We start from the raw sequence: 275,232 nt of genomic DNA, 5'->3' as shown, positions 1-275,232 counted from the left end.
TTGAAGGTTTTAAAATTAATCATGTTAAAAAAATAAGACCGTATATATGTTAATTGTGAAAAGATTAGTCCGTCTGACAACTGAAAACGAAAAAAAAAAACTTACTGAACCTAAATGGTGACGCTGCCGACGAAATTCTAGGGCTATCACTAATGACTATATGTCAACCTTTCTACAAATGTGTCAGGCGCGATAAAAATGCAAACCACGTATCGAATCTCAGCAGAAAATGAATTGCTTGAATCAAAAGGAAAGTAAGTAGAATTCCGACAATGATAGAAAATGAATAAATATATATTAAGACGGTATCATAAGATTGACAAATAAAATGTAGTCGTCACTTTTATTTATAATTGCAAGCTATTGTTGAAATATTTGCAAGGCTGATGTGCTTTTAACCACTTATTTTTAATATATTCCGATAAACATATTTGTTTACCAAATTTCAAGTGTACGCCCGGGCGTTTTGACGTAAACGTAGCTACGCGCCTCGGAACCATCTACCGGCCGTAGATCAGTAAGTTATGATGGCACCGAGACGTGACAATCAACGATAACTTACATGAAAACGACTGATATCCCCGAGTCAGGCCTCAGACAGAGATGCTCAAGAGTATTATGAAGAATCTATGAATCTGAACAATCTACATCTAGAGATTTGTGATCGGCGAAGCTCGGGGTTTTTGCTGCTCTCAAGATTTACATCTCCCAGTCTTACATCCAGGTTCTGTTTTTGTTGCTTATAAAGCTTCTGTTGAAACTCCCGTGTAGAATTTAATCGTAACCAGATTATCGCAGGTAGAATCATTGGGCACATGTTGGGTTAATATTTTTTTAAAGGGCTGGCTGGGATTTAGACTGATTGGCTTTCTCCGCTTTTAAAAAGACTATTTTTTTACCTACAGCAATGACCAAAAAAACATATTTCTATAATATCATACAATAATGCATATTCCAATACTTCTTACATTTTCTAAACCTGATATAAAATAAGGTCCTTCTCTTACTTTGTCCTTTATTTCTTTTAATATTAACGGTCGTATGCATGTATTGCCATACAGACCTTTATTAACTTTTGTACTTAATTCAGGCAACGTCCATTTTACAAAAAACTTCCCGAAGAGCTCATCTTTGCTTAAACTACCATATCTATAAGTTTTAACTCTTTTTTCAAAATTATGGCACCGCAAATCAAATTGCAAACTTTCATTAACGTTTAGGTATGACTTTTTCATAAGCATTATAACTGTTGAAAACAAAAACATATATAAACACATTTTAAAGATTAATTTAAAATATTTACATTATACTATCAATAATAAATGATAAACATTTCAATAATGTGTTAATACTAACTTGAAGCTTTGTACTGAGCCCAAGCAAGTCCAGTAACTTACCAGACTTGAAAGGTTCTTTGCTAATGGATCTCTAGCGTATACATACCCCGCATATCCAATACTCTTATCCTCCGTATGGGTATCTCTGTCGGATGGGATACGTGCAAGAGATCATCTTTGTGATTAGGCCATATGATTAGGGACTTTCCGATTGATTTTCCATCGGAGTTCAGTATTTTTGTGATTTTCCTTTTTTTGTCCAATTCAGCCATTTAGAGTATAGAGCCGCTAAATTACCATTGTTATTTTTCTCACTCGCATGGAGCGTCAAAACATTAAAATTTATAATTTCCTATTGAAACTTCAATGTTAAAGAAACTATATCATATACTAAAGCCTCGGTCACACCTTACCGGATAGCTCGAACGGACGCCTAACGGATAACTTTTTTTCAATCCGTTCATGTCCGTTAGACGTCCGTTCTTATCCGTTAGACGTCCGTCCATATCCGTTGCATGTCCGTTAAGTGTACGTTTTATCCGTTGCATGTCCGTTAAGCGTACGTTTTATCCGTCGACGTCCGTTCTGTCCGGTGGAAAATTTTGAGCATGTTCAAAACTTTGAACGGACGTCCAACGGATAAAATGTCCGTTGAACGTCCGTTAGGCGTCCGTTTTGTACGGTACTCGTCCGTTTCGTTTCCGTTTTGTATCCGTTACGTGTCCGTTATACATCCGTTGGAGGTCTGGAAGATAAATTCACCAACGGTCTTCTACCGGACGTTTAACGGGAAAAACGGATGTTGAACGGATGAGAAACGGACTTCTACCGGACGTATAACGGATAAAACGGATGATGAACGGATCTGAAACGGATAAATGCCAATTGAAAATTTCGCGTCAGAAATGCCAATTATTGGTATGTCAGATTTCTTAAGGTTCATGAATTCTTATTATTCATAATCGATCTTAGAGTATAGGCACGTATTCACAATCAAGCAGTTCTTATTCAGGCCAGACACTGGCCTTTTGGGGGAATTTTAAAGAACAAACCAAAACCATTACACAGAAACATTTTGAATATTTATGCGATTTACATGTGTTATTATTGTCGCCTTTGATTTTTCCATATATCTTTTTATTCGTTTTATCCGGTACGCTTCTGTTAAGCCTCGTTCACACCTTACCGGATAGCACGAACGGACGCCTAACGGATGAAAATAAAAGTTGTCCGTTGACAAAATTGCTATCCGTTGGGAGTCCGTTGATGTACTGACCGAATAAAACGGACGTGTAACGGATGCATAACGGACACACACCGGATATGCAACGTACGAGAAACGGACACGTACCGGACAGAACGGATGTCGAACGTACATCACACGGATGAGTACCGCATAAAACGGACACCTAACGAAAGCGTACCGGATAAAACGGATGAACAAGATATACGGAAAAATCAAAGGCGGCAATGATAATACATGTAAATCGCATATATATTCAAAATGTTTCTGTGTAACTGGTTTTGGTTTATTCTTCAAAATTCCGCCAAAGGGCAGTGTCTGGCCTGAATAAGAACTGCTTGATTGTGAAGACGTGCCTATACTCTAAGATCGATTATGAATAATAAGAATTCATAAACCTTAAGAAATCTGACATACCAATAATTGGCATTTCTGACGCGAAATTTTCAATTTGTATTTATCCGTTTCAGATCCGTTCATCATCCGTTTTATCCGTTATACGTCCGGTAGAAGTCCGTTTCTCATCCGTTCAACATCCGTTTTATCTGTTAAACGTCCGGTAGAAGTCCGTTGGTGAATTTATCTTCCAGACCTCCAACGGATGTATAACGGACACGTAACGGATACAAAACGGAAACGAAACGGAGGAGTAACGTACAAAACGGACGCCTAACGGACGTTCAACGGACATTTTATCCGTTGGACGTCCGTTCAAAGTTTTGAACATGCTCAAAATTTTCCACCGGACAGAACGGACGCCGACGGATAAAACGTACGCTTAACGGACATGCAACGGATATTGACGGACGTCTAACGGATAAGAACGGACGTCTAACGGACATGAACGGATTGAAAAAAAGTTATCCGTTAGGCGTCCATTCGAGCTATCCGTTAAGGTGTGACCGAGGCTTTTTGTGTCCGTTTTATGCGGTACTCGTCCGTTGGATGTACGTTCGACATCCGTTCTGTCCGGTACGTGTCCGTTTCTCGTACGTTGCATATACGGTATGTGTCCGTTTGCATCCGTTACACGTCCGTTTTATTCGGTCAGTACATCAACGGACTCCCAACGGATAACAATTTTGTCAACGGACAACTTTTATTTCCATCCGTTAGGCGTCCGTTCGTGCTATCCGGTAAGGTGTGACCGAGGCTTAAATAACCTTTCAACTATTAACACATTTCCCTTAAAAGAAAATATTATTCACCGCAACAGTAATGCTGGTGCGGACATTTTGATACAAAAACGGTAATTCTACATATTCGAGTAACCAAAACGAATTAGTTTGTCTCCGGAAGACAATATATAGAGCTTACAGTTTTTGTATTTCGCACATAATTATGCTCGTGGTTAAAACTCTGACAGTCCCTTAACATTTTTTGTAGTATTGCTAAAAATTTGCCAAAATCTGTAAAAAAAAATGAGCAAAGTTGCAATTTGAGCTATAATCCATCATCATGCGTTTAATAACTGATTCACGGTTAAAAAATAAGTCAGATTGAACGGTCCCGAAAGAACTCAAATAGAAATAAATATTAATCTATATAAATATTTAAATCGTCTCTGTTGTGGAATATATTCAAAGGTTCCTATTTGAATTGCATACTCCGTGACGTATTGCTGAAATATCATCAAAGTTTATTATGTCCAAAAAGGTGCGCTTTCGTTGGAGGTTACGAAAGGCACAGAACTGAAATATCTGGATATTTTAGTACAACGACCATAAAAAGACTGATGTTTAACTATTATGATGCATATGTTTATATTTTTATCAAGTTTTGTTAAGTATCTTATCGCTTTAGAAATTTATGTAGAAAGAACTTGTGAAAGTTTAATTTCGAGTAAACGAAGGCCGATTTAATACCGAATCCCAAATTAAGTTAAAATCCTGATGAAATATAAACTTTACGTCGAATCTAATTTAAAATAAATAAACGACTCATACATACTTTTTAAAATTACAATGAAAGTACAGATTTGAGTAGAACTTAAAATCCATATTGCAGATTTTTATTAGAAAAAGACATATTAATTAGATTAAATAAATATAATCTATTACTCAAGAGAAAAACTGTTTCTATCACACTTTGCTTTTGTCAACAGAAGTCGATATTGTGTTTAAATGGTTTTACTTTTAACATATGCAAATTGTCAAAGTAAATGAGATTTCAGACTCTATAAATTATATATTATTTTTATTCCTATTTGTTACAATTATTTTGAGGCGTTTTTCGTTTACATAGTGTATCGACCGTGGGTAGCGTCCAACGTAAGGTCATTAATTATTCAGCATTATTACACTGAACCGTTCAACATACGTCGCATGAATTCAATAATTAAGAATTCTGCCAACAGAATAATTTACAAAGGGAAGCCTCGTTGTGTTAATAATTAATAACTTCTAGTTTTACCCAATAAATTGCATTAGGAGCTTATAGCACTAATATTTTATTTCGCATTATTCACTGTAAATTGTTAGTCATTAGCAGATAGGGGTCTGGCGAAGAAGGATTTATTTTATTCAACTTAAAGAACACAGACTTTAAAAGTTTTGGAATATTTTTAGTTTTAGTTTAGACAATTTTAAACTGCATTCCGAAATTAAACTGAAATGAGCAAAGAGATGGTATCTCAATTAGAAGTTTCTGCCATGATCCAGCGTATAAAACAGGAACCGCTGGACGAAGAAACCCTGAACAACAAACAGTGTAACGGCTTATCAAAAGAAACGCCATTGAAACGAAAATCTACGGAAGATATTTCGGCAGCAGGACAAACAGGATTGAAGAAATTTCGCCACCTTTCAGAGAATGGAAAGCCGACTATTCCGTGTTTAATGTGCGATAGGTATTTAGAAAACCAGGATGAACTGATGATACACATGGCTTTAGATCACCAGTGTTCTCAACAAGGTAGTCGTAGACAGGTTGGACGCATTCCCAAACACACGTGTCAGATATGTTTTGCAAAATTTCGTACTTTGCGGGACTTATTTACTCATACTGCTTTTCATGCAAAGCAACTGCAGTTCAATGGAGAATGGGCATCCGAACTAGGGACCAGAATGGAGAAGAACATAATGAAACAAGGAGCTATACGACAGTACTTTTCTAACTTACAAAATAATCTAAATGGAGACGTACAGCATGGAACATTCAAGTGCGACTGTTGCCACAATATATTTATGAATAGAGACACATATGCTATGCATGTGATGATGCGCGTGAAAGATGAAACGTGTAAGTCAGCCGAAATGCATTTGAAAAAATCTAGCGTTAAGGAAAATGACAGTGACTATGGAGAGACGATTGATCTTGTTCCGTCACAAAGTGGTCAGGAGTTTCTTATTGATGTTACATCGTCCGTGAACGAGGATGAATATTTGAAATCAGCACTGTCTGTTGAAGTTAGCAACCAACGAACGGCGAAAGAAGAATCAAAATTTCAACCAATACAGGGAGTAAAGTGCATGTGTTGTGCAGAACATTTCCTTGACCAAGACGCAATGGCCATGCATGTTATGACAGTACATGCAGCAACGAAGAAACAGCAAATGGCGTCACTGAATCATCAAAAGGAATCAGCTACCGGTCAACAAATCCGAAAAGTTAAAAAAAATCAAGATCATAGTAATGATATTACTATCCATGAATTTTTCCGCTGTCAATTTTGTGGTTCAATATTTGAATCTCGTGATGTTTTGTCACTGCATGTACTTACCCAACATGCAAAGGAAAATGGAAATAGTACAAAGAGGTCAAACGAAAAGGATAATAAAGATACAAAAGACGTAATCAAAATGAACAATGATGATGACAAGTCCACTTATATCGTTCAACACGAACCTCTTAATCTTGTATCTGAAAAGAAACCAAAAGAATCACACAATGTCACAGAACATCAGACAGACACAACTATCGATATGAAGGAACCCGTCATATCCTCTCATGTCCTTACACAGTCACAGGCAGATTCAAAAGTAAATTTAACAGTGGTTGACGAAATTCGTCGTGCTAGGAGCGCCAGTTTACCTAATGTTGGAGATTCGGATTTCACTTATATTTCAAGACCAAGACCTGCTTCTACTGGTAATATAGAAAATCGTTCATATTTTGAGAAAGTTAGTGAATTTGACAATAGTGTAGGTTCACCTATTACCTATCGATATGAACAACCAGAACCTTACATCGATGATCGCGAGCACTCTTGTCAGTTCATGGCGTCGCCACAGACTGATCCTCTAGAACTGTTACTACAAAAACGTGAACATGCGCATATGTGTGGCTACTGTGAAATCATTTTTCTGAATAGAACCTTGTATTATTTGCACATGGGGCTCCATAACGTTAACAATCCTTTACAATGCAATATGTGCGGTAAGACATGTGAAAATATACACGACTTTTCTGCTCATGTTATGCACTTATAACATTTCTATGAAATCAATTTTATTTTGCTTTACATATTAATTCTTATTTACATTAAAATGATACAATTATACAGTTATCTTTATTATCGCTTTATGGATTTTGTATCTAGAAAGATTGTTATTGTGAATTACACAATAATCAGGTTAAGTATCTAAGTTTCCAAACATGTAATGGTCAAAAAGTAAAAATAGCTATTTTAGACACTGGTTTCAACAAAAGGGGGCTTTGTTCATTGTTGAAGGCCGTACGGTGACCTATAGTTGTTACTGTCTATGTCATTTTGGTCTCTTGTGGACAGTTGTCTCATTGGCAATCATACCACATCTTCTTTTTTATACATAATGTATAAATATCGTTATTTGTGAGGAAAAAAAAAACGTATTGACCAATAGTCCTATTTTGCCAGTCTGTCGTTTAGTTGTTGTCTCAGCAGTGAGGAATATTCCACATCACCTTGTCTTCATACACATGCAATTGAAGTGTTGATTTTGAGAATTTGAGTTTGGAGAAAGATATTTTATAAGAATAGAAAGTGCATGGCATGCCATCTCAGTAGTCACTGGTGAGAAGACACAGAATGTATAAAGGTCCGAACGTTGGTTATAGAACTTTCATTTTCACATGACATTATTGTACTTAATTTTTGATTCTAATATGACGTTATTCTTTAGTTTTGGGTACAAAGCCATGTTCTAATTCGAATAGAACATGGGCTGCACGTGATTGACGTCACAATTGAAATTGCAACGTCTGATGAATTTTTGAACAACGTCAGAAATCAATATGGACATTTTTGTTGGTGTTGCTCGCTAGGAAATTAAATAAAACATTCAAAAAGTAAGTTTAAATATTTCTGTTCTTTTTTTTATTGATAAACTGTTGATTTTTCTATAACGTTTTTGTTCAAAATCTTTAAATCAAAATGGCGACATTTCGAGCGTCCACTATACTGTCTATAGGTCCGCTTCGAAGAACAAAAGTTCAAAATATTCCTATTAGAATCGAAATAATTCTATCATGCCATGCTCTATGCTCATTTTAACATGGGTAGGCATTATATTTGTAAACATTTAACGCTCGGTATTAAGATATTAACAAATATAATGCCTACCCATGTTAAAATGAGCATATAGCATGGCATGAAAGAATTATTTCTTAATTATATACATTAATGAAGGCAAATTGATTAAAAATGACAGCTGATATATGCAGATGATTAAATATAGATGAGTTTAAATGAAATACGACGAGACATTAATAAAATATGTAAATTCTGTAAAATATTTATAAAATTGGATAAAAACAACATTCACTCTACAGTATTAGTTTTCTCAATTGAAAAGTTAATTTCAAATGCAAATTAATACATATCCATACTTTATAAAAAGAATATGCCATTTTCTAGGAATATGTATTGATAGAGACAGGTACAAACGTAAGCTTAATGCTCTCAACACGCATTTGTACAATGCTTCGTGTTCAGATAAAAAAAGAAAACACTACGAGAAACTTTTAAAGTGGACTAAAACGTGCATGTACACGTAACGTTATGTCTCATTTTACCAATAAAGGTGTTACGGTTAAGGTCAGGGAAATCGACTATTTGAACTTAAAGTCCAAGGTCAGAGGTCAGGATCAGAGTCATTTTGCGTGAAATACTGTCTTGAAATGGTATACTCAAATGTTGGAAGTCAAAATGAAAATGTAGTATGAGTGCCAATCAGACAACTCTCCATCCAAGTCACAATTTGTTAAAGTAAACCATTATAGGTCAAAGTACGGTTTCAACACGAAGCCTTGGCTCACACCGAACAGGAAACTAAAAAGGGCCCAATAAATTACTTGTGTAAAAAACTGGAAAACCAGCGGTTTTATCTATATATAAAAAAAACGACAAAAAAGACACTAACTAACCACACCATTACATTGGACATCAGGTTAACTGATTTAAGACAGGTGTCTACATCAACAGATAAATAAGGTCATTCAGTTGTATGTTACTCTGAGGTAAAAAATCAGGGTCATCTACTTCGGTTAAAGACTATTTTAGTATTTATGTGGTATTATAAGTGTTTTGCACATTGTTGAAGGCCGAATGTGACCTATAGTTAGAACTGAATTAAAATAGAAACGGGGAATATGTCAAAGAGATAACAATTAACCGGACAAAAAGCATAAAACAGACAAAGCACACCAATGGGTCTTCAACGCAGCGAGGTGGGCTTCAGCTGGCTCCGTAATAATACATGTAATGTATATTAGTTATGCAAAATGAACACCGCTTTAAACTACAAAACATACAATTGAAACATTATTAAAACAAGAATGTGTCCAAAGTACACGGATGCCCAACTTGCACTATCCTTTTTCATGTTACATGGACTGTAATAATCTAATTTGGCATTAAAATAAGAAAGATTATACTATAGGGAACATATGTACTAAGTTTCAAGTTGGTACTTCAATTTCATCCCAAACTACCTTGACCAAAAACTTTAACCTGAAACTCCCCCTTTCATTTTCTATGTTTATTGAACCGTGAAATTTGGGTCACAAGGCTTATTTGGCTTTAAAATTAAAAACATCATATCATAAGCAAACAAGTGTACCAAGTTTCAAGTTGATTGGAATTCAGCTTCATCAAAAACTACCTTGACCAAAAACTTTAACCTGAAACTCCCACTTTCATTTTCTATGTTCAGTGGACCGTGAAATTGGGGTCAAAAGTTTAATTTGGCTTTAAAATTACAAAGATCATATCATAAGCAACAAGTGTACTAAGTTTCAAGTTGATTGGAATTCAGCTTCATCAAAAACTACCTTGACCAAAAACTTTAGCCTGAAACTCCCCCTTTCATTTTCTATGTTCAGTGGACCATGAAGTTGGGGTCAAAAGTCTAATTTGGCTTTAAAATTGGAAAGATCATATCATAAACAACAAGTGTACTAAGTTTCAAGTTGATTCGACTTCAGCTTCATCAAAAACTACTTTGACCAAAAACTTTAACCTGAAACTCCCACTTTCATTTTCTATGTTCAGTGGACCGTGAAATTGGGGTCAAAAGTCTAATTTGGCTTCAAATTAGAAAGATCATATCATAAGCAACAAGTGTACTAAGTTTCAAGTTGATTGGATTTCAGCTTCATCAAAAACTACCTTGACCAAAAACTTTAACCTGAACGGACGCACAGACGAACGGACGGACGCACGAACGGAGCCACAGACCAGAAAACATAATGCCCCTCTACTGTCGTAGGTGGGCAATAAAAAAAGAAACCACAAACACAAGACTAACAAGTGTTAGAAGTATGTTCAGCGTGAACTATAGTATTGAGATAGATCTACTGCTTCCATCTGCAAATTATACAAGTGTTGAGGCTACATGTACTTCTCTCTGTAAATAAAACATGTGTGCCTGTATGTAACGGTTGAGATCTGGTATACAGTCATGGGCTTTGCTCATTGTCGAATGCAGAACGATTACCTATAGTTGTTAGTTTCTGTGTCATTTGGTCTCTTGTTGAGAGTTGTCTCATTGGCAATCATACCACATCTTCCTTTTTATATGTTACTTTTTACACACGCATACTTGAACTGATTTGAAGAACAAATACCATGAGGAATAAGAATTATTAAAGGACATTGTTAGGGGATGACAAAAGTCACGTGTTTCAGCCATTAAGCACCATCAAGTAATTCCGTCTCATATTATTGTTGTCATTTTCATTGTTACCCGTTTTGTAAATCTTGTTATCAATAGCTATATTCCATTTTGTGGGTGCTAAGTTGCAAAGATAGGTATAAAAAAAAGAGAACAAAAAATAATCCGAAAATTCAAAACGGAAAGTATTGAACAAATGCTAAAATCAATCTCAAATACATCAAACGAATGGATATCAACTGTCATATTCCTGACTTGGTGCAGACATTTTCGTATGTAGAAAAGGTTATATTGAATCTGGTTTTAATGCTAACTAAACCTTTCGCATGTATGGCAGTCGTATAGGAATTCGATTAGATTGACAACAATATGTGAACAAAACGAACATACATAATATGTATAAATGTTAAACATAGGTGTACATAAAGATAACAGTAGAATATTGCTGTTCAATAGTTATAAATCGATTGAAAGAAAGAAAACAAATCAGGGTTACAAACTTAAACCGAGGACAACACTTCTAGAGGAAAACAACGGAACAACAGAAACACTGAAGTGCAACAAAAACAAACGCCAACATACATAGAAATTGACTATTTGATAGAGTTTATGAAAAAGTGGGTCGATCGGATCACTGAATGGATTTTTTCGCAATATTTGTTCTGTGTATAGAGCAAGTACCAAAGTAGTTCTTTCTAAAACAAATCACTTTAAAGTGTTTATCGTTCCAAAACTGCCTTTCCTCTCTATATATTGAACACATCATAAATGATTTATTTTTAGGACAAAACTTTATAAGCTTGCAGAAGATAATAGATAATATTAGAAACGATACTAATCTTACTGCTCCGGATGCTCATTTCGACTATTCTTCAGTAATACTCGAGGTCAATATGTTTGAGAAACAAACATCCTTTAGTTATGCAAACCGTGAAACGTTGAAGTATAGAGAGATAAGTTTGAGTTATCAGGTGTGTCGTATGTCTTGCCATTTTCTTACTCCTATTGACAAAAGTGTCTAAACAGGCGAAAGGGAAATAACTCTAATCTAATCGTGTGACGAACATTCATTTAATGGAACCGTGCTTGTTTCTACATTTCTTCTTGTCAGTCAAATACAACATGCCAACCTTTACCTTAAAAAAATGTGAAAACTGTATTTTAAACATTTGTTCTTGACAGGTCTCAGTATAAAGAAAAAAGAAATTGTTCTTATCAATTTACAGTGTTTGATTGTGTTACGGAAGCAAAACTGAGATGAAATCACTTACTATCATTATTTAGAAATGTCAAGTAGTTTAAATGACAACGGATTTCTATAATTGTTCACAATAAATCTTTGCACCGGCGAAAAAGTTCTCTCTTAATTCGACATAAGCTAGATGGAAAATGAATGTGGGATGGTCACAAAAGATAAAAACATCCGACAAACATCTATATAAGATTTCGATTTGTCTTCAAACATCTTTAAAGCCTGACAAAGATCAACATTGGCACGATAAAGTAAAGTATGAGAGCTGAAATAAAGTAAAAGTTAGTAGTTTATAGTGCAATTTAGCGATGTGTGTAGTTACATTTAAAGTTTCTTTGATGAAATATTATATCATTTCATTTTAGGGGTTTGACTTCAAAATGTAATGTTCTAAAAATGATATAGAATTTGGTATTATGTAACAAAGCCGAATTCAATCCTAAATTAAATAGGTAATAATATTAACAGTACTAATATTACGGCACTTGATTCTCCTTTCGACAATAACATATCTCTTCGGTGATGATAGAAGTAACTCCAATAAGTTGTTTTTAACAAGTCAAAGAGAAGCAACTCTAATCTAATTGAGTGACCGACATTTATTGAATAGAACCGTCACCACTAGTCAATTATATTAGTTTCTAAAGTTCTTATTGTCGGTGAGATAATATGCTAATCCTTTACCCAAAAAATCGAAACTGCATTTGAATTTCTTTTTGTTGTAAAGAACTGTACTACGGAAGACACTGTGAAATGAAAGCTTGACATTGTGTGACAAAGTCAATCTTTAAGAATTGTTTAAACTTCACAAAATTCCGTACAAACAACGGTACATTGCCGGCTCATCTGCATTTTCGTTAAAAATTGTCAATTGGTTACATATGACGGGTCTCTGTACTTGTATACGTCCAGTCATTGTTTTTGTTCTATGATAATTTCTGTATTCTTGTATTGTGCTTTGTCTGTGTGCCCTGTTTTTGTGTTTCTTTCTAGAATGTGACGTGGTTCTGTACTTACAAATCTCGTCATTTTGTTATTATGTCATAGCAAATATATATCTGTTTGTTTTTACAGTGATTAAGATAATAACACACATTGACTGCTGTACACCTATCTTTGACATGTTTACCTATTATATGTCTGTTTGTTTTCTTCACACATCGTTGTCAATATAATGGAATTGTACAAGACTGTCATACAAGTGAGAGGTTAAGCTAGCCATTCAACCAGGTTTGATATGTAAAAGCTTTTGATTTTGCCATTTGATAAGGGACTTTCCTCTTTGAATTTTCCTCGGAGTTCAGTATTTTTGTGATTTTACTTTTTACCAGTAACCCCTTTAACTCTAAGTTAGGATGACCACTAGAGTAACCCATAAGCTGGTAAATATATAGTACTGAATAATAAATCGAAAACAAACACCTCGATCCTGTATTATTATTATATTTCGATGGCTTGAACAAACTCATCCTTTTGAGTACATAAAGTAAGGTTACATCTTAGACGAGTACGCTGAATTAACTATGTTGTGAAAATTTATAGGATAAAGATGCTGGTAACATCATTTTTTCAACGATTTAGATAATGAAATTTTATTTAACTATTATTTATGGGCTTGAAAGTAAGGTTCTTTTATTTGCATAGTGGCTAAACGGCAATACTTCAAATCCCTAATCAAAGCGGAGGATAGCATGACCTAGATAACACATTGCAAGTTTTAAAAAAGAATGTTGCTTAAAAAGAAAATACAATTCTCAGGTTAATTTTGTACGAAGAATTTTTTCTTCGGAATAGATTTTTTTCTTCGGAATATATATAAAAAAATACAAAAATATGAAGAAAACTTGTAATTTAAGATAATCTAGCATAGCATATTTAGCATCTTGTGAAACACTGGCACTACATATCTAGGCATGCTCCGAAATGTAATCATTCACAAGTATATGAATTCATTTTGTATACTTTTGTAGGAAGGACAACTATTTAAAGTACTCGATGGATTATAAATGCAATATATTCATTGGTTATGTATATAAACTCTGATATAGGGGGAACAGTGAAGAGGTACTGCAGTTAACGTACTTGAACTGTTATGCTTAGATCTTGCAGAGCCGATACCATACAATGTTAGAGCAAACTAATTTGTACGAAAAAAGAAAATCAAAATTCAACGAAAGTTGTGACCAGAGTACTGACTGAATGATTGAAAGATTCATACGTTATTTTTCGTTTTAAACAGCGGATTTTTATACATATATATGTATATACATATATGATTTACTGTAACATTTTTAACATTAGTCTTGACGGATGGTATTTGTACATCGTATGGAAATACTCCTTGGCTCCACCTTCACATCTATTTGTTGGGCATGCGCGGCACATCACGCTGTTCATAGTATCATATCTCCAGGCACGGCACTGAGGGGGTATAAATCTTTCAGCACACTCTGATAAAGGTTGACACATTGGCAACCTCATTTTCTGTTGTCCTCTTCTGCCTCTGCGTCCGCCATTGTTACCTATCATGCCATTCTGCATCATTCCCATTTCAGCCATCTCTGTGTTTATAATAGTTACACCGTTATTTCCATTGTTTCCCATTCTCGCATTCATCAGCATCCGCAAACCACCCGGCATGTCCATCATCGCTTCAACATATTCTGGATTCAAGTGAGCTAGATTCATTTGTCCACCATTTGAATTAATTCCCGCCTGACCATTATTCATGTCGTTGTAATTAGAATTCATTCCCGTCTGACCATTATTCATGTTGTTATAATTAGAATGCATTCCCGACTGACCATTATTCATGTTGTAATTAGAATTCATTCTCGTCTGACCATTATTCGTGTTATAATTGGCTTTCATATTGTTTTGCAACATATTCATTCCACTCTGGCCATTATTCATATTATTATTTTTGTTGTTGTTGTTCCATAAAGCCGTTTGTTTCATGTATTTGATTTTTTGAATTGCAGATAAACGCTGTTCATTACGTTTTGCGTTTTGTGGTGTCCTTGGTATGAATCCAAGTCCATCTGCTCTTCGCGGTTGTCCTGAAATAAAAATGCGAGATGAAATTTAATTTATAAAGTTAACCACAGACAGATGTTAACAGGATAATGAACGTTCAATTCCCAGATTAAAAACTATGAATGCCAACTCGTATAAAACTAGAAAGAAGACAATGAAAATAAACTGCACAAAAAGGGTCAACCCTTTTTTTAGCTAGATAAATGAAAAATCTTGACATATAATTTCATAGTTTCATTTCCTTAATGCACATTGTTCAGAGCTTATGTATAAAACTAAGTAAGTCAATAAGTAAATTTTATTTAGAGTCGGCATACATATACATAATAACAGATAAAACATGAGCTCTGGTGAGCTCTTTAACCGACTATCACATAAAAAAATCATTCAAATACTACCAAATAAAAATGAAAAAAACATGCAGTATAAAGAATATGTCTATTTACTGTAAAATATACCAGTTTCATAATATCTTAAACATGTCAGAAGATTTCAACGAAAGAAAGAAAACATTAACGATCGAATCAATTTGTTTGATTTTTCAAATATCTCAAGTAAAATCACAAAAATTACTGAACTCCGAGGAAAATTCAAAACGGAAAGTCGCTAATCAAATGGCAAAATCAAAATATAAAACACATCAAACGAATGGACAGCTGTCATATTCCTAAATTGGTACAGGCATTTGCAAATGTAGAAAAAGGTGAATTTAACCTGGTTTTATAGCGCTAACATCAAATTCCTTTATATTGACAACGATGCGTGAACACAACTGACATACTAGGTGCAATTACAATTGCCAAAATAGGGGTACAGCAGTCATCACCGTGTAACAATCTCACATTTATTTCTTACTTATTTTTGTGTTTTTTAAGTATGTTAAAATCAACCAATATAGAAATATGTAAGTCCTGTTTTACTGAATGACTAGATTAACTCTGGTGTAGAATCGTGTGTTTGATATCACAATGTATTAAAACGTCACACAGGTAGAGAGATAGTATCAACAATTATAATAGAACAATAACTTAATTCTTAAAATAATACAATACTATATGAAACTGTATCGACTGAGATGTCAAATAGATTAATAACTGTAAGGATCTTCAATGATCGTTAAAAACGTTTTACTGATGAAACAAAATTGAAAATGGCAATTGGGAATGTGTCAAATAGACAACAACCCGACCATAGAGCAGAAAGTAGACAAATGCCACCAATGAGTCTTCAACACAGCCAGAAAATCATTAACGTGGAGGCGGACTTCCGATGACCCCTCAACAAATTTAATGAAAATGGAGGTCACACGAAACTTCATAACATATAAATGAACTAAGATTAAAACAAATATAAGACTAACAAAGCCAAGAGGCTCCTGACCTCTGACAGGCGCATAAATGCGGCGGTTTTTAACATTTTTTTGGGAGATCTCAACCCCCCTTATACCTGTAGCCTTTACTTGTAGAATGAACAAACACACCGCAAAACACAGTTAAAAAGGAGTCCCTGGAATCAGATGTCAGAAAGGGAACAACAGCCGCCCAATTATCAACAAAAGTTTTCAAAATGTCAAATCAAATTGAAAGTTTTTAGCAAGTTGCATTTGTTATTTATTGACTTGCAGTGGCATACGATAAATGGGTTTATAAACTGAGCTAGCGCATCGCCCGTACGAATTCCTTTTTATGTGAACGACATATTCGCGCCTACCTCCTGTACTTATCTACATATATCATTAGTTACACAGTGTGCTAGTGAAGTAATTTAAAAGCATTATACATCGTTTTTTTAATCATGTAAAATTCATAGATAGTTATCTCCATATAAATTATGTTAATCTTTTATAAATAAAATTACCAGTATTTTAAAAAATTAAAGCAAGAAGTGACTCCATGTAATTAACTGCCCTTGGCATATGATATTACAACAACAGATACTAACGAGGTCGCTGACTTACATTTTGAAGTACAAGTACATCAATATGTGGTGAAAGTATATTAGTTATGAGAGTAGTCTCTTTTTAATCTTGACCAGCGAAATGACACAATTTACACGTTTTTTTAAAAGGGAGATTACTACTTCCTTAAATATAGAGCGCGGACTTTCATTGTGTTTTAATTTGCTGGTTTTGATTGAGTTATTTTATAATGTGTTTTTCTATGTTATGTTATACTGTTGTTTCAGAAAATTAAAGGGTGAAGGTTTGGTATACCATTAAAACGTTTTATAATTTGTTATTTGGATGGAGAGTTGTCACATTGGAACTCATCATACCACATCTTTCTATATCCATGTACAAAAAAACTTTAAGGTTTCAATCTTGACCCCTTACTTCGAAGTATGCGAACAGTGCAATTGTCATAAAATTAACTAAGATACATTGTAACAGTGAACTGTTGCATTTGGGAATGAACAAATAATGGAAGATCAAGACATTAAACGCAAACGTGAAAGGTAAATCTACTTTGTTTTCGGTTTAGAAGTTGTGTTTCTAACCTGTAGTATACATGTAGTTATAACTAAAGATTGAAATACAGTACTAACAAAATATTGAGATATTACACAACTATGTATCCTAGTATAATTTATATATATTTAGATGAATTTTGATAATATCTAACTAGTTTGTATAGTATAATAGTTGGCCCTACCACACGATTTGAATTCAAAAGTAACAATGAACGAGACTTGTTTGTCTCTCCAATAAGAAAAAAGGTGTCATTTGCAACCGCAACGTACCACGGGCCGTTAATGTAAAATAGCTGTCCCATATTGAAGCTAAATATTTTTTCTCTTACAATCGCGCGCATTTCCAACATATAAGCAATACAAGATTCAATTCCTACATGAATATTTTTGATATATTTACTAAAAATTTTCTTACGAATAAATCTAACAAAAGCAAGAACTTTATCCCGTATAAACATAACATGCCATATTCGTCTATAATAGTTTGATACATGCATGTACAGAGAGTGTCGACATCCCCATGGTTTAAACAAGTCCAAAACTCAAATCAATATACAGTTGAAGAACATCAGAAACATTAAGGAAGCACTGAACTAATATCTTGTATTTTAAAGGAAACTAGAAAACACCCGCGAAATTGCGGGCATTCAGAGCGTAGATGAAATTATGTAAAGTGTTGTGGCTAGAATTTTTGTAAAAGATTTAATGACTAGAGAATTTCAGGAAAGTTACCAAAAGTCATAGGTACTTATGGACAGGAAAATGCTTTATTTTATCCCTCCTACTTTATTTTCAAAATTCCCAATTTTTTGTTTTCTATTAACACCAATATGAACATACATTTAGTGTACTATGAACATTCAAGTCAGGAACCTATAATTCAGTGGTTGTCGTTTGTTTACGTGTTACATATTTGATTTTCGTTATGTTTTGTACATAAATAAGGCCGTTAGTTTTATTGTTTGAATTGCTTTACACTGTCATGGGGGGGGGGGGGGGGGGCTTTTAAAGCTGACTATGCGGTTTGGGCTGTGCTCATTGGCAATCATAGAACATATTCTTTTTTGTAATCAATGATTTTTTGTAAAAGATTTCATGACTGGAGAATTTCAGAAAAGGTATCAAAAGTCATAGGTACTTTGGGACAGGACAATTGTTTTCTAGCCCGGCTTCTCCTTTTTTTCTCCAAAATTCCTAATTTCTTTTGTATTAATTTTATTACACATGAATATGCGCTTAATTTCTGTATATTATGAACATTCATTACTATAAATAAAGTGTATTTGCTTATTACTATCACTATTGATTATCAGCTTACTAATCGCTCCACGGCGGTCATGTTATATTATACAGACCCTCTTTATTTAATGAACCCTGAGCCCGCCGTGGAAAGTAAACTTGAAAATGATAGCACATAGAAAATATACTTTATTCGTAGTATGCATGTATGAAAAACGCAAACCGGAAGTCCAATTAGACATAAAATTTCGTCCAATGACGGAACAATATCCGGACGCCTTTTTTCTCGTTTTTCTCCCAAAATAACTAAATCTGAAAAATCATATGAATGGATGACAAATGCGACTAATTGCACTGTACATATAGGACACAAAAGCATGATAATTAATTTAATGTGGAAAGAAGAGAAGCGACACACAAAATGAGGTCTTCTCGTTTAATAGTATAGAAGATATACGGCAGAAAATGTATATACATTTAAAACTAGACTCACAAGTTAAATAAAACTGCAGTTTATACTATAACTGTGCATAATCCTTTAATCTAAGATTGAAAGTAATTTTATGTTTGTTTTTGTATATGTAATGGAATATTTCGTGACTATGATTCAAGTTAGAGGTTAAACTAGCTATGAATACATGTGTAATCTACCATTTTTTTACATGAGAAAATGCCTGTACCAAGTGTGGAATATTACAGTTGTTATCCATTCGTTTGATGTGTTTAAGCTTTTGATTTTGCCATTTGATTAAGGACTCTCCTTGTAAATTTTACTCGGACTTCAGTATTTTTTGTGATTTTACTTTTTATTTTAATGAATACATGCCATTGTAAAGTAGGATTTGCACCAATGAGAAAGTAACCCATAACAACAGTTGACAAATAAAGACATTTAGAGGTCAGTCTTCAACAAAAGACATATAGAGGTCAATATACAGTCTTTAACAAAGATGAATAGATATCAACATACAAACGCAAATAACGAGAAGTACGATTCACTATACATCGAGTTCAAAATTATCATGTTTTAATCGTCATTCATCTACGCACGTAGATGAGTAGCTTAACAGAGCCTAAGAAAGATCTGCCCCCAACATAGTTTTTTAACAGGTCAAATTGAAACACATAAAAACAAAATCAAACGAGGCTTGGAACATGTGTGAAACGGTTCCTTTCCTTCTTCCTTCTGTTTTATTTGTTATTTTTTTTCTATTTTATAGATTGTTTTACATGCCAGCCGGAATGAAGATGATTAGTTAAATAGTTATACAAAATAATATAAAAATCCGACATACCTGCCAATTACGTAACTATATTTCGCCTAAATGATATGATTAACGCTTGTTAAAGCAAGTACATGCGTATTGAATGTACTTACATATTGCAAAAAAATTGAATTATTTAAATTTTATATGACCTTTCCTTAAAGATCGGTCCTGCGAATTTAATGCACCAAAGCGCTTTGCAGTGCGATAGTATATAGCCGCTCATTACAAAAATAAGGTATACCATTCATTCATTCATTCATTCATTCATTCATTCATTCATGCATTCATTCAATCATTCATGACTTTATTTGCTCATAATACCTATAATGTGTCAAACAAAATATCAAATGAAATTAAAAAGTATTCAATGTGCTTCTTAATTTTTTCATTAATTGAAAACTTCCTGCACTTTACCAGCAATACTATATCTTGTTTTTGTTTTACGTTACTAATTTGAAAACAAAGTCAATATTTTGACGACATTTGCAGCAGCAGCATGTGCTCGACATTCCCGATTTCCATTCTCAATTTTAATTGCACTGTACATGAAGCATGTTAGTGTTTTACACTTGCATATTTATATTATTCGCACAATTATAATATAATTACACTTTAAACATGTTAAAACTTTTGAGAAATCAACGGCGACAGAGCCTGTATTCTTTCAAGCGCCCTTGACTCTTGTCAAGATATAAATTTCCTAATCTGTTGATTTCATATACATATATCTTCAACTCTAGTTATTTCAAACTCTTGTTTCCAAAATGACGTGTTATCTCCAAGTACAATCTATACTCAATTGACATATGTGCCTTTTAATTACTCCTGACATATCTAAATTTCGGTTATCTATTTGTTGTTATGTCAGATGTTCCAACTTTTATATTAAGAGTCGACCAATCTAAAATCATATATGAATTTTTTTCAAAATTTGTGGAACTTGAAATCTGTGTTGTCGCATTCTCAAAAAAGCAAGGTGCCATGCGACACAAGGTTTCAAAAAAATGTTTTTAAAGTTTTATATAAATATTTTTTTTAGATAAACTTGTTAACTGTATTTTTCATTTTTACTCACCATATATGCATGATATTTGTATCAAAACTAAGATAGATATCCACAATCCAAAAGAATTATTCATATTAATTCATAAATTTAACGTTCAGTCCATTTAAGAAAATTAAAAACGCCTGAATGCGTAGCTGCTTGAAATATCTCCAAAAATTCTAATTTGGATAATAATAATTAATTACCACAAAATATGCAAATTAGGGCAATGTAAATGTGAAATATAAGCTGATAACTTCATCAATTTTAGTTAATAAATAATGAAAACGTATTATGCCAGAAATAGCAAAATTGTTAAATATATTTAAAAACTGATAGTTATGATGTTAGTTGTGAATGTGAACATCAATAATGGGAAAAAAGATTTTTTGAAAATAAGGGTGTTGTTAATACATTTTTTATAATGAGATGCTTAACGTAAAACCGTAAGTATTTTAAAATTCAAAGCATGCAGATTAACCATAAGTTTGCTTTAATTAACTTATTTTTAATAAGTAATCGTGACAGTAAACAAGTGACAAGTTATAACAGTAAATATGTCATAAATGTGCGAGCCTAATGTTGACATTTATAAACACGTCGTTGAAAACAAACATGTAATTATTCCAGATATTTTAAAATGAAAATTTACTTTAATGTTTCTTAAAGTCTTTGTTCTTTTATATTTATATTATACATGTACGTGTTACGTAGATTCGCCATTTATAAGATCAATCCTAATGAGATTAAATTACGTTTGTTTAACTATATTTTAGAATTAAATGTTTTCTGTTATATCTTTTTGAAGTGTAAAAGCCTTGACTGGGTAACATGGAAGCGCGGACACGCTTTTTACTGAACAATTTGTACACAATCAAAGGTAATACCACCCCATAATTAGATTACATGTATGTTTCATTAGAATCTGTAATTTTGATTAGCTGAAAGCAATCACGAGGCACTCACTATGATTGCGCGTGCTATCAATGACAAAAAGAATAATGCATAGAACAAGTAAACAAAAATCTTTATTCAACTCTACAATTGTAGCTTTTGCTTCATACAAAGTGTTATTCGGTCATCGCTTTAACACATAAATAAAATATTCTTAAATGAAGCATTCAGTTCTTAAATAATTCATATGATTTCGTCCTATGCTAGGAGGGATATATATCTATGTTTACGTTTGTTTTCCATTACGTTTCATTATTGTGAAGTTGTCACAGTAAGCACGTGCTGTCTTAGATATTTTTCAGAATGCCTTGCGATGTTGTCTGCCAATTAAGTTACCGGATTCTATTGACACATACATGTAATATTAATGTACGTATATATTATATAACAAACAATGTCAAGGAAAACATGTACAGTGACACCATAAACCACGAAATTCTTTCTTTCATCAAATTACTGGGGGATTATTTTCAGTCTATGGAAAAAAAAGATGTTCAATATACAGTCCTACATTAACATACATTATACACTCTTAGTGTCTCTAGTATTAAGCTGGTTGAATATATACATTTTAAAGTTATTTGTATTTGTCCGTAGTTGCAGTAAATGATTATTAAAGGCTCAGCATTTGGAAGTCCATATTCAAAAGCAAAATTGCAAAGGAGAGAGAAGGTAATTACTATCATTGAGACATTAAAACTCACATGTCAAATGAAAACAGATATACCATGACTATATGAAAATATGACGAAAAGAGCAAACAATGATTCAAAAATAGTTTCAAAGAAATCTAAAAATAGAGCAACATAAAACCCTAGCTACTAAAAAGTAAAATTCCAAAAATACTGAACTCAGGGGGAAATGAAATCGGAAAGTCCGTAATCACATGGCAAAATCAAATGACAAAACACATCAAAAACGAATGGACAACAACTGTCATTCCTGACTTGGTACAGGCATTTCCAAATGTAGAAAATGGTGGATTAGACCTGGTTTTATAGCGCTAAACTTCTCACTTTGTACGACAGTGTAATTAAATTCCGTTATATTTACAATGATGCGTTAGCTAAAATAATAGTAATTTGCAGATGTTCAGTCAAATTTCACTGCGTTAAATTTTGTCAATGTTCACACATATTCACTATGGTAAATTTAGTACTGTGTATGCAATTCCTTTTTAGTCAATTCTTATGTTAATTTTTTCTTTGAAAAGACTGTTCAGTAGTTAACATTGTTATTTACCTATATATATATATATATATGTTATATATATTATTTTAGATTTGTTAAGATGATCATTTTTAAAGTCCGTGTCTGTCGATAAACACATGTACAGTACATGTCTATCTAAGGACCAATCCTTATTGGATTGAATAAGGTGTGATTAAACTTTACTTATGATTTGTTTTTATTCTTCCTTTTGTAATTTCTTTGATGTGGAAGAGTGATGACCCAATCAGATTCCGCATGGAGCAGAGCTCTTCTTACCAAAAATGTGCCTGTACGATTAACACTTTTAAAACCTTTAGAAATTACAAAAGGGTGCAATGCTAGATTTTAATTATATAACCATGAATTCACGTCTCCATATATATATTTTGGGTTGTTTTTCTATGCATTGTTATGACGTTTTCAGAGGAAGCACATGATGCATTTCATTGGAAAATATCTCACTTTTAGTATAGTTTGGATTGAATTTCGATCGTTCTATGCCATTCAAGATTTAAGTATAGTCCTATGCTATATATATGTTTTCGTTTGTTTTCCTTTATGTTGTTTTTACGTTGTCACGTTGTTAGCGACACAAGCCCTTAAGAGCCTCTAGTTAATATTTACCAAAGTCTGTGTCTTTCGATGTACGCATGTACAATACATGGCTTTCTTATGACCAACCCTTCATAAATTAAATAAGGTGTGATTACACTCCTTTTGATAATGTTTATGGTGTGAAATAGCAGTGACCAAATCAGATTCCGTATCCAGCAGAGCTCTTCTTACCAACAAATTAAATGTGCTCACGATCAGCACTTTTACAACCTTTTAAATATTCCAAAAAGATGCATAATTCATCTTATACTACAACCTTGAACTTAAATGGGCATGTTATTTTCGTTTGTTTATCTATGCATTTTTCAGAGGTATTTCTGCAATTTAAGTAAAGTCCTATGCTACGAGAAATTTATATATGTTTGTGTTTGTTTTCTTTTACATTGTTGTGAAGTTGTCATGGGAACAACTTGCTGTTTTAAAATATATTTTCGAATGCCTTGCAATTGTTGTCTGTCAATAAATATAACGGATTTTTGTGACACTTACATGCAATAATACTGTTGAATACATTATATAATTAACAAGGTCAATGAAAACATGTACATTAACACCATAAACCACGAAATTCTACTTTTCATCACATAACTGGCGTATAATTTCAGTCTAAAATGAAGACAATCACTGAAGAACGGTCTTACATTTACACCATGCTGCCATATGCGTTTTGTATTATATTATGTTAGCATGTTCTGTGTTCATTATTTGCTTAACCTTTTCTGTTGAGGAAAATAAATACTTATTTGACTGGAAATTGAAATCATCTTCCACCTCCCATGTAGCAAAATACCAGCATCATCTGCTTTTGGATTTTATATCTCTCAAATCATACGTAACTTACAAGCTTTTTGTCATCGCATAAACTTTTAGAGAGGAACAAACTGCTATCCAAAACTGTTATCCTTTATTAACCTCATTAACGACATTGAAAATCAATCAGTAGCTAGAAAATTTGAAGGAATGAGCCAAATAATTAATATCATTGTTACTGAATGCAGACATAAGTTAAATATAAATTTTGAAAAATAAAGATTTGAGTACATGAATGCATCTGCGGCTATACTAAACGAACATTCTAGAGGCATACGTTACCATTGTGAATACATACGTTAACAAATTTTGGATTAAACGTATTATATCAAGTTCAGGTAAATAGTCATAATCCCAATATCATCAAGGCAGCTTACTTATAAAAGTAAGAGGTATAGCAACGTGAATAGCAGAGTTGATAGGCAACCGCACGGCATTCCACAACAGATCTTGTATAGTCCTATTTAAAAGACATGAATATTTTGACAGAATTCAAACGTGAAAAATAACGGCTTAGTTTATAGAAGTATTATGTACATAAATCAAGTATGACAGACATGAACAAATGACATCGACTGCATTACAGGCTCCTGACTCGGGAAAGGCACGTTAAAAATGTGTTGAGCTTATCTTTCATAAAGATAAAATAAAACTTATTAACCCTAGTCAGGAGTCAGAACATAAGGGCAGGAAATTTACCCTCAACATGTGACATCTATCAGTTACTAATCTTGTAAAGTTCCAGTAAACAGTCACGTCCACGTGTAACAATCCACTATAAGTGGACGGATTTTGGGTAACAATAGGTGGAATATATCCGTGGTCATCAGCATTACAACTTTTCCGTTATAGACATTACAAAAAGATGGCATCAGTAAAACTTTAGAATGGATTACTAGTAATTCAATTTTGATACTAGCCACTTCTGATGCAGTAGCTTCATTGTAAGCAATAACCCTCTATCAACGAATCATCATGATATGAAACACAAGTCTAGAATATTGAAATGTTACTAAATACAAATGGATAGTTAAAGGTGCAATAATTAAATTAGATTTTTTTTGTCTTAAAATGCAATTATCCAAAATGAAGACATAATTCATTTCTTGTCAAACCGGTACTTGGTGGTAGGCAGACGAGGAAGTTGCATGGACGCGGCTGAAAAAAAAAAGAACAAAAGAGGTGTGGGCGAATGGCGGAACTAGACTCCAGTGTTTTCTGATTATGTTCTTAATGCATACGAGGGCCTGTGAGTATTTAACAGCCGGCTCTATACGGTGAAGGTCCTAAGCCACGCTAACTGGATATAGCATAAGTAAATTGGACGTTTTGAATGTAGTTACCTCTTCAGTTATCCAGTTTCCAAAACGATAGAAGCTCTGATGTTAGCGGTCTGTTTTCCTCTGATCATTTTAGACATCTCAAATTTGGGTTTGGACTCATTTTAAATATTATATTTTAATCCCATCCTTCCGCTTAATTGACGGAATTTGTCATAATTGAATAACAAAATCACTGTGCATGAAAAGCATATAAGATATTTTAACAGTACTTTGTAATTTATGTTCTACCTCTCATTAGGATGCACATAATTTCTATGTTATTGAACTTATTTTCAAATGTTGCACCTCACGCCTGCACGAAGTACTTCGTATTTGTCATTGGCGCAATATCCTGGTCCCCAGGGACCTACCCACATAACGCTGGTGTCAAAATCACGCCCGTAGAAACAATATCCCAGATGTGAAGCTCCTTTTGTACAGTAAAGTATTTGTATACTGTTCTCCATTTCTGGATCATTGTAAGAAGACAATTCATATGGCAAGTGTATTGCAGTTCCATTGCTGAAACTAGAAAATGTCATATTTATTTCTTTTAAGATATAGTTGTATAACACTTTATAGAGTTACATGGAAATCTTCCTGATTGATGTGGTGCATTAGTTCGAATCTTGAGTTTCACAGTTGTAAGAAATAAACCCTGCTTTTCATTTTAGTATTTCAAACAACATCCTTTTTTATTTAGGGTTTCTATAAAATATTATGAAAACTTGACGATACATGGTCATTTGAGCTGGTAAACAGGGAAAGGAGGTCAACAATTGATTACGAACTGCAAATGATGCTTATTATGTTATATGCAATGCCCTGTTATGTCAAAATTTGATTATGGTACTAGACAGAATAAACTTACCTAATGCCAGGTATTATTTTTTTTTTTTTTACATGGAACAATAAAAAAATAAATTCTGCACATTTTGTCAACAAAACGCCAATTCAACTTATAGAGATAAAACGATGATGATATTACTCCGACAATTGATCATTACATTTTACGACGTCAGAATGTTTTGATTTATCTAAAATAAGATCAAAGTAAGGCCAATAAATATTGCTATGTTGGCAAAAGAGCAATATTTTGTAAAATGACCAAATAACCTACAGTCTTTATAATGTTTTGATCTAGGATCTGTGCAAAATTATATGCCTCTCAATCATATAATATTCTACAATGTATATGTGATCATACAGATTTAAAATTCGAGAAGCCATTTTTCTGTTTCTTCCTAGTACGATTTCAACTTGCTCTGATTAAATGAATATTGTTTTCTTTGTTGACATATTTGTTTGTTTTATTGTGATTAAGATTTTACACACTGTCGACCGCTGTTCCCCTATTTTTGACATTTTTACCTTTTTTGCCTAGTTTGTTTTGTTCACACATTATCGTCAATATAACGGAATTTTATGCGACTGTCACATACGTAAGAGGTTCAGATAGATATTAAATCATCATTAGAAAATATATGTTTCAAGTCAGGAATATGACATTTGATATCAATTCGATTGCTTTGTTTAAGGTTTTGATTTTGCTATTTGCTTAAGGACTTTCCATTTAGAATGTTTCATAGTATTTTTTTATATCTTACTTTTTGCATAATACATTTGGTGCTATCAAAACGCTTTTCTTGATTTAATTGTACAATGAATGCTAACAACAAAAACTTGTTCTATAATACATGTTGAGCTCAAATGCACATAAAAAGAATGAAAAAAATTCTACTTCAGTCAACTTAGACTGAAGGTTTCAGAACCTTATTTTCTTTACAATTCTAAATTAACCAACAGCACATTAAAGAAAGCACGTCAACAGACAACCAACATGGGTGCCCACCAAGACGTAAATAAAAATACCACTTAAACGAGTCGTGGTTTTCTTCATTGTACAAATTACTCAGAGGAAGATATAAGTGGATGTCCTTTGTTATTTGAACATAAACCATGCCATACTTTACCCTAATAACTCTTTCAAATTTTGGGTTTGAGACCATTGTTACGAATACAATAATGTGTACCTATTACTCATCATACGACAGACAGTGGTAGCGGCTACATCATCCCATACCAAATCGTAGGCGCAGATTTTCCAAGTTTCTCCCTGTCGATGGACAATAACTTTTCCATCACTTTCTAAAGATACCGTCATCTGGAGTTCTACAAATAAGTTGTATTTTAAGAACAATGTTGCATATACAGATCATTTATATCCCTTCTATGTATTGAATATATCTTTGAATTGTTATCCCTCAAGTATTTGTTTATTTTTTCCCCTTTACAAAATTATCAAATAAACAACACAAATGTTGCTACAATTGATCATTGTCGCTAGTGTTTGGGAATACTGTTAAATTGTGTTGCTCTATATTTATATTGTTCATGATATTTCATGCTAATACCGCTTTGCATACGCTATCTGTTCTAATATCAACCCATTTGGTGTGATAATTTGATTGATTGGCAATAATTTTTAAAACGAGGAAACTAACATACCGGGATCGCTGGTTTCATAGAACTTTATGAATACTGCATTATCACTATAATGGTAATCTATGTGTCTCACTGTGTTGCAATGTCCCACATTTTGTTCTTTTCCATTACATTCCAGTATTAGCCACTTTCGTTGACCATTTTCATACACGAATTGCTTAGTGTGCATTTCACCGCCATGTCTGTAATATACATAGTATATATTTAAAATATATTCGATAGAGGCTCACAGAAAAGATAAGAAATAGTACTTAGTAAATGAACAGAAAAAAAGGGTATACTATCAATATGCATATAAAACCATAAGTTTCTTCAAATATAGACAATGTAATTTATCATAGTATCTCCTGTTCTGGCTAAAACTGTGCAACTAACACTATGAAGTTTCGTAAAACAATTATACCCTATAATGGCCAGTTGATATGCACCACTTGTCTTCAAAGTTCAAAACATAGGGCTCTGTTGCAAATTTTCAACATTTATATGCCACGAATGTCTAGCCGTTTAAATGTTTCCTAAAATCATGTTCTACCCTCACTTTTAAAGCTTTCAGTCTTCAATTTGATTTCTATCTATGTGTATTTCTACTGGTACAATTCCCTAGTTGTGATTCTATGAGAAGAAACATAGAAAAATATCTTGTCTATGATGAGTTTATTTAGAACCAGTAGAGAAACAGTTCAAAATATCAAATATCTTCCAAAAGAGGCGCAGTGTAGGGAGCAACTGTTTATCTTTAAAAAGGGGGCGGGGGTAATTGTTTTAATTTTCTTTTCTTGCAAAGCGCTAACAAATTTATTTAGTTTTTCGACACGATCAATTAGATTACTTTTTTTCAAATTTTAAACTATAAGGTATGGGGGGATTTGTATTCAGAATTTTTTTTTTGTCATCTGCTTGACGCAAATATGTTTTTCTTCACCAAATTAGGGATCAGAAATTTTTTTTTTTTGAACTTAACCCCCCCTCTTTTCCCCCTTTTGGAAGTTAAATAGTCGCCCCCGAATGAAACAGTTGTTTTAACAATATGCAACCTGAATGTAAATTCATAATTGATACACAACTCGCTTGTTTGTATACATCACACGTGAGAAAATCATATCAAATACGTAACACATAATATTTCAACCCTACGAAAATATCAATGTTAATCTGATTATAGTAATATTTGAATTATATTCTATCAAAGAGGGGCGAACAAATACCAGAGGGACACTCAGACTCATAGATCGAAAATAAACTGACAACGCCATGGTGTTATCAAACTGTTTTAGGAATTTCAAAGATGGAGATTCTTTGCCAATCACCGTAAAAAAAAAGTCTAATATGTTTTGTATTTCCTGTATGAAAAAATTCACAAATTTGTAAAAATACTAAACAATCATTTCTGTTTATACATCATAAGCAGTGTAACTGAAAAAGTATGTTTTAAGTTCTATTGAATAAAGATATGTTTCTTACTTCTTTTTTTACACCAATATGTACTTTCAACTTTAATTTGTTTGTTTATTTAATACTTTGATTTACACAGAAAAAAACATACCTGTATCCCAATTGCTTGCAGACAACAGCTAATTTTTTTTATTGAAAAACCATGATCGTAGTATACTGGAGACCAACTGTCGTCATATTTTATAAGAAGATGTCCTTCATTTTTTGAATTTCCTCTAAATAACTGTATTTCATAATCTTAAAAACAACAAATAAAAAAGTTTGCAACACAAACAGATGCTCCCCAAATCACACTTTTATTGGGGAATGCAAATATGAGTCCACTGTAAAATATGTCGTGTATTTATAGAGTCAAACACAATATCCATGGAGCAAAAACAATAAATTATTCATTTTATGAGTAATTTTCCAGTTGCAGCAAATGCGTTTTAACAAATAGTGACATACATGAGTTATCACCAGGAAGGTTTTAAACAGGACTCTATATATATGATGGTGTTTCTTCCAATCTTACCAAGGCACTCATGGTAGTGACAGACTTTGCATGGGTTAACAATATTTATTATACTTTATTACCCTGCGTTTTCACGTTAAAATGCTAGATTATGATTAGTTATAATGACGGAGACAAGCTATTATTTCCCATAATATTTTATCACCATTCAAGGAGAAGCTTTCGTTTTGTCATTGTCTGAACGTTCCATGATTAGGAAAACATCTAACATAAATATTAGAATACAAGAATAATTTTATAGAACACAATGTTTTGTTGTTGATTGTATTATATTTTATCAATCTATGCACTCCACCCTATGTAGTTTTTTTTCATAAATATCACTCAGTTATTTAAAATTGTACAGTTTTGACTTTTATTTTGCATCAAAAACTTTTTACCAATGCTTGTGTTTATTTCAAGATTGCTTTGTTTTTTTCCTCCTTGAGTATATGTATTTTAAGTTTTCATATGATAGATTAATGATTACTTTGTAGTTACCTGGGAATGGGTCTGACCTACACTCTAATTCTACAGTATATGCGTGAAGAGAAGAACACATATATCTAAAATCTTTGAAAGCCCACAAACGTTCGGAACACTGGTCCAGGTCTTCTGAATTCCAAGGGCATTCTATACCGCCTAATAATACTGGTCCTAAATCTGACCTTCCATTATTTGTTTTGTTTACCAAAATATGACCACCATAACTAAAAGAATAAAATGAATCAATAGTAAGTATAATTATAAGCAAGAACATTGTAGTTTTGTATAAAAATGTTGAATGGTATAATTAAATTAGAGATTGACTCTTAAGGGCATACAATACAGTTTTGATTCCGTTTTTACAGTTTGATGACAATTTCCGTATTGGCTATTTTTTGCCTGATTAAATCAAATATGTAATAAAAAATATACCTTCATGTGCTACTTTTTGAGTAAAATGAGGTCGAAATTTTGTATATTTTCTCAAAATTCAGATTTGTGGACGTATTTCTTTTTCGAAAGAAAGACATAACTTTTAGGTTTAAAGGATAAACACAAATTGGTTTTTGCTTAATAATCGGTTGTTTCTGTATTTCATAAGTATCCTAAAAAAAATATGCAATTTTTTTTCGGAAGTAACTCATATTTATCAAATGTTCATGAATTGAGAAAAAACGTCATTTTTTGCTTCATGTTTATCAAAATTTAAAAAAAATGCACTATTTACAGTTTCATAAAATTTTGGTCATATAATCTCCTTGCAAAATTAAACAAAATGTCGTTTTAAAAAATAGGGGTCCATGCACTCGCTTTCAAATTAAATCCGTTTGAATGATAAAAACTAGTCCAAAAATGCATCTTTTCCCGGTATGTCACAGTTTGACGTCGCGAAAATAACATTTTACGTTAGCAACATCATTACCTCCCCTGTAACTGTATCGTATGCCCTTAAGATATCAAAATGCAGCCCTGTGATCTCAATGAATATGATTGTTTTAGTGATAAACTAGAATCTACTTACGTAAATCCTAGAATGTGACAAAACAACGATGCCTCAGAGGTTCCCATACGAGAACTACATACAGATCCCCAGTATCCATCTCTAAAGTACTCCAGTCTGCCTTTACCGGTGTCACTTCTAGGTCCTATCAGTCAGAACTTTACATCTGGGACTAAATATTTTACAAAATATTGGTTTGAGGTTATATAGGTCGTTGTAATTCATGTTTTTTTATTACATGCTGTTTATATATAACAATATTACTGTCCCTGAACCAATTACATCAGCATTTAATGCATATTTAATTAGTTAGAAGGTTCCTCTTGATTTGACGGGTCTTTGTCTAACTATTATTCTTTGAAAGTATCCTAAATGACAGGAAAAAACAATTTCCTAAGATGGCCTTTTTTACACCGAATTTGATTCATTTATACCACACGTAAACATATTCTGTGCAGAATATGTAACTGAACATTTCCCCGCAAAAGCATTACAATGTTTAAAAATGGAAGCTTAAACAAAAAGTAAAATAACAAAAATACCGAACCCCAATGAAAATTCAAAACAGGAAGTCTTTTATAAAATGTCAAAATCAAAAGTTCAAACACATCAAACGAATGGAAACATTCCAAGAGGCCATCAAAAACACAAGTTCAATGAAAAACAGACAGCAATATGCCCAACGACGAAAAGAATAGGGTAGTAAACAAAACATTACACAGAAAACTTAACAATGACTCTTAGATTCTAACAACTACATCATTTGGTCTCGGGGGAATAGTTTTTAATTAACAATCATACTACATCTTCTTAATTAATAAAGATTTAGCTACAAATCGACCAAAATTCTTAGTTTTACCGAGGTGCTCTGGAAGGGTCAGCAGATATTGCTTGACTAGCAACTCCCGCCATGTTAACCTTCTTAAATTTTTGAAATGGTGAATTTTTACACCATGATGTAATTCAAAATAAACTTACTTATACCCTATCATTTTGCACATCATATTTGCTCCCGGGTAGCCAAGCCACTGTTTTGTCACAGTTCCCCAAATGTTGTTATGTAAAACTTCGACTCGTCCTTCGTGTTCTATGTTCGATGCTGCTAAACGGACACGTACTCCGGATCCTGAGCTATCTTTCAAAAGGATGAAAATAGAGGTTATTGTGCCACATTTGTGGGGAATTCGATTTTCAGTAAATTTTTGCAAAAAGACTAATACGTTTTATTAAAAATTGTTAACATATTCAAAATGTTTTGATATGATTGAAGAGATATAAGTAATCTGTTAATATATTTACAAGTACTTTAAATCTCTAAAACCCTCACTTTTAGCAAAATTCTTGCTCCATTGTTTATCAATCTTCATCGATAAACTCGAGTGAAACATATCAATTCTGATTACTATATAAATAAATAAATGCAGTGACTATTAAAACATTTGAAATATATTAAAAACTAGAGAGATGATAATTAATAGAAAAACAACATAAATATTTAAGACCAGATCACTAGTAAATTTACTGGAGGTTAGGCTCTTCTTTTAACAGTAGATTTGTATCTGAGTTGACAAATATAGATCATCTATTACTCATAGTATCTGATAAAAAAAAATACAAAATTACGAAACGTTTTCAATGAATCACGAAATTGAAGTCAATGTCAAATGAACCCTGCCAGACAGACAATGTAAAATGAACCCTGCCAGACAGACAATGTTCCATATACTATATATAATTGTCCTATGGCTTTTTATATTTTAGAAAAAAGACCTGACAAAAACTGAAAATTGTCCAATGAACAGTGAAAATGAGAACAAGGCAATATTCAAATTGTTAGACGAACATGTAGACCTGACAATCATTCACGCAAAATATAGTGGTAATATTGCTAACAGCATTTGAAAAAAAAGACCAAACCACAAAACTAAACATAAATATAACTGTTATATATTCATATGGTCTTAGTCTGGGTACTTTACGTAAAACTTTATAACTTTTATCAAACTTTATACAATCATAGATATTCTAGATTTTACATTATTATCAGCTTTGAAATAAACAGACAAAGAAATAAAGGATATTTTCAAAATGTTTAAGAATTAGTGTATGAAATAATTAAGTTTTGATAATATCTTTCTCGCCGATATCATAAATTAATAATCGTTTCCCGAGCGAAGATGTATCCTTACAGAATAATTGTATTCATGTTAGTGAGCAAGTGTTGACATTATCAGAAATTAATAGGATTTTTCCCTAACAGATTTGAAATGTTGATAAAAATTTGTTTATCATTTATAAAGAGGTAAAAATTATAATTTTCACATATAGTAAAAGATAGTTTGATTGTTCATGATTTTCTGTATAATTATTAAGGACTGTTGGAGTATCTTTTGGAATTCATGCATGCTGTTGACACCTAATTCTCTTTTCAGTGGGGTAATACATAAAAATATTGTTTTGAACTTTGTTACGGGAAGACAACATGTTTCAAGTAAACATGCGCTAATATGTGGTCTTCGTAACTAGATGTACACGTAGAACGAGCATTTAAACACCAACTAAAATTATTATTACGTGTTAACTAAACCACAACCGTACTCCATTCGCATATGAGTATTTACATCTTCGTTGGATACATTCTTATTATCAATTAAGTTCCAAGGAAGCGTTCGTTCCTTTCCTGTTTCGTTAAATCATCTGAAAATGAATCACAAATATTTGTTCACACCGCAGTAAAAGAAATTTTACGCATCTAAACCCAAGCGTTTGACAAAGAGCATCTACTTCAAACTGTCCGATTCCTTTATAGCATACAACGCCCCACACACCATTTAAGAAACCTTCAACAACACCTTCTCTTGAATTCTGGACCTCAAAGTCTGGTATTACCAAACGGACAGGAACATCTGGAACTAAAGCAATAAAATCATGAATTTAGCTGTATTTAACATTTTTCACAGAAAAGAAAAATCACTGTTGCCAAAAAAAACTTTTGCTGCTGGCAAATTTGATACAATGATTGCCTTAAGAAGCGTAAAAAACGAAATAGTTAATCCTGTAAGATTAAGAAGATTGGTACCGAAAATGATGAAAGATAGTTTATGGCGAAACAGCCCGTATGAGATAAACTATATGTGAACAAAGATATATGGGATAAAAAAAGATGGAGAATCGTATTAAAATATTTGAACCATAACAGTGAGCTATCAATCACGGGGGGTCTCTTCCTATATAAAGGTATATACATATATGCCGTTGGAATATCACCAAGGATTTTTCTATTACTCTTTGTCTTTGTTAAATTAAAAAGGTTTTAAAATCCAATGTTGAGAATGCTATGAAATATGTGCTTGGGAGTTTTGAAATATATCGCAGGTAGAGTAGTACTAGTTTCTAAAGATTTGTAAGTTTATTTTAAATTTATTTCTTGTTAAAACGATTTTATTTTTAACAGATTAAAGTTTAATTAGTGGTATCTTCTTCGTCTTTATTTATAAGTATCTTATAAGCTGTCTAGAGCTAAAAATATTGGAAGGAGCTTTGATTCACCCGTAGACATATAGTAGAAGCTTTGAGCAACTAAAACAAAATGTAAGAAGTTTTGTGCAACTCGAAAAAAAAGCATGAGTGGTATGGAATTTCTACAACGTCGTCCAGGTCGATCAGCTCAAAAGACATGCATACTACATTTTGTTTTTACCAAGTTCTCAGTTACAAATGTATATAAAATCAAAATCATTTGTAGCGTCACATCGTTAATTAGTCCATTCATCTATTCCAAATATTCAAAAAGAAGAAGGTCATTAATTTATATTATACACATGGAAAAAAGTATTGCAACACCTTGATTTTTTAAAATTTGAAAAATCAGCCTCTTTTTTTGGATGGAATATAATAAAATATTTGTACAATATTATTGAAACATAGTTTATGATAACATTGGCATTGAAACGAACAAAAAATGTTTGAAAAAAAAAATGATTTATATAACCAAAATTTTAATAACAAAATGAAGTGTTTTTTTGTACAAAAAAATGCATTTTACAACTTTTACTGTAGTCGAACCTTACAATGTCAGACATTTCAAAATTAATCTTCAGATGACTGTTCACATCATGGTTGATCGTTATACGCCAAAGAATTAGTACTTTGTGCGCAGCCTCCATTCAAACGGATAACCGCATCTAAACGTCTTCTGATTCCTGCCAAAAATCGACTAATTTGTTGCTAAGGTAGCAGCAACCATTTCTGATGAAGAGCATTGTTTATTTCATGATGTGTTTGAACTGGGGTGTCCTTTCGCGCACTTTCCGCCCAATAGTGTTCCATATATGCTCGATATGGTTCAAATCCGGGCTACGATCCGTCCAAGGAAGTTGAACCGAGTTCCATTGGAACAATGGATCTTCCTCCACGATGCTAATTTTCAACTTTAGCGAGCTCTGCACTACATTGGATAAGGAAAACTGTGTGTCTGTTTGTAAGCAAAGGTATCTGAAATGGTCTTATCGCACGATAACCAGTAGCGATGAGTCGATCACGAACAGTTCTTGTTAAAAAGCTCCTGTATGCCCACCACTCTCTTTTTAGGATTGTATTGTATGCAATGGGTTTCCTTCTGACCAACCTTCATTATGCTTGATTTTCCCTAGCAAATGGTATAGGGGGTCTTCTTTATCTCGGAAGGTCTTGAATATCGTTTAGTGCCTTATTTTTAACTCAAAACGACTTATAGTGGAATGGTGATGACCAACAATACGTGCAGTTGTTAAAGCGACATCCCTGCTTCTCTCATGCTGATAATATGCCATCTTGCTGCAGTTTAGAGTTGTCGAAGACCCATTACAAGTGTCAATCACATAACTTTAAAAACTTGGTTATTTAAAGTGTTGAAAACAATGAGGATGAAAACATCTGTTTTGCTGTTTACGGGTACAGTAGCTGCATGTGCATATAAAAACTTATCGATTCGATATTTATTGATTAAGCTCAGGTGATACTTAAATCATGTTTAAGTTGTTCTATTTTACCAAATTATATCACAAAAAAATAAAAAGTGTTTTTTTTTATTTCAATTTCAATTTGGTGTTGCAATACTTTTTTCAATGTGTATAGATCAAATCACAAATTCTCCAATGAAGGTATGGATTTGATGAAACAATATCACAGATGTCAGGTTCAAAGATTGACATCAGTATAACAATATCACAGATGTCAGGTTCAAAGATAGACATCAGTATATTTTATAAGAAGAACTATACTTTTTGAATTAAGGAGATAGTAACTAATGATGTTCAAATCACGTAAATTGATTGGAATGGGAAAAAATAAAGCTACTTAAGAATAACTGAGGAACTCACATTACGGTCAATACGAGGAAGAGTCTTCTTCTCTGCATGTTTAACCAATATTCGAATTCACTCATTAAAAAAAATCGGGAATAAAATTCTTCAATAATTTGATGGACCAGATGACTATACTTCTTTTTTAAGATCTAAAACAGCAAAAATGCCATATTTTAAACGGTTAATTCCTGTAACAATAAGGGCTATATGGAAAATTACTTATTAATTATTTTACAAATGGTTATTTCTGATGGTGGACTGGCACTTTCAAATACTCAACGGTCTCTCAAATGAACTACATTATTTCTTTTCGATCTTTTAGGAAACCTCATAAAATCTGTTTTGTTATCATGTGCTTTTCGTTTAGGACAAATAGCTATAGTCTAATCAGACAAAGGTACCTGGTTGTGCGCACGTTAAATTGATGCCAAAAGCCACTGTATGTCATGCATATACTCAGTCCGGATATCTTTCTTGACCATGTGCTATTAATTTTTATCTGTCTTTGATTTTACATCCATTTTCACACAGATGTGAATTGTTGGTCTTTGGTTCGTTCTTTTTATGTATATATATAATCCCTTTTGTCCTTTTTATCTATTATTTGTTATTGGTTATCAGGTTGATATTTCAAACCATATATTTGGTTATATGTGTGAATTGTTTTCTGTCTCTTTAAAGAACAACCAACAAGTCCCGTGAAAAATATGTTTGAACAATATTAAATAGAAACAAAATTAAGAAAACAAAGACGAACAAAAGAACAAAAATAAAACCAACAACGATGGATGAAAATAGGGAGAATCGCTATAAAATACCTTCCAAAGGTTGTAATCTGCAAGTGACTCCAACCACAAGGTTAATGTCACATTCATCATTTTTTTTGTTTGTAACACTGGCTGATATCTGTGTCCCTTACCAAACAGCGGATTCCAAATATACACATTCTTTTTTTTATTTCTTTTCTTCCTATAATTTAGATGAAATACACGTCTTTTATCAGATTGAGTGCGTGCTTCCCCTCCATATCTGTGAAAGAAATCACATGTATTCATTTGATTTAACAACAATTGTATCTATATTTTCATATTAGTATTGGGAAACTATCGCAGTTGACTGTAGGTTGAATACGGCTATGATGTTTTGGGCATATTTTCATACAGATTTTAACGTTGTGAACAGCGTATTAGCGCATCCATGGCATTGTATTGTAAAGTTTTTAGCGTTCCTGATGAAGGCCAACCCGGAGAAAATATAAAAAAAGCGCCTTGAACAGGACAATATTATACTATGTTTTATTTGATTGACTACCAATCCTGGTGGAGGGGTATCATAAGCTCAGTAGGTAGTGCATCAGATTATTTATAAACTTATCTAACTCTCCCGTTAATAAATAAAGAAATTATTAAGAAACTGCGGTTCCAACTCTCTTAGGGAAAGATGATTGTAGGTTAATTTATGAAAAATTTCTTTTTGACATACTGCGTTTAACGTTGCAGATCATTTAAACATCCCTGGCCTTCAAACGTTCACATTTGAGTGTTCCTGATGTAGGTAAATCGTGAAAACGTATAGGACGCTTTTTTTTTGAAAAACATAAAAACTATCATGAAGGCTTCCAATGCCAGTTGATAAATCAGCGGCTCTTTCTATTAAGAGTCAAACACATTTCAGTATAACTTACCAGCAATTCTAATCGTAATGTTGTTTTTGTGAAAAGAGTCGTAGAATCGCCAGTTTCTGTCATAATTTTATCTGATCGAAAGCAAAATCTAAATGTATGTTATTATTTAATGTTATCCTGTAAATATACGTTTGTTTTTATCACCTAAACACATAAAGTAGTAATATTATTTGCTGTTGTCGTAAGTTATTTCATGTTTTGTAGACTGTTGTTTCTTTTAGTTGTATTTAATATGCCACGGAGATGTCAGTTTATCTTAGATTTGTTAGGTTAAATGTCATTTTGGTATCTTCCTTTTCTTTTCCCCATGTGATTATTTCTGCACTAAATTATCTAGATTAAATAAGCCTGTTCATTTATGAACAAACCTAACATAATTTTAAAATGTTTAAATAACGTAACTATTGTTATGTCAATTTTAGTTCAAAAGATGCCTTTTTTCATACCCCTCCATTGATGAATGTGTACTAACCTATACTTTGGTCTGAAAAAGTGTTTTATTTATTGTTTGAGACTGGATTTTGAGTTAGCTTTCAAAAACTTCGTGTACTCTAGATCTTTAATTGGTATTTTGAAACTCTTTTGGTTTTATTTATATTGTTTTATTTATAAAACGTCTTTTTGATTTTGATCATCTTGCAAAAGTTATAAAAATATTCAAAGTCAATGAATCATGACTGATCAACATGGCTAAACAATCTTCATGTAAATGAGATGTGTCAATGCTTATACAACTGCATACAAAATACCATCATGACCATTGACTCATCATAAGTTGTTCCAAATCTAAAAACAAACATTAACTAGTAAACTATAGAAAAGTTTCAAAGTCAATAAGAAGGGATGGAGCTATATAATCTCCATCGAAATGATACTTGCATATGCCAATAAATTTGCATACCAAATATCATTGACTTAACATAAGCAGTTCATCTTAAACTGATCCAATCACAAACTAATACATGTAATAGATAAGTTTCAAAGTCAATAGACTGTGTCTAAGGGGTGAGGCCAATTATTCTCCATGGAAATGAGATATACCAATGCTTATACAACTGAATACCAATTAAAATTGGCCTATCAATAATGGTTCCCCTTGAATTGACACATTATCGCTGTCGTAGTTAATACCACTGTCCTGTGGGCAGTCCATACATAAATATAAATACATTAGCACCTGCAATCACTCCAGTTTTTGTTTGGGTTCGTGTTACTTAGTCTTTAGTTTTCTATGTATTGTGTACTATTGTTTGTCTGCATGTCTTTCTTTTTTAGCATCGGCGTTGTCAGTTTATTTCCGACTTCTGATTTGTTTTCACCTGTCCTAAGTCAGGAACCTAATTTTCAGTGGTTGTCGTTTGTTGATGTGGTTCATAAGTGTTTCTTATTTCTTGTTTTGTTTAATAGATTTGACCGCTGGTTTTCCTGTTTGAATGGTTTTACACTAATCATGTTTGGGGCTCTTTATAGCTCGCTCTTCGATGTGAGCCAAGGCTCCGTTTTGTAGGCCGTACTTTGACCTATAATTGTTTACTTTTAATAATGTGACTTGGATGGAGAGTTGTCTCATTGGATCTTCTTACAAATTTTCCTATATCTATTATGAGTTCAAATGTCTCTCTGGTATATTTCGATTCTCTTTTTAAGAGAATAATATACGTACGGATATCTAAGTGAACGACACAAAACTGATGCATCCACGGTAGTGAAGCCATAGCAAGTAAACCGATTCGATTTGTTCCTTTGGAGAATTTCCACTACTCCTTCTCCTACATGTGTATATGATTCTATTCTTGTAGGGTTCAATCCTGGTTCTGAAATTGAATTTATTTTGTATACCCTTCAATCTTCAGCCTGACGTTCATATTATACGGTAACATTCATGTAGTGGGTTTTTATTTAAATCAACTGTTTAAGATCTTTTTGCAATTTAAAAGTGGCACAAAAAAGAATGCAGAAACGACATTATAATGCAAATCAAAAGTTAAAATAAAATCGGAATTTCTATATAATTAACCTGTAAAAGGGTTAGTTTTTTTTCTTTAAGAAACAATTATAAAGACTCGATAACAGTTTTTTAAACACAATTTAATACAAAAGTCATGTTAAATGCTCCGAACGTAATGTATAAGCTATTCTATATTAATCCTGATACCTAAAACAAAAAATAAAACAATAACCATGCATTCTGATTAAAATAAAAACAACAGAACTCACTCCATAAAATACTACAAAGAAATCTAACCAACTAATGCTAAATCCGACTTTATATTACCCATACTCGTCACAAGTGGGGATATACAGTTATCTGATCATCTTCTACTTTTCAATACATTTTTATTCTTCTTCTGTAGACATTAATTTACCGCAAATTTGTTGTGAAGATCCCCAAAAAGAAATGCAAAAAAAAAAACCAGTTCATTTTATAAGTTCTTACAGAGTTAATTAGTAAAGCTAAGACACAACGACTAACAACTGTGTGCAAAAAAACTAAACAGAACTCTGTCAATTGAGCAACCTATGTACCCCGGAACGTAACGCAGTTCCTGCTCAATTAGTTGAAGTTGTGAGTTCATGTACCCCCATGTCCTTATCGGTAATATAATATATCAAATTTAGTAAGACATTTACACAAAAGTGAGAATGGAGAAATTAAATACGACTCATTATAATCTCTCGATTTTATCTTCTGCAAAAGTATAGCTGTACAAAAACTACCCTTTGCCTTTGGTTTAATAGATTCCATGTAAGCAGCAACCCTTTACAACGTGAAAGTCTCATAAGGAACTCAATCGCTCAAATTTTGTATGAGCTTTTTTTATATAGGATGCAAATATAAAAGCTAAAATAATGATATTATATAAAAAAGGGAAAGTGCAAAAATATGAAAACAATTTCAATAATAGGGGTGATACAGTCAATAGTGTGTTATAATCTGAATCACTATTAAACAAACATCTATGTCAAAAAAGAAAAAAGCAAAATGGTACATTTGTATATAAACATTATAAGGACAAGGTACAGAAGCAAACTTATGATATAGTTTAATTCTTAAGCGACTATTACTTCTAATTTTAACGATTAGATCTAAATATGAATCAGACATAGACGTGTGTTTTTATATATAGTCCTTTGTCAATAAGACAAAAAGAGATAGATGCGATTTGCATTTAGACCAAAATCTGAAGTTATCGGTGAAATGGCATCTCTGTACATCGTTTTGGCATATGTTTATCCATTAAAAAACCCTGATCTGTAATTTAAAAGAAATATATACATCGTATATTTACCATGAATTTGAACTTTAAATTGTCTTTCTATGACAGTAGATAGTCTTCTGACACTGCAACTAATAACTCCGGAGTCTGATGCTATTGTATTTTGTATAACCAGTTTACTTATATATCGTGTACCTCTCAATTTCTTTGAGTGGATCAAATATCGTCCATCATCGGTGTCATTTATTTTGATTTTTGCAGATGTTGTATTATCGATTCTCATCCACTGACCGATAGAATAAAGAAAAACACATTAAACATGTTTGATTTTTTTTGGATAATTAAATGATAATTAAGGAATGACTGTAATATGTTTTCTGTCTATGAAGAAATAACATAAAAAATTTGGTGCACACTGAATAACGCGCGTATAGACAGAAAAAATATTACAGTCATTTCTTATCATTTAATTCTAAATTCCATTTTAAACCGTAGAAAACCATGAAAAAACGTTGATGACGTCACGGTCACATGACTAAATTATGTCCATGGGCTCATAACAAAATAACGTCAGCCAATCAGAAGACGCGTTTATACATCCAAAATTAAATTATTAATAGTTATCAAAAGTACCAGGATTATAATTAAGTACGCCAGACGCGCGTTTCGTCTACATAAGACTCATCAGTGACGCTCATATCAAAATAGTTATAAAGCCAAACAATATAAAAGTTGAAGAGCATAGAGGATCCAAAATTCCAAATACGGCTAAGGTAATCTATTCCTTGGACAAGAAAATCCTTAGTTTCTCGAAAAATTAAAACTTTTGTATCAGGAAATTTATAAAAATGATCACATAATTGATATTCATGTCAACACCGAAGTCACTAGACTGGTGTTACCCCCGGGGACGAAACGTCCAACAGCAGTGGCATCATAATGTAATTTGATAGAATGTTTGAAGGTATTGTCCGATAAAAGGGAAGCAAAAAAAACATGCAAATAAACTCATCACAGATTGACATTTTTTATTTGCGCCAAACGCGCGTTTCGTCTACAAAAGACTCATCAGTGACGCTCGAATTAAAAGAGTTAAAAATGCCAAATGAAATACGAAGTTGAAGAGCGCTGAGGACCAAACTTTCCTACAAGTTTTGCAAAATACATCTAAGGTATTCTATTCCTGAGGTAGAACAGCCTTAGTATTTCAAAATTCTAAGTTTTGTAAACAGTTTATTTATAATTATGACCATATCAATGATAATTCATGTCAACACAGAAGTACTGACTACTGGGCTGGTGATAGCCTCGGGGAATAAAAACTCCACCAGCAGAGGTATCGACCCTGTGGTTGTAAATAAACTCATCATAGATAACAGGATTTTTTATTTGCGCTAGACGCGCGTTTCGTCTACAAAAGAACCATCAGTGACTCTCGAATAAAAAAAGGTTTAAAATGCCATATAAAGTACTAATTTAAAGGACATTGAAGATCAACAATTTCTAAAGGTTTTGCCAAATACAGATAAGGTAATATATTCCTGCAACAGTTTCATCTTGCTTTGTAAACATAATCGATGGTTTTTAATTTTAGATTGTAGCTTGTTGACATCAGGATATTGGATACATGTAATTGTTTGGTCTATCTCCTTGTGGAATTATGTGCATGCGTTCTCTTGGTAGTCGTGGCGGTAAATTAAATTGGTAAGTGTAACTTTTTCTCTTGAAGAAACATCCAAATTTTTAATTCATTGCAATTTCAATACTAAATGAAATACTATGTAGGATACAAATTAATTCTAAAATCGATAAGATTTTCGTATATTCAGTAACCAAATCAGTTACTTGAAAAAAAGACTATTGAATCAATTAACAGCAGATTGTATTTTTTCATGGTTTGCTGGCTTTTAGATTTTTTTTTCAGTTATGGGTAGGTAGATAAAGAGGAATCAATGCATCAATTTTGCGTTGTAACATTCTTAAAATACCAAAAGAAAAAGCCAGATATCTAATAAAATTCTCTTGCAGTAATATGTTATTGGTCTAGCTAATTGGTTAGAATTTTAAAATGTGGTGTCACTACGTATTATATTAGATTCAGGAATATCAAAGCCCAACACATGAAAAATACATTGCTCGCTTTATGTTAAAGATCATAATTATGTTGACCATTATAATTTTTTAATCGTGTTTATAAATTGTGGTCTCGACGACTTCAGTTTCTGTTTGTCATTGTCCAATTTCTCAGTGTTAAAGTCGAATGAAGTTCGCATTCATATGAATTAATGCATGTAGTTGATTAAAAAAAGAATAAGATTTAGATCATGTGGGTGAAACAAATACAATTTTCATTTACTTACTTAACATTACTGTGAATGATAGTTGTGAGAGATAGACTCCAGTAATTTCAATGCATACATGTATATAACCTTACCTCGAAATAGGGTTCTTCATAAGCCTTGACTTTACATCTAAGAATTATTTCATCGTTTTCCCCGGTTCCATAATTACTGAAATAAGGTGATATGAACTCTAATCCAGTTACATTTGGGATATCTAAAATGAAAAATTAAATCTTACAAAATATATCATCAATTGCATGTACACTAGAAATTTGCAATCGATTTAATCGTAATTAAATGAAAAATGTACTCTTCAGTTAATATACCAAATTGGTAACACAAATTGTTCACATATATTAACGTTTATTATACACATCAATCTCCATAGAATAAGGTATTTCTTTGTAATCATCGTTTATCAAATTTTAAAAACTATTTTTTTCTGGATTGAAATATATTTGAAATATATGAATAAGCATATTTACGAAAAAACATAATTCATGAGTTTCCCTATTAGATACAAAGGCTCTACTGATAAACATAAAATTATCAAAATTAGTTTTTGTGTACTTCATGATGGATTCCAATTGTGGAGCATAAACTATTTCCCTTCAGCAGCACATGCTTCACTCCCGTTTTCGTAGAGATTCGTGTTGATTTAGGAAAATAACACCTAAGGACGTTCGCTGCTCATCGGATAGCAGTCGGGTAGAATTCGTAAACAGGCCCGATCAAGAATTTGGTTACGTTTGGTCGTGGAATTGGACAATCGGGATCATCGAGTTGATCTGATCGGCAGTGTGAACCTAGCTTAAGACATTGCTAATAACAAGATAGAGGGATACTTTTTTTCATGTCATCAGATGTGAAGAGTCACAGATGAAGCTACTTGCCCATAATAAGCTTAAGAAAAATAACTGTATTTTGTTTTCCGATGAAACAAGATCAGTTGTTGAGAAGTCAGGTATTCCACTTTAGAGGATTTTGTAATATGCCTTATGTAAAAAATTTGTGCAAGAACACTTCCAATTCCATATGGAAGCTGACTTGAGCTTGACACTTAAAAATTGTTGTCTGTTGATCTTTAAAATAATTAAGATATCATTATAAGATAAATTTCTAGAGCATAGAATATAATTAAATAATCATTTTACAGTTATCAGCACTTTGGTGTTGACATGAATATCAAATTGTCATTTTTATAAATTTACTGTTTGCAAAAGTATGAATTATTCGAAATACTACAAATTTTCTTATCCCAGGCATATATCACCTTAGCCGTATTTGGCACATCTTTTTTTTTTAATTCGGGGTCATAAATGCTCCTCAACTTTGTACTTGTTTGGCTTTCTAAGATTTTATTGTTCAAATATTTGTCCTTTTTTGGAACTCGACAGATTTTCTAGCACAAACACATATTTAAACTTATTTTTGTTCTGCATTAACATCAATTTTTGCTCAAAGGACACCAGAAGCACTTGAGTGCACTTCCAAATATTAAAAAGAAGATATGTTATGATTGCCAATGAGACAATTCAAACAAAAGACCAAATAACTCAGAAATTAAGATCTTTTGGTCACCATATGGCCTCCCCCAACAAGCCAAGCTCATACCGCATATTCAGCATGGTAAAGACCACTGATGGTGATTATATAACAAACGAAGAAAAATAAAACTGAGATGCATAGTGCGACAGATAAGGCCATCGTGGGTGTCACCTTTTTACTATTCCTTCCGGAAAAAGAGATTTCAAAGCTAAGCATACGGAGGAAATCTACTTGACTCATTAGAAAGACTTTCTTAGTTGACATCTTTAAGATTTAGAACTCATTATGTATCTGAAAAGTAGAACACGTTGGTAATGATCAACAATCAGTCATCACGCGCTTCACGAATGCGTATGTTCGACTGTTTCATACTCATAAACGACTCATTTCGTGGAAAAACTTGTCCATGTATGCCAGTTGTATTTTAAAGGACAAATGTTTTTCATATTTCATTAATTCTTACTTGAATTATTTATCCCTTTCCCATCCAGTTGATTATTTTTATGTTATCACGCTACGTGTGGTTAGTTTAATCTAAGTTCATTGGTTTAAACTCGATTTTGATGTCAAATTTTCTTGCTCTTCTATGAAATTCCTATTGTGACTTCACAAAAATGCGACCATGATTGATAACGTCACGTAGAAAGAACACAAGTATTTTGCATGTCGTTCGAAAAAATTTAAATTGTTTTGCACATCGTATAAAATCATATAGAGAAACAGGTTTTACCCCAAATCTCGAGCAATACAATATTAATCCACTCTCGACAGTTTCATTTGAAATATATAAAACGCTCGGCGAGCCTCGCTTTTTAAATTTTAAAATTTCAATGTCTCAAGTGGACAAATACCATGATAGGTTTATAGTTTATTTTGATCCCTTCATGTACATTGTAAATTATCCCATATAGAAATAAACCACGATATATTTCACTGAATGACGTATAATAATTAAGTATGTATGTACATATTGTGTATGTCCCTGCCGCTAGTCGAACGAAACAATACGTTTTATTCTTGATTGTCTGTCCGTTCGTCCATCCTATTTTTGTTTCCGCACTTTAACTATTTTTAAATATCTCTCATTAACATTTCATGAACTCATACACAAAGCTTAAAATCAACATTCGTTGACAGAGTTTGAGTTTGGGCAGTGAGTCACTAACCGTTGTAGATTTATACCCCTTTACAACTCTTTACGTTTTTCTCATGCAAATTTTCAAAAAATAATGCACCATGCTGATAACCAAAACTCGCGGACAGAGCTCTAGCGTTATTCCCTTTTTATAACTGTAAAATTTGCATATATTTTACGTAACTTCACTGTAATCCAAGTTTGCACCAAGAAACAAAAGCTCAAATTTGAGCAACAGGTTTTTATAATGTAAATGGGAATATTGCAAAGTTTCTTCGGAGGCATTAGTGTCCTCAGATTTTTCCTACTTCATTTCATCAATTTTCTGTCTTAAAAATCTGCTGTTTAAAAATTTAAATAGAAAATGCGTAAATAATCAAATTCAATCATCTGGCTATCCGGCGGAAGGAAATAAACATACGCAAATATATGTGTTTCATATAAATAAACTCGAGCACAATCGAAAAATGGAAAACATGTTTTAAAACAAAACAGCGTGATGTTTTTATCAATTGTCGCTACTGTTTATTCATTGTCTCTCCTGTTATTCCCAGTACATGGAAATACATGTAGTGGTGATAGTAACTGTGAAGATATCGTCACCATGCCGTTATTAGATGGTCTGAGAGCGACATTAAAGGCGGACTTGGATGTAAAGAATATGAATGACCATCTGAAGACATACATTTCGTTGGAGATTAAGAAAGGTTTTGAAAATGCGATGAACGATGTTATGAATCAAATAGTGAACAAAGGAATTGACGAAATCAATACTACTATTATAGCAGCTATTCAGGAAAATCTGGCAGGTATTTGTTAAGTATTTATCAAATGTAAATATGGACATTTTCACTAACTTCTTTTGGGCATGTATAAATTGTGTGCCCTGAATCAATACACCATTCCATTTCTTTTCTATTGTAGAAAGCGTATTGTGCTTGATGTAAAAAATACTCATAAATTTTCGTCATTCTTTTTATTCTGTGGATAATTTGTATTGTCTTTCTCCTACAATGAAAATTGTAGTGAGTCAAAGACGTCGTTTTTAGTCTCAACACACGCCTCTGTGCTAAAAGTGGTATGATCGCAAATAAGACAACATAACCGAACGGCAAAGCCCATACAGCATAGTCAGCGTAAAATACCTCGAAATCATAGTTTACTTGTTTTGGTCAAATAATTTTCAGACTACAAATTGTTATGTAGTCAAAAGACAACATAATTTGCCCTTTCATCAAAACTATCAGATAACTGTAAATTTTAGTTTATTTTGTGTTTCATCCTGTGATTGTCAGTATGGTAATACTTTATTTGTTTTGTTGTCCCTAGAAACTATGTTTTATTGTTTAAAAACATTTCCACACCATCTTTTGAAAATCCATGTATAATGTAAGCAATCATTGTGCTTGTTATCTCATAATTGCATCTTTAATAGTTTACCATATACTGTATTACTAAAGAATTATTTCAGTATTTTGTGCCAAGAGACAGAAATGAAAATTCTGAAACAAATCGAATATTTGGTGACATATGCAGATTCTTTTCGTCCTTGATTAAACACGTCATAATTCCAAACGTTTTGCAGACAACTACTACAGAGTTGGAAATACTCCTACGGTTTTTTCATTTTAAATTTTATATCAAAATGTCTACACTGTCGGCACAAGCTACGCCTAAAGTGGTCATTTGATTAATATTCCGATAACTCTATTCAAAATTAAATTTAAATATTTCCTTGAGGTTTTACAAACTGACGGTAAGAACATTTTTTCATCTTGATGAGGAAATTAATCTTTTTATCTTCCTCGTTTAAGTTTTAAAATTAAGTTCAGATATATAACACACTACAATTGATAGACTTTACATTAGATATTATCAGATACTGAAATTTAATGTGAATCATTGACAATAAATTAAAAAAAAAAGATTTGAAAAATAAAAAGAAATAGTTGGAAAATAAGTTTGACATCAGCGGCACGCTTCTTTGTTCACACCATAGATACAAATAGCTGAGAAAGCTGGACAGATATCCATATTATTATAAGAGCTGGTGTTTGTTTATTGCGTTTGAATCTCTGTTAAATTTGGACTGAATTCCTTTTATAATTGATAATTCGAAAGAAGTGAGAATTAATTATACAATGTTCTATATTAGGGATAGGTACCACATCAATTTCACAAATGATATAATGGTTGTACAAAGTTTATTTATAAGCACAATATTGGTATGTATGAAAGAACATTTAGCCCAGAGTAAAACTATAGTCAACTTCTGCTTTCAGTTTATACATTTTACATAAACAGAAATTGGTCTAGCATTGTGTGCAACTAAATAAAAACATCCAGGAATAAGATTTAATATACAGTATTTCTGTTTTATTTTGATAGCTGATATAGTAATTGTAATACCAAATGTCACTGGCATATGACACCGCTGTTATTAATAAATTTGATATCAAAATTATTGACCTCGTTAACTTCTTAATTATGTTCTTGTGTGTTAAGATACATATATATTGTTTTGTTGTTATTTCCACTAAATTACGAGTCGTGGAACTCTAAATTTATTTACTTTATGGATTGAAAGTTATTCAATTTTGTTATACAGGGAAAGGCGTAACATATATCCGATGGGGACGTAAAAGCTGTCCTGCAGGTGCTGACATGATTTATACAGGTAAATAGTTAACAGAGAAAAGGGTAGATTAGAAATAAATACAAAGTAAAATCCTAAAAATACTGAACTCCGAGGAAAATTCAAATCGGAAAATCCCCTAATCAAATGGCAAAATCAAAAGCTCAAATACATCAAACGAATGGATAACAACTGTCATATTACTGACATGGTATAGGCATTTTCTAATGTAGAGGTTTACAAGGTATTTAAATTTGATAGACGCTCCATCTAATTCGTTCGATAAGGTCTATACTATTTTTGTGTTCGGTACACTATAGAATATATGTGGTTGATTTCTGGTAATATGCAGTCGTCATGATCGTACAAAAATAAGTCATGGACAATCAATACTTCACAAAAATAAACGATTTCTTAAATGAAAATAGAATTAGTCTTTCATTTTTAAGACATTGTTCTGGCGTTGGATTTTGTTTTTATAATTGACTGGATGCAATTAAACGTTTTTTTTTAATAAAGCTAAACAAGTGTGCACAATGTATATTTTAAGAACATTAAGAACATTGCCAGGTTAGCGGAATAGTATGGGAGTTGGAACGACAAAACCAATCATGTCTCCCTAATTATCGGGACAATAGAAAACACCAATCATATAGCAATAACTAGTTATATAGAGCCTACTGTGAACGTATTTGTATAGTCCTTGGATGGTGCAAACTTCCCACTAACACATACACCATTACACCATTACACCATTCACCATACACCGTTACACAATACACCCTGTGTCATTATACCATACACGTTACACCTTTGCACCTTACACCTTACATATTACACCATGATGGAAAAATGTCAGTATTCACCTCAGAAGCTAACAAAACCTTTAAATAGACTTATTAAGAAGGGATATAGTTACGATACTGTTGTCAGGTCATTAAAGATTGCATATTTTGGCGTTAATATTGATTCACTTATAGGGTCTTTGCATCGGAACTAAACACATTTTTTATTAATAAACCAGTTGTTGGCATGACACGGGTTATGTTCTTCTCATATATGTTATGATGGTATGATACTAAACCCCTCACGGGGAGGATTGTGCCTGATATTCATATGATGAAGACATAATTGTTCAATCAGTTTAATTGAAGTCCGGAGCTGGCATGTCAGTTAACTGCTAGTAGTCTGATGTTATTTATGTATTATTGTCATTTTGTTTATTTTCTTTGGTTACATCTTCTGACATCAGACTCGGACTTCTCTTGAACTGAATTTTAATGTGCGTATTGTTATGCGTTTACTTTTCTCCATTGGCTAGAGGTATAGAGGAAGGGTTGAGATCTCACAAACATGTTTAACCCCGCCGCATTTTTGCGCCTGTCCCAAATCAGGAGCCTCTGGCCTTTGTTAGTCTTGTATTATTTTAACTTTTAGTTTCTTGTGTACAATTTTGAGTTTAGTATGGTGTTCATTATCACTGAACCAGTATATATTTGTTTAGGGGCCAGCTGAAGGACGCCTCCGTGCGAGAATTTCTCGTTGCATTGAAGACCTGTTGGTGACCTTCTGCTGTTGTCTGCTCTATGGTCGGGTTGTTGTCTCTTTGGCACATTCCCCATTTCCATTCTCAATTTTATTTTTATCAATATTATGAAACTTTGTCTACTGCATCGATGAAGCCTATTACAGTTGAAACAAAGGATACACCATATATAGTTATGTATATATATGCCTCATACTTGACATAAATCAAGAATTAGGATTGGTTGGCAAAAAAGAGCTATTGTCCGCATGATTATAGTTTAAAGGTTTGATTGGCTTGCTTGCTTTGTTTATACTAATGTTTCCTCAAGCTTTGTAATTAAGATTGAAATCCACAGTCCATATATATGCAGGGCTTCAGTTTGTATACAGTTAATCAGTTTCAAAGTAAATAGTTTTCCGTAACACTAGTATATATTGATAGAGGATAAATTGAGGAATCAACAAAACAAAAAAAATATGGGGGTCAATGTGCTTGTTTCTTTCTTGCTTTTTCATAGCTTTATCATTGACCAGTTAAACTTCTGAAAAACTATTAACAAATAGATAAGATTTCATAAGACTTTCACAAATGGGTTATTATCATACATGTAAAAGGTTTATAAAAAGAAAAATGGGGGTCCATGGGTATTCAAATGGATAAAACTAGAGGATTTCGAAAATCTGACAAAAATTCCAAAACATGACAAGTAAACATCCTTAACCAACGGATTTACCTTCACCAGGAACGCCCAAAACTTGACATTTGTAAGTAAGGGATGTGTAAATACGTAATAAACTATTGACCAACAGCGGTGACCTACAAAGAATAGTCAAATGCATCTAATGATTACTGTTAAGTCATCTATGATTTGTGTCTGAAGCGCTTATCTTGATGTCCTCCAACAATAACGCTCAAAGCCAAATATGTGGAAGCCAATGGTGTATAAGTACCGAAACAATTGAAGAGCTGTATCATAAACAAGTACATATGTACATGTAAATGATAGTCAAATCTATCTCAGGTCAACTTTACTTTAGGAGTTGAAAAAACAACTTTGTAATAATTTATAAATCCAATGACAATTTAAGAATGTATTCCTATGAATAATGCCAGCACCAAAGTATTGACTATTGGGCTGATGAGATCATCTGAACCTGTAGTTTTACCAGTAGCGGTATTGACCCAGTGCTAAAAAACATGCAAATAACACAACGTAATAAATTTCGTGCGACTGGAGGTCTTTTCTGGATTTACCTTCACCAGGAAGTTTAAAGACAAATATTTGAAAGCTAATGATGTATAAAAACCGTAAAAAATTAAGAGTTATACGACAATTCGGTTTAACGAGAGAAATGATCGTGAAAGAATATCTAACGGCGGTCAAGTATTGAGAGACGATCGTGAAAGTTCTGGTAATGGATCGTGAAAGACATTTAATCGAGAAGACATATAAAAGGTCAATACATATTCTAATTTAATTAATTACACAGACAAATTTACGACAAAATAAAACTGTCTGTCAAAATAGATCAACATTATGATCAGTATGTGAGAATATCCAGTTTAAAAAGTATATAGTTATTACAAAACAACAAAAGGCAGATTGCTTCTCGATATTTCAATGACATAAAAAATGTAAACAAACATGATTTTTTCACAAATTCGACTAGAAAAACTACTTTAATACGAATAAGGGCATTCTATTTGAATTAATCAAATGGTTCTCATAGTTATTTTGTATAAACATAATCTGAAACTTGGTTAATAAAGAACTATTTACACAAAAATTGATTTTTCGGATGTGAAAGATCACGTACCGCATTTCGGAAGATCGTGAAAAGGATCGTGAAAGATCTGATGCTAGGAAGACGTTTAAATTATTCTTCAATTATATCATAATTAATATTTGTTATTGGTATTGAGAAAAGCTATTTAGGTCAACATCCTCAATAGCTTTAAGCTTTTCAAAGTATTAATATTTTCAGAAAATGAAATGTAAAATAGTTGGATGATTGTAGGATAAGGCTTTTTATTGTCATGTGAAGTACTCACTTATCACGAGTTATAGGTGACCACATTTTGTATATTGGATCCTATAAACTACATGTCCGTCAGACAGGATTGACCTGACCCCGAATTTGCCTTATTTCATGGATGAAGATCTATTTTTGTGGTCAAATCCGTATCGCGGATTCGTTAAGCCTAAGAATAACGGTCTGTTGTTATTATTGTGAGGTGTACATTTTGACGTTACGCACGTTATTGCGTCAATACCTTGTAATCAACCAGTTCACACTAATAAATAGTTTTTTTTTTATAAAATCATAACAGTTAGTTATATAAAATTTATATCCATAGACTAGACAGGTAAAAAAAAACTACAAATGGTTTTATCATATTTTACAATAGTTTAAAATAAGGACAACATGTTGACAAAACGTCAAAAATATGCGTGTCAGACGTAACAGACTATAGGTGTCAGACCACCAATTAAAAATCCCTATCTGTTCAACCAAATTTTGCAATTTTCACAGCTTTCTAAATATTTTACCTTAAGTTTAACTGCAAGGAAACCAGGTATATCCTGAATTGTACATGTATCACCTTCCTACATGCCAATTTTCAACCAATGTTTAAAGTCTTGTAACAAATTTCTGATTTTGAAAAGACAGGTACTACCAAAATAACTCCCGGTTTTCTGGAAATCTTAAATTAGTGTACTATGTAGCGCATTAATCCTGAATTTTTAATGCAAACTCATAGACAAGTGAATTTTGGCTCAAAATGGTCTAAATATATTTCCCTTTCACCAAAAGTTTCATTTCTGCAAATTTGTTGGTTAGTTCAAGTAAACAATGACATCAAAAGCACTATTTTGTGTCAAAGTAGGACTACTTTTACGTTCTAAATTGGAGGGAGTAATTGGTGGTCTGACACCTAAAGAGCCAAAAAAGTTGCTCAGAAATCTTTGCTTTGCTTTATTCTTAATCCTTAGTCAATTTGAAGTCAGAAACATCCTATATGAGCATAATGTGACTTATATTACAAATTTCACAGCTAAATTTAAACTGACTGTAATGTATGACTTTGATAGAAAATACTTGAAAATTTCATTTTGGACTACAGGAACATAAACTTTCAATATCAAGATCAGTTTTGTTGATTTTTTTCTTGTTTGTTCTACTTCTTAAAAGACTTTCCACAATTTTTACAATGGGTTAAGTAAAAAATTCAAGGTATTGAAGAGTCAAGGAATATTGACCCCCCTTTTTTACACCTGGTGAAATTAATGGGACTATTAAATGATCAAAAGTGCAGTCATGGTCATTTAACTGTTTTTATTTTCTATCAGTTGATACAACTTAAGACATAAAACTTTCATTTGAGAAAATAAATGGGATTTTTGTGAGTTTTTGCAATGTTTACATCAGGCTATGTTATCTGCCAAATACATGCTATGACGCAATGATATAAGGGATAAAAATCAAATAATTTCATTAAAACCTGATGACAAGAACTTTTTTTAGTGGTAAAATAACCATGTTTTAATGTTAATACCACAGAAACATCTTGCTGTGCATTTATAACAATTTGGGACATTTTTTATGTGAAAGCATATTGTCAGGGTGGGAAAAGCTAAAAATAGCACAAATTCAGGTCTAAGGCTCTAAATTTGCAATATGTGACTTTTTGCCACCAAAAAGATTGAAATGTGACTACTATCACTTCATATGATCAGTTAAGTACAAAAAATCAATTGTTTTCTGAATTTGGGGTTTCACCGCATTTCCCTTAAAGGTGTCAGACCACCAATTAAAAAGCCCTATCTGTTCAACCAAATTTTGCAATTTTCACAGCTTTCTAAATATTTTACCTTAAGTTTAACTTCAAGGAAACCAGGTATATCCTGAATTGTACATGTATCACCTTCCTACATGCCAATTTTCAACCAATGTTTAAAGTCTTGTAACAAATTTCTGATTTTGAAAAGACAGGTACTACCAAAATAACTCCCGGTTTTCTGGAAATCTTAAATTAGTGTACTATGTAGCGCATTAATCCTGAATTTTTAATGCAAACTCATAGACAAGTGAATTTTGGCTCAAAATGGTCTAAATATATTTCCTTTTCACCAAAAGTTTCATTTCTGCAAATTTGTTGGTTAGTTCAAGTAAACAATGACATCAAAAGCACTATTTTGTGTCAAAGTAGGACTACGTTCTAAATTGGAGGGAGTAATTGGTGGTCTGACACCTATACGCATGATAACTTTAGCAGGGGTGTTTGTGTTCTTCAAAACAGTGTTATATCCGCGAAAATTTGAATGAATGATATGCTTTATTATTAAAGTATTACAATATTGCTGTATATGAGTTCCTATAACGACCAATGCTATTTTTTGGCAAAAACAAATAGTGTTCATTATGGTCAGATTTTGGAAAATATTAAGTTATCAAAATTTATAGGTTTTAAAATATAAGATTATATGAAATTTCGTTTGTGTAAATTATGCTCACATAAATACATAGATAGAACATATCAAAATCCAATTTTTGCAGCACTCACACCACATATAAAAATGCAACGGCTTCAAGAAAATGTCTTGCAAGATGTCCAATGTCGGATTTCGCTGCTTTTTACAAATAAACTGTCATTTTCGAAGTTATTTATTGAAAATTTAGATTGGTTGCATGTCAAATAGTGCTTTTTCGTAATTGTACTTTAACTCTACAAAACAGCTAAATACTTTTCGATAATTTGTGTAGTCAAAATGACTTCGTTTTCAAAGAAATGAAATGTCTTGCAAGCTTGTCCACTGGACGATTTTCATACGTTTTCAACGTTGTCGATTCGGGACGCTATTTATGGTGGATCATCTGTATATATTTCCTCAGATAGAATTTTCTTGATAGTCAGTTACTATCAACAAGATCACACAGTATAAAAAAAGCCAATGACTAGGGTTGTTCAGTTTAAAAACAAAAATGTATTACGAGAGGATAAACAATCATCTTTTTCAAATTTTCAAATTTGGGAAACGTTAAAATGATATTTCTTATTTCTCTGCAACAAGATTCATACAAATATAGAACATGAAAGTCAAAATAAAATAGGGCCTTAAGCGTGGTTTTATACCTCTCCATATCATACAAAGCTTTTAAACCTGTGAGATGAATATAATTACCTTTTTTTCTGACAATCGTCTCATCTTAACCTATAATTGTTCCGGTATTAAAGAAAGTAAAGTGAATTTTATAAGCAAGACCCGTTTAACTTGTTATTCACGACAAACTTTTTTTCATTAAAAAAAAATATATATATATCTTCTTCCTTTTCGGATTTAAATGGGGAAACATTGCATTTTATTACGTTTTATGTCAATTGGTCTCTTGTAGAGAGTTGTCTCATTGGTACTCATCATACCGTATATATCTTCTCATTTCATTTATAGACTAATGCATTACCCAAATACGATATATTTTGTTGATTGTTGCTTACGTTACTTTCAGTGGAAAATATTTCATGCATATTCAGTACAACCAAACATTAAGAAGTATCCATATTGATGTACTACAAAACAAATATTGTAAGCGAAATAAACAAAATATCCCCAATAATCATTAATCGCCGTAAAACGTAATAATTTAACGTTACCATTTAGACGCAATATCGTGCGTAACGTCTTTCGACTCCTGCAAGGTTTCAAATAACATCGAACACATTATCATGCATCATTCGGCAATGCTCGTTTTATGTTGTCTAGCCTTTTGGATATATATACCTGTATGCTATAGCGCCATGGTATTTCGTGTATGGTTTACATGTCTGTCTGCATGTTTCATATATGACCATGATGACGTCAATTGTATTTGATATATTATTGAATGATAGTAAGATGTCTATCTCTGGCTGTTGGTCAGGGTTCATATACTATTGACCTTATGTTTCAAATTAATTGGCCAAGCATAACTTTTACATTTATCAGTTTCTAAGGCACTGTAAGGATCGGAACACATTTATTTGGTCTACGTGAAATTTGTAGAGATCTGTATGTCATGGTTCATCTGACCTTGCACTCTTTTTATGAACCATTGACAATCATAATTTAAAAAAAAAAGATGTGGTATGATTGCCAAAGAGACAACTATCCAAAAGAGACCAAAATGACACAGACATTAACAACTATAGGTCACCGTACGGCCTTCAACAATGAGCAAAGCCCATACCGCATAGTCAGCTTAAAAGGCACCGATATGACAATGTAAAACAATTCAAACGAGAAAACTAACGGCCTTATTTGTATAAAAAAATGAACGAAAAACAAATATGTAACACATAAACAAACGACAACCACTGAATTACAGGCTCCTGACTTTGGGCAGGCACATACATAAATAATATGGCGGGGTTAGACATGTTAGCGGGATCCCAACCCTCCCCCTAACCTGCGACAGTGGTATAACAGTACAACATAAGAACGAACTATAAAAAGCAATTGAAAAAGCTTAACTCATCAGATTGAAAAAAATATGTTAAGCACATTCAGCGCATTTGACACTTCTAGTAAAACCCTTGATATTATAGACGTTCCACAAATTAACTATCATAAGTAAAGCAAACGAGACATTACAGCATTTGCGCTCTAGTATTCTATAGTATGTAGTATATAGTTAAATCAATCCACATCTGCGTTGTATAAACAGATCTTAGGAAAGTACTGTTGCACAAAATGTTGGTTCTCGTTCAATCTCAAATTACTCAAGACATGAAAGATGCTGTTTTGCTGTAATTTTTTGTTTGATGGATATCATTCTGGTATAAACGTTGCATATCCATATTATTGGCTAAATAGTGTCGGTCTGCCTGAATTGCACTTGACCGATTCTGAGAGCTGAATCTTTCAAACTTATTAAGAGACGTTTTTAGTTATTGTTTTTTTTTAACTTTCGAGGTATAGTGTTGAATAAAAAAAATAGCTTTAATGTTCATCCTTATCAAAATAGTTACATGCTTCAACCAGTTGTAGGTTTATCAAATGGTAAAAGAAATACTGATTTCTGATTACTAGTAAAACGTCTGGTCACGCATTATCTTTCACGATCAAAATAATGCGTTGCCTGATCTTTCACGATCAAGTTTGATGGATGTTCAACAAATTCAAGGTTTTCATATACAAATTAATGCTTTTAAGAGAAGAACATAACCTTCATTTAACTGTACTATCAGATACACCAAAGATTAAATTTCAAATATATCACAATAAACTGAAATATGACCATTATAGGTACAAAAAAACGTGTTATTTGTAACTGATTTCATAGACATGCATTGCACTTTTTGTGTTTTTTAATAAAGTACTGCATATTTTCTCTATCTTATTTCACAGTTATGTTGAGGAAGTTAAACCATTTTGACAGACATATTTTTTTGATCGGGATTTGTTCCGCGTTTTGAAAATAAAGCGATTTTTTCAAAGATTCTGACCTTGAATTTTCATTAAATGTCTTTCACGATCCGTTACCAGAGCTTTCACGATCGTCTCTCAATACTTGACCGCCGTTAAATATTCTTTCACGACCATTTCTCTCGTTAAATCGAATGACACCCGTGGACAAACAAAGACCAAAAAGAATAGCCAAATCCCTCTAGATTCATCTAAAACTGAGAGAGATGAAACGTTTGTTTCTTTATAATTTATGAATTTATAAACAGACAATATTATAAAATTAAGTTATAAAACATGTCAGTACCAACGTATTGACTACTGAGCTGCTGACACCCACATGATAGCCCACTAGCTGCGATATCGATCCAGTGCAGTAAAAACTGAAAACAACACTATATAAATTTGAGGGTCCGACACGCTTATCTAGACCATCTTTTATAAGGAAGGCTCTAAGCCGAACAAAAGTTTATAAGTAAAGTATAATATACAATCAAGACTGAAATTTATACTCACATAAATAGCCACATAATAAATGGAGAACAATCCAGTCAGCTTTCTAACAGCTTTTTCACTCTCAGCATATATAGTTATGTGACAACTTAAATGTTGCCTCTGCGTAATATAAAAACAAACTTTTTATGACAATTTGATGCACGTTATAAGTGGTTATCATCTCATATTGACATTAAGATTAACAAAATTATAACAGTTATTGTGTAATTTCCATTGTTAATTAAATAATTTTTAATCTTAACATAAATAATTTTCGCACGATCTGGACTTATGCCAACTTAAATTTTAATATGATAATTTCAAATCATGATGAAAATTGTATTTATTTTCGTATTTTACATTTCTGTGAGATAAAAGTATAGCTATACCGAAAATAAGGAGCATTGTCATGGAATAACTTTATCGGTACCTTGTTTCTGCACCAAATGCGGATTTCGACAATCAATGTCTCTTCAGTGATGCTCGATGCCAAAATATTTATAAATACAAAGCTTATAAAAAAGATATAAAGCTATAAATAAAAAAAAGATAACCTTGACCAATTTCAAAAACAATAAGTATCGATAGAATGTAGAACCATGGACCTTTATAACTGTTTAATAAAATGGAGAATGGAAAGGGAGAATGTGTCAAAGACACAACATCCCGACAAAAGAGCAGTACCACAACTTGGACTTTTGTCTCTCAATTTATGCAGTTTTGATACAATAAAACAAAATTGCATGTTTTATACATACTTGCGAGTTTGGAATATAACGCACATGTAAATACCGTACATATTTTGATAATTGAATTGGCATTTGTATTGATGGGACCAGAAACAATTTTGATATGACGTCAAGTCGATATTTTGTTTACAATTTATGATTCGTTTTCTTTTTTGTTAGTGCACTTATGCATCGGGATCTTTCTTACATCTTTTCTATTAGATAGAGGAGACGATATATTACTGATCCCCGTGAACATCTGATGTATTCAGTTTTATCAATGGATAGGCTGCAAGCGGAGTTCGAAGATTATAATGACAATACAGTTTAAAGTCTGGAACATATTTATACTTACAGTGAGTTTCTGGGCGCCTATATACATCATAACCCTCATATTAAGCTATAGTTTGGCGCACAATAAGATTATGATTATCCAATATACCTTGTAACACATCATTACCTCTGGATATATAGTTTATAGTAGTATACAGTTATATATACTCAAATATCACTTCTGTTGATCAAGTTACTGTTTCTAATATTTAAGATTTAGGTACTATTTAATTGATAATTATCTCAAATTGCATTACTTTCACTCACATTTAAAATTATAATTTGTGGTACAAGGCATGATAAAGTCAATAACCCATGATAAGTAAGTGACTAATTCGTCTTAATAACACTTTGTGTGCATTAGTCTCCTTGAATACTTGTACTATTTTAAACTACATGATCATTTTTATTTTTGAAATGACTCTTAACTGGTCATATGTAATGTAATGAGTATCATAGTATTACTTCATTTGTCCTAGACCCGTTCCCTGTCCTGAAGGTTTTGACCGTATGAAACGAGGCTCAGATACCCGTATGTTTCAACGAAAAAAAATACAGAAATGTGTATATATGAAATTAGCCTGGGGTCCTGCCTCACTGATTGCTAAATGCCTCCAGTATGATTGGTTCAGGATGCCAGGCTAATACGAAATAGATGTTCGTGACCTTTTAAAGATTTCATGGACAATAAATTATTTTAACATTTAGCTTTTGGTGCAATGTTCTTTTTATCTTAATGCAGCAACAGTCTACAGACAGTTTACATATATATCATTCATTTAGGTCTGCAATATATACCGGCTCAATATAATAAATTTGAATCACTACTATGATTCAATTACTACTGTTCTCAATTTTGCAGACAATCTTGGTTTCTTTTAGAACAAAGGATAGACCGGTTTATGTCAGTTATATGTTCAGTATAATGGTTTCCTAACATACAGGTTAGCTTTTAAAGGATGTGGTTTTGTATATAATCAACAGGTTTTTTTTATAATATGTTTTTGTGCCTACGGTCTTAATACAGTCTAAAAGCATTACATAAATCATGGATATCCGTGGAAATCTATTAACCGTCTGAACGTAACTTTAATGACAGAACATCCATATTAATAACTTTTACAGGTGTCCTGAACGTTCACGGTGATAACTATAAAATGAATTAAGTGAAAAGGCGTAAACTTTCATATATTTTGTTTACTTGAAAAAATGGAATTGATACTTGTCGAGGAATGTCCTACACTTAGTTACAGTATAAAACAGAGAACACTACATTGTTTTGACACAACACCAATGATGAATCTGATGTAGACGAAGTCCGGCATTCCAAATAATTAGCCTGGTATCTTTAATGACTTTTGTTTAATATGTTCTTTTTTTCAATGCATTCAAATACTCATTTACCAGACTCACTCACTGACCACTAAATCATTTTTTGAACCATGTCGTCGTAAGACTGCATATGTATTATGTTATTTACACGACTCATATATATATAAGTACGTCTGAGTCAGTGACAACTCTACAACAGATTTATCCATCGGATCACCAGCAATGATGGTGATACATGGCTGTGTACAATATGTATATACAACTCGTCTTAAACATCAACCCAACAATGTTAGATCTGTAAATTTGCTTTCGCAAATTTTTTGTTCTTCCCTCGCCGGGATTCGAACCCATGCTACTGAGATATCGTGACACCTAATCGCCTGCACTGTAGCCGTCCCGCTAGACCAGACGACCACCTGGGCTTCACAATAATAAAGCTTTCGGTGGCGGTGTGTTACCTTTCCTCGTCAGTTTTAATCTAGCGGCGTACTACAGTACGTGATATATAAGGCATGGAGATGTTATTGTTACAGATCAGTTTAATTATCTATAGTAAAGGATCCTACAAATTAATGCAAGATACAGTCACAGAAAATAATTATATTAATATGTACGTCTGAGTCAGTGACAACTCTACAACAGATTTATCCATCGGATCACCAGCAATGATGGTGATACATAGCTGTGTACATTATGTATATACACGTCGTCTAAACATCAACCCAACAATGTTAGATCTGTAAATTTGCTTTCGCAAATTTTTTGTTCTTCCCTCGCCGGGATTCGAACCCATGCTACTGAGATATCGTAACACCAAATCGTCTGCACTTTAGCCGTCCTGCTAGACCACACGACCACACGACCACCTGGGCTACACAATAATAAAGATTTTGGTGGCCGTATATATTTTCTGTGACTGTATATTACATTAATTTGTAGGATCCTTTACTATAGATAATTTAGATGATCTGTAACGATAACATCTTCATGCCTTATATATCATGTACTGTAGTACGCCGCTAGATTAAAACTGACGAGGAAAGGTAACACACGGCCAGCGAAAGCTCTATTATTTTAGAGCCCAGGTGGTCGTGTGGTAGCGGGACGGCTGCAGTGCAGGCGATTTGGTGTCACGATATCACAGTAGCATGGGTTCGAATCCCGGCGAGGGAAGAACCAAAAATTTGCGAAAGGAAATTTACAGATCTAACATTGTTGGGTTGATGTTTAGACGAGTTGTATATACATTATGTACACAGCCATGTATCACCATCATTGATGGCGATCCGATGGATACATCTGTTGTAGAGTTGTCACTGACTCAGACGTACTTATAAATATAATTATTTTCTGTGACTGTATATTACATTAATTTGTAGGATCCTTTACTATAGATAATTTAGCTGATCTGTAACAATAACATCTTCATGCCTTATATATCATGTACTGTAGTACGCCGCTAGATTAAAACTGACGAGGAAAGGTAACACACGGCCAGCGAAAGCTCTATTATTGTAGAGCCCAGGTGGTCGTGTGGTCTAGCGGGACGGCTGCAGTGCAGGCGATTTGGTGTCACGATATCACAGTAGCATGGGTTCGAATCCCGGCGAGGGAAGAACCAAACAATTTCGAAAGCAAATTTACAGATCTAACATTGTTGGGTTGATGTTTAGACGAGTTGTATATACATTATGTACACAGCCATGTATCACCATCATTGATGGCGATCCGATGGATACATCTGTTGTAGAGTTGTCACTGACTCAGACGTACTTATATATATATATATATATATATATATATATATATATATATATATACAAGGATATTCATCTTAATTCTCAAAAGAGACATAACGTGAAGGCTACATCATCTACGGATTTTAACATCATACATTAAGTACGTTGTTGTACTTTGTTTATGTCTCAAAATTTTCAAGAATGGAATATTTGATAATAATTCGATACAAGCAGTCATTTGGAAATAATTTTTTAAGGTCAAGAACTTCGCTGATCAATTATTAGAATGCAAGAAAATATTTCATCTAATTTAAGGCTGTATGCGATGCGACTTGGAGGTTGAAAATGCTTTGTTATGTGCTCAACATTTTCATTCATTACAAAATGTCAGAAGAAACATTGAAACTAGAGAAATCAGCAGGTAGACCGATTTCAATGACCAATTCGGTCCACAAAAAAAATCTGTTTTTAAGCATGTAAAGCGATGATTTACTTTCAATCAAACAAAACTAGATAACGTTTGCTCGTGCTTTGTCTATATTTTTTTTAAATTGGGTATATATGATTATCGACTTGGTTCAGAAGTCAGTTCGTTGGTTAATTCGATTGGGTAAAATACTATAATACCCACTAAGCGCTGATACTTTTAAACTTAAAATTCCATGCATTTGTTAGTGTTTCTTGCGAAAATTTTGTAATTCTCTATTATATTTATTTCAATATTTCACAAATTAAAGAGAGTTAACGTTAATTCTACTGCCATTCAGCATCAAAAGCCTTTTAAAGTTGTTGTCTGTATGTGATTTCTGTTTACCTCGGTCTCAATTGTTTTGTTTTAGCTATGTATAGTTAAATGTTTGATTTGTGAAAGCTCATAATCTAAAATCATGTGGTGAGCGATTATGTTAATGTCATAGTTTCATTGCGAATATTTCGGATATTGTATTATGTAGCTAGGTTTTCTCCATATCTTCCTTACTTGTATTTTCATTAGCATCAGTTTGATTTCAAACACTTGAGAAATAAGAAAAGTACACAGCTACTTTTGCATCTGTACTCAAAATATGTAGTACAGTAAATTTACTTTTAATACTTAGTACTATTTCTTTACTGTAAAAGTATTGTAATATTTAGGTATTTGTATTTTACAGTACTTGATTTGTACTAAATATTTTGGTACAGAAATAATACAATATTCCATGTTTGAAAATCATAATTTTAAGAGATTTGAAATAGAAAAACTTTCAAAATACTGAAAATGTAACGGTAGTAACCAAAAATCTGTAGTACCTAAATTTCAAGTACACATTAAGTACTGTAAAATACAGGTACCTAAATATTACAATAATTTTAAAGTAACAAAATAGTACTGAATATTAAACGTAAATTTTCAGTACTACAGTTCTTTAGTACAGAAATAGTACCTACGCAAAAGTAGCTGTATATCAAACTCTAAATTTTAAATTCCAAGATATAAAACAATAGATGTAGATATATCAACTGGCACTAACAACTTGATTAAGTATTTCTATTACCAAGCTTTAATAATGAATGTCTTTAAATACGTATATGATATACGTGTATCCATAAAATAAATGGTAGTATCTCTTCCTCTCATGCGGCATACTGAGTACAAAATGTTAATATTTCGTACATAAGTAAGTATGCATTTGTTTTTCATTCACTTTTTGTTGTCGTGTCAGTTTTTAAGCTAGTGACAATTTTTCAACACGACTATCAGTTGGGAAAGGTTGTGCAGACACCTAACATGGATATATACAATATTCTAGAGCTTATTATCTTCATTCTGGTTTGCTCGGTCGTAAACAAATCGTAATGAAACTTCTTTATAGTCAACGTCAAATTTTAACATTCAATATTTCCTAATTTTTCTATGATTTAACAAAATGTAATTTTCTATTTCTTGTATGATATACAAAAGTTTGAATATCAAATAAAACTTATTGTATAGAGCACAATAACGCCTATTCAAATCAAAATTAAGAAGTTTATTGCCCAATATTTACAATATATCTGGAGCACCCGAGATCACCCCCAGTTTTTGGTGGGGTTCGTGTTGCTTAGTCTTTAGTTTTCTATATTATATTTTTTTGTGTATATTGTCTAACTATTTATCTTTTCCTTTTTAACCATAGCGTTGTCAGATTATTTTCTATATAGGAGTTTGAATGCCCCTCTTGTATCTTTGGCCCTCTTTGACAGAATATTGCAATTAAAAAAAACACACAAAAAATCAAAAAGAACAAAATGTTTCTTAAGAAGCGATATTAGTATGCTCAAACTTAAATAAATTCGTGTTTATGTTAAGACCGTTTTGTTCGTGGTTTTAAAATATATTTATTGCATATTATCATGGAAACTAGCTAAATATCGCCATATCGGGAGATACATTTATAAAAAAAAAAAATCAAACTTGATTCCGAATCCAATATTTGACTGCTTAGTAAAATTGTACAATTATATTTTTTCCATAATAGATACTGTTTCAAAGAATAATTTTTCTTTTATGTGATTATATAACACGTTCGTCGTTTGCACTATCAAGAATGCCATTGTATGTCATAATTAAAGATAGTGTATTTAAAGTTGGTTAAGGAAATATATAAATTCGAGCTAAATACAGTAAATATGTGTTTTCGAAGTCGAAAATATTGCCATTTTAAATTCATGTTGTAATTCCAACATGACACATGTTCCAATACCAGTATAAATACATTAATAGCGTTTAATATTCGAATGAATATTGTTTTCACTATGAGCTTTGAAACTTAAATGTGTATGTAAGGACATTATTAGTTGTAACTGTTGTTTTAATAATTAAAACATTACTGAAAATCATTATTGTGAAACTTTGAATTCTCTCCCTGTTCACATCATAAATCCTCCCCGTTATTTGTTATAACGTTTCGATGTTGTGTTTTGTAGACTGTTGTTTGTATATTCGACTGTTGTATTTCAATTGTGAAAGGTGCAAAAAATTCATCCTAAATTTTACTTAGCAGTAACCCTAACTATGTCATTTATAAATTGTTCCTGTTCAATATTTTAAATTTCAGTCAGTTTATGACAAATGACAATTCCATATTGAGCAAATATCCCCTGGCTCTCTAAATACCTTTGGTGAGAATGTCGCATCTACCATATCATTTAAATGAAAAACAATAGCCAAGAATAAATTCTATTTAACATGCAAAAGAGAAAATTACCCGAACAAAGTAAAGAAAACAGCCGAAGACCATACATTTTTAAGGAACAAAGCAATACCAACTCTTTCAATTTTTCTTTTAGTTTGGAATAGGGAATAGTTGTGTAAAGTGTAGAAAAGTCAAATGTTTGAATACCAATTCATATTTAAATAGTCTTTGATTTTATGTGCTCTTTGGGATTACACGCCACCTCTAGAATAGATAGTTTCAAAATAACTTTGTAGCCCGGATTTGCTTGGTAATAAAATCGATGTTTATTATTTCGAAAGAGCTTTCGTTGAGCATTTGGATATACCATTTTGTGTAAGGACTCTTGTGTAGCTTAGGTATCTAATACAGTGATGGAGGATTTATATCTTCATCTTTGGTTGAAATTCCAAAGGAACATAGAACAGAATCATCATTACCCAGCATTTCCTCTTTAGTAAGTGTAGTGGGGCTGTGTGTTGAGTGTCTAAATGAATTGTCAGTCCCTAATCAAATTGTCAAGCAGTTTATGTAATGTGATTTACACACACAAACTATGTTGATTGTCGCTTTTACCGCGGACAACAACATATTTGTCACGGAGAAAGGACAAGTGATTTCCAATATTTGGGTCTTAAAAGATTGACGTAGAATGGGTATTAATTCTGATTTTATCAACAACATCTCAGCCTTCATCCATTCGGATAGAATATCCACCGCTTGATTCTCGCGTTTAAGCCATTGCCTGGCACAGTCCTCGACTGAATCCATCAGTATTTTGAAGTTTTGGACCTTTTGAAAAACACATTTTGCAGGGAATTATTGAAGTCACCGGTATTAACGTGACCAGTCGAATCATATATAAATGGGGAACTAGCACAGATGCAATTAGGATATTTAGACTTGAAGTCATCAAAAATCATATCCTGCAAAACGTATTGGTGTCAGAGATTATTGGTGCAGAATGGTTGAACTAATTTGTGATGAAGGATCGTGCCCAAGCTAATGGCATCGAGACTTTTGTTGGCAAAGGAAAGTTTAAGAAAGTATCTATTCTCTTCTTCATCTTTTTCCTATGCCAACTAGATTAAAGTCAGTGATTTCAATATCCGAAATGATAGCTGTAAGTTTGTCTTGGTTTGAATGGCGATTTGTAACAGTGCTTTCCAAACATTAATTGAACAGAGAATGGACTTCTAAAATGGACAATGATTAAAGCTTCGTGCTAATGTGATGAATATCTAACAGCTTTTGAATAAATGATAGCAAGTCATTAATAGAGACATCATGGGAAGTTGGAGATGTATAATGATGATGACCATGACTGTGTCTACCACGAGGAGTAGAGTTAAATATATTCATCCTATCACCGAGCTACAGGAAGGACTAGATCATGCATATTTTGTCATTTCTATTTCATTTAATTTGTTATTTTTATAAATGTAGTAGACAGGAAAATGGTATATTGTATGACATTAGTCGTTCCCATAGAATTATTAAGTAGTCTATCTCTACGAAACTTATAAAGCACTTGCCAGGTCAAACGAAAACGAGGAGGAATATTTCCATCTTTTGTAACTTTGTTGAGTATATTTAATTGAGAGGTTTAGCTCTATATAAGACAAAATTCAATCCTCCATTTTCAACACAAAATATACCTGTTCCATGTCAGGAATATGACAGTTGTTTTCAATTCGTTTTATGTGTTGAGCTTTTTATTTTGCCAATTGATTAGCGACTTTCGGTTTTGAATTTTCCTCGAAGATCGTTATTTTTTGTGATTTAACTTTTTCAAACTTTGCGAAAAAAAAACAACATTATATTTATACATATAAACACGCTCAAAACATTACTACGGCATGATTAAAGTCATAATAAACGAGTGACCGGTAAAAAATAATGGTATTCCAATTCTTGAACCAATTTATACAAACATCAAAAACTTAGTCTTCTGTGCCTGATTTTATTATTTTTTTTCGCATAAAATTCGTATAATCGTCAATTTCTTTTTCAATCGGTCAGTGTTGTTGTGAAAATATGACAGCTAATTAAAGTTCGTGTTTATAAGCCAAAGTTTAACGATTGTCACCTGTTTGTCAACAATCAACAAACATGTATATAGAGCACGTGCTTAACATGAACAATCATATAATTGTTTATTTTAAGAAAATCCATTGCGATCACCGGATTGTTACGAGATGATCACACGGAGATCACTTTGCATACGGAAAATATGTCTGGCAATTGCTAAAAGGAAGATATTAAAATAAATTAAACTTCTTCTTAATATGAACAAATTAAAGAATTTTCCTCAGAAAAATGTATATGTCAATAAGTTTTATAAGGAAAACTATCCACTGAGTTATAAAAAAAACAGATACATCATTTTGTTTTTAATTTGAGGTTAGTTATGACTTTAAGGAGAAGGTACAGACATTCACAATGTGACACTTTATTGAATATAGTATTACAATAGATGCCGTATAAGATATGTATCTACTATATAATCCTAGATTTAACAGCGTCTGTTTATCACTTCAAAAAATACTGTTAGCTGTATTCATACATAAATCTAACATTCCAGTCTCTGAAATGAGGAACACATAATATATAGTTTAAAATAAGGGAATACAATAGAACATTTTGTAAGATAAGGAAAGACGTGAGATACTCGAAAAAAATAAGGAAGTGCAGACATAACCATGAAAAGGGTATACAGTAAAAAGGCAATATTTAGATCTCTAGAGGCATATTTTTTTTAGGGGCGGGGGGGGGGGGGGGTATTTTTGCCCCAGTGAAATGTATGAATCAAATTGGTAGCTGGCATAAACAACTTTTGCTGCTCTTCATTATTCCTAATAAAACATAATCCGTATCTTACGAAAAAATATGCAAATGTATATCAGAAAAATATGTGAATGTAGACGTATTTCTTATGTGTAGTAAAATATATGTTTTACGTACGCTTTGTGGAAACAACCGTAAAACGAACGTCGATATGTTTTCTAAGTAATATGTGTTGCTATTTTTTTTCTTATTATTTGGTTGACTGTTTGAATCTTCTCTTTCTAATTGGATGGAAAAAATGCCACATTTATCTTATTGACATTTATTTTACTTTTGCATTAAAATTTGAGCACTTATATGCAGTAATCGAAGTTTTGCGTTAATATTTAAGATGTTCTATGTTTTATATATATTTTTTAGCTTTATGCGTTGTGTTCTACCTTTTAATGCTAGAAAAAGCATAAATTCGTCCATGATACCACTTCCGACGTCTTTCTCAGCAGCTGCAGGTTGATAGTCTGGAATATTGTTGATATGATTGTCTATCTTTGTTCTTTTCCATGGTACTCGACCTGTGAAATATAATAGTAATTTTGAAATTCCAAATCATCAGCCATATCTCATGACTTTGTTATCTACACCTTTGAGATGTTTTAAGATGTAACATAATCCAATCCCCTTGTGTACTGCAGGTCTCTTAAGGGACGATCTTTTTGTCACATAAAAAGTTATTGAACATTGATTCATATTAAGAGCAACATTTTCTTCGTATCATTCATGTAGCAATTTTGAGTACGATGTGAAATCCCAATAATGAGGTAACAGAAAGAGAATTAGCAAACATAGCAAAAAATAATTTGGTTATATACAGTGTACATTATCCTGAAATCCTGCAAACGGTTAATAAATAAGTATTCCACTTTCAGATGTTCCAGAAGAATATGCACAAGGCTCAAACGTATATAATGCCTATTATTAAATAAAATTCGCAAAAGCATTGGTGACACTTAATATATGTATTGATAAAATTATAAGAATGAAAAAAATCAGTCATTAATATAGCATAAGTTATGTTGGTTTTATATTCTGTTTCTTACTACATGTACTTACATTTGTATTTCATATCATGTTCTTACTGATATTTGTTAATATATATTTCATTTGAATGTCCCCCCTCCCCAAGGATGAAGTTTTGTCACCTCTGCTAGCAGATCAAAGTTACTTTGTGAAATAACAAGAATGTGTCCCTAGTACACGGATGCCCATACCATAATTTTCTATGTTCAGTGGACCGTGAAATTGGATAAAAACTCTATTTTGGCATAAAAATTAGAAAGATGATATCATAAGGAACATGTGTACTAAGTTTCAAATTGATTGGACTACAACTTCATCAAAAACTACCTTGATCAAAATCTTTAAGCTGAAGCAGGACAGACCGACGGACGGACAGACGAACGAACAAACAGACAAAAGGACGCACAGACCAGAAAACATAATGCCCATAAATTGGACAAAATAAAATTGCCACGTATTTTTCTAAATATCATACTATACCATATGTATTCAAAAAGCTTGAACTTCCTCTTTTGATCAATCGATGGATGTGACTTTCGTCACCTGAAAAAAATTATCTCCATTAAATAACAATACAAACGTTAGCATTATATGAACGTTTTTTTATGAAGTTTTTTAGTTTTATGTACAAACCATTTTAGATTGTCAAAATCTCTTGTTTAGCCAACAGAAAAATTACAAAAAAGAAAGAAAAAAAAACACTTCTTTAAATTTAGATAAAAGTGTTGGCTCCAAGTAGTATATGTATAAGTAAAACTGACTTCCCGTCCGTCAGTATGATATTGTTCTATTTTATGTCATTATGATATAATTCTATTATTAATTACAAAATACGTTGAACCATAAACGTCAAAATCATTCAATCGCTTAGTACAATTAACTATTTGTGGATTCTTATAAATTCTATATATAACTTTTGGACTATTTTCAATCTCGGTCTATCACTGAAATTTATTCTTACTTACTTTTGATTTTTTAACCCTATATGCTAACACTGCCCATGTAAATTTTAAAATTATTTGTATGTACATTGAACGACAAATCTATGTGACGTATAAATTTTTCTGACGTCAAATACACAAATCAATGAATGTGTTTGAGAAAGATGTTTAATGTTCTGTTAAATTGTTATACGATGATGACTGATGTACCCATATTTTGACTATTTTATTTATTGTGTCTGTTTAGTTAATGCAATGTAAATATAACGGAATTTTATGAGATTTTCATCAAAGTGAGAGGGTTAGCGCTATAAAACCAGGTCTAATCCACCATTTTCTACATTTGAAAATGCCTGTACCAAGTCAGGAATATGACAGTTCTTTCCCATTCGTTTTTGATGCGTTTTATTATTTAATGAATGGCTATTATCTATTTTGAATTTATTGAACCATAAAACTAATTTTTGACTCTTCACATTGAATAATCCGCGAAGCGGATTATGTAAAATGTGAAGAGTCAAACATTAGTTTTATGGTTCAATAAAATCAAAATAAATGATTGCCATTCATTATAAATAAATTTCTATCAAAACTAAGACTCAAAGAACTTTTTATATTATTTATATTTACAATAACAACGTACACACATGTTAGCGTATGAATACACAACGTCAAAGTGGGCGTGTCGCCATCAAAATTGACAACATTGAAAATAAAACTAATAATTTTAACCAATCAGAAGACAGTAAAAACACAAAATTTATTTATTTGAATTTGCCATGTGATTATTTACTTTCCGAATTGATTTTCCTCTAAGTTCAGTATTTTTGTGATTTTACTTTTTTCTTGGCAAACGTTAATGATAGAGCAAACCAATGGTGAAAAAAACTCTAGCGGTCAGCCAGACAAACGATATTAGAGTTGCATTGTCCCAATCGAATCCGCAGACTATCAAATATCTGCAATTAACTCCATATTTCTACAAACATCAAGTATAACTTAAAACACTGACTTAGTTCCTTACTTTGAAGAGACACATGACAAGGTTACAGATTCAAAACTATTTCTTGAACTAACAAGCGTTAATTGATTTATAATTACATCATTATAAACAAACAAGCAAAACAAAATTAACAATAACACATTATTGTTTAGCTGCTTCCATATATGTATTTCGGAAGGATCACACTTATCAATATTATGGGTACAATTACTGATTAAATTTTATCTGTGAAGCTTAAAACAAGTGGTAGGAAAATATATATGTATTCTGATGTTGTACTTGCTCTTTTTACGTTGATTCGTTTTTTCCTTTCTTTTGCTTTCTGACCATCGTTTTTAATTTAAATCTAAAGCTTTTCAAAATCTGATACTTAAAAACCTCTTCCAGAGACTTTTATCAATATATTAGATATGACAGTAGCTGGCTGGTGAAAGGATTTTTCTACGAATTGGAAAACAATTTTTATAAATGTTTATTTTAATAGTATTAGTGATCATGTCATGTTGGTAATTACTGGATTAGGAATGAATTTTCCTAGCTGTGTACCCAATTATATTGTCGTGCATTATATTTGTGGTACCAGGAGTAATCTTCTATTTAATTTGCTTTTTTATTGTAAGCTATTAAAAATCGAGAAATAAATTTGACTGTCTTCTGAAATGGGCATTTTTTATATAAGTTGTATAAAGAATCTATCATTTTATTGTTTGTCACAATTTATGGTAATGAGAGTTGTCATACCATTTATGATTGAAAAAAATATCAAAAAAAAAAAAACAATAAAAAAAATATTATTCAAGGGCATGCAGCAACTGCTCATACTTTGTCAAAGCGTAATCTGGGTCTAAACAGAAAGTTGATGAACCAGGGGTAGGTCAAATAATGTCTCGTCTTTTTCTATAAAAGTTCAGCTGAAGGTGCTATGACCTTGTTGATGAATATTTCTTACGACGTGGACCTGTTGGTGACCTTCTGCTGTTGTCTGTTCTGTGTTCTGTCGGGTTGTTGTTTCTTTGACACATTCCTCATTTCCATTCTCAATTTTATTATATATCCCGTCATTGTGTTATTGGGCCATGATGAATGTGTGTTCATATTTTGTTTGCATTACATTGATTTTGAAAGATAATAACACAATAATGACTGCTGTACCCTATGTTTGACCTTTTCACCTTTTATGTCTGTTTGTGTTGTTCGCAAACCGTTGTCAATACAATATAATTTTATGCGAGTGTCATACATATTGGAAGTTTAGCTATTTATAAAATCCAGCATTTTTTACTAAAGAAAATCCATGTACCAAGTCTGGAATATGACATCTGATGTCCATTCTTTTGAGGTGTTTGGTCTTTTTATTTTGCAATTTGAATAGGAATTTTCCTTTTTGAATTTTCCTCAGATTTTCATATTTTTGTGATTTTACTTTTTTAGAGGGTAACGGTAATATTGACATGAAATACGGAAATGAAGTTTGATTGCCAATGAGCAGTACCCAACAGCTGGAAAGGACTAAAGCAACAATAATTATTCGCCAAACGGCCTTCAACAACAGCCAAAACTCCCTATCGTAAAGAAAGTTCAAAATTACCTTGAGACATGTTTCGGTGTTACACATGTTTTTAGTGAACATCCATCTACCTTACCGCGGACAATGGATTAACATCATAACATATGAACATCAGTTGGGAATATCTGCCTAGTTGACTCATAGTATAGGCAAAAAGCATTAATGAAAAATTACTAACACACCATATTAGTAAAACCAGTACATAATTTCAAAAGTGTTTGCATTGATACAATACATACTTAGTTTTGTTTTATACTATCAAACACTAAATTAATGTTAGTACCGATAATACAATATTATAAATATCACTTACGATATTGAATCTTTTAGGCTACATGTGAAGTAAGAACTGAGCATCGTTATGCATGGCTGCGTTTACCACTAAAGAAATTTGCATTGGTGATAGTATTGGCAGTTGAATTCTTTTTCGTGCATTTGTTGATCATAGAAATAAAATCATCATAGATAGCCGGACTAAAACTTTATATTTACGCCAGCCGCGCGTTTCTTTTACAAAAGACTCATCAGTGACGAAAACATTCTTTCAGACATGTTTAATATTTATTTTTCTTTGATATCAGTTTTATTTCATTGTGTGATGTTAGCTGAGGAGGGACGAAAGAAACCAGAGGGACAGTCAAACTCATAAATCGAGAATAAACTGACAACGTCATGGTTAAAAATGAAAAAGACAAACAGTAAAACAATAGTACACATGACACAACATAGAAAACTAAAGAATAAGCAACACGAACCCCACAAAAAACTAGGGGTGATCTCAGGTGTTTTGGAAGGGTAAGCAGATCCTGCTCCACATGTGACACCCGTCGTGTTGCTCATGTTATATCAAATCCGTTAAATAGCCTAATTCGGTAGGTCATATTCATGAAAGGGAAGGGGGTTGTAGTTACGACGTAAGGAACATATCAGATATCATCTGTGAAATGGTTATTCCATAACGGTCAACCAACTCTTGATGGCGTCCGAAAATTTTACGAAGGGATGATTTCAACCGTTTGGAACTCTTGGTTTAATAGGTTCCTTGCTCAGTAATCCTCTATCAAGAAAATCAAGATAGGAAATATAAGTAGCACGGGAATATCGTATCAATTTGGAAATATATACCCCGTATGCAGGTGCTGCTTGAATGTTGCTACTTAGAAATGGAAAGTTCACAATTGGAAAGCTGACATTATCTTTTTTGTCGTAAAGTTTTGTTTTCAACCGACCCTTATTGTCAATTTCTAGATGTAAGTCCAGTTATGAGGCCGACATATATAATGCTGACATATATATGTATTTCACACAAAGCACTGTTATTTCCCGCATAAGACGAAATGTTCGTATTAAATCAAGTAATCAACAACATGTCGCTTATATTTGAAATTGAAATAATCATCGATAATACTTAAAAGGTTTGAAATTTGATATGAGGCTTCCATCAATAGTACCTTTGAAGCCAAGAATACAATGTGTACTACACTGTACTTACCAATCTTTTCATCTTAATGTATCTTTGCATTCAAAAATGAATATTTAATTGAAATGATGTGAAGAGAACTATAGAATATAAGAAGTGGTAAGAACGTCAATGAGACCACTAGTCATAATTTCCCAGTTCCATTAAATGGAACAGTATAGTTGTAAACATCGAATAAATATATCTTGATCTAACATTAGCTTGTTCATGATGGACAACAATAGGGAAAGAAAACAATAACTTTGTTATAAAAAAGGCAGACAAGATCTTACAGATGTTAAAATATCGACTTCAAACTTTCGTTTGACATAAATACTCTATTAAACAATTAGGGAAACGGGACTTAGTTAAAAGCATTCTATTGTTTCAATGATGGATAATATGATTTGATTTATGTCTTTGTAGTATTCACTAATAGGTGATAATGACCCATTGTATTCTTGTACTTTGCTTGTGAAATAAAGATACCGTTTTCAAACACAAGACAAAGTAAGTAAACCTAAAGACAACTAGAACTGTAACTTAATTTTGATTTACCGTGATAACGATTATATAACAATTTGAAAGCTTTTTTCAACGTTTTTGGCATATCATGTTTGTTTGTTTTTCTCATACATAGTTGTAAATAGAATGAAATTCTCTGCGACTGTCATACAAGTGAGAAGTTTAGCTAGCAATAACACCAGATTTAATCCACCATTTTCTACATAAGGAAATGCTTTTACCATTTAAGGAAACTGACATTTGATTCCCATTCTTTAGATGTGTTTAAGCTCTTGTTTTGTCATTTCTTTTTTTTATTTTTTACTTTTATCAACAGTTTTGGGGTAATTTCCAAACGTCTTCCATTGAATAATGTCAAATTTTATAAAACACAGATTTTCATACGTTTTATAAGACTGTCTGTCTGTCTGTCTGTCTGTCTGTCTGTCTGTCTGTCTGTCTCTCTCGCTCTCGCTATTTTTGTCCCTGAAGCACGTTTTGAAGATACGATGCACTATCTGGTGTTTTCTTACGGTATTCTAAATAACACAGATTGAAATGCCTAGATACAAAGATAAACCAGAAGTCTAATACTTTCGAACAAATTGATAAAAACACTTACCTTGTATTTTATTTGTAGATTTCTGAAAAAATGTAATAAGGGACATTTTATTAACTTTAATAATACATTTTGATTTAAAGATGAACACTTAATGTGACTTTTAACCGGAGACTTTACATAGGTTGTATACATTATTAGCGTTCCAAGTCATGAGTCTGTAGTTCTGTGATTGCGGTTGGTCGCGATATTCAAATGTTGTTTTAAATTTTGTCTTTTCTATGCCTTTATTCTTTACTTTAACGTATGAATTTTACTAATTATTGAATGCCGAACGTTGATGCATTCGTGTGACAGACACACAATTCGTAAGTCTAGTAAACTGGTTTTGTGTAATGTTCTAAATCCATTTTAGTTGTTCATTGTTATTCTGTGGTTGATATGTCGAAATGTACAATTATATTACTTATGTATATATTTCTCTGTCCTAAGCGTTATTGCATTTTTTTTGTTCTGTATTCCGTCATGTAACGGTACATGCATATTAAACATTACCATAAGGCACGGAGGTGTAGTTAGCCACAAAACCCGCTTCAACCCTACATTGATTTTTAAAATGTCATGTACTTAGTCGGAATATGGCAGTTGTTATCTAATGATTGTTTCAATGTATGTAGCATTGTCGGTTTTTTTTTTATTGCACTTGTTCTGTTTTTCTGTTGTTTTCCTCTTAAAGGTGATGGGTTACACTCGGTTTTAGTTTGTGACCCGGATTTGTATTCTCGTTATCGATCTATAACTTTTGAACAGCTGTAAACTACTGTTGCCTTTAGTTATAATTGCTTACGTCTATGTCATTTGATTATGGGTCAATAAAAATCATAAACATGATATGTAATGATAAGGTCAGACGTAGGTGGTGCTTTGGCACTTATATGATTTACAACAAAGCGTGCTTAAATGTTACGTTGATACGTTTAGAAACTATCAAGAAATTTAGGTTCCATCTCCCGTAGACAGAGTTTATCTGAATAAGGTTTGTTTGTTAAAATCTTGAACAAAAAAACGATAATGTCTTGAAAGTTATGTTTTTTTTTATTCTTATATTTTTGTATTCTCTTTTTGAACTTTTATATATACAAATTGTATAAACATTGAAATCTCAATCGTATCGTCAGTTTGTATCCCGGCGTTTATTTCATGCCGTGACGAATTGCACAAGTCTGAAATTAAATGTTAGGTATCTGAGGTATACGAAGAGGTCAATCTGTTGACAGACTACAGTCTAGGAAAGATGTAAATGAGTCAAATCTTTTATTGCCTAGATCTGTCTCAAGCAACATTCATATAAAACACAAAGACAAAACTGCCTGAAAGAATGTTCACAATAACGTATACTGAAAGTAAAATTCCAATCGTATAGTGCAGCAAGAAGCTTGTATACACCAATATGTAAAGTCATGTCTAACCATATAACAAGAATTATTGTTAATATACGTTTTGATTAAATGTAATTAAGTTTCTTATATATTGTACCTTTACGTTTTATAGATACATTTAGCCTGACAAATGGTATAAATGTATCATTAAATAATCATTTAAGGCAGACTTTAAGGATATAAATAGTACTTTTACACAATAATATGAAATGAATAATGACTTAAATGTCATTTCAATGATACTAGCTGATGGCATACAGCAATAGAACCCTGTTATCGTATATGATTATTTTATCAAAGAAAATAATTGAAATCTTTCACAGCAAAGTTGCCTCAAAGAATAATCCTTGGTACCATTGATAACAAAGTGCAATTCATATCGATTCATGATGTTTCTAGTGCATTACTGAGAACAATTGAAAACGTCATACATTTTTGATCTTAAGATATTTATCATAACCGAAAAACCAAATGCAGTAAAAAAAAAGAGGTAGGCAATACTAAAAAAATAAACTCCAAAAGGACTGAATGTAAAATCATTCAAGAAATCAGATATGTTTTTTTTTAAATTTTTTTAACAGCACATTTCAAAATAAAACATCTAAAATGTTCATGTCAATACCGAAGTACCGGCTTCTAGGTGTTGACAGATGTAACAATATTTCATGTAAATCTGCATTTCTCTGTAAATAGTGCAGTTATTTTATCAATTGTATCTCGTAAAGCGAACGTGCTCTGCCTATACGTTACTTATATACATGTATCTGAGTAATCTAAGATTCAATGTCTGGATACTCATGCTCATGGACATTTTACGGTTTTTTGTTTTGGTATTTTTCATAAGCATACATCAAGTGTATCTGGTGGCATACTAAATATCTATTGGAAATTATACCACACTTCCTTTTGTTAAAAGTAATTGTTTGCGTGATACTTGAAATTAAACTAAAAATACTTATCCCGAAGTCCCTTTTCAAGGTTTATATTTGTTTAAAATCAATTGGATTTGCGAAATTATATAAGGGTGTTGATTATCTGTACGAACCGACAGATATACTTTAAGTTCACAAATAATCTGCAAAGTACAAAGGATCTGAATTGTGGTGTCGTAGTATTGTGCCTGCCTCGTATGTGGTTTAAATTTCTAACCTAAAGTCATTAAATATTAAGTATTCTTTGTGAAATCAAAGTCTTTTTTTAAACATTTGCCTTGTAGCTTTATGTTGGATTTTTTTAAAATTTTATTTTAAGTTTTTAGTGCATTGAAATGATACAAAGATCTATTTTTTGTATTTATCAGGATTTTACGCATTTTAAAGAAGTTAATTGCTCGTATCATGCTAGTGGCTTTGAAACAACCAACATTTCGTATAAGTTAAAAGAGTAAGCTCATTGTAACTGTTCAAAACGGAAATTGCCAGTCTTAAAAATGAACACAGGCACCGGTAATTATCGTTTAAGCAAGTAATATCAATGATATCCAAACGAAGGTCATTCCATTAACACGTGTTAGTCACATGGACATTATTATTGTAGTCACACGTTTAAGGACATGACACGAACAGTAACAGCGAAGTGGCTCACCTTTTATATATTAGTGAACCATTGGGATAATTAAAGACAAAAATAGCAATATCTTGTTATTATTCTAAGAAAAATAACTATGTAAAATTTCAAAGTAGATACAAAAAAGAATTGTTTCACTAAATTATGATTCGAGTGGCATTGGTGAGTCTTTTGTGGACAAAACGCTCGTCTGGCGCAAAATCAAAATTTCAATTCTGGTATCTATGATGGGTATATTATTAACGGTATAAAAGAGAAAAGTAGTATTATATTTTTACTTGTATAGTGTTAATCTTTAAATTGATAAGAAATGACAAAAACACTCAAAGGTTTATATAAATTTTCCGAAACGATAATAATCCCGTAATCATTGTATTACCATTTGCTGGTTAATTTTCAGTCTCCAGCGGTACAAACCTAGTGAGTACAGCATCGGTACTGCCATGAATTGAATTAATTAATAATAAGGAGATGCGGTATGATTTGCTCATGAGATAAAACGCCAACGTTTAAATTTTCCTATAACAAACATGTAATGCTTTGCTAATTTTCATGTTGATCAGTTTACGTAACTGGTGGATCACGATGCCATCACGGAACTCAAATGATCTGCTATGATTTGTTTAAAATAAATTAAGAAAATGCACCATATGTTCGAATGAGAAACTTATATGTTTTGTATCTCTTATTGTTAATTCCCTTTACAAACACCAATCCGTTGCTTCATTAAAACAAACTTTGCTCATTTTGGAAGGATAACTCGTACAATTATGCTATAACTTGCAATTCATTTCATATATTTAAAACAATATAAAAAAAAGATGGTATGATTGCCAATGAGACAACTATCCACAAAAGACCAAAATGACACAGACATTAACAACTATAGGTCACCGTACGGCCTTCAACAATGAGCAAAGCCCATACCACATAGTCAGCTATCAAAGGCCCCGATAAGACAATGTAAAACAATTCAAACGAGAAAACTAACGGCCTCATTTATGTAAAAAAATGAACGAAAAACAAACATGTAACACATAAACAAACGATAACCACTGAATTACAGGCTCCTGACTTGGGACAGGCACACACATAAACAATTTGGCGGGGTTAAACATGTTAGCGGGATCTTAACCCTCCCCCTAACCTGGGACAGTGGTATAACAGTACAACATAAGAACGAACTTTGCTTTATTTGGAGAGGCTACTTATAAGATTATGTAAGATAAAAGATTGTGACTGGCAATTCACTTCACATTAATTTAATTCTTTCTTTAATATGCTTTTTTTATTCATCCTGTTTCGTTCATTTTGGTCCCTTTTCATTGTGAAATATTAAACCAGTGATATTTTGCTTTCGTCTGTAACATTAAATCAAGTTCAATGTTTTATAAATATATCAATACAACACGATAGGAACAGTTTGGGAAAGAAGAAACAAAATATATCACATTTTGTGTATACATGACAATTTAATAACATATCAAACTGCTCTTATAAGTCATTACAGAAATGAGCAGATTATACACACCAGTGGTAAATACCATGACTTTAAGTGTTTCATTTTTACATTCATCTCACAGCCAGAAACACTGTTTGACTTATGCTAGTGGTGATAACAGAATAAACATATGACGTTGATAAAACAAAAAGACTATCAGTATGTTGTTTAAAACAAATATTTGCTATTTGAAATAAGATGAGACGAACGGTTTATAAAACGATATAAGGTAAATCATATCTGCCTCAAATTATAAATGTTACAGTTCACAAAGAGTAAATAAAGGCAACTGTAGTATTCCGCTGTTCAAAAGTCATAAATCGATCGAGAGAAAACAATTCCCGGTTACAAACTTAAACAGAGGTAAACACATCAATTATAAGAGGAAAACATCGAAACCACAGAAACACTGAAATGCAACCAAAAAAACGACAATAGAAACACACACAAAAGAACTAGCAGATAGCAACTGCCATTTACCTGACTTGGTATAGGACATTTTAAAAACCAATGGTGTGTTTAATCTGGTTTTGTGGCTAGCCAAACCTAGCGCTTATATGGCGATATTAAATATAACACTAAAACGATAACACTTCATGAGAGGACGACCGTACAAATGAGTGCAACAACATTACATTTGTAATTTTGGTATGTGATGTATGACATTGTTAATAGTAAAGGAATGTTTCTATAATTAACAATTAACAATGCAAATTCGTCTACTACCTCTCCTAATCAACTATAAAATATACCGTAAATTTATATTAGTGTTAACTCACCTGGTTATCTTGTGCTACACAACATATGATCACTACTCCCACTACCATTATATAGGCACTATACATCCTGAGATTCGTGTAGCTGGAATAAAAAGGTGTCTTTTGAATAAATTACATTGACTTCATAATATAATATCATACAAATTAGACTTATAACCGGATGTTACACAAGCAAAAAGATGGATGCACAGCATGTGAAGCAGAATCCGCTTAAACTACTGAAGCACCTAAGATTATCCCAAGTTTCGAATTGGGTTTGTATTAGTCAGTTTTTAGTTTCCTACATGTTTATACGTTGTATTTGTATACTGATGTTTGTCTGCCCTTTCCCTTTTTGTGATTGCGTTTTTGATAGAAACTCTACAATAACATATTAAGGTCTTAAATACATCTCCGCATCTGTTAGATAAGGTTTTAATTCATATGTGGTAACGACATCCTTGACTTCACAATATTCGAGTTATACATAAATTACGTTCATTGCATCTGGTACATGACTTTAACATTTGATCCTGTGACTGTTGATAAAGGCATTGGTTTAATAATAAAAGCTGATGTTTTAGAAACCTTAAAAAAGGGATTTTTTTTTTCAATAAACACACAAACAAAAATTAACATTGACCATAAGCAATGCATGAACAAATTGAACCAGTACATTTATTTGGTGTTAGCGGTATGAACTGTGAATATATTATATCGTTTTAGTCTGTTACTTTGATATAATAATGATACGAAGTACATTACAATTTTGCTCATACAGGTTGGAAAACATCAAAATCGAACAACACAATATAAGTATAAAAAAAAATATGTGGTATGATTGCCAATGAGACAACTATCCACAAGAGACCAAAATGACATGACACAGACATTAACAACTATAGGTCATCGTACGGCCTTTAACAATGAGCAAAGCCAATACCGCATATTCAACTATAAAAGGTCCCAATATGACCATTCGTTTGATGGGTGTAAGCTTTATTTTGCTATATGATAAAGTATTTACGTTTGAAAATTCCTTGGAGTTTAGTTTTTTTGCTATTTAACTTTTTGATAAATAAGTTAAATGAATCAGGACGCATGATTTCTCTTGAACACACTTTTACAATACGATGAAAGCATTGATTGATATTTCACAATTTGCTGCCTGTTTATGTTGCTATCTGTGATCCATCTGTTTCAATTAAAGCTATAATCAACTTAAGTTTGTCAGAAAACGACTGTTTATTTTCAAAAAAAATAAAATGTTTGCCAGCATCCAACAAGTTCCCACGCAATTAATAAAATTTCATGGACATTAATTCAATATGTTCAAACAATTTGAAACAATGAATGCAAATAATTGAATGAATAGTCACTAGAGTACTACATATTTCAAATACATCTATCGTATAATTTAATTGATCTTTTTCCGAAAATATTTATAAATTGAACTGTACATCCTACGAGTTGTCATTTGTATATCCCTTTCATTCTTATTTCATAGACTCAATACTATTGAAACTCCACATACACATCGTCTGGGTTTTCTAATATTAAATTTAGATATAGTGGCTTCTCTTCATCCGAATTACTTAATTTTGCTATATATGCAAGGTGTCGCGTGTCTAGGCTTAGTATTTTTTTCTTAAAGAAAATATAAAAAAAAAATATTCCAAAAGTGAAGTGGTCCTGGGTTTGAAGTGGTCCTTCACTTTTTAATTCAGGTATAAAAGATGCCAATCGAAAGTCGTCTGCTGATTAACAGGAGCTATAGACACATAAAATTCGAAATATATATCTTTAATTTACTCTGAACAGAATTTTGTCACTGTTGATTTTTATTTTTGTTGTGTCAGTATTATATTCATAATTTCCCAACATCGACATCGATTTTTTTGGGAAATGTTAGTAGTTTATGCATTGTGATTTCAATGTGGCATTATAACTCCTCAATACAAAACAGTTGAAAAGCAAGAATTATTTGGTAACAGAATCACCGTTTATCATACGAATGTGTATGCCAAGTCTCATTTTATAATCGAAAATTAAATTTTGATAATGGTACCACTTAAAACTTTGACTTTGTTCGCTTTTGTATTGAGTAAATATCAGTGGTCAACCATTTTGGTTTTCTCCTAGACACAATTATGCCCATTGCATGCTGCTGCACAGGAATTTCAATCAAAACCGTAAATATTTTTTTTTATAATAGAAAACATCTTTAGAAACCTTTACATTTTTGTGCGTTTTTTTTTGGAATAGACGGAAAATAGTAGTTGTACAATAAAACAAAATAAGATACGATACTGGTGTTATGTTCGACTTCCTACCATTACTAGCATTATCTTAATGTTAAACAAACTAAAAGGGGGAAAAGGAGATTTGATAACACAAAACAAACAATGGTAAGGCAGACATCCCTGCTATGTCGTAAAAATGTAAGAAGATCAAGAACCAAATAACATAAAAGTAAACATGTAGTTGGACTATTGATATTTTTCTCATTAATTCTTATGATTAAAAGTAAATTTTCAATCAAGATTACTGTGAATTAAGTTCTTTCTTGGTCTTTTAATATTTTTCTGATTCTAAAACTATATGATAAAAAAAATTATCATGTGTGCCTTTGAAATGCCAATTGGCAATTTTAGTGACAGAATTGTGAGTGGGTGTGTTGAATAATTATAAGTAGTGCCTAATTAATATAAATAGTTAAATCAAATTTCAGTCTAATTAATTTTAAGTAATTCGATATAAAGATGTATGAAGTCCTTATATTTATGTTGTGACAAGTTCCTATCGGCTTCTTTTGACATCATTTTATTTTCAATTGCAGTCAATTCTGGTACACTTTGTAATTGAATTTTATCTTTATAGTTTCTTTTTTCGGAATTTCGTATTTTTATGCAATACTAGTGATGATTAGTATTCTGTTTGAAGTAAAACCTATTAAATGTTCACTCTTTATGAAATACCTATCTGGTGTTTCGTAATGTTTAGAGGTTGGTAACCTTTGTTAAGAAAATATCCTTATATTATTTAAAACGAAACGCGCTAAAATAGTAATCGAGTAATCAATACCTCAATTTGAAGGCAAACGAAAAACAGACAAAAACCAGTCCCCAATACTGGATATTTCTACATCTGTTCGTGGGAAAACCATTGTGTGATTGACCGATGTTCAAATCCCTGCTGTTACAATGTATCAAGGATAATATTTTCGTACGTTCCGTAAAATCTGAGACGTCACTTCAAACACGCTCGAACTGCGAAATGTACACTCATTAAGAAAAAAATTATAGAATATCGCAGTCAGGGAAAGGCTATTAAGAGTATGGATAGGATAGGTTGTCTTCGTTATGCTGTAAAGATTACCATGAAATCTTTTCAACATTAAGATCTGAAATGAAAAGCGGTCCTTATTAATTCATGTTATAGTTAAGGTGACTTTGGAATTTACATCATTTCTAATTTAATACTATTTATTGATGATATATTTTGTTGAAAATGTAATTCAATTTCAATTCATGTTTCGTGCTGAAGTTTACAAATAGCTGCTCAGTTACAAGTCAAATATCCTGGTCAGAAAAGTGAACTAAGGAATTTCCAGTTAATGTTCTGCTCAAAAGCATTCGGAACCCGTTTGTCTTCCCCAGGCATAAACCATAAACGGATTAAAAGTATTTGGTAAAACCCAAATTATACACATGTAATTTTAAATTGTTTTCTATGGAAGCGTTGCAATATTTTTTTCCAGGAGTATATATCCAAAGCGAGAGTTGACACAACATTTTGACACATAGTTTCAATTGACCTTCCATCTGCTTACATAAGAGTGTCAATTTACGTGTCGTTATTAGACGAAAGTATAAACCTGATAACTAAAATGGGTAAATGTAGTCTTCATAGGAATACAAATCACGTGTCGGTATACTTTTTATCAGCAGATAAAAGCATAAATATGACAAATGACAAACAACAAAGGGTTTGATTATTTGTTTTCATAACCAATTAGTAAATACTCATTTATATGCACACAAAACATAACACAAAAAACAATTCTAAATCAGTAATTAGAACCCTATAAAAAGCCGGTGTGATCTCGGGTGCTCTGGACGAGTAAGCAGATCTTGTTCCATTAACCTGATACAACCATTGCGTTGCTCACAAATGAGTTGGAATTTTTAAGTATTCACACCTGATCCAAGCGGCCCTACAGAAGTTAGTAATTGGGCTTTGATTGCTTAACATATTGCTGTTAATGATTTAGAAAGAGGTTTCATGAAGCACTTATACAACTTATGAATTGCTTTGAATGACAGCTATTGTTTTACAAATTTGATTTGTGAATCATCCCTTCTTAAGAACTTGTCTGCTATACATTTACAATACACACATTGATTTGATCTACGATACCATTTCTATGTGCTTGATAGATTGAACACTCCTGTTTCCAACCTTTTAAAGTAAATAAAAAATATACGTGGTGACATTGCACTCTGAAGTAAATACCTTATTTGCAATCAAGGTGTCACGTTATTTTAGAACAATGAATTGTAAAACAATTTTACTAGTTGGGTAAATTGACTTTTAACTAAACATATATGATTTTCATGTGGTATAACTTTATTACGTTGTTTTCATCGCCAATTAAAAAAACAATACTATAAAATAACACACAGCACTAATTACTATGATATGGCTCTCGTGCAATGAAGTTCTTTCCTTTATACTATGCGTGGAAGATAATTATCGTACAATTTTGTTATAACAGTTATCAAAATTTGATTTCACAATCAGATATGTTCAATTAATGTCTAGGTACAAATAAGAGTTGACAAAGAAAATATTAAATGTTCAGAAATGTGACTTTCAAGAATTTATATTTGAATGGAAGTTCGATTGTTTATGGTTTATATATGATGTAAGTTCATAATATTTTGAAGTGTGTGTGTATATGTAGGCATCTACGTATTAGGTAAGATACAAAATGACAAATAATAGGTGCACAATTACATCGTATTCAGGATTATTTCAAATGGTGGTTACCGAAAATTTTACCGACGAAATCAGCAACATGTTTGCCACAATTATATATATAAAAAGAAACATGATACAACAGTTATCAAAGGTACCAGAATTATAATTTAATACGCCAGACGCGAGTTTCGTTTACATAAGACTCCTCAGTGACGCTCAGATTAAAATAGTTATAAAGACAAACAAGTACAAAGTTGAAGAGCATTGATGAATCAAACAAAGTAATGCCAAATACGGCTAAGGTAATATATTCCTGGGATAAGAAAATCCTTAGTTTTGTAAACAGGAAATTTATAAAAATGACCATATAACTGATATTCATGTCAACACCGAAGTGCTAACTACCGGGCTGGTGATACCCTCTGGGACGAAACGCCCACCAACAGTGGCATCGACCCAGCGGTGTAAACAGTTTAATACGCCAGACGCGCGTTTCGTCTACATAAGACTCATCAGTGACGTTCAGATTAAAATAGTTATAAAGCCAAACAAGTACAAAACTCTGCATACAAAACTGAAGTTTGAGCTACACTATAACTTCAACACTCCCACTCAAGCCTTGTCAAAACCCTTTCGGTTCTGTGCCAAGTCTGCCTTCACCATAGAATATTCAAATATAGGAAAACAGGAAACATGATAGTATACCAAGTTGTTTGTTTCAGTATTAGCGTGTCCGTATGAAAATATTAACCAGATTTGGGTTCGCACGTTTTTTTTTAAAAGCTAAGAACTTGAATTTAATAGATCCGATGTAAAAACAAAGGTATACTATTCATTTCTTTATCCATGTTATTAATAGTTTTAACCTTTCACTAACCGACAACCCTTTTGAAGCACAATCAAAAGCTATATCGCCATCTTGTGCAGAACAATGATTTCATTGAAAAGATTAAAAACTATTACGAATAACTTGTATGTATCCTACAGGTAAAATTGATCAAGTTGATCATTGTTGGTGATAGATTGTTTTAGTATATTCTTTTATCATCTCTTTTGGGCGTGCAGGTGGCTCCTTAAGTATTTGTACCTCTTTGTTTCGCTCTGTTTCGTGGTGAGCATCACAGTTTAGTTTAGTTTAAACATATTTATTTATAGTGGATTAGGAAACAAGTTTTTATATTAATCCCTTTCCACTTTGCGGGTGCGAGTGGTGCCTAATAGCGGCATTAGCCTACTCGTTTTCGAAATCTACTAGGGTGTCTTTTACGTGCAAGAAATATGGCTCTCTCTTAACACGGGTCAGCCATTTATCGTCCCCTTCCGACGGACTATCATCGTTTCCTCAAGACCACACTCGCAAATGGTTTCAAGGGATAGCCAAAAATTCATTCCCTGAAGTTTTCATCCCGAAACTAAAATCGAACCAGGAAACTTTGTGTTGGTAGTCCGATGCACTAACCACTACACCACAGCATTACAGTTTGATCCAGTGTTTTTTGACAGTGCTTCCTTTTGGGCTGTTAGCCACCAATGGTATAATTTACATGGTTCAGTTTTTTGGGAAAATTATTTATTAACTTTTGGTTTCGTTTTCAGCGTTCTTAGTAAAGATAGATTCATAACAATGCTTAAGACTCACCAAATCAAAAAAATAATATTTTGGATTTTTTTAACAATTGGTAGATACCGCTGCTGAATTACTGTTAGCTCACAAAGGAAATCGTTTTTTCAATAGCTTAATTGATGGTGATTCGCTCGTAGCTTGAATTTTAGCAAATTGTCTTAAATGTTTCATTAAACGATTAGAAATGGTTGATAAACTAAAATGACCCATTAGGTCATTCATATTGCTGACTGCATAATTTCGCAAGTACTTATAAATTGTCGGCTTATAAACTTTGAACTGGGGGCTCCGTATAAATGTAAATATCCAAAACATAGTCCCTGACCCATCAAATTCATATATAGGGCAACTCGGTTCGAGCGTCACTGATGAGTCTCTTGTAGACGAAACGCGCGTTTGGCGCAAATACAAAATTTCAACCCTGGTTTATTGTTTACATATAAACGACATATGCACATTCTTTATAATGAGCTAAATGTTTAAACTCCATATTATCCTTTACGAATTACAGAAGATATATTGAAGAAATTTGCTTCAGAAAAAAAAAACAAACTATCTATGCTAAAAAAAACGTCACAATCCTTATATAGTTATGATTCTAACCCAGACTTAATATTAAAACTCTGAAAATCATTAACAAAATATAAAGGCTTGACAAAAAAAGAGAAAAATAGAACATTAAAGACTCATCAAAACGAATTTTGGCGCAAGATCTCAGATCTCTGGGATTATAATCAAATCCTGCTCCACAAACTGTGGCACCCGTCAAGTTTCTCAGATATACATACAACCCCTGTGAAAATCTTATATGGTATGTCACCATCGAAAAACAGAGGGTGTGATTGTAGTTACGACAATTTTAATATGCTTCGTCATCCGCGAACGCACAATTGATTCTATATAATAGTTTTAATATTGTTTGTTGAAAAACACGACCTTTGAAAGAAGGTAAACAGGTTGTCGATCAAGAATTCACGCATCTTGATAATATCAGTTTCAGATAATGTTTCGTTTGAATCGGATGGTGTATTATCACATGACACGATTTATTCCTCCCTAAGACAAGATACTTGATGCTACTTTTGTCATTCTTAACGAAACGAAACAGAACTAATTATTATAATGTGTCTACTATTATAAGTTTGAAATGGGAGAAACTTGTATTAAGGTTAGAAAAGTCAAATGTTTTAAAACTATAGCGTGTTGAATGTAACTTGTATCGTATGTACTCTATAAGATCTTCAGAATTATAAAGTATACGCACCTGACCAAAACCACCCATAGCGTAGGTAGTTTCAAAATATCGCTGAGGGCCGGCTTTGATTGCTGATAAAATAGGTGTTATAAATTTAGAAAGGAGTTTCGTGGAGCACTCATACAACTAATAAATTTCTTTGTATGACAGTAATTGTTTTATAAATAATCCCATCTTCAAAACATGCCTTTTATACATTTACAATGAACACATTGATTTCATTTACGAATGATGTCTGAAGATACAATTTATGTGAGCCTTTATCAAAGCTTTTAAAATAACTAATTTGTAGTGAAGAAATAAAAGTGGTGACATTGCTCTCTGACGTAAATTCCTTTTTTTCAATCAAGGTGTCACGTCATTTCTGAACAAAGAATTGTAAAATATGTATAATAGAATAATTTTCATAACAGCGTGGACGAGACCATTTTTTGGCGCGCTGAGGTTATGAATCGACGGGGTCAGATTAGGTGATCGTTCATCTGTAACGCCCACTTGTCAATTTGTACGTGTTATAAACTTCTAAACATTGAGGTCGCCAAAGGTTCTAAACGCCGAAATCAAATAATACGATTAAATAGCAGTGGACTAAACCTTGTGTGTTGTTTTAAATGTTTAAAACTTAAACTGCTTGTTTTTCTTTACCCTTTTTTTCTATATCCCCAATGGAAGGCTTCTGTGTGAGTGTAAAACCACTGTTATCGATAGGCGTTGACAAACAAGTTAAAGGTAACTGATTGAGTATTATTACCAATATACCTGTTGCGGTTTGACCTCGCTGTCACGAAATAATTCTAGTTTGGTAAATTGGATTTTCTTTAAACTTGTATATTTCTACACGTGGTGTAACTTTCTTGCTTTGTTTTCATCGTCAATTAAACAATACTTTGACATAATTTACAGGTCTACTAATCGTAGTATGGCCCTATTGCAATGTCGTTTTTTCTTTTATCATTTGTGTAGGAAAATAATTTCTGATTATGATTGTTACGATTTTAGCCATGGCGTTGTCAGTTTGTTTTAGATTTATGAGTTTGACTGTCCCTTTGGTATCTTTCGTCCCTCTTTTAAACATGTTAAAATTGGACGGAAATATTTCAAAACCTGGAAAATTATCAGTTTATGTCCAATAATATAAATTTTCTAGTTGTACACAAATAAGTATTGACCAAGAAAATGTTACATTTCAGACATGTGACTTTCTAGAATTATATTTGAATGGTTGTCAAATTGTTGATGGTTTACATATGGTTAAAGTTCATATATCTTCGAGTTTGTTTGTATATGGAGGTATATACGTAGTATTGTAGACTCCAAAATTATAAATGACAAATGCATGTGTTAACCAAAATCGGAATTTGTTTATTTTCTTTTCATAGTAGGTCAACGCAAAATATGAGAAATCTTATTGAAAAATTTAGCTGCACAATTACATTGTTTTCGTGTGTATTTCAGTTGGTGGTTAACGAATATTGTACAAACGAAACATACAAAAATGTCGATCCCACTTATATAAAAAAAGATATTAATAATACAAAACACAACATAAAAAAACAAAGGACGGTTAGTCTTCTAGGACAATCTTAGATCAGTAGCATATTTGTTGGTTATTCGCTTCGACCTGATTTTCATCAAACTGTTCTCAATTGTTTCAACAAAAGGTAAGTAATTATTGTTAAATTAATATGACCCCTTTGGTCACTCAACAAAATGACCTCATAGTTTTTCACTTACATTTACATTTACAGTTTTTAATTTTGCTTTGAACATTTCTAATTAAAGGTTACCGAAAACATAGTTCTGGATCCACCAATTTTATATTAAGTGTAATTGTTGATATATAAACGACAGTCTTATAGGTATTCTTTTTGGAAAACTTAGTTTTTGCTCTCAAAATTATCCCATCAACCTCAGTTTGTTAAATTACAGAAGATATATTTCAGAAATGCATTCAAGAAAAAAATCCTATATACGCTCGAAGATCGCAACGTTCTACTAAAGAAATAAGTCTAACCCACATTTACATTTTCGGCTTTTACGTTGGAGGAGATTTCAAAGTCACATCTTTAACAATGCATGAATGACAGATGTTTTGCAATGACCAATTTTGAAAGTAAATGCAAACTGAGTTTCAGAAAATATTAAGTAACTCAGTTTTATGATAAAAGTCTAAACAAGGGATCTGATATCTGGTATTTAAAAAAAATACATATCACAAGCAAAACAACATACAAACATAAACTTAAAAATCAGTGTATTCATCTAAAAAGAATTGTTTTGAAGTAAACTACAAAACTTATTTCTTTGTAATAATTATTAGCTCATAACGCTGAACGTAAGTTTTATGACGTTCAAGCATCTGAAACAATATTACAACATTAGAGATAAAAGATAGCATCATCTTTTAAACCAATTGAAAAAAAATAGCAATGAAATAGTATATTTTTTTTAAACCGAGAAGTCAAAGTTATGAAAGCCTCATTTTAATATTAACATATTTGATATCAAGGGGCTTTCAAAAATGTAGTAAAAAAAAGAAATATTCAGTAGTTAATTAAAATATCAAAAGTATAACTATTCTATAAATTAATTTCAATGTAAATAAATGTATTTATATTTTTTTCATTTATTATTTTATCATAGTAAATATAAGCCTTACCTGTCTACTGTAAAGTATATTCTAGTAGCGATAATGGATTAATGACCATTTATTGTAATGCTGTGTTTGAGGAGAATTCCAATATCTGACTGTCTCTTATAATTCCCCCATTTTCTTTTAATAAATAAACTGTCATTTGCATAAATCCTGACTGAAGGCGTAATGGATGGTACTGGTCTTTTTATTCTTTCCTTTGTAATATCATTGATTGGATTCGATTAAAGATTTGATATCCATAGATTGCTATTCGACATCTATTAACCATAGTACAATACGTCCACAAATGGAATTATCAAGGTTTCACTTTTTTCATTCATTGTTTTCTTTTAAGATAACTAATGCGAAATTTTATAAGACAGGAACTGACTTTATTACAATAACTATTCTAAGAGGATAGTTTCTAAATTTGTATGTGTTTCATCTTTTTTGCTCCTTTTAGCTACTTACTGTAAATTCAATTAGACAATGTATAACAAAGAGCAGAAAATAGTCTTTATCAGCGATCCTGTCATTGTCACTGGTCAATAGAATATTACCACCTTTCAATGTTATTCAATTTAAGTACAAAAGAAAACAATTCTATTTTAACGTCTTTCAAGAATATATGACCAAACTTCACGAATCGTGTTTGCAATAAAAATGAACTATTTCTGAAATTGTTTTACGCAAAAGGGAAAAGTCAGTAGGTACTATATATGATACCAAATTTAGAAAACAGCAAATATGTGTGTAATTGTTTGTGCAAATTCAATTACATTCTATTGAAGGTATCAAATTAAATTGAATGTCAAAGTTTTTGGTATCTTTTGCAAGTGTTAATTGGCCAACAAAATCTATTCTGACTCATTGTGGAGTAACAAACCCAAACAATCGTCGTTTTTAAAGATGAAGGTTAAAAGCATCAGTTTCTTAGTATAATATATGTTGACAATTTATAGCATTTAATGTTTTAACATTAAACCCCAAAACAACTTATCAAAGATATACTTGACTTTTATTCGTTAAGTCTGTCGCGTTTTTTCTTCTAGTGCCGCTCAATTCAAAACTGTTGAAAGGTCAAACCTCATACGAATTAAAATAAAATCTTTCAAAATTCATTTAAAGTCCGTAAAATGCATACAATACAGTTAACCATAAGCTTTTATAACCGACATAAGTTGTAAAAGAGGGACGAAAGATACCAGAGGGAGAGTCAAACTCATAGATAGAAAATAAACTGACAACGCCATGGCTTTATTTTTTAATACTACTTTACCTATTTTGATGTACATTTACATAATATAACCTAACCAAAATATCATTTAAATTTAGCATTTAAATATCCACAAGTCATATCGATAACGTAATATCAGAATCAACAACCCTTGTTTTTCAAACTTCAAGGTTAATATGGAAATGTTTTGTCCTTTTTTTTCGAAATTTGAACAATGCCAAAGTTAAAAAGGCTAGATACTAATTCTTCTACAAAATTGATGAGTGTAGCTTTTTACCGTTAGGTAATTTTGAAAGGCATTCAAAATCTAGTATCTCATTGAAATATCATCAAACTGAGAAGCATCGCAATGTCCATCTGAAATCGTTTTGTGTTTGTTATAACTCAGAAGTCAACCTTTATGTTAAAAGATGCAGACCTCAGATAAAATGTTTTACTATTTTCCTTTACACAATGTTCATTATTCAATAGAGACACCTAATGCTTATATTTAACAGTTTAAATTTTGGTATGATTTAAAAGAATTCATGTAACAACTCAAAGTTACAATTTGCTAAAATTATTGTTAAATCATGCATGATTTAAGACAAAATCGAACACAATATTCTTGCGATTCAAGTACAAATCGATATTACATTAATATTGTTAATTTCTTCTTGCAGTCTTAACCAAACAATCTTATTATACGTTATGGTTTTGCTTATTGTTGAAAGTCGTACAGTGGCCTATAATTGCTTACATCTGCGTCTCAGACTCAGGTGGTTGTGGTCTTATTTCTCTTTGAAAAAGAAAAGCAAAGGCACTCGTGTGTGTTTTTTCTTTAGTTTAAAGCAAATAACTATTTTCAAAAGCTGATCTTGAATTCCCGTGTTTGTGCTAAATATTTTGCAGCTTATATTCTAATGTAATATTAATGTATGGACATTTGTGTCAAACAGTAAAAAGAACTAAAATACCAAACTCCAAGGACAATTAAAAACAGAACATCTCTTAATCAATGGTTAAATAAAAAGTCCATACACTGGTTAAATGACACTAACTAATTACCATCTAAAGCATCTTATCTCAAGTTCAAATATGTCTAATATAGAAAGTTCTTATTTTCTATGTGTGCGCTATTACTTTAAAAGATTTGAATACTGATATTGGCAAGATATTAGGGTTATGCATAATACAAACAATGCGTGTACACGCGTATGTGCAATAATTATTTTCATATTGCACAAATTGAATATTGTTTCGTAAATCTGTTGGAGTATCACATTGCACAAACTAGACACCCTCGATGAGATTAAAAAAAAGACTCATCAGTGACGCTCGAATAAAAATAAAAAAATGATTTTAAAAGGCCAAATAAAGTGTGAAGTAGAAGAGCATTGATGACAAAAATTCCTAACTATTTTGCAAAATACACCTACGGTAATCTGTTCCTGACTGAGGTAGAAATGCCTTAGTATTTCAAACATTCAAAGTTGTGTAAACCAGCAGTTGCATCGACCCACAGGTTGTAAATAAACTCATCATAGATAACAGGATTGAACTTGTATATCTGTGTGAAACATTAAAAAAAATCAACAAAGAACAAAGAATACCAAACGGAAAACCCATTCTAAATATTGTAAGGTTGTTTTTTGTAGGCAACAATGTCGTTGATGTTCCACCAGCATGAGTTACGATTACTTAGTAGGGCTTTCGAAAATTCACGAGGGTGCGAGTGACATTTCCGAATTCCGATATATTATTCTGGCAATGTTTGTTTTATATAAACACGTCAATTTGGAGATATATTTATATATTATCGGTGATCATCTCAACTCCATTGATTTTCTCGCTTAAGCCGGTACGGCGAAGCGAGAAAAGCAATCGGGTTGAGATTACCAATGATAATCTGTTTATCTCTATTTAACCTATGAGGACGATGTCAATTTCATTAGCAACGCCACGTGCGTCCTTAATTTTTAGCGATAGATTTCCATCTCAAATGATAAGAATGATATGGAAAATTATAAAAAAAAAAAGATCAAAGGAAAACTGCACAAAATAGCGATAATGTAAGTTTTTCCCGGTTTTGTGTCGTTTAAAGAGAGGCGAAAGATACCAGAGGGACAGTCAAACTCATTTAAAAGTTCGTGCTATTCCCCCATTTTCTGTTTGTCATCTTCTTTTTATATTTATTTAAAAATCTGACAATCATTAACTAATACAGCCTTGTGTTGTCACATATTCATCATATGACGTTAATAAATAATAAAATTTCATATGGTTATTCACCAAATATACAAAATGTTGAATTTGAATTTTGTCAAATATTACTTTCTTAAAGACGATAACACATTATGTTATGTTTATGTTCGTCGATATCTATAAGCGCTATTATTCATGTCTTTATCAGAATACAGTAAAAGGAATTAACCAAAGACGTGTTATGATTGAAACAACATTTACATTAAAACTAAAAAGCAAAAAATCGAGTAAATCGGACATTTCAACTATTTTAAGACATCGACAAAGACTAGATTTAATTGCAACCATGAAACAACTGAAAAAAAAATCTGATTTTGTCATAGAAAAATATACGCACTTATCGATTCAAATTTTACTTTCACTTCGTCACTTATGTATCAAAATATGTAGTTCGTTCTCGTTCAATTGCTCAACCAATTAACGTATTTGGGAATGTTTGACAGGACAGATATCTCTACGGGCAAGGATGTTGTTTGCAAGTGGCAGTTTATTAAAATCACATATATTGAATCAATAGCTTTACTTTATTCACCTCTCCTGAAACAATACTATACTGTCACTAACCAAATGTGGATTAAAAAACTGTTAAATGCAAACTTTTCAAAAATAATAATAAAGATTTCCCATTGGTACACATTGCGTAAACGTGATAATGAGTTGGATTTCCCTTTGATGTTCGAGTAGTGAATCTGCATAATTATGTTCAAATATAGTTCTGGTATCATTTGTGTGATTTTAATGAAAGTGCATCTTCTTTTGTCGGAATAGCCTGCTACATTTGAGTCTGACCTTTCATCCATTTTATTTATTTGTCTCTGTAATTTGTTTATTTCGAGCACAAATGATGAATTCTATTCAAAAATAATATTTAATTGAGAGATATAATTTTTTTTATCATATACATCTAATAAAAACACGAAGTGAACGTGGACGGGTGCATTCCAGAAATAAGAAAGACCTTCAGTACAGATTCTGAGAGTACTCAGTATAAGTTTAACCCCACTTCATCAGGTGTATGTGTGTGTCTGTAACAAATCAGGGGCCTGCAATTTAGGGGTTTGAATTTTGTTATCCGGAGCATTTTATAGCTGACTATCCGGTTGTTTTTTCTTCGTTGTTGAAGGTCGTACGGTGACCCAACTTATATGTCATTTGGTAGATGTGTGTAAAAAGTAATATGTTCTTGGTAAGTTTGATTAATTCTAAACCGACATTCAATATAGAGTTTGGTAGACATACATTCAAAATAAGTGTAAGGACAAACATTCAAGCTAATAACTGGTAATAGCGCAACGCATATATAGTCTTTAATGAATCATTTCGAGAATGTTGGTAGTAAATAATCATTTCTACTTTTAACGTGATGTGTACGAAAGCGAGATTTTTAAAATTTTAGGAAAGGTTTTTTACATTTTTTTTTTGTAATCCACACTCGATTAATGACAGATTACATAGTGTTATTTATTGTCTTACTTTCCTATAAAAATAAACAAAATACAAGGTCATACAAAAGAATATGTTCGTGTGTCCTAACCCTACCTACCCAGAAAATAGCTGCCTACTCAAAATCTTTTCTTGTCCTGGTGTGATAATAGTTATCAAAGGTACCAGGATGATAAAGTTTTAGATCCGATAAGCATGAAGACTAACAAACATCTGAGACTTCAATTTCTCTTTACCAAATTAAAGAAAGTGCCTACCTAACTACTTTCCTACCTACCTACGGTCTCTACATTTGGGTTGGGTTTGGGCAAACCGAAATATTTTTAAGTGTGGCCTAAGTGTTTCTACCTTTTACATTCATAATTATAAATTAACTGTCAACAGTTAAAACTTAAAATAGAATTTTTTAAATACTACGGCTTTTTCTACCTCAGGAATAGATTACTTTAGCTTTATTTGGAAAAACGTTTAGGAATTTTGGTCCTCAATGCTCTTCACCTTCGTACTTTATTTGGCCCTTTTTACATTTTTTGATTCGAGCGTCACTGATGAGTCGTTTGTAGACGAAACGCGCGTCTGGCGTAAATATAAAATTTCAATCCTGGTATCTATGATGGTGAGTTTATTAACAACAGAACATTTCAACATATGAACGTACACGAAGTATATCATGCATGTTAGATATTCTACAAGTATGTATGTACATTGCTTGTAAAGATATGTGTATGTATGTGGAAAATGATTATTAAGCAAAACCTTTTTAACAGAAAAAATAAGACCACTTTATTTGTCTATTTTGGGATATTTTACATGATTCATCCGAATCATCTTAAAACGATTTTAGTCTGAAATCCAATTCTCCTGACAAAATTAGTGACATCTTATATTTAGTATTGAATTAGAAGTAAAAAGACAAGGCTAAAGGTCTGTTATAATTGAATCAAAGATCATCCCTAGAGTTACAATGTGAGAAAAGTGATTACACATCAAACCACTATAAAACGTATTACTCGTAATAGATATATTAGTTGCTATGGTCCATAGGCTATATTTGTACGTTTTCTATTTCAATATTATAGAACAATTAATTCACGTCTTGACTAATGTATTATTCTTTTTCATTTCTACAAAACGCTACGAATAACGTTAATTCTAATTGTACAGTTTCTGAATATTGACCTGAGTGATACATCCGATTCAAGTCTTTATTTCCTACGGAGAAGTGTTTGCTAATTGCAATACAAGTATTAGATAAAATACAAAGGTAACAAAGAAACAGGCCGGTAACAACCGTTGCCGGATAGTTTTTCTGCACGAGTAGTCAGGTCAAGGTGCGAGGCGATAGCCGAGGACCTTGACCTGACTACAAGTGCAGAAAAACTATTCGGCTGGTTGTTACCGGCCTGTTTCTTTTGTTACTTTTGTTTTTTATCTGACTTGTACGACGTTTCAAGAAAGTAATAATGCATTTTGCAAGATTAAACATTTGAGAAACTTAGATAGCCATAAAGCTACGGAAGCCCTGGAGTGCCACGCAAAAAAATAATTACAACTTGCGCGCACAAGTTAGTAACTCGTGCGCACAAGTTATGTAACTTGTGCGCACAAGATAGTAACTCGTGCGCGCAAGTTATGTAACTTGTGCGCACAAGATAGTAACTCGTGCGCGCAAGTTTGTAGCTTGTGCGCACAAGTTAGTAACTTGTGCGCGCAAGTTGTAATTATTTTTTTTGCGTGGCACTCCAGGGCTTCCGTATTAAGCAGTAAATGTAAGTTATAATATAAACACATTTTTTTTCATTTCCCTTCAACGGCGAGATTTTTTTTTCAAGAAAAAAATCAGAAATCTAACAATTTGATAAAAAAAGAACCATTTCAAGTAAAAGATGAATGTTGTACACATTTAAGACTTTTTAAAATGTTACTTCGTAAAAAAGTGATATATTAATGAAATATTTTAGTGGTACGTAGGATAACGTTTGATTTTTATGGATGAAACGGAAAGCGGGGGAAAGGGGGGGGGGGTATTCATTTTAAAATAAACAGTCTGTGATCTTTCTTTTTGATGAAAAATGCAACATGTGCCATTCCATTCCCCCATCCCCCCTTAAAAAAAAATCGTAAAAATCGCACGTTTAATATTCAGTGGTGTGGGGTCCCGGGGGTTGAACCAACCCTTTTTTGGATGATCAATGCATTTAAATGGGGACATAAAGTTGGACCCCCCCCCCCCCTGTTTTGTCGTGGATTTGGACGATGTAAATGTATCAAAAGAATGAATTTCCTACTTCATCAGTAAATGAAATGTTTATGAAAAAATGGATTTTGTCTTAATATTATATATATTCAGGCATATACTTTAATTTTTTCTTAAATTCATGCTCGTCTCTAGATCTGCAAGTGTTGATCGGGAATAAATACGTGTTACTTTATGATCCAATCGCAGCTTACCGCCCAAAATTGATGACATAAGTTGAATGATATTCTTCTAGATTTGCTGCTTATTTGGACGTGTATTACATGAACACTTTTTGTTTATAGGATCAATCGTGCATTGGTGAGTTGATAGGGATTTTATCTTTTGATAAGGTTTGATTTTTATTTACTTACTTCCTGTCTTATTTTTATTGAAATATACACGTCAGTATCATCATTTCTTTACTTTCAGTAATGTCCAAAATACTATTCAAAACATTTATTGACCGAATATTTTGCTTCATAAAGGGGCGATAAGTTCTTTTTTCAGTATATTAACTATTTACTTTTCAACGCCATCACCCAAATGTTTGTGTTTAAATTAGCACTATTTTCGGTATTCGGAAAATCAGGAATCATGCAAAACATTAATTTTTCATCTGCTTGACCATAATAATTTTTTACTCATAAAATTTGGGATCAAAATATCTTTTTTAGGAGAAAACCATCCCCCCTTTTTGAAGTTAAATGTCTAATCCCTTAGTGTACTGATATGAATAGTATTTTACTGGAAATGTTTTTAATAGATATTTCATTGAACGCCACCTATGTTTTATGTTTGTGGAAAATTTTACATTTCGGTAATGGAGATAATACCGATTCGGTATCTAGGATTTGGATATGATATTGGAGCAAAAGTAGTGAGGTTTTAATTCGGCCGTTTTCTTTGGTTGCTGTCTGCCAATTTTGTTTTCCGTTTTTTTTTTTTTTTTTATTTTAGCATAAATCAGACTGTTGGTTTTACCTTTATTATACCATATGTTTAGTTCTGCTTATTGTTGAAGGTTATGTATACAGTGACATATAGTTGTTTGCATCTTTACATTTGTCTCTGATGGATAGTTGTCACTCATTATCTTATTTTTTACATTCATACACACTCATCATATGTATGAAAAAATAAGGGTTTGCTATATATATAAAGATACATTGTTGGTGTCGCAAAAAGATATACTTCTTTCGGTTAATGGTCTAGTGGCTCTTTTTGGTGATGTCTTTAACAACTGTAAAAACAGTTAACAGAGAAGCACTCTGTAGTGGTGCTGCACGATATTGGTTCATGTAATTTTATCCAGTCTTTTACAGTTTGGAACAAAATGAAAATTGGAAACCGTCTTTGCTGCATCGAATTTGTCTGTATGTTTGTTCGTGGCTAAACCTGGTGTTTGGTTTGCTTTTGATTAGTATGTGGTATGGCAATTTTGTTGTTTGTAATTCTATGGAACATATTTCATCGGCTCTTGAGTCTTCTTTTTTGCTGTGTTGGCCAGTGAAATGTGTTAAGCATGCTTGTTACACTTTTAGTATATTGGTATTTAGAGCATACGTATCCCGCTGCACGTCTTTGGACTTTTTCTATTGCAGTTAATGTTCTTTGTTGTGCAAGGGTCTCAGACAGTTCAGCAGTATTCTAATTTTTGGTCTTAATAAGGGCTTGGTATGCTCGGTCTTTGATGATTACTGAGTTTCATTTTAGATTTCTTCTGATGAATGCAAAGGTCTTTTTTGTTTTTGATGTCATGTTCTGAATGTGTTCTTTTCCATTTTAAATTTTATGATGTAGTGATGCCTAAATATTTTGTATTTTCGACTGACTCGAGAATGATACCGTGCATATTATAATAAAATGGATACTAGTAGGTGTTTTCTTTGTGGTCACTCGAAGTATGTTGCATTTGTCAGGGTGGAACTGCATTAGCCAGTCTTGTTCCCATTTGAATGCCCCTTCTATGTCTTCTTGGAGTTTAAGGCAATCTGATGTTGATTTTATTTGTCGGTAAATGATTTGACTGTGATGAAAATGGTCAGGTAAGTCATTGATGCATATTAAAAGTAGTATTGGAACTAATACAGTGCCCTGAGGAACACCTCAATGTAACTGGTATGTTGTCAGAGGGATGGTTTTCTAGTATGACTGTTTGTGTACGATTTGAAAGGAAAGATTTTGTTGTTCTCATACACAAAAAAAGTTTTTAATTATAAAGTAAACGGTTGTGTGGAACTTTTGCAAAGGCTTTTCCGAAATCCATGTTGATTAGATCGGTTTGTATGTTTTTATCGTTATTCAATGACAGCTGGTGAATGATTGAAAGTATCTGGGATTCGCAAGATCTATTTGCCCTGAAGCCGTGTTGCAAGTCATAAAGTATGTTGTTTGATTCAAGGTGTTTCCTGATGTTGCTTGAAAGTATGTGCTATAATAATTTGCAGGAAATACATGTTAGTGAAATTGGTCTATAGTTACCAGGAAAACAGGTGTAACGTTTGCTTGATTCCAATCATCGGGTACTTTCCTGTTTGTATTGATTTTGTAAAAATTAGAGTGAGTATATGTATGTGCATGTGTTGATGTTTTATTTTAGCACTACTCCAGTTATGTTATCTGGTCCTGTTGCCTATTTAGGATTTATATTTTAAATTAATTTATAAATGCCTTTTTCATCTCTTTCTGTAATTATGTTTTGATTTGTTTTAATTTTTGAAGGTGTTTTCCATCATGTTTTTTTTTTCTTTTTATATAATTTGTTTTTCTTATTTTTCAGTTTTTTTTCGAGTTTGAATCTATTCATGGTAGGTTGGTTTTATTACATATTATTTTAGTTGGTATATGCTTTTGGATACTTTCTGTTGTTTTTGGCATGAAGAAATTCCACATATTGTCTATATCAAGTTCTAATTGGTGTTTTTCCATATGTGTGTATGTTTCTTTCAAATCTTTTTATTTTTTCCCATGCAGTCTGCTTTTTTGTAAATGAAACTTTGTGTGGTGACTGTTTGACTTTCGAGAGGAAAATGTTAATTTCACTAAAAATTATGTCATGGTCTCTTAGTGGTGTTAATGTTTCTACTCTGTTTACTAGGGATGGATTTGATATGCACGTAGATCAAATGTGCGGTCATTTCTTGTTGGTTTGTCAACTACCTGTGTGAGATCGTGATCTTGCAACATGTCTAATAGGTGATGATGAAGAGAAGGATCTGGTCTGCTAGGTATTACTGATGAATTTGGCCAGTCAATATTGTCTGAATTGAAATAGCCACTGAGCATGATCTTTGAAATGTCCGGCAATATATATGTTCCTGGTTCAGTGTATGTTTACTTATTTTTGTTTTATGTGTATTTTTTATATCAATTGACAAATTAGTCATCATAATTATTTCCTTACGTCAAATTGAAGCAACTTTCTTTCCCAAAGCGTTTTTATTTGTGGTTCCGAAAATGATAAGAAAATTCAAATTTCTAGATTTCTAGTCTTTGTGACCTTTACAATTATCAATGAGACTATTTAGAATTTAGTCACATGATTTGTTCATTATCTTTTGCATTTTTGTCGATTATAATTATGTAATCTGTAAACATAGCTTTGTATGCTGAAGGATACATAAAACTGATGAATTGTCCGGTAAAAAAAACGAGCTCGGTTCTGCAGTACTTATTTTCAATACGTTACATAACAAGAGTTACCTCCCGTAGATTTTGTAACTAACTTGAGATTTTTTTTCTACTTTTGATTGTTTTGTAATGGAAAATGATAAATATACGAAGGATGGCGTCGACTTCTAGTATACAGACAGCTTTGAAAACAGTAAATGCAAATATCCAGAATCAAATATCAAAGAAAACAGAGGTAACAAAAAATAAATAAAACTGCGACAAATTCAATGATATGGCATCATACATGTCATATGCAGTTTATTTAATGACACGCAGAATATTGAACTTAACAATATGGAAATAGTGCATGTTTATTAGTAGATCCTGAGTTTCTCATCATTGTGGACATGCTAATAAGATTCTCCTGGTGACAGTAGAATTGGTCTGTATTAAAGAACAGAATACACCTTATCGCTAATACCGGCTGACCCGGCCGCTTGAACTTTTGATGCATGCAACTATCACTTTTCCATTGTGCCATCAGATATTGTGTTTTATGACGTCAAAATTTTACAGGAACCTGTGTGATATCCAGCAAGTGCGGACAAATAGTGATAAGGTGTCTAACAGGTCAAGGTTCTAAGTCAAGGTTCATCATAACAAATGGACAAATATGGTCGTATTTTTCACCTCAAAAAGTACTGTGTACAGACTTACCTGTACTGTTTAGAAAGTTTTAAGGCCTAGCATCCACTAGATATATAAAAGTTAAATGCATTTTGTGCAGAAGGTGTACATGGTGTAAAAACAAACAAACACGAGCATCTCAGATCATCTCAAAGTTGATCCACAACTTAGTTCATTTTCACACCTTATGCATGAATATTTAGAATTGGGGTCTGTTCGCCCACATTCACGTTCGCACCCACTCATGTTCCCTCCCTTTCACTTTAGCACCCTACATGTTCACACCCAAAGTTTGTTTGCACTTTACATGTTCGTGCCCAATTTTGATTGGTTTTGTGTTTGATAATTTTGTAATCAAAGTTTGCAGTTTTGGCAAGTGTATTCTTATAAGTATATTTGTTGTCATTTTCTCAAAATAAAGTGAGACAGCATTTTTTTTTGTTGAATAAAATTCTTAATCATGTTTTGGACATGTTGAATAGTGTATTGTTAAAAAAAAATAATAATCCTTTCTAAATAAAGTAGGATATATCGATTCTGTCAACGTTTTTTGTTGAATAATTCTTAATCAATGTTTTGGTTAGTGTATTGTTAATAGCCTATAACTTTGTTTCATTGACATGTTTCAAAAATAAACAGTGAATTTCTGACTACGTTTTTTCATGTTTTTTGTGTGTTGAAATTTTTTATCATGTTTTGGTTATAATAGTGTAATGCTATATTTTATTGTTTCATTGTTGCAGATCAAAGGGACCAAGCTGTTAAAAACAATTATCTTTTGTGTTTTTTATTTAAAATCTTCAATGTTTTACTCACATGACTCATATCAAGCTAAATACATTTAGTAAAAGCAATTTAAAACAACTATCATGATTTTCCAATTATTCAACTGGAATTTGAATTAAAATTGGGCGCGAACATGTAGAGTGAGAACGGACCTTGGGTGCGAACGTGTAGGGTGCGAAAGTGTATTGGGCGCGAACAGACCTGATACCGGATCTTTTACAATGTTTTATAACCATGATAACTTTTGAGAAATGGTAGTATTTGAATAAATATACTAGCCTTTCTAGACTTCATATTTATTTGGAATAGTTGCCACTGTCATGACAGTTGAATTCAAGTCAAGTTGTTATCTAAGTGGCTTTTAAAGGTCAAATTGTGCAGTAATCATGGTAATAGGGCTATGTCACAGATTTTGGTAAAATTTGCATACTGCTTCTGCCTGTTAGACTATTACCATCATTACTATTGATTACTGAAAATCCTAAAAATCAATACATTTATCTCTTTAATTTTGTTAACTCAAATATTACTGATTAATTCTTTCAAAATAGGTAAACATACATTATGTATAGAAAGCACATCAAACAGCAATTATAGGATAAGGTTCTTAAATTTGTCTTCTTTTAAATCATCAAATCTCCAGTTTCAAAATTATAGATCTATGTGATCATTCTGGTTTTCAAGATGGTGCATAAAACTAAGTTAAATACATACATTGTATCTTGAAATTATGTGTTTTTATGACTTGCAGAAACTTTATACACTTCTTTATCATAAAATAAAAGGATTGTTCTACCAATCTTCTTAAACTTTATACACCGTTGTAATCGTCAACTGCTAACTTTTGACATCTTCACCTGCTAACTTTTGACATGTTATTTGCCTACATATGGCCTAGATGGGCAAATATATGTCAAAACTTAGCAGTTAACGATCATGACGATTACAATGGTGTATTAAGTTTAAGAAGATTGGTAGAACAACCCTTTTATTTTAGAGATACATGTACAGTACACATGCATATACATGTAGACTAGTTCTGTAGTAAATCGAAATTGATAATGATTTACTATTAATGAATTAATTTGAAAAATTATTTGTAAATGAATTGAACCAGTTGACATGGTTGATGAGAATTTTGAAACTATTATATTTAGTATTTTCATGATTTTAGGTATCAATTTTGTTTTACAATTCCTATTTAAGGTATAAAACCACTAATTCATACATGTCAAAGCCCCATTAATTGCTTTCAATGTTAAATTCTGCAATTTTAAGCATTAATGGCTACTTTATCTATAGTTCAAATAAACATGATAAAGTGGCAGTTATTTCATGTCAAAACTGTACCTTATCATGCTCATCCTAACTTGTGCTGAAAAAATCAACCTACCTTTAATTGCATATTAGAGCGTACTGGTCCCCTGAAGTTTGACAGTACAAGTGCAGAAACAAGAACTTGTGATCTGAACAACAGGCTAAACGTTCATTTGATACAAAAACTACCCAAATATATCCGCTATTGACAAAGATACAGCTATGCATAGGAACTATTTTGTTCTGTTTGTCCTTTCCAACGGTCAGGCTTGAATAAGTGGTTCTATACCTTAATGTATCTCCACATATACAATGTATGTAGCTATTTTTCACCACTGCACATGTCCATTATTACATTGTCTCATTCATGTTATTTGTTTAACCAGTGAAAATTATTTTTAAGGGTGCTCAAAATGTGAGACTTGTTGCAGTTACAAAAACCAAACCAGTAGAAGACATTATTACAGCATATGAATGTGGTCAGAGACATTTTGGTGAAAATTATGTATGTATAATATTTAAAAAGTATAAGGTCAACTCATGAAGGTCACAAGTTTGAAATATTATATCTTATCTTATCTTATGGTTTCATTTTAAAATATAGTCAAAATTAAACCATACAAAACCTATTGTCAGTTTCTTACCAAAGTTGATCTTTTTGATAACTTCTGTAGGATTAATGCTAAATATTTGCTAAGGGGTTATTGCAATACTCACCCTGTCACATTATTTGCATTAGTAAAAACCTTGCAATTATTTCTGAATTTACAGAATATAAAACTGCCATATAAGGGAATGATGTCATTATGGAATCCTAAATTACCATTTTCTTAACTACATGTCATGTATGTCATGATGATGTATATATGAACATGATGAAGGTACTTTTATTTGTAGATCATTGAACTTGAAGAAAAAACAAAACACCCAAGAGTAAGTACTTTTATACTACATGTAGTTATTTTTAAATCTAATGATTCTATCTGTTACGGTCTCCAATTCAGTGGGACTTAAATAAGCCTGGATTAAAACAAAATGGAATCACATTATTGTAAAAATAAGGAGATGTGGTATGATTGCAAATAAGACAACTATCCACCAAGGTTCAATTGATGTTAATGTAAGTAATTATTGGCAACCATACAGCCTTCAACAATGAGAAAAACCCATAGTCATCTAAAGAACATGTAGAAGGTTCTGACATGAAAAATATGAAACATTATAATAATAGATAAAACAAATGGATCCATTTATTCTGATTAATTAGCATAAAATCAAGAAATTTTCTCCATACAGCATAAAAATTAATCCTCCTAATAGGCCTATAACTGACAAAGCCATGGCCAAATAAGAATATGACATAAAATACCAACAACTGCATGGAAAACAAAAGAGTGAGTAACACTTAACCCACCAAAAACCAAGGTTGATCTCAGGTGTTCATGAAGGGAGCATAGATCCTGACCCACATGTTACTCATTAAAGTACAAACCAGGTAATAAGTTAAATCTTTTAAGCTTGCAAATTTGACAATCTGCCTATTTATACTATCATATTTGAACCTGACTTGACCTCAAGTGTTTTAGAATGAAATCCTGACTTGAAATTAAGAAGTTTTTCCTACTAATAACTGCACATTTGTTTTTCTTCAGATCCAAGCCATCTGCAGAGAAATTAAATGGCATTTCATTGGGCATGTACAAACCAATAAGGCTAAAAATCTAGCAGGTAAGTTTAATCAAACAATGAAAAATATGGTATATTTATACTGCATGTTGAAGATGTCAGGTTTTTATCTTTAAAGCTGGGAAGTATTATGGTCTCTTCTTTCTTTGTCAACAATTTAGACAGTAACCATGGTAACTCAAAAATGCTTTTCAAAAATTTTCATGAGACTTTTGTGAATTGTTTACATGGTTCATGATGGTTTATATCTATTGAAATAATTATAAGTTCCATTTAAATTTGCATAAAGTTTAGATTTTGCATTTCCAAATTATGGGAATTTATTCACTGAAAATTGTTGATTTTCCGGATTTCTGAATATATATATATATAACTCAAAAAAGCTAGAAGAACTGTTATGAAGCATTGGGCTATTGAAATTTATACGTGAAAAATGGTTGAAACATTTAATTTATGGAAAATGGTCTTGTTAGCATTACAAAAAAAAATGTTTTATTAAGTTATTGCCATTGTACCTTGAATAGATAAAATATGTATGTACAATGCAAGAGACATTGGAACTCTGTTATTTTATATCATTTAATTACATGTATACTAACTAATATCTTTTCTTCATATCTTTTAAAGCCATTCCAAACCTTTATATGTGTGAAACTGTTCACTCTGAGAAGCTAGCAAAGAAGTTAAACAAAGAATTAGAAAAAGCAGGAAAAACAGAAAAGTTAAAAGTACTTGTTCAAGTCAATACGAGTAGAGAAGAAAGTAAGTTTTGTTTAAATGAGGCAACAATATGACTAGGTGATTATACTGTGCACGGACGTCAAAGATTTTTTATGCCCCACCTACAATAGTAGAGGTGCATTATGTTTCCTGGTCTGTGTGTTTGTTTGCCCGTCTGTCCCGCTTCAGGTTTAAGTTTTTGGTCAAGGTAGTTTTTGATGAAGTTGAAGTACAATCAACTTGAAACTCAGTACACATGTTTCCTGTGATATGATCTTTCTAATTTTAATGCTAAAATAGAGTTTTGACCCTAATTGCAAGGTCCACTGAACATAAAAAATTATAGTGCGAGTGGGTCATTCATGTACTGTGGACACGTTCTTGTTCAAATTATTTCTCAATTTAGTTTTCCAAGTTTAGGAGCAGCTTGTCAATGATAATGTATTGTTCTCTTTGATCAGCCAATGATTCAAAAAGATAAACCCATATAGCGTGTACAGTATTGCCAGATCAGGTATTTGTATAGCTTAAAAAGTGTCCTTTTCATATCAGCTTAGGTATAATCCTGCAACTCTTATTTATTCTATATATTGAATGGAAACATATATTTCTGTCACACTTTTTCCAGGAACAACTATACAGAATGACTTTATATGTGGTCAGTAGATTTACAGTGATGAATTGCAAAGTATGAGTACTTTTCAGATTTGTAGTGTTAGAGAGAAACATACTTTCTGTGTTTCAATACTTTAAATTACAAGTAGGGAAGGGTGGGGTATGCTAGACAAATTACAAATACAACAACCAATATGATGTACATGCAATGATCTCAATGGTATTTTTCAGATAAGAATGGTGTATCAACATCAAAGGTTTCTGATCTAGTCAATCTTATCCGTACCAAATGTACTGAGTTAGAGTTCAAAGGATTAATGACCATTGGTTCATTTGACCACAGTTTAGCTGATGGTGTCAACCCAGATTTCGTTGTAAGTTAGTTACTGAACTTTCCTACCTGCAACAATTAAAAAGCGACATATTGGATTGTAAACTTTTTCAAACTCCACATGTTTTAGTATTGTTGTCTCATTGTTCTTAAAACCAGCAATTTTTAATTCTGTAGATCTAATTTGGCATACAACTTTTGCTGCTTAAACCTGTAAAAAGATAACTAAAAATAAAAAATATAATCTTATTTTCTGAAAAAATTGTTGATTTAATTCATACAAAATAGGTGAACTAGACAGGAGAACCTGGGACCTATAACCATACAAAAAAAAATAGACTCTTGTAAAACATAGAGAAATTATAACTAAATTAAGTAATTACTGTTATAGAAAAATCCTAAAATTATTTTTCGTAAATCTAATACCTAATAAATAAATAGGTGTTTGATTTCCCAACATTTGTTAAAAAAATCAGTCTACAGAAGTTGATAATGTATTTGAATTACATTGCATATACATGTACTTACCTCTGCAATATTGCTGATATTTACCTTTTAAAACAATGGCTTGCAATAACACATATTTTATACCTGTTTGCTGTCAGATACGATACAAAAATAAAAGATTTATTCAAATTTGTTATCATGGCTATGATTAAAATTTCAAAATGTAAACTCTAGTTAGGTTTAAATTGAATACATACAAATTGGTGGCCTTCAGCTGTTGCCTGCTCTTTGGTCAGGTTGTTGTCTCTTTGGCACATTCCCCATTTCCAATCTCATTTTAAAGATGTTTAAAGTTCTTGATATATTACTTGGCAAGCAATAAACGGAACCAATGTTTATTTCAGAAATTATTAAAATGTAGAGATGACGTTTGTAGAAGATGTAACCTGAAGGTAGAAGATATAGAACTCAGTATGGGGATGTCACATGACTACGAACATGCTGTAAGTATATATTGGTAGAGGATATAGAACTCAGTATGGGGATGTCACATGACTACGAACATGCTGTAAGTATATATTGGTAGAAGATATAGAACTCAGTATGGGAATGTCGCATGACTACAAACATGCTGTAAGTATTTATTGGTAGAGGATATAGAACTCAGTATGGGGATGTCACATGACTACGAACATGCTGTAAGTATATATTGGTAGAAGATATAGAACTCAGTATGGGGATGTCACATGACTACGAACATGCTGTAAGTATTTATTGGTAGAAGATATAGAACTCAGTATTGGGATGTCACACGACTAATAACATGCTGTAAGTAGATATTGGTAGAAGATATAGAACTCAGTATGGGGATGTCACATGACTATGAACATGCTGTAAGTAGATATTGGTAGAAGATATAGAACTCAGTATGGGGATGTCACATGACTACGAACATGCTGTAAGTATTTATTGGTAGAAGATATAGAACTCAGTATGGGGATGTCACATGACTATGAACATGCTGTAAGTATTTATTGGTAGAAGATATAGAACTCAGTATGGGGATGTCACATGACTACGAACATGCTGTAAGTATATATTGGTAGAAGATATAGAACTCAGTATGGGAATGTCACATGACTATGAACATGCTGTAAGTATATATTGGTAGAAGATATAGAACTCAGTATGGGGATGTCACATGACTAGGAACATGCTGTAAGTATATATTGGTAGAAGATATAGAACTCAGTATGGGGATGTCACATGACTACGAACATGCTGTAAGTATATATTGGTAGAAGATATAGAACTCAGTATGGGGATGTCACATGACTACGAACATGCTGTAAGTATTTATTGGTAGAAGATATAGAACTCAGTATGGGGATGTCACATGACTATGAACATGCTGTAAGTATTTATTGGTAGAAGATATAGAACTCAGTATGGGGATGTCACATGACTACGAACATGCTGTAAGTATATATTGGTAGAAGATATAGAACTCAGTATGAATGTCACATGACTACGAACATGCTGTACATGTAAGTATATATTGGTAGAAGATATAGAACTCAGTATGGGGATGTCACATGACTACGAACATGCTGTAAGTATATATTGGTAGAAAATATAGAACTCAGTATGGGGATGTCACATGACTACGAACATGCTGTAAGTATTTATTGGTAGAAGATATAGAACTCAGTATGGGGATGTCACATGACTATGAACATGCTGTAAGTATTTATTGGTAGAAGATATAGAACTCAGTATGGGGATGTCACATGACTACGAACATGCTGTAAGTATATATTGGTAGAAGATATAGAACTCAGTATGAATGTCACATGACTACGAACATGCTGTACATGTAAGTATATATTGGTAGAAGATATAGAACTCAGTATGGGGATGTCACATGATTAGGAACATGCTGTAAGTATATATTGGTAGAAGATATAGAACTCAGTATGGGGATGTCACATGATTAGGAACATGCTGTAAGTATATATTGGTAGAAGATATAGAACTCAGTATGGGGATGTCACATGACTACGAACATGCTGTAAGTATATATTGGTAGAAGATATAGAGCTCCGTATGGGGATGTCACATGACTACGAACATGCTGTAAGTATTTATTGGTAGAAGATATAGAACTCAGTATGGGGATGTCACATGACTACGAACATGCTGTAAGTATTTATTGGTAGAAGATATAGAGCTCAGTATGGGGATGTCACATGACTACGAACATGCTGTAAGTATTTATTGGTAGAAGATATAGAACTCAGTATGGGGATGTCACATGACTACGAACATGCTGTAAGTATATATTGGTAGAAGATATAGAACTCAGTATGGGGATGTCACATGACTACGAACATGCTGTAAGTATTTATTGGTAGAAGATATAGAACTCAGTATGGGGATGTCACATGACTACGAACATGCTGTAAGTATTTATTGGTAGAGGATATAAAACTCAGTATGGGGATGTCACATGACTACGAACATGCTGTAAGTATTTATTGGTAGAAGATATAGAACTCAGTATGGGGATGTCACATGACTTCGAACATGCTGTAAGTATTTATTGGTAGAGGATATAGAACTCAGTATGGGGATGTCACATGACTACGAACATGCTGTAAGTATTTAGTGGTAGAAGATATAGAACTCAGTATGGGGATGTCAAATGACTACGAACATGCTGTAAGTATTTATTGGTAGAAGATATAGAACTCAGTATGGGGATGTCACATGACTACGAACATGCTGTAAGTATATATTGGTAGAAGATATAGAACTCAGTATGGGAATGTCACATGACTACGAACATGCTGTAAGTATATATTGGTAGAGGATATAGAACTCAGTATGGGGATGTCACATGACTACGAACATGCTGTAAGTATATATTGGTAGAAGATATAGAGCTCAGTATGGGGATGTCACATGACTACGAACATGCTGTAAGTATATATTGGTAGAGGATATAGAACTCAGTATGGGGATGTCACATGACTACGAACATGCTGTAAGTATATATTGGTAGAAGATATAGAGCTCAGTATGGGGATGTCACATAACTACAAACATGCTTAAGTATTTATTGGTAGAGGATATAGAACTCAGTATGGAGATGTCACATGACTACGAACATGCTGTAAGTATTTATTGGTAGAAGATATAGAACTCAGTATGGGGATGTCACATGACTACGAACATGCTGTAAGTATTTAGTGGTAGAAGATATAGAACTCAGTATGGGGATGTCACATGACTATGAACATGCTGTAAGTATTTATTGGTAGAGGATATAGAACTCAGTATGGGGATGTCACATGACTATGAACATGCTGTAAGTATATATTGGTAGAAGATATAGAACTCAGTATGGGGATGTCACATGACTACGAACATGCTGTAAGTATATATTGGTAGAAGATATAGAACTCAGTATGGGGATGTCACATGACTACGAACATGCTGTAAGTATTTATTGGTAGAGGATATAGAGCTCAGTATGGGGATGTCGCATGACTATGAACATGCTGTAAGTATATATTGGTAGAAGATATAGAACTCAGTATGGGAATGTCACATGACTACAAACATGCTGTAAGTATACATTGGTAGAGGATATAGAACTCAGTATGGGGATGTCACATGACTACGAACATGCTGTAAGTATTTATTGGTAGAAGATATAGAGCTCAGTATGGGGATGTCGCATGACTATGAACATGCTGTAAGTATATATTGGTAGAAGATATAGAACTCAGTATGGGGATGTCACATGACTACGAACATGCTGTAAGTATTTATTGGTAGAAGATATAGAACTCAGTATGGGGATGTCACATGACTACGAACATGCTGTAAGTATATATTGGTAGAAGATATAGAACTCAGTATGGGGATGTCACATGACTACAAACATGCTGTAAGTATTTATTGGTAGAGGATATAGAACTCAGTATGGGGATGTCACATGACTACGAACATGCTGTAAGTATTTATTGGTAGAAGATATAGAACTCAGTATGGGATGTCACATGACTACGAACATGCTGTAAGTATATATTGGTAGAAGATATAGAACTCAGTATGGGAATGTCACATGACTACAAACATGCTGTAAGTATACATTGGTAGAGGATATAGAACTCAGTATGGGGATGTCACATGACTACGAACATGCTGTAAGTATTTATTGGTAGAAGATATAGAACTCAGTATGGGGATGTCACATGACTACGAACATGCTGTAAGTATTTATTGGTAGAAGATATAGAACTCAGTATGGGATGTCACATGACTACGAACATGCTGTAAGTATTTATTGGTAGAAGATATAGAACTCAGTATGGGGATGTCACATGACTAATAACATGCTGTAAGTATTTATTGGTAGAGGATATAGAACTCAGTATGGGGATGTCACATGACTACGAACATGCTGTAAGTATATATTTGTAGAAGATATAGAACTCAGTATGGGGATGTCACATGACTACAAACATGCTGTAAGTATATATTGGTAGAAGATATAGAACTCAGTATGGGGATGTCACATGACTACAAACATGCTGTAAGTATTTATTGGTAGAGGATATAGAACTCAGTATGGGGATGTCACATGACTACAAATATGCTGTAAGTATACATTGGTAGAGGATATAGAACTCAGTATGGGGATGTCACATGACTACGAACATGCTGTAAGTATTTATTGGTAGAAGATATAGAACTCAGTATGGGGATGTCACATGACTACGAACATGCTGTAAGTATTTATTGGTAGAAGATATAGAACTCAGTATGGGGATGTCACATGACTACGAACATGCTGTAAGTATATATTTGTAGAAGATATAGAACTCAGTATGGGGATGTCACATGACTACAAACATGCTGTAAGTATTTATTGGTAGAGGATATAGAACTCAGTATGGGGATGTCACATGACTACAAACATGCTGTAAGTATTTATTGGTAGAAGATATAGAACTCAGTATGGGGATGTCACATGACTACAGTATGGGGATGTCGCATGACTACGAACATGCTGTAAGTATATATTGGTAGAAGATATAGAACTCAGTATGGGGATGTCACATGACTATGAACATGCTGTAAGTATATATTGGTATGGGGATGTCGCATGACTACGAACATGCTGTAAGTATATATTGGTAGAAGATATAGAACTCAGTATGGGGATGTCACATGACTATGAACATGCTGTAAGTATATATTGGTAGAAGATATAGAGCTCAGTATGGGGATGTCACATGACTACAAACATGCTTAAGTATTTATTGGTAGAAGATATAGAACTCAGTATGGGGATGTCACATGACTACGAACATGCTGTAAGTATATATTGGTAGAAGATATAGAACTCAGTATGGGAATGTCGCATGACTACAAACATGCTGTAAGTATTTATTGGTAGAGGATATAGAACTCAGTATGGGGATGTCACATGACTACGAACATGCTGTAAGTATATATTGGTAGAAGATATAGAACTCAGTATGGGGATGTCACATGACTACGAACATGCTGTAAGTATTTAGTGGTAGAAGATATAGAACTCAGTATGGGGATGTCACATGACTATGAACATGCTGTAAGTATTTATTGGTAGAAGATATAGAACTCAGTATGGGAATGTCGCATGACTACGAACATGCTGTAAGTATTTATTGGTAGAAGATATAGAACTCAGTATGGGGATGTCACATGACTACGAACATGCTGTAAGTATATATTGTTAGAAGATATAGAACTCAGTATGGGGATGTCACACGACTAGGAACATGCTGTAAGTATATATTGGTAGAAGATATAGAAGTCAGTATGGGAATGTCGCATGACTACGAACATGCTGTAAGTATTTATTGGTAGAAGATATAGAACTCAGTATGGGGATGTCACATGACTACGAACATGCTGTAAGTATTTATTGGTAGAAGATATAGAACTCAGTATGTCGCATGACTACGAACATGCTGTAAGTATTTATTGGTAGAAGATATAGAACTCAGTATGGGGATGTCACATGACTACGAACATGCTGTAAGTATATATTGGTAGAAGATATAGAACTCAGTATGGGGATGTCACATGACTACGAACATGCTGTAAGTATATATTGGTAGAAGATATAGAACTCAGTATGGGGATGTCGCATGACTACGAACATGCTGTAAGTATATATTGGTAGAAGATATAGAACTCAGTATTGGGATGTCGCATGACTATGAACATGCTGTAAGTATTTATTGGTAGAAGATATAGAACTCAGTATGGGGATGTCACATGACTACGAACATGCTGTAAGTATTTATTGGTAGAAGATATAGAACTCAGTATGGGGATGTCGCATGACTACGAACATGCTGTAAGTATATATTGGTAGAAGATATAGAACTCAGTATGGGAATGTCGCATGACTACGAACATGCTGTAAGTATATATTGGTAGAAGATATAGAACTCAGTATGGGAATGTCGCATGACTACGAACATGCTGTAAGTATATATTGGTAGAAGATATAGAACTCAGTATGGGGATGTCACATGACTATGAACATGCTGTAAGTATTTATTGGTAGAAGATATAGAACTCAGTATGGGGATGTCACATGACTACGAACATGCTGTAAGTATTTATTGGTAGAGGATATAGAACTAAGTATGGGGATGTCACATGACTACAAACATGCTGTAAGTATATATTGGTAGAAGATATAGAGCTCAGTATGGGGATGTCACATGACTACGAACATGCTGTAAGTATATATTGGTAGAGGATATAGAGCTCAGTATGGGGATGTCACATGACTACGAACATGCTGTAAGTATATATTGGTAGAAGATATAGAACTCAGTATGGGGATGTCACATGACTACGAACATGCTGTAAGTATATATTGGTAGAAGATATAGAGCTCAGTATGGGGATGTCACATGACTACGAACATGCTGTAAGTATTTATTGGTAGAAGATATAGAACTCAGTATGGGGATGTCACATGACTACGAACATGCTGTAAGTATATATTGGTAGAAGATATAGAACTCAGTATGGGGATGTCACATGACTACAAACATGCTGTAAGTATATATTGGTAGAAGATATAGAACTCAGTATGGGAATGTCACATGACTACGAACATGCTGTAAGTATTTATTGGTAGAGGATATAGAACTCAGTATGGGGATGTCACATGACTACGAACATGCTGTAAGTATATATTGGTAGAAGATATAGAACTCAGTATGGGGATGTCACATGACTACGAACATGCTGTAAGTATTTATTGGTAGAGGATATAGAACTCAGTATGGGGATGTCACATGACTACGAGCATGCTGTAAGTATATATTGGTAGAAGATATAGAACTCAGTATGGGGATGTCACATGACTACGAACATGCTGTAAGTATATATTGGTAGAAGATATAGAACTCAGTATGGGGATGTCACATGACTACGAACATGCTGTAAGTATATATTGGTAGAAGATATAGAACTCAGTATGGGGATGTCACATGAGGCAGATTCCAAAAAGAAATGAAAAATTCCGTCAAAAAGAACAAATTAAGATAAATAATACTAACTGTTATTTGAATGATAATGTGTGAATGTTATATTGAATAAGAATGTTATATAAAGCAAGAAAACCAATTATTGGATATGATTGTTTCCATTAAAAGTAGAAATGATCCAAACAAGATGAAAAATGTGAACTGTTTGACGGAAATTACTTCCCATTTTTTGACACAAGGTTCATGTTTTACGATGCTTTAAGTTGACACTGGTATAATGGTTTTTATTAGTGTAGTTTGATTATTCAAACATCCCTGTTTCTAAATCTTTTGCTTTTCTTTTGTTAAAAACATCTGTGATATATATTTTTTTCAATTTCAAATACCTTACTTATTAGATGCTCGTCTGTCAATAAATTTTATGATAGCAACAGGTTCATAAAATCTTGCCACATCATTGTAGGTACTTATATAAGCCTGTTAAAATTGTATTTCATAATGTACATTAAACATACACATTTTGGATCTTTCAATTTACTTTATTTAATCAATAGTTTTATCAATTCTGTTGCTAACATAATTTCTGTCAAACTTGACATTTTATGTTAGCAACATTTGGTCGTGCTACAAATTAGAGATATCTGTCCTGGGTTGAAATCTTTTTAAATTTCAGGCAGCGGTATTTTGCAGGAGTTCTTAATATGACTTTCAACTAGGATAAAATCTCCAATGTTGGTTAAAAATGTCAAATATATATTGTCTGTCAAATTTATTTATGTTAGCACAATCTTATGTTAGCAACAAGTCCGTCAATATCTTATGTTAGCAACACATTTTAGTCCGTCAAATTTTATGTTAGCAACAATAATGTCCGTCAAATCTTATGTTAGCAACAAAAAAGTCCGTCAAATATTATGTTAGCAACAAATAGTCTGTCAAATGTTATGTTAGCAACAAAAAAGTCCGTCAAATGTTATGTTAGCAACAAAAAAGTCTGTCAATTTTTATGTTAGCAACAACTTAATTTCTGTCAAATTTTATGTTAGCAGCATTGTTCATGTCTGTCAAATCTTATGTTAGCAACTCAAAGATAATCCTTTTTTAAAGTTATTACAATTCCTTTTTTATTGGTGCAGATGTTCAGAAATGTTTTATTCCAATTTGCCTTTCATATAAAATCAAGATATACATCCAAACCTTGATAATACTGAAAATATCAGGATTTTTTGTGTTGCTAACATAAAAATTTTCCGTCAAAATGTCTGTCAATTTTGTTATGATAGCAACATTTTTTTAAGGTGTTCTTTATTTAAAAAATATAATGCGAATAGATCTACTTTTTGTCAAAAAGTGTTTACTTATATAAGTATAACATGTATTCCAAAACAGAACTTCATTGAAGCTGATTTTGTTAAATATATTTTTGGGAACTTTTCAACTTTCTTATTTGGAATCTGCCTTGACTACGAACATGCTGTAAGTATTTATTGGTAGAAGATATAGAACTCAGTATGGGGATGTCACATGACTACGAACATGCTGTAAGTATTTATTGGTAGAGGATATAGAGCTCAGTATTGGGCTGTCGCATGACTACGAACATGCTGCAAGTATTTAGTGGTAAGTTAAGAGGATTGTTTAAAAAAGTCGGAAAATATTTTCATACCTTCTTTTATGATATAAATATGGAGATGTGGTATGATTGCCAATGAGAAAAATATTCACCAAAGTTCAAATGACATTGAGGAAAGCAATTACAGGCAACAGTGTGGATTTCAACAATGAGAAAAAATCATACTGTATAGTCAGCTATAAAAGGCCCTGACATGAAAAATAGGAAACAATTCTATTGAGAAAATTAACAAACTAATATATAACACAGTCATTCATGAAAAAACAAATATGTCAGTCATGTATCTGAACCAACAACGACTACTGAACTACAGGTTTCCTGACTTATGACAGGCACTAGTGATGGGGTTAAACATTTTTGAAGGTGTCAACACTCCCGAAACCTTGGACAGTGTTGTAAAGGCACAACATTAGAACATACTACTTAAAACAATAAATGATAAACAAATATGAGAAACTAGACACACAACTAAGACTTAATTAGAGGCTCCTGACTTAGGACAGGCACATATATAATGTGATGGGGTTAAACATTTTTGAAGGCACCACTTTCTGGGACTGTTTAAAAGTACAACATTAGAACAAACTATAAAAATCAGTTGAAAAGGGCCTAACCCATGAAATCAATGGCAAACATTTACAGTTCTACACAAAACTACCATATATACTGTAGAAACATTAATTTTTGTGGGGTTAAAATTTCGTTGATTTGTCTCTATATAAGATTTCATGGGGATTTAATTTCATGGTTTCCAGTAAATGAAAGTGATATTATATGTAGGTTAAATTTTCGTGTGGTTTTTAATTTCGTGGATATATTCTTTACACGAAACAAACCAAATTAAATCGGATCCTCCACGAGAATTTCTGCTTTTACAGTATATGCTTTTCTTTCAAACAGATTGAGCTTGGCAGTACCAATGTTAGAGTAGGGAGTACAATATTTGGAGCCAGAGATCCTCCTAAACAGTCACAAAACCAGGAAGTTATACAAGAAAAAGAGGAAGAAAGCCAACAACATCAGGAAAACAATGATTCACAACACATTACCAAGGCAACAGATCAGGAGGAGGTTTTAGAGAACGATACAGCAAGACTTCAGGAACTAGCTATCTAAATCAAATCTATTTTCTCAAGAAGGATTTATTATAACTATTTTGAAAGATTGTTTGATACATGTTATGTAACTTTAGAACTGTTAGAAATATGCATATTTGTTTATTGAGGAAAATCTACTCAAATATTTACAATCATATGAATAACATCTTAAGATGAAAATTAGTTATACACTTCAAGAAAATATAAACTATAAAGAGTAAATTCTGAATACATTGTATGATTTAACCGTAAGGTTTTCAAAATTAAATCATCAATATATCTGTATCAATTTTATAATCAGAGTATCTTAGGGCTGGTCTTGGGTGCATTGGGGATTGGAGACACTCACATTTACCAGTTTTAAAATCCAGCAAATTATTTTATCAATTTGTCATGCTATACTCAATAAGCCAAGCTATCAAAATTTTGTTTTCTTGGGTTATTTACGTAGCTTATAAAATGTGACAAAACAAAAAGTATTTCTTGGATGTTTTTTTTATTCAAGGATAAGGACAACCAAAAAAACAACACAGGTTATACATTACAGTAGTTATGATTTTTTCATAAGAGAAAAAAAGTATTTAGCATATATATAGGGCATATTTTATTTAAATGATATTTTTACTTTACAGAAAGTATTAATTTATTTAACAGATCTAGTACATGTAGAGTCAATATTAAAAACCAATAGATGTAGAATGAACTCAATAATTGTATATACATGATATAGGTTGTCATTTCTGTCCTACAGTTGAAGTTGTTATTTCTGCCACATGTGCTAAGAGCCAATGAGTGCCATTTAGAACAGCACTACAGTGAAATAGGCAGGTACTGATTTTATAGTGCTATCTTAAAACTTCTTAATAAAAGTTTAATTATTTTGTTCTACCCTGCAAGTTTAAATCTTCTCTAAGTTCATTCTAAGTCGTAAGTAGGATCATTATGTTTTCCATATGTTTTCTTGAAGGAATTATCAACAAGCAGTAGACTTTTAAAAATACAAGATGAAGTCATCTTATCTGTACTACAAAGAAAAAACTAGAGATATTTTTCAATAATACATAGTTTTAGCTGGTCAAGTTGAATTCGGATATACACATATCCTGAAATATTTCCAAGTCTTCCTAAGAGTTCAAAAGTTTACAGTTGTTATACATTTGTACTTATATTTTTGAATTATAAGTGATCACCTGGAGTTTGTAAAAGCTCAGATGCCTAATATTGCAAATCTATGATTTCTAATACTGTAAAATAAAAAATAAAAACTTTATTGATACAAGGCATACACATACTGGATTTTTTTTTTTTTTTAAATATTTACAATTGAAGTGTGGGTTTAATTTGTTAGTGTGTTAATATTTCAAAGTTTGCAGTTGTTTTAACTTTTAATTTTGATTAATTATTATTTTTAATTCTACAATTTAACCTTAGTTTTTCTCATGCCTTGAACAGCAGCAGGACAAACATAGGGTTTACTTTTTAATAAAATTGACAAATACCTGTATATCTTGTCCTCAATCAAATTTTGCTTGACTCTCTTGTGATAAAACCATGTCAGCCAATTTTTGCCAATAATTTATGAACTCAGTTTCCATGCTGTTTTCACAAGTCTCTACAGGAAAGTTCAAATTATTTAAATTTGTTACAAATATTTCTAATAACCTTCTTCATAAAAGTTGTATAACAAAAAGACAGCTGAAAGTTTTAATGTGAATTTATTAATAGGAATAACTGTCCAAGTCGCATGTTTTTTTACCTTAAATCTAGAATAGGAGTGCATTTTTAAAATTATTAAAAATGAAATTTCTGGTAAACAGGCTAGACATTTAATGTCAATTTGAAACTGAGTGATTAATTTATTCTTATGAATATGTTTTCTACATGTTCTTAATATTTAAGATTTACATTAGGATTTACATTAGGATTGTGTTTTTGTATTTTTGTTGAACAAATAAATTAACTTTCACAAATATTGTTCAATGTCTGCAATCAATGCATAGTTACAAATAAACAGATTATTTGTTGAGTTTTGTTTTATTATTAACTGTATCGATATAATGAGGTATACAGATATGGTTTATATAGAATTTATATTTAAGGTTTATGTCAAAACATTCTTGAAGACCCATTGGTGGTCTTTGGCTGTTTTCTGCTTTTTGGTTGGGTTATTGTCTCTTTGACACATTCCCCATTTTCATTCTCAATTTATTTTATTAGACATTTTCTATAATCAGTGCTGACTGTCTATTTTAAAGCAGTTATGCCCTTCAGTATTTAAATTATGTTGAAATTTGGATTGTAAGTGCTCTCAAATGCTTAAGTCTTCATTTATCGCATGATTTTGATGAAATTTACATCAAGGTTTAAATTAGTTATGTATCAGGCAACTTTGATAATCGGCATTGATCAACTATTTTATCGAGTTATGTCCCTTGGGAATGTAAATTGTATGGAAAATCTTAAGTGCTCTCGAGGCCTCTAATTCTTGTCTGATCTTCATTGAATAGGTGCCTCGGTGGCCGAGAGGTCAAGGTAGTTACTACTGTAATCACTAGCCAGTCAACACCATTCATGCGGGTGCACTCTTCTCCAATCTTAATTGACTAGGATGGTCAGTTTTCCTATCGAAGATCAGTGGTTTTCACCAAAAACCAAAAAATCAAATCTTTATTGAAAATTGGTTTGTATCAGCAATAGTCCATTTGTCAATTACCTATTTGATTCCGATTTGAAAAACTTATAAATTACTTACATTACGCACAGGTAGATTTGCTTTTTCTGCTAGCTCTTCATTGTAAATAAATATTAATGTCCCTCATAAGAGAGACAACTTTTTTGGGGAAGACGGCTTCAAGCTGTCAATCCCCAATGGGGTTGACCAGAGTGACATTCCCTCACATCATTCAACAAATCTTACTGAGAATGATGAGATGGGGAGACACAAATGAATAAATTGACTTTAAACAATTTTTTACACATTTCCCTTCTGTTTCTCTCAAAATTATCGTATATTGAGCTCTCCTTTACACTATTTACGTTTCTTTTACAATCCGGAAAAATCAGTATGACGAGATATTCTAAATATATCAAACCTACATTATATTTTATAGTGACGTCATTGTTGGAATGCCACACTACGCATAAGCAGGGATATCCTTCACTGGTTATTTAAATCATTCTCAAAGATTGTGCACTTATTAAAAAATATTATTTGTTAAATTTAAACATAATGATGTTTGCTGTAGATGATTCAAACATCAACATGCAATACTTTAATTTGTAGGTCAACAACTTTCAAAGTAAACAGGAAGTCCGAGGGGCTACATGAGATCGGGGAGAGAAACGATCTTTTCCATTTTTTTCTGTAAAACTCTGTTTTGAGAATCTTCCTCCAATTCAGGAGCACCTCAATTTTTGAGCTAATTATCTATTAAAATAAACACTTAAAATGTGACATTTAGTATATGATAAGTAGTCTATCATTAAAACTAAATTTTGTGTTCCAACATAATCATTGTAATAGTTACAAAAAAATTTACAAATGTTGCATTTTGTAGTTTAAACCTATTTATTCATGAAATTTTACAAATATTTCAAAATGTAGGATTTGGAAACAAGCTTCACAAAGTTTACATCAATCATATTGCTATTTTTATTAGTACCTGTATCCCTGTGATGAGAGATGTAACTGGGAACTTTATCAATGGAAATTTAAAACTGAATAGATTTTTCAGTCCTAACTTTCTTAAGAAATAAATTAAAAATCTGTACTGTCACAAAAAAAGGAAAATGGCCCTAGCCTGCAGTTCAGTCATACACTATTAAGATTTCAAAAATAATTGTAGTTGTTGTTAAATGACAGAATTCAACTAGTTGAATTTTAGATTATTAACTATCAACTTTAATTGAATGTTTAGATTTAGAAGATGCAGATCTCTTCCATTGGTCTAAATTGAATCCTAAACTAAAGAAACGAAATTACATTAAACAACAATTGATTCCAATAGTGTCAACCTTCCACATGTTCTAGCTGTTTTTTTTTTCATTCTTTATATGAAGACTATCAAAAGATAACCCTCCCCCCCTCCCCCAAAAAAAACATGAAATAGAAACAAGGGCCGTCTTTCCCCTCAGAGCTTTTCAGCTCTTTGATTAGGGATCTCTAATAAAAGGGTCAATTACGGAAATTGGCAAATAGCCTATAACATTGTTGATACTTTCAGTGCTGGTTAGTTATTGTTGTAACAAACTATATCAGGGCTGGTAATCTACACACGTAGAACAATTTGTTCTGCAGTGAAAACCGTGAGAGGATTTACCTTTTGCAGTGGTGACAATTACTCCAATCAAGCACAACCGGAAAATCCCCTCACGGTATTCATTGCAGAATCAATTGTTATGCATGTGTAGATTACCAGCGGTGTATATATAAATAGGAAAATGTATGAGGTATGAGTAGAAATGAGACAACTCTCCATCCAAGTCGCTATGTATAAAAAGTAAACCATTATAGGTCAAAGTACAGCCTTCAATATGGAGGTTTAACAAGCTATAATGGGCCCAAAATGACTAGTTCAAATGATTAAAACAAGAAAACCAACAGTCTAAACCATATGAAAAATGAGAAACAAGAAACCCTTATGCACCACACAAACAAATGACAATCTCTTTTCAACAGGCTCCTTATTTAGGACAGGTGCATACAAATTCAGCGAGTTTAAAAAATTTAACAGGGGCAACTTATGCCTTTCAAAAATAAAGTTTATTTAAAATTGCATTGTAAGCAATATCAGACATACAATTCTTGATTTTTTGAGCTTTGTATGAAAAAAATTATAACAGAAGTTAGACAGACTAATTATATATAAATGATCAGCATTGTAAGATTCCACAAAACAGATTTTCATCATGATTTTTATTCATTTAGACTATTATATTGGAGTGTCCTTTGTTAAATATACACATATACAAAGGTGAGCAACACAGGCTCTTTAGAACCTTTTTTTTATGAAATTTTCAACTTAGTTTGATGGTATTAAGCCTTGAACATGTTGCATGGTCAGTGCAGATTCTCCCATTTTTACAGGAGTTGTGCCCTTTGGAAGGTAACCATCAGCAGAAAGACCAAACTGGATCCTGTAGATTCCTTTTATTTTCAAGGATGAAGGAAACCTGTTCATGGATATTTAATTTCATGTTTTGGTCAAAGTCTGCATACAAGCCTATGGAAAATTTGTAATATATTGAATGTTTAATTTCGTGGGTAACCTGTACAAACCAAATCCATGAAAAATTGGTATTTAATGAATAATTATAAAACCATAGTACATGTTTCTTCCAGTGATTGAACTAATAACCTTCCAAACTTGAGGCAAGCTCATGTACACTTCTAAAGAAGTATTCAACTACCTCTGATTTAAAGATAATGTGACTAATTTGTCTCATAATATTTTTCATCTATTTTGGTAGTGTCCATCATGGTGCACTTCAGAAAACAAAGGATGGTCTGGTCAACCTTCTACAATTACTTGTAAAAATAAGAATATGCCAATGAGACAACACTACACAAGAGATTGAATGACACAGAAATTAACAACTATAGGTCACTGTACAGCCTTCAATAATGAGCAAAACACATTCCACATAGCACTTGTTTGTTTATTACAGAAGAATGAATGAACACTTTTTTTATTTCTTTTTTTATTGTTTAAACATTTGTCACCTCCCAGTGTCCTACTCAGGCCTATATGATACCATGGTAATATCGGACTTCATAATGGAATAATTATCATGTATTACAATTGTGAGACAAGATGATATGGAACATCATCTTGGTTTGGACAGTCATTTTTAAATCAGCTTTCCCCATCTAAAATTGAAATTGAATTGAACCAGTTTGTTAACATCTGCATAAGATTTGCTCGTAAATTCAGCCTTAGAGTCTTGGCTTTATTTTCATTCATTAAAATAGAATGAGGGGGGATAGGAGTGGTCATGATTCTGAAATCCCGGGCTTAAAAACACGAAAAAGGTCCTATCCCTCCTCTAGAATCATAATTCATTGTTGAAATAATATATCATGTTTTTTTCAAAAATATTATGTGCGTCTAAATTTCATCAGCTGATCTGTTAATCTGCATTTGTTTATTTCTAATGTATTGTCATACAGAGAAATTTCTATTTCAATTCAATTTTATTGAAAAGAGTACATATAAATATTTGAACACATCATATGGTGGCATTGTCCTAGAGCACATCACAAATATTTGAATACATCCTATGGTGGCATAGTCCCAGTCTTTTGTTTCTTCAATCCTCTACTGAACTTTCTTGTTGTTCTTTAAACTCAGATAAATGACCTATAGTCTAAGTCCTGTGTTTCTTTATTTTACTACAGTATCAGGAAGTTTCATGTTGTTCTAAAAACTCTGTTAATGTAGCATTGTCTATAGGTATCATTAAATGTTCTATTCCATCATAACTCTGAAAACAAAGAAATAGAAAATTAAGTTCACACATTGTCATCCATGTCATCTTTCATATTTAAAAAATATTTACTTGAATAATGCCAATAAAAGAAAATGTGGAGTATATTTGAATGAGACATCAAGTAAATAATAAAAAGAATTTTAAATTAATGAGGGTCAGTGTAAAATCCTTTTCCTGAATTATGGATTTGTTTGAAAATTAAAATGGTGGGATTGACTAATGACAATGTAAATTTTGGGAAATTTTATAAGAAATTGTGAAAGCAAGGGACCAGAGATATCCGTTGACAAGAGCTTTTTTCGGACTCATTTTCTAAAACCTTCAAAGGAAAATTTGTTCCCCAAAATTGTTGCTTTTCTGCTTTTATGTAATGCATTAGTATTTAACAAAACAGACAAAATATGTTTCATGTTGGTTTTTTTTTACAGAGATTTAAACATGAATGTGTCCATAGTAAACAGATGCCACATTCACACTATCATTTTCTATGTTCAGTGGACAGTGAAATTGGCATCAAAACTTTAACATTAAAATTAGAAAGATCATAGTTAGCAAGGGACCAGAGATGGCAAGAGCCTTTTGTGGTCTCATTTTATCAGACTTTTTCAAAGGAATGTTTTTCCCTTCATTGTTGCTTTTCTGCTTTTAAGTTATAATTCATTAGTATTTGGCAAAACAGGCAAAAAATGTTAAATTAATTTTTCCTGTTGTTCTTCAAAAATATACTATTATATAGTTTTTTTAGTGACCAAACAAAGAAGTTGCTTTGTAAAGATGGAAAGATAAATTGATAAACAGACCTACGAAACTTTGTAGGAAGGTTGTAGAAAATGTACTTGTATATGATGACTTGTTATAAAGAGAAAAATGTTGATGAAAAGTGAATGTACTTGATTTATGTTACATATGCTTGTTTTAAAATGGTTACCTTTTTACTCTTAATCAACTTGTGATCTTTAAATTCAACCAGTTGTGCCCTCAAGGTGAGATCACTGTTGACTAAGAAACCTTCTCTACATCGCTGGTATAAATCTTGTATAGACATACCTACAAAATACTAAAGTAAATCATTTTCTGCCAAAATGATTGTATCTTTTATTGCAAATGAAATGAATAGAATAGAATCATTTGCAGTTTACCTGTTGATTTAACCTTTTGCCAGTTCTTTTGTCCTGTTGAATATTGACTTGTGTTCTCTGTGGTGTTTGGGTCCTTTAATTTCTTCTAAGACATATTCACTCATTGATTAATTTACCTTCTGTTAACAAAAGTTTCAAGCACATGAAAATGCATGCACCAACTCACAAAACTGCATGTGATGTTGTATTCATTCAATATATATTATCAATCTTTTCAATATAAACATTAAAAGAGGGATGAAAGATACCAAAGGGACAGTCAAACTGACATAAAAGGTTGATTTCTGACAAAATATTTAGCATTGTTCCTTTAGAATTTTTTTTTTATGTTTGTTTACTCATTGAATAAGTTGCAAAAGGCCTTAATTTTAAAATTTTCATTTCTAGCTTTATGGTCAAACACACAGAAAGACAATTTTCAATTGGAACGAATGCTAAAAGTAAAGTCAGAAATCTATTTATAACATTTATATGCTTTTCAAAATTCATCAGATATTAGTCATTGTATGATTTGTATATAAACTGATACTTTATCATGTATACCTATGTAAGTACTGTTGTATATAAACTGATACTTAGGAGATAACTGTATTGTATTTTAAGCTCCGACGGCATCAATTGGGGATTTGATGGTCGCAAATTAAGTTTACTGGCGACGCGTTAGCAGAGACAGTAAACGGGTATTTGCGACCATCAAATCCCAAATTGATGCCGTCGGAGCTTAAAATACAATATTGTTATCTCCATTCTAATGAAACTGACAAAAAACAACGTTAAAACATGTATTTAAAATATGTCATATGCCGTCTGCGCTTGCGCGTACATCCCATAGCATCAATTGTCAATTGATGCCATGTAAGAAAGTGACGTTATCCAATCAAAATGAACGTTACAAACGTTGTTGCATTAGAATAAATCATGTATACCTATGTAAGTACTGTTGTATATAAACTGATACTAAATCATGTATACCTATGTAAGTACTGTTGTATATAAACTGATACTAAATCATGTATACCTATGTAAGTACTGTTGTATATAAACTGATACTAAATCATGTATACCTATGTAAGTACTGTTGTATATAAACTGATACTAAATCATGTATACCTATGTAAGTACTGTTGTATATAAACTGATACTAAATCATGTATACCTATGTAAGTACTGTTGTATATGAACTGATACTAAATCATGTATACCTATGTAAGTACTGTTGTCTTTGTTCTCTAACTGGTGCTTAGTCAGCAGTATAAATATATTCTTTGCATTTGGTGTCAAACTCTTCATGACATGTGTCATAGAGCTGAGGGCTAAGGAACCAGATTGTTGTACCAGTAATGAATTCTCATATGATGTCTCGTCAGTGTAAGGTAGATATGTTGTAACATCAAACCACAACCAATTAAATCTGCTACATTTACCCTGATCCCATACTGAAAATTAAAAGTAACTTTGCTTAAAGAGTCATTGATATATCAATGGAGACGATTTTATCTGAGTTGAAGAGTACATTACTTACTTAGAGAGGCATTGATGTGGTCAATAGAAGCAATAACATGGAACCCTCTGATCTGAGTTGAGGAATTCATTACTTACTTAGAGAGGCATTGATGTGTTCAATAGAAGCAATAACATGGAACCCTCTGATCTGAGTTGAGGAGAGTACATTACTTACTTAGAGAGGCATTGATGTGGTCAATAGAAGCAATAACATGGAACCCTCTGATCTGAGTTGAGGAGGGTACATTACTTACTTAGAGAGGCATTGATGTGGTCAATAGAAGCAGTAACGTGGAACCCTCTGATTAGAGTTGAGGAGAGTACATTACTTACTTAGAGAGGCATTGATGTGGTCAATAGAAGCAATAACATGGAACCCTCTGATCTGAGTTGAGGAGTACATTACTTACTTAGAGAGGCATTGATGTGGTCAATAGAAGCAATAACATGGAACCCTCTGATCTGAGTTGAGGAGAGTACATTACTTACTTAGAGAGGCATTGATGTGTTCAATAGAAGCAATAACATGGAACCCTCTGATCTGAGTTGAGGAGTACATTACTTACTTAGAGAGGCATTGATGTGGTCAATAGAAGCAGTAACGTGGAACCCTCTGATCTGAGTTGAGGAATTCATTACTTACTTAGAGAGGCATTGATGTGGTCAATAGAAGCAATAACATGGAACCCTCTGATCTGAGTTGAGGAGTACATTACTTACTTAGAGAGGCATTGATGTGGTCAATAGAAGCAATGACATGGAATCCTCTGATCAGAGTTGAGGAGTACATTACTTACTTAGAGAGGCATTGATGTGGTCAATAGAAGCAATGACATGGAATCCTCTGATCTGAGTTGAGGAGTACATTACTTACTTAGAGAGGCATTGATGTGGTCAATAGAGGCAATGACATGGAATCCTCTGATCTGAGTTGAGGAGAGTACATTACTTACTTAGAGAGGCATTGATGTGGTCAAAAGAAGCAATAACATGGAACCCTCTGATCTGAGTTGAGGAGAGTACATTACTTACTTAGAGAGGCATTGATGTGGTCAATAGAAGCAGTAACGTGGAACCCTCTGATCTGAGTTGAGGAATTCATTACTTACTTAGAGAGGCATTGATGTGGTCAATAGAAGCAATAACATGGAACCCTCTGATCTGAGTTGAGGAGAGTACATTACTTACTAAGAGAGGCATTGATGTGGTCAATAGAAGCAGTAACGTGGAACCCTCTGATCTGAGTTGAGGAGTACATTACTTCCTTAGAGAGGCATTGATGTGGTCAATAGAAGCAATAACATGGAACCCTCTTATCTGAGTTGAGGAGTACATTACTTACTTAAGCCCCAGTCCCACTAGACCACGATCGCACCACGCTCACCGCGATCTAAAATAAATTCATATCGTGGTGAGGTCGCGGTATGAGCGGCATGAAAATGTAAATTTTCGTTGCTTTCACGATGATACTACGTCCTCATTACGCTTCTACAACGATCCCGCTACGATTATACCACGTTCTCACCGCGCTTATTCTGCGACATCACTACGCTTTATATCAAGATCGTTCTACGCTCATCACGTTGTCACTACGACCATACCACGAGTTATCCGATTGCAACACGATCGTACCACGCTTCTACTGCGATTATAGCACGTTTTTACCACTATTATACTACGTTCATACCGATCTTAACACGTTCTCAGCAATAATATCAAAATCGTGTTCCATATCAATACAGTTCCATTCCTTCTATTTCTGATTAATACGTAGATTTCTCGGAAACAATACAGTCATGCCACCAAAATCTACTAGAACACGTGGGATTGGTGGTAGGGGTTGATTCAGAGGCAGAGAGAGCTCTAATAGTTACGAACTCTGATCAAGCAAAGATTTCGGATTGACCAATACAACCTGACTTACAACCTATTTTTGGTCCATCAATTTCAAAGGACGATATTTTAGTGAAAGATAGAAGAGATGACACAGATGTGTGAATATAACAAAAAAAGAAGATGTGGTATGATTGCCAATGAGACAATTCTCCACAAGAGACCAGCATGACACAGAAATTAACAACTTTAATTCACCGTACGGCCTTCAACAATGAGCAAAGCCCATTCCGCATAGGCCTCGAAATGACAATTTAAAACAATTCAAACGAGAAAACTAACTGCTTTTTGTCACATTAACAAACGACAATCATTGATTTAAAGGCTCCTGACTTGGGTTAGGCACATTCATACATAATGTGGCATGGTTGAGTAGTTAGAAAAAATGGACAAGAAGTCCTTATTACATATAGACAAACAAAACCTGGAGAGATTTAATATATTTTATGTGAAAATGACAATAGGAATGAAAGTCGTAGTATGAACGTAGTCAGGTCGTAGGAACAGCGCGATGAGGGCGACAAGGTCGTGCTAGAATCGTACTATGGTCTTGAACAGTGTGGTGTAAACGTAGTATAGTCGTAGTGGAATCGTAGTTGGGTCGCGATGAGAACGTGATGGTCGTAGTGAGGTCGTAATAACGTCGCTGTGAGATCGTAGCGCAGTCTCTCCGAATAGATTCACGCTTTCGCTGCGCTCTCGCTACGATGGTACAGCGACCTATGCGATCTTACCACGATCTTACTGCGCTCTTACTACGCTTCTACTACGACCTGATTTCGCCACGACCGCACCACGACTGTTTTGAACATGTTCAAAGTTGGCCACGCTCATCACGATCATCAAGACCTCATCACGACCGTACTACGACCTTACTACAATCTGCACGATCGCATTACGATCGTCAAAATTTTCATTTTTTTCACAGATCGTAGTGCGATCGTGGCCTAGTGGGACTGGGGTATTAGAGAGGCATTGATGTGGTCAATAGAAGCAATAACATGGAATCCTCTGATCTGAGTTGAGGAGAGTACATTACTTACTTAGAGAGGCATTGATGTGGTCAATAGCAGTAACGTGGAACCCTCTGATCTGAGTTGAGGAGTACATTACTTACTTAGAGAGGCATTGATGTGGTCAATAGAAGCAATAACATGGAACCCTCTGATCTGAGTTGAGGAGAGTACATTACTTACTTAGAGAGACATTGATGTGGTCAATATAAGCAATGACATGGAATCCTCTGATCTGAGTTGAGGAGTACATTACTTACTTAGAGAGGCATTGATGTGGTCAATAGAAGCAATGACATGGAATCCTCTGATCTGAGTTGAGGAGTACATTACTTACTTAGAGAGGCATTGATGTGGTCAATAGAAGCAATGACATGGAACCCTCTGATCTGAGTTTAGGAGTACATTACTTACTTAGAGAGGCATTGATGTGGTCAATAGAAGCAATGACATGGAATCCTCTGATCTGAGTTTAGGAGTACATTACTTACTTAGAGAGGCATTGATGTGGTCAATAGAAGCAATAACATGGAACCCTCTGATCTGACTTAAGAGACTCAGTATATTCTGTGTCTTCTCCCCTCGTAACATCATACCATCTATATTATTCATTACCAAATAAAAATCTCTGTAATCTGAAGAAAAAACACAAAATATGGTTAAGAGTAGAAATCATTTGCATTATCACTCTTAGTGATTTTTTTTTAAATGTTTATGTCAATATGAGATATAATTTTGTTTATCAGCTCATAGACATTATTGTGTCATGTGACCATGACTTCATCAACCTTTTTTTACAAATCACTTATTGAAAATGGTATTTAGAATTAAACTATCAAGCCAGGATTTTTTAATTTGTTGGTTTACGGATTTGCCGACCCAATTTTGCCGATTTCCAGAATAAAAATAAAATTGACTTTTCATGATTTTTTATACCCCCGCTTTAAAAAAGGGGGGGTATACTGTTTTACCTCTGTCTGTCAGTCCGTCCGTCCGTCAGTCAGTCCGTCAGTCAGTCCGTCAGTCAGTCCGTCCCATGAAACTTTCGTCACATTTTTCTCAGGAACTACACATCCACCCTTTCTGTAATTTGGTATCAACATTTATATAAGTCAGCCACACCGTGTGATGCGTTTTCAGATTCATCACTTGACAACTTCCTGTTTACCGAACACTTGTCTGATTTTACACATGATAGCCAAGTTGAAAATTTTCGTCACATTTTTCTCAGGAACTACAATACAAGGATTTCTGAAATTTGGTTTCAGGATTTATATAAGTCAGCTATACCGTGTGATGCGTTTTCAGATTCATCACTCGACAACTTCCTGTTTACCGAACACTTGTATGATTTTACACATGATAGCCAAGTTGAAAATTTTCGTCACATTTTTCTCAGGAACTACAATACAAGGATTTCTGAAATTTGGTTTCAGGATTTATATAAGTCAGCTATACCGTGTGATGCGTTTTCAGATTCATCACTCGACTACTTCCTGTTTACCGAACACTTGTATGATTCTACACATGATAACCAAGTTAAAAATTTTCGTCACATTTTTCTCAGGAACTACAATACAAGGATTTCTGAAATTTGGTTTCAGGATTTTTATAAGTCAGCTATACCGTGTGATGCGTTTTCAGATTCATCACTCGACAACTTCCTGTTTACCGAACACTTGCATATTTTTACACTATTAATATTATCCACTTGCGGCGGGGGTATCATCAGTGAGCAGTAGCTCGCAGTTTCACTTGTTATTCCCGCCGACCCTAACAAATGCATTTTCCCTTAAAAATAATTAAAATGTTCTTTTTTTATGAAATGAAATGCATTAATTACTAACAAAATTGATAACACTTTCTGTTGTGAAAAAATAAAACTTCCAGGTTATGTTTCTAAAAATAGACAAATTAATTATAACTGACCTTGAAATGACGTTTGCGCAAATAATTTTGCGGAACGAAACCTGTTTTTAAAACCAATTACACAATAAGTCCGTAAGATGCATCATCTCATAGAAATAGACTTGTCCAAATGTGGACAGGGGGAAGACATCAAGTTAAAGTACTGAATATTAACAAATCATTTTGAATTTTCTTGTTTCATAGATAATAAAAAAATATCGTCAATTTGGATAAAAACAGGAATGCATGACAACAGAATAACCCGATATTCTCGTTTTTTCAGTAGACGAGTCTATTACGTTTTTGACAGGTGTGTTGAAACTTATTTTCGTATGAAATTTTACATTTCTTTTTTTTATCAGTTATTGTGCTTGAAGATCATTAGGAATTCACCAAGTTTTCTGGAATTGATTAAGAGCTACGCGAATCTGTTTTTCTTGTTTGTGAAATGCAGATCTAATTTCGTCTTTGGCTGTGTACACACCCCCTTTTTTTTACGAGAAATTTTTAGACAATGTCATGCAATGTTTATGACAGCTGAGCAATAATATGTCATCAAACTAAAATTTAAGAAATTATGCCAAAATAGCATAACATAAATAGCATATTGTTAGAAAGGTGAAATATATATTTATTTTGCATATTTTTCTGTCTTGAAAGATATTTTTTTTCTTTTTTTTTCCCCGACCGACCCGACTTTTTCATGGGGAAAATACGTAAACAAACAAATTAAAAAACCCTGTAATATTCGAAATATTATAAACAAGAATGTGTCCCAGTACAAGGATGCCCCATCCGCCCTATCATTTTCTAAGTTCAGTGGACCGTGAAAATGGGGGAAAATCTCTAATTTGGCATTAAAATTAGAAAGATCATATCATAGGGAACATGTGTACTAAGTTTAATGTTGATTGGACTTCAACCTATCAGAAACTACCTCAACCAAAAACTTTAACCTGAAGCGGGAGGTACAGACAGACGGATGGACATAGGACGGATGAATGCACAGACTAGAAAACATAATGCCCATAAATGGGGCATAAAATGTGGTGCAGTGTTAGATAACCCGCTACACTTGTTATTCAGTGTGCACCATTTTTAATGTTATTTCTTAAATATTACAGTCATTCCTTAAATACCATAACTGTTTTAAAACAAGAATGTGTCCACAGTACACGGATGCCCCACTCGCACTATCATTTTCTATGTTTAGTGGACCGTGAAATTGGAATAAATTCTCTAATTTGGCATTAAAATTAGATTGATCTTATCAAAGGAAACATGTATACTAAGTTTCAAGTTGATTGGACTTCAACTTCATCAAAAACTACCTTGACCAAAAACTTTAACCTGAAGCGGGACAGACAGACGAACAGACGGACGGTCGGAGGGACGGACGGACGAACGGACACACGGACCAGAAAACATAATGCCCCTCTACTATCGTAGGTGGGGCATAAAAAATTGATAAAGGAAATAGGGAATGTGTCAAAACATCAACAACCATAACCATAGAGCAGACAAACATTTTATAACTGGAATTTTTTTGGATAAAATTATCAAATTTGTTTTGTTACAATTTTTCTTTTCTAGAGCTCCTTTATAACAATGTCTGTACACTCTGAAACCTACCTTTTGATTCAAATTCTGATTTGATATAATCTACTTGGTCTAACGGTCCTTTAAAACTAACTTCTTTCTCCAATATTTCATCTGTTATTGAATTCAATATCTGTAAAAAATAAATTAAATACAATAACTGAAACATACTAGTTGAATTCGAATGTATTTACTGTATCTGGCAGTATTGCCTCTTCTGTTCTAATTTTTTATGCAGATACTTGTCAAATAAAGAAATAGACCAAAATAGGGAGACTTAATACTTCATAAAACTATTATCACATTACATTCTTTTGACACTTTTATGGTCAGAATGGTATTATGTCAGACAGGGATGGGCACGATTACAAACAAATGTAATCGATTAATAATCGATTACATGAAGGATTTTTGTGCAATCGATTAATAATCGATTACTCAAATTTTATTATGTAATCGATTACAATCGATTATTTTATCCAAAGTAATTACATTACTTTTCGATTACTGTCAATTACATGCTTCAACATTTCAACAAAAAAATAACATGAGTAACACACAATTATATTGCTCAACATTTGTATAGTGGAAATTAAGAACTTTACCAAATTCATCATTTAAATCATTGTTTCTAAATTATAAGTAAATAGCTGTTTTTTTAGATCAAATCTCTTAATGAAGATTAGAAATATTTAAAAAATCTTGAAATTTTGACTTTCAACATTAATGAAAGATGTCATCGCATTGCACCAATCACTTATTCATAACTAATTGTTTTTCAAAAATTTTGCTTTCTTACTGACTTACTTGAGCTTTTTGTTTTTACTCTTTAAAAAAAATATTTTAGCATAGTTAATTTATAATGTTTAAGGAAATATAAAAAAAGTACAATAATTAATTAGTTCATCTGATTTTTAAGATCAAAATTTATTTTTATAATGACATGCATGATTTAAACTATTTGTTTGGATAACCACCCTAATTACAGATTATTTAACTGCTACTGGAGTACAATTTATAACCTGGGGCTAAATATTGTAAATTTCCTTCTTAATTAGACATAAGATAATTGAAATAAAAACAAAGTCAATGAAAGTATGTTTCTTACTGATTAGAAGACTTTGATCAGCTCATTAGTAAAGGCACGTTTCTCCAACATTTAGTAATTAGACTAAAACAACACTAGGGATTATGGGGTCCTCTTAAGGACTGGATCTTGATATCTACCTGTAATTCACCTGTTCTTGACCAAAATATTGTTAAAGAGGTATATATTTTTTAAAGAAATATATATTTTTTAATAGTCTCCCAAAATTGTAAAAGTCCATATAGTCTAACACAGTGTTGTAATTTTTTATTTTATATGTGCATGGTATGATAGACAATGAGGCAACTCTCTACAAGAGACCAAATGAAACAGAAGTTAACAATTATACATAAAAAAGAAGATGTGGTATGATTGCCAATGAGACAACTATTCACCAGAGAACAAATGACACAAACATTAACAAATATAGATCACCGTACGGCCTTTAACAATGAGCAAAGTCAAACCGCATAGTAAGCTTTAAAAGGACCCGAGAAAACAAATGTTTAACAATTCAAACGAGAAATATAACGGCCTTTTTTATGTACAATATAATGAACGAAAAACGAATATATTACACAGCAACGACAAACACCGAATTACAGGCTCCAACACTCCCCCTTATCTTGAGACATTGGTGCAACAGAACAATAAAAGAACTGTACAAAAACATACATACACAAGCAACAAATAATCTAAGACTAAATTATCAATCACTACACATCCAGTATCCGTTACCGTACGGCCGGAAGCAATTTTTTGCTTTTTTTCATAATTTTGTTCTCTATTTTTCATAATAATGTATCATAGATTACAATGTTGCCAAGAAAGCATACCACGAAAACTGGCTTCGGCTCTAGTGATATACAGACAGAACGACTAGGTAGATAGATATATGGTTCTTCGCACTAGAAGACAATCGCTTTTGGTGACTTTTTACATAAATAAAACTTGGCTGTTTTGCATCGGTTTAGATTTTAACATCGGCATGTAACAGAAATACAAAAATATATCAAGTAATGGAATAAATTACTAAAATGAGGTACAGTCAGTGAACATGTTACTTTAAATAAAAAAAAATCTTTAAAAAAAAAATAATTTCGAGATTATTTCTTCATAATTTTTTATGAAATTTTCAGTTTGATTAGAATTTCCCTTGTTTATTTAAGGATTTTTTTGTTGAATAACCTTTTTAATTTTGTAAATCAAATACGGCGGATGAAAATAATTACGTAACCGTTTCTGGTTATACTCGACCAAAAATATATGGTTTGTTAATGTTTTGACATAAATATTATTTAACAATATCCCCCTTTTTACAATAGTTGAGTTAAGACCTGATATAGGTGAATTACAGGTAATTATCACGATGCCAGTCCTTATAAGGACCCCCTAATCCCTTATGTTGTTTTAGTCTAATTATCAAATGTTGGAGAAACGTGACTAAACCAAATGTTGTTAAGATTTGTTAACTTCTCCAATCAAATTATATACAAAATATATTTATAGTGTCAAATGGATACATGTATCTATTTCTAAAAAGAATTGCAATGCATTGCCATTGGCGCATTGTTAAAAGGATTTTGTGTTCTTTTTTAATTTTATTTATATACATGTATATTATAACATTTAAGAAATCAACTGTTTATGTATTCTAAGCTTTAATTTCAACTCTGATTGAAAATGATGTTTTCAGGAAATTTAATACAAAGAAGCTTAATACTACTTTTAAAAATGTAGTACAGAACTTCATGAAAGACAGACACATTTCTTAATTAACAAATGATAAAGATCTATTTTATTATTTCAAATGTATTTTCTGATTTTAATATTAAAGCTCTTGAATTATTGACAAGAACATACATTCATTTGTTTCAAAAGCTAGATATAAAGTAAATTTAGGTAGGGGATCTGGTTGCTCATAATGCAGCTAGAGACAATAGATAGAAATAAGGCAGTTGCTTAACTCTCTCAATTACTTAATTAAGTATTGTTGATGCATTATATTTTATCTTTACTACAAAGTGATAACATACATATTTTCCTCTGAAATAGGTTATTTTTCATCAAACTATTTTACTAAAGTAATCGAAATGTAATTGAAAAGTAATAGATGATTACATCCAAATTTTTGCTGTAATCGATTAAATTACGATTACATGTAATCGAACATGTCTTTGATTACAGATTACTGTCGATTACTTGAAAAAATGTAATCAATTACAATCGATTACGATTACAGGTTACGATTACCCCATCCCTGATGTCAGAGTTCAAATTTATCAAGATTTCAAGGATCCTTTTGATGTATTGAAAGTTTTCTTTAAAAGTTTAAACCCAACACTCTAAAATACAAACCAACATACTTTGTGTGGAGTAATTTTGCATACATCATATAAACATTCAATTATAGAAGACACATGTTAAAAAATTATTAAAAAACAAAAGAATGCCACATTCACACTCATTTTCAATGGTCAGTAGACTGAAAATGAGGTAAAAACTCTAATTTCGCATAAAAATTCACCCTCCCGCATTTATATAAATAGATTGTACCTCAGGGATAATTGCCTTCACACATGACAATTAGTACCAGAACATCAAAGCTGTATAAGAAACTTACTTACAACATGACCAAATAATATATCTTAATCTAAAGGCTATTAAACAAGGTGTGTGATAACAGAATTACTTGCCGATGATCTCTTCCTTGCTACTATACTTTAAGTTGTGTTGTTTAAGAAAAGGGAGATAACTTACATGTTTGACTGTCAGGCTAGGAAAATATCCAATGCTTTAAGTTATGTTGAGGAAGGGGAGATAACTTACATGTTTGACTGTCAGGCTAGGGAAATATCCATTGCTTTAATAAGTTATGTTGTGGAAGTAAGGGGAGATAATTTACCTGTTTGACTGTCAGGCTTGGGAAATATCTATTGCTTTAATAAGTTATGGTGTGGTAGTAAGGGGAGATAACTTACATGTTTGACTGTCAGGCTAGGAAAATATCCAATGCTTTAATAAGTTATGTTGTGGTAGTAAGGGGAGGTAACTTACATGTTTGACTGTCAGGCTAGGAAAATATCCAATGCTTTAAGTTATGTTGTGGAAGGGGAGATAACTTACATGTTTGACTGTCAGGCTAGGAAAATATCCAATACTTTAATAAGTTATGTTGTGGAAGTAAGGGGAGATAATTTACCTGTTTGACTGTCAGGCTTGGGAAATATCCAATGCTTTAATAAGTTATGGTGTGGTATTAAGGGGAGATAACTTACATGTTTAACTGTCAGGCTTGGGAAATATCCATTGCTTTAATCAGTTATGGTGTGGTATTAAGGGGAGATAATTTACATGTTTGACTGTCAGGCTTGGGAAATATCCATTGCTTTAATCAGTTATGGTGTGGTATTAAGGGGAGATAATTTACATGTTTGACTATCAGGCTAGCGAAATATCCATTGCTTTAATAAGTTATGCTAAGGTAGTAAGGGGAGGTAATGTTTCAATAAGTTATGTTGTGGTAGTAAGGGGAGGTAATGTTTTAATAAGTTATGTTGAGGAAGTAGAGGGAGATAACTTACATGTTTGACTGTCAGGCTAGGGAAATAACCATTCACAACAACATGTGATAACTCTGATAACATGGTCTTCCTGAAATCTTCTAGTAAGGTTCTCTTTGATCCTAAACCATGCAGCAGAATGTTGAAATTATTGCTACAAAATATACAATAAATTCTATATATTAACTAAAGTTTATAATTTCAGTAGAAATGAAATAAATATATCTACCCCTGCAACAATTGTGATACAATATTTATCCACTTAGACAGTTTAATTTTCAAATTTTAAATGTGAGGCTCGCTGAGCGTTTTAAATAATTAAAATTTAATTGTCGAAAGTGGATAAATATCATATTACACGACTTGGTGGTGGAATCTGTTTCTCTAATGATTTTTTAAACAATATGCAGACATACCTATTGCTTCTTTACGATTGATCTACAAAAATATGTTTTCTTTCCATGTGACGTCATCAGGCATGGTTGCATTTTTTCATGCCGTCACAATAGGAACTTCAGAGGAAAACAAGAAAATTTGACATCAAAATCAGATTTTCACCGATGAAGAACTGGGATCAAAAGAACCACATGTTTATTAATTTTTTTTATACAATGGGTGCAGAAAGAGGTAAATTGACGAAGAATTAGAGAAAAAGCTTTATAGAACCTTCATGTCCAATACAAGATCATGCTTGAAATTTTTATCCACAAACTTCACATCATGAAACTACAATTTCAGTCTATTTAAAGGTACAATGACCTTGACTTTTTATCTATTGACATAAAAGCCATTAGGAACTTTGTTTTTTTTCCTAGGAATATTTTCCAACAATGTCTGATGAAAGTTTATAGTCATATGCTATCATTCGGGGGAAAAATTGTTGACCTTAAACCTATAAAGGGTCAACCTCATCTCATTGGCCATTGAAAGATTGGTAAATATGTTCCTTATAGTTCAAAAGATTATATACATTTTGTCTTTTTTTCCATTGTAGGCAACTATCCCACATTCCAGAAAAAATTCTTCAAACATTTCCATGGACAAAAGATCAACATGAGTTTTATATATAAAATCATTGTCAATGCTAGGAAATCTGCCAATCCTTAAAATCTAAAGACATTGCTCCCTATTGTGGAAAGGTCAATAGTATCTGACTGTCTGTCTTTTCAGTAAGAACCTACCACATTTGATACATCCACTGATTAAATAAGCTCCTATGTTCTGTATACATCTGTGTACACTCTTTACTATGACTGGAGGGGATTTTATGCAATAACTGTGATAGTGTTTCCTGGTCCATTTTACTTGTACCTAATTTGGCCAATGTCCTGTCTGAGGTAGCACAAGGTCCTTCTGAGTGGAGATCAAAATAGTCCTGGACCATTGATGGCTGAAATAATCAAATGAAATAATATTTCTAAATAGATTCATTTTAGTTTCCTTTTTTGCAAATTTTATTAGATTTATAAATGTTAAAGGGAAATTCCGCGATTTTTTACTTATCATCTAATTATGTTCATCTTAACATAAAAAACACATTTGCAAAGTTTTAAATTTATATTCCTTCTAATAACGGAGAAAATCAAGTATTTGTAACTTTTTTGGTTGAATTCTCGAGTGGGTCGTGACGTATTAGCCCGATTTATTGAATTCTGGGAAAAAATAAAATCTGTTTAACTCTTATAGCTTATCGACAATATACGTAATTAAAAGCGCACAGCTGACGAATGGTCGAAGTTATGAACCACAATATAAGAATGAACGAAAATGAATATGCATATACCGTTTTGTATTGATTGAATTAAACTCCTATAAAATTATCTCTAGTAAATGTTTTTGAATAAATTTAATTAATTATTGTTGAGATTTTTTTCATAAAATATTTATTGAACATTTTTACTGATATTGAACTGAAAATATTTCAGTTCTATTTACCGTTATTGTTTTGATAATCATTTCAATGCAACTAATGTGTTAGCAGAGTGTGTATATTATTTTGTAAAGGTCACTGTATATTTCTCGGCTTGAGGTCAATTCGTTTACCTTGTAGCTATTTAGCCGCAGGTGTGAGTTCAAGCGTACACAGGTATAAATGTTGTTATTTGGAAAGGATAAACAGAAAGGATTAGAAAGAGTATGCTGTCACGATGTTAATACACTAAGATTTAATACACGATGAGAATAAAGATACAATAATTAAATTGTGTAAATTAATTGAAAATAAAATTCAGATTCGTAATTCCGAAAGTGTATAAAAATAAAAGGAAACATTTTTTGATTACTTTCTTAGCGGCAATTGGCGTAAAGATTCAAATATGAAGCAAAAAATAGTAGTTTTAATCTTTTATAAAAACTAAATGCAATATAACCCAATTTGATATACCATTGTACATCTGTTTGATATCATTGACTTTACCGGAATTTCTTAACTTGTATTCAAATCTGGCTGTGTTTAAATGCTAATAAAACTATTGCAATTTTAAAGTTTTTAATTCACAAAAAAATACAACATACAACATGCATGATTTTTTTTTAGTTTCTTTTTAACATTTTATTCTTACATACTTAAATTCATTTGACAATCATTTACACGAACTTTTTGTGAAAAGAATATCAATTATCTAAGCTAAGGCATTATTTCTTTTGAGGATTTTTGAGGATTTTTTTTTTAAATTCTATGATAATATTTGTGCAATGTTGAACATGATAGCCGTCATTAATCCAAATTAGTAATACAGTAGTTGTAATAAAAGTTATATTTTAGTCATGCATAACTGATATTGACGAATTTATAATAGTTCGTCCATACATCGTTGTTCTTGAAACAATCATTATTAGTATACATGTAAGTTTCCTGACGCATAAGAGCCATTGAGGATGAGCTCCAGAGAAATCAGACTAGTGGCGTTTCGTTCGTTTGTTTGTTGGGAAAGGAGAGGAAATGCAACCGCTTGTACAGATAAACGACAGAATTACCATACAAGCATTTATAGTCAACACAATCAGAAAGAGTTCCCATCGTTAGACGGGGAATATGAAGGCTTCCAAGAATGAACAAGTGACATGTCTAACTCTGAACAGTTAGAAAACAGACTATCGACATCGACCGCTTGTTCTTAATATTTGAAACTGTATGCATATATATAAGTATACGTTTATGATATATATAGTGATGAGTTCTTGCGTCTGACAAAAACTAAATTCCTTCGTGGTTATATCTTGCCATACGTTTATATTGGTTTGTAAGGTGATTACTCACAATCGTTATTTGAAAATCCTGTTTGTGAGATGTAGATTCATTTCAATACAGAAATTTCGTCTATATATTTCACAAGTGTATAACACGGAGAAGCTCTGAAGGTCCATTACTCCCATTTTGTTTGGGTGTGAACCATCGATGTTTACAGCAATATCACAGAATAAGATGATGATGGTAGAAAGAACTATGGGCGTCATGTGGCAAATATTACATGCATATCGGACAATGAGTTGTCAATCTGTATGAAAAGATTTCCAATACAACCATATTATTGAGAAGGAATGTTTACATGCTATACTCTCGTACTAGTATTACAGGGTTCTTGTGGCGTTCACCTTAGACACACATCTTTTTAACGATGTTTAAAAAAAAAGACAGAACCAATTTAATGTCATATTTCCCTATTTTTTAAATGTAACTAAAAGTCTTTTATCTGAAAAGAATACCCCTATTTAGCGAACAAGTAATTTATTCTTTTTTCTGTTATTGAATACCAAGAAAGAAAATAAATCCCGAAATTAATTTGAAACTTTGATACTCAAAAGTTTCCCAGCAAAATATTCACATTCCCTGGGGATAATTAGTGTTCGTCCAGTGGCATATATAACAATTGTGATGACGAATTACTTCCTTTGTTCGAGAACAATCTTATTGAAATATAAATCTGTGATTTTACTAGGTCCACAGCTTCAATGAACCAAAGCAAAAGTTATACATCGACCTGTATTTAAATCAAATTGGTTCTCTTCTTCTTCTGGTATACAATAGTCTATCGACATTCGATGATTACATACTGTTGGCATACGTGGACTAGTCTATTTACAACACTTTTACCCCTATTTATTCAAAATATATGTTTTTTTCTTATGTTCAATGTATACATGTATATATTTTAAATTGCGCTATAGTTCCGTAACTTTCTATCCAGTCGTATAAACGAATCGTCGGCACGTGCGTACATTTTTTTAAATCAATATTTCTGGTCTGTTCCAATCTGTCCTTCACTATTGACAATGACTATATATTACATTTTCCCAAATTCACCCTTGGAAAAAATATTTAAATAGATTTTAATTTCATCAAATCTTATTTTTTGGGTATTATTTATATGTTTATTAATTATATTCTTTACACCAGAAATGTTATTTATAAACAAGCGTATGAGTTTAGTAATGACAAGTAATACAGAGTTGTATATTATTCATCTGATAGTTCAAAATGGAAAGTTATAAGTTATAAGTTATCAGTCGTGTACACTGATCAATACCTGCAGAAATGAAACGATGCATGAACTTGCAAGCCCGACAGGAAATCGATTGAATACCTGGACGTGTCACCTCACACCCCTCACAATACCTTTGGAAGTAATACCTTTAGCCATGCTGGTGATCAGATGAGGGAAGATCAAAATATATTTGTTTATTACTTTAAAGAATTATGAACAAATTAGATTTTCGAAAACAATTTTCACGGAACACTTATTTATGATTTCAACTTTGACTTTTCACCTAATTCCAATATTAACAGTTTAAAAACAACAGACCATGGTAATTTAAAAAAAGTAAGAATATTTTTCGTATCAAGTTAGTTAGTCGGATAAAACAACCGTACGATTGACAAGATATCGACACGCGATTACGACTACATCGGTTACTGTAGTTTTGTTTCTTTGTGGTTTATAGACATATCGTTTTTATTAATCGGGAAAGAAGACAAAATGGCGGATCGCAGAGAATTGATACTCTAAATTTAAAATCGATGGTGATCGCTTATCTAGCGGAATAAAACTTTAATATCTATGAATTTGAGCATTTTTATACAGAATGAACATAATATCAATTTTTGATTTTTTTGCGAAGTTTCCCTTTAAGCAATACTGGCAATTTAGGACAATAAATCCAATAAGAAGTGAACTACCCATTTCTTGATCTAGTTTCTCTTTATCTTCTATGATTTTTTTATCAAAGCACAAAAAACAAAAAAAAAGTGATTTTAGAGCACTCTTTTATAAGGAAAAGAATGACAATTCCAGTTATGCAACTTATTTGTAGGTCTTATCTTGCTTTTTATTTTTGCTGGTATTTTTTTAAGCGTTACATTTCTCTCTATCTATATTATACACCTATAGGCTATTTATTGCAATCCTGATACTTTCTGATATTCCACAATTGTCCATGATGTCACAATCCAGTTGAAGATATCTGAAGCCCTGTTTAAACAGTTTTAGACCAATCTACTATCACAAACACTTCAAACAAAGCAATTTTATGACTTTTGAGTTTTGTTTGAAAGAATTGAATCATGATCAATCAATATTTCAAAATGTTCACTTTCTTAACTTTTTCCTCCCTCTGTTCATTCCTGAAGATAAATTGTTTAAACAAAAGATATCAGAAGATTATAAACTTTAAAAGGTTTATTACAATATGGACATATCAAATGAAAACTGTATTTCCAGAAAAAAAGTGATCATTTATGTTAGAAAAATCAACTCTCATATGATTGGGCTGTTGACAAGTCTATATGTTTACAATATCACTTATTTCAAGATTACCACATCAACAGTGTCTTCATGCTGTCGACGATTCCTTTTTATACTTGATGGTGTTTTGCTACCACCAGATGGAGTTTTTGGTGTAGATGGTTTACTGCCACCAGATGGCGTTCTTGAAGTGATAGATTTATTTCTGCCACTAGGTGTAGAATTTTCATCACTGTCCAATTCATCTTCACTATCTCCTGATGAAAAACTTTCTTCAGAATCAGAAACTGTTGAAATTAAGAATATCATAGATCTATATACAATATATTTATCATGTACTGTATGTACTTGTTAAAAGTTTATAATGATCAATTCTAAATATTATTTCATTGATATAGATAGGAAATACATGTAAAATATGAAAGTGTATCATATGGAATAGATATATATCTAGGCAATATTAATGGCTGTCAATAATGTGTTATCTTTTATCCATAGCATTGCTTTAATCTCTAGATAGGTATTTTTTTTCCCTATTTGTATAACATTGACAATTCCATGTAATTCAATACAAATGAGGTTTAACTTTTTGTTGATTTTTTATGACTTATGTAGATTGCTGCAATTGATAGATTACAATTATTGTTTTTATTTGGTTTTTCTTTCAAAGGTAGTCTTTCAGGAGACAAACAAAATACTAATCTACTCATCCACTGACAAAAGCATAAAAATATTTTTTACCAGAAATTGATTAAAATATAACCTTAATTTTGTTTATATATATTTGGGTAAGTATTTATAAATATATAACATGTATAATTCATTGGTTGTTGTATGTCCTATTAATATTTCCCTTATGTTTAAAGCATAAATAGTCATCAGTTCTCTTTTAAACTCTTTTCATCATGTAATGCCTGTGGCTTTTACAGCTTTTCATGAAGTATATGTGTAACACTATTTTTTTAGGAGATATGGCAACATCCGTCTACATCACATATGATAATTTGTTGACAGTTGTCTCATGGGCAACATAACCCATCTCCATATCTTTATATCTTTATTATCATTAACCCTTTCACCGATTGCTGCCCAGACAGAAGCTACTCTGAGACGATGGCTTCCCTGGCTACTATTACTCAAGAGGGAGATATTCATAATAAATGTCAATAAAAACTTGTTTATACTTATTTGTGTATTTCTTTTATTCACTAACACCATGTTCACAGTTTTGTTCATGTTTTGACATTTTTTTCTTCATAAAATATTCAAATTTTCAAATTTTCGGCATTATCTAGGTGAAATTCTCAAAATTCGACTATTTCACCCCAAATCGTAATTTTTTAACCCAAAACGGCAAAATTTTGAAAAATTTTATGAGGCTGTACAAATTCCTCACACTGATCGATGTCCATTCCAACTGTTTTGTACATAAAACGACATTTTATGTCAAAAAATTATACTAGTTTGGCTTCAATTCTTCCATATTCTTTCAAAAAAAATGTTCCCTCATTTCAAATTCTCGTAAATTCCGTAAATTTCCTCTGATTTTGACACGGTTTTCAACAAACGGAACCGCCATGTTTTCACTTTTATCCGGGTTACTCATCAAAGAAAGATAACCCATGTTTGCACTGTTTGAGCGGGAAACATAAAAGAGGTATTCCGATCCCGGTAAAACGGGACTCATCGTCAGCTGTCTGAAGCGTGAATCCCGGTAAACCGGGACTCGTCGGCGAAAGGGTTAATTCAATGTAAAGCCCTGCAGGTATCAGTATCATTTTTAACCATTTTGGATTAATTCATCTTATCTAAATCAAATAGGTACTATACCATAAACTATGAAACAATGCATGTTTTTAGGTATATCAAGTGATAATTATAACCTTCATAAGTTCATACCTTCTAATTGCCTCTGTCTCAGTCTGTATGGTGTGGTAGCTTCTGGGCGTTTTACTTTACCCTTTCTTTTAACTGGCGTCTTTTTATCTGCCAAATATGGAGAGCTTTACTAGGTATACATGCATGAAATGTGTATCAAGTAATTCAGAAATAGTAGATATAATATCTGGATGTAAATATATGCTGTCCCTTTGTTTTGACTTTTATTGAAATGACCAAGTTTGTATTATCTACTAAATTTCCAACCGAATCTTCTACTGTAATATTCATACTTCTGATACTTGAGATTTGTATCTCTAAAAAGTTACAAGTTCTATCAAATCGTTAAAATAAAACATATCTTAGTATATCCCATCAACCAAAAATCTAAACAACAATGGAGACATTGGTACCTTTATTTTTGTATGTTCATTACACACATGGACATTTAGACAACTACATAATGCATATGTTTTATTAAATATACCCCTGGTATAACATGTATAAGTATTTAGATAACAGAAAGTTGATGAGCATTGGATTTCAAAACTCATCAAACCTTTCAGCAGGTTCACATGTACATGAATGTTGATTCCAAATTTCATGATACAATGAATCACAAATATATTTGTATCTCCCTCATTTAATAATATTTTACCTTTTCCTGGTGTCACATTCTCATTGAGATCTTTGACTTTTTTCAGGATTGACTTTGGTGTTCTGGACTCAGAAGCTTTAGAAAAAAGTTAATCTTCATAAAATTTGTACATAAAACAGAACTTTATGCAATCTTATATATTCATGATTTTAGGGTAATAGTTTAAATTAAAATATAGACAGGATATACAAACATTTATTTGATTGAGAAAATTTAAAAATATTGCTTTAAAAGGGAGACTACTCAGGTTATTAAGGTTTTTTTTGTATAGCAAAAAGAGAAATATAGTTCATTTGTATAAGAGTTCTTTCTATTCATCAGGTTCATATGTGTATTCCTTTTAAAGTATACTACATTGTAAACTGTACAACTATTTTTTTATCATATCTATAGGCATAGCTCGAAACAAAGTACATTTTGATTAGCTATTAAACAAATTATTTTTGCATATTGCCTTGGTAATTTAACAATTAAAATTCCACTGACAATGACTGAAGAAGTTTGCACTATGTATAGTATCACTACATGTATTACCCTTTGCAGCCATCTGTCCTGATTTCTTTGGTGTTCTGAATTGAAATAAATCTGTTCCAACCAATACATTGCCTTCCTCAAGGGCTATAATAAAAAAATCAAAATTAAAATTGTTATAATTTATTTTTATACATATGAATATATTTGAAGAAAGAAATCCACATTGCCTACCAACATGGCTCTGTGTTGAAGACCGTACTTTGAACTATATACAATGTAATCATGATAATAATGGTTTACTTTTATAAACTGTGACTTGGATAGAGAGTTGTCTCATTTGCACTCATACCACATCTTCTTATATCTATAGCTGAACTAGACATACATTGTATTGTCCTTGATCTAATCAAGATGTAAACTTACTTTAAATGAAAATACTATGTAGAGAAAGAATGATCACGACGACAGCAAATATTAGATAATTAACTTACTGCTTGGTGCTTTGATTTGTGTTTCATCTTCATCCTCACTGATCTCTGGGGTGTCTTCTCTCAGGTCCTCTTTATAGCTCAATTTGTCTTTACTAGGAGTATTGGATTTACTTTTTTTTCCTATCAAAATAATTGTCATTATTGATAAACACAAGATATCCAGGTTCCTTGCTGAGATAAATTCTAGTGTGGACTCATCATTTTTTTTAAAATAGGGTAACAGGGACTAAACTTAACTCTTTTTCTCCAGGGGCCAGCTGGGCCCCTAACATATTTTTTTAGGGGCCCAGTTGAAAATTTAGGGGATTAACCAATTTTTATACTAATAAAATAAAACTTAAATGTACTTTTCATGAACTAATAAAGTCTTTCTATGTACATGATGTAATCCTATATGTAGTGTGTGAGTCTGGAAAATATTCATGATATTAGGGACGACATCAAAAGATCAATGTAAGATAAAAAACTTAATTCAAATAGTTTGGGGGTGGGGGGGGTTGAACTGCTGCAAGATTTGGTTATCCGACATTGATTTTTACATATATCCATATGGGTCAATCAATTTTTCCCAAACTAAGTTAATAGGGGGGTAGGGGGGTCAGTGAACAAACTATTTGAATTAAGTTTTTTATCCTTCATTGAACTTTTGATGTCGTCCCTTATGTGTGATAACATTACAATATTTGAATTTTTTAAAACGACCTTACTGGTTTTTGGAAATCCTCTGCTCAATTTTCCTGCTTTAATTAGACAATCATATTTCCTTTTGGGAACAGTTATTTGAATATATATTATTGTGGTAACTTTGAAAACTATTGTGGGGGAAAGGATAGAAATGGGATTCCATGCTAAATATTATCAGCCACCAGCTGGGCGAACAGAATAATAAATATTATTCGCCAGCCGAAAATCTTGTCGCGTTGGGCGACCGTTAAGTTTAGTCCCTGATGGTAGAGTGCCGACTAAAATGATTAACCTCAGCACATTCTGTATGTGCCTGTCCTAAGTCAGGAGCCTGTAATTCAATGGTCATCATTTTTTGCTGTGTTCAATACATGTTTTTTAGTTCGATGTTTTGTACATAAATAATTAGGCTATTAGGTACGAAATAGTTAATGCAATAGACAATTTTTTTTAGTTCCATGCACAAATGATGCATATCCGTCAAAAACTTTGGTTTTAGTGAACATCATTCATGCGTTGAGGGGTATCATCACTTCCATTCCAATGTTGAGTGAGTGGTTAAAAACTACATTGCTATATTGCACAAATTTTTCAGCAAATTAAAATCTCATAATTGACAATCAGCACTGCTGTCATTAGGGAATTGAGATTAAGTACTTAAAATACAAACATTATTTCTAGTTTATCCTGCACAATGATGATCACCAAGACGCTTGATGAACGTTAATAGTGCAGGGATACAGGCAATCCCCTCTATCTGATAAATGATGTCAGAAAGGCGTGCATAATTGACGAGTTTTTTCTGGAGACAGACAAACTCAAAAGTGGTCTATTGGTCCATATGGTACAAAATGATTTTGATCATGGGTATGAAATGGTAAAAGTTAAGAACGAAATGTGATTTTTGGTATGAAATGGCAGAGGTACAAAATGCCAAGGTACAAATTGACTTGTTACCAAAGAACTGATCATAATTTTTGTGATGAACATACAATGTATAAATATAGTGGACTTTACCATTTTTGGAGAGAAAAAAAACTTTGAATGTTTTAGATAAATTACATGCTTTTGACATGTTTGATGATCCTTTTGATACCGTTGACAGTTTTGACATTCCCACTCTTTACACAATATTTCCACACAATCTTATTAAACAGGTTGGGAACAAACCCTCTATATATGGTGTTTATACCTGTATAGACATGATAGAGGGATAATCCTTCTGTAAAGAGATAAAATTATCCTTCTATAAAGGAATATTTTTTTTTAGACTCGATTTAAAGCAAAATAGGCCAAAATAGCATTTTCTACTTATTATGGCAGTAACCTGCAACATTTGATGCACCAATTGATGAACTTAATTTAATATGCATATGGCCCGTTTACTGCTTTACTGACTGAGTATACAAGCTATTGTTTATCATAATTGAAAGCTGTGATGATCAGGTAAATTCCACTCAGTTATGCCTCAATGAACAGAATTTCTATTGTCATGATTGTAGGATTTAACATAAAATTTAAAGGTTGACTGTCCCTTTTGTTGTTGATCAGATGTTCAGATAGGTACACAAAAGATTACAAGTTCTGTCACTTTAGCAGAAAAACTGGGCATGCCAATTTTTTAGTAAAGTGCAATAAATGACAAATATATAATGCTATAGATTATAGCCATATAGAATGTACATTTGTTATTAATTCTGCATGGCATTCTTGAAAATTATTTTCCCCGAAAAGTGAGATATTTATTTCCAGAAAAGATGAAAAGTAGACTTTTTTTCACGGAAAAGTATTTTCCCCCGGAATAGTAATGCCAATTCCAGAAATGTAAAACGCCGCTCTATAGAAGGATTATCCATCTATACAGGTATAAACACCATGTTGAAGGTTTGTTCCCACACTGTTAAACAAAAGTTTTTCCATTTATAATTTATTTGTCGTTCAATAAATCTAGTTGCATTTCTATTTGCTGTAACTCATATACAGCCTTTTCTCACAAATGAGTAAGATAAATATGCAGCCTGTATACTGTATGGGTTTGTCTTATTGTTGAAAGCTGTAAAGTTTATAATATATAATATAATATATTATAATATATAATATAATATATAATGGTATAGATTATAATATATGATGCTATAGATTATAAGTTTATAATATTGATCCAAATTCAGTATATTTAAATACTACCCTGTTTGTAAATACCTGCATATACATATGTAAATGTGTTTATTTTTATTTTTGCACAAAATTATTTTTCATTATTGCTACATGTAGCTTAAAGTTGTTATCTTTAAATAAGTGCCTTTTTTGCGATGCGCCAACATATAGTCATCAATGTGCTAATACACTTTATCGCTATTCCCGGCTGACCCGGCCAATTGAACTTTTGACATCATACAACAATCACTATTCCATTGTGGCATCAGTTAGTTTGTTTTCTGACGTCATAATTTTACGGGAACCTATGTGATATCCAGTAATGGCGGAGAAATAGCGATTAGGTACATGGATCGTCGTAGGATGTATAGTCGTGGTCAGCTGAAATTTGTAGTGGTTATCGGTAAAAATAATCTAATCTATCAATCGTGTTGGCACTCGAGATAAAGTTTTTCGCATTCCATTCATAAATCGTCAAAAGAAAAACCACTACTGACCTACCTTTTAAGTGATTGCACTGTAATAATCCTGACCTTCACATTTTCCAGAATGTTTTCCATTGTAATTCCGCCATCTTCGTTTCTATGAGGATCCTTGTTTACATGTGACATGTGTCACTTTGGAGTTTCCTGTAATATTCTTGTCATTGATGTGATAAAGTTTCCAGCGCTTTATGCTTATTTCCTGAACTTGAACTCCACAGAAACACTTCCGGTTAAAAAAATGGCTGATTCCACCATTCAAAATCGTCTTGGAAAATGTGAAAGTCAGGATTATCACAGTTCAATCACTTTAAAGGTAGGTCAGTAGTGGTTTTTCTTTTTGGGATTTATGAATGAAATGTGAAAAACTATATCACGAGTGAATGTGGTTGATAGTTAAGATTATTTATACCGATAGCCGCTACAAATTTCAGCTGACAGCGACTATAGATGTAGAGCATGGAGAGGGTTGGCTTGCCTAGGCTGTAAATTTGTTTAGATCCACTTTATTTTAACTTTGGTGGATAGTCGTCTAATTGGCTATCATACCATATCTTCTAATCTTAATATAAATATAGTGGACAATTTGTGACAAATCATGCGATCTCCCATAATATCTGAACCCTAATAAATTTCTGTGATAGATTGTTTTCATCCCCGTGACTACAATGACAATGTATACATGTATGGACAGCATGACCCCAAAAAAATCTTCACCTTTTTTGGAAGACTTTTCATGTGCGTCTACTATATGCTGAATAACGTCTTCGTCTGCAACAAAACTGACAGATACACATTTTCTTCGTGGACGACTGTTCATTTTTCTTCTTTCCCGCAAAATAGCTCTTCAAAATAAAGTGGCACAAATGGAAAAAGTATAAAAACCTAACAAATGTTCCGGGTTCGTTCTTTAACGTGACGAAAAAAGATGTAAAGCGTCTAAACATATTAAGTCAATTAAGTGTTTGATAAAAGTTATAACTTTTTATCACGAAATTTGAAGACAATAATACTAGAAATATTAGTGCATAACTCAATCTGCGATTTTCCTATCCAACCTACTAAAAGAGGGACAAATTGAAAGACACCAGAGGGACAGTCAAACTCATAAATCGAAAATAAACTGACAACACCATGGCTAAAAATGGAAAAAGGACAAACAGACAAACAATACACATGACACAACATAGAAAACTAAAGAATAAACAACACGAACCCCACCAAAAACTAGGGGTGATCTGCGGCAGGTACTCCGGAAGGGTAAGCAAATCCTGCTCCACATGTGGCAGCCGTCATATTCAACTAAGTCGGACATCACGTGACTTTTGTGACGTATACTAGCCGCCATTTTGTATTATATTGCCAGATATAAAATACATAGGTGCTTCAATAAAGTTTAATTTTCTCATTAACCTGACCCTTTTTCTAACTTTTGCAAATCAATCCTTGATATTCAAACATATTTCTATCAAACAATGTTGGTCCTAACAGTTTAATTTTTCATTAAGTTCTGTCAAATGAGAATCGTAAAAACATTACTTTTTCTCGTTATTTCTCCGTTAACTCAATGCTATTAAATGTACCGATACCCATGTCTACTTGTACAACAAATTAAGAAATTCTGTTAATGAAAGTAAAATTTTGCAAATCGATTAAGTATATTCAAACGTATATCTGGCGAAAAATACTAAATTTAATTTTTCATGTAGAATCTCTAATGTTTCTGTTATATTCTTTGGTGATATTTCGGGAACATTTTATTTTGACAGATATCCAAGATATACTGTTACCAGAGAAAAGTTAAAAATAAAATTTTCTCTGCTTTTTTAAAGGCGTTTTTCCTGTTTTCTGTATAATTTATCTTTTTTTTAGAAATATATTTTATATAGTGTCAGGTAGACGTGCAAACCAAAAGCAACCAGGTGACATTAAACATCCTGTGTATACATGTATTACCAGAGTTTGAATTTTGTGATATACAAAAGTTTTCATACAAATATATCTTCTCTTCCCCGTGTCAAATCAGAAGAAGAATGTCTCATAATAAATTTTAAGAAAATATGAACATTATAAAACAATTTCTTTAAAAAAATATTTTTTGCTTTGAAAGATAATCAAATTATTATTTATGTTTCTATAATTATATATTTTAAAGAAATATTTTGATTCAAATTTTAATTTAAATGGATTTGTTTTATTTAGTAGAAACATTAAACGAGATTCATTGAATATGATTTTATTATTTTTTTTTAAAATTTAATATTTTAAGGAAAATCAAGGCATTCAATAAATTGATATAAAGTTAACCTTGTGAAGAAAAAAAATTGTTTTTGTATACATTTCAACATAGACATATACTATAGTATACAATTGCTCTGATTTCAACCAACAACATTGTATATGTTCCAGACCATATGAGTATTTGGACCGTACGCGTACGGTCCGGACCACATACGTATACTCGTACGGTCCGACCATACGCGTACGGTCGGACCGTATGGGTATACGCGTATGTTCCAATACGAGCTAACCATACATGTCATCATATGGGTTAAATTTAAACAAACGTTTATCACAATCTTTTTTTTTTTAGTTTTACAAATTGTTATTATTACAATTCGCCGTTTTAGAATCTACTGCATTCTGGGTAATATTTTCAAAAGTGTACACCAAAACGTCGTGATTGGTTAAAATCGTCCTAAACAATGGAAATTCAACCAATGACGTGACGTTTTTTTCATTTTGGGGTACGAACAATGAAATTACCCATAGTCCTTTAGATTCTGAAACGGGTATATCTGAATCCTATATATTTTGGGACTCTCACCCAAGGTGACGCTTGCTTCCACAAGTAACGTAATTTTTTTAAATTTAAATGTTTGCAGTTTATGCATTTTCCTTTTCATTTACATTTTTTGGTAAAGTTGCTAAATATTCGAAAACAGTTGTTCTCTCACATTATGTTTACTTCCGATATCTTCAATTTCAGTGATCTTATTCAATTCATGTTAACTATTACTGATTGACATACTTTATACAAGAGATTAACAGATTTAAATAGCGTGAATCTGTTAAATAGTTAAAATATAAAGTTTTTATTTCAGTTACAATTGCACTTTTTTATAACAATTTGAGAGTTACGTTATGTTGATTTGTTATATGCAATTGTATTTAATAAACTTCACCAACTTCTTAATATTAGTCAGACCGTATGAGTATTTTGAAAAAGTACGCATACGGTCCAGACCGTACGCGTACGGTCCAAATACTCATTACGGTCTGGAACATATACACGACAATATTTATCGACAGAGTTATCCGTCCTGAATAGGACTGATATATATATATACAAATGTAGTTGGGTATGCGTACGTGTTGCTTATGTGATAACAAATCCGGTAAATAGTCTTAATTGTGACATAACGGTAGATATACCGTTTCCGTTCACAAAAAAATAACTTATATATATGTTCAGCATAAAATGCAGTACAAAACCTAACTTGACATAAGGATTAATATGAGGAAGGCGCTACCTTAAATGCCAGCTTTATACTATGTCCTATATATTGATTGATTGTAGTGGTTGTTTAACGTCCAGTAGCAAAATTTCATGCATGTTCAGGAAGAATGTCCTACATATAGTTTTTGTCTAAAATAAAATAAAATAATAAGTTCAGATGGACTTGAAATGTTAATGAAGGGAAAGACCGCGGGTATCATTTGCTGTTCAGTCTCTTCTAATTTGCAGAGCTGCCTCTCATACGGCTGATGTTTCTTCTTTTTTTTCTGGATCGTTGCCCCTTCAATTCTGCATAACTATCTGACTATATATAGCTATTTTTTTTATCACTAGTGCTTAACAGTTTCCATGAACAGCTGTTATCACCGAGGCTTTCACTGACTTTAATTCGCTTTATTTAATGAATGGCTATTATTTATTTTGAATTTATTGAACCATAAAATTAATTTTTGACTCTTCACATTGAATAATCCGCGAAGCGGATTATGTAAAATGTAAAGAGTCAAAAATTAATTTTATGGTTCAATAAATTCAAAATAAATTATTGCCATTCATTATAAATAAATTTCTATCAAAAATAATGCTCAAAGAACTTTTTATATTATTTATATTAACAATAACAACGTACACACATGTTGGCGTATGAATACACAACGTCAGAGTGGGCGTGTCGCCATGAAAATTGACAACATTGAAAATAAAACTAATTATTTTAACCAATCAGAAGACAGTTAATACACCAAATTTATTTATTTGGTAGTTAATGTTATTGTAAATCATACTTAATGGAGTCTTGAGCAAAGAGGAGATTGCCTAGGGGCAATGACTTTGGAGAGAAATCAAGTTTGATATGCTTACTTTGTATACTCTTTTCTTCATTTTTTGTCTACTCATGAAAATAAGACTTTTATCATAGTCAGTTTAAGCTGTTATCATATACATACACGTATACATAACATATACCAAAAATGCCGACATTAAATTGAAATTTACTTTCTAATTTCCATCTAGATTCCCCTGTTGTTGTTTTTTTGTTGTTGTTGGTTTGTTTTGGGTTTTGTTTTGTTTTGTTTTGTTTTTTTTCTTTGGGGGGGGGGGGGGGGGGGGCATCCCTTTGTTTATCAATGTTTATATATGAGATAGTGATTGGTCGAAATGTGAAAGGCTTGGGAGATGAGATAAGTACAAATTACTCTAAGATTATCGCCTAGGGGGAAATTAATTGTTTATTTCAATTTAAAAACATCAGTGACTTCACACTGACCATATTGATAAATGTTTTACCAAGGTAGAACATATTTGCATAATTTATTAATCAAAGGGAAGTAATTATGAGCCATTTAAATTTTAAAGATATTATATTCCGGAATATATTTCATAGTGAAATTCTTCCTTTATTCTTATTTTTTTATATTATTTATATAAACAGATGACTTAAAACATGATTTAATAAGTTAGAAAATATTTCACAGGTAAATACTATCCAGCTGTTGAAATTTTCACGCTTTGTTCTTATGTAATGTTATGCTATGATTCATCTGGTTTCCACATTATCAACAACTTCATCTCTGTCCTCAGACCCTTGCTTCCTATAATTTACATAAATGATATTGTGGAAACACTTTTTTTTTCTATACAGAATTTTTGTAGATGTCACATCGTTCAGCTATGCAGATCCAGTGGTGGGTCCACAAGGGGGGAAGGGGGGTACGGACGACCAATGCATTTGAATAGGGACATTACTGCTTACTTTAGTTATGCAACTATGTTTCTACCTTTACCCTTTTTTGTACTGAGATCTGAAAACAACTCAATGGTACATGTAAAAAAAAGAAGACGTGGTATGATTGCCAATGAGACAACTATCCACAAAAGACCAAAATGACACAGACATTAACAACTATAGGTCACCGTACGGCCTTCAACAATGAGCAAAGGCCATACCGCATAGTCAGCTATAATAGGCCCCGATAAGACAATGTAAAACAATTCAAACGAGAAAACTAACGGCCTTATTTATGTAAAAAAAATGAACGAAAAACAAATATGTAACCCATAAACAAACGACAACCACTGAATTACAGGCTCCTGACTTGGGACAGGCACATACATAAATTATGTGGCGGGGTTAAACATGTTAGCGGGATCCCAACCCTCCCCCTAACTTGGGACAGTGGTATAACAGTTCAACACAAGAACGAACTATAAAAATCAGTTGAAAAAGGCTCAACTCATCAGATGGACAAAAATAAAAGTGGACGTAGCCGGGTACTTATACATCCCGACAAAAAAAAGACGCAATGAACAGATCTGAGATACCTGCATTTCACTTACCTTATTTTATATATTAAATTGATCATGATATTATTTCACAATTAAGATCTGTGAAATCACTTCTGGTTTAGTTTCATATGTTTCATGATAATTGTCTTTTGAAAAGAATGATATTTACTTTAATATTTCAGGATATCAATCTAATTAAAATATAGATCTATGGTTACGGTATACTCATAGCTCATATGTAGTATAACGTAATCAGAGATCTATATTTTAATGAGATTGTCAGGATATTATTTTCAATTATAATCTTTGAAATTATTTCCAATTTATTTGTTTTTTTATTTACTAATTTAGCTTATATTCAGATACACTCTTAATATTCCGTAGTATTTGCAATGATGAAGTTTTTTTTTTATTAACTATTCTATGTTTTACCTTTCCAGATAGAATTTCACGTCAATGGATAATATATCATAGTGAAATATTTTCCTCCGGATTAAAAAAAATAACAACAACTACTGTAACATATTTTGCCGCCGGATCATATTTCATCCAGATATAATTTTATTTGCTTTATACGTGTATCTGTAGGCGATCTGCCAGATGAGAAATTCTATAATGCAAAATAAAAGTGAAATTGAATTCATAATTGATTTTACCGTGCAGGTCCAATATTTTCATATACAATTGAAACTTTTTACAAATGTATCATTTTAACAGTAATGTTTGAATGCTTAATTGTTTGATTAATACGTCACTGTTATTATTTATGCAGTTTCCAAGTAGTGGTATTGAATTCCAGTTAGAATTAATTGCATGCACTTCCACATATAATAATTAGACTGATAATGTTCAATGAGATTTTAGTCTTTCTTTTCGTCATAGGTGAGTTAAGTAATAAAGATTTGTTTTATTGTTTTATCGCAAAAGAGAAAACCTACTACTTCATACACTATAATTACAGTATAACAGAAAGGGGTCAATGTTGACATCTTCCGGAAAGTGTTGTACTGCCAGTACTTCGTTTCTATTCAATAAACCGGATACTTGATGTTAGATTATGGCTGAACAGAGAATAAATCAAACATAACTCAACATTTTGTTTACAAATTATATTAAAACAATCAAGTAAAACATAGTCAAATCTTCGAATGGTACACTAAACATGCGAAATATATTATGTCACAGGGGCCAGTTTCACGAGGATGTCTTAGGACTAAGACATGTCTTAGGATGGTCTTACGACATATCTTAGTCCTAAGTGGGTTTCACAAAGTGGCCCTAAAATAAGACATCTCTTAAAGTTGGTCATTAAGTTAATAGGACTACACGATGGTCTTAGGATAGTCATAAGTTTGTTTAAATAAATTACACTTATTTTCTAAATGAATTTTGCAAATCATCAACTTATCTAGATTAATTATTTATTTATCTAGTCTTCTTTTCATGTTCCTAAGTAAATAATTATAATTTGACGGATTATCAACAATGATTTATCAATAAAGAACAGTCGATGTGTTTATAGCAAGAATACCCGATTTTATCCTTTAATCTTATCAAAACCGATGCAGTGACAAATTGAATTCATCACACTTGTACTTACAAACATGATCAACACTTATTGTTTTTTTCTTCTCAAATTTGTATTTGAATTTTTTACAAGTTTATTGGTGTATTATTAATAGGTTATTTATATAAATTACATTAATGTTTTATATTAATAATTTTAAAAGTTATAATTAATTCATGTGCAATTCACATATGGGATTCACGTGACACTCCCATGCACTAATTTCACCTGGGTTAAACATATCAGTTCGGTTGAGGTGAAATTCAAGTGAATTAAAGTGAATATCACCTGAGATTCACATTCGTGAATTCAAATTTTAGTTCATGTTAAATTCAAGTGAATTAAAGTGAAATACACCGGAGATTCACATGAGTTCACATTTTAGTTCATGCTAACTTCATGTGAATTAAAGTGAATGTTTTTCTCTGACTGTATATGACGTTTTTACATTAAATCCATTGGATGTTGGATGTGTACGGATTGATATTTTAGTCTTAGATGCATGCATTTTTTTTTAGTTGTTAGTGGCTTTGAATTAGCTGTCAGTTAACTGCCAGTACTCTCAGATCTGTACCTAGTGTGTTTTTTGTTGTTGGGATGTACAAGAACCCGGCCAAGTCCACTTGTATTTTTGTCCATCTGCTGATTTAAGCCTTTTTCAACTGATTTTTATAGTTCGTTCTTATGTTGTACTGCTATACCACCGTTCTAGGTTAGGGGTGATTGGGATCCCGCTACCTTGTTTAACCCTGCCACATTCTGTATGTATGTGTCTGTCGGCCAATTCAGGATCCTGTAATTCAGTGGTTGTCGACGGTTTGTTTATGTGTTATATATTTGGTTTTTCGTTAATTTTTTGTACATAAATAAAGCCGTTAGTTTTCTCGTTTTAATTGTTTTACATTGTCATTTCGGGATTCTTTTATAGCAGACTATGCAGTATAAGCTTTGCTCATTGTTGAAGGCCGTACGGTGACCCATAGTTGTTAATTTCTGTGTCATTTTGGTCTCTTGTGGAGAGTTGTCTCATTGGCGATCATACCTCATCTTCTTTTTTTATATTCACCTGAGATTCCAATTAATTCAAATTTAAGTTCATGTAAAATTCGTGTGGGTAAAATTTCCTTGTGTACATATTTGATTAAAAACATAAATCTGATTCTAAAATATTGAAACTATCCAATTCATATCTAGAAAATCATTTGTTCCGAAATCAGAAAGTTTGGAAAATGTTCAAAAATAATTTTTATTAGATAGATGAAAAAAAGCGTCGGAGTTATATCGTCATACATTAAAAAAAATAGCTTACCTATTAGCCATCCACTGGATAGTATTTGAACAGATTGACACAGGAGCAACTCATTTTTAACATTTATGTTTAAGCAATGGGTATTTAGTACTATCAAGATAAACATCTTAAGTGTTTATGCCATGCAATTGTGAAATCAAAAAAAATATAGGAAATTACATGTGCCTGGTTTTTTTTTCTCTCAGGATTTTAAGGTAAAATAAAATGGCAAATAAACAAACATTCATTTCCATTGTCTAAGTTATCCATGTCGACATGTGAACCATCGAACAGTTATATGTCCCCAGGCTATTCCCTCGATATAAACTTTATACTAAATAGAAATCTATAGGGGCGCCTACGCAGCCAAAAAAAGAGAGCCGAGCACTGTAAAGAACAAATTGAGAGTTAGTTTGAATATACCTGGTTTTAAGATGTGTGCAACTATGACAAAATTATAATATCGTCGCTGGGCTTCTAAAATGTCGTAAATTACAAATTTTTCAATAAAAAGAATTCTCACAAACAGGCTTTGAAATTTTTGGCAAAATGCATGCTTCCAAAATGTCGTATGTGAACTTGAACATTTTTGTAAATAGCAGTGAAATAAAAACCTTGACATTTCTGGATTATCCAAGAACTTTTACTATTTTCACAGAAATAAAGAAATGTACAATTATTTTTTTTCCCAAAGCCATTCTACAACGATTTTTAAGTTTTCATACAACATTTTGGAAGCAAACTTTACAAACAACTGACATTGGCAATTTTGTAATATGTCTTATTTCACACATTTTGATTGGTCTAACTGTATTCTATTTTGTAATACCAAAGATTTCCTGCCGCCCAGACCATTGGTGTCAAAAAGTATTTTTAGCCAAAAAAGTCATATACGACATTTTAGAAGCCCAGCGACGATATTAGATTCAATGTCTTTTCAGCAATGATTGGGACCAAAATATTTGAAAATCTAAAACTAAATATAAAAGTTGAGAAGCCCAAGACCCCCAAATAAACAGTAGGGAATGTTGGTTTGTATGCACCCTTAAAACATAGTGTTCAAGGGCCCAAGATTGCGACCACCGTGGAATTCCTCTCACATAAATATTTATAATGATACAATTCGATGAAGAACGTATGACGTCTGTCACATATTTTGACCAATGAAAAAGCTGTACAATTATATGAACACACAAGGATGTTAATCTCCTATACACAAATAAGTTTTCGGAAATAATTTTTTAATCGGATTATGATGACATTGATGTTGAAACACACTGCGTCATTTTTCAACCAATGAAAAAGCTGCATATCAATAAAAAGGTAAAAGGATGTTAATCCCTTGCCAGGAAAATATTGCCATACTAGGAGATTAACATATCGTTGTACGTACTGTTCAAACAAACACAAATTTATACTGGTTGAATATACCTAATTTACGAAATAAACAAAAAAATGAAATGCAACAACATCAATAGACGACGTCACCATTAACAGTATATGTGACCTCATGCGATTTACTAACTCCCTACGCACCAATAGGGGTCACAACGCGATGGAGTTTAACCAATCACACCGTCATAATTTACCGGCGTAATCAGTAAGTGAACAACAATAACATATTGCGAATGGACTTTCATAATGTTGCGTTGGTGGCATTTTAAACCCTGTTTGTTTCTTAATTTTTGTGTCGCTTTCAAGTCTGTTCAGCTTTCAACAAACTTTCGTGCAAAATATTGTGTTGTATGAATATTGTTTTTAAATTTCATTTTGAAGACGAAATACTATGTGCCAAGTGTTACACGCACAGCCATACGTCTTATTATGGCACCTACTGTAGTGGATACTGTAGCGGATTACATGGAAGCCAATATTGTTCCAACGAAAACCATGCTATGTAAGTATGACCCAAATCAATCATTAAAAGGCGGTGGAACAAAACAAAAAAATACTTCTAATTGTTTATACATATGTACCATCAATGACCTATATTCTGTCGATGCCTATGTTTTGGCAAATGCGCAAGGTCATGTTTTTCTCTGGCTGTTAAAGACGTCTTTACACTAAACTTATGAGAATGTGGATGTGTATTGATTGATATTTAAGTCTAAGATACATAAATTTATATAAGTTGTAATTTGCTTTAAACTAGCTTTGAGTTACTGCAAGTATGCTCATATCTGGACTATGTGTGTTTTGTGCTTTTGTAGTTGATTTTGTGCTTTTTATTTTTCTGATAAGTCATGCGCTTTTCAACTGATTTTTATAGTGTGGTCTTATGTTGTGATGTTCAGAAATTTCACAACTGTCAAATGCTAACTGTGCGTTTGGCACCCGCAAACATATTTAACCCCGCCTATATCTTAAAGTGCCTTTCCCACCGAACGGTGACCTATAGCTAATAATTTCTATGTCGTTTGGTCTCTGCTTGAGAGTTTTCTCATTTCCAATCATACCCTACCTTATTTTTCCAATATAAAAAAAAACAAGCAGACAAATTTATAAATGCCGACGATATTATAGCATACTAACTGCATCTACAATCTTTCTTGTATTAGAGATACTTTTTGCCGATTAAACTATTATGGTTCCGAGACAAAAACTTGCCGCAACAGGATTTAGGCCGGCAATTTGTATGTATTGTTATATGGGTTGCTCTCTGGCACCGGCCAGTCTCATTAAGTGGAATTATACATCCTCGTTGAATTCCTATCTTTGTGGTTAAATTTAATAAATTTACTGTATATAATATATACCTCATGTTTGATTATGAAAAAATAAACAATTGGAAAGGATAATTTCTTCTCATCCTTCAGAAGAACAAACCACAAAGCTCACAATTTTAATTTCTTACATCACGACGTTAAAGCGAGAGACAATCTATTTTAATGTTGGAATTATTGAATGACTAATTAGGTTGATCTATCATTTAGATTAACATTGCTATTTTAAGTCTCTTTTTTGTCATATAGCTTATGACGTATTCAGATATGTATAAATTTCTCGAAATGACTACTGATGGTAGGTTGAATACCAAAATTTATGACAAACGCGATGATTTTAATTTTCCTATAGTCAACCTTCCATTTCTGTGTAGCAACATCCCAGCGGCACCAGCATATGGAGTATATGTGTCTCAATTGATACGTTACTCTAGAGCTAGCTCAAAGTACGTTGATTTTGTTGCACGAGGAATACTGCTTTCTCAAAAGTTGCTAATACAAGGCTATGAATCAATCAAATTAAGGTCATCACTCAAGACATTTAACGGTCGCCATCATGAGCTGATTGGCCACTATGACAAAAGTGTGTCAGAAATCATATCTGATATTTTTCCTCAGTCATAATAACCTTCAATCATTACCGAACTAAACAAAGACATAACACGACGGGTGCCGTATACGGTGCAGGAAATGCTTACCCTTCCTGAGCACCTGATTTCACTCCCGGTTTTTAGTGGAGTTCGTGTTGTTTCTTAATTATTATTTATAACTGTTGATGTAAATGTCCTTCGGTTTTGTGAGTCTTTGTTTACTCCTTGGTTTTGATTGTTATTGTCTTTGTAAGGAAACTTTAACCAGTAAGCAAAAGTCGTGTTTTGTCACCACAGCGACGGATATTTTAGAATGAGAGACAAAGAGATTTCAGTCCAGTGGCGGCGACGACGTAAACTATTGAACAATGATTCATAGTTTGTACAGGGATACCTTATGTTGCGAAAATTTTTTCTATCAAATTCTGTTTGGCAATATTTCACACTTAGTATGAGTAAAAGGATAACCATATTTGTCCTTTCATTAAGGATTCTTGAAAGTCCGTCAGAAGGATGACGTTCGTTCCCATATCATCAATATCATCCTATTGTATACTAGTATGCGATTAACGTTAAATTTTCGTGGTAAGGTCCATATCTTTAATACTATACACAGTATAAAAGTTTTCTTGGTAAAGTCCTTTGAATGATTGCAAGGTGTAAATAAAGGCAACAGTAGTATACCACTGTTCAAAAGTCATAAATCGATTGAGAGAACAAATCCGGGTTGCAAACTAAATTGTAAATATCAGTCTAGCAGAGATTATCTAGTTTGCATGGTTCTTAACCTTATGGGTTAATGGTAGGTAATATGACACTCTTTCTCGGTCACTTTAAGCAACATGTCAACTATATTTGATGTATGAAATGATTGTATAGTGTATGTCTGTCTGACAGGTTCTTCTTAACTTAAATTGACCGTATGCAATGATTGAATAGTCTACATGTCTGTCTGGCAGGTTTGACCTTGGCCTCTTTTTTATTGTTTAAAAGTAAACGTTGTCTTACTTGATGAGTAAATTTCTATAAATAATTGATCAAAATATATTTTGTGTCAGAGCATAAACCTATTTTCATTTTCATAAGTAAAAGTTTCTTTTTCTTGGAAAGGTTGGTTTCACTAAAACTCCAAGCAATAGGTATTATTTGTATCGGGTACCTATATAGAATTATTGTAAGGTGTATATTATCCTACATTTTTCATTAGAACGTCACTGGTTAGTCTTTTGAGGATTAAATTTTAAACCTGTCACCTTTTGTTAGCTATTATTCGTGTGTTTCTCTGTCCTATATGTTCTCCCATTTATTTGTATTGTAGTCCTATCATGTAAGGTTGTCACTTTAATGTTATAATTAACATTGCCATAAAAGCAGCAGGTTTGGCATGCCAAAAAAACAGGTTCAACCCACAATTTTGTTTTATTAGAATGTCCTGTATCAAGTCAGGAAAATGGCCATTGTTATATTATAGTTCATTTCTGTGTCTGTTACAATTTAATGTTGTGTTTCTGTTGTGTCGTAGTTCTCCTCTTATGTTTGATGTTTCCCTCAGTTTTAGTTTGAAACCCAGATTTGTTTTTTTCTCAATCGATATATGAAATTTTTAACAGCGGTAAACTACTGTTGCCTTTATTTACATCTTCATTTTATGAAGATATACTTGTAACCTTTTTCGCAAAGACTTTCAGCATACATTAAACCATGTCCAGTAAGTAGAGGATATATTTTAGCTTCCTTACCCTTGTTTTGTCAAATATGACACTCTAACAGTTATGATAAATTTTTCATATCGTGAACATGTGAAACAAACTTCTAGTTTTAAATGTAATAAATGTTTAATACTTTTCACAGTTCCGGAGGTGGCATAGCGGGATTGATTATAGGTGTATTGGTAACAGGAGCTATTTTTGTTGTAATTGTTGTTATATGTATAAAAGGAGGATGTAACAAAGGCAGACCAGGCAGAGTAATGACAACAACAGGTGGAGGCGTAGGAACACATGTAGCTGTTACAAACACCAGTCATAACCCAGGTAATTATATTGATTAGGAACGGTATACAGATTTGTAGTAACAACAACAGGTACAGACATAGGAACACATGTGGCTGTTACAAACACCAGTCATAACACAGGTAAAATTATGATTTGGACGGTATTCTTATAAGTTATAAAAGGGACGTGTTTTGAATGGCGAGGACGGGACGAAAAGATTAGTATACAAGTACTTGCGCAGAGGTATGTCCACGTCGGGGTTTGATTGGTTCATTAGGCTTTCTTTTTCGACGATGCCTTTCTTTTTGTTCCATGCCCTCAAAGCTTTGCATACTGAAAAGAACAACATTGTAGAGGTAATATTTTTCAAAAAATAGATATCTGTTTTAATACACTGTACCGTATACATTTTATTAATTATGTTTTAATTGGTGTATTAAGAAGGCACAACATAAAACTGTTGTCCCTTCTAAATGATATATATACTTAATTCGAAAATCATGTTCCCCAAAAGATTTGGCAGAAAGTATTTTGTGATATATATGTTTTTAGTAATCTCTAAATACCAAGTTGCATGTACTTTTGTCCTACATTTTGTAACTATCAAATATTCATAAATTGCTCAATCCAATGTATAAATGTTTTGTTGGACTTATCCGTAGACTTATTATTTATAAAATGTCAATCAAATAAGTTAATATTCTATAAGAATTAATCGGGTTGACAACAGATACCTTGCGGAGCACAGCGGTAGACTAGTATATAATAGTATCAAAGTTCTTCAAAGATGCATTATGCATTACCAACGAGTTCGACACAACACTTAAATAATGATTTTTTTGGTTTCAAATATATATTAATAAGGAATTTAGGACAACTATTTCGCCATCAGAAGTATGACTAAATTTTGACAAAAGAAGTTAACAAAAACCTATTGATAATGTATTATTGAATTGCAAGTCAACAATTCAACCTGATTTTAATCCGTCACTCATGTAATCTTTTTAAATAACCTTAAGTGGTTATTGGTTATGCATATTTTCAGCATGTAGTTTTGTTTCAACATTGTTACTGTTATACGTTTACGTCAAAACGCCCGGGCGTACACTTGAATTTTGGTAAAAAAAAAATTTAATCTAAATAATTAAAAAACGAACTGTGTAGAAGCACATCAGCCTTGTAAATATTTCTTCAGGCAGTAGCTTTTAATCGCGAATAAAAATGATGACATTCACTTTTCAATCAAATGGTACCGTGTTTTATATTTATTCATTTTCTGTCAAAATCTGAATCTACTATGAATTCTTCTAACTTTCCTTTGGTTTAATACATTTCTTTATCTGCTGAGATTCGATATGTGTTTTGCATTTTTATGGAGCCTAAACCATTTATGTTGCGATCAAGTGAGACAAAGCGATCGTAGATTTCTTTGGCGTCGTCACCATTTAGGTTTAGTATTTGGTTCAAGATTTTTTTAAAAATATCTCTGACTTTGGCAAACCTTCGTGAAATTTTACGAAAGTTGGACAGAAGCTTTTTGTGATCAAAAGACTCAAAGAGTATTAAGAACCAGTGATGAAATAATACTTTAAACTTTCTTGTAAGTTACTGATAAAAAGTAATTTCTATTTAAAATTAACAAGTAGATAAAGTCTAGGGTAAAAGTTTATTACACATCAATTGCTTTGTCAAACCTACATTGAATTTTATGAATCTTTGGCAGAAGCTTTTTTAATGATTAATGTCTAAAAAAAATTCAGAACGTAGTTTTTTTTTCATTTTTCAGTTGACAGACGGACTTATCTTTTAGCAATTATCAGACGGTCTGGGATTATCATTTTTACATGATAAATTTGAAAACCTTCAGAGACTATCATAAAACTTGGATAGAAGTTAATATTGCAGATCAACAAAAACTATTTTCCCGTTTGAATGGTTTTACACTGGTAATTATTGGGGGCCTTTATAGCTTGCTATTCGCTGTGAGCCGAGGCTCCGTGTTAAAGACCGTATTTTGACATATAATGTTCTTTGTATCATATTTGTTTGTTTTTATAGTAATTATGATTAAAACACAATGTTGTCAATATGGAAGTTTATGCGACTGTCATACAATACAAGTGAGAGGTTTAGCTAGCTACAAGTCATCTCACGATTGATATCACATAATATTACCTGTAGTGGTAGGTTTTTATGGCTAGTACTAATATCCATATATCTGACCCCTTATATCATTTAACGTGATAATAAAACAATAATGTAACCATTTCAGTTTTTATCACAGTAAAAAGAGGTTCAATAAAAACGTCTTATATAGATATAATTGCCAATGAAACAACTCTCCACAAGAAACTAAATAACATAGAAGTTAATAACTATAGGTCACCGTAAATGTTTTATTAACATGTACAATATTTTATTTCGATATTTCAGGATATTTGCAGCCTATGAATCCATATGGTTATTCTGCTCCTCCTCCAGCGTACGGAATGATGTATCCACAAACACAGCAGGTTTCGCCAGCTTATCCGTCGGCTCCTGGAGTACAACAGGGGTACGGTGCACCTGCCCAACCACAATACAGTTCTGTTTATAACCAACCAGTCTTTGGCAATTTGCCACGTGCAAACATGTAAAATGTAAAATATTGTTCAAATGAAATGCGTTTTTTTTGCGCACTCTATATATTATTACTCATTAAATCAAATGTATATAGTTAGTACTAACTAATAACGTTTCGTTATCGATTTTGTATTGTTATAAGAAAATATTGATGAATGTTTCTGTATTTACTTTATATTCTATTTTAGCGACAAGTGTACTTCATTATTACAATGAAATGCTTTGTATGCAACAACAAGTATTATTTGTTCAAGCCTTTGATTTATTTCAGTGCGGAAACTCTATAATGCCCTTAACGAATGTTTTAATTTACAAGAAACTTTTGTAAAAAAAAGTTCGGTAAACGATTATCGTAAATTTATAAAAAATAAAATTAATAGGATTGTCATGTTAATGATCATGGATCATACTATATACAGACAGCATGTGCATGTGTCTCTCGTTTAAATACAAACAGATCTAAAACAATAATGTTATGAGTATGAGAATGAAATTATGGTCTGTTTTTTTTTGTATTTCAGAGACGTTTTGCCCACTTTAAATAAAAATTAAAAAAAAACAGTTACAAAACTTACATCATACCAATTTCAATATAATAACAGAAATTTGCAGTATTCATTTTGACAGTTTTTTGGCATAATTCCACTGAGTTTGCTTATCTTATTGACTTTTAATTTTCAACAATGGTGATTGAGTATTATGGTATTTAAAAAAACAAATATTTCACGCTTTTGGGTGTCAAACTAGTTCCAATGAACAATAAACATTATGAAAATTCTTTTAAGCCAAAAAATATAAAACCTGTATATTACACAACTATTTATTTTAAGATGCAAGTCACACAGTGTGTTAAACTATTCAACCTTATTGCGAAATGTATGTGTAATATTTAAATAGTTAAAATTGAATGCTTCATTGTATTTCTATACGTCACAGTTATTATTTATGTAGTTTCCAAGTAGTTATATTGAATTCCAATATTGAGATAGTGAGAATAATCTACATGAATTTCAACAGACAATATGTATAATGCGATTTTAGTCTTACTTTTTATCATAGGTGAGTTCAGTAACGATCATATTATTGTTTAATCGAAAAAAGAGACAATCAACATGTACCACTTTATACACTATAACTTCAGTATTACAGGAAGGGTCAGTGTCTACACATCCGGGAACGTGTAGTAGCCTATCGTTCGTTCATATACCAACATCAGAATACCTGATATCATATGTCAGCTGAATAATAATTGCAACAGCAGTTCACCGCTGTTCGAAAAGAGATATAAAGGGAATAGAACTCATAATTTTATTAACAAAAGTTCAAAAATCAAGTAATAACATGAACGGTACCAATTTTCCTGCACCATATGCACATTTCGACAATACATGTCTCTTCAGTGATGCTCGTAGCCAAAATATTCGAAATCCAAAGCTTATATAAAAGACGAAGAGATATAATCCAAAAGGTCCAAAAAGTATAGCCAAATCCGTGAAAAGAATAAGAGCTTTGCATGAGGGAGATACATTCCTTAATTTATAATCATTTGTAACATTTTTTAACAGCAAATTTTAATAATACAACAAATCCGTGTTTTCATGCCAGTACCGAAGTAATGGCTACTGGGCTGGTGATACCCTCGGGGACTAACAGTCCACCAGCAGAGACATCGACCCAGTGGTAGTAATTACATTAAGTAAATCATAGCCAAACCTTGGAAAAGTATTCCAGTATATAATGTCCCACATCAATGACAAAAACAGAAGGAATATCATTCCAAGGTTGGGTTTAAAAAAAAAAAACTAAATGCAATGGTTGCGGTATGTTTTATAATCTAGTTAATCGTACCAAAATAACGACAACGTAGTTGCTGATAATTTTCTCGAAAAGTTTATCAAATCATAGTATTGAAGACATACCGAAGAGCGACACATTTGTGAAGTTATTCATGAATTTGTTATTTTAAAACATAAACTGTTATAGTTAACACGAAGAAAAGAGGCTCGAAAGATACCAGAGGGACAGTCAAACTCATAGATCGAAACTTAACTGACAACGCCATTTAAAAAAAAGAAAGACAAATAGACAAATTATAGTACACAAGACACAACATAGAAAACTAAAGACTAAGCAAAACGAACCCCAATAAAAACTGGGGTGATCTCAGGTGCCCGGAAGGGTAAGCAGCTGCCATGTTATATAGTGGGAATTTATCAAACTAAACAAAATATAAACTTTGATCGATGAAAAATTAATTTGATTCTAAAGTAGGAAAACTACTCAATTCACACCTATTGCAACAGTTTTTCCGAGATGATATACTGTACATGAGGAAAATAATGATATAGTTGTAACTCTCTATTATAGAACAATTATAGCTTATCTATAAGCCATATTTGTACAGCATGCAATGGGATAATAAGCACTATTGAGAAATATATTTAAAGTATCGATGCCATATAATGTAAAATAAAAAATATATTAGAAATAACATGTACCTATCAATTTTGTTTTTTAAAGATCAAAGAAAATGGTAAATAAAATATTTATTAAAATGTATTGTCTAAGGTATATGTTTAGAAATGTTATATTTTCCGAAGCGATACCCTCTACAAAAACTTAACATAGAATAGCCATTTACAGGAGATCATTCTCTGGTAAAAAAAACCAAAGCCTAAAAAACTGAATTGAGTATTCTGTGGTATATATATACCTGCTATAAATATATGTGTAATTATAACATTTTTATATCATAACAATCAGTGTCTTTTCAGTAAAAGTTGAGACCAAAATATTTTCATAGCCAACACTTTATGTAAGTGTTTATAAGCTCATGAAGCCTAAATGTCACAAAGAAAAGCTAAACCGTATTCTGATACCAGCAATTTCAAATCAATTGAGTCTCTAATCATATTGAAAATATAAGCAATTGAAATGGCAGTACTTTATGTGCGTTATAATCAGTCAATGTAGATCAAAACGAGTTGCCTTTGATAATGCTGTCTTTGCGTGCATGGCTGTTTATATTCTCTTTGTTGTTTCGTAATTTTTGACTCACTTACGAGTTAGTTAAAAGCTTTCAACATAATCGTACAAAATATTGTGTTTAATAGTTCTTATTTTATTTTGAAGACGAAGTACTGTGTGACACCTGCTACAAGTACAGCTATACATACGGGTCTTACACCACCTATTGTAGTGGATACTGCAGCGGATATTCTGGATACCAATATTGTTATTACTATTATTATGACTACGGAGACTATGTTATGTAAGTATTAGACATGTTTATTTCAAATCAATGAATGATGAATGATGAAACAAAAGCTATGTTTTTGGTGTTGCTGCGCATCATATTTGTTTGTTTGTTTTCGTATATAATTGTTTTTAGCAAAAGTCAGACCGCTAGTTTAAAGACCGTACGGTGATCTGTGTTGCGAACTTCGTCTCTGGTCGGGAGTTGTCTCATTACCAATCATGCCACATCTGTTTTACGATATAAATAAACAAACTAAAAAATTCATACATGCCGACGATATTATTGCATAATAACTACATGATTCGCTCGTGTATGTAACAAGTCAACGCATTAGTTTTAGCGAAAGAAATCTACGCATAACTGAAAAATTATGGAAGTTGTTATTCGTCCGGCTAGCCTGACGAATAGTACCAGGACTAATCGTCCGTCCAATACAATGCGCATTTCACTATTTGTGTGTGCGTGTAATCAGGTAATATTATCTTCAGCAGCACCAGGGGGTAGGTAACACATGTTTGTAATCTTTATTGTAAGGGCCTAATCTTGTTACTGGTAATTGAAATTGTTAATTGTTGTTGTTTTCATACTAGTATCTAATAATCAGAAAACAATCATATATATCCGGCCATATTTTTTTACATAAGAAGAGAGAAGAAATCATTTGTAAAACAAACTTGGGTAGTGTATGACTCGTGCATTTTAAGTTAACGTAGAGGATTTTGTCTACCTGAAAAATTTACAAAATTATTATGTCTGTAGCTGTCAAAGAGAAGTATAGACCCCTTGACCTCAAGTTATCCATAATTTAAGCGAGACTGAGGTGGGAGATTTTTCTATAATGTCCCCCACCCCACCCCCCAAAAAGTTAACAAGACTGTTAAAATCTTATTCAGAAATTTTCGAGGGGATTTTATTTTATTTGCGGGTGTTGGGGTGACACGGTGTGCTCCTTTTCCCTTTTCCCTAATTCCTCTTTTCTTTTTTCTCCTGATCATGATCCCATCTTTGATGTCCCGTGTATTTTATTACCCCACTTTTCATAATCCTATACCAAACATCCCCACTTCAAGTTTTGAACCTCTATTCCCGCCTTCAAGGGCTACTTGCAAGATTCATTTTCGGAATAGAACTAAGTTAATTTTTATTCAGTTAGACATGCAATTGTAAAAGCCTTTCTATAGTTCTCCGATCAATTATCTTTATTTCCCATTTTCTTTGTGATTTCAATTTTTTTAGTGCCTTTTATAAGATTATATCATTCTTTGAAGTACATACATTGTACTATCGTGTTCCATCGTCAAATTCACAAATATTGATATCGCCGTTTCAAGCCATGATCTTAACATTGGAAATCAGTGATCGGATTACACACGATCACCTGGTGCTACTGAAGATAATACAACACGCACTTCCGAACACACATTATATGACATGCGTATTGCAGTGGCCGGACACATAGCCCTGGCACTATTCGTCCGGCTAGCCGGACAAATAGCCACTCCAAAAACTATTACACCAGGGTTTTTGATAACACAAACTAGTCTAACCATTTACTTAATAATATCATAGGTACTAGGAAATCATTCGTAAATAAAATGCAGACATCTTATACGTTCAGGTATTTCCCATCCAATCTGTTATGTTAATATTGTTCCCAAAGAACAAACACAACAGCATTCACCTCAAAAACATTTAAAACCTCTAAACAGACTAATCAAGAAGAGATATAGTTACAACACTGTTGTCAGGTCATTTAAAATGGCATATGGGCTTCAAGGTGGTACCATACTCCTTGACTAAAATTAATTTGACTCGTTTAATTTTCATAAAATTTGGACAAAATATTTATTTATAGCCTTTGACAAAAATACAAAAAAAATAAATAAATTGAACCCCGCATTTTCTCGGAAAAAAATCTTTAGATATATAACAGTTTGATAACACTAATTTTGATCATCGAGAAGCTTACACAATCCTTACCAATACAACTTGATTAAAACGCTCAGCCGAGTTATCTTTTTGTAGTGTTATTAACCATCTTGATATTGATTCATTTATAGGGTCTTTGTATCGGAAATAGACACATTTATTCTTAAACTAGTTGTTGGCATGATACGGGTTATTTTCTTCTCATATATTGTATGATACTAAACCTCTAACGGGAGGGATTGTACATGACATTCATACGATTAAGACATAATCTTACAATCAATTTAATCGAGGTCCAGATCTATCATTTCAGTTACTGCTAGTAGTTCTTTGTTAATTTATGTATCAGTGTCATTTTGTTCAGTTTCTTATGTTACCTTTTCTGAATTTTAATTTCTAGTTTCTTTTATATATTGTGGTGTTTAATATGACGTCCATCGTCATTAACTAGTACATATTTTGGTCTAGGGGCCGAAACTGCTGAAATACACCTATCGCTGTATTGAAGACCCGTTGGTGACCTGCGGCTGTTTTATGCTCTTTAGTCGTTGTGTTGTCTCTTTGACACATTCCCCAATTCCATTCTTAATTTGATGCATATCGACAATTTTTCATGTTATGAGAAATACTTTAGTCGATTCAACTGTTAAATTCCGTGACAAAAAGTTTTCGCCACAAAGTTTGATGGTATCTATACCTAAAGTTTAGTTACGAAAATACTACTAGTATTGGGTCATTTGACATTACTGTAAATACTCTTATGGATTCATATCCTGACTGTGTTAAGTGCAACCGATCAGAAGGTGAAAATGGAACAGCAATGTCAAGAAAGTTAAAATAAACAATTGGAAGGACAAGGTCGTATTGTTTTTGAAAAGACTTTGTCACGACAATTTCATTTCCAACTTCTTATCTCATGATGTTTAAAAGAGTGACATTCTATTTAAAAGTTGGATTTTTTTAATAACTAATCAGCTTGACCGTAGATAAACATTATTATTTTAGTCTCTGTATGGTAAAATTGATTCTACCGTATTCAGATATATATATATCTATGTTAGGAGAGTGCATCCAGGAATCATCTAGATAATTGTTCTCGGGCGGCGACGGCGTAGACTATTATTGTTGCTATATACTAGTACTGTACATTTTAAACAGATACCTCATATTAAAAGATCTCAATTTTCGTCGGTAATTTTTCTGTTGTTTGGATCTGATTATTTTGGTTTATGTACTACAAGATGTAAATGTCTGACCTTGTCTCATTTGTTAAGGTTAGATTTTTATAATAAGATTACACTATGTCTAGGGTACTATAAGAAGGTTAAATATATTTGCTGTATGCAATGATTTATGATGTATATGTCTGATTGCCAGGTTTGTCTGAACTTGACCTCATTCTTTTCTTTCAAAAGTCAACGTTAAGTCTATTATTCACAAACTATAAACATTTGATCATCTATTTGAATTGTATGCAATAATTGCAAGATATGCAGTCGGTTTAAGAGAGTTCATCTGATCTTTAACTCATTTGCGTGGTTCATTGGTCAAACATTTTTTTTCGTGGATAGGTCTGTTTCTCAGAAACTGTAAGCAAAAGGAAATAACTGGATTAAACATTTTGAACGATTGTAAGACGTACATTTATCTGACATGGTACATCTGAATTTGGTTTCATTTACATGCATGGCTCATTAATATCGTTAATTTTATGTAATACTTGTTTTATAACTTTTTTCGTAAAGATTCTCGGCGGGAATTGAATAGTTATCAAAGGTACCAGGATTATAATTTAGTACGCCAGACGCGGAAACCGGACCATTAAAGCAGGCAACGCAATATAGCGTGTTCAAACTTGTTTTGTAAAAAAAAAACACTTTAACGTTTTTTTCATGTCGTGAACATGTAAAGTAAACTAGTAACATTGAAGACCTATTGGTGTCCTTTTTGCTGTTGTCTTTTCTTTGGACGGGTTGTTGACTCTTTGACAAATTCCCCATTTCCATTCTCAATTTTTGTAAACGTTATAAATGTTTAATATTTTTCATAGTTCCGGAGGTGCCATAGCAGGATTGGTTATAGGTGTATTGGCAGCAGGAGCCATTTTTGTTGTCATTGTTGTTATATGTATAAAAGGAGGATGTAACAAAGGCAGACCAGGCAGAGTAATGACAACAACAGGCGGAGGCATAGGAACACATGTAGCTGTTACAAACACCAGTCATAACCCAGGTAATTATATTGATTAGGGACGGTATACAGATTTGTTATGATTACCTAATTTTGGGCAGATGCATATGTATGCAGGGGTTTGATTACTTTTTTTTATTAGCAACATTGTATAGAGGTTTTATGAAAACAATTTTTCTTTTACAATATTTTGTGTTGAAATTTCAGGATATATGCAGCCTATGCAGCCTATGAATAAATATGGATATTCTGCCCCACCTCCTGCGTACGGCATGATGTATCCACCAGCACAGCAGGTGTCGCCAGCTTATCCGTCGGCTCCTGGAGTACAGCAGGGGTACGGGGCACCTGCTCAGCCACAATACAGTTCATTTTATAATCAACCAGTCTTTGGCAATTTGCCACGTGCTAATATGTGACAATTTGTTTAAACTAAATGCATTTATTTTTGTACAACCTTTATAATTGGTTTATATGTTAGTAATCGAATCAAATGTATATAATTAGCACTTACTATTAATGTTTCGTTTTTGATGACGATTGTGTATTGTTATTTTACACAATATTAATGAATATTTATAAAAGTTAATCTGTATTTACACTGTATTCTGGGTTTTTTTCCCGACTAGTTTACATTATTAATACAAAAAAGATGTTTTGTATGAAACAACAAGTAGTTTACTTACAGTCTTTGATTGGTGTCACTGTTCAAACTCTGCAAAGCCCGTAGAGAATGCTTTATTTACAAAATACTTGGTGGGCAAAGTTTCAGTAAGTAGTAGAATAATAAAAATTCCTAACTCTTAACGAATATTTCCGAAACGAATATTGTAAACTTTTACGACGTAGAAGTTTTCTTTTTGGTTTTACTTTTAATAGCATGTGGTGCATGATCTGAAAAATCTCAATTAATATGAATGATAAGCAAACCCACAAAAACTCACACAGATCACCTGTGCATATTCCTATAACCTTTTATCTAATTAACAGCATAAATTTAACCTCAGAAAACATTTTTACAGCATAAATTTAAGAGTTTTCTTATTGTCACTCATACCACATCTTCTCATATCAATATACTAGAACTCCATTGAGCACAATTATCAGATTATGCAGCGCCTTCTGTGGGATTATTTCTCTACCAACATGAATCATAATCTACCTAAATATTTCAAGCGAGATATTTTTTTTTGTCAGTTTTCAACTTCAAATGTTCAGATTTTATAACCAGAAGATTTTAATTTTGACATAGCATAAAAAAAACTTTTGGATCGTGGGCATGGTGGATGGCGGCCAAGGTTAATTATGCCAAAACCAATGTAAAATTATAGAAATTATACTCAAATTTACGCTAAAATACAAATAATGTTTATCTAAGCGGACAGAGATTCATAAACTTTTGTAAAGGAAGGTGCCCAAAAAATGTATTTTTGTCTTACTAGTATTTCAATAGATTTTCTAAGTGAAATTGTAAGTATTTTGGTTTGATTAAATACACTAATATCTAAGGGCCGATATGGAAACAAAAATTTGTTTCGCAAGTATGGCTGCAATTATTATTGTCTAAATGTTATGTTGATGTTGTTTACCTAGCCTAGGAACTTTAGACAAACTTCTGTTGAAGTCATCAATTAATTAATAAATTTAAAATATATATATATAAAGGTAAAATACACAAGACTGTAATTTGATATTTGAATATTTTTTTATTTGGTATACGTATTTATTTTGTAATCAGTAAATTAAAAACAAATTGATATATATCATTGTTATATCCATATGCACATTCACGGTTCTACAATCTTTCAATACCTGTATTTGGGCATTGTGCAATGTTATGTTATCTCTGACTGTTGATCAGGTCTTCACAAAAATCAATTTGATGTTGAATAGGTACTGATTGTTACGTACGTTTCAGAAACACGATTTTAATTATTAGTTATTATTGGATTAGAACTAGCTTACAGTAATTGCAAATACTCAGTGTCTATTTTGTCGTGAGGAACAAGGGGTGGGCTTATACCCTGCCACGTCCTGTCAGTGTTTTCGTTTGATGTTTTTCGCTGTACAAGTTTGATGAGTGAGTGCGTTTTCAACTGACCATTGTCCCAGGTTAGTAAGGTTGAGCGCTCGCAAACATGTTTAACTCTACCACATTATTATTCCTAAATCATGATTCTGTAGTTCAGTTGGTGTCTTTGGTTCATATGTGGTCTTTGTAAAGTGTTTTGTCATATTTGTTGTTCGTAAAGTGTTTTGCTAACCGTTCCTTTTTCTAAATTGAATTGTTTCAAATGATTTATGTCGGTGTCTTTTGGTGCCAACTATACGGTATGGGATTTTCTAAATATTGAGTATTCTGATTGCCTTACAATATTTATAAAACTTATCATAAAGGTTCAGAATCACAGGATTTCATCCGTTAGAGGTCCCTGTTAGTATTACTATAAAACAAATCAGATTAAATACTATTTGTAATATAAGTAAGTAAGTAAACTATTTATTATAGTGACATGTGTTTTTCACAAAATATTATATAATACGGTGAGATATAAAAACAATATTTAGAACACCCGACCCTTTGGGTCTTTAGGTCACTTTAAACATACATTTCAATGGTACGACGAACACGATATATAACTTGATTATTTTAGTCCCATAAACATCAGTGTTAAATATGAAAGTAACAAGTTACTACTGAGAATTCATTATTATTCGTTGGATGCCCATTTTCTTGGGCATCCTTGGTACAGATGAACCATGAATTTTCATGTCCAACGAATTCCAATTTTGTATAGGCTTTGTATGCAAAGATTGTCAAAACCACGAAATTGAATATCAGCGAAAGTGTAACTTTTCCTCAATCTACGAAAATTAATACTACTAAAATAAATGTGTCCACTATATCCAGAAATCAACGCCACTTTGCTAATTTGAATATTATACTAAAGAAATCGGATAAGGGTCACGGAAATTATATTTTTAAAAATGATAGGGAATTTAAAAAAAATGTCTGTTTTAATTTTAATTTAAGTGATAGACAGGTTGCCGGAGCAGAAAATAAGTATGCACAACAATATACACCACCTAAACGAAACATAATGACTATTTTTGCAAAAATCAAGGTTTCTGAGCTATTTTAAAAATCGAAGCGAGAGGCTTTTAATATTGCAGTGTAAAATACAGGCTGAAATGGGTGAAACGTCACATTTGCAGACTTTGTGTTGAAAATTGGCTTACGAGGTCATTAGAAAAACAGGTTGCTGGGATGAAATTTGAAACTTGAATGTCCAAAGAATAAGCCAGTCCAAACCTTGTACGTGTAGAACTGTAGGTTTCCACGTAAAATTAAAACACCCCTATTTCAAGAAGAATAAACTCACGAAAACATGAAAAAAATTAATTCACAAAATTCGCGTTCATTGTTTTGATTTTGACCGCCTGACAACTTTACGGGAATATCAAAGTGATTGTAAATAAGGACTCTGTGACGGGCAACTATAATATCCGTATTTTAAAGATTTTAGTGATATCAAGCCCGTCCAGTTCAAACTATTATCACGTGGTACAATTCTCATTTACATATTATGAATATTAATTAGCAAAAGCATTACTAATTTCTGGCTATGCAGTATGTAATGAGTATGTAATGAGTGGTAATGATGACTGGCTAATAATGTTCACTATTTTTAGCGTTTCGGTATATGATAAGGTCGAGAAGTAACGTAATTTACCTTGTTAAAATATTTAAAAAGAACTTGGTACTGGATGTCTCCGTTACTCACCCTACAACTACTGGAACGACACTTCGTTCATCATGGACTTGGTATGACTTCAATTCAGTTATTGTGACACATCATTATTCATTTTGTTATTGATGATTATAACCGATAAAAAAAAAAACAATCAACAAAAACATACGATTTGAAACGTTTTGGTGTTGATAAGATACACAGACATGTCAAAATTTCATTTTGATTTAATGTAACAGTACACATAGCAACACTTTTTATCACTCTACAAGCAATACACCATCTGTTAATACAACTAAAACTCATAATTTCAGTTGTATATGATTTATCATGAATGTTGCAAATGTTTTGTATTTTAAGGGTTTAACACATGCAAATAAAGAAAGTTGTTCTTCTAATTCAGGAACATTGTTAAAGAATGTTAACGCCATCTGGAAATTTCCAAGTGTATAGTGTGCTTGTCCTATGCAAATATTCCAATCAATGAGATTCAAACCAAAGGACACATAGTTCCTTAAATCATATAGATCTTGTAAAGCATATAATACATCGGTATGTTCATTAAGGTGGTGTAAACACAGAAAACGTAAAAAGAAGCCGTAAAGGATCGGTGATTTAGAAACTGCTATTCTCATTCGAATTTCCATTTCTAATTCTAATGGAAAAATACACGAAAACACGGAAAACTCTACATTGTCTGTTAGGTGTCGCTTGCAGACATGAAAAGCATTTATAAAACCATATTCTAATGCTTCATGCTCGACATTGGTTAAGATTCGATTAAAACCAACATCCATACATTGGAAGCATATTATTTCATTTGAAAGACATTTCCTTAATGTAAACACGGTTAAATAAAATGATAGCTGGTATTGTTTCATACAGTAAAAGTATGTGGCTAGATTCAGCCATCCAGATAATGCATCACTCTGTAATCCAATAAGCAAATATGGTAATTTATTCTTATGCCTTTTATAGAAATATTTATTATTTAATTCCCAAATGTTTGTACCACGCCCACTTATATGCTTAGCTACCATTGCTGTTAAAGTTAAATACAGAAATTTGTGCGATTTCAGTTTGTACGAGGCGATCAGTCGAAATAACATATCTAATGTTGCAACATGTTGTTTAGTTTTAAATAGACTATTGAATAAGAAAATCTTTAGTTGACTATACATTTGTTCTATCGCGGGATTTGCAGGTAATGTCCTCTGGACATAGTTTGACTGAAAAAATGTCGACATTGTTCTAGACTGACTTAAACAGTATATACCCCTGTAGTTGAATTCCACTAATAAATTAAGAATGTTTGTTAATTGGACAACAGTCAATTTATGTTTTAAAATATTGTTGTCGCTGATAAAATAATGAGGTAGAAACTCGATTCGTATGAAATATATCAATCTTTGTATAACATACTGAAAACAGAAAATAATATTTGCCGGTTTCCAAACATGTACGGGAAGTTCTTCGGATGCCCATAATACCACCGTTTTCATGAAATAAGAACACAACTGATCTTTATAAAATTGGTTTGTATCAATCACTTCTTTTAACAAAATTTTCATTAACGCATAACAAAGAAGTTGTGAATGAGAAAACGAATATATAAGTTGTTTTTCAGCAACCGAGAATGAAACTCGCCATTCAGTTTCCTCATTTGGTGAATCTGTACAGCCGATAGCTACAAACAAAACACCATAGTTCTTTATTTTATGAATTAAATTTGCTGAGGGCCATTCACGTTTCCTTTGGATCCATGGCTGTGCTTGCTGTATCCAAGATGTGCATCTAAAGCAAAAGGCATGATCAACACTTTTATTTGGATCTGTTATACAAGGTCCATGGATAAAGGCAACATAAGGAAAATTGGATAACCAATTCTCTTTAAGGAGTTTGTTTGACAGTAGTAGCTTGTTTCTGTCTTGCTTTAAACACCATTTACGAATAAGGGGAGTTGTGTAACCATACGATATTAAACGAACATACCCTGGTGCTGTGTCTTCAGTAGATATAATAAAAGTGTCGATTGACATGCTATTTGTTTGATGTTCATAAACGTGTACATATGTCAGCAAAAACATTATATCCACATCGCTTTCAGTAAAATCGAGACCTTCAGCTTTACTACCGCTAGGAATTGTTGTATTGTAAGGACCCAGATACTCAGACATCGTATAGCACAGTCTCCTTGTTTTTACATCATTTTCGTGTCCTAGTTTTGAACATAAATATTTGTACAAAGAAACTGACATATTATCATCACCCATTTTAAAATGGATCGTGAAATCCGTATAATATAATGTGCAAATCTAATACCACCCAACAGCATCAAACGATTTACTCGTATGTTGACCTTATTTCAGAAATAAAGACACATTTATTGATCTGTATTCATTTGACATCTTTCTAATTAGTTGTCAATCTTTTTTAAGATAATAAGATGAAAGCTCTGTCATTCCCTTTATTGTCTTTTCTTTCTAAGTCTGGATGTGAAAAATCTACCTTACCCCTGAAAAAAATCACCATTCAAATCAGAAAGTTTGAAATTTAACGTGAGAATCACTTCAAACAAGCTTATACATTTTATGTGAAACGAGATTTACACGATTCTCACATGACTTTCACGTGAACTTTATTTATTTTTTTATATTTTTCATGATTTTAATTGAATTACTTTGTTTTTAAATATTCATGTGGATTTCACGTAAAAAAAAATCACATAAATTGATTTCATGTGAGTTTCATGTATAAGCTCGTTTGATGCGAAATGAAATTCATGTGAATTTCACGTGAGATTCATATGAATTTAAATTCACCTGAAATTGATGTGAGTGAAATTTGCATATGTAATTTTAAAGATAAGTCATAAGAAGATATCGGGAAACAATAAACAGTATACATCGAGTTGAGAGAAAAATTACTTGACAAAAAAGTGCCAAAAAGCGTTTTCATCAAACTATATTTGCAACAAATGAGAAAGTATAAAATAATTGCCTTAATACTTCTGTTTTGAACGTGAACAAATATTAAGTGTTATTCCAAGGAAAATAGCATCAAATTAAAATTAAAACGCAATGGTAACAGTACTTCATCATGATCAAAAACATTTATACAATAAAGTAAACACAAAGTAAGTACATGTTAGATAAAATCGAGATATCATTCAACCTCCAAGGTGTTTCCGTTTATGCCGAAAAATAATGGACATTCTCATTTTGTATCTCTATTTGTTAATTGTATTTATTTTTTACGATTTTTTTTCTCTTTATAGCAACTTAAAAATATGTTTACGCTTTAGTGTAAAAAAAAAAGAAAGGCCAAACATATATTAATTTCTATATTAACAGAGGGTAAATTATGTGGACAATTTTTCTACATGTATAGATATCCTTGATACTTTTTATTTGTCTTGCATCGCATTCTATTTAAATGCCATTAAATTAAAAAAAAAAACACACAGCCTGGCAAAGAAGTCAAATATGTCAAATGTCTGCACGCATCTAATCCAGAAGCACATCTCATGCTTAAAGATGGGTCTTTTCGCTTTGCGAGATAAACAAATACTCAGCAATATCTGGTCGTTATGGAGATGTCAAATCGTATCCTTGTCTGGTGAGTATGTAATGATTTCAATCAATCGCAGAACTCTTCAAGAACTATTATTCTGATTAGATCGCAGATTGTTGCCTGCAAGCTATGTGACAATGTCTCAAGTATCAAACATGTCATAATTTTACAAATTTACCGCTTTCTTTTTGTGCCAATCAACAAATTTTACAGTTTTTTCTTATTATGTTAGTTGTTGATTAGAACACTTTCTATATTTATAGACCTCAGACAATTATTTTTAAATTATAAATTATTTAAATAAACATAATGTTGTATGACAAACTTACAAAAAGGTTAAATCAAATATCATAAAATGAAACCACATTTCTTGTTTGTGATTCGTACCGAAATTCCCCAAGGAAAATATATAGATACAAATGTTGGCAACACAAAATACGGAAGATACACGCGAAATTAGCAACAGACAATCACAAAGTTCACACGTTACCCATGGATAATAGCGTTTTGTGATAAACAAATTCAGAAATTTATAATTTCTTTCCTAGTATTTCTCGTTGGAAACGTTAAGCAGCCAACGTGTCTACGTAACTAAAATGTAAACCATGCATTGTCAAATTCAGGAACGTTCAATTAGCAAAATTATTTGTGAACCGATAAAATTACTGTAAAATTGAGAAAGGAAATGGTGAATATGTCAAAGCGACAACCACCCGACCATAGAGCAAACAACAGCCGAAGGCAACCAATGGGTCTTCAATGTAGCGAGAATTCCCGCACCCGTAGGTGTCCTTCAGCTGGCCCCTAAAATATGCATAATAGTACAGTGATAATGGACGTCATACTAAACTCCGAATTATACACAAGAAACTAAAATTTTAAAATCATACAAGACTAACAAAGGCCAGAGGCTCCTGACTTGGGACAGGCGCAAAATTGCGGCGGGGTTAAACATGTTTATGAGATCTCAACCCTCCCCCTATACCTCTAGCCAATGTAGAAAAGTAAAACAATAACAATACGCACATTAAAATTCAGTTAAAGAGAAGTCCGAGTCTGATGTCAAAAGATGTAACAAAAGAAAATAAATAAAATGACAATAATACATAAATAACAACAGACTACTAGCAGTTAACTGACATGCCAGCTCCAGACCTCAATTAAACTGATTGAAAGATTATGTCTTCATCATATGAATATCAGGTACAATCCCTCCCGTTAGGGGTTTAGTATCATACTATCATAAAATATATGAGAAGAACATAACCCGTGTCATGCCAACAACTGTTTTTTTAAGAAATAAATGTGTTTAGTTCCGATGCAAAGACCCTATCAGTGAATCAATGTTAAAGCCAAAATATGCAATACATGTAATATGAAACATTTATTAAAATAAGAATATAATAATTAATTACTCAATTATCGTATAGAACGTTTTCGTAAATGACACTACACATAATGATAATAATTACAAACCTTTGATTTTGTTACCATGTAACTGTCTGTAGGTAACTGTTCGTTCATACATAACTATAGTATTTGGTTAACTATTGATGAATGTTCGTTTACTCGTGCCTTGTACCTGTAAAATTATTTGTGCCGTACATAATATGTTTTTAAGACGATATCGTTTACACGGAAATAAAACTCAGACTTTTATCCCGGCTTTACAATTGATAGTGGAAAATTATTTTCCCCAAATAACGGACATTAATCAGGAAATAAAAGAGGAAATTATATATTTAATTGAGCTATGAAACTTAATTTAGAATATATACCATAAAAAGAGATTTTGCATGATTGAATGCATGAGGATCAAAAATCAAAACCGTCAAATATTTCCAGATACACAGTATGCTAGTTGTAACATATTTGATATAAGGAAACTTATATCCTGGAAAATATTGATTTCATTTCTATAAAGTTACATAACATGGCTCTTAAGGTTTTTCTCGTTTCTCGTTTTTGTTTCATGGATAAAACCGTTGGTTTTCCCGTTCGAATAGCTAAATACACTTGTTGTTTCTTGGGCACTTTATAGCTTATTGTTCGGCGTGAGCCGAGGCTCCATGTTCAAGACTGTACTATGACCTATAAGTGTTATTCTTTTTCAAACTGTGATTTGGATGGAGAGTTGTGACATTGGTACTCATACCACATATTATATCTATGTTACATTATAATATGTTAGTATGATAGTCTAACATCCGTCTCGGGTCATTCTAAAATAAACCTTAATTTCAAAATGAAATGTAACTTTCGTGATGACACGAGCTTCCACAATAAAGTGCACATGTAAATAAAAGAAAAGCTTGAAAGAAATTGGATTATAAAGCTGTGCGCATATTTTTTGTAATAAAGCGCGGAATTTCATACAGAATGTACTTCGATCAACACATTTGCAACCAAAACAAAAATACAAAAAGAAGCATTTATTTCTTAAACCGTTTACATTAGTTTTGTAAAGTTCTGAAACTTATAATAAGATCTTAGTATTTTAAGAAGAATGGAAGCTTTTGTGAATTTTCGTAATTAATTTTCCATGCAGTACCGTTGAAATAAATATTTGGTACAGTTACTCAATAAAATCTTAAAAATCACTCCAGGTAACGTAAACTTTATACATAAAAATGTATGACAATATCATGTTCGAGCATGGAAATGACAAAACGTCGATCGAAGTACCTGGTAAGCAACTGCAATCGAAAATTAAGAGAAGCAAGCAAAGAATATATTAGTCGGTTGATATTTTTTTTTAATTAAGATAAGGGCAAAATAGAAATAAGCCATATAACTACGTCATGACACAAGTTTATCACATTTTTACGTATAGTTGTTCATTATGATAGCGCATTTGTGCATATAAAACAATCAAGTAGTGAAAGTTATATTCTACATAGCCTAGTTAGTCTCTCTGTTTGTTAAGTTGTCTAATGGTTTAGATAGTTACTGTTCAGATATATAGAAGGTTGAATTGTCAACACATTCTGTCTAAATCCCTCTAAGCCAAGGACAAAATATGTTAGCATTGGTGGGGTGTTTTTGATTATTAAACAAATGACCAAATATATAAAATTGGTACAAAAATGTTGGATCATATTTAACTTTAAACTAAAAAAATAATTGGTGTTTATTTTTCAATTTCAATTATTTCATATTTGATAATTTTGATAATTTTAATTAGTTTTTTTGATACGTACAAATATCACCATTTATATAGACATACATTTTTTGGGTAATACTTTTAAATGTCAAATTTTAATTCTCTTGATGGTAAACAGAAAGGTGTAAAACCCGAAGATTTGACAGTATTGTTATAACGTTTAACCGAAATAATCGTTCGTATTATCCCACAGCTTAGCGGTGACGAGGAAAAGAGATCACGTGTCAGAATGGGTCAAAACAATCAGGTTTCAGATCAAACGTCGCATTCCCAACTTGAAAACCTGTGTGACCGTTTTTCTTTTTTAGAGAGAAAGAGTATGTGAGGTTTCTATCGTAATACAAGTATATTGTTGTTCCTGCGAACACAGCGTCAAATAGTATTGTCTTTGTTAGTTAATCGTACTAATACAAGTATCTTGTAAAGACTCAGGGATAGTTTTACACTCATGTAATATAACATACACAAACGTACTATTTGGCAATGATGAGATTTTGGCGAATCATTAGTCCTTCATGGCTTCGATGGACATTAGAGTGATGAGTAAATAGGAGGACTTGCCTTGTTTGCATCAGATCCAAAAGCTAAGCAAAATGACGTATAAAACAACGGTAGTCGCGTAGTAGTGGTATTTTTTCTGCCCATTATAATGCTACTAAAAGACATTTTACGAAGTAAAGCTTTTGGTAATCTTGTATGATTTTTAATTTTAGTTCATTTTTTATATCGGACCTTATCATGTCGTCCATTATCACTGAACTAGTACACATGTTTGTTGATTGGCCAGCTGAAGCACTCCTCCTTGAGGGATTTTCTCGCTGTGTTGAAGACCCATTGGTGGCCTTCGGCTTTTTTCTGCTCTTTGATCCGGTTTTTGTCTCTTTGATACATTCCCCATTTCGATTCTCAATTTTATTTATAACAGAGGTGCAAATAAGCAAAGTTTCAATTTTTATCATATGTCAAGACTTATCCAATCTAGAAGCACACCTGTGTCGAAAGATTGGTCTGTTTTGCTAGGCATATTGTAAAAATACATACCAACATCAGGTCGTAATGGTAAAAAATAAATCTATTTTCTCGTTTGGTGTCATACTATCTGTTAGTTGACAAACCCTTATAAGAATTAGTATCCCGAGACGATTGTAGATTGCCATATGCAAACTTTTTAGCTTGCTCCGTGTTGAAGACCGTACCTTGACCTATAATGGTTTACTTTTATAAATTGATACTTGGATGGAGAGTTGTCACATTGGCACTCCCACCACATCTTTCTATATCTATCTTTGACAGAGTCTCTAGTATCATACATGCCCTGGGCCTGATTTTACAAATATTCAACCAATTAGTCGATTCCAGTCGAATATGTCACATCACGTACTTATTGTGTTAGTTGATGGTTTGATGTCTTCCTGAATATGTAGATGACATACTAGTATAATGCAAAACACATTATAAGGGGAAAATATGAGACAATCACGAAGTTCAAATAGATTCTAAGGAATAGTGTTTTGAGATATATACAAATTCAGAAGTTCCGGATTTGCTCTAGTTGAACGTTTAACCCACACACCTATGTTACTGACATCTAGACCATACATCGTCAAACTTAGAGACGTTCAATTAAGCAAACTCATTTACGAATCGTTATATATGCTGTTCATACGAAACAAATATTAAAAATAGGATATTACTCAATTCTTGTATAGAAAAGTGTTGTAAAGGGCACTGCATATAATATAATATGTCTTGTCTTGACTATTGAAGTCAAACAACAACCACTTTTCCTTTGTGACGTCATTATTTTACCAAAACCATTGTGATGTCCAGTAATGAAAGAAAAATAGTAATATGTAATATAATTTTTTTTTACTAACCTTTGATTTTGTTATCATGTTCTATGGATTCTATATGTCAAATTTTTGTAAATGCCCGTTCGTAATTATATCGTAATACTATTGATTTACCTAACCCAGATATAGATTATCTTAGCCGTATTTAGCACATTTTTTTACATTCTCTTTCATCCTACTGTAGACATTATTAGTCAATTTATAAAAAAAGTATCTGAGTTTTTTTTTAAAGAAGATGACAGCTTTTGTGCATTTTCTGTATTAAAGTATGATTTTACTTTTTACGTCACAATACCATTTGCACAAACATTTTAAACTGATTTGTCTGGTATGGATGTATATGCCGACTCTAAATAAAATTTACTTACTAACTTAATTTCTGCACAGCTACTTTTGCAAAGGTACTATTTCTGTACTACAAATATGTAGTACTGGAAATTTACTTTTAATATTCAGTACTATTTTGTTACTTTAAAATTATTGTAATATTTAGGTACCTGTATTTTACAGTACTTAATGTGTACTTGAAATTTAGGTACTACAGATTTTTGGTTACTACCGTTACATTTCCAGCATTTTGAAAGTTTTTCTATTTGAAATCTCTTAAAATTATGATTTTTAAACATGGAATATTGTATTATTTCTGTACCAAAATAATTAGTACAAATCAAGTACTGTAAAATACAAGTACCTAAATATTACAATAATTTTAAAGTAAAGAAATAGTAATAAATGTTAAGAGTAAATTTCCAGTACTACATATTTTTAGTACAAAAATAGTACCTATGCAAAAATAGCTGTGTATACCAATATTTACTATAATTTTGAAATCACACCTTGGAAAATGCTAAGACCATATACATAAAAAGGTATAAAAATGTCATGCGTGGAAATATTAAGATCATAATCGACAAATTGAATTTAGAGAGCTTGTACAAGAAATGAATACATTTAGTTGTTGAAACGACTTACTCATTGTTTATAAAAATAAAACCGAATCAACCTGTCGGGAAATCTTTAAATGTGGTAAGAATAAGAAAAAAAATCTATAAAGATGAATATAATCAGACGAAGATAAAAAAAAAAAGGAAATGTTTTTTACCCGTTATAAAGAGAATGTTCAGTTTTGGACCAAACTGGCCTAAAATTTACTTTATATCAAAATGTCCCGAAAAGTTGAATATGACAACGTATGTCCTTTTGTAGGTATATGTTTTGTTTTGTTTAAACATTTCTATTTATAGGTCATTTCATTAGATGAAAGTAGATTGAATGAAGATTTTTAATTGCACACTATTTTGCCTTACATGAGTCGTGTTTTTGTCATTTTCTGCAAGCTATGAACATTCTTTTTGAGCGAATTTTGGTAAGTGGAATTTCCTTGTGGTATATTTTCTGTGTAAAATTAGCTAGTTTAAGTGTCCCTTAAATGCCTGTACCAAGTCAGGAATTTGACAGTTCTTGTCCATTCGTTTTTGATGTGTTTTGTTATTTGATTTTGCCATGTGATTATGGACTTTCCGATTGGATTTTCCTCTAAGTTCAGTATTTTTGTGATTTTACTTTTTATACTCAATTTATTTAAACTAGCGCATATACTAAGATGAATTCGCATTTGTGAGGTCAAATTCAATTTCTGCGGAAGCAACATTTAAAAAGTTTTGTTCATAAGTCATATAAGGTATTTATTTAACAAATAACCATGTAAAGGTATATATCAGAAACATTATTTTCTAATTTTCATTAATTTACTCCATTTATACTAAAACGACGATAATATCGACATCAGACACTCCTGTAGCGAAAACAAGTAGAATGATATCAATAAAATAATATTTTTCAGCAATTATCTGACATATGTATCGTCGTGGACTTTTAAGACCAGTTTGAAAAAATGCAACGCATACACTATTCTTTCTAAAACTGTCATGTGCCAACAAAGGTTTTTGTGTCATTCATTTAGGCAATATTCATCATCATACATCAGTCGAAACGAATTTACTATTCCAATGAAAACTTAATCTGTATATAAATACTTATACTGTAAGCGTTTGTGGGTATTTCAATATATTTATCTATGATGAAAGACGTACATAATGTTATGGAATATCCGTTTCACAGATGAAAACGGTTATTTTCCTTATGTCGTAACTGCAATCTGTGACATACCGTGAGTTAGACTCATTATCGGGTTTGTAATAACATGAGTAACACTACTGGTGTCACATGTGCAGCAGAATATACTTACTCTTCTTGATATCATGCATTGTTTTTGACGGGGCTCGTGTTGCTCAGTTAAGTTTTTCATGTTTTGTTTTTTGTACTATTGTTTATATTATATTTCTACTGAGACTTTTCAATTCCTTTCAATGACAACACATGCCATTTTTTGTATCTTGTTTGAAATAAATTAGCGGTTAAATTTCTCTCATGGGAAATTTATTTCTTTTACCACGGCTATGCCAAGTACTATAGTATTTATTCGAGTTCCAAAATCTTTTAACCTAAGTGTTACTGAACAGGCGGCCTACTTCGATTCGTCCAACTCGAGTCGGCTCGAGTTATAAAATCAGTGTTAATGAGCATGTGCACAACCTTCCATAATGGAAGTGAAAAGTTGACTCGAGTTGAGTCAGACTTTCCAAATGGAAGATATAAATCTTGCAGCAGTTGTCAATTTTCTTCTATCAGTGCTCGTCGATAATAAACTTTATATTTAAATTAGTAACATAATGGAATTAAAGACTAATGCTTATTTATTCCCTCATTCCTCTCGTTTTTCCGAGACTTTTCTATCCTTTTCAATGACAACACATGTAATTTCTTGTATCTTGGAATTTGACATGTTTTGGTGTCAATTAAAAGTAGACCTGTTGAAAAATGATGAAAATCGCTGAAAGCGTGTTGATGTCATGAAAAAAATTATGAAAATCGTGAAAATCATAATGACGTCGTGACAAATGACGAAAATCGGGGAAAATTTACGATTGTCACAATTAATTTTAGGAGTAAATGGAGCCTAATTGACTAAAATAGTCACTTAATAGTCTATAAGTTAACAGTAGCCTTATAAGTAATTCGTGCAACGTTATTAAATCACACTATTAACTAATTGTCAATTAGATATTTAATATTCTATTAGAAGTTAATAGTCTATCAGCTTAATAGACCGTTTGTGCAACCCAGTCCAGGGTTTTACGTACAATTGTACCCCATATGCATTCACTACCATTTGACAAGGGTATGAAGGGTTAAATACTGAGAAAAATAAAGCAATATATATATCAGGTATTTCTGACTAATTGATTCTTAACAATAAGATTATTTTAGGTTACATATGAATTGTATTTGTAATCTCTCTCTCTCTCTCTCTCTCTCTCTCTCTCTCTCTCTCTCTCTCTCTCTCTCTCTCTCACTTAAAACACTAATGCTTCCACTCATCTGTTTTGCTACAATATACACTAAATCATACATAATATGAAGAAAACAATTGGTTCAATATCACATGTAAACAAGACCAATATTTTTACAAAATTGGATATATAATTGTTTTTTGCAATATGGTTATCAAGAAATTGTTATTTCTTTATTTTATTCTTTAACTCAACCATATTTGGTTTTGTTTCATTTAATTTTCATTTATATATGTGATTCTTTGTAATTAAAACTAGCAGATTCTATAATAAACTCTCATGTTTGCAACCAAGACGCACATTCTCTATGTTGAGAACAAAGTTTACAAAACAAAAATCACATTATTTGAAAAAAAAACATCCACAATGTAAAAGTTAATGGACATTTAAAAAACAGGTGTTCAGTGGTTTCTGCTCGAAGTTTACAAGTGCAAAACTTGGTATCTTTTAATTTATTTTATTTACATAAAAGCATGACAGTAGATGTTTTAATTTTTGGCAAAAAATATATTTAAAGGATCTTAAATAAGCAACTCTGCAAGATTTCTTTTTGAAATATTCAGTTGTATCAATAACTAACAGCACTTACAATTTTAAAAATTGATTGTTGGTAGTTGAATAACTATAACTACTAAGTTTTTATATACTAATTTGGCTTTCACATTACACATGATTAAGATAGTTCTCTTTAAGGCATCTTTTCATCGTGTTAGCGATTTTTGAAATCAGACAATAATATTTGATAAAATTGTTGGTTTGTACTTTCTCTTGAAATCGCTAAAATTTATAACAATTTATTATTCATAATATATAAAGTCACTTGCTGACTGCAAATCTCTCTTTATCATGGAATGTAATACGGGAAATCAAGACGTAACCATAATGGAATGGTTGGATCGAACATAAAAAAAATGCGAAACTTATTTCAAAACAATGTATACATATATTCAAAATAAAACTTTTTATAATTAATTTATTGCGACTATGTGTAACCTCATTATAAAACAAGAATTTGTCCTCAGTACACGTATGCCCCACTCGCATTATCATTTTTAATGTTCAGTGGACCGTGAAATCGAGATAGAAACTCTTATTTGGCATTAAAACTAGAAAGATCATAGCATAGGGAACCTGTGTACTAAGTTTCAAGTAGTTCGGACTTCGAACGAATGGACGAACAAACGAACGAATGGACGGACGAACAGTATGAGTATTTCTCATTGTCAAAATTCGTAGGGTGACCTTCAGTTCTAACTTCTATGTCTCTTATGTTTGAATAACATTACCGTTTATTTAACAAATATTTAATTACCTTACTCCCCCTCTCTATTAAACAACTTGAAATGCATTTTTTACGGAGTCTTTCAAAGTTATCCATGAGTGAGTCGTGAAAGAATAGTTTGGTGTCGTCTTGCTTCATAGAATTAATTATACCTTTCAATCTCTCCAAATTTGATAACTTCAGTATCCTGCATAAAATCCTTTAAGGCAAGGAATGACTTAATCTTCACCGGTATAGGAAGAAGGTTGATCTTTGTCTCAATCTCTGCCCCTCTTGATGCTTTTACAAGCTGCTGTCTTATTTCTTTCCTACAAACTATTGACAAAGTTTTTGGGCCTGTATTGACGCTGTCAATAAAATTCTGGAATTGGTCTGTAGCATCTCGTACATCTGGATTTCTATATTCTTCACATATCTCAAATCTTGACATCTTTAGTTTTGCGATTTTCAGATTACTGAACCATCGTTCTCTCTCCACTTTCCAACCGGATCGGATGATATATTCGGCGGTCTTAAGTAATCCTGTCTGTAACAATGTCAGTAAAACTGATCTATATGAATAGTCCATGCTGTCAATAGACAAAACAATATATGAACTTTTGATATGAATTTCACAACAACCGAAAAAGATATGTATATTTGATAAAAAAAAAAATTAGAATGCATTGTTTCAATATTAATTACATTGCAAAGTAGACTACTAGTAATTCCTTTCAAAACCTTGGTCGGCATTGATATTCGAAAGTGTAAAAAAATGTTATCAACATAAACTCGGCCTGATAGAGCTTACAGTACAATTTTCTATTTGATTTACATTTAATTACATGTTAGTTATTGGTCAACACTGATTATACTCTGTACTTGTTTGAGGTGTTGCTCATGTAATTCTTTGAAATCATTTTCTTTTTTCAAATTCTACGAAAAATGTTAAAGATAACCGGCACATATTTCTGAAATCCTCCGACATATTACCTTTAATATTAATTCCATAAAGATGTAGCAATAATTGTACATGTGACAGCGCTTTCTATACCGGACGCATGAACGGACATACATGTACGTGCATAAAAAAACGTTTAAGTTGCACAATTGCATGATCGCCATACATAATTTAGCTTTATAATATGTGATTGATATCAGTCAAATTGTTCAATATATATTTGGTATCTTTTAAGAATGGTGCAATTTTCTAAGTTAACCAACAAAAATCGAGATCGATAAACGCTTAATAATTGACCTAGACTTTATAGTCCGACATAAAATATATAATAAGATATGAGAAGACGCTTTTAATTCTTCTGAGACCAAAACAAAAAGTGTAAATGTATATAATTTATTTAAAATTCTTTGTTGAATATTTACTTTTGTAATATTATGACACATCTAATACGAAAGACGAAAATTTACAATAATGTCCAGACATAAGCTTACCTTCCTTCAATTAAATTCTCTGACCATTTGGAATTGCATTTTTTCAACAAACTCAGCGTGTCTTTTTTTAGTTTTTTAATTGGACATAAATCCGATCCTCCACAAATAAAGAGATTGAGTAGGGATAAATCAACTTCCTCTTTAAAACAATCTTGGTCATATTTTACAGTACCATGCTTTCCTATATCATGTGTCATACTATTCACAATAGAATCCAGTGGCTTTTCTCTAGTAATTGATCTACAATTAAGGTCTGCACCATATTTTACGAGAAGTCGAATTATTTTATCACGATCATGTGGATTCTCTGAAAATACAGAAAAAAATTAGAAATTGTCAAATTAACTGTTTCAAATATATATCATTTAAAAAACTTTATTTGACTGAAATATTTTATCACATGTTCACCAAATAAAAAAGATAGAAAAGACATTTTTGTTGATTTTGAGTGATTATTTATATTTAAGGCAAACGTTTATTAAAACATGTATTTATTTATATCATTACTTCGTTAAAATGGGGATTTAAAGCAAATGACAAGAAGAAAAAAATATTTATTTAAGGTAACATTAAGAATATACTTATCACAAATTGTAAGCCGTCATCAATTAACTTTTTATGGATATGAATCATGTTAAGTGTTACAAAACTTCAGACAAATAGAAAGCTAAATGAAATGAAACGGCAAAACAAATAAACGTTAAAATTCCAAACTGATTTAAAAGTAAAAAGATCATTTATTAAACCCGTTTTTCTAATTAAATTCTCCCTTTTTCTAGATATTGCCTGTAACAAATGTACAACACAGGAAAAGGGAAAATATATCAAAAATTTCTTTATTTGCTGCTAAAGGAGTAGGTCCGGTAAGGACCGATTTTGGCCTCAAATTTCAGTTTCATCTGACGAAAGATTTTGACCACTTTTTAAACACTTAAGTGTCTATTTCATAGGATTCAATTAATTTATGTGAAAGATTTTAACTTATTTAATCATTAAAAACAATCCGATTCAAGCTCAAATATGAAAAATCTACCAAATATGCGAAAAAATGTCACTTTTCAGATGGTTTTTGTCAAAAACGAAAGTGGCCGCATCCGTGTTCATCCTCAATCTTTATATATGTTATGTATTATCATCCAATACAACTACCATTTCAATATTTTGGATGGACACGAATGCGGACACTTTCGTTTTACACGGAAACCGTCTAAAATTTAACTAAAATGCTGGAATTGTAAAGATTTCAGTAATTTAGCATGACTTAATGGTGCTAGTACCCAATATATGTGCATTGTATTGTCAAATACAGCCCATATTCATGTAGCAGAACCATTCTGCTATCCAATAAATAACTAAAAGTTTACATTTTAACAATTTTGTAAAACTGCTATATTTTGGGGCCAAAAAGGGGTCTTACTTGACCTACTCCTTTTCAATATCTTACTTAAAATACAAGAATAATGCAATGCACTTCTTTTAGAAGGATCTGCAAAGTTTATATTCGCTCCATTCTTCAACATTCCTTCAACAAGGCAATGATTTCCTTGAGCAGTAACATCAATCAAATTTGAGACTTTTCCTTTAAATATATTAGGGCTAGCTCCTTTATTCATGAGAAGACACAAAAAATTAACCCAATTTGGTTTCCTGTATTTCAACAGTTTGTTTGTCAAGGCTAATTGTACATAGAACATTTCCGTATTTAAGTTTAAATCATTCGCTTTGATGAGAGTTTCTCCTATATCGGTATCTGATCCTGCAAAACAAAACAGAGTTATCAACATCATATTGTTATTTTATAACTTTGAAGAACAACAAAGTCATACAAATTATATTATCTAATTAAGGTCCTTACACAGAGTCAAATGTTTATAAGAATGACCTCCAGTTTTCATAGTTGAAAGAAGTATAGACCGATTTTAGAGCACTTGACTTATAACTATTCAATCATCCCATCGTAAGGCAAGACGGGGAGCTCTTTGCCAAATACAGCTTAGGTTATCTATTCCTGAGGTAAAAAAAGCCTTAGTATTTCAAAAATTCAAAAGTTGTGTAAACAATTAATTTATCTATATTAATTACCATATCATAGATAATTCATGTCGGCATTAAAGTTTTGTATATGCAAAGATGACAAATACTCTGTCACTAAAACTATTGTAAAGCAAAGCCTAACCTGAACGACAGAACGTTGTTACGACATCATCACCGTCGTAATCCTGCAAATTAACATCTGCTCCATGTGTTAGCAACTCTGATACAATTTCCTTGGATGCATAATACCTGTTGGATGGAAATTCGCTTCTGAAGGTGCTAGAATGCATGTTCATGTAATTTGTTTCATCCATTTCCTCAAGGTAATCATCTGTTTCTTTTGGAATCGTTTGAATGGCACTAAACAGTGCAGATCTTCCTGACTTGTCAACCATATTAACATTGATACCGCTTTCAATCAAAATCGTCGTTAATAGAAGTTTTTTTTCTGGAGAAAAGATAAAGATAGTTAGACCCTGTCTGAAGAGATATGCAGATAATTAATTAACTTTTCACAGTCAGGCAACCGAAGATAATCAAAGTTTATTTGCAATGAGTGATGTATCTGAAGGCAACGTTTTTAATCACCTACACAACCATTGGAGCCATTCCACAAACACCCCCGACGACCTTATAAGTGACATTACTTAGAAGCCACACCGGGCTCCGAGTTAGCCAGCATTACAGACTGTCGGATCATTAACTTGATGACTTTAACCTCCGATTGAACAGAAGATTCGGGAAGACATCTTGATATAGAAACTAAATGTACTACAGGCTATGTTTAATTATGTTAATATGTGTTTTGATTGAGTTAATCCATTTCAATCGATATTGTATAGTGTGTCTCTCTATGTTGTGAGTTATTGGTGAATTTACAATCTCAATCATTAAAACATTGTACCAACATAAAAACCTTTGATTTTTCAACTCTTTATACCACTATTCCACATACTAAACTTAAAGCTCGACTGAAAGAACTCGTCAGCTTATGTTTCTTTAACAAAAAAGGCACTAGACGTTTTGAATATCTAGTTTTGGGTTGGAATTCAGCTTACTTTGTGAAAAATCATACAGAGTCAAGGACAAAATATACCGGCGAGGATATAACTGCCATGCTGGACTTTTTAACTGACAACAATCCCAATGGATACCAATTGCGCTCATCTTGCAAATTTGTTTTTATATTCATATGAAGCAAAATTTACCCAAGGGCTTGTACAGAAAGGAAAAAACGAAATTAGCCCAGTCTTTTAATTTCACCTTTCGGTATATTGATGATGTACTGTCTCTTAATAATAATAGATTCAGTGATCACTTACATTTAATATATCCAAGAGAACTTGAAATTAAAGATACTACCGACACAGAAAAATCTGCTTCATATTTAGACCTTTTTCTCGAAATGAGTACTGATGGTAGGTTGAATACCAAAATTTATGACAAACGCGATGATTTCAATTTTCATATAGTCAACTTTCCGTTTCTGTGAAGCAACATCCCAGCGGCACCAGCATATGGAGTATATGTGTCTCAATTGATACGTTACTCTAGAGCTAGCTCAAAGTACGTTGATTTCGTTGAACGATGAATACTGCTTTCTCAAAAGTTGCTACGACAGGGCCATGAATCAATTAAATTAAGGTCATCACTCAAGAAATTTTACGGTCGCCATCATGAGCTGATTGGCCATTATGACAAAAGTATGTCAGAAATCATATCTGATATTCTTCCTGTGGTAAAGTGTTATTTTAGGATATATGTATTTTATAGATAAGTAATACTGTAGTTTTATATTATTGCATGGTTAAACTATACGGAGTGTATATTTCAGGTTCGCTCAGGTGTGACTTTTATCAGGTGTTGCAATTGTGTTTTATTGGTATTGATTAGTGGTCAATTCTTTGGCGGGAACTTTACATTTCTACATGGTCACTTTTGTGTAATGGACACCATTTTCAGTGTCTAGTACATTGTAATATTCTATTCTATTTGGAGTTTGGTTTTCCTATTTATAAGGTCAGTTAATCTTCTTATACTAACATATTAATTATCTATCCTTATAATTATATGTATGCATGATTTATGAATGTTATGAATAAATGCATGTTTGAATGATGTGTAGATGTGATATGTAAGTGTAACAATAGAAAACTTTAAATCTCTTTAATAATTGTGCTTTTATGGTTGAATACGGTAAATTATATAAAACAGCTAAATTTCAGTAAATTGATTAAACTATTGAATTTTATGGAATGAATGTTTTATAATAATTTCAGATATTAAAAAAAGTCATAAATTGATAAAGATAATAACTATCTTATTTTGATATGCAGATTAGGTTAGTTATGAATTTAATATTTGTACTGCAGGTATATTCCATTTTGATGACCCACCATGTCGGCATCAACCTGATGTGATCGTACTTTAATTGTATGCAAGCCTTCACAAATACCTGTGAGGTAGGTTATGTTATGTTGAATCTATGTGCGTTTTGCTTATTGTATTGTCTGCTTTAGAAAGTGCTTTATGCATTGTTTGCACGTATGTTCTTGCTTTGCATGTATATGTTATTTTTAAATATGCTTATTTAAATTTGGTATTTAACAGTTCATTGCATTACTGTTATAATGTATAATTACTAATGCATCGACATATGCATTATGATTAGATTTGATATTTAGATGTATTCATGAGACAATAGAATTGGAGATCACAATTTCTGATTTAATGAAATTATATATTATTCTTTTATTATTGAAATGCTTGGAAAAGTAAACAGTTTCCTTGTTCATAATTGTTAACATAATGTTTTAAATCTTTTATATAGTTACTTAATTATATTACATCCATTAATAAAATGTATTGTTATTACAGGGTATTTATTTTGAATTCCAATATAGAACGAAATAAAGAATCCATAACTATATATTGTCTTGGTGTATTCATTTGCCACGACACAAGACTACATTCCTCAGTCATAATAACCTTCCAACATTACCGAACTGAACAGAGAAATAACACGACGGTAGCCATATCCGGTGCAAGAAATGCTTACCCTTCCGGAGCACCTGATTTCACTCCCGGTTTTTAGAGGAGTTCGTGTTGTTTCTTAATTATTAATCATAACTGTTGATGTAAATGTCCTTTGGTTTTGTGAGTCTTTGTTTACTCCTTGGTTTTGATTGTTACATTTTTTTTCAGATAAGGATGACGGTTGGTACTATCGAAATAATAGAACCCGCTGCATTTGTTTGCATCTCTCCTAGTTAGGGAAATTGATTTTCAGAAATGTCGTTTGTTGATGTGGTTCAGACGTCTTTCTCTTTACTAGTTTTTTTTTTAGACTGTTGTGTTTTCCGTTTGAATGGTTTTACATTTTAGTCATTTTTGGGTCTTGTTATTCGGTGTGAGTCAATGCTTTGTGTTGAAGACCGTACTTTGACCTTTTAATGGTTTACTTGTTCAAACTGTGACATGGATGAGAAGTTGTCTCATTGGCACTCATACCAAATCTTCTTATATATCTATCATCCTATGGCCATTGTGGGTTTTTGTGGAAAGGCTGCTTTGACGAACCAACAGTTTGGAGGTCACACACCAAACATTCTATAATGTAAATGCCATTCATTAGTTTGCCGTTTTTAATTCTTTTCATTGTGGGATTCCAACTCCTGAATCTAAGACATTGTGGTAACACCACATACACTGTGTTAAACGCCCTAAACCACTCGAATTACTATATAACAAATATATTTTTCGTTAGGCGTGTAATGTTTGTCCTTGTCGGCTTTATCTGAGTTGTACTGATAGAAATGCTAGGCATATATTCATACATGTAGTCCTATGATGACCGTTTATGCGTTTTTGAATTGGCAGTTCTATTCATCATCATTTATACTGTAGTAGATACACAACATTTGTAGTTTTGCGCAAGTACCACTATGATGTATTTCGTCCCCGTGGAAAGGCAGTTAAAAGATTTGGTATTCATTATTTTATTGCATGTTGACACCGTTTGTTTTCAAAACCGTTGCAACAGCCAACTGACTTTATTTACGGTAATAGTTCAATGAGCGACATATTATGTTTTTTAAAACTGTCAGTCTAAAACAAACTATTAGCTGTACGTAATGCAAGCTATTCGAAGAAAAACCATATGACGTACTCCAATGTATAAGTTGTATTTTTTTATAAATACCAATTAAGGAACATCTTACCTTTGTCACCATATGTAGAAAACAGAACATGAAGAAGAGAATTTCCATCGCTCACATTTCTTTTCTTGTCTAATAAAAACCTTTTATCTTGACAACCATTCTCGTTTTCTCTTTTCCATTCGCTGCTTCTAACATTTACCATCGCCCCAGACTCTAACAGGAGTTTAGTCAAGCCTATATTTGTTTGTCTGCATGCTTCTACTAATGGTATGCAATCTTCTGAATGTTCATTTGGGTCAGCGCCATATTTCAAAAGTAAAGCAGTAATCTCAGTTCGCTTATCTCTTATGTCTTCGTCTGAATTTGGATTGTATGGAATTGTAGATGCAAAATATAGAAGCTTTCCTCCTTCTAGAGATTTTAAATCTTCTTTTAGCAGTGCATGATTCAAAAGCGTGGATAAAATTTCTGAAACTGTATTTCTATCTGTGGAGATAAATAAGTGAAACATATCTTTTATTGTATATTTGTAGGTGAAACTCGATCGTCACGCTAAATTGCGATGGTTTCATACGCTAAAGCTTGATGGTCTAGATTATTCGATCGAATACGCTTATATAAAATTCAAAGCCTCAATATGCTAAAATGCGTTTTCCCGCAAACAAACGTTTGCTAGCGAAATCATTGACGTCAGCAACGTCATATATCGTTTGTAAAAACATAAATGGACATGCCGGAAAACGAGAATGTTTGTCAAGATAAAAGGTTTTAATTAGACAAGAGAAGAAATGTCACAGAGAAACAAATAATCTTAATGCGTATAGTTTTTGGTCGTTGCTGGAAGACGTTTACCTGTTTGTAATCCCTAGTAATGTACTTGCATGATTTTAACTGAATTATTCTATAAAACATTTTGTTTACAATATGGTTTGTCATATCTGTTAATGAGATGAATAGACAGTATCCTCACGACTATAGGTTAAAGGGGAATTCCGCGATTTTTTTATTTATCATCTAATTATGTTCATCTTAACACAAAAAAAACACATTTGCAAAGTTTTAAATTTATATTCCTTCTAATAACGGAGAAAATCAAGTATTTGTAACTTTTTTGGTTGAATTCTCGAGTGGGTCGTGACGTTTTAGCCCGATGTGTTGAATTCTGGGAAAAAATAAAAGCTGTTTAACTCTGATAGCTTATCGACAATATACGTAATTAAAAGCGCACAGCTGACGAATGGTCGTAGTTATTAACCACAATATAAGAATGAACGAAAAGGAATATGCATATACCGTTTTGTATTGATTGAATTAAACTCCTATAAAATTATCTCTAGTAAATGTTTTCGAATAAATTTCATTAATTATTGTTGAGATTTTTTTCATAAAATATTTATTGAACATTTTTACTGATATTGAACAGAAAACATTTCAGTTCTATTTAGCGTTATTGTTTTGATAATCATTTCAATGCAACTAATGTGTGAGCAGAGTGTGTATATTATTTTGTAAAGGTCACTGTATATTTCTCGGCTTGAGGTCAATTCGTTTACCGTGTAGCTATTTAGCCGCAGGTGTGAGTTCAAGCGTACACAGGTATGAATGTTGTTATTTGAAAAGCATAACTTGACAGAAAGGATTAGAAAGAGTATGCTGTATTTAATACACTAAGATTTAATACACGATGAGAATAAAGATACAATAATTAAATTGTGTAAATTAATTGAAAATAAAATTCAGATTCGTAATTCCGAAAGTGTAAAAAAATTAAAGGAAACATTTTTTTATAACTTTCTTAGCGGCAATTGGCGTAAAGATTCAAATATGAAGTAAAACATAGTAGTTTTAATCTTTAATAAAAACTAAATGCAATATTACCCAATTTGATATACCATTGCACATCTGTTTGATATCATTGACTTTACCGAAATTTCTTAACTTGTATTCAAATCTGGCTGTGTTTAAATGCTCATAAAACTATCGCAATTTAAAAGTTTTTAATTGAAAAAAAATACAACATACAACATGCATGATTTTTTTTTTAGTTTCTTTTTAACATTTCATTCTTACATAATTAAATTCATTTGACAATCATTTACACGAACTTTTTGTGAAAAAAATACCAATTATCTAAGCTAAAGCATTATTTTTTTTTGAGGATTTTTGTACATTTTTTTTTTAATTCTATGATAATATTTGTGCAATGTTGAACATGATAGCCGTCATTAATCCAAATAAGTAATACAGTAGTTGTAATAAAACTTATATTTTAGTCATGCATAACTGATATTGACGAATTTAGAATAGTTCGTCCATACATCGTTGTTCTTGAAACAATCATTATTAGTATACATGTAAGTTTCCTGACGTATAAGCGTCATTGGGGATGAGCTCCAGAGAAAGCAGACTAGTAGCGTTTCGTTAGTTTGTTTGTTGGGAAAGGAGAGGAAATGCAACCACTTGTATAGATAAACGACAGAATTGCCATACAAGCATTTATAGTCAACACAACCAGAAAGAGTTCCCATCGTTGGACGGGGAACATGAAGGCTTCCAAGAATGAACAAGTAACATGTCTAACTCTGAACAGTTAGAAAACGGACTATCGACATCGACCGCTTGTTCTTGATACTTGAAACTGCATGCATATATACGTATACGTTTATGATAGTGATGAGTTCTTGCGTCTGACAAAAACTAAATTCCTTCATGGTTATATCTTGCCATACGTTTATATTGGTTTGTAAGGTGATTACTCAAAATCGTTATTTGAAAATCCTGTTTGTGAGATGTAGATTCATTTCAATACAGAAAGTTCGTCTATATATTAAGTTTTACAAGTGTATAACACGGAGAAGCTCTGAAGGTACATTACTCCCATTTTGTTTGGGTGTGAACCATCGATGTTAACAGCAATATCAAAGAATAAGATGATGATGGTAGAAAGAACTATGGGCGTCAGGTGGCAAATATTACATGCATATCGGACCATGAGTTGTCAATCTGTATGAAAAGCTTTCAAATACAACCATATTATTGAGAAGGAATGTTTACATGCTATACTCTCGTACTAGTAGTACAGGGTTCTTGTGGCGTTCAACTTAGACACACATCTTTTTAACGATGTTTAAAAAAAAGACAGAACCAATTTAATGTCATATTTCCCTATTTTTTAAATATAACTAAAAGTCTTTTATCTGACAAGAATACCCCTATTTAGCGGACAAGTAATTTTTTTTCTTTCTGTTATTGAATACCAAGAAAGAAAATAAATCCCGAAATTAATTTGAAACTTTGATACTCAATAGTTTCCCAACAAAATATTCACATCCCTTGGGGATAATCATTGTTCGTCCAGTGGCATATATAACAATTGTGATGACGAATTCCTTCCTTTGTTCGTGAACAATCTTATTGAAATATAAATCTGTGATTTTACTATGTCCACAACTTCGATGAAGCAAAGCAAATAGACCTGTATTTAAATCAAATTGGTTCTCTTCTTCTTCTTCTTCTGGTATACAATAGTCTATCGACATTTGATGATTACATACTGTTGGCATACGTGGACTAGTCTATTTACAAATCTTTTACCCCAATTCATTCAAAATATATGTTTTTTTCTTATGTTCAATGTATACATGTATATATTTTAAATTGCGCTATAGTTCCGTAACTTTCTACCCAGTCGTATAAACGAATCGTTGACAAGTGCGTACATTTTTTTAAATCAATATTTCTGGTATGTTCCAATCTGTCCTTCACTATTGACAATGAGTATATATTACATTTTCCCAAATTCACCCTTGGAAAAAATATTTAAATAGAGTTTAATTTCATCAAATCTTATTTTTTGGGTATTATTTATATTTTTATGAATAATATTCTTTACACCAGAAATGTTATTTATAAACAAGCGTATGAGTTTAGTAATGACAGAGTTGTATATTATACATCTGATAGTTCAAAATGGAAAGTTATAAGTTATCGGCCGTGTACACTGATCAATACCTGCAGAAGTGAAACGATGCATGAACTTGCAAGCCCGACAGGAAATCGCTTGAATACCTGGACGTGTCACCTCACACCCCTCACAATACCTTTGGAAGTAATACCCTTAGCCATGCTGGTGATTAGATGAGGGAAGATCAGAATTTATTTGAAAAAAGTTTATTACTTTAAGAATTCTGAACAAATTAGATTTTCGAAAACAATTTTCACGGAACACTTATTTATGATTTCAACTTTGACTTTTTACCTAATTCCAATATCAACAGTTTAAAAACAACAGACCATGGTAATTTAAAAAAATAAGAATATTTTCCGTATCAAGTTAGTTAGTCGGATAAAACAACCGTACGATTGACAAGATATCGACACGCAATTACGACTACATCGGTTACTGTAGTTTTGTTCCTTTGTGGTTTATAGACATATCGTTGTTATTAATCGAGAAAGAAGACAAAATGGCCGAACGCAGAGAATTGATACTCTAAATTTAAAATCGATGGTGATCGCTTATCTAGCGGAATAAAACTTTAATATCTATGAATTTGTACAGCTCTTTGTATGAACCAGGCAGGGTGCCATATACATGTGATTTATGAGGGTTTCAGATTTTATCTTTAAATAGCCTAGAAGAAGCAGTAACTGAATACTGCTCACAAAATAAATATGAGTGGGAAAATACGAGTGGTTGCCATGGTAACGGACACTCTATTTTTTGGTTGTGAAGCATCATATTAGCATAGTAAAATCTTTCCAAAATCAGCTAAATCACTACAATTCAGAGCCTGAATAGGAATAGAATCAAGCATTTTTCATTAATTTTCATATGTAACATTGATACAACTTGGTTTTAGCATCATTTTAGTTCATATTGCATGTAAACCAAATTTGTAAATTTTTTGAAAATTTTTGCCAAAAAATGCATATTTTCAACTTTTCTGAATTTGGGATTTTTGCGAAATTATCAAATTATCTGTGGTGTTTTTCAGAAAAGAGCAACTGTGTATAGCATTGTTAGCACTTTAGTTATGAAGTTTGGATACTACTTTACCAAATTAAATAGAAAAAAGCTTGGGACTTTCTTTAGTTTTATCACCATAGCAACCGATTTTTTCCTTAGAAACGGAGTTAATATTTGCAGAATATTGCAGTTTTGGAGCTTTAATGTACTGAATTGTTCTATAACTGATAAAAAAAATTACATTTAAGCATAAGCTTACTCTAAATTACCATCGTTAATAGTTGCTGACTTCAATAGTTACCATGGAAATACATATTACCCATAGTAACATCTATTTTAAAATGTATCAATAGAAATTTATGTAAAAAAATACATATATTATATATAGACGGTGTTTATATTCAAATTGGAATATGACTGCATGCTTTGCTTCACTCACAGTCTTGTCTGTATATAATATATAATGAAACATTGGGGTTAGAACCGAAGGTTAGGAAAAAAAGGGGGGTAGGTTTATTTTAAAAAAAATCATACATGTAGATTCTTGAAAAGATAACGTTTGGTCGGAGAGCCTGATCATGAATAGAATAATGATTATGAATAGAATCAATTTTATTTTCAGAAATTTCATATACATGTATAACATCGATATAACTTGGTTTTAGCTGCAGAGCTTAGTTAGTATTGCAGTTTAACCCCGACTTTTAGATTCTTTGTTAAAAAATACTAAAAAACATTCATTTTTTTCGAAAATCATGAAGTATTGTGAAATTATCAAATTTTCTCGTGTGTTTTTCCGAAAATTGAAAATATGTAAATCATAGTTAGCATTGTAGTAACAAAGTTTGAATACTACCTGACCAAAATAAATAAAACATTGCGTGGGGCTCTCTTGAATTTTATCACCATGTTAACGTATTTTCCCCTTGGAAACAGAGTTATTATTTATTGAATTCTGCGGTATGGGGAATTCAATGTTCTCAATTGTTTCCAAACCTTTATGAAAAGACATGCATTGAAGCATATATAAGCTCTAAACTGCAATCGTTAAGTATTATTACAACAGTTGCCATGGTGACAAATATCACCCATAACAGTCAATCAAATGATATATAATTATAGATTATCGTTGATCATCTCAACGAGATTGATTATCTCGCTTGAGCTGGGACAGCGAAAGTGAGAAAAGCAATCGAGTTGAGATGACCAATGATAATCTGTTTATCGCTATTTTACCTATGACGACGTTGTCAATTTCATGTCAATTTCGTTAGCAACGCCACGTGCGTGGCCTCCTTAGTTTCTAGCGATAATTTTTCCATCTCAAGCGAGAAGCATGATATGAAAATTATCACAAAAAAAGATCAAAGAAAAAATGCATAAAATAGCGATAATATAGTTTATTTAAAAAAATACATATAATTATGTTTATAATGTTCATTTTTCTAATGGGAATATAACTGCATGCTTTGCTTTGTTTCACTCTCAGTACTGTCATGACTGTCTTTGCTCATTGAAAAGACTTAACAAATTTAAATATATACACTGTTGCATTTTGGAGGAGGAGTGGAGGTTGGGTAGTTTTTGTTTGAATCTTTCATAGATCTTTCACAGCTAAGGTGTGCATTAACTACCTCAGATATACTGCAAAGTTCAAATGTACTCTTAACTGATCCTAGACTTTGAAAGGGGTGTAATTCCATAAAATAAAGATAAACAGCTGCGCCATGAGCGCATGTTACGCCCGTCGCTTTTTCAAAGAATAATAAAAGTTTAATAACTTCTCAATGTCATATCACAAATTCATGAAAAACTAATGGGAAGTTATGTTAATAGATATAAACCTGGCGTCACCAAAGTTTCATAACTGCTCAAAGCATTGTCTGAAAACTGGAATATTCCCCCTTTTTATGATTAAAATCACATTTATCCGTGACCTAAAACGTATACAAATTAAAAGTGAACTCCCGTCAATAAATATAAACAATTTATTGAACGAAAAATGGAAAAAAATGGGGAGAGTTTAAGATTGGAAAGTGAAACTTTTTTTTTCAGTTTATATAACCTTCTAAATTGAGGTACATTTCTCATTGATTCATCTTTCTCTAAGCATATTTTTTACCTAGGGGAAGAAAAGCAATACATCTATATTTAGTTATGATTTTGCATACACCTTTTTGAAAGTACACCAAAATGGAACTAAAACTGTAGGAGATGTGGTTGTACGTCAATAGCACAGTAATCAAACGAAAAAACCCAACTAATGACATTTAGCAGGCAACATAAAGATTTCAACACTACCAGTAGTTATAGGTGTCTACACAATATGTCAAATTCTTAATCATTACTATTTTATCTATATAAAGATTTTCTTGAGGATCAATTTATATATAGTTGGGATCCTGCTAACATATTTAACCCCGCCACATTCTCTATGTATGTGCCTGTCCCAAGTCAGGAGCCTGTAATTCAGTGGTTGTCGTCTGTTTATGTGTTACATATTTGTTTTTCGTTCACTTTTTGTAAATAGATAGGTTTTCTTGTTTGAATTGATTTGCACTGTCATTTCGGGACCTTTCATAGCTGACTATTCGGCATGGGCTTTGCCCAATGTTGAAGGCCGTATGATAACCTATAGTTGTTAATTTCTGTGTCATTTTGGTATCTTGTGAAGAATTGTTTCAATTTGGCAATTATACCACATCTTTTTTTTTATTTTAACAGAAATGATAAACAAATAAATACATGAAAATCGAAAAAATATTATATGGTATGTATGACAGAAAAAAAAGGCTTCAGAAAGGTTTTCCTTAAATATCAAATGGTCACTTTTAGATATTTTTTCACTTAACCAGGTCATTTAAGGTAAACTATACAGTTTTCAACTCAGTGGCAGATCCAGAACTTTGTGTAAAAAAGGGGGGGGGAGTTGGGGGGCGCTCCAGTCACACTTCAGTGATTCCCTATATAATCAACCATTTTTTTCCACGAAAAAGGGGGGGGGGCTGTACCCCAGGATCCGCCTATGAAACTGATCTGGTTCTCGGTTTTAACAATTTTCAAAGTATCAAACAAAGAAAAGTAAGGCAAAACGTGCACAACTCGGTAACAGTTAAAGTGTCGCCAACTAAATTCAAACTTGATCTCTGTTTTGTGATAATAAGCATTGTGTATATGTTTCATAACTTTTGGTTTAGGCAAACTAAAATTAGAAAATGGAAACCAACTTCATGACGACTAAAGTACTAAAGTATCAAACAAAGAAAAGTAACGCAAAATGGGCATAACTCGGGAACAGTTAAAGTGACGCCAACTAAATTCAAACTTGATCTCTGTTTTGTGGTAATAAGCATTGTGTATATGTTTCATAACATTTGGTTGAGGCAAACTAAAATTAGAAAATGGAGATCAACTTCGTGACGACTAAAGTACTAAAATATCAAACAAAGAAAAGTAACGCAAAACGGGCATTATTCGGGAACAGTTTAAGTGACGCCAACTAAATTGAAATTGATCTCTGTTTTGTGGTAATAAGCATTATGTATATGTTTCATAACATTTGGTTGAGGCAAACTAAAATTTGATAATGGAAACCAACTTCGTGACGACTAAAGTACTGACGGACATGGGTGAAACTTATGATATGAGACAAATCTTCACAAGAAACGAATTGAAACAGAAATAAATAACCATAAGTCACCCTACGGCCTTCAACATACCACATAGTATCATATGAAGGCTTTGTAAACAGATATCAAACTAGTTGAAAAAAATTTACTTAAAATAAAAAAGATCATGATTGTTTAATCAGTAACTGTTGTTATGTTATTTGGCACGTGTCAATCGGTTCATTGATTTTTTTTTCGGCATATCAAAGAAAAAAGGGCACGTGTCTAAATGGTGTATTCCTCCTATTCACACTTTTAAAAATCACTATTCCTTCAATAGATGGTTTGATTAATTATAAACTGGTTTTATAACATTCAAGGTTAATTAAAAATTCACCTAAGATTTACCTTTATTTTTTAAAAGAAAATATAGTTGATACACTGTTCAGTGGCGGATCCAGGGGAAAAAGGGGGGAGTCCGGGGGTGGGAAACCCCCTTTTTCTTTGACGATCTATGCATTTGAATGGGAGCATTTAGTTGGAAACCCCCCCCCCCCCCACTTTTACTCTGGGTTGGGAACCCCCCTCCAGCTTTTTAAAATGTCTGGATCCGCCATTGCTGTTGAAGTATATTACTTTAATAAAAAAATTGATACACTGTTTATTTGCAAACTGTTTTTGGGGAAGACGGCTTCAATCCGTCAATCCCCAATGGGGTTGATCAGAGTGACATTCCCTCACATCATTCATTTTGTTTTTATAGTGTGGAAAACCCCTCAACAAATCTTACTGAGATTGATGAGAAGGGGAGACACAAATGAATAGATTGACTGTAAACACTTTTTTACACATTTCCCTTCTGTTTCCCTTGAAATTATCATATCTTGAGCTCTCCTTTACACTATTTACGTTTCTTTTACAATCCGGAAAAATCAGTATGACGAGATATTCTAAATATATCCAACCTACATTATATTTTATAGTGACGTCATTGTTGGAATGCCACACTACGTTGAAGCAGGGATATCCTTCACTGGTTATTTAAATCATTGAATGATTACATGTGATTCTTCCGGCGGGAGTCAAAATCTCCCGCTTTTAAGACCCTCTTCCGTCCCTCCCGTTAAAATTTGAAATCTTCCACTTTTTGAGAATGTCAACCTCGAAAAATCTTCAGTAGAAATTTTTGTTTACAAAATTGATACTGACAGCTAGGGAAAAAGTCCGAGAAACTCAAAATTCATATTGGAAAAGTCCGAGAAAAACAGAAGTTTCCTTTAACTGTTTTGATGTCAAAAGGTACATAGCCTCGAGTTATCTATGAAGGTGTTAAGGATTAGACTGTATAAACAGCAATAAAAGAGTATTGGCAATAACCAGGTGATCAACTAGCAAGTTTAGGACACATGTCTGGATGATTAAAAGTGAAATACTGACAATGGATTAATTAAAGTTGTATCAACGACTTTTTTGTGTACTGTTAAAAACATTGAACAGTTATATTACTTAACCTCAAGACAAATGTCTTAATGATCTCAAATATGTTATGTATGCCTACTACACTTGTTGCAAAGCTGACTATGGTGACCATAATGACTTGACCAAACATATGGATACAGCAAACCCACCAGAAAGCTCACAACTCTATCAAGTCAACACCACTGTTCAGTTAGTGGTACCAAAATTGACAATGTAGCTTAAGCAGAGATACTTTTTACCAACTATATATAATGGCTAATCACTCTATCTTGAACTTTATATATAATAAATAAATATTTAAAAAACCCTTATCTTCTATTTCTATCAAGTAAAAATGGCTATGGAGTTATAGAATCATTAACAAAAAAGGAAAATATGCAGTTTAAACACCAAAAAACCATTGCGTACGTCAATAAAAATGTTGATAAAAAATCTCTAGTTATGAGGCACAAACTCCAGCTGAAAATTTCTAAATCTCCAGTTGTGACTTGACAACTCTGTCACATGTCTCAGACATGAGACATTCTCAAAAATTGTGCACTAATTAAAAAATCGTATTTGTTTAATTTAAACATAATTATGTTTGCTGTAGATAATTCAAACATCAATATGCAATACTTTAATTTGTAGGTCATTAACTTTCAAAGTAAACAAAGTCCGAGGGCTACATGAGATTGGGGAGAGACACGATTTTTTTCATTTTTTTCTGCAAAACTTTTTTTTGAGAATCTTCCTCCAAATCAGGATCACCTCAATTTATGAGTAATTGTCCACTCAAATACATGTAAACACTTAAAATGTAACATTTAGTATACGATAAGTAGCTATATATAGTCTTCCATTTTACAAATATTTTAAAATGTAGTATTTGGAAACAAGCTTCACACAGTTTACATTAATCATAGTTTTTTTTATTAGTACCTGTTCCCGTGTGATGAGCGTTTCAACTGGGAACTTTATCACTGGAAATTTAAATCTGAATAGATTTTTCAGTCCTAACTTTCTTAAGAAATAAAATAAAAATCTCAAGAGTACTGTCACAAAAAATGGAAAATGGCCCTAGCCTGCAGTTCAGTCGTACACTATTAAGATTTCAAAAAATATTGTAGTTGTTGTTAAATGACCAAATTCAACTAGTTGAATTTTAGATAATTAACTATCAACTTTAATTGAATGTTTGGATTCAGAAGATGCAGATCTCTTCCATTGGTCTAAATTGAATCCTAAAAGTTATAAAGAAACGAAATTACATTAAACAAAAATTGATTTCAATATTCACTGTCAACCTTTCTACATGTTTCTAGCTGTTCTTTTTTTCATTTTTTATATGAAAACTATCAAACGATACCACACACCCCTCTCTCCAAAAAAAAAAAAATGAAATAGAAACAAGGGCCGTCTTTCCCCTCAGAGCTATTCAGCTCTTTGATTTTTTTCTTTGAAGCGTACCTTAAAATAAAGAATAAGTCAGCAAGACTGAGGTATACGTAATATATGATTTAAAAACCATTGAATTTGTTAATCTAAAATTAGAAATGCAGCATATAATAATTTATCAACACAAACCACTGTTGTTTCCAGTACACACAAAGTATATGGAGAAAAGCACAAGGAACGGGAATTTAGGTTCCATACTGCTATATGTCACTGTACCACCTTCAACAATAAGCAAATCCCATACTGCATAGTCAGCTACAAAGGGCCCCGAAATCACAAATGAACAAAAAAATTCAATTTCACAAATATATTTTTTTTATGTAACACAACAACAAATGACAACCACTGTATTACAGGCTCCTGACTTGGGAAATGCACACACATACAGAATGTGACAAGGTGAAACATGTAAAAGGGATTCCAATCCTCCCTGTAAAACATAAACACAAAGTTGAAATGGCCGGCTACTTGTACATACCAACACAAAAAGACACTAAGAACATATATTAGAGTACTTGCAGTTACTGAAAGCTAATTTAAAGCCAAAACAACAAATAAAAAAATTACACAACTAATTAGACTGCATGCTCTTTACTGACTATGAAACAAAATACTGATAAGATCATTACACAATACTGGGACTGAGACTACACATCATCTAAAGGGATGGCAAAGCAAGTCGACGAAACATTCCAGCACCCGTGACCAAACATTTTAAACAAATAAAACTACTGAAACATGAGGAATCTAGGCCTCAACCATGATTCACTATGCAGCATTAATGCCCCACCAAGAAGTAACAACAGTACAGTTTGGCGATGCAGCCACCCACCTTATTCACGTTGAATAGATTAATAAACTTGAATATGCTAATATACGGTGGATTTCTGATGTGTGTGCTACAATGTATGATTTACTTTAGTGTTGTTTACTTGTATTGTGTGTTTCATATTATAATACTTGCGTGACTTTACTTTTGAATTTGTGTTATAAAAGAAATATTAAATAATTTGCTACATTTCTTAAATCTTTATTTCGATTGCTTTATGCTATATGGTCACGTTTTTGTCTCTTTTACTTATTCAGAATTTCCATTCTCAATTGTATTCCATTTCTTTCATTTTTATTTGAATTAAAAACACAAAATCAAAAGTTGATTAAGTATAATCCTTTGTTTTCATAAGTTTTCTTCCTATTCCCACATGAAATTTTAACTTTTCTTTCCAGATTTATAAAAAAGTGGGAATAGGAGGAATGAACCGTTTAAATAATGTTGAATATATTATTTATTTATGATTATTTTTCTATAAAATTTGAATTTTTTGCATTAAATATCTATCTCTACCATAATATGTAAAAATAATATATATAACAGCACTCCTTCTAGTCCTTAGTGGCATTGTATAGGTCTTTAGTGCACTAAGGAGTCCTTAGCAGTGTTTAGACGCACCGTTTACTTTTCCGATTCTAGACCAAAATAAAATTTGAATTTTGTGATATTGAGAAAAATCCAGGAATACAAATTTTTGAGAAAACCATGCACCAAATTCAGCAGTCCTACATTATTAACTCTGTCTCTCCATCTAAAATTTCTATGCCATACTTAATTATTACAATAAACAAATGACCTTTCATGAAATCAAGAGATATGAGATGTAAATATAGAGAAATATGATTTTTGTTGATTATGGTTGTAAGAAGTCCATTTACAGGGCTGCACAACAGATATTATAAGGTACATAATGGTTTATATAAAAAAATCTGAACTTTTTTGTTCCAATGGTATCCAAAAGCAGATCAAGTGTAAATTAACTATCTAACTGTTGAGTATATTATTCAAACTCCATTATTTGTATGTATCCAATACCTAGAAAACCATGTATTTGATGCTGATTCTGAATTAATTCAGCAATTTCAGACCGGTTGCTAGGGCTTTTTTTCGGGTTGCTATGGTCTTTCAGCCACTTAAATTAAAGCTTATATATTTTTTATCATTTTCAAACAAATCATACGTTTTATTGTCTGTTAAATTACATTAACATAAAAAAAATAGCAAAAATTTTGATAATAAACAAGTATTGTGTTTTGTCATTTTTATGAATTTTACCAATTTTTGTTGCCATGGTAAAAAAAAATTTCAAAAAAACCCAGATGTTTTTTTCCTGTTTTTAATAATTCAATGTATGAACTTTCAGATGCAATCATAGTTTATAATGAACTTGTCTGCTCAATGTCAATTTTTCTTGAATTAAAGTATGATTTTTAAGCTATTTTCAGAAAATGTAAAAATACAGATTTTTTCACCTTTTTAAATACCATTTTAGCCTAATATCCCAAAAAAAATTCACAACCTCAACATCAAAATATAAACTTCAAATAATGCCTAAATATATGTTGAAATTATTTTTTTTCTTGAAATTGTCATTATCATGAAATTGCTGCAACCAAAAAGTAGACATTTTCCAATTTTCCTGCCTGATTTCATCATAAATTCATCAAAAAAAATTGCTGCATGTTTCCATAGCAACCGTTCAACAAAATTTAAAAAAAAAGCTTGCAAACTTTATTTCAATCTTAGCTAACTATTATATAAAAGAATAAAGCAGTTCTGAGACATACATGAATCACCCCCTGCCTGGATCTTACAAAAAGCTGTACAAGAAAACAAGGTCGGTATTTCTGTCTGATATTTATCAGTCATATGAACCTTTAACTTTTAACGTTCTTGAAACTACACACTCAAAACCTCGGGAGCAATATTATACTATTCACCATAGAACTCTTTCTGAATATATTTTTTTTTCAGCAATCATTCACAAACAAGCTTCAGAATAAATGTAACTCTTCCTACTCTAGCGTAATCCAGTTTGGATATTTATCAAAAAAGATGTTATTGATCATATAATACATTCCCTTTTCTTGTGCTATAGAATAATACTGTAAAAGCACAAATTTTCGTGGGGGATTTAAATTCGTTTATTTCGTGGATAAGAATTATCCACAAAATTAAAACCCCAACGAAAATTTAACTGTAGATTTACATTATTTTATGATCTGACTAAATCTTATTGACATTATATAATTGATGAACATAAATGCAGACAATGAAATAAATAGGTTAATTGGTTAGACATCGATATTCAAAGGTTTTCTTTAAGTCAGATGATAATCCTAATCCTTTGTTTGTACAGTAATTAATAATCACCAAGAACTGTCAATCAATGTCATTTAACAGTCTAATGCGTCTGTAATGCCCTCAAGTTGTAATACATTTATTACACAATCATTGTCCTTGGATAAAACATCAAAGGTGTGTAACAGCCAATTAGCGTGTGCAGGTTACAACACTTGATTAGTGCTCACTGTTACTATGAAATGCAAATATTGATTTTTCCCAACGGCAAAAGTTCACATCAGTTTTATTGAGTATTGTCAATTATAAAGTGACATTTGTATAATTTTTTTCTAAACTTAAAAACCACGAAAATTAATCCCCACGAACTTACTTTTGTATACAAAACCACGAAATTTTAACCCCACGAAAATGAATGTTTATACAGTAATCATTCTTATTATTCAATCTTCATACAAGTATTCCTTTAAAGAAATTGACAGAATAAGTCCAACTTTGTTTCATAAAAACTTAACAAACTTAACAAGAAGTAATTGCCGTCATCAAAATCCATCTTGAAGTATTTAATATTACAAGCAAACTTTCATATTTAAATAACAAGGTAGGATAAGGGGTGTTTTTTGGCCCCTTCCCGAATAAATTTATGCATAGACCATTGGTAGCCTTTTTATAGAAACTATACAAAACCATGATTTTTCTGTGTTCCGATGAAAGGACGGTTGCCTAGCAATGGTTTTTTTTAATAGCAAAATTATCACTTATACATTGTTTTCTTATTACAAATTAGCTTCATTCAAAATAATATAGTTGTAAATGAATAGTCACTTCAATTTCAGCTTAATAAATGCTAATCAACTACCTTGCAACAGAAGTATTGCCTAGGAACGGTTAACATTTTGCAATTTCTGCCATATGAGGTACAATTGTATATCATGCTAATAAACAAATTATCAACCACAATAGTGCTTAGCAACGGTAAAATAATGGTTTGTTTTGGTTACCTGAAGTAGGATTTTGGCATCATTTTCTATTTTGATGAAGTAAATATTTTCTTATATATATTGTTACCCACTACAGAAAAAAAAACAGCTACCAAGAAATTGGCAAGATCATACGAAACATGTTAAATAATAAGCAAAAAGAATAAACGGTATTTACATTAACAAGTTAGGTAAAATGAAAAAGTCTTTATCTTATAAGTGGCACAATATGATATATAATGAATACATACTGTTTGAAGTTATGAATATATATATATATATGCCTTTTACGTGATTTATTCATATGATGATTACATTAAAAGAAAGCACAAATGGGTTAAAAATATCATTGAAAATTCAGTATTATATGCGTTGCTTGTACAATGGCATTGTATGTCAGTTTACGTATCATACTCTATGAAACACATGTATTTAACACTTTAAGCAAACTTTAACGAAAATAGTACTAGACGCAAAGTTATTGTCTGTGTCAGGGTTCACAAAGATGTGTAGAGGAAGAAGGAGACCTTCATAAACATTTTCAAGGATCTCTGAAAATTCATTATTTCTACGATAGATTTCCTGAAATCAACACACTCATCGCTGGTGTATAGTGTTATTTGTAATCATACCACCTATCTGTATCTTATCCAAAATGTGATGCTTATGTTTAATGAAACATAATATGCATATGTACTTGGTAAGAAATATTTCTTAAAACCTCAAAATATTTGATTCATATTAGAAACGTACACATACTTCATTAACATATTAATGTTGCGGATAATTAGTATAAGTGAAAATGGACACAGAACAGGACATACTTGTACCAAAACCCTGAAAAGTCCCGATTTTTACAAAGCTGCCAGGGGGATTGGTTGGTAAAGAAATATAACATGCTGTTTAAGTGGAAAATTTCTTATTTTCGTTCCAAATTTTAAGTTTTACCTGTATAGATTAAGTTACAACATCATCTTTTCTTCTTTTATGACTATATACACATGTAGACTATATTCATTATTATATAGTTATATGACATTAAGAAGATGTGTGCCCCTGTGGAGAAGGAGCTGCTTAACCTTTCGTATTTTGTGAAACCCTGAGATATTCTTTTGATGAATTATTCTTACCTTCAGAGCTTAGTAAACATTCATGAAGAGGAGTGAAGCCTCTATTATTTCGGACGCAAACATCAACATCGTGTTGTATAAGTGCATCTACCATTCTAGCATATCCTGCTTTAGCTGCTATATGCAAAGGAGAGTTCCCAAACTTATTTTTTACACCCTGGACATTATTCTGAGCGAACAAAATTACAAGTTCGGCAGCCTGTTCATTTATTTCATTCTTCTTTGTATAGCTGCCTCTTAAGATAGACATCAATATTGAATTTTCTTCACCATCTACAATCTTTATATCAAATTCCTTGCCGATCATCCACTTCAGAAATGATAATGCAGCATTAATACCTTCAATAAAACTTTGTGGAATATATTTAAAAAATTGAAAACAACATGCTAAATAATTTCTTGCGTCCGAAGCGCTTTTCTGGATTTACCTTCATCAGTAACGCACATAGCCAAACATTTGAAATCCCAAGATAGATAAGTACCGAAAATCGTAAAAGAGCTATATGTAAAAAAATACCTAAAATAAATAGCCAAAATCATCTAAAGCCAACTTTGCCTGAGGGAGTTGAAACCTTAGTTTTTATAATAATTTCAAAATTTATTAACAGACAATTTTAGTAAAGTTTGTTAAATCATGTCAGTACCGAAGCGCTGACTACTGAGCTGATGATACCCTCGGGGACTGATAGTCCACCAGCAGAGATATCGACCCAGTGATGTCAAAAACTTGAAAACAACACGTTAATGTATACTTTAAAATATAAGAAAACAATCGATATATTTCTATTATTATGCTACCCTGCGTCTTTAAATAAAATACATCATATAGTTCCGTCCATTTCAGCCCTTTTTTAAAGCTTATTATCAAGTTATTGTATACTTAATGAAATTGTAAAATGTGTGTTTGTATTAGAAAGTTGATTGTTAAAAAACAAGCATGTTCCAATTTCATGACGTTTGTATTTCATAAAATTGTTAAATTGGTCAGAGTTTTATTGAAAAGGTTATATTTTAACTTTTACAGCAAAAGATTATTATGTTCCGGGTTTTTACACCCTCCTAATCAAGTGCGTATTTGGCACAACTTTTTGGGATCCTTAATGCTCTTTAACTTTGTACTTAGATACTTGTTTGGTTTTATAACTATTTTGATATGAGCGTCACTGGTAAGTCTTATGAAGACAAAATGCGCGTCTGGCGTACTAAATTATAATCCTGGTACCGTTGATAATTATCAAAAGAAATAATAGCATTATGTCTTCAATGCGTCATTTTGTTTCTAATTGTATTTGTGTGTCTGAATACTCGTTTTTTTATTTATTCTGGCCTTTTAACATAGTTGTTTTGAATGTCGTTTATGAGACTTTTGTCTGCCGTACACAATTGTAATTCTCGTATCTATACTGAGTCGTTTTTACCTTAGCCGTATTTTGTAACACATTTTGGAATTTTGGGTTCTCAATGCTTTTCATCTTTGTATTTTTTTAGCTTTCTAATCATTTTGATCTAATACCGGCGTCAGACATCAGCGTATAGCTCCGACGTACCCCTGGCGTGGTAAAAAAATCATGTACGCTGCCAATACGCTTGTAATTTTAGATGCATTTAACCTGTCAATCATATCTGTATCGTGTTTACAACGAGTTTTAATTGTGTATTGGGCGTACGAGTAGCCTCTTGAAAGCATTTGAGACCCGTCCCGGTCGTATCTGGGATCCGTGTTTCGGGGTGTCTTGGACGTTTTATAACGGGGTGTTTGTTGTTTGTAACAAACACACCCGCATACGTTTTAGTTAAGTCGACCGATCTTGAAGCCTAACAACGTGCCCTAAATGTGTCTCATACTTTTCTGTAGCGTTATCAACGCACTTGTAGCGTATGTTTTACGTGCGTGTAGCGTATAGGTATAAACTAGACAAACGCTTGAGCTGGATGCTGCATAAAAATTTCCTGGAGTTATAGCGTTCACCAACCGTATACCTTTGCATTTCGACGTTCTTCAAATTTATGCAACTATTCCTTAGCGTTCCTCTGGTGTGCAACTAACATATACCAACTTTGCCAATTTTCTCTGTACGTCTGGTGCACGCCGGTCTATACGCCAAAATGTGACTCTGGTATAAGCGTCACTGATGAGTCTTATGAGAGGTAACCGGTGAGATCACGAATCACGTACGAATCACGGACGTATCACCTACTTTGCCGTATGACATGAAGCGGGATCATTAATTTAAGTTAGGATGCCTAAGTGTTCATAATTATCTCGCTTTGATTATAAGTGCTTTTTTTATTGATTGATATAATACGCTTACTGTCTGTTTTATTTCTTTTCATTTTGTATGTCGTCGTCAGTCCGGAGCATTTTCTGGTGAAAGACTGAACAAATAAAAATGGCTAGAAATGGAAAAGACAAAAATAATTTCTGACTAGAAAATTGGACATACCCTTCCTTGAACATGCCATTCCCCCAGCCCAATTTTCAATTTAAATGGCTGGTCCCTTAGTTCAAAGTTTCTGCCTCAATCATAGATTTGCCTGATAATTTTCGTCAGTCATATATTAGGCCTGAAATTATCGGCCTAGTCATATAAGGTTTAAATTTCATATATAGTCATGTATTTGACAAGTTGAAAAATGACAAATTCTAGTGGTACGTCTGTATATATAATATTATGGAAAGTGACCCCTCCTTGGGTCCATACATGCAAACCTTAAGAAAGAATTAACTGAAAATTTGTATTAATCCGAATCATTGTTTAGAATGAGCTAAATAACAAAAAAGGGAGGATTCCTTGTACTCTTTGTACCTAGGGAAAAAAGAAAAAAAAAAACCGAATACCGAATACTTAACAGAAAACTTTATATATACTATGTGTTCTTTCGCAGAATAAACGACGAATAACAAAATAAGATATACTCATATAATTTGATAATTCCAGCGTATTAAGTTCCAAATTCTTTTTTGGTGTACTATTCTTTTTTCCCGGACCAAATATCTGAAATAATACCAGCAATATCGCATACTAAATAGGGGTCAGGGGACGACCCTTTGAATCTAGGATGGGAGCTGGCAGATTAGTAAATAAATATATTGGCCAGGAAAAAAAATAGTAATAAATATGCTGGCTTCCATCTAAAAAAAACCTGGCCTCCAAATTCTATTATACAGTAAAATGATACATAATAAATTATCTTGCGTGTACCAAGCCAATATGGAAAAGACATGTTATAATCTATTTATCACATATTTAAGTTCTGCAGAAAAGAGAAAACAAATTTCAATTATAACAATTTAATGAAACATAATAATGATTCTTTTTTATTAGTTGTTGCAAATTTCTTGTTAGGGACAGTCCATTTAACACGAAGAGGGGGCGGGGCAAGTTTCTTTCGGAAATAATATATTTGATTCTGAATTTGAGAAAACAGTTAATCTGGCCGGGTAAAAATAAGGAAAAAAAAAATCTTATCTTGGATAATTACCACAAAAAGTGATGTTAATTTGAAAAAAAAATAATTTGTCGCGCCGCATAAAAATCCTTCAAGTGAAGTGGTCGGTCCCTACTTATTAAATTTTTTATTTTGAACAAATATATATTCAATATCTTCGATACGTTTTTCTATCATACACATGCACCGTGGTATTTAAAAGACTGTCCCCGTGATTAAATCATGCTATCATTCCACGTGGAAAAAGTGTAGAAGGTGATCACCACAGGTATACATTTATTTCGTTTTAATCCGTACATAGGCACTTCCGGTATACAAGTTAAAAATGCATAGTCGTATATATCCATCCTTACACTTGAAAGCTCATAGTTGATCATTGTTTTCTAATAAAGGAAACTTTGTGAGGTGTCAAGGGGTATTTTAGTCGATTATTCGATTTTAATGAGCTTTACCCAATATGAAAATCACTGATCCCGTTAACGTTCGTTCGTCATTATTCGTCGGTTTGCGATTTCACCGATTACCTCTTTGAAGACGAAATGTACGTTTGGCGTATTAAATCATAAGTCTAGTATAAGTACCTTTTATAACTATTCACCTAGTAGATTATAGAATATTTGTCTTACTTTTCTGACATTCATCCAAATTATATTTTTCGTTAGCATTTTTGTTAAGAATAAAACCTATCAAATGATAGTGTTCGACAGAAAGGAAACGAAAGGCTTACCATATGACCAACATAAATGAAGTATTGAACTTCCAGATTTATCTCGAAAATTCATATCTGCTCCATGTGATATAAGTGATTTCATTCCATCAAAGTCTCCGACATACGAACAATTAATTAAAGATTCATTCAATTTATCAGTGTCAGTATTTGCTCCTGCTTCCAGAAGTCGAACCATTAAACGTCTCAAAGCTATAAACTTCATTCTTTCGTTCTTATATAAATGTGTCAGTCGGTGTCTATTAAACCAATGTGGCCCTTCGAACAGTTCATCCATGGACTTGATTGTTGCGTTCAAAGTGGTGTGCCCTGTTGCATTTTTTAAAAGATGATTTGCAGGTTCACTGTATATGCAATCCAGCATTGCTACGGCTGTAACTGGATCTTTAAAAAAGAAAAGCAAACAATCGTTTTACATGTGATATATCAATTTTCTGTTTTAAAGTGGAAAAATGTGTATAAAAAAGATGCGATATGATTGCCAATGAAACAACTGTCCACAAGAGATAAACTAACACAGAAATTATTAACAATATATGTCACTGTACGGCATTCGACAATGATCAAGTTCCCTACTTTATAATCAGCTATAGAAAGCTCTCTAATGACAAATATAAAACAATTGAAACGAGAAAACTTACTGCCTAATGTATGTACAAAAGAATAAATAAGAAACAAATATTTTAAGCAGCAGCAAACGTAAACCGCCGAATAACAAGCTCCTGAATTGGATCAAACACATACAGACTATGATATTGTTATCACAGTATACCCGTTATTTTCAGACTAAGTATTTCATTGTGTACATGAATATTAACAGCCACTAGATAGGTCAGCCAAAGTGAAATGTTGCCTTTTGTATTTTAAATGGAGAGTATACTTCTCTGTAGAATACACTCAGTAACAAAAACAGACATACGATATAGATTGAACACTTATATCCATAACAATGTATGGTCCAAGAAGACTCTCATTTAGCATTCCACCAGCACATCATATTGTTTAGAAGTTAAACTCATTCATTCAATGACATGATTTCTGTGTGGAGAAAAGTGACAGCATTTTAAAAAGTACAATTTAATTAACTTATATACTTTAACTTATAAAACAAATCGTTTTGGAAACTTAGTTTTGTGCATATCTAAAGTAATCTAGATGTGCCACGAAAGCGACACGAATAGTCCCGTCTCAAAAAGTTGAGAAGTCTGCAATTTCAATAACACATGTATGTGCTCACAATCATGATGGTAGTCTCACATTTCAAAAATTGGCTCAAAATCTGGAGGCGTATAGAAAAATGTCCATATAACTGTGATTTTCAACAATTTTCAAATTTGTAAACCCTTAATTTTGGCAAAAATTAGCGGAGTGGGACGAAACTTAAAGCATTTAGAAAAAAGTCCGTATAACTGAGGTTTTCAAAAATTTATCAAAGTATAAAAGCCCGAAATTTCAGCAAAAATTAGCCGAGCGGAACGAAACTTAAACTTGATCTGTAACTCATCTTGATCTCACATGCCAAAAATCATAACAATATCTGAAAGTGTTTAGTAAAAATGTCCGTATAACTGTGATTTTCAACAATTTATCAAAGTCCATAGCCCGTAATTTCGGCGAAAATAAGTGGAGCGGAACAAAACTTGAACTTGATCTGTAACTAATTTTGATCTCACATGCCAAACATCATCCTAATATCTGAAAGCGTTTAGAAAAAAGTCCGTATAACTGTGATTTTCAACAATTTATCAAAGTATAAAAGCCCGAAATTTCGGCAAAAATTAGTGGAGCGGAAAAAACTTAAACTTGATCTGTAACTCATCGTGGTTAACTCGCATATCAAAAATCATCCCAATAACTGAAAGTGTTTAGAAAAAAGTCCGTATAACTGTAATTTTCAACAAATTATCAAAGCCCAAAGCCCGTAATTTCGGCAAAAATAAGTGGAGCGGAAAGAAACTTAAACTTGATCTGTAACTCGTCGTGGTTAACCCACATACCTAACATCATCCCAATATCTGAAGGCGTTTAGAAAAAAACCCCGTATAATGGTTTGTTGCGGAATGACGGAATGAAGGAATTTCGGAATAACGGAACTAATAGAACTACGGAATTACGGAATTACGGACAAGGGTAAAACTATATGGCACCGACAACTCCGTTGCGGGGCCATGACAATAACAAACCTAGTCCATCATTGATACTTGCTTGATCTTCATACATTTTGATTGGTTTATAATAGTGCTGATGACTGTTCTTTTATAATAAGCATTATCTAGTACTTCCCAAGGACTTATCTCATGACATTTGTTATGGAAAATCCTATATGCATGTTGACCGTTAAATGACATTTTTGTTTACTTTTGAATCACTACATCTGTCGAATTAACATACATACATGTATCACAAATACTTTTATTTGTATATGTAATAAGATAAGAAACAAAGGCAATTCCATAAAGCAACAGCAAATCATTGTGTCATTTTCATAGTGATGACATAACTTGATTGTGCACAGTTTTTGATGTGCTACCTTTTCGTAAAGTTTTTAAACTGTGTTTTTTTCTGATATGATTTTGTTTATCTTATACCTTTTTGATATTCCTTATTAACTCGACTTATTTTAAAGTGAGTTGTACGTGCGCATTGCTGTGTGTTTGGGTATTCTACATTGGTAAGATGTATAGGGGAAGGGTTGAGATATCACAAAACACGTTTAACCCAGACAATTTTTTACGCCTGTCCCAAGTCAGAAGCCTCTATTTTTGGTATGTTTTTTTTTTAAATTTTTAGTTCAGTGATAGTTTTTGAGTTAAGTATGACGTCCATTTTCACAGAACTAGTACACACGTTTGTTTAAGGGCTAGCTGAAGCCCGTCTCCGGATGTGAGATGTTCACGTTGTGTTGAAGACCAATTAGTGGCCTTCGACTGTTTTTTCTCTTTGGTCAGGTTGTTGTCTCTTTGACAAATTCTTCATTGTTTTAACGCAGTTTTATAAGTATATTACCACTTATCTCCATGATATGATGTAAGTCAGTTTCCCCCTTTTCTCCAATATGGGTCACATCTGCTCCATAATGGATTAATTGTTTGACAGCATCTGAACATTCAATCTTACAAAAGTAGATGAGTGGTGAATTTTGTTGACCTTTGGTAAAATTTGGATCGACATATGAATTCGATAAAACCATTGTTGAAATCTTTCCAATAAGTTTTTTGTCAACTTTCTTTGTGTCTGGAATACTTCTGTTCCACCCAAAGCCAATATGTTTGTTGCGTCTATAGCCCCAGGACTCCTTCAGTTCATCCCGTGTCGTCAAGTTTTCTACATAATTCCAAAATTGAGGGAAGAAAACGTTGATCTGTTCTCCATAAGTTTTATGATTGAGTAATATGCTCAACATTTCGAAATTAGAATCCGGTGTATCTGTAATGTTAATTATGTATTGGGTTAAAAGATACAGTTTAAATGTAGCTAAATATACTATTAAAAGACGAAAACTATATAAAGGGAGCAAGAGTATTTTTTTTGTGACAGAAGTAATACTTTTTTTGTTGTAATGTCCGCATATTTATGTTGTGAAATGCTATATTTACTGTTTTCACTTAAAACTATTTAAACAAAATATATTGCAAACCAGCATATTTAAAAAAAAAACAAGACTTACGCTCCAGTCTCATGTAAAGGGAAGGGTAAGACGCCAGCTTACATGTAAACCCACCACCCCTAGATTAGGTTTGTTGCTGATTTACATATTTGTTTTTCGTTGATTATTTTGTATGCACATTAGGCCCTTAGTTTTTCTCGATCGAATTGGTTTACTTTGTCATTTCGGGGCCTTTCGTATGCGTAATTTGCTCGTTGTTGAAGGCCATACAGTGACTTGTAGTTCTTAATTTCATCTCTCATTTGGTCTCTTGTTGACAGTTGTCTTATTGTAAATCATACCACATCTTCTTTTTTAAATTTGTGTCAACAGTAATATATGACTATGTGGTATATGCTTTGCTCATTGTTGAAGGTCATACGATGATTTATAGTTGTTAATTTCTATCTCATTTAGTTTCTCGTGGAGAGTTGTCTTATTGGCAATCAAACCAGATCATCTTTTTTTTTTTAATTCAGATACACTGGCCTTTTAAAGTGAATTTGTGGAAAAAATTGGAATCAATTAATAAATTTTCTCCGAATTTTAAGAATGATATCAGTGATTCATATGTTATATACATATTTGCAAAAATAAAAATTTAAGCACTTTATGGAAATAATAAGGAAAATTTTAAATCGCATACTTTTTGTGTGTAAACATCTTTGTAATATTGATCCACAATGTTCTCCTATATGATCAACATTTGCACCATATTTCAAGAGCGTTCTTACTACTGATGGCAACATATTTTCAACTGCTAAAATCAAAGCTGAGTCTTTTCCATTATCTTGTGTATTGGGGTCTGCTCCGTTTTTGAGTAACAAAGATACTGTTTTGTTCACTTCTGTGTCCAAATTGTCTCCTTCTTGAAAACAACCATTACGAATGGATATTATCAATGGAGTGTTTCCTTGTTCATCTTTAACGTTAACTGATGCTCCTGCTTGTAATAGTATCTCGATTGTTTGTATAAGTTTTTCTGAAGAAAATAAATCTGAACAGATGAATTTACACTTTCATACATTAGTGAATTTTAATTTCGAATTGATCTTTTCTTGGGTAAATCTTAACATAACAATCTGCAATCGTATTCTGTCATTATTTTTTTCATTTTTTATTTTCATTTTTTATTTCATTTTTTTTTATGATTGTTTGGTTCTTTTAAGTTAGTGCTTTGTAGGTTATGTTTTATGTATTTTTGTATTTTAATTATTTTTAAATGTGAAGCTATTAGAGTTTTTGTTGTTATTAAATAATGCGCTCTATAAATATTGTATCTTTTATTTATTTATTATTATTTCTGTGTTTGCCTAACACCATGAAAACTTGAGATTACTTTATTTTTATTTAGGTGAATTGCATTTGCAACAAATTTAATTTAATTAGTAGTACAAGAATCCTAAACACTAGCTATAAAAACGTAGCGTGCAAAACAAGAACACATTATCGAAATATGTTTATTTGAGTAAAATATAGACTTAAATGATATTTTATTGTTTTGACAAAGTAGAAGTCATAGCAACAGTCTTTCAAATTTTAATAACAATTACGAGACATTTTAACGTGATATAGTTTTTACAGCAGGTACCTTTCTTTTCGAGGTAGCACATGCGCGTAGCGCATATTAGTGCAGTTTCGTTTCTTCTATTGGTGATGTCAACTTTAGCACCATGCTTTAACAAGGATTTCACATGCGAAACTCGTCGTAGTAGTGTAGCAATTTCCAAAGGTGGATAATGACCTAGATTTGGATCAGCTCCCTTTTCGATAATGAGTGGAAAAAGTTTTTGCACTATTTTCCATGGGTGTTTTGATAAAAGTAAGTACAAAGGTGATTTTCCATTTTCTGTTATAATGTTAACGTCCGCTCCAGCATTCAGAAGACACATTACTGTTTCTACAACTGTATTTGATAACATTGTTTAATTTATTTAACTACATATAATGAAGTATATATGTGACATACAACAATCAAAGACCTCAATAAGAATACCAAAAGATATATTATAATCTGGTATTGTGTTTCTAGTTTCTATTATTATCTAAACAAAGAGGATAGAGATTCTCTCTCAAAAAAATTGCTGCTTTTTAACATTAAGGAATTAATAGTCACAACGTTAACAGTCGATGCATATAACTAATTTATTTATGAACCATTAAAAACGGTTATTGCATTCAATATATTGGTCATTAGTAAATATGAACAGAATATAACCAAGAGGATTATTGAAAAAAGACAACATAATTACAAAAAGTCAACTCGACTAAAAAGTAAGTACATGCAATAGTCAATAAAGCACTACACAAAAAATGTAAAACTATACAACACGAAACCTATCAGAGTCAGAAAAAATACACATATCATTATCAATATATGTAGCAGTTTTGTGGCTCATTGCAAGTACAAAGTAGGAGAAAAGTCATATTGACTGATGCCACAACCAGAGTAAAGAGGAAGGAATGATGGTTATGACTAATGAAAGTTCTCCTTTATCATCTGTTGCGTCATAGAAACGAGAAGATGCTGGATGTTTGATCACTTAAGAAATAATAAGGCGCTAGTAAGCTGTACAAAGCCCATATCGGTAATAAATACAAGGTGTTTTGTCAATATGATTTTTTATATCAGTTAACAGTCCAAGTTATTAAAACAGGTCGTTTTGATACATAAGCCCTTTTCACAGTATAATGTATATATTATTCACTTATTTTATAATGCATTTAAAAAAAATATATCACGCAAAAAGAGTCTTCTTTCATTGATTTTTCAGCATGATTGCAGACTAGTTTCTTTAGTATGTAATCTTTTAGCTACGTGAAAAGTAATACATAAAGTACGCAAAAATAACCAAAGCAAATATTGTGAATAAACACATGTTAGCTTAAACATATTTATTTGTAGTGGTTTGTGAAACATGTTATTGCATCGCCTATTAATCCCTTTCTACTTTGCGGATGCAAATGTTGCCTAGGAACGGCATTAGCCTGCTCTTTTTTGAAATCTACAACGGTGTTGTCATTTCGTGGTTTTTCTTATCGCTCATTGTGTTTCTGTTTAATTAATTAGTCTGGTGGTTTTTAATTGCCGCTTTCAGTATCATCTGCCTTTCTTAACTATACCGTTTTAAGAAGTAACAAAAATCCGAAAAAGCTGAGATCTTTTACTTAATTGTAATTGTGTCAAGAGTTTGTTTTTATTGTAGGTGAATGAATAAAACAGAATACAGTTACAAAGAGTAAAATTATTTTATTTACCGTTTGCCTGGCGATTGTCATCAATTTTAGTCTTTGAAGTTTCGGAGGCCGTTTCAATTGCCTCAACTAATTGGCGTTTCAAAATTTGATTAATCGAATATCTCCTCCTTTTTAAAAAAACTTCTTCTTCCTGAAAGAAACACCCTCTTTTTCTAATGTTGAAGGAAGGGTCTGCAACAAATTGAAAACTACATAGTAGATATTTACATTATGTCATGGATCAAATTTATTCGTTCTGTATATAGATATAGGAAGATGTGGTGGGAGTGCCAATGAGACAACTCTCCATCCAAATAACAATTTAAAAAGAGCAAACCAGTATAGGTCAATGTACGGCCTTCAACACGGAGCATTGACTCACACCGAACAACATGCTATAAAGAGCCCCAAAATTACTAGTGTAAAACCATTCTAACTGGAAAACCAACGGTCTAATCTATGTATATGTTCACTTCTGTTAATATTGTTAATAATTGAGTTGAACCACATTTCAATTGATATATTATAGTGTGTCTTTCTATGATGTGATGTTACACAATTGTTTTTGATAAGGATGAAGGTTGTTACCTATTAAAACATTTAAACTGGCTAAATTTGTTTGCACCAGGAATCTTATGTTTAGTATATGTCGTTTGCTGTAAGTTGTGATTCGTAAGTGTTCATCGGTTTTCCGACGTAGTCGGTATAGTTTCGGTTTGTGCCCTTTGAACTTAAGGACGATTAACTATGGCAACAGAATAAGCATGCTCGAAACTCCTTTCTGTGATTGGACAAAATGCTGTCATGGTGGGTGATTTGGTTGTGTTTGAAAAAACGTCTCGTTAATTATATCGTGATGGAAAGCAAGTGAAAAACTATAAATATTTGACTAGATCTTACAAAGATTTATATTTTTATTAAAATAATTGTTTCTCCAATAGCTCTTTGCATCCATGACCGCTGTTTATTCGGGACAATTATATAATTTTTAATGTAAACTTTGTTGTACGAACGTACATGACTTTTAGAACGCACCTACGCATGTGAGATTTCCGCGGGGTTTTGGTGAATGTAAACAGAAAGATACGAGGACCGAGAATACTGAACACAAACAGAGAAAACGTTATTTAAATGGTATCTTTGTGCTTCTGAAGGTTATCGAAATGATTGTTTAAAACATATACTCAAATTTAAATACGTCGGATATCATTTATAAAGATAGTTCTTGTTTTTATATAGATTATACCGTTGGTGTTCCCGTTTGAATGGTTTAACACTGGTCATATTTTGGGGCCTTCATAGCTAACTATGTGAGACAGGACTCTGTGTTGAAGACCTATAATGTTTCTTCTTGTTACATATTGGGACTTGAATGAAGAGTTGTCTCATTTGCACCCATACCACATCTTCTGATATCTATAGATAACTCTCAACTTAATAACGATTTAAATACACCTCTAGATATTGGAGTCAAATATAAATAAGGTTCAATTTAGATATTTAAACAAAGAAAGAAACGCATAACATGTTTCAGACTAAATTATTTGAAATGATTCTATTCCTTTTCGTGTAAGAAATTCTCATTATCAAATATCACTTAAAGTATGCAGGAACCAAGTATAGTTATTCTGAAGTCGAACCAGCATGGGCATTTTTAATAAATACCTATATATACATGTACAATTACCTTTTATATCTGATATTTCTTGCTTGTCAGTACGTATTCGTTTAAGTTTGGCTTCTATTGACATATCAAATCGGTATTTACCTACAAATGAATATGAACTGTATACTAATATGACCGTCGTCAAAAGAGACCTCTTTCCGTTTCCTTTCTTTCTTTCTTTCGTTTTTTTTATGGTAATCGTTACAATAAATTCTATAACAGATAAAAATCTTTTGTTTAAAAGTTTGGTTGCACCTGTCAAATTATTAATAAAATTGAGAATGGAAATGGGGAATGTGACAAAGAGACAACAACCCGACCATAGAAAAAAACAACAGCAGAAGGTCACCAACAGGTCTTCAATGTAGCGAGAAATTCCCGCACCCGGAGGCGTCCTTCAACTGGCCCCTAAACAAGTATATACTAGTTCAGTGATAATGAACGCCATACTAATTTCCAAATTGTACACAAGAAACTAAAATTAAAATAATACAAGACTAACAAAGGCCAGAGGCTCCTGACTTGGGACAGGCGCAAAAATGCGGCGGGGTTAAACATGTTTGTGAGATCTCAACCCTCCCCCTATTCCTCTAGCCAATGTAGAAAAGTAAACGCATAACAATACGCACATTAAAATTCAGTTCAAGAGACGTCCGAGTCTGATGTCAGAAGATGTAACCAAAAAAAAAAAAAATAAATAAACAAAATGACAATTATACATATATAACAACATCCTACTAGCAGTTAACTGACATGCCAGCTCCAGACTTCAATTAAACTGACTGAAAGATTATGATTTCATCATATGAACATCAGGCACAATCCTTCCCGTTAGGGGTTTAGTATCATACCATCATAACATATATGAGAAGAACATAAGCTTATTTAAAATTTGATTTCATATTTGATGTTGTTTATATCGCTCACAAAACTAGATATACTTTTGATGAAAATGTAATGGTCATTTGTATGGAGATCATTAATCATTGTTAAAATATTTTAAAATGTATTATTCTTATTTCTAACATTTATTTTCGTTCTGGGGACCTCGGTGGCCGAGTGGTCTAAATAGTTACTACTGTAATTACTAGCCAGACAACACTGAGATTGTGAGTTCGAACCCCGCTCGTGATGGTGCAGTCGACTCCAATCTTAATTGACTAGGATTGTCGGTTTTCCTATCGAAGGTCGGTTTTCCTATCGAAGGTCGGTGGTTTTCTCCGGGAACTCTGGCATCCTCCACCAATAAAAAATTGCCACCACGAAATAGTCTAAATACGGTCCTTAAAAGTGGCATTAAAACACCAAAAACCAAAAAAAATATTTGCGTTCAATAAGGTACCACAATACAAAGATTTTAACCCTTCAATTCTCCAGTTTTAAAATGCTGTAACTTTCGTTATAATGCTTGAAAATTTATAATAGTGGTATCCATGGATAGCTAACAGACTACTCTTTCAAATTAATGCAATGTTAGTATTATACAACAATTATGTAATCAATTATGATGATAACTGTGTCTACAGAATTTTACAACAAATTTCCACTTTCAATTGAAGTTAGCTTCTTCATGGATCCCCCGAGAGGGTTGATTTTATTATATGTTGTTCCTTGAGTCATTATCTACAAAAGGATGTCTCAGATTTTGGATAGAATGTATAGATCAAATTTTACACCTAATCATACATTATTTACTTTTATGTGGTACTGATGTTTACACTAATTACAAATTTATGAGAGAATGGAATACGATAGCGATAATTTGAGACACCCTTTTGAAGCTCCTGCTGTGCTGATTAAGATAACGTTCAAATTTCTTGTGTAGCTATAGAGATAAAAGAGCTAAATTCATTCAAGTGAACTGACCAAGATTTTGCCACTAATTGCATAATAATTCATAACATAATGATTGCATAACAAAAATATTGCATTCATTTAAAAGATTATTCTTTTAACTATCTACATATACCTCTTTTATTAATTTATATGCAATTTAAAGAAAGAAACAGCATTTTAAAGGTTGGGGATTGGAAGTAAAAAAATCTTTGTATTGTGCACTTTAATTAATTACATTTCAAAAATGATATTTCCAGATATGTTTGTAATTAGATATAGGAAGATGTGGTGTGAGTGCCAAAGACAACTCTCCATCCAAATAACAATTTATGAAAGTAAACCATTATAGGTCAATGTACGGCCTTCAATGTACGGCCTTCAATGCCTTGGCTCACACCGAACAAAAAGCTATAAAGGGCCCCAAAATTACTAGTGTAAAACCATTCAAACGGGAAAACCAACGGTCTAATCTATATAAAAAACGAGAAACGAGAAACACGTATACATTATATAAACAAATGACAACTACTGTACATCAGATTCCTGACTTGGGACTGGAGAGAGCTTTTATAGGCTGTGCCTGTTGCTCAATCCTTTTCATATCTTAATGAATAAAATATGTTTAAAATCAAACATTTGCAGCGGGATTAAACGTTTTAATGGTACCAAACCTTCTCCCTTTTTCTGAAACAATAGCATAACATCACAACATAGAAAAACACACGATAAAATATCAATTGGCAGGCTTAACTCAATCAAAAAACGTAAATTAATTAACACACTATGAACGAATAAATTTGATCTGCGATATGTTTGTAATGTATAGATTGATATTTCTTGATTCTGAAAATATGGTTATTATACTGATTGACATCTGGCTTACATTTTTAATTTTATATCGGTCGTGTATGTTATTTGTCATTTTATTAATTGTGTTTGTACTTTATATCCTAGGTGAATTAAGAATTGCTGTCTTGTTGGAATTTACACCACATCTCTCTATTTATTTTTAAAAGAACTAGAGGTAATCAAAAGGATTGAATAAAGAGAGATACAACGAGTGCAGATTTATAATAATTATATTACAGAAGTTTGCAACCGTTCTAGTTTTTGTCTGATGTTTTTAAGAAACAATTATGTATATTTAGCACGTCAAACTTATTCTTTTTTTTTAAAGGAACAACATTAGTCTATACCTTTCAAAAGTGCAACATGTAAGGCTGTTTGTCCTTCTTGTCCAATATGGTTTAGATTTACCATATGGCGTATCAAATAAGGAACTGCGAAAAATATGTTGCGTTCAATTGCATCCATCAATGCTGAATTACATCCTATCTTATTACTGTTCAGATCCGAGCCACAATCATCCACCAGAAACTTAATATCCTTATATACGATATTACCTCTTTTCATAAATCGATTAAATGGTGTCTCGCCTAAATTGTTTAGAGTCTTTAAGCTGCTGCCATGCTTTAATAAAATGGAAACCACTTCTCTATCAAATATTTCTGAATCTGAAATTTAAAATAACTGAAAGAATTATCTTTTCGATGTTGAAAGTAGTCATCCAGGTCTCTTCAGGGCACTTTTTGCCTCTACTTTGTTCAGGCAACTGTGTGGAGTAAAATTTTACACTAGTTTGTACTGTAGTAGTATATATGTAAAGTATATGGAATGTTGTAGGTAACATTTTTTTTAAAAGGATAACAACTTTTTTTAAAATCTGGCATTAAATTGGTAGTCTCCCTTATAATAGGCAATGATAAAAAAAAATCTGGGCAACTTTCCGTAATAAACAAATAAACTAATTTATTCAATTATTTAAATCAATAATTTAAATTAAAAAAAAATGATAAGTTTTCCATTCACTTATTATTAATTAACCACAAAATACTTAATCAAATATATGTCATATTATATTTTCCCATTAATAACATCTAACCCTATTGATTTTCAGTTTATTTTTATTCTTAAAAATCCTCAATCTTTAATTGTGTAAACAAATTACTTAATCATTATTGATTTTCGGCTTATCTGGTTAATCCCTTTGGGTACATGAATCATTATTGATTTTCGACTTATCTGGTTAATCCCTTTGGGAACATGAATCATTATTGATTTTTGACTTACCTGGTCATTCCCTACGGGACATACATGTACACGTGTAAATAACAGTATTGATTTACGGATTATAACATTACTTTGGTAAACATAATTTCTGCATTTTTTTATTTAAATATTTTTGTCCGTTGTGCTACAAAATATTTCTTAGTAAGAATATTTAGAAAAAGTTTAAGGGGGAACAACTAGATATATACGAATTATCTTTTTACATTTCATAGCCTTAAACACGCCTGTTCAGTATGGTGGTTCAACGTATACTGTGCTTAGAAAAATGGACGAATCCAATTTGAGGGGTGTAATGTGTTGTAATTTTATTATTTTTATTATTTCGTAGGTTAACATAGAACTATTAATTAAATATCAGTTATCAAACATCGAAACAATTATCATTTATGAACATATACTGAAATTATACCTCATACTATTGGTTTTCATTCTCATTTACACTGCTATTTACCCCTACCATTAATTGGTTTAGTCATGTCGTATATAAACCCAATAGCGGATCACATTTCAGACATCGTCTTACACAGTAAACGATCAAATCCACGACAGTTGTATTAAGGTAAGTGTTTATGGTCATCATTATTATATATTTAGACAAATATTTTGACCAAAAAAATCATTGCATCTATAAAAAGATAAACATAATTTTTTGTAATAATAGTAAACTTTGTAAGTCTGAGGCCTTCCTACGCATGAACTAGGTGTACCAGTTTAGGGCGATATCATAGCTACAACGGAAAGGAAAGCAATATGATATGTCCCCGCTATAACTGGGAAATCCTTTTCGACTGACAGTTCATGTGGACCCTTTGGGGTGCCAGCTCTGTTTCTGGTGAAAGAAATTTGAATTGGGCGTGGAAAATCTTGAAACGCCAGTTTCTTAATCAGATTATCAAAACAATTAGCATCAGTTTCAAACAGAATTTATTAATTAAAGATACATTATATTTAACATGAACAATATAATGGATAAACAATCATAAATCTTTAACGTCACTAGCTTTCACCCAAGAATTGAGTTTTACAGGCCAATTCAACCATTTTACAAAATATTGTTTATTTCGACCAGTTCCTTTTCCTTTTATAATTTTCTCAATTTTCCATTGTTCATTGTCACTTAAATCCACCTTCTGTAATTCTGACTGATAAAATGAGCCTGTTATTTCCTCGTTATTATAATGTTTGATTCGATTTATCTGAGTTTGACCCCTCCAGTATCTTCTGAATACTGTGAAAATTTCACCTGTCCATTTTTGGTCATATTCCCTTGAAGACACATTTCTCATGTGTGTTATTCTTACTTTATCTCCTTTCTTGTATCGAAATTGTAGACGTTTCACGGGTTTCGTCGATGAATGTGAAGAAAATTATGTTGATAGACGGGCGATCTCCTCATTTGCATTGGTCACTTCAGCTGGTGGTATATCTATTGTACGATGAACAGTGTGATTGTATGCATCTGCAAAACTTTGCAACTTTTCTATATACCTATATGTTTGTTTGTAAGTAAAATATCTAAAAAAAAAATAGTTTTAATCGTTTTTATTGCTCTTTCCGATACCGATGCTTTTACTTCATTCAATGCATAAAAATGATGTATCCCCCTTTTTTGAAAAACATCTTGAACGAGTCTCGATCTAAACACCTGTCCTTTGTCTGTTCGAATTCGCCATGGAGAGCGTTTTTTCAATACAACTTCAAATGCCTTAGCTACGGAAGAACCTTTCTTGTCTTTTAACTTTTGTAACCATAAATATTTGGAAAATGTATCTATAACTACTAAAATAAATGAAAATCCATCGTTGTACTTTGAAAACTTCACCATATCCATAAGGTCAGCAGACCATTGGTCATCAATGCCGGAAACTATAATTCTGTGGGGACTCTTTGCCTGTCTTTGAATACTGTATGATTCCTGATTGTGTAACCATTTCCGCATTTTGTATTTGCTTAACGTATATTTTCCATCCTTTTTGGCAAAAGCAAAAATCTTTTCAGGTCCGGAAAAGCTGGCAGGGTTAGATGGATTGAAATAAATACTCCTTAGGTAGTCTTTCCAAGACATGCTAGTTGTTCTGCGTTCTTAAGTTAAATATTGTTTTTTGAAATATTTTCAGGTACTTATATTTCTATTTAACCAGCCTCGCTTTCATTATCAGTTTCGTCATCAGTGTTGCTTTCATCTTCACTACCGTTTTGGTTGTCATTTTCATTATCACTTTCATTGTCTTCCGATTCAGTGTCGTCATCTTTACCGAAAATTTGGCTGTCTTCTATGAAGTTCTCAAGCTGGTGTCTATATTTTTTAATCGCCATCTGGATAGCTCTTCGATCATCAAATCCATCACGTAAATACGCTTCGACTTTGTTCATAACATTTACATGCATTTTTTTATATTTTAATCTCATGATGTATTCAATTACCTGCACATATCTATTCATAAATATATTCCAGTTTGAAAAATTCCAGGGAAAAAGTTTGGACGAAAATACAATCTTGAACGTCACATATTGCGACATAAAGACGATGACCTATTTCAGTGCAATGAATGCGGTGTCCTTTTTTCAAGAAAGGATAGCTTACAACCTCACCTAGAACAAGTTCATAACAAAACAGGGGGAGGCTTAAAGAGAAAAGTTTCTACCAAAAATAGCGCTACTAAGAAACGTCGTCTGACAAAAAAGGATAAACCGTATCGCTTTTACGATCTACGTGTTGTGTCAGAGCGTAATTTTACCAAAATTTAGGACAAAACCAACAGCATATAAAGTTACATTCAAGGAACTAGAAGTACGTGGTTTACCACAAATTTTAAAGATGCTTCAATTCTTGTTTCAATCCCTTATCAAGACCATGACTGAATTCATGAAAACCGATGATCTTATACGAATGTCAATACAGTGCCAAGAATTGGACTTTCCTATAACAATACCATTTATGAAAGTGGCACAATTGTCAGCAGAAACAATGCTAAGGGAAATTGAAAGAGTGTCACAGTCATATGAACAATTTGTGCTCGATAGTTCACTGGAAAAAGAGATTACCCCCGTAGATATGCCGAAAGGTAGTGGGCGAAAGTCGTGTAAATTCGTGGATATAGGGAGGTTTCTTAAAGACAAAAAGTGTATTATTTAGATTCCAAATACTGATGGACTTTGTTGTGCCAGAGCTCTAATCACTACTAAGGCCAATATCGACAAACATTCGAAATGGGAAGACATTCGGAAAGGTCGACTGATTCAGAAGCAACTTGCTATTGAGTTGCACGAAAAGGCAAATGTTCCTCTTAAAGCTTGCGATCTTGAAGATATCAAACAATTTCAAATTGTGATGAATGACTGTCAAATTCATGTTGTTTCACAGCAACATTTTAATGGGATAATTTTTCAGGGACCAGAAGCCGAGAAGAAAATATATTTATATCATCACAACGAACATTATGATGTCATAACAAGTATGCCAGCCTTCTTAAACATCAGTTATTATTGTAACAGTTGTCAAAAGGGTTACCAGAACAAAGAGGAACATAAGTATAATAACATTTGTACATCTTGCCACAAAATACACGAGATTGTAAATCAAGAATGGATCTATTGTAAGGATTGCAATCGGTATTTTCAAGGAGACATGTGTTTTCAACTTCATGCCAAGAAAACTAGCCAAGGACGCTCAACGTGTGCTTCTTATTATAAGTGCACAGAATGCGGACAATCAATAAACAGAAAAATGCACACAAGAAAGAACATAAATGTGGAGAGGTTTACTGCAAGACATGCAAGGATTGTATCGAGCCTGAACATCTGTGTTTTATGATGCCTTTACAAGACGACAAAATGATTTCTCCAATTGCAGATGATGACACCAAATGGAAACGGAATACACAAGACGCAGACCCAAACCCAAAAGTCTATATTTTCTTTGATTTTGAATGTACACAGGATGATTTAGTTCAATGTGAACAAGGATATGAACGTTCTGATGATAGCCTTAAATGTATAAACTGTAAAACATTGCGATATGGAGTGTATGAACACAAGCCAAATTTATGTGTAGTCCATAGAGTATGCTCTGGCTCTTTGGAACAAACTGTTAATTCCTCATCGACATGTGATACCTGTGGAAAAAATGAAATTATATTTAATGGTCCCAATACAAACGACGAATTTTGTCAATAGTTGTTTTCTTCAAAGGCTATGATTCTTTTTCTATCCTTTCATATTTGTATAGGAATGGAATACTTCCTAAAATTATTCCTAGCGGGGAAAGAACATGTCGGTTGAAGTTCCTGCTTGTAATATTAGAATGATTGATTCGATCAATTTCCTTCCTACTGCCTTGTCAAAACTGCCAAAGATGTTTGGGCTGAGCGAATTGCAAAACGGGTATTTTCCTCACCTTTTCAACAGGCAAGAAAACCAAGCTGTTGTACTTCAACATCTGCCTGACATTTAGTATAATAACCCTGACGGAATGAAAGTTGATGATAGAAAGCTTTTCCTTGAATGGTACGCTGCAAATACTCGAACGAAGTTTGATTTTAAGCTAGAGCTTTTGAAATACTGCCAATCAGATGTTGACATTCTAAGACGATGCTGTTTAAAATTTCTGCGGTTATTTATGACTATGACAACTAAAGACTCTAACAAAGACGGCATTGATACCTTTCAGAAATGCATAACTATAGCCTCGGCTTGTAACCCTGTGTTCAGGAGAAACTTTCTGCGTCCATAAACAATTAGAATAATTCCAGCGCAAGGCTACAATCCAGAGGAAAAACACTCTATTAAGGCATTGAAATGGCTGAGATATGTATCCAAATCAAAAGGAATTCATATACAACATGCACGCAATGGCAGAGAAAAGAATATTGGGGACTACAGAGTTGATGGCTATCACAAGAGAGAGGATGGAGAAGAAATTGTTTTTGAATATCATGGATGTTTCTGACATGGGTGTTCAAAGTGCTATAGTAAACAGACAGTGTGAACTACGTCACTCAACTTGAACCTAGAAATGCATTTTCCGGTGGTAGAACAGAAGCCTTTAAACTATACCATGAAGCTAAAGATGGTGAACAAATCAAATATTATGACGTAACATCTTTGTACCCCTTTATCAATAAAACTGAGAAAGTTGTATTGGGACATCCTACTATAATAACAGAGAATTTTGATGATATTTCAAAGTATGAGGGTCTTATCAAATGCTGTGTTCAACCACCTCGTGGACTTCATATTCCTGTGCTCCCTACAAAAATCAATAACAAACTGATGTTTTCGTTATGTATAACATGTACTGAACTACAACAGACAACAACCTGTCTCCATACTAAAACTGAAAGAGCTATAACTGGCACTTGGGTAACAGATGAATTAAAAAAGGCCAAGGAAAAGGGCTACATAGTGGAAAAAATATACGAAGTCTGGCATTTCAATGATGTTGAGCAATACGATCCGAAATCGAAATCAGGAGGAATTTTTACGGAATACTAGTATATTAATACTTTTCTTAAAATGAAACAAGAGGCAATCCGATGGCTAAGCTGGTGTATTACTGAAAAGCATAGAGAGAAACATATTCAAGATTACTTTGAAAAAGAAGGTATCCAATTGGACTATAACAAAATAGAAAAGAATCCAGGTCTCCGTTCCCTTGCTAAACTTATGTTAAATAGCTTCTGGGGTAAATTTGGGCAACAAACAAATTTACTTAAAGTGTAATACGTATCTGATCCATCCGTTATTTTGATATGTTGACCAGTGATCAACAAGAAGTAACTTGTGTCAACTTTGTAACGGATGCAATGATTGAAATGCGTTGGAGGATCAAGGGAGAATTCTTAGAAACGTCTGGAAGAACTAACGTTGTAATAGCAGCCTATAATACAGCTCAAGCCATACTAAAGCTGTACAGTTATTTAGACAAGCTAGGTGATCGCATGTTATATGCTGATACAGATTCTGTGATATTTACAGCTAAATAAGGTGAATGGGAACCACCTTTGGGCGATTATTTAGGAGAACTTACAGATGAGGTTCCAGCTAAAAATATCACACAGTTGTAACAGGCGGCCCTAAAAACTACGCTTACAAATTACAGAAACCCTATAATGATGGAAATCAGACTGTATGCAAAGTAAGAGGTATTACCCTCAATTATAAAAATGCACTTAGTATAAATGTTGATGCTGTCAAGGATATGGTTACATCTTCTGAGAAGAAAACAATAACTATAGTGGATTAACATAAAATCATAAGAGATTCAAAAAGTAGTAGGGTTATTACTGGCCAACAGAGCAAAGATTATAGAATTGTGTTTGATAAGAGAGTGATTGTGTCCGATTATAAGACATTACCATATGGATATTGAGAAAAGTTTTAACCATATGCTGCAAATTTATGTATTGTAAATAATAATATGTATATACTAATGTTTTGATAGATATGTGCTCCTCCATAATAAAATATTTGAAAATTCTAAATTGTTCACGTCATTTACCTAGAATGAAAACAAACTTCAATAAACTTCCCTAGAAAATGCATACAAAAATAGACATTAAATGCACATTGCACAAACACCAGAGACATGTTAGTTCCAATTATGGTGAATGCAGATCCTGCTCGTAATTACGGAAAGTTGCCCAGATTTTTTTTTCTCATTGCCTGTTATAAGGGAGACTACCACTTTAATGCCCGACATTTAAAAAAGTTGTTATCCTTTAAAAAAAATGTTGCCTACAACATACCATATACAATACATATATACTACTATAGTAAGAACTAGTGTAAAATTTTACTCCACACAGTTGCCTGTACAAAGTAAAGGCAAAAAGTGCCCTGAAGAGACCTGGATGACTACTGTTGAACATGTGTTATTATACTAATAGTATATGTGCGTGATTGTGTGTGTGATAGGTACAGCTTTAATATAAAAAAAAATCACCGTACACAAATGTTACTATTAAAATCAGTTGCAGTTTGTTTGCAATATTCCAATTGTTGGTGTTCATGTATTAAATTCATTATGTTCGTTTAGAAAGATAGATAAAGTCAAATCCCCCATGCATATATGATAATGATATTATATAATATGCCATTCAATTTACCCATGTGTTTATGGAGCGCTGAATTTCCTTCATGTTCCTTGTACTCCATATCAGCTCCAATTTCTATCATTTTTTTAATTACATCGACAGAACAAAATGATGCTGCCAAAATGATTGGTGTGTTGCCCTTCTTGTCGGGAATGTTAATTTCTGTACTGTAGTTTAGTAGTAATAGTATATCTTTCATATATCTTTCTTTGTCAACAGATTCCATTCGTAATGCAAGATGAATTGGTAAATCACCAAATGATGACATTGAGTTCGGTGAAGCTTTATTATATAACAACAGTTTTAAGATCAAATGTCTGCCAGCTTTGATTCTTGTTTCGTACAATTTACATCCTGCAAAAAATGCGTAAATTGAATTAAGATTTTAATCTGAAACAGATGTAATGTACGTATTCCGTCGAATAGATTTTATAAATAAAAACTGATATGATATGAAATCTTGTTGTAGTTATCTGCAGAACTAAATATTTGTGTTTTAAAGGTCTATTATTCAGCCAGCGCTGTGATTCAAAAAGAAGCGTCAGCCAACGATGTTGCAAACAACTCGTACGGATTTAGGGCCAATGCAGTCATACTAGACGGTGATGGTGGCTTAAAACTACGGTTTTATTTCATTTATCAATACATATTTTTACAGCTATGAATTACTGAAATTCAAAATAGGATAAATAAATTAATGCTATTTATATAAGTCATAGTTTTATAATTTTTTTTAGTACTTTTTTGCATTATAACAAGAGAGTTATTGTAGACTTCAATGAGATATTCCCGCAAGATAACGCGTACGGCAACTGTTGCTTAAGTGATCCATCAAATGGACTAGACTCTTCCTCTCTAAATCCATAAACTGTGATTCATAACTATCCAGAAACAAAATTTCCAGCGCAAACCATTAACACAAATCAGAAAAAAGGTTAACAAAAAGGTAACCTTCTTCGTTTTATTAATCATAACTCAAGCATTGAATAAGTCTTGTTTCGACCTGAATTTGTAACTACAATGTATGCTTCAATCTATATATATATATATATACAGCAGATTATTTTAAATGAACGAAACTACAATACCAAAAACAAATATTTATCTAATTATATTGGAGCAACAGCTGAATAAGCTTTTTTAAAGCTATTACTTGATAAATTTCAGGCTTTTTAAAATTTTTTAATTATTCATGAACTACCATCATTTAATGATATTTCTGCAATGAAACGGGTGACTGCTTACTGAATCTGACGTCAGAAACAAGAATGTGTCCAAAGTACATGGATGCCCCACTCGCATTATCATTTTCCATGTTCAATGGACCGTGAAATTGGATAAAAAATCTGATTTGGCCTTAAAAGTAAAAAGATCAACCAAAAGGGAACATGTGTACTAAAAGAGGGACGAAAGATACCAAAGGGACAGTCAAACTCATAAATCTAAAACAAACCGACAACGCCATGGCTATAAAATGAAAACGACAAACAAACAACAGCACACACGACACAACATAGAAAACTAAAGAATAAACAACACGAACCCCACCAAAAAACTAGGGGTGATCTCAGTTACTCCGGAAGGGTAAGCAGATCCTGCTCCACTTGTGGCACCCGTCGTGTTGCTTATGTGATAACAAATTCGGTAAATACAAAGTTTCAAGTTGATTGGACTTCAACTTCATCGAAAACTACCTTGACCAAAAACTTTAACCTGAAACTCACACTTTTAATTTCTATGTTCAGTAGACCATGAAAATGGGGTCAAAAGTCTAATTTGATTATAAAATAAGAAAGATCATATCATAAGGAACATGTGTACTACGTTTCAAGTTGATTGGACTTCAGCTTCATCAAAAACTACCTTGACAAAAAACTTTAACCTGAAACTCGCACTTTTAATTTCTATGTTCAGTGGACCATGAAAATGGGGTCAAAAGTTTAATTTTGTTTTAAAATAAGAAAGATCATATCATCAGGAACATGTGTACTAAGTTTCAAGTTGATTGGACTTCAGCTTCATCAAAAACTACCTTGACCAAAAACTTTAACCTGAAGTGGGACGAACGGACGGACAGACGAACGAACGGATAGACGGACGAACAGACGAACGAACGGACGGACGAACAGACGGAGGGATGTACAGACCAGAAAACATAATGCCCCTCTACTATCGTAGGTTGGGCATAAAAATCAAGTTCACTAGTTATGTATGATAATCGTTACTCCATGGTCAGATACTAATATGTAGTTGCACTACTACTACGGTGTGTTACATGAAATTGACCAAGCTAAATTGGAATATATGAGCTAATAAAAATAATCTCACCTTTCATATGATTAGGCATAAAATAAATATGCAATGCTGTCAAGTTCATCTGTCCAATATGATTGACATTAGCACCTGCTGCAATAAGTGCTCTCACTAATTTAAGAGATTCTAGTCTGACAGCATGCATCAATGTAGAATCGCTTCCTGATTCTTCAAGATTCGGATTAGCACCAAACTTAAGGAGAATCCTTGTATATGCTTCCATTCGGTCCAAGGTCAACCCAGAAATGTCTTTTAAAACTCTCGTCAATACAGAATTTCCATTCATGAAAACTGAACTATGTTGTGGGGTGAAGTCTGTGCAGACATTTGAACACTTCATGCGTTTAACACTTGAAAGCTCTAAAATGAAAGAGTTATTTGAAAGATGTAAAATGTGAAATTCGATTTGCGGATGTCTTCAATTCAAAATTACGAGGTAGACCTTCAAATGTCCAAATTTAATATGATGACAATTTGTATACTTCATTTCATTTCAAACCAGTACTGCACATAGTATGGGAAGACAGCTGGCTTTATGCAATTGTGCAAACAGATTGTCATACCTATTTGAATATGCATGGCTTAATATTATTGTTATCCTTATTCAATTTGGAAAGGAAACTTCTAACTGCTGTCAAAAATAGATTGCCATAAACTATACGTTAAACCCAAGTCAGTGTAAAAATTGAAATCACCAACGTAAACATTTAATAACTGCAATTACCTTCGCTATTATCATTTGACTACCAAATTAAAACATACAAAGAATATATTCATCTAGCATTGGTTTTTATTTTAGAACCATGTTCTAAATGAAGTGCAGTGATTTATGTAGTTTTGTATTATTGTTTTCGTATACAATATTGTTTGGATTAGACCGCTAGTTTTCTCGTTTGAATTGTTTCATTTATTGTCATGTTAGGGCCTTTTTAAAGAAATACAGATTACCTGTATGTTTTACTAATTGTTATAGGCCGTAAGAAGGAAATAGTTGCTTACCCCCAATTCATTTCAACTCTAAGCAATCAAATAAAATCGCCGATAGAAATTTCATGTTTCTCATCATTATTTTAGATAAATGCTCGAAATTTAAATTGCAGTTTTGACTCATCTTCAACATTTCATATTTTTGGTTTTATGTACAGAAATACGAGGTATTGTTATAGCCTTGCTTTAAACATTAAGCTATATTTCTATAAGTTTAAATTGAAATGTTCTTAAATGCCTCTAGTGTGAAATGCTAATACATTGTGCATTCAATGAAAATCAAACAGGGTGTCTGTTTTACAAAAGAAACAAGAAGAGACAAGTTTCGTTTTTGAAGATTTACGGGTATTTCCCCTCCACATTCTGTATGTATGTTCCTGTCAAAAGTCACAAGCCTTAAGTTCAGTGGTTGTGGTTTGTTGATGTTTTACATATTTGTTTTTGTTAATTTTTTGTACATATTTTTAATTGTTTTACATTGTCATTTCGGGCCCTTTTATAGCTGACTATGAGGTATGGAATTTGCTCATTGTTGAAGGCCGTATAGTGACCGTAGGTTATTATTACTGTGTCATTTGGTCTCTTGTAGAGAGTAATCTCATTGGCAATCATACCAAATCTTCTTTTTTATATATCCATTTAAATGCAACTTAAATATCTTCCAGTCCGGAGCTTTAATTTGCATTTCTTCTTATCCTTTTCCGTGATATAGGGTTGCTGTTAACGAGAAAGTCACTAAACGAAGAGTTTGAAGAGGTGAAGTTGAAATCATTCTTTCAAAAATTTTACCAGAGGAACATCTAAACTCATAAGTCATGGTAAAATAAGAAAACACAACCAACAGATAAACAAGAGTAATCAAAACAAAACATAGAAAACTATTAAAGACCGAGAAAAAATGAACCCCACCAGAAACTAGGAGTGATCTAAGGTGCTTCGGAAGGGTATCCATATCCTGCAAAAATGTCGAAGTACATATTCAAATTGACCTGTCCACAATCACGTCCTCCTTCCCTCAAATGTGACAAACATAATTTGACTCGTTGGTAATTACTTTAAAAGCAACACGAAGGGTGCCAAATGTTGAGCAGGATTTATATACCCTTCCGCAACGCCGTATATCACCTAAAGTTTTTGATGGGGTTCGTTTAGCTCGGTCTTTAATTTTTAGCTAGTATATATATTGTGTTTTGTATACATAAAATTGAAAATGGAAATGGGGAATGTGTCAAAGAGACAACAACCCGACCACAGAAAAAACAACAGCAGAAGGTCACCGAAATTCCTGCACCCGGAGGCGTCCTTCAGCTGGTATACTAGTTCAATGATAATGAACGCCATACTAATTTCCAAATTGTACACAAGAAACTTAAATTAAAATAATACAAGACTAACAAAGGCCAGGGGCTCCTGACTTGGGACAGGCGCAAAAATGAGGCTGGGTTTAACATGTTTATGAGATCTCAACCCTCGCCCTATACCTCTAGCCAATGTAGAAAAGTAAATGCATAACAATACGCACATTTAAAATACAATTCAAGAGAAGTCCGAGTCTGATGTCAGAAGATGTAACCAAAGAAAATAAACAAAATTACAATAATACATAAATAACAACAGACTACTAGCAGTTAACTTACATGCCAGCTCCAGACTTCAATTAAACTGATTGGAAGATTATGTTTTCATCATATTATGAATATCAGGCACAATCCTTCCCGTTAGGGGTTTAGTATCATACCATCATAACATATATAAGAAGAACATAACCCGTGTCATGTCAACAACTGGTTTTTGAATAAATGTGTTTAGTTCCGATACAAAGACCCTATAAGTGAATCAATATTAACGCCAAAATATGCAATCTTTAATGACCTGACAACAGTATCGTAACTATATCCCTTCTTGCTAAGTCTATTTAAAGGTTTTGTTAGTTTCTGAGGTGAATACTGACATTTTTGTGCTTTATAAAGAATATTTCCATAAAAAATTGGATGTGAAATACCTTAACGTATAAGATGTCTGCATGTTGAGCTATATTTACGAATGATGTCCTTATACCGATGATAAAATTTAGTAAATGTTTTGACTAGTTTGTGATATCGAAAACCCTGGTGTAATATTTTTTTAGTAATACATAAATTTCTCTCGTTAAAATCTAAAACATTATTACACACACGAGCGAATCGTACAAGTTAAAATATATACACACCGTAAGATGGTGACAAGGGAACGTCACCATCTAAAAATGGATAATTAACGATAGGAAATGAAAAATCATCTCTTTTATCATAAATTTTAGTATTAAGCTTTCCGCACACTAAAAAAAAATTACTTAGTAATTTTTCTTTACTCATTTTGAGTAATTATATTACTTACATATTTACTTACTATTACTTACAATTACTTAGTTTTACTAAATATTCTAAAGGAATTACTTGAAATTACTTAATTTATTTTTTTACCTGATTTAAGGAATCCAAATAGTTTTAAATAAAAAATGATTACTTGAATTTAGAAAAACTATTTCAAAAATTACTTAGTTATTTATTTTTACTTAAATGCAGTAAATGATTTACTAAAATTACTTCTGTTTACTTGAAAAAAAATTCTTCTCATTATTAGGTAGGATTAGATAAATTACTTAAAATGATTACTATATAATTTTACTCTATATATTTACAACTTCTGAAATAAATATTGGGTCTAGATAAGATATCAATTTGGTGTTTGGTATCTAGCCATTTGCTGTAATAATGTCTTGATTGTGAGTTTAGGTCTTGTAAATTGATTTCTTAATACAAATTGCTTATTATTATTTGTTTTGTACAAATTCGAGAATTACAATGTATTTGACGTTTATACATCTGTATATATATGAATTACTTCTGATAACATGGATATAAAACTTGTTATTACTAAGTAGGTTAAGGCACTATATCATGTTGTTTTCTTGCATAAGGCTTATTATATATAATAATAAATGCTTCCAATGAAATTTGACTCCATAATTTAACAATTTCAATAATATGTAGGTTGAAGTCTGAAAATTGCATAATTTTGGATAACAATTTTCCTTAAACAGGCAATTATTCCAACTTGGAAATATTTTTAATTATATGGAATTTGCATAATTTCCTGTGCTTGAAAATTTTTATAAATTTCATGTATATTCTGTATTTTAAGGTTCAGTGTGGCGCCAAACACTTTCTATTCCAAAGTAGATAACACATTTTCAATAGAATGTACTGTGCTGCTCATAACACTATCTCTACAAAATACATTGCCTCGGAATTACTTAGTTAAAGAATTACTAGTCATTACTTAACCTATTTTCATATCAAAATATCTTCAAATTATTATTATCTATTTTTAATATAATTTTTATAATGTAAAATAACATGACTTAATTTTACTTAAATTAAAAATTAACTATTTATTATAAATGTACAAAATTGTATAATATTTCCTGTGTTTTTAATAAGTAGTTTTTGATTTGAGACTGAAAAAAAATATTCGGCCAATCAGAATTAAGGTTTCATTTGACTTTGATAAGCTATTTTTGAAAATTGGCTGGAGCTCATTCAGTTTTGAATTTGAACAAAAGTTTACAGAGTTTGTTGAAATACTTACACGAGTTACACACATGAAAGGAAAGGAGAACCTTACAAAAAGGACACTTTGTGGGTTTTCATGGCTACTCTTTGTGTACTAATTCAATTAAATGGAAATGTAACACAAAGAGTTGCTGGGGAGGTAGCCCATGTTAACTTACAACAAACAAGAGAAATGGATTATAACAAAGGATATAGTATATGATCATTCTTTAAAAGGGTATGTTACTATTTCAAATTATATGCATTCATAATAAAACAGTGTAGAATTTTTATTTTAATTTATAAATATATAATAAATATATATATAATTTATGTGTAAAAGAATTACTCAATAAATATTAAAAGAATTACTTACTTTTATCATGGAAGTATTATATTGACACCTGTCAATATAATACTTCCATGCTTTTATTAATACAAATTATTACTAAGGATTACTTACAATTATTACTTAGGATTACTAAAAGTAATTACTTAGGATTACTAGAAATTATTACTTAGGATTACTTGAAATTATTACTTAGGATTACTTGTAATTACTTATTATTTTACTGAGAATTACTTAAGATTATTACTGCGATTACTTGAAATTGCTTGGATTATTACTGTGAATTACTTAACGTTTTACTGTGAATTACTTACAATTATTTGTTATATTACTAGTATTTACTTGTAATAAATACTTGGAATTACTTAAAATATTACTTAGAATTACTTATGTTGATTATTTTGTTTACTGAATTGGATTACTTAGAATTACTGAAAAAGTAAATTACTTGTATTTACTGGAAATTACTTAACATCACCAATAATTACTATCAATGATCAATAATTTTGACAAATTCAATTACTTGAATCAAGTAATTGAATTACTTTTTTATGGTAATTCCAAGTAATTTTTTTTTAGAGTGCGTTAGTGATATAGATATCAAGATCGAGGAAAGGGCAGTGGTCATTGTTAGTATTAGCTTTATTTAAAGTGAGTTCAACAGGATAAATTTCTTTAGTATACATACTGAAGTAGTCATTATTGAGAGCCAAAATATCATCCAAATATATAAAAGTATTAATAAATTTGTTTATTAGATGTTGTTTCGATGGGTCTTTGCTGATTTTTGTCATAAATTGTAACTCATAGCAATACAAAAATAGGTCCGCAATAAGTGGTGCACAGTTAGTCCCCATTGGAATTCCGATAACCTGGCGATATACAGAATCTCCAAAGCGAACAAAAATGTTATCTTGTAAAAATTCAAGGGCATATATAGTATCAAAGCATGTCCAATTGACATATTTTTTTTTGTTTATTGCTACTAAAAAATGACCTAAAAGAGTTTGAACATATATATTCACATTCTGACTTTTTAAAGGCCCATTTAATTAGTTGGCTGAATTTTTTCTTAATGAGAATGTGAGGCAATGTGGTATACAGGGTAAAAAAATCAAAACTTTGAACAGATTCAAAATCACCAATATAAGCATGCAATTTATCAAGAACTTCCAACGAGTTCTTGACACTCCAAAAGTAATTGATTCCAATATTTTCGAAGGCCTTATTTGAACAATTTATTATCAGGTTTTTGATTGTACCCAGTGTAATGGTAAGAAGAATAGACAATTTAGTAGTGGAACAATGGCTTGAAGACGAAATAAATCTATATTTGTACGGTGTTTTGTGTAGCTTCGGAAGCCAATACATAGTAGGGACTTTCATTGTATTTTGTTCTGCTTGTAAAGCGGTAGCTAAAAGTGTATGTTTGTTACAGATGTCGTTTTCTGAAAATGGAGTCAGTTGGAATGTTGGTGAATTGGTAATTTTGTTTTCAGAACCTCAATGTAAATTTACGTCAAACAATAATAATATTATTAGCATTTATCGGCCGGGACAAAAACAAATTCCTTGGCTAGTTCTTTTAGTTTATGTTTGATACGAGAAATAGGTTTATTATGGTTATTGTTAATAATAAAATGTTCTTTAAAATGTTGAATACGTATGTCAACTATGTTCATTACTGAATTAAAAAAAGAGTCCAAAGATTTTTTGTCAGCTTTTTCCCGTTTTATCCATTTCAAACAGTAAGTACGGAGTGAGTCGTGGATGATATTACGACACTCATTCCAATTAATAACTGACGGGGGACGATATTTAGGTCCTTTACTGAGGAATGATTTTAACTCTCGGTCTTGAACGATGTTAAGATCTCCTGTTATAACATGGGAAATGGATCCATAAATGTATGCGGAATTACTACAATTACATGAAGTTAGTGTATTTTCACTGATATTAACATCTTTACACAATTGGTTATAATTAAACACAAATTTCCGGGTAGATTTCTTGTAAATATAACAAATAAGAGGGAGATCAGTCTTGTCAAAATATCCAGGAATTTGTTCTTTAACAGAATGGTCGTTAAATATACCGGCTATATTTACAAAATCTAAACCTTTATTGACATACTTTATTTTAATAAAATGTTTTTTATGATCTTCAGGGCGATCAATTTTTGGAAATAGTTTAGATTAACAATATGCCATAATAATTTGAACTATTTCATACTTAGGACTGTTATATGAAATTGTAAATGCAATCCTCCAAAATTTTATTTAACCTATTAACCGGTAATGAACAGAGCTTTGTTAACAGATAATGTCTGCCGTTGTTTTTTTAAATAGAAATTAAGTCCGAAATATTGGTATGATTGGTACGAAATTTTCTTTGATTGCGATTTTTTCTATTACCGTGAGAACGGTTTTTACGAACAGGTTTAGAAACTATATCCAAAATGTTAACGGAATCGGTTCTTGATATATTACCAATTCCAATGATATTATCATTAAGACCGAGAGGGTAGACTGTCTGTAATTTTTTAATCCAATTTAATTCAATTATTTTCCGTGATCGTACAAACTTTGAATGAGATTCACCAGGCTGCTTATGTACTTTTGGTTTTCTTTTAATATATTTTCTTTTTTGAAAAGACATGGTCATTTTGTTTTTGACTTTAACGTTTCAATTTTTGTTATCATTCGCCAATATTTTTAAAGATTACAACTCAACATATATATATTACAATCAGTCAAACAACGCCTGAGCCTCTGTGTCTTATTCAAAACCATAAGTAAGGGAATCGATGAAATGGAAGTTATTACGGCGTCCAATAGATCACACGCTATACAAACAGTTTTCCATTACTATACCTCCATTCATCCCAATCCTTGGTAGACGTATTTCACCACCTTTATGGTTCACATTTGCTTTTGCATTCAGCAGATCATTGACCACGTCTTGAAGGTCAAACTCCAGTGCAGTAGTCAACGGTGTGTCATAAAAGTTATCCATGATATTCACGTCTCCCCCTTTTTTCAGTATAATTCTTACAGTGTCTTCACATCGAAGCCATACCGCTATTATTAAGGGATATATTTCTGACATAGTAGACTTGTTGACATCTATCCCGGCTACCAAAAATGCGTTCAATACTTGCAGCTTCTCCGCTACAAAAATCATAAAAGCTTATTTTTTTGCCCATCTGACATTGGTAGTAACGATAAGATCCTTTGATTGCTTCGTAAGTGTTATTAAATCCTAGAAATTTATAAAGAACATTTCTAAACTAAAACGAAAGCTATGATAAAATTTATTCAAATATAATCGTGACCTAACAAATACTAGTGCGCTTTTAATGTATAGCTAAAAACTTATAAATACTAGTTAATCGATTTGTTTTATAATATTGCACTACGTTGTATATATCCCCCACATAACCTTGTACTTAAAAAAATATGATAGGTGCCGTACTTGTGCGGGTAAGAGAACGGGGCTTGACAAGATGCGTTCGACTCCAATCTTAAATAACACGCTTAGGATTAACAGTTTTTCTGTCAGAGATCGGGGTGCTCTCCATTCACTCTTGCCTCAACCACCAATAAAAAATTGACCGCCGTGTATTAGCCAACTGCACTGAGAATGCCTTAAACACCACAATCATTTTATCACTCTTGCATTGTGTATCTAAAGCATATCAACCAGATTCTAACATATTTATAGATGTTGTATTTGACATATCACATGTAATTTATACTATATTATTCATTCTCAAATCAAATATCTATAGCTGATAAATCGGTTTGGGTTTTGTTGAAGACCTTACGGTGACCAATGATAGTTGTTTACTTTTATGTCATTTAGTTGGAAGTTGTCCCATTTATAGTAATACCACATCTTTTTATCTTTATATTTAAAAACTTTTTAATGTTGAAAGGGAAGTTATTCTCTGAAAATGTTTTATTTTGCCTTTAAGAACAAGTGTATATATGTTGTCATTTATAGATATCAAGTTTTTATTTTCTGCGTGAATTATTTTTAGAAATTTAAGAGTAGATTTAAGTCAAAGTCGGAGTCATGTATTTAAGCAAGTTAAAAGAAAACGTTCTCTACTGTTTCGAATGTGCATTTGTTCAAAAGCAATTATACATTATTTTGCATTTGATTATTATCATGAATTTTGGAGTGGGAACATGTTTTATATCCTCCAGAATAAACCTGAAGATATAGTTAACTGGGTTTTAGGACTGCAATTTGACAATGTAATACCCTCCCGTTTTTTCAGCATCCTAAATATGAAAAGAAATTTAAACATCTACCATACGCTTGAATTTACGACACACGTCTATATATCTATATCTTTTGACATTCTTGCTCCCATTTGAGAACAGAAAGCGCAAGACACAGAAAGTGAAAAAAAGTCGAATTACTATCATCAATGATCTTGAATTTCCTATCATTGTCTGAACACAGTCGTATACGTTCGTAATATATTTCAGAATGGTTCGGAGAGATCGACCAAGCACACCGAGAGTGAAATGTGCGTCCCGTTACAATCGGTGAAACTCAGCCGATTTTGTCTAGTATTCTGATTACAATCGTGATTATGTCGTGAAAGATTTGGCTGTATCCATTCAAAATTTTAACAATGCGCAGTGTTTTCTAGAAGGTGTTTTATGGAACGGTCATGATCTTGAGGAATTTATCATTGCTGTTTTTCCCGATTTAGTCAAAATTCCATCCATATGATCATGCCGAATCCGTTCCGGAACAGTCCCGTTATCAGTTAATACGAAATTCGACTAGTCTACTCACGTCAGAGAACCGACAATTAGAGAACACAACACGAGTCCAGATCAAGCTGTTTGCAATGCGGTACAGCAGAATGTGGTAGGAAATGCGATCCGAGAGTACCTGATTATCAAGAATATGGCGAAAGTTTTCTTAAGCTTGGGTTACACATTCCTGATTCTTACTATCGTCATTAACAGGACTATTCCCGATTAAAATTTGACAAAAGTCTGATCAAGATTCTATGAGTCGTGTTTGGAAATTTAAACACAACACCGAAATATACACAAGAAACTAAAATTAAAAATCATACAAGACTAACAAATGCCAGAGGCTCATGACTTTGGATAGGCGCATACATGCGGCGGGTTTAAACATGTTTTTGAGATCTCAACCCTCCCCAATACCTCTAGCCAATGTAGAAAAAAACAAACATACAACAATACGCACAGTAAAACTCAGTTCAAAAGAAGTCAGAGTCCGATGTCAGAATAGGTAACAAAGGACTACTAGCAGTAACTGACATGCTAATTGTTCGAACTAGACTCTATATATGAAAACAACGAGCGACATATACTCTGTATAGTTTTCAAAGAAACGTATGACTAACGACAAAATTGTATGTCAATCGTTCAACACTACTGTGTGTTTGCTTTAACCTGTTGACAATTGGTAGAACTAATATTTACATTGTACCTACAGGGTTTGTCCAACTCCGCTTGTCTGAAGTTCCCTGTCTTCCATTCCAGAAACAAATCTGTAAAGAACAAAGGAAATTTTTCTTTCTTGAATGCAAAACAAATAAGATACCTAAACACGCTTTCATAATTTTTTTTTAATTTAACGCAGATAAAGTAGCTACAGAGACTGAGTAGATATATCTCCACAATGAATAATAGTGTGCTATTTGAACTTGTGAATGTTCTAACATTTTAAAGTTAACAAAGATTAAGCTTTTACGAAAGGCTTTCTTAGTCAAAACCATTTCCTAGTACGACTGTCGGCCCTTGACCAACCCTCGTTGTGGTCTATGATTGTGATTGAAATGTTTATGAGATCAGTTTTGGCGTGCCTAGGTAATCTCAAATGACGACTAACGGGGATGTCGAGCTTGCAGGTGTTGTCACTTTTATGAACATTCATGCGTTTTTCCAATGGCTGTTCGTTCTCGCCACCATACTGCATGGTCAAACCTATGATTGCGATGGATAAGAACCGCAATTTTAATATGTGTACATGAAATCAAAATTTCGTGGCAGAGGGATCTAAATAGGGCACTAACAGCATTTTTTAAAAGATCAAACAGTGAAAAAGTATATGTTTAAACAAAACGCATTTGACTAACAGCTCGAAAAACGGATGTTCTTCATCCCTGCTGACTTCCATTGTCGATTGCCAAATAATCGGATCACTAGATGTAACAAAATGGATCTAAATGTTAATTTTATATCAAACAGAAAACAGTAAACTTGCGGAAAAGATGGTATAACACAAACAAAAGGTTCAAACCGTTGTTTATATATAGCGATTTGTTCACATGAGTTAATTCCGAAAAGGTTTATGAAAACGTATTGTGTATTGTATTTGCTAAATACTAATGTACAAGTACTTAATGCTATTCATATTCTCTAACCTGCAAACATGTCGAAAGCAGTAAGCCCTTTTGCATTTCTGTATGAAATATCAGCCCCTTTTTCTAGTAGAGCACAACAGACTTGGTACCTTTCTTGTTTGACACACTTCATCAATAAGGAATCATAACCATCTTTATGTAGATTTGGATCTGCACCTTTTTCAATCATTAAAATTGGCACAGTGTTATCAAAATCTGCTTCAACTATAAGATTAAATAGATAGTTTCCACATGGATGCTTGTAATTAAGAAGCAAGCCCCTTTGAATCATCGCTCTCATGGTGGAATTTGTATTGGCTGTCGATCCTATTTTGATATAAATGAATATTTAAAATAGACAAAACAGTCAAAACAGTCAAATTTACAAAGTCTATAATATCTAAAATAGTCAAAATAGTCAAATTAACAAAGTATGTGCATCAAACAAACCATTTGAATTGTTTTGAGTTTTGTGATTTCGGGCACTTTTATACTTGACTTTACGGTATGAGCTTTGTATATTGTTGAAGGCCGTACACTAATATATAACTGTTAAATTTTGTGACAATTGATCACTTGTGGAGAGTTGTCTCATTGACAATCATACACCATCTTCTTTTTTTATACAAACATTAAAAATAACGATGATAAAATAAGTTAAGTCAATAATCATTTCAACGCTGTATATTGTTTTGAAGAATGCATAAATCGTGCAATATCTAAGTGTAAAGACAAGAAATTGTTAGTTAGCTAACACATTTTTTTTTAAGTGAAACCATTCATGAAAACTGCTGAATTTTTTTATATACTTTTTATTGAACGTTACTGTTTAACATTTCTTTAAAGCCTAAAATGTACAATCAATGATGTTTATATGTCAAACATAAAACCATTATAAATATAAGCACTGACTGCAATGCAATTAACAGTAAATTATGTAACAAAAGTTGCAGCAATGCGATTTACAACTAGTTTATGAACAAACTAGTAAAGGTTGTGCAGAAATAATTCTTTCAATATTTGTTAATTTTCATACGATAATATACCTAAATATTATCTAAATACTGAAATAACACTATCTTTGTCGTATATAAATCTGTTATCAATTTCAATGCACGAATCTCTTATTGTATACAATTGATAACCTGATTTATATAAATAAACTTACAGTAGTTCATACGTGTTTCTCGTTACTCGTTTTTATATAGATAAGTCCGTTGGTTTTTTCCGTTTGAATGGTTTTACATTACTAATTTTTGGGCCCTTTAATTATAGCTTGCTGTTCAGTGTGAGTTAAGGCTCTGTGTTGAAGGCCGCACATTGACCTATAACAGTGTGTGTGTAAAGTGCGGATCCTAAAATATCATTTTTACTGTATATGCCATAAATGTCTAATGTAGAATGATAAATAAACAGACGAACTTTTTTTAATTTTTGAAGAAAATGAAGAAAATGAGTTAAAATGTATATGTTCAGAAATACATAATACTAATAAAACAAAGTAAGAGATGCGAGCGGGGTTTTATCGCGCCTAAAGCCATCCAGCTGTGAAATATATACCAAAATAGGTGAATATTTAGGACATTTCACGAACAGATCGTGCAGGTGCTTTATAACTAACATGTAAGATGTTGTTGCAGTAAAAAATATTCATTTTAATACAATTATTAATGTTGTGTAACGTAGAATATGTTTTGTCATTCAGTTTCTTCATATTTAACTAAATTCCACTATGATGATTTCGTAATGCTAGTCATGTTTACTGTCGAATAATGATACTATTTTTTCATTTTCACTGTGGAGCGAATCATTAGTATTGTATATGCGGTGCATTTTCACTGTATAATTATTATTTTTTTATCTATTACAGCTCATTTCTTTAAGCATGTAGAGCAAGACTTTAGTTGATTTGCTTGCTTTTTTTAAATTTAATAATCATTATGATAACACCCAATTTAATTCAAATATTAAAAATACAGGTTAAACTATGCCTATTCATATTGTTTAAAAATGTCAATCTTATTTACAAAGTTTGTATAAACAATTTTACAAACAAAGCAAGCAAGCCAACCAAAGTTTTGCTTTACATGAATTAGGAAATTAGCTGTAAAGCCTTAATTTAGCCGACTTGCTCAAATAATAGATAAAGTAAGAGAAAGATTTGATAAAATTTAACTTACGGAGGAAAGTTTGGTTTTAAAACACTCTAATAAATTCAATAGAAATAACATTTATTTCAAATGTATTCCATTTAGTTTCTTATAAAGCGTATAGGGATCTTTATCCTTATTTTTTTTTATCCATTTCACCACTAATTACGTACATCTTGGTATATATTGCACCTTTGTTTTCCCGTTTAAAAGGTTTTACACTGGAGCCCTTTATAACTTGCTGTTCGGTGTGAGCCAAAACTCCATGTTGAAGACCGTGTTTTAACGTGTAATGGTCTACTTTTATAAATTGTGACTCGGATGAAGAGTTGTCTCATTGTCACATACGACATCTATATATGGCTCAAAAACGAAACGAGACGGGATAAAAAGGGATAAAAAAATCCACGCTACTTTTTTAATATATTTATAATGGGCTTAATATGAGATAAAATAGTGGGTCGCATGTGGGTATAAGCGTCACGCCGGATTGCCGAATTTTTGCAAGCGTGACAGGTGAAAGTCAAATGATTGTGTAGTGAAAAACGGGAAATGAAGTCTAGCGGGACACGGATAATTACAAAAAATTAGAACTGCATAGTATAAGCTGGATACGGGAATCTGACAAAACAATAAACGGAATACGGGAATCTGCCAAAACAGTAAGCGGGATCCGGGATCAGAACCCCCAAATGAGACCCCAGAATAAGATATTTTTGTATATTCATCCTATTGTTACAGTCATGCCTTCAATAACAAATGTATCCGATGCATGCATTTTTTTTTTATATATTTGGTCCCTTTTTCAATTTTGTGGGGTCCAAATTTATAGACAAAAGTCCTTTAGTAAAGATATTTGGAATTCGTTAACATGCTGACTCTAACCTTGTATCTAGTTTGGGGATTTTTTGCCTAGTTGCTAAAATAGCCCACATAGAGTTCCATAGGGTCTAAAATCAACAAAAATGAATTGTAGCATGCATTTTGTGTACAATAACCCAAATGTGCATGGTTTTACCTCTGCGGTAGACGTATCCATTCGCGGATCTAGAATTTTTCATACGTAGGGGCCCACTGACTGCCTAAGAGGGCCCGCTGCTGTCACGTTCCAGTGATTCCCTATATAAGTTAAAATCAAGGAGAAACGTAATCTGAAGAATCCAATATGACATTTTGAGAATCGCTTTTGTTACAAGTTTGAAAAGCTATATATTTGAAGAATGAATGAGGAGTTTGTATTTCAAATTGGAAATACATGTATCATAAATCCTAAAGTTATCAACTAAGTTTTTTTCATTTGTTGCAAGTGCATTTATCACATAATTCTACAATAAAAATTCCTCGCATCTTTGAAAATTCTACATTAATAATGACTGCACTAACAGTGATAATTCATCGCATCTATAGTTAAAATGGATCGCTTTCAATAATCGATATGCTATATTATGATGCTTTTATAACACTTATTTGAACTTTAATGCTATGTTTGTACATTTATATTATAAAGACATATCACAATGAAAATATGTTAAAACTTAACTTAAAATCCTTTAACTTGATATTTTCAAAACGTAAACAAATACAGTTTTCCCATGATCCTTTATTCTTCAATAGACATACCCGCATATAACAGTAAAAATGAACTAGCTGGATTCGCACTTTATATACACTGTATAATGGTTTACTTTTATAAATTGTTATCATAGATATCAGGATTAAATTTTGTATTTACGCCTGACGAGCGTTTTGTCTACAAAAGACTCATCAGTGTCAGTGATGTTCGAATCCAAAAAAGTTAACAAAGCCAAATAAAATACGAAGTTATGAGTCAATTAGAAATGTCAGATATCATAAAACCTTTGGATAAGAAAAATACCAACCTGATTTACAACAATAGTGAGCTGGATTGTTGCAATCCACTCCAATGTGGTTCACGTTTGCACCAGACTCAATTAATTGTTCTGCAACCTCAAACAAATTGTTTTTAAGGGCTAAAATCAGCGGCGAATCTTTCCCCGCTCGAGTCAGGTTAGGATTGGCACCGAATGAAAGTAGTTTTGATACATTTTTTTGCATTTTCAGTAGTTCAGAGTATGTAAATGGCCCTCGTAAAAGTGTTTCTAAAGTTGATACTCCATGCCTTGTTTCAATTTCATCCACAGAAATACCAGTTTTTATGAATAACTGCAGTTGATCTGAAATGGGACAATAAAGTGCAAATAACATTCCTACTACAGGGTAGCCATTACGATTACGCCTGTATCCCTGCACCATTAACGTTTATCAAGCGTCTTAGTGATCGTCATTGTGCACTAGAAACTAGAAATAATGGTTGTTCTGTAGGTACTTAATGACAATTCACTAATGACAGCAGCGCTAATTATCAATTTTGAGAATTCCCTAATTTTTCGTACAATATAGAATTTTAGTTTTCCAACCACTCGCTCAACATTGGAATGAAAGTGACGATGCCCCTAAACGCACAAATGACGTTCACTTAAACCAGAGTTTTTGACGGAAATGCATCGAACTCGAAAGTTGTCTATTACATTGAAGTTCTTATTTTTAATTTCACCCTTGAAAGGTGAATGTGTTTTCTCAGAAATTTCTTTCATTAGGAAAATTCAAAATCCACAAAAATGAAAGGTGATGATTCAAAAATATTTAAATGATAAGGAGCTATATTAAAGACATGGATATACAAAAAGGAGTATAGGTTTATTTTTGCAATTTAAACCTTTTTTACCTAAATGTATACGTCAATTCAATCAACGTGTGATTGCAACTGATATCTGAAGATATTAAAAGGTCAAAACTTTTATTGACTAACTAAATGAAACAAAATGTGCTAACAGGTGTTAATGGAATTGCCCAAATTGAAAAATTTGGAAGGCACTTAAATGTGATTTTCGTTTTTTAGATTCTTACATAGTTACTCATGGATTATCGGATTTATTGACTCTTGATACTTAGGTTGTCAATTTTAAAGTCCTTGCCGAGGCTCGAACTTTTTATAGTTATAATTTAACTGTCTCGATTGGATTAATCCGATAATTCACTGGTACCAATATGAGAATCTATATATGTAATATGTTGTTGCTTCTTTTTATATCCAGAGCTGTGCTTATAGTGTAATGAGGCCCCTCATGGGGGGGGGGGGGGGGTCCTAGTAATCACATAATCACCATTTTTTTGCCAATATAATCACATAATCATTAAATATTTGCTTATCTTTAGTAATCAAATAATCATAAACTAAAAATACAGTCCTAGGTAATCAAATAATCATGAAATATTTGGCTTAATAATCAAATAATCATTAAAAAAACGGCCAAGTAATCACATAATCAAAAACCCCATGAGGGCCCTCTATAATTTATACCTGATACAAAATATACCACAAAGAATAGGGGAGATAACTGCTTTATTTCTCAATACTTGGTGTACAAAAACGGTGAAATCAAACATCAGAAACAATTAAACCAGTTAAAACCATTAAATTTAAATCGTTAAGATAATTTAGCCTTATAGATCGAGATATCCGTTTTTCGGGCGAGGTACGGTGTGACAAATAACTGAATAATGGTTCAATTGTGTGAAATTAACAACATGAAAGATCTAATTTAACATTATAATTAGCTGGTGTATTTATGTAACATTGCACTAAAACTAATAAATATTAAATTGTGTGGTATTGAAGGAATCAACTAAATTTATATCGACTATTATATTCATACATCAAATATGTTACTTACTGTAAGATTCACAGCACTGTATAGCCGTTTTACCGATCTTTCCTTTACTGGCACCTGCTTTTATCAAAGCTATAAGGTCTTCTTTCTTGGCACTGTTTTCAAAAGCAATCATTAAAACAGAACTGCCTTCGTGCTCCACATTTGGATTTGCTCCATGCTTCAGAAAATCTTGTATTAGAGACGGACAGTTCATGGCCGCCAAGGAAAAACAGTCAATCCAACCAGTTTTGTAAGCTCTACCTTTAAATGATACATTAGCCCCCTTTTCAATTAAAATTTTGGCATTTTCACTACACTTATGTTTAAGAGCAATGAAAAGAGGCTGTTGACCATTCGGTGGTTTCCCCCAGTGTTCATTCACATTAGCTCCATATTTCAGCAACAGTTTTAACATATTTGCGCCATCTTCTCTCTGAGCTAAATAATGAATGGGTCGAAGATTTCGTCCTTGAAATCCAATGTTAACGTCTGCTCCACATTGACACAATATCTTTGCTGCTTCATATATTTTTTCTGTTACAATTGTAAATAAAGCTGTACTCTTATTTGGAAAGATCTTGTTTATGTCTAAATTTCCATTATATTTTAAGCTTTGTACAATATTGCAATTACCAGATATAGCCGCATAGTAAAATGCATTTTTGTCATAGTCCGTGGTAAGTGCTGATTTGAATGAACTATCACGAACGGTTTGCAGTAAATAATTAACAATATTTTCATTACCTTCTTCACAAGCAATATGTAATGTGTTTTTGCCAGTTCTATGTTTTTCTCGTACATTAGCACCCAAGTCAACCAACATTTTTAAAAGCTCTACGGAGCCAAATTCTGCAGCATAATGAATTAATTTTTTATCATGAGATCCTTTGAAATCTAAAACAACAGTCTTCTTTGTTGTATCGTCACATAAAGATAAAAGAGTTTCAATGCATTTTGAATTAAGTGCCCTCCGTAACTCAATTTGAAACGAATCCTCCATTTTGTCATCTATATCGACATTTTTTTTCTACGGTCGGGTTGTTGTCCCTTTGACACATTCCCCATTTCCATTCTCAATTTTATAATATCTGCACAGTTTTATTGAATGATAACATTTGTTTAAATACATAACGATATAACAGATAACGAAATGATTATAGGTTTCATAACTAGAGATAATGGGACAATTTGCTATCACTCTACTGGTATTAGTTCGTTCAGTGTGATACAAGAAATATCTCTATATACAGGAAATAGATAACTGGCCTCAATGATAAGAGAAACACGTACTATACAGTTTTTAAATATTTATTGAATAAACATATATTGCATTATTATAAACAGCGAATTTATTTGTTGATAATTTATTTTTGCAGTAGTATAATAGTATAGTATGATAAAAATTAGAACTGTTATGCAGAAGAATTATTGCAAAACATCAACAATTAGTCTTACCAAAAGGATCATACATGTATTTGCGAATTTTATATGGAATCATAACTGCAAAATAGATTCAAACCCAACGGAAAGTAATGATTGACTGCTAGTAGTTAAACGACTAGTGACAACCATTTCATGCATGTATAAGTAATGATGATCAATCTAATATTTATAGGTTCTTAGATAATCCTCTATGCATTCAACCTGCGGATTAGTTTAGTTCAATCAGATTTTAGTTTTCAAATTTACGAATGTATCAGACAATAATTTTACAACTTAGTAACGTCTTCTTTAAAACAATAAGAAATTACATCATTTTTACTCAACACATACAATATCTTATACATATGTTATATTATATGTTACAATAACAAATTATTTAAACTAAAATTGTAAAAATAATAAATAAGGAACCTTGTAGAAACTTGTCACTGGACTTTATTCGGGTGCATCTGTTTTGTAATATACAATGTAAATAAAACAAACAAACCAAAGTATTGGTGATGCACATATCTAGTCTTAGATGAATAACACTTTTTTAAGTTTCTGTCTTTCTCATATGGGAAATATAAGTTTACACAAAGGAATGATCAGTGTATATAAAGTGCGAATCCAGCTAGTTCATTTTTACTGTTATATGCGGGTATATCTATTGTAGAATAAAGGATCATGGGAAAACTGTATTTGTTTATGTTTTGAAAATATCAAGTTAAGTGATTTGAAGATAAGTTTTAACATATTTTCATTGTGATATGTCTTTATAATATACAAACATAGCATTAAAGTTCAAATAAGTGTTATAAAAGCATCATAATATAGCATATCGATTATTGAAAGCGATCCATTTTAGCTATAGATGCGATGAATTATCACTGTTAGTGCACTCATTATTAATGTAGAATTTCAAAGATGCGAGGAATTTTTATTGTAGAATTATGTGATAAATGCACTTGCAACAAACGAAAAAACTTAGTTGATGACTTTAGGATTTATGATACATGTATTTTCAAATTGAAATACAAACTCCTCATTCATTCTTCATCAAATATATAGCTTTTCAAACTTGTAACAAAAGCTATTCTCAAAATGAAAAATTCTAGATCCGCGAATGGATACTACCGCAGAGGTAAAACCATACACATTTGGGTTATTGTACACGAAATGATTGCTACAATTCATTTTTGTTGATTTTAGACCCTTTGGAACTCTATGTGGGCTGTTTCAGCAACTAGACAAAAAATCCCCAAACTAGATACACGGTTAGATTCAGCATGTCAACGAATCCCAAATATCTATATTAAAGGACTTTTGTCTTTAAATTTGGACCCCTCAAAATTGAAAAAGGGACCAAAAATATAAAAAAAATGCATGCATCGGATACATTTGTTATTGAAGGCATGACTGTAACAATAGGATTGATATACACAAATATCTTATTCTGGGGGTCTCATGGGGGGGGGGGGGGGGGGGCGGGGTTCTGATCCCGGATCCCGCTTACTGTTTTGGCAGATTCCCGTATTCCGCTTATTGTTTTGTCAGATTCCTGTGTCCCGCTAGACTTCATTTCTCGTTTTTCACGACACAATCATTTGACTTTCACCTGTCACGCTTGCAAAAAATCGGCAATCCGGCGTGACGCTTATACCCAAATGCGACCCACTATTTTACTCTATTCTGAATCATATTAAGCCCATTATACATATATTAAAAAAGTAGTGTGGATTTTGTTATACCTTTTTATCCCGTCTCGTTTCGTTTTTGAGCCATATATAGATGTCGTATGTGACAATGAGACAACTCTCCATCCGAGTCACAATTTATAAAAGTAGACCATTATACGTAAACATACGATCTTCAACATGGAGTCTTGGCTCACACCGAACAGCAAGTTATAAATGGCTCCAGTGTAAAACCTTTTAAACGGGAAAACAAAGATTCAATCTATATCAAGTGTTATGCCTCGTGCATAGATTTTGCGTAACAGATAACCAAAGTAGATTATTCAAACTTTAATACATCTACAGGATGATGGTAAAAAACTGAAAATACAAAGATAATTCACTTTTACAATTTTGAAAATTACGTACGCTAAACATTTTATGACACAAATGGCTTTCCATACTTTAAATTTTTCATGAGCGAGGTTATTTATAGAAATTACAATAAACCTTTAAAATGACTAATTAATGTTCAATAATGAATGAATTGAATGTCTTAGTGTATGTTATAATGAAAAACAACTGTTTGTATAGTTTGTAAGCGTTCTAATAAAGGTTCTTTGTGTTGTGGGTCAACGCACATATTCTTGAAGATACGCATCGAAAAACATAAACACAGGTAAACAAACAAAGTCACATCTGTTGTGCTGATTCATAACAATTTGTTCCAACCTTTTTTTAATGCATATGTCCGTATATCATTTTGTTTTATGAATCAACCTACATTTGTATAATTACATGAGAAAAATCGGAACTTCCCTGTTCATTTTTTTCTGTATATTTCATCATAGAAAAGGTTTTTTTTCAACAATATCTTTGACGGCATTCATGGTTTGTTTTTAATAAACAATGTGTTGATTTTTGCTCATTCAGTAATACATTTTTTGGGTCGCAATGTTTTTTTTTTCTTTTTGGTCAATCTGTATCATCAAGGATTTGTATAGTTAGCTATATAAATCCTTGGTATCATAATTCAGGATTATCTGTCTTATGCAGTGTTAAGTATGATGTCAGTTTATAATTTTATTTGATATGCATGGCATTAACACCTTTGTTGAGACGGGTCTAGATCACTCATCTGCTGATATGGCACCTGCTGATTTTGCACCATTAACCTGCCGATTTTACCCCTACGTAGAACAACTAAAGTTGCTTCCCTTTGCACACTAATGGGTTTTAAATTAAAAATTAATGCCATGTTACTTTATTTATTAAGTTAAATAACAGCTAACATTAATTATGTAAGATTGCAGGAAAGTATGATTTAAATGGTTTGTAAAATTTGAATTCACTTTTAAAAGTTTTGTCTTTTTTCAATGATAGTACATAGCATATTGATTTGGGAAACAATAAATTGTATTAATCTTGCAACGATAAAAAAAAAAACAAGTGAAATGAAATTATTTAAACTAAAGAAGGAAATAACTTATATTTCTTTAAAATATATGACTGTTAGGTTATTTTTTTCTTAAAATTTTATTGTTTGAACACCACTAAAAGAAGTTAACCACACAATTAATATAATTTTATCTATGATTTTATAATGAATGCAAAACGATGATTTCAGTAATTTACGAGATGTAATAAGGGGGAGGATGGTCATTCTAAAATTTGACTTCGTTCACAGTGAGCATGATTATCATGATAAATGTAGGGTATCCTTATACTTTCAATGTATTATGGTGTAAATGTATTTTATAATTTGTATCAATACATAAAATCATTATGCATTGTATTCACATATATTTTTATAGAGGAACCTTAATATCACTAGTGTTAATTTGCTTTATCTTTTTTTCTTGTGTTTCAAGATTTGCTTTATTAATTAGTAATTACTCTTTTTTTCAATTGTTCAACATATACTGACTCTCAGTTTCGCTGTGGTGTTGTCCTAATATGGGTGAAGATAGGACGCTACGATCGAGAGTCTTCCAATAGATCAAAGAACTTGTTTTGTTTGTGACGATATAGTTGAAACGGAGGAGCATGTATTGACTGAATGTCCGTTGTACAACGATCTTAGAGACGAACTGTATAAGATTTTAAGCTTTGAAAACGAAAATTTTAGTCTATTGCCGAATTCCTTGAAACTTTCATTTATTTTAGCTAGTGAAATATGTGATACAAAAATGTGCCAAAACCATCAAACTTATTTTAGATCGTAGAAGACGGGTTTTTATACCGACAATTGATGTAAAATCCGTCTCTCATAATTCTGTTTAGAATGGCATTAATAATTTTAAAAGGTTTCCTTTTATAATGTGAATTGTGTATACTGTAATATTGATGGTGAGACGTTAATAAATTATCATTGTATTGTTGTATTGAATACTCCCACAACACTAGCAGAAGAAGTATATTTGATTAGTAATAATCACTGATACAGTAATATTAAATTAATTGATTGTGGTTTGTTTTACGTTCAGCATCAAATATTTCATGCATGCTATGATGATATCAAATCAATAATCATTATTACAACCGGAAGGTCTTTAATCGAAATCAATGTCGACAAATTTGAAATAACACTGGAAATGAGGGTATATTGGATAGAGAAATTGAAATTCAGCCTTGCAACAGCCCACCTCAAGACCCTGCAAGGAGAAGTTAGTTCTTTAAGTTATTAACGTGGAGAGAGCCTGGCACTCTATCTCATCACGAGACAAAGGATGCAAAATATCCTTTCTGACTAGACGTGGCTGCATATTTATTCATCCAAAGAATGCCCAACATTCTCAGGGACTTTACTGTCGGTTCAAGGACAAAAGTGATCATATTTCTGCATGTTCCTGAGTCACTTTTGGGGTTTAACGCAAATATCATCACTCTTTAAAATATTAAAAGGGGTCTTACAGGACTTTGCTCTTATATATCAGAATAAATTCAAATAAAAATACTTTATTGGAACAAACACAATAACAATAATTGGCAAAGACCCATATTTCAGTACATTATAACAATGAATACAGCATAATTAAATATGGTATAGTTACAAAAAAGGCAAATTCACATTTTTATATACCAGATATTTATGTAGATCGGAACTTGTCACTTTCAGGACTTTTAAAGAATTACTATTAATGCAGCTTTTAATATTAAGCTGATTTTCACTGCAACATGTAGGAAGTATATTTAATATAATAGTTTTAAAGTTTATTCTGTAGTTAAATTTTTTTTCACATTTCAGTAAAAAGTGATTTTCATCTTCTACCTCACCCGATTTACATACATAACAAACTCGTTCATCGGTGGGTAAACCTAAATGTCGACCTTTTTCAATAGCAAGATTGTGTGCACTCAATCTTATTTTACACAGAGATGACCTTTCTAATTTATTACTTAAAACATCAACATAAGAACTACGCTGATTGGAATTATGAAATTGTTGATAAAGTTTTAGTTTGGATGAATCGTGCATTTTTGATGATTGATCCTGTGTGCACTGATCAATAATTCGTTCTTTAATACTTGGTAAATATTGTTTAATAGACAACTTCCCCCCAGCTAGGTTTGAAAATCATAGATTGTTTAAAATGGAATAAACAACGAAATACAACGGTAGTCTACAAAGTTCGGCTCTACAATAAAGCAGCATTGATTGCTTTGCAATGAACACCTAGAATTTCTTTTATGATTTCATATGGATTTTTTCCAAAATGGAATTGTCTCCCGAATTATCAAAAACACCACAAATCTCACTACAATACAGCAATACCGGACTTACTAATGAATCTCAAATAGTTTTTCTAAAAGTTTACAAGGATTATCCAATCCAATTGTTTTCTTAATCTTAAAACATGCTATCCTAGCTTTTTCCATTGGTGAGGATACCGCTTAATTTTAGTATACTAGTTGTATGGGCCGTTGCCAATTATTGTAATTGAGTTTGTGCCAATAAAATATTTTGTATTTTTTTTTTTTTGTATTTTGTATTTAAGTTGCCATTACACTTTAAAATAATTCCCAAGTAACAATATTAAATTGGGATAAAAGATGACATCATGATGCAGATGTGGTTAAATATTTTTTGCACTAGACATGATGAATATATTGTAAAATTATACTCAATTCTTTCGGTATTTTTTTGTGAAAGATGATCCATATATATAGACTTTACTTATAACATCACCTGCTGATATGACCCCTGGACATAGACACCATAGAAAGTGTCTCTATTGATACTTTCTTTACCTATACCAGTACCTGCTGATATAACCCCTCCCTATAGACACAATGTAAAGTGTCTATATTGACCCTTCTTTACTTAAACATAAGCCGGTTCTACTGACATGACACCTTCCTATATGCACAATAGAAAGTGTCTCTATTGACCCTTCTTTACTTAAAACATCACCTGCTGACATGACACCTTCCTATAGACACCATAGAAAGTCTCTACTGATCCATTTTTTACTGATAACATCACCTGCTGATATGAACCCTCGATATAGACACCATAAATGTGGCTCTATTGATTCATTCTTCACTTATAACATCACCTGCTGACATAACCCCTTCCTAAAGACATCATAGACAGTGTCTCTATTGACCCTTTCTTTACTTACAACCTCACCTGCTGATATGACGCCTTCTAAGAGACACCATAGACAGTGTCTCTATAGACCCTTTCTTTACTTATAACATCGTCGATTGATAAGATCTCTTCTTAAAGGCAACATAGAAAGTGTCTCTACTGATCCATTGTTTACTTATAACATCACCTGCTGATATGATCCCTTCCTATAGCATGTATAGTCACACTATAAAGTGTCTCTATTGATCCATTCTTTACTTATAACATCACCTGCTGATATGACCCCTCGATATAGACACCATAGAAAGTGTCTACTCTTCCTATAGACACCATAGAAAATGTCTATTAATCCTTTATTTACTTATAACATCACCTCCTGATATGACCCCTCGATATAGACACCATAGAAAGTGTCTCTATTGATCCTTTCTTTACTTGTAACATCACCTGCTGATATGACCCCTCGATATAGAGACCATAGAAAGTGTCTCTTTACTTATAACATCACCTGCTGATATGACCCATCGATATAGATACCATAGAAAGTGTCTCTATTGATCCTTTCTTTACTTATAACATCACCTGCTGATATGACCCCTCGATATAGACACAATAAAAAGTGTCTCTATTTATCCTTTCTATACTTATAACATCACTTGCTGATATGACCCCTTCCTATAGACACCATAGAAAGGGTCTCCACTGATTCATTCTTTACTTATAACATCACCTGCTGACATGACCCCTTCCTATAGACATCATAGAAAGGGTCTCTACTGATTCATTCATTACTTATAACATCACCTGCTGATATGACCCCTTCCTATAGACACACTAGAAAGTGTCTCTATTGATCCTTCCTTTACTTATAACATCACCTGCTGATATGACCCCTCGATATAGACACCATAGAAAGTTTCTCTATTGATCCATTCTTTACTTATAACATCACCTGCTGATATGACCCCTTCCTATAGACACCATAGAAAGGGTCTCCACATATTCATTCTTTACTTATAACATCACCTGCTGATATGACCCCTCGATATAGACACCATAGATAGTGGCTCTATTGATCAATTCTTCACTTATAACATCACCTACTGATATGACCCCTTCCTATAGTTAATCATAGAAAGTGTCTCTATTGATCCATTCTTTACTTATACCATCACCTGATGATATGACCCCTCGATATAGACACCATAGAAAGTATATAGACACCATAGACAGTGTCTCTATTGTTCCATTCTTTACTTATAACTACACCTGTTGATATGACCCCTGGATATAGACACCATAGAAAGTGTCTCTATTGATACTTTCTTTACCTATAATAGTACCTGCTGATATGACCCCTCGATATAGACACACTAGAAAGTGTCTCTATTGATCCTTTCTTTACTTATAACATTACCTGCTGATATGACCCCTCGATATAGACACCATAGAAAGTGTCTCTAATGATCCTTTCTTTACTTATAACATCACCTGCTGATATGACCCCTTCCTATAGACACCATAGAAAGTGTCTCTAATGATCATTTCTTTACTTATAACATCACCTGCTGATATGACCCCTTCCTATAGACACCATAGAAAGTGTCTCTATAGACACCATAGAAAGTGTCTCTAATGATCCTTTCTTTACTTATAACATCACCTGCTGATATGACCCCTTCCTATAGACACCATAGAAAGTGTCTCTATTGATCCTTTCTTTACTTATGACATCACTTGCTGATATGACCTCTTCCTATCGACACAATAGAAAGTGTCTCTAATGATCCTTTCTTTACTTATAACATCACCTGCTGATATGACCCCTCGATATAGACACCATAGAAAGTGTCTCTATTGATCCATTCTTTACTTATAACATCACCTGCTGATATGACCCCTTCCTATAGACACCATAGAACGGGTCTCCACTGAATCATTCTTTACTTATAACATCACCTGCTGATATGACCCCTTCCTATAGACAACATAGAAAGTGTCTCTATTGATCCATTCTTTACCTATAACATCACCTGTTGATATGACCTCTTCCTATAGACATTATAGAAAGTGTCTCTATTGGTCCATTCATTACTTATAACATCACCTGCTGATATGACCCCTCGATATAGACACCATAGAAAGTGTCTCTATTGATCCATTCTTTACTTATAACATCACCTGCTGATATGACTTCTTCCTATAGACATCATAGAAAGGGTCTCTACTGATCCATTCATTACTTATAACATCACCTGCTGATATGACCCCTTCCTATAGACACACTAGAAAGTGTCTCTATTGATCCTTCCTTTACTTATAACATCACCTGCTGATATGACCCCTCGATATAGACACCATAGAAAGTTTCTCTATTGATCCATTCTTTACTTATAACATCACCTGCTGATATGACCCCTTCCTATAGACACCATAGAAAGGGTCTCCACATATTCATTCTTTACTTATAACATCACCTGCTGATGTGACCCCTCGATATAGACACCATAGAGAGTGGCTCTATTGATCAATTCTTCACTTATAACATCACCTGCTGATATGACCCCTTCCTATAGACACCATAGAACGGGTCTCCACTGAATCATTCTTTACTTATAACATCACCTGCTGATATGACCCCTTCCTAAAGACAACATAGAAAGTGTCTCTATTGATCCATTCTTTACCTATAACATCACCTGTTGATATGACCTCTTCCTATAGACATTATAGAAAGTGTCTCTATTGGTCCTTTCTTTGCTTATATCATCACCTGCTGATATGACCCCTCGATATAGACACCATAGAAAGTGTCTCTATTGATCCATTCTTTACTTATAACATCACCTGCTGATATGACTTCTTCCTATAGACATCATAGAAAGGGTCTCTACTGATCCATTCATTACTTATAACATCACCTGCTGATATGACCCCTTCCTATAGACACACTAGAAAGTGTCTCTATTGATCCTTCCTTTACTTATAACATCACCTGCTGATATGACCCCTCGATATAGACATAATAGAAAGTTTCTCTATTGATCCATTCTTTACTTATAACATCACCTGCTGATATGACCCCTTCCTATAGACACCATAGAAAGGGTCTCCACATATTCATTCTTTACTTATAACATCACCTGCTGATATGACCCCTCGATATAGACACCATAGAAAGTGGCTCTATTGATCAATTCTTCACTTATAACATCACCTGCTGATATGACCCCTTCCTAAAGTTAATCATAGAAAGTGTCTCTATTGATCCATTCTTTACTTATACCATCACCTGAGGATATGACCCCTCGATATAGACACCATAGAAAGTATATAGACATTATAGAAAGTGTCTCTATTGTTCCATTCTTTACTTATAACTTCACCTGCTGATATGACCCCTGGATATAGACACCATAGAAAGTGTCTCTATTGATACTTTCTTTACCTATAATAGTACCTGCTGATATGACCCCTCGATATAGACACACTAGAACGTGTCTCTATTGATCCTTTCTTTACTTATAACATTACCTGCTGATATGACCCCTCGATATAGACACCATAGAAAGTGTCTCTAATGATCCTTTCTTTACTTATAACATCACCTGCTGATATGACCCCTTCCTATAGACACCATAGAAAGTGTCTCTATTGATCCTTTCTTTACTTATAACATCACTTGCTGATATGACCTCTTCCTATCGACACAATAGAAAGTGTCTCTAATGATCCTTTCTTTACTTATAACATCACCTGCTGATACGACCCCTCGATATAGACACCATAGAAAGTGTCTCTATTGGCCCTTTCTGTACTTATAACATCATCTGCTGATATGACCCCTCGATATAGACACCATAGAAAGTGTCTCTATTGATCCATTCTTTACTTATAACATCACCTGCTGATATGACCCCTTCCTATAGACACCATAGAACGGGTCTCCACTGAATCATTCTTTACTTATAACATCACCTGCTGATATGACCCCTTCCTGTAGACAACATAGAAAGTGTCTCTATAGATCCATTCTTTACTTATAACATCACCTGCTGATATGACCTCTTCCTATAAACATCATAGAAAGTGTCTCTATTGGTCCTTTCTTTGCTTATAACATCACCTGCTGATATGACCCCTCGATATAGACACCATAGAAAGTGGCTCTATTGATCCATTCTTCACTTATAACATCACCTGCTGATATGACCCCTTCCTATAGTTAATCATAGAAAGTGTCTCTATTGATCCATTCTTTACTTATACCATCACCTGCTGATATGACCCCTCGATATAGACACACTAGAAAGTGTCTCTATTGATCCTTCCTTTACTTATAACATCACCTGCTGATATGACCCCTCGATATAGACACCATAGAAAGTGTCTCTATTGATCCATTCTTTACTTATAACATCACCTGCTGATATGACCCCTTCCTATAGACACTATAGAAAGGGTCTCCACTGATTAATTCTTTACTCATAACATCACCTGCTGATATGACCCCTTCCTATAGACAACATAGAAAGTGTCTCTATTGATCCTTTTTTTACTTATAACATCACCTGCTGATATGACCCCTCGATATAGACACAATAAAAGTGTCTCTATTTATCCTTTCTATACTTATAACATCACCTGCTGATATGACCCCTTCCTATAGACACCATAGAAAGGGTCTCCACTGATTCATTCTTTTCTTATAACATCACCTGCTGGTATGACCGCTTCCTATAGACATTATAGAAAGGGTCTCTACTGATCCATTCATTACTTATAACATCACCTGCTGATATGACCCCTTCCTATAGACACACAAGAAAGTGTCTCTATTGATCCTTCCTTTACTTATAACAATACCTGCTGATATGACCTTTCGATATAGGCACCATAGAAAGTGTCTCTATTGATCCATTCTTTACTTATAACATCACCTGCTGATATGACCCCTTCCTATAGACACCATAGAAAGGGTCTCCACTGATTCATTCTTTACTTATAACATCACCTGCTGATATGACCCCTTCCTATAGACAACATAGAAAGTGTCTCTATAGATCCATTCTTTACTTATAACATCACCTGCTGATATGACCCTTCGATACAGCCACCATAGAAAGTGTCTCTATTGATCCATTCTTTACTTATAACATCACCTGCTGATATGACCCCTTCCTATAGACACCATAGAAAGGGTCTCCACTGATTCATTCTTTACTTATAACATCACCTGCTCATATGACCCCTTCCTATAGACAACATAGAATGGTCTCTATTGATCCATTCTTTACTTATAACATCACCTGCTGATATGACCCCTCGATATAGACACCATAGAAAGTGGCTCTATTGATCCATTCTTCACTTATAACATCACCTGCTGATATAACCCCTTCCTATAGTTAATCATAGAAAGTGTCTCTATTGAAATGATTCTTTACTTATAACATCACCTGCTGATATGACCCCACGATATAGACACACTAGAAAGTGTCTCTATTGATCCATTCTTTACTTATAACATAACCTGCTGATATGACCTCTTCCTATAGACATCATAGAAAGTGTCTCTAATGATCCTTTCTTTACTTATAACATCACCTGCTGATATGACCCCTTCCTATAGACATCATAGAAAGTGTCTCTATTGATCCATTCTTTACTTATAACATCACCTGTTGATATGATCCCTCGATATAGACACACTAGAAAGTGTCTCTATTGATCCATTCTTTACTTATAACATCACCTGCTGATATGATCCCTCCCTATAGACACACAAGAAAGTGTCTCTATTGATCCTTTCTTTACTTATAACATCACCTGCTGATATGACCCCTCGATATAGACACACTAGAAAGTGTCTCTATTGATCCTTTTTTTACTTATAACATTACCTGCTGATATGACCTCTTCCTATAGACACCATAGAATGTGTCTCTATTGATCCATTCTTTACTTATAACATCACCTGCTGATATGACCCCTCGATATAGACACAATAGAAAGTGTCTCTATTTATCCTTTCTATTCTTATAACATCACCTCCTGATATGACACCTCGATATAGACACCAAAGAAAGTGTCTTTATTGATCCTTTCTTTACTTATAACATTACCTGCTGATATGACCTCTTCCTATAGACACCACAGAAAGTGTCTCTAATGATCCTTTCTTTACTTATAACATCACCTGCTGATATGACCCCTTTCTATAGACACCATAGAAAGTGTCTCTATAGAC

At 32.3% G+C, this 275,232-nt stretch overlaps 6 protein-coding genes and 2 long non-coding RNA genes across 8 annotated transcripts; 3 read left to right on the top strand and 5 right to left on the bottom strand.

The window, feature by feature from the left end:
- Nucleotides 1–25,618: 25,618 nt before the first annotated feature.
- LOC143084413 (uncharacterized) lies at nt 25,619–32,204 on the bottom strand. The gene is made up of 6 exons (XM_076260791.1): nt 31,853–32,204; nt 30,847–31,055; nt 29,944–30,089; nt 28,404–28,582; nt 27,929–28,067; nt 25,619–26,423 (listed from the first exon to the last, which is right to left on the bottom strand). Exons 1-4 carry the CDS (start codon nt 31,897–31,899, stop codon nt 28,571–28,573), a joined length of 414 nt encoding a protein of 137 aa, XP_076116906.1. The 5' UTR covers nt 31,900–32,204; the 3' UTR covers nt 25,619–26,423; nt 27,929–28,067; nt 28,404–28,570.
- Nucleotides 32,205–40,529: 8,325 nt separating this feature from the next.
- Nucleotides 40,530–59,318, bottom strand: LOC143084414 (uncharacterized). Its single transcript, XR_012981062.1, has 4 exons — nt 59,227–59,318; nt 44,513–44,634; nt 42,151–42,364; nt 40,530–40,674 (listed from the first exon to the last, which is right to left on the bottom strand). It is a non-coding gene; the product is annotated as an uncharacterized LOC143084414 (long non-coding RNA).
- A 9,649-nt stretch (nt 59,319–68,967) lies between these two features.
- LOC143084412 (uncharacterized) lies at nt 68,968–92,389 on the bottom strand. The gene is made up of 6 exons (XM_076260789.1): nt 92,214–92,389; nt 81,714–81,795; nt 76,492–76,513; nt 70,876–70,938; nt 69,759–69,890; nt 68,968–69,118 (listed from the first exon to the last, which is right to left on the bottom strand). Exons 2-6 carry the CDS (start codon nt 81,777–81,779, stop codon nt 69,069–69,071), a joined length of 333 nt encoding a protein of 110 aa, XP_076116904.1. The 5' UTR covers nt 81,780–81,795; nt 92,214–92,389; the 3' UTR covers nt 68,968–69,068.
- A 10,635-nt stretch (nt 92,390–103,024) lies between these two features.
- LOC143082413 (pyridoxal phosphate homeostasis protein-like) lies at nt 103,025–121,880 on the top strand. The gene is made up of 8 exons (XM_076258063.1): nt 103,025–103,217; nt 106,158–106,259; nt 106,652–106,687; nt 107,407–107,482; nt 108,068–108,202; nt 109,007–109,149; nt 109,958–110,056; nt 119,658–121,880. Exons 1-8 carry the CDS (start codon nt 103,119–103,121, stop codon nt 119,871–119,873), a joined length of 906 nt encoding a protein of 301 aa, XP_076114178.1. The 5' UTR covers nt 103,025–103,118; the 3' UTR covers nt 119,874–121,880.
- A 4,148-nt stretch (nt 121,881–126,028) lies between these two features.
- LOC143082412 (origin recognition complex subunit 2-like) lies at nt 126,029–153,458 on the bottom strand. Its single transcript, XM_076258062.1, has 13 exons — nt 153,331–153,458; nt 149,291–149,410; nt 148,860–148,943; nt 148,326–148,400; nt 147,689–147,775; nt 145,862–146,076; nt 141,230–141,438; nt 140,070–140,202; nt 135,432–135,531; nt 132,383–132,526; nt 128,685–128,918; nt 127,272–127,390; nt 126,029–126,337 (listed from the first exon to the last, which is right to left on the bottom strand). The coding sequence occupies exons 1-13, from the start codon at nt 153,431–153,433 to the stop codon at nt 126,254–126,256; spliced, it is 1,707 nt and encodes a 568-aa protein (XP_076114177.1). The 5' UTR covers nt 153,434–153,458; the 3' UTR covers nt 126,029–126,253.
- Nucleotides 153,459–159,184: 5,726 nt separating this feature from the next.
- On the top strand, nt 159,185–169,445 carry LOC143082411 (uncharacterized). Its single transcript, XR_012980383.1, has 4 exons — nt 159,185–159,298; nt 163,048–163,168; nt 166,436–166,617; nt 169,012–169,445. It is a non-coding gene; the product is annotated as an uncharacterized LOC143082411 (long non-coding RNA).
- A 628-nt stretch (nt 169,446–170,073) lies between these two features.
- LOC143082410 (uncharacterized) lies at nt 170,074–178,264 on the top strand. The gene is made up of 4 exons (XM_076258060.1): nt 170,074–170,259; nt 172,333–172,471; nt 176,439–176,620; nt 176,786–178,264. Exons 1-4 carry the CDS (start codon nt 170,223–170,225, stop codon nt 176,995–176,997), a joined length of 570 nt encoding a protein of 189 aa, XP_076114175.1. The 5' UTR covers nt 170,074–170,222; the 3' UTR covers nt 176,998–178,264.
- Nucleotides 178,265–192,384: 14,120 nt separating this feature from the next.
- On the bottom strand, nt 192,385–262,354 carry LOC143082407 (uncharacterized). Its single transcript, XM_076258058.1, has 19 exons — nt 261,312–262,354; nt 259,437–259,751; nt 255,428–255,733; nt 254,495–254,551; nt 251,877–252,173; nt 244,090–244,434; nt 241,774–242,115; nt 233,734–234,051; nt 230,723–230,803; nt 229,057–229,227; nt 227,390–227,704; nt 226,445–226,780; nt 222,153–222,536; nt 217,976–218,314; nt 201,300–201,725; nt 197,222–197,527; nt 196,490–196,801; nt 195,046–195,352; nt 192,385–194,183 (listed from the first exon to the last, which is right to left on the bottom strand). Exons 1-19 carry the CDS (start codon nt 262,288–262,290, stop codon nt 193,757–193,759), a joined length of 6,363 nt encoding a protein of 2,120 aa, XP_076114173.1. The 5' UTR covers nt 262,291–262,354; the 3' UTR covers nt 192,385–193,756.
- Between the last annotated feature and the right edge of the window lie 12,878 nt (nt 262,355–275,232).

The sequence above is a fragment of the Mytilus galloprovincialis genome, chromosome 7, assembly GCF_965363235.1.
Source record: "Mytilus galloprovincialis chromosome 7, xbMytGall1.hap1.1, whole genome shotgun sequence".
NCBI classification, from domain to species: Eukaryota; Metazoa; Mollusca; class Bivalvia; order Mytilida; family Mytilidae; genus Mytilus; species Mytilus galloprovincialis.
Note: the sequence above shows the minus strand (reverse complement) of the source record. Positions and strands in the feature narration are given on the sequence as shown.

Coding starts and splice junctions, on each gene's coding strand:
- LOC143082412 (XM_076258062.1), bottom strand. CDS start 153,433: ATGAACAGTCGTCCACGAAGAAAATGTGTATCTGTCAGTTTTGTTGCA. Junction 149,411..153,330: donor TGAAAAGTCTTCCAAAAAAG/GTGAAGATTTTT, acceptor TTATTTTGATAG/GAAAAAAAAGTAAATCCAAT. Junction 141,439..145,861: donor ATGAAGACACTGTTGATGTG/GTAATCTTGAAA, acceptor TGATTATTTCAG/CCATCAATGGTCCAGGACTA.
- LOC143082413 (XM_076258063.1), top strand. CDS start 103,119: ATGATAAATATACGAAGGATGGCGTCGACTTCTAGTATACAGACAGCT. Junction 103,218..106,157: donor AAATATCAAAGAAAACAGAG/GTAACAAAAAAT, acceptor ATTATTTTTAAG/GGTGCTCAAAATGTGAGACT. Junction 110,057..119,657: donor CACATGACTACGAACATGCT/GTAAGTATATAT, acceptor TCTTTCAAACAG/ATTGAGCTTGGCAGTACCAA.
- LOC143084413 (XM_076260791.1), bottom strand. CDS start 31,899: ATGGGAACCTCTGAGGCATCGTTGTTTTGTCACATTCTAGGATTTAC. Junction 31,056..31,852: donor TGTCACATTCTAGGATTTAC/GTAAGTAGATTC, acceptor TTATTCTTTTAG/TTATGGTGGTCATATTTTGG. Junction 30,090..30,846: donor TAGGTCAGACCCATTCCCAG/GTAACTACAAAG, acceptor GTTGTTTTTAAG/ATTATGAAATACAGTTATTT.
- LOC143082410 (XM_076258060.1), top strand. CDS start 170,223: ATGTATAATGCGATTTTAGTCTTACTTTTTATCATAG. Junction 170,260..172,332: donor AGTCTTACTTTTTATCATAG/GTGAGTTCAGTA, acceptor TTTATTTTGAAG/ACGAAGTACTGTGTGACACC. Junction 176,621..176,785: donor AAACACCAGTCATAACCCAG/GTAATTATATTG, acceptor TTGAAATTTCAG/GATATATGCAGCCTATGCAG.
- LOC143084412 (XM_076260789.1), bottom strand. CDS start 81,779: ATGTATAGTGCCTATATAATGGTAGTGGGAGTAGTGATCATATGTTGT. Junction 70,939..76,491: donor ATCTACAAATAAAATACAAG/GTAAGTGTTTTT, acceptor AATTTTTTTCAG/GTGACGAAAGTCACATCCAT. Junction 69,891..70,875: donor AAGCTTTTTGAATACATATG/GTATAGTATGAT, acceptor TATATTTCACAG/GTCGAGTACCATGGAAAAGA.
- LOC143082407 (XM_076258058.1), bottom strand. CDS start 262,290: ATGGAGGATTCGTTTCAAATTGAGTTACGGAGGGCACTTAATTCAAAA. Junction 229,228..230,722: donor AGAAATATCAGATATAAAAG/GTAATTGTACAT, acceptor AATTTGTTGCAG/ACCCTTCCTTCAACATTAGA. Junction 194,184..195,045: donor GAGAATTTAATTGAAGGAAG/GTAAGCTTATGT, acceptor GTCTATTGACAG/CATGGACTATTCATATAGAT.